Source organism: Patella vulgata, chromosome 6, assembly GCF_932274485.2.
Source record: "Patella vulgata chromosome 6, xgPatVulg1.2, whole genome shotgun sequence".
NCBI classification, from domain to species: domain Eukaryota; kingdom Metazoa; phylum Mollusca; class Gastropoda; family Patellidae; genus Patella; species Patella vulgata.
This window is the reverse complement of record NC_065884.2, coordinates 44,816,212-45,090,933: the sequence shown is the minus strand read 5'-3', so window position 1 is coordinate 45,090,933 and position 274,722 is coordinate 44,816,212. Positions and strand designations below refer to the sequence as shown.

Here is a 274,722-nt window from a genome sequence, read left to right as displayed (position 1 = left end):
TTTCGATTGTATCTTAGTTTAAGTTTTCGTGAATAAGGGCCCTGCATACGCTCCATGAGTGTTTTTCGGGGAATCCAGTATTTTTCTAGTAAGATTGGATATCTCTACTTTCCATATATACCAAAATTGCCATACTTTTATTGAAAATAACCACCCGATAAATACTTTTCTGGGAACCCATCTATAACGGGAAGGCTAGGAACATTTTAATTTTATTTTTCACTGAAATCTCAGGGAAGTTTCAAAATAGAGAAGAGCGGGAATTTAAAGATGAAACGTTGATCATATTTTATGTCTCGAATTTGCATTAACTGTCGACTACCATTACTTTCCGAAGAGGCATACGAAAGTCCCAACACTCTTCTAGGATCAAAAATGACATTTTGGAGCCAAGAAAATTCAAATAAAGACATAGGGTAAAAATCAATAAGATCGGTATTATCATACTGATTCAGGTTGATTTTACGCATTGATTGGATAGGTTCAGAGTGGATCAATTTGACTAAAATTTTCAGCACATTCACTTTACATTATCTGGTTTTATATTATAATGAGAACTGTCGGCTCTTTATCTATCTCCCATAATGTATCTTACTGACCTAATCATTACCTCATTATAATTATCTACATGTAAGCTACAAATCACTGTGCAACTCAAAGCATTTTTAAGAGCTGACCTTTCTCGTCTTGATTTTGACTACGATATCACTCTTGGTGGTAGTGGACGTAAAACTCCAGGAACGAACGAATCTTCTTGAATGTTATAGATTACATACTTGTGACTGGGATATTTTAAAGTGAATTTTAAAATGAAACATCGTCTCTGTGTTGTTGAGAGTTGTGGAAATTCCAGCAAAGAAAAGGTACATAATGTGCCGTCGATTATCTTCCGTCAAAAGTAAAGACATTCTCGACCATGAACCAGGGCCGGCGGAAGCAATTCTTGATTGGGGGGGGGGGGGGCTTCCATCCTAGGTCCTTATAGGCAAGGGGCCAGGGGCCGCAATAACGTGGAGAAAAGAGTACTTGCGGCCAAATTATACCCCATACAACCGCGGCACCCAACATGAATCACCCAGCTATCAATTTAGAATGGAATGAATTCCAAGCCCATTATAATATTGCCGGTGTCAGATTAAATGAGAAAGAGGAGAGTCAGACGGAAGAATAGATACAACTGATTACAACACTAAGTTTGTCCCGGTATACAGACAACTCATCCTAAAGACAACTCATCCCAATATAAGACAACTCCCAATATAAAAGACAACTCATCCCAATATAAAAGACAACTCATCCCAACTTTAAAACAAATATATGTGATAGTTATATTCGTTTTAATACAACTGCTTTCTTTGAAGACTACTCAGCCCAAAACCAATCTGATTTTGATATCTTAATAAAATTGATATTGTTGTTTTAATCAAATTGATATCGTTGTTTTAATCAAATTGCTATTGTAATAAATTGATGATTACTGTTTGTATTAATGTTTTAGTACTTTGTTGTTTTAACAGATTGGTAGTTGTGTTTGTTTTATTATTTCATCATGAAGCACTTCAAAGAAAATCAATTAACAAAACATCGATTAACTAAACTGAGTAGTAGTATTTACCCGTATTACAAGCTAGTTAAATTGTTGAAGCATTTCAAAGACACGACATATTAAAATGCTAATTAAAGTGATTTGAGTAAGTGTTAAAGCTCGGGTTTGGTATAAAAATACTGAAATCAAATAAATTGGAAAAGTCAAGACTCCCTGTACGAAGTTTGAAGATACATTAGTCAAGAGTTTAAGAAAATATTGAAAATTTCATTCAAATTACTTAATTCTCAGCCAATTTATCATTGTTTGTAGTTTTGACAAGATGTGTGCGTGCACAGTGCAGGCGAACCGTTTTAATGTAGTTAAAATCTCGAGTACCCGCTGTCATCGAGAGTCGATTATGGTCTTGTTTTGTTAATAAATGTCTAATAGTTTATATAACATTTCAGGCCTAAAGAAAGACCTACAATAGGCAGATTTAGCTCTTGCATAATGTAGGTTTAATGGAAAACGCCAAACTTCAATATACCCTCCAAAATGTACCCCCCCCCCCCCTCGGAATAATTAAATCAACCTGTCCATAATATCATATTCATTGTATTGTGTGTGAGCCCTTTAAAAGCACGTTTTCAACTTAATGTGTAGTATATGAACTGTGAAACGTCAATCTGTCGTAATTTGTTGTTGGGCGTGTGAAGGAAACGAGCTAGAGATGCCGAGACTTACTGAAAATCAACGGAATGAAGCCATGGGAATGTCCCGGGCTGGCATGTCTACACGTGCTATTGCCAGACACTTCAATAGTCACCAGTCCACTATTGTAAGGTTGGTGGAACGTGTTCGAGTTACTGGATCAACACGTGACCGTCAACGTCCTGGTCCACAACGCGTTACAACCCAGGCTCAAGACCACTACATCCGGGTCACTCATCTGCGTGACAGATTCCGCCCAGCGACTCGAACAGGTGCACCAGTCGTCGGAAGACAAGGACCAGTAAGTGCCAACACCGTAAGACGTCGTCTAAGGGAAGTAGGACTCCGTGCACGACGACCTTATGTTGGAGCTATCCTCAGGGATCCTCAACGTCAGCGGCGATTGATATGGGCTCAAGGACACCAGACATGGAGAAGAGTAGACTGGCAAAGTGTGCTCTTCAGTGATGAGAGTCGCTTTCATCTTTATCACGATGATGGCCGTCAACGTGTGTGGAGACGTCTTGGGGAACGTCTTGCAAACTGCTGCGTCTTCGAAACGAATCGATGGGGTGGGGGAAGTGTAATGGTGTGGGGAGGCTTCACATTTCATCACCGGACCGCCCTACACACTTGCAGGGGTCGCGTTTATGCTGTAGGTTACCGTGATGATGGCCCGTGAAGGACACACGCGCTACTGACATCTGTGTCGTACTTTTGGTTTTGACCCCTCTGACTTTGTACCCTTGATTACAGATTAAACATCCATAAGTGTACAAATGTGTTGTTATTGATGTGTTCCCATTTGAATATTGTTCACAATAAGAAGCAAAATAAATAAGATATGTTTACAGGATCATTTTGTTATACGAAAAACTAAGTGATGCGTTTTCCATGGCGCTCAGTATATAAGGAAGCAGCACAGCACAGCTACCAACCCAGATTAAAATGTTATCTGAGGGGAAATTACGAAGGCATCAGCAAAAGCAGACAAGATCTACACAGTTTAAGTTATTTCAACTGTGGAATTCCTACACAAACCCGACAATTAGCACTAACTTAAAGAGACGTGGCGGAATCTATGGACCGACAAACTGAAGGACTGGATGAGTTGTCTTTGGGAAGAGTTGTTAGGTATTCGTTTGTTCCCTATACCATTCTGGATATGGAGAAATCTTTTGTATTTGATATACAGTTAGCCTTAATTCGTATTTATCACATTGCAAAAATCAAATGAAGGATATCACAAGACTTTGTGTAAACATGTATTTTACATCTGTTCGGCGTACAAAAGATGATATCAGCGTTCTTAATTCGGCAAGCACTGAGTCCTAACATCGCGATGTTAAATTAATTTATGACCCGATATGTGTAAATTTTAGTCGGATTGATTAATGTGAGATATTAACGACACGTGTACCTTTGCAAATACAGAAATATAGTCAAATTCCGATTCTCAACCAATCTGTTATTTAATTCAGTTGGTTACAAACAAAATTAGTTAGCCCCAAGATAGCTTTACTGTTGATTCTAATGTAGTGGGATATTTTTTCCTGTTTCATTTTTTGCGGTCTGTTTCAGGATAATGAAGTCTCATGATGACTGCAGGAAAATGATATACAGTTGGCTAATCTAATCACGGATCGTCATTTACAAATCGGTTAATTGATTCGTGAAAACCCGGGGAATATGGCGCATAGCTAAAGGTAAATTTATTTTATTTGTAGATTGGTAGAGTTTGGATCATCATAAAACATATCACTGACATATATTTCAAAGTAGACAATTAATATTTTTATTGGCTTCATAGATGTTCGTAGCGCCGTCGATAACAATTTCACACCAATCTTGTTGTTTTAATCGGAAGCCAATTATTATTGGTTTGCTGTCGGCTTACTCCAATGTATTCAAATCAAAAGGACACGGGGAATATGACTACAACGACTGTCTTTGTTATGGCATTATAAAACAAATTCTAAATTGGATCATAAATTATAATAAGTTACAAAACAAATTATTCCTTAGTCAGTTGTTTTATTTAAGGTAATTATACACTTCCGCGAAATAAACATTCTTAATATGCATTCGGTCACTGTGACGTCACTGGCGACTGAGGGGATTAAGAGTGTTTTCGATAATTGGCAGAGTCGTTTTTACGGAATGTCTATGCGACTTTGAGTGAAGATAGCTGACGGATGGTGGAAGCCGACGTTAAATAAAGCTATTTAACACACACAAAATAGCTGAATTAATTTTAATTAGATTGGTGTGAACCTGTCGTAAAGTACATATATACTATTCAAAAAAAGTAGGGGATATTTGATTTTGGGGGCATAATACTAAAATATGCAAATGACTACGAAAAAAGTCACAATAGAACCTAACAGAAGAAACATTTCCAGTTACATGTGACGCCCAAACGCACCAATAGCTACCGCATGGAATGCAGGTGATGCTTGGGATCATCATGGGGGTCCAACCCAAGATTTGCACGACTCTGACTTTGAATGTTACAGTCATTGTGGCATTGAATTCCAGGGTGGAAACATCAGTTTAATTGTTTTAGTGACCAGAAAACAAATTTTGATATGCGTCGGCTTACCCAAAATGAAAGGTTACGTGCCCTTGGCATGCTACAGATCGGCACAACACAGGCGGTTGTGGCGCGGACGATGAATGTTTCTCAGTCTGTCATAAGCAGGCTATGGTCCAGATACCGCGATACACAATCTGTACAGGACAGACCACGCTCAGGTCGACCAAGGGCGACAACTCAAGCCCAGGATCGATTTATCCGTACCTTGGCCTTGAGAAATCGTGTCATCACAGCAAATCAGATCAGCGCTCGTCTTCAAACAGACACTGGTGTGAGAGTGAGTGGCCAGATGATTCGGAATCGACTGCATAGGGGTCACCTTCGCGCCCGACGTCCTCGCGTGATCCCTTGTTTGAGAGATCATCACATTCAGGCAAGACGTCGTTGGTGTAGGGATCGTCAACACTGGGATAATCGACGCTGGAGCAATGTGATGTTTTCAGATGAGTCAAGGTTCACTGTTGATTTTTTGACAGACGTAGGAGGGTGTGGCGTCGTCGAAACGAGCGCTTCCAAGACGTTAACGTCATCAGACATGATCGATTTGGGGGTGGTTCTGTTATGGTGTGGGGAGGCATCACTGTTGCTGGAAGAACGGCTTTACATGTTGTTGCAGGCCAGTACTACCGGGACAACATCTTGGCAGTCCATGTTGTGCCGTTCGCACGACGTCATGGCCGCCGTTTCATCTTCCAGGATGACAACGCAAGATGTCACAGGGCCAGGATCGTTACAGGTTACCTCCAACAACAGAACATCACCACATTACCTTGGCCAGCACTGAGTCCCGACCTCTCCCCCATCGAGCATGTCTGGGACATGCTTGGACAGAGGTTACGTCAACGTCAACAACGTCCTGCCAATGTCCAAGAACTTGCTGCTGCGTTGCAACAGGAATGGGACAATCTGGACCAAAATGACCTTAGACGTCTCATTAGGAGTATGCCACGTCGGATCAATGCTTGTTTGGCAAACAGAGGAGGATTTACCCGTTACTGACTTGGTTGTGATGCTGTGGTAACTTTGCTGTTTGACCCCGGGTATCATTTTACCCTTATAATGGTCAGTCTGTGCCTTACTTAGTCTAACGATCATTTGGAATAAATCGATGAATGTGAACTTCATTTCATTTTGTCATTTGTTTCTTCGTCAGTTTCATTAGGTGACTTTAATAACACTTAAAAATCAAATATCCCCTACTTTTTTTGAATAGTATATACGATAAGGTTACCTTACCTCGGGAGTTACTAACTGAAACTCCCCCGATGAATGACACACGCCCAGTTTTATAGTCGAAGCATGCACGTGCGCGATAGTTGATTGGCTCGCCAACGCCAAGCAAGTAGACAAATTGATGAGTTTGGGCGACTGGTTTGAAATTCTTTATGCACTTCGGGCGACACTACCACAAATAAAAGAGTGGGACAGTGCCGCTTTTGGTACTATTTGAGACAGGGAAACTGAGGCCATCTTAGCCGATCGGGTTCAAGCGCAATTATAGGGGCCTATATACCCATGGCGTCTGTTGTGTCTGTGTTCTTATGGGCAATTCAGTTTACTTTGCAGTTTTACTCTGAGTACGATACTCCCAGGTGAGACTCCTGTATACCAGATCCACTCTAAGGTACGACGAAATTTAAAAATTTGCTCGAGCCCAGTTCTGCACCATCCGCGGCATCCGGGCTAATGAAGACGTGTACACACGCTGTGCAATGTGCCTTGGATAAAATTTTGCGTTTCATCGAATTCCACCAGTAATTTTTAGCGTGCAGGCCGCCAACGTGTATACGGGACTTCTTTTCTAACCCATACGAACAGCTAGACGCTGTTCTATGCAACGCTGAAAAATCTCGAAGAACTTTCTCGCCCAAAACCTTTATCGAAGTCGGGACCTCCTTGTAAGTGAGTCTGCACTTTACTCGTCGAGCAACCAGGGGTCCTAGTCCTAGATAGTTATTTTTATGTTACAGTAAAGTAACTGGTTTGAGTATGGCACCGGACTATTTTATAGGGGGTCAAGTTTTGAAGCTGACAACACATGGCACGTGTTGGATATTAATCTCACGGTTATCGAAATTATAAACCGTCGAGTATGGGAATGACACAGTTCAAAGTTTGCGTACTTGGGTACATTTGACGATCTTTCACCTTATATATGACATATCTGTAATGCATCTGACACACTTGTTTGTGTTAGCCATTTGGTCACCAGACAACGACATGGGCTGTCAAGTTGTTGCGGTGTGGTGACCATGATGGACCTAATAATAGGCTAGTAATATAAATAATATTAATACGTCCATGCTATGCCTATGAATATGAACAATTTGTTACATTTTAAGCACCAATACGAGACAGAATATTTACCAAGTAAATTTTATGATTAGATGAAGCGAGATGGAAAATGAAAATAGAGATGGAGAAACGAATGAAATAATTTCACATTCATCAAATCTATGCGGCACTGACACTGTAAGAAGGGTAGATAAAAGTTATATTTCCGAACATGAGGATGATAACGTCAACCACACATTATTATTTGAGGTTTCACCAGGGATGTGTCCAAATGGTGCAGTCAATATCTCAAGTAAAGAAATTTCTTCAGATTTCTTAGAAACAGATCTTAACTGTACCAGCAAAGATTTGAATGAAGTTTTAACCCAGTTAAAACTTGGAAAGTTTCATGTCATCATGCTTCTTTTGACTGGAGGAGGATACTTCGCAGCCTGTTCAGAAATCTTAGTTTTTGTATTTTTAAGTAAACCAGCCAAAAAGGAATGGAATTTACATGAATATGAATACCCATGGTTACCTTTCTTTAGTGGAATTGCTGGGATAGTTGGTGGTTATGTTTTTGGAACCTTGAGTGACCGGTATGGCCGACAAATTCCGTTTATTGTATCAATAGGTATATGTTGTGTGTGTGGACTAGGATCTGCATTTGCACCTTCCTTTGCCTTATTGATAGCCATTAGATCAATGGTGTCATTTGGTGTTGGAGGTCTGGAAGCTGTAGATTTTGTATTACTACTAGGTTAGTTTCACAAATACTAATATTATATTTTTAACATTACGTTAAGGGATGCGTTACATGAGTAATATTGCCTTTTTAACTTTTCTGCCTTCCACACTATTGCACAGAAATATGCCATTCAGATAAGCAGAGGGGTGTTCAGAAAATGAGCAAAGGAGGGTCCAGGATGGAGACAACTTCAAGTTTGATTTGAGGTCTGGGGATTACCCAAGAATTTGATAAAATCAGAAGCTTTGGTACAACATTTCTACTCATATATATTCATGTATAGGATTAGAGTGGGGTGAAGCCAAAACAGCGAGAATGCTTTGCATGTGTGATTGTTCAACATTATTTTGATGGCCCCTCGGACACTTCTCTGGACGCACACTTGATTATTAGATGGGACAATGACTACATCTAAGGTATCACCATACTCCCATTTATTTTGTTTTTTTTCAGAATTTCTTCCACCCCTGCATCGAGGATCAATGATGGTAGCTGTAACGTTTTTTGGTGCGCTTGGTGCTATATTAACAGGTGGACTTGCTTGGTTAATTATACCAACATGGGGTTGGAGATGGTTTGTAGGAGCATCAGCAATACCATCTATTATCATATTCTTTCTACGGCTTTTCATTCGATATGAATCTCCTAGATATCTTTTCTCTAGTGGTAAAAAACAAGAAGGAATGAAAGTTCTAAAGATTATAGCAGCCAAAAATAAAACAAATTTAACCAATGGTAGGTATCATAATACTAGTACAACCATGGACCTTATAATACATGTATTATGTTGAACTAATATGTTGAACATAATTACATGTATAAAATTAAATTAATTAGACCAGAACTGCTTCTCAAGCACAACTCATCTTGTTCTTCATCTCGAGGGCAACACTCTTAGTCTCATCAAACTTGGCATGCTTGTTCCTTAGACAATTGTGTATCGGTTTTGTGGGAATTTTGATATGTCACAATTCCAAGATGGTGGTGATGATGTCAGTTTCTAGTCCATATATTATCAGTAACAGATCATGCCCTGGGCAACAGAGGCAAATGCCTTGGGCCCAGGCCACATAGGGGCCTGGTGATAAAAAAGATAATCAAGACCCATTTCTCAAAGATCGTAAAACATAGTTGCCTTTTTTCACCGAGTTTTGAAATTATTAGGTAGGGGGACCTCAAGGGGCATCGGTTAGAAAAAAATTTGATATCAACGATTCCACATTGAGTGGGTTGGCAGTGGGAAGTTGATAACCCGAAACCCAAAATATTATTTGTACTATAGTCATGGAGTGAAGGCCCCACATTATTAAAATCTTAAAATGCATTCCACATAAAATAGGTCCTCTTTGTTTCGATTATAAGGTGGATTTTAATTTGATTTGCCACTAAAAACGTAGTATTAATTGTCATCGGTGTTGATTCACACATTGTAATTTTAATATATATATATATTATGATATATTTTTCAGTTGAGATTATATGTGAAACTAGTCAAGACAAGGGTCATATTTGTGATCTAATGTCAACAGGATTACGAGGGAGAACTATTACCATGACTTTAGTTTGGTGTCTACAGAGTATGGGATATTGGGGAACAACCATTTATTTACCAGAATATCTTGATTCTTTAGGTGTAGACTCATATTTCAACATGTTCACCATTTTACTTGGTGAATTACCGGGTTTAGTACTAGCTATGGTTCTTATTGAGAAACATATGCTTGGCAGAATTAAATGTCTACGATTTTTCTCTCTAGGAACATCCATAGCACTTCTCTTATTTGCATTCTTACCATTAGACTTTTTAAAAGCTGTTGTTGTTGTTGTATGTTATTTTTTCATGGTGCCAATATACTCAATATTAAATGCATTTACACCGGAAATTTATCCAACAAGAATCAGAAGTACTGCCATGGGTTGGGCAAATATTGCCATTGAAATTCCGGGTCTAATCACCCCTTTTGTAGGTGCAGTATTATTGTCTAGTAAAATTAAGTGGCTATATCCAGTAGTTTGGTCAGTTAATTTCTTCCTCCAATTTCTATGCAGTTTTGGATTTAGAGTAGAGACAGCCGGAAAGAATCTTATCAGTCAATCGGATGCCAGTCAACCCGAAAATCATTCCAAGAAAATTCAAACCAATATCGGGGAGGAACTCCCAGCTAATATGTGATTTATATTTGTTCTAGCCTTTGTTTTTGTATCTTACTAGAATGTTATAATCAAAATCTGTGTGTGGTATTCAGAGTTGTTCAGGTATTTTGTACAAGTCTCATAACTTTTTATGTGAATATAATTCCATAAAGTATTTATAGTATTTTATTTTTTAAATTTTGTATTATTAGAGTCAAATTGTGTTGAATATCAAGTGTTTGTTTGTAATTATATATAATGTATTTTTTTAATTATTTTTATGAATTCTATCTTGTTCAATAGAACAACCTGTAATTAACTTTGACATCAAGGGAGGTAACTCCATTTTTATCTGGCTCAGACTAGCAATTATTTGCCCATTGACTTCAATATTAAATGGCTGTAACATCACAGGCTGTAGCTTTTTGCTCAAAATTCCGTTGGTTCCAATCTTTATAGGCACAATGGGGACCACATTTGGCAATCTCCTCATCATAATTTTGTAGGGGGTTGACCGTTTAGATTTTTTGCTACGGGGATTTGAAGTTGACTGGGGTGAAAATCTCACTTCCGACACAATGATTGCTCTGCTTAAAGACACTTTACACCCCCTATCCCTCCACTCTAATATCATCAGCATTACCCAAAACTGCTATGAAATTGCAAATTTGACCCCTTTTCTCCAATTCTAGACCAAAAAGTCAACCCTAAAATGCAGGAAGAAGGGAGAAAAAAATTAAGGAAAAAGTTGTCTATTTATAACTCGCACTACATTCGTCCATCATGAAATAAGGGGAAATAATTACTAGTCTGAGTCCATCTGGACTGACTAGTAATCCTCTCCTCTTGACATTTTTTTTAACGCTCCAATGATTTTATTTTTGAGCCGAACATGTCACCATCATTGATGAAAATATTGAATTGGGGGGGGGGGGGGGGCATCTTGACTATACACCAAAACATGGCACAGAATGTAAACAGGGGAAAGAGATAAGGGAAGTAATCACTAGTCTGAGACTGTCTGAATAAATAAGGTCTGTGCTGTGGAGAACATGAATAATTGCTATAAATTTGTCCATGAATTCTGTGATAGCTGTGGGTAAGTCACAGAAATATTATCATCACTAAATTTATCCTTTTGTTGTTGCTTTTTCACTAAGAATGATGCTGTGTCATGGTCAAAATAAATATAGCATGCCAATAGTGTCTTTTTTGTTTTTGTTTTTAGATAACTATATTTCGACTGCATGTTTAAATTTGAAAGGATATTATCTAGCAGTGGATGCTGGATGTATTGATCAAATGTCACTTATTACAGCCTCTTGTTAGAGCCTTATATTAATAATATACCAAAACATTGTACGAGTTGTTCGGATGGGATAAAACCCTGTGTAAAAGTTGGCACTTGGCAGACATGTAGAACAACACTCCAGTGACTCCACCCTACCCATAATTGGAATTTGACAAAAGAGTAGACAGTAGTGCGGGGTTGGTGCCCAAAAATAGAATGTTAGACTCCATTTCATTTTATATCATTTCACAAGATTGCATTAAAGGGGAAATAACTCAACGTAAATCCGTGTTGACTCTGAATTTCATTAGGGTTCCTCGTTATCAATTTTATAGGACAAATTCGAAAAAATCTGTTGTGGGTTCACAAGAATTATGAAGAGACATGAAATGTCAGCATGGCTCCCAAAAGACAAATTATGCATAATTTCTTTTATCAACTTTCAAACCTGACAAATACAAACAACGAAAAGAAATGATTTTTGTACATTTATTTTTTTGAAAGATGATATACTGGGTTGATATTTTGTTAATGAATTAATTTTGTTATGAATACAAGGGTAATAAGTACCACATATAAGACATTGTTAGTAATAAAAAATAAAGGCTATAAATTAAAAATGCTGTGAGATCAGTATAATTTGTACACAGGTGAGTTTCGTCAGTGGTCATGCTAAATATTACATCTATTAATATCTGTAAAGACTTGACAGATAGTCATATAATATTAATATATAATAACCTCTAGGTTTATAATATAACTTTTTATCTATACAATATATTTGCAATAAATTTTATTTTGTTCTATTATATTATCAATGAGACAGTGGGTATAATAAACCATGATTTAAAATTAAATACATAAAATAATAATAATATTATATAGACTTCGTCACTCACCTAAAAACAAAATATTATTTGACATGATTGTCATAATAATATGTCCTGTTTGTAATGTGGTTGAGTACAATTCTCCAGTATATTCAATTCAAACACAATACATGACAAAGCTTAATTAAAACCATCACAAATCCTTGATGTTTTCCATAAATTTTTGTAGCTTTGAAAGAGAATTGCCGTCCTTTAGAACAAAATAAATTAAGATTAATATAACAAAATGAAATGAATCGATGTACTTATTACCCCACCCCACTCTCTCTATATATTTATACTACATCTAGAAGTGACACTACTGCAGTTGAATCACACATGGCACATGTTTAACAATGACAACAAAGTCGTATTAATAACAATTATTATTGCTTAATTAACTTAATTACAATCATCAAAGAAAAAAACTTTATAAACCTGCACACTAAGTTTGGAAGACAAGAAAAGTGCATGTTTAATATTCTCTCATGACACACTATAATAAAAGTAACTAACAATTTTAACTTGGAAAATATGGTTGACACACAACTACACAGTATCAACTGAAATAAATGCTTATAAAAAGTAAAACAGAAATATATCAACAATATGTTTATTATCCCACAAAATAGCTCATTAACCACCATCAACGTTTTATATTAATCTATTGACAAGGACAGCAACTTAGGTCACAGACCTATTTTTTTTTTTTTTATTTATTTATTTTTTTTTTTAGTTGAATCCTATCACATATTGTGACCGAGATTGAGAGTTTTAAAAAAATTTGACTTATGTCCATGAAGGTTAATAAGTCATTTATTAAAGATGCAATATATAAGAGCTAAATCTGCCTACATTGCAGCTCTTTTTCTGGCTTCGGATGTTATATAAATTATAGCTTATACATTTATTAACATGACAAACACATAATCAATCTCTAGGTCATATTGAATGGATTATAACACTGGCACCATTTAATAATTTAACGTTCAACTGGATACTTTGTTTATTATAGCAGCAATCATACATGACAGTTGAGACTATCTTGCCAAAACATCTAATACCCATAACTTTGTTCAATTTGACTGAAATTTTCAATATATTCATTTCTCATTATTTTTAAACTACTATGCCAAAAAAACGGTCAGCTCTTTATTTAAATCTTACATAATGCATCTTTAAATTCAGTTTCTAACATTATTTTAGCCTGAAATTGCACCGATGTTGATAGTTGTTTCGTATACATTTATTGAACACATAACTGCAGTATTCCACCCACTTCCATTACTATATACAATGACTGTTATACAAAAAATGAAATATATTTTTTTATGCAACTCTAGTAACAAATTTATATCTTCAATGTCAACAAATACATAAATGAAACAAAACAGTGCATATATAAACAATAATAATAATAATAACATGTACAACTATACATTGCTTCTAACCAGGACAAATATAAGGACAATAAACACCACAATAATTAAAATAGGCTAATCTAAATGATTCACAATCATACATACAAAACATGTTTATAATCTGCTCTAAATTAAATGCACATAGAGCTAATAGATATACAGAAATATATATAATATAATACGAGATAAGTAACAAATTTACATGTGTCCACATGTAACATACATTGGAAAAGGTTGTCCCTGCTATATATATTTCTATGTATTCTCTCGCATACAACAGGAACCCACACACAAATATTTTTGTTGGACCCAAGAATAAATCGTTGTAAACAGTCTAAATACGCCTCAGTGTAAGACAGTAGTCAATAAATAGACTCTACATGCCGTAAATACATACAAAAACATAAACAATGATGGACGCCACACAATGTTCATATATTTACAATGAAAATGAAACATTTTGTTGACATATATGTAAATCACTGAGAGAAACAGGTTCTATTAATTATTCTATACAGTATGTAAACTATAAATAATAAGTATCTAAAGCACCTAAAAAATACACATTTATTTTATTATTGCTGCACTATTTATTATTACTTTTTGTCCATATTTATCTAAGTGATCTGTTCTTGGAATAATCATCCCTTGGTAGTATAAAAATCAGATCCATCAAAATTCTAGCACCATCATATGATACAAGTAGTTACACTAAAGGCATGGGTTTTTAATACCATCCATGCTTTTGGCAAAACGTTCACAGTGAAAATGTCTAAAAATATATTACAAGTCTATGAGGTTATGTTTGAACTTCCTCCGCGGTGGATGGGTTTCCAAAACTAATATTCGATACATCACATGCTTCTTCATCCATACTATCATTACTTAAACCCTCTTCACCTGAATCATTTACACAATTACCATTCTGTAATAACGATTCTTTACTTGGATCATCTCCATTGAGAGAAAAGGGGGAGGATTTCATCACATCTGTACGATTATTGTCTGAGGATGTTGAAGAGAGAAAAGGAGAGAAACTATTTGATTCAGTATGTCCACTTCCTACAACGATAAAATTAAACAATAAATAATCAAGTTCAATATATTAGAAAAACATCTTGTAAAGGTCACAATACACCAGTTAGCCAATAATCATTTTCCTTATTTAGAAAAGGGAGTACTGATAGACCTAGTGATGAAAAAAAACCTAGGTTCGATACTATTTGGGGCATCATAATCAGAATACAAATGAGTTACCCAACAGTCTTTTACTGTTGTTTCTAGTATAATAAAACTAAAAAAAAAAAAACACAATTTATATGGAAAACAATCACTGGTTTATATGCATATAGCACCACGTTTCGACAAGTATTCTTTTATCGTTTTCAACTATAATTGTTTTCCATATAAATTGTGTTGTGTTTTTTAATGTGCTCAATCGCTCAATGCTACTCAAGGATTATAATAAATCCATTGATGTGAGATCAACAGAAAATAAATTAAACTTTACATGGTGTGAAAGTCTGGAATATTTCAGCTTCAATAAAACTATGAGCAATGGTAACATACCTTCAACAAAACTAGATGAACCATCTCCATACCACACCCTACGTATATCTTGTCTACGTGATTTCATCATACATTTATATTCTGATATGCGTAACTTTTTGCCATCAACTATACATGTTCTCTTGGGTCTTGGCCTGAAAAATAATATTCAAAATATTAGTTTCTTAAACAAATCATATTTGTGGCGGCACCCCACTAAATTTACTTTCAAGATGAATTTTACTGTTGTTTGTGGAATGCAAATTGAGGTGTATAACTTCAACCACTAATCAAGATGTTACTGGTGTCTATTAACTGGAGTATATTCAATATGCCTAAATACCGGAATATACTTACTGACCCATATTAACTATTGTATATTGAATAATAATTTGTGTATATTGCAATTACCTACTAACCTATATTTACTGGTGTTTATCAACTGGTGTATATTCATATTGGCCTATATTTACTGGTGATTATTGAAAAATGAATGTGTATTCAATAACTACCGGTTGTATAATTGATTACCTACTAACCTAAATGTTATAGTGTGTATTGACCAGGATATAATATCCTCATAATGCTCAGAATATCTATTGGAAGTTTTAAACTGTATAATAATTACCTGTATCTATAATCAGGGTGTTTCTCCATGTGTAGTTTACTTAATCGAGATTGTTCTTCATAAAATGGTTGTTTTTCTGTATTAGACATACCCTTCCATTTGGCACCTGAAACACAAATAACAAATTTAATACTAAAACACAAGGATTGGAAAGTAGGACTATTTGTCATTTATGTTCCTAATCCAACAGCCTAGAGATTGAAGAGATAATTTGAAAAAGCATCTGATAGAAGGCCAAAATCTATTTAAATTATTAAAATTTTAATGCTTTAATTGTTTTAATAATGTGGACAGAAAAGTTCTCTCTCTCTGCTTGTAGAGTTTCAATGAAATTCCAAGAACGAAAAAAAAAAAAAATGTATTGTAACATACCTAGGATTTTACTGATATTTGAGTTGTGCATATCTGGACATGCTTTAAGAATTTTACGTCTTTCTTCACGAGCCCACACCATAAATGCATTCATTGGTCTTTTGATATGAGGTCTATTCGCTTCATTTTTTTCTCGTTGAGTGCGAATTATTTTAGCTCCATACATCTTACCTATAATAATAAAACATTATTATTAGTTTTTCAGTTAGGATTTATGATTCAAAAATTCTGCTTAACAGTAGTTGAATAGAGTGGTGGTTTATTTATAAAGTTTTGGGTTATACAACCATTTTTAAAATGATTTTTTAAGGATTTATAATTCAAAATCTGTTCCACTCAACAGTAGTACAAAACATATTTGAAGCTGAATAGAGTGGTGATTTAGACCATAAGGTTTAGGGTTATACAACCCTTTTTAAAAATTAAAATGAGTTAGGATTTGTTTGGTTAAACAAGTTGGTTGGGTTTTAATGAAAGTAACAACAGGATAAAGTTGTAATCTTATATAAAATAGGAAAGATAACATGCAATGGCTTCAAAGAACTTACTTTGTAAATGTTGTACATAACTATTGGAACTATCTTCTGGGGATAAGGGCATGGATACACGATCTTTAGGTGTTGGATATTGAGACATAGGTGGCATGGTAGGAGACGCGGTGTTGGCATACATCGGAAAATGAAGACCTGGAAAAACTGGACCACCAACTGATGCGGCCAATTGTCGAGCAAACATTTCATGAACCAAATTCTCCTGAAATAAATAAATGTTATCAATTTGTTAATAATAATATACATTTGATTGGTTTAACAATAAGATATTCCTTCCAAATAGCATAATCTTACACTTAAAAAAAAGGTAAATATGTTTTTCTAATGAATAAATTGAATGACTTACTTGTACTGTTTTAACAGTTTCTTCATGTTTTCCATTAAACTGTGGTGTGTGGTTTGATAAACCAGCCATTCTTGCTGCCATGGGCATGGAACCAGCTAAGCTGAGGAAAGGATTGGCAATATACTGAGCTGGCATTCCAAAAGGGGATCCCATACTCAGTAATGGTGGAACTTCAGATGTAGGTGTATGAGACTGTTGTTGATGATGACGTTTGTGATTACTGTGAGCAGGAGGAGGTGTGACAACTGGTTCCCTTTTAATTGATGCCTCCCCATCATCATTACAATCACCAATATTCTCTTGTTTAATCATGTATCGTGGTTTACTTAAGTTGAGTGGTGCATCTTGTTCTGTGACTCCTCTTGGGCTAGTAAACACAGAGTTAGTGTCCCAGCTGGGAGTATGAGCTCTGAACAGTGAAGAGGTGTTGTGTGTGGGGGAGGGCAGAGATTGTGGTGACTTGCTGTAGGGTGAGGTGGCCAGCTGAGGTGAAGCTGAATGTTTTCCGCCATCTGGTCGTTGAAGATAAGATTTGGGAGAAATTTGTGATTCTCCACTCACTGAGGAAACTGAAAAGATAAAAAAAGAACAAATAAATATCCAGAAACAGATCTGATATAATGTGCAAAGTTGACTATTTTTCCAGCTAGTGCCAACAATTTATAAAATAGAGTTATTTCCCCTCAGTCACCAACCATACTGTGTTGCCAGCTGTGTTTCTGGCATCCATCATCTCACAACTACAAGATATCTGTCTAACAAAAATAATCTCAACTTTGACTTCCAGCAAATCTGTTAGGACATCCATACACATAGAATGTCCCTATCATTAACTTAGATTCCGTATGGAAATCTTCAAAATAAAATTCCCAGGAGAGAAAGACTCACAACTAAGGCGAGACTTTCATGTTGCGTTATGCTGGCTGACAAAATTTGCAGCTGTATTCTGTTTGGAGTTTAATTTGAGAACATTAGTAAGTAGATCATATATCAACAAAAGGTTCCCACATTTATTATAGATCAAGAACAACAGGGGTTTCTACACCATATGTCAAAAATTATAGCTCTTATTCTCCTAATTAACGTTTGTTTATATATACTTAGTTAAAAAGACAGAAGAGTCTGCTTAAGCTCAACTTATTTCCTGGAAATATTAATCAAAACATGGCAAGACAGTTAGCTTGCATGTTTGATACATTTTACAGGCCTTTTATACAGAATGATGGCAATGTATGTAGACTATCATCTAAACAAACTATGCAGGGCTGCTAATTTTAATATCATAATCAGATATATTACTACAGCTGATCAACGAGCTCCTCGAAGTAAATTTGAAAAACAATGTTTTACTGTGAACTGAATCAATGTGGAGTACTAATAGTTTTGAATTTTCTAATCTGTGGTAGTATCTGAATAAATAATGTCCTAGGTAAATTTAAACATTTTTTGATTACGTGATATATACAGTGCAATAAACAAGGTTATGGTCATGCTATTGGTGCCAACACACAAGACATTTTTTTACACATCACTGCTTGACCCAAGATGCTCGCTAGTTTGTTTTGAGAAACATCAAGTCTAGCAAAGAAAAATACAGCTGCTAGCTAATTATAACAACTACCTTCATCGGCTTTGATTCCTAGTTTAGTAAAAGCTTTAAGAAATGACCCTGACAATCACAAGACTGGATTCCTACTGACGAAACACATTATCTGTAAGCGAGTTTGTTTAGATAGAGTCCTATCTCCTAAATACAGCTAACAGACCCAGTTTAGACTAACACAAGAAACCATTCTTACTGCCAGTCATAGATTACCTAATGTTCTTTGTTGTTCCCAATAATAAACCATACTGAAAATCTAACCAATTGTAAAAACTTGTGTGTCTATTAGTTTATGGAATTCATTTTTTATACCCTTTCCTTATTTTGTATTCAGCTAAAAGAAAATATGTTGGCTATATTTCGAGAGATTTTCTGAAGAGATTTGAAAAGATATCTTTTACTTCAAAGGATTACGTGTCACTTATTTTTTCTGATTTTTGAAATATTTCAAGAAATTCTTCCATTCAAGTTTTTTGGGTAATTAGTTTTGTAGAGAGTACATGCTAATTCAAAAGGGGCTTTAATCGGATCCTAAATAGTTTTTATCAGTTTTAAAACTGATAACAGGCATTGGGTAGAATTTCAATTCCAACCATAAATAAAGGTATTATCTCTCACACCAGAGTAGCTTTGTCATGTCTACATTATTTTTCAATAAACAATCCTTGATTGTCTTCTTATCAAATACCCCATACCAACTTGTAGCTTCCAGTTCCACAATTTATTGTTTTTCTCCCAAGAAATTGTGTGTCCTTTGATAAGCCTATCTTGTAGTAGAGTTTAATTCAAGAGCTACTGGTTAAATCAGGCACTCTACAATTCTCCCTTATACAATCAGGATATAACAGTGCCAACATTATTAGTAAAATATTGTTCATGTAAAACCAAGAAAAAGAAAACAAAAAATGTTTTTTTATTATTATTTGAAGATCACTTACAAGGAATATGAAATAAACCAGTTCAGGAATTGTGTTAATTATAACAATATGTATGTAATTATCCAGTGCACGGCTTAACATCCAACCTATCTACTTTAGTCATTTACCCCTTCATAAACTCTTACTACTTTATACTTCCGCTCTATTAAACCTGTCTTTAACCTAGCTTTCTATAAAAACACAATAAAACTAGCCAAGAAAAAGAAAAGACAATTACTTTATCAGAGTTAATCAGAGTGTCAGTTGCGACAAGCAGACACTGTCAATCATTAGATTTAGCCAATCACCAGTCACTATACAGTTATATCACTGGAGATAATGCTGACAAATGACAGTATCAATGAAATTCAACACTTGCAATCAGATATTGAAAACCTGAGACCTGGGGAATGATTTTTAATTCTGTAAATAGATCATGTGGATGAAGACAATTGTAATTTGTGTCCATTAGCTTCCCCACAATATTTTGACATCTACGTTTTGGAAAATACTATTCTAGGCTTACTTAAAAAAAAAAAAAAATTCTGTAATTAAATGATTATTTCTTAAAATCATTGAGTAGGAAAATAAATTTATTCCAAATTGTTTCTAAATTCCATGTTTAAAAAAGGAGAAAATTGAGTTTAAAAGTAGATGAGCACATAAAACATTGTCTACATTATGGGCATGTCCTTAATACCAAGCTCTTGTCAAGATTTGATAAGTGATATAAGAAAGCATAATAGAAGTTCTACATTTAGTTTCCAACATGGCTCAAGATAATTGGATGCTCCCCACTCCATTGTGCTTCTATAGTAATCTACTGTCTTCTAATGAGGTCTACTCTTCAGACTGGTCTGTCCAGATTGAATTTCAATTCAGTTTGTTACCATTATGTGCGGAGTAGATGAGAACAGTTGGCTACTCCTTTTATTAACGAATTCACCACTGCTTTATTTCAAATGGAACTAAAGATTGTTTGAGCTATTGAAACTAAGCTTCCATCTTGAGAGCAGGAAATGTAGCGCCAATATAAGGAACTACATTAGTTGCAGACAATAGGCGCAGGACACTTCCATCAAGAAGCTCTTATCGGACAATCCGTCTGTCACACATGGTCAGATATCACCACTATGATAAACCAATCGAAAGATCTTCTCTATTCTTGAGGAATTTGCACATACCAAACACTTTCGGTGGATTTTTTCTTTCGTTTCTTTGCTTTTTGATTTGGTGTAATGACATCGGTAACTTTTCTTCTGAGAATATTAAATAGGAACAAAATCAGTACCACGTCTCTAATAGCACTATTTACCATATAATCTAGTTAACCCTATTCATAATTAACACAAATTCATCATCATTTCATTTAGTCTTGAAAAACAGTCCCTTATATATATATAAAAAAAAACTATGGAGAAAATGTTTTAATCCGTGACATTATAACTTTAAGGAAGTTCTCATTACATTGTTTGGGTAAAAGTATTCAAATAAAAGTTTTTGCCTTCGGGCCAAATTTCTATTAAGAGTTCTGTACTTGAATAAGTTTTTTGATGAAAGCCTAATCAAATTCTTGTTTTCAACATAATGGATGGCAAATGGAGATATCATGATGACCAACTCTTTCATGATGAATCTGTTCAGTCCCATAAAAAATCTAAATTCTACTCTGAAGAACAAAATTTCTTGTACAAAGTTATCTGATCTTACATATTTTATTGAATGCAGAAGAGATTTAATATAGTACAGCTTTGTAAACTTTGTTTAAATCTACAGGGGACAGGACCAACAATGCACAGGTTGTAGACCCATTGCTGAGAAGAGGTCTTTTTCACAGCATACAAGGTGGACCTATAGACCATTCGGTTTGCAATAGATTAAGCCCTTAGCATGGTGGAATAATTTTCTCAGTTGCTTCAACAGACTCAATATGGGACAAAAAACTTTACAGATGGTTAACTAAAGGAGGAAATATCAGTTTTGGTAACAAAATTCACCACATTATAACAACAGAATGAACTGCAGATGGGCCTCATGCAAAAATGAATAAACCTTGTTTTCTCTCTCTATACTTTCAAGATTGTTTTGAGGCAAACAACATAAGGAAGCCATATGCCATTTATTTAACTCTCTTATTTTCCATGTGTCAAAAAGATGATAAAAACATTTGTTCACACTCCCATTATTTCTTCTATTTTTTCCCCAAAATTTTCTGGAAAAACTTTTCTGAACCAGGAAAACGCATTTAGCAAAGATTAAATGATATCTTATTGATGTCTTACTAAAACTTTGTGTCAAATATGCAATTTTTATATTCTTATCCATAAAGATTTCTTGAAGTCATTCAATAAGACTAGATGGGATTAACTACTTGTATTGTTAAACTAAAGAACAATCATAATCCCACTATTGAATTGGGTGGTGGGTGGTGGCAATGTCCAGTCAAAACAGACTGTTTTTGGACTAACATATGGTATGTCTTTATTTCAATAATAACTTGCGTGCAGAGAACTTTAGCAATGGGAGCATATGAGAAAACCCAGAGGAAACCTGGGGGTTTACGTAGGCGATCCTACTCCTTGCGTTATACTAGCCTGTGACAAAAACTAAGACCATGTGAATGTTTGAAAGACCTTTACAATCCAAGGTACAAAAAGGTAATCAAATATGCATTGTTTCATATATAAAACAATCAGAAAGGATAAGAATTTCATGTAATCACAAAGCAGGATGTCAATAATAAACAATATGTAATACATGAATCACCTTTTACTTATAGCTTTTGTCAATCCCACAAGACCGATACCACAATTTCATGTGAACTATATCCATCCTGGAAGTTTATTGATAATCACTTACCCATCCCTTCAAGAAATGCATAGTTTTACCATCCCCTATTCTATTAAAAAAGCCTTAAACTCAAGGTTAGTAAATAATTTAAGATCCATAGTTTCAACAAAATCTTAATTAAAACTTCCTATAACTGCCTACACAAAATATTAATCACCTATTATTAAGCTAATGAGACAGTGGCACCCATGCAAGTATCTACACATACATAATCATTGTAAGTATTATTAAGACATATGGAGTCTATTCTGCTTTCCTCATTTCCTCATTTTTTATCCTCTGTGTTTTGTTTTGCATCTGTTTACAATGTTTCATCATGTTTTCTTTTCTGTCATTAGGAGAATGAGACAGATTGTATTTTTTCAAACAACTACTTTGCAACTACATTTGATGGATTTCCAACTTATATGTCAGTGTCAAGCCTATTATAGGATACACTCACATATTTTTTATTCAAAAATAATCATTTGTTATGTGTTGGAGGAATATTATTTGTAATTAAAATATATCCTGACATGTGCTTCCCTTGCTATAATTAAATAAACATGATGAATAATTAGAAAATAGTAATCTGAATATTCTAATGTTCGAAATTTAATTTAAAAACATATGTAGCATTTATATGATAGGATGAAATGTGTATATGTCTCTAAAAAATGTTAGAGATTATCAAATTAAATACATGGAACATTTTTGGGGGACTAATGATAATAGTAACTGTACGCTTTTTTATTTTAAATTACAATTTCATTAATTAATTATTCCATCGTATCATTATAGAACCTTGTCAATAAATATTGCAACGGACAAGCAGTAACTCCTGTTTCAGAACATTTTTAGTAATGAGTAAATACAATTGAAGAAGGGTATATCTTATTTAGACCCCATTTGACAGACAAAAGAACAGATAAGTTCAGCATGGTTCTACCAAAAGTTTCAAATAATCCAAGTTGATTTTAACGAGTATCTAATAACAATACTTGGACAATGACAATCTTAAACCATAATACATACATGTACTTATGGATTACTAATTTATTTTAGCAACGTTCTGAAGAGTATTCTCTCAACATTATCAAGCTAAAATAAATTAGTAACTGTTTTCGATACATATATGTTATAATTTATTATTTTCCAGAGTTATTAAATGCTTCTTAATGATTATGACAATCTTGTCCTATTTCTAAAGTAGAGCTTCAGACAGACTAATCCATTCATTTTTTTAACTTGCTAGTTGACAGAGCAATATAGATCTACACAACAATCATTTAAATATCTACACACAAAGCATGTTTGCTAATTTAAAAAGTTGTATCAAAAACTGTAAACTGATGACAGTCAATTCGTATAATAATTAATATAGAATCTAATTTATTTAATAAAGTTAAAATTTTAAATGAACCACAAATAAAACATGACCGGGATTTATCATTGTCTATATCAACCAAGAATGTAAAACAACGGTCAAATTAAAGACTGTAAACATTCAAATACAAAAAAATATAAACATACCCATCATATAAATAAACTCTGTTGTAATATCCTATATTTTAACATAAAAGTTCACTGTGAAACAAAAGGTACATACAGGTTGTATTCGATGCAGTTTACTCAACAAGTGACCAGTGTTTTGTGAGTATGTTTGGTGTGGTGTGGAGCAGGGCTTTAATAGGACGGTCTTATCTCTCCAGGCTAAGTGTTAGTTAATGACTGTATGGGTGATGAACAGAGGCACAAGAGTATAAAGACAATAGCCACCAGGCTTCACAAAACAATGGTTAATTGTATGAAATGTTAGCAGGAAGGAAACTATTGGTGTTAGATTGAAACCATACGGCTACAACCTCTATTGTTTACATATTCACTTCTTTTATACATATTGTATTTTAAATTACTTTCTTATTTATCTTTTTCAATTTTCTTCCTTCTTGATCATCTACTCTATAAAAATTCTAAAATATCTTTCTGTGACTACTCGACTCACACATCCAGCAGGAGATATGTAATAACTTACAAGACAAATAGATATTTAATTGTTTTCTAATTCTTTAATTTTATTTAATTATTTTTACAGACACTTTGTTAATTACATGAATTGATTTATCTTGTCTGTATATTATAATAACCAAAGTTTTGCACCATTTACATTAAAAGAAACAGTTTGTTAATATAATATTTTTCTTACAACAATTTTTTTTTAAACTTAAAAACTCCAGATGAATTTTTACTTCTTGAATTATTTAAAAGTGTTGAGCATATTCTACCCCATGCATCAGATGCATCACTACCAAATGCTTAATATTCAAATAACCGTTTGGTTATTTTTCTTGACTTTATACAAATTCATAAGTTTTAACCCCATTTCACGACAAATATTTATATAAATAAATAACTAAAATATTATCAAACAATAGTACTTTTACAGATCTTAGTCAACATCATTAAAAACAATGACCACTTATGTTTTGAAAAATCACCTGTTAATGGTGATCATCAAAAAAACATTGACATAATTATACAAATGTTAAAAACTGAAAACATTTCGCAAATCTGTTATTTCTTCCTTTTATTGTTTTTCAATTCCTTTATTCTTTTAACAGTTCTTTCTACATTTTATCAAGCGGTCTAACATTCTGTAACTACATTATTATTCTATTTTCACACCAAAGATGTTTCAGCAGTTGATATTTCTTACCTTTTGCCATGATAATCCGGTATCACACTTGATATTTAATTCTATTTTCTGCGATATAATTCTGAGTGAGAACACAATTCACATAGAAATCTTGACTACAGGCAAATTGAAATCAATTACGTAATATATAACATGCAAGTTAGAACATTTTGCAGAAAAACAAACTCTTCCTTTAATGTATCTCTTAAAACTTTTTTCTTTTTCCAGACACTGTGATGCAATGCCAAGAAAATTTTAAAAATATTAGTTGCTATTATTGAAAAGTGATTAAAATGTAATAATCTGTTGGAGTATGGTATCCAGGATAATTCATGCTAAAACAAAGGATATATGAAATGTCTTTGTCAGTTTCTCTTTGAAGTTACTGTTAATGATTTATCTATAAGTGTGGAACTGGGGGAGTTGTCCCTTGTTTGCCTATAAATTCAACGACTCTCGGCACATTTAATTCTCTATGTACATAGATTACCTCTTCACCATTGTGGGACATTTAAACTAATGAGACTTCAAGAGTACCTCCAGACCCTATTCTTTGTGTTTCGATCTTCTACTTTGGTTTAGCGGCTTTCTTTCAGACGGGCGTCTAAAGTCCCAGGTTTAACTCATTAAAGAATTATTTACTGTCAAAAAAGGTGTCAAGCTCAAATGGTTGTTTGTTGTTTAAAAACAAAACAACTTTCTTCTGAAGATTATTTTCCAACATATGAAAACTTTGTCGTGAACGGTTCTGGTGATGCGTTTTGATATTTTGGTTTTAGCTTTAAATCTGCGCAGAGTATAAGATGTTAATAAGTAAACTTGAAGGATTTTTGGAGGAAGTAAAGTTTAAACAAATAAAACATAAAATACAAGCCTGAGTGAATTTATGTATTTTAAAAAAAGAGTTATACAAAATAAGACTTGTTAATGGGAAGTAATTCGAAAACAGTATCAAGAGTAGCCATTATGAGAATTTCAAACATAATGTTTATCTGAATGAGAGCGCGGCAAAACAATTCTATCATTTGAAAAACAGGATATCTCATTATCTAGCTTCCATATATAAACACTGATATATTATCATCATTTGTTGGACATTAAATAGAGAAATGGTAGAAAACAGACCTCTATCATGACCAGGCACCACTGATTTCAAAAACAGAAACATTCAAATAAAGGCTATATTTCAGACTTTGGAAGTTATAAAATGAAATTTAAGATTGAAGAAATCAGAAATCTATTTATTTAGTATGCCTATCTTTCTGATGAGATGTAATAACATAATATTATATATATACAATCAGATTTTAGTCTAGTTTAAAACATGCTTTTATATTTGAATCATTATAATTGCATATTTGATTTATTAAAATTGCATATTTCAATTATTAAAATGACATATTTCAATTATTAAAATTGCATATTTCAATTATTAAAATTGAATATCATTTAAGTCCAATTTCTGGATAAATAAATAAATTTATCTAAATTCTTTAACCCATACTTGTAATTTCAGTGCATTAAATAAATTGGACACCTTTAACTATTAAAATTATTTTGATCTATTAGTCTTATTTAAACTAATTAATGAGAACAATATATATATTCATCAAACAATTACGCATTACAGTCTAAAAGGATGAATTTTTTAACACCACCATTATCACCTGACAATAATAAATATTCAATATGTCACATCAAAGTGTAAAGAAAAGTTAAAAGTGTTTGATTTTTGTTTTCCTATAGGACTAACAGATCAATTAATTAGAGTTAATCATTTATGTTTTAACTTATTGTTCAGGGTGTGAAATGGGAAGAAGATTCATACTCTCAGGTGTGAGTTATTACCTAGTGGAGGTAACATTAGATCACACCTTCCTTAACCATTGATCTTCTAACCCACCTTTATAATTAACACCTATTGGTCAATCTGCCCTTAAGTTATATAGATGATTATCTAATTTCCCCATCACTTATTATACTGTAGAACAATTTATATATGACTATTATTTCTATTATACCCTTATCACATCAAAGATAATCAATGACAAATTGTATTCACCCTGCAAAGATACCTGCATTTACTCCTATCTTTGATATTAAAGCATGTCTCCAGGCCAAGAAGAACAAGTTTTTAGCCCGAAGGATAAGTTAAATCTGTGAAATGAAACAAATCGTAGAGCAATAATAGAGTTGGGTATTGTATGTTTTATTGGGCTACAATGTAGTTTGCTGGAGAATGACATTAATATGGTAGCAAAGCCATTACTGCCATCTACTTATCATTTACCGCCATCAACTTTTATCAGTTCAAATTTAACACTTCATATATTAATAGCACGATGTCTTCATAAAACATGAATTACCTATATCATAAGTCGTCTGCTTTGTAGAATGTATAAACATTTTATATTTGATGTATATGTAAAGACGATATTGTATATTTAAAATATTCATCCTTTACTAGATTCTGTTTTCCTATTTCACCAGAGAAATTGAGTAGTTTTTCCACTTTACGAACAAGAAAAGATAATTATGCCACTTTTATTTGTTTTCACTGCTGAAACCGAATATTGTTATTTTGAAAAGAAAGTTGGATAAATAGCTTACACAGTTAATTTAGCATGGTAATATAAGAGATAACTAGTCTCTACCATCCCTAACAAATCTTTTCATATTTACAACTGCTTAATTTTCAAACACACAATATTTTTCCCACAAACGTTTGCTAGTAATCTAGTCATTGTCTGTAAAATACCATTATTGGGTTTTACCATTTCAAAATACATTCAAGATCATCCAAATAAATCCCAAAAGTCCAAAATATGTACTATTTTCATGCAAAGGCTGTTTTTATTATGTAACCACAATTAAAAAGAAAACTTTTAGAAGAAAAGGTTTTTATTACTACATTTGTCTAAGACATAAAGGTGGCAGTGTAAAATAAATAGAAACCAATCTCAACTTTAAATGACCATGACCTGAGTCGAAATTAATTTTTGGACCATAATGGTTTTTATCTAATAATTTAAGTAATTTTGATTGTGTATGGTTGTGTATGGTAGCAAACTTTACATTTAACATTTATTCTGGCATGTTGGGACCTTAGGATTATAGTTTTATAGATCAAGAAGAGATTGGATTTATCTAGAATTTGATAATCTATGTGATTATCTTCATGTCATCATTTAAATGATAAAGATATATCTACTTCATCCTGCTGATCAGTAACAGTAGGATGTATCAAATGATGTTGGCTGGTCTTTCATTATTATAAATCTAATCAGAGATATTGACAGTTTATTCTTTTTTAAATATTTTTTGGGGTGCAAACAACTTTACTTCTGATATATCTATTTGCCATCAAAAGATTTTATACATCAATGAACTTTCACGATATAAATATAAGAATAGTTTTTTTTCCCCTACAATCTAGATGATCTCTTTTATTATATGATTATATAGATCTTAACGATAAATATGACTTGTAAAAAGTTTTGCGTCTGCCTCTTGTGACACGTTAATAAGACATTAAGCACACCTGCTTACTCAAGTTGAACAATATAGGATAGTTTGAACACATTAATGTAGAAAGCAAAAAATTGTGGCTGTACATAGCTTTCAAGGATGGCAAAACAACTTTTGGATTATTTATAAAATGACAAGAAAAACAACTGCAGAAGTAGCAGTTATGATATTTGACTCCTACCAAAATCAAAATGAGGCATTTGTAATGATTAGGTAACTATGAAGCGGAACTCCACCATGAAAGAGACAAAAATAACCATCTTTTCAGATAGAAATTAAGCATATGGTTGTTTGGTGAGGATAATATGGGTGAAAATAGTGGAAGTATAATAACATGTTAAAGTTAAATAATCACTATGAGTTTCTGTTATATATGAGAAAGCAGAAAAAAATTGGATAAAAGTAAATAAACTTTGCCAGTAATAAGTGAGATCTGGTAAACTACTTATCGAAACAGTGCACAAAAAGTGTTAATACATGTTTTTCCTCATTGATACCATAGGATGGTATGGTGGGTGGAAGGAAGGAAGGAATCAACCCTGTTTTTATGCTGATTGAAAGACAGGATAACACCAAGAACAAGCAACAGTTGTCAGGAATCTGATCAAGAATAGTATTACAGGGAAACAATTGATGAACCAAGGACTAGTTTGGGTAGCAAATCTCTCAACACCACTACCATACTACAAGGTCTTGGGTGTAGAGTTACACTTAGTTCTACTAAATCTGAATCTCATCAAATGTAGTAAGGAAATCTGAGACAATGAATTATAGAGTCTGAAACAAAGGCTTCAGATTTCATGGCCAATTAACCCTGACTTACAGCTGTTAAATGTCCATAATCTATTGACCAATACTCCCGTGAGGCAATCACAGGCTTAAAATGAACTGCTGACCATTGTAATTGTAGTTCATCAGATGACCATTATAATAAGTTAAATTCCACATGTTCAATTGCTCCTTTAATCAAACTGGAAGCTGGTCTTGTTAAAGGCAACTAGCAGACATTTGGAATTTTGGCATGGTAATGAATTATTGAAGAAATAGGGGGAGATCATAAGCCAATAATAATGGATTAGTTACTTTGATTATTCTAACAAAATGTTGTCATTGTTTGCAAGAGATCAGATAAATAATAATGTACAATTGAATATTTCAATAAATAAAATATTTCAATAAATGAAACATTGTGAAAAGACTGTCTGCAATATGACTTAATTGTAGAAGCCAATGTTCGAAAAATCTATTTCACAATGCATTTTATATCAAACATTTTGTATTGATAAAAAATACTAGAAAAAATATCTTCATCCAAGTTTTATAATAAAGCATGTGAATTCCTTTCCTTTTCACAACTGTGATGTTAATGTGGACTGAATAATTGCAATGATTTTTATGTGAATGATCTCACCATGCTTGATTTTGAAATCTGAGGAAAAGTTGTCCTCATCTGTTACACGTAATTTAAAAACTTAATGAGGTTTAGTATTGGTGAAAGAGTTAATAGAGAAACAATGGTAATGAGATAGAGAGGATATCATGATACTGTCATTATTTCAACTTGAAGAATGTAGTATTAAACAGTGGGAAGGACTAAGACAAGGGAACTGACAGACCAAATGCAGCCATTGCTTATCTGGCCTATCTTTAAACCTCCAGCGCCTCCTTGACAGGCAATTTAATGTTATCAGATTAACAGTCCACACAATACTTCATTCCTATACAATTTCCTCGACTTGTAGATTAACTCTAGCCAGAACTTTTGGCACTTCTGTCCTTTAAACAGTTGCATCTTGTAACTTCAAGATCATAATTTCCATTTTCACTTACTTCAAATTTACAGCATTTAAATAAAAGCTGAAGACCCAATAATCACAGGTTTCATTTATTAAATACCATGTTTTCCCCCTTTTTCACACTTGTGCTTTCTTTTTACATTGGAATTGTTATAGGTAATAATATTAATATCTACTCGTACAAGAGGCTCTTTTTACAATTACTGTTATTATGAGCAATACATGTTTCATCAGAGACTTTTACAAATGATCATGCAACAGTGAATCATTGTCAACTATAACTATTATAACAGTTCAACACCATATTTAATGCTGAAGGTAAAATAACTACAATTTCCCAACAGATAATTATACATGTCTGTAGAGAAACAATAGCAGACTCTTTCTAACAACTTATTGTATGCTCCTGTGTAATTTTCCTTATAATTCAAACTTTTACAACTTTCTTCCTTAATTTGGGCAATAGCTTTTGAGATGGAAATTACTGTAGGAATGCCCATAATTCTAACAGGAGTCATTGTTTTAAGGCAAACATGGAATGTCTCAGCCAATTCATAGCCGAATAAAAAAATATGGTAAAGACATACATGACAAGAAAATGGGTGCTTCCATTTGTGAAGTTTATCTGAAACTATTTAATTATCTTTGTAGGTAGCCATTAAAGTCAGTTCTTAATGGCTAGAAATTTATCAACCTTGTTTTTTTCAAATGTAAGTTGTCTCTGGCTATCTTTATATCCATATCTTCATTTCACCCCCTTATAAAATCTTTATATATGTATATAGTGTATGTAAGGAAGTGGTTTCCATTCATTCTATATTAAGTGTAATGAATGAGTAATTTCAAGCACTTTGTGAGATAGAAATTAATAAGAGAATCTTTTAATCAGAACCAATTACAGGAAAAAAATACATATTGTTGGGTTAAAACATTTGGAATACATGACTTTAATTAATTTTGGTTGTTAAAACCTTGATTCATGTTAATCTGGAATAACATTCCCATTTTTAAAGATGCAATATGTAACAGCTAAATGTGCCTATTGCAGGTCTTTATTTTGGCTTCAAATGTTATATAAACTATTATTTAGAAATTCATTCACATGCCAAGAATATAATAAACTCTCTAGATCATCGAATGTGTAGATTTAAATGGATTTCATGATTGCCACCATTTAATGATTTAATTTAAAAATGGCGAATCAAGACTAAGTCTCCAATAACAAGTACCGTTCTTACGATAATAAACGATCTATGCTGCATCTATCAAAACTTCAAACAATGATAACTTTGCTCAGATTCAAGTAATTTAAATGAAATTTTCAATATATTCATTTAGCATTATCTATTTTTGAACTGTTATAACAAGAATGGCCAGGCTCTTTATCTAAATCTTACATAATGTATCTTTAATATTTCATTTAAATATTTCCCCTGTACATTTTTGTTTATTATTTCTGTAAAGCAAATTCCTTTTCTGAGAGCAACATTGCCAAATTTAAACAAAGAAATTTACCTGCTTCTTGTGAATTGTTGTTTGTGTAATTTTTCTGTAAGGGCTCTTCTTTCTGAAAATATATAAACAAGTAGATTTAGAAAATAGTCGATATAAATATGGCCGCAAAGATAATTTGGATAAATATCTAGAAGGCTAGCTATATGTAGGTATTAAAATCGCTTCAATACTTTTGGTTGTTGAATGTGAAGAAGTCATTCTGTAGATCATGAATTTGAACCCGTCAAGATTGATCAAACTTCCCACCAGTCACTTGTCACTTATATACCCACCAAAAGTTGACACTAAATATTACAATCAATTAAGGTGAAATGCTAGAAACTTGTTTTATTGCATCAACAAGAAATGGTTGTTATCGGTGCTCCTGCTCACAATTACAGGATCATGATCTGTACGCCATTATTGAGATTAGCGATAGTGGCTGTGTAATACATACAAATTGATTTATTCTATTGAAAGCACAATATTCTCTTCTCACAATCACCCCGTCATTCTAGTCGCATTACTTTACACGCATGTAACAAGAAAATGGACTTCATAAGAAAGAAATAAAGCCAAATTGAGACCAGGAAATGGGTCCGTGGGTTGGCTTTCAGTGTCTGTCTGCAACAATGGACAATTCCTCAACCTTTCTCCTAAATTCCATTAGTCTGCCCAGCGACCATTCTCTCATCACTTCCACCAAGTTGCAACAGTTGAAACAGTGAATAGAGGAATAATTGCAGAAGGACAGACCAAACAGCACACAAGTAGATAATGACTTTTTAACTTAACACACAATCCTTCTTCAGACGTCAAACTCTGTTATAGATGTACTAGTAACAATTGTCAACCAGTTCACAATCTATAAAAAGCATTAAAAATAACCAGCAAAACTTCTAAAAACCATAAAGACATGAACTGCAAGTTAACAAGTATTCACACCCCAAAAGAAATCCTGTTTTCTTTATTTATGTAACAAAAATTTTTGAATTTTTTTATATGTGGAGGAAAATTATATCAATAAAACAAAACCTCTTTCTTTAAGAGAAAATTATTTCAGCATGTTATATTTATTACTGCTAAATCAGAGATATACAAGAACTCCAATTGTCAACCAATCTGAACAAATCTTGCAAAGCATTTATTTATTTTCATCATTTCAACAACAATGAGTCAAAACAGAAAGATTATTGTATTTAAGCATGTTATCATCAAAGATGATAATTTTCCACACAAATTTATAGTTATGGTTCATATCTAACACTCTAACTGTAAATCATCTATAATCAGATAAGCTTCATATATATTTATTCCCTTCCACAAGAATGCTTTAAGAAAACAGTCATGATATTGTCCTTATCTTATATTCTTTAAGAGAACACAGACGCCTTGCTTGTTTTAAAACTAAATAATATAATTTTCTTTATCTTTCAACATCTGCAAACTTCAAAAACTACAACAAACTCAAAAATGAAGACAATTAATGAAGTTGTCCTTTTTTATAAACAAACCAATTAAAAGGCTGTATGGTACCCATACTTTACTGATGTATCAGAATTAGGATATTCATATTATGTTTATCATTACAGACTTTAGATTTAATGAATTTACACATAGGCCTACATCATAACGAGGCAAAACAAAGCATTAAAAAACTTTCTTGTAGTTACTCCAAGTACTTTGTTTATTACACAACAGTTCAAAGTAAATTAGGGATGTAAATTGTTTAAGTTAGACAACAAACAGAAGACCCAGCATTAGCCCATTCCTCCACTGGCCCAATGGAATCATAAAAAAAAATATAATTTCATCTGACGGATACCTACATATCTGATGTCTAAGAAAACAAAAATTCAAACAATACGGAATATCCTTCGAAAAAAAAATAGTTGTGGGTTATGAAATATTGAAAGAGATAGGCTTTATCTGTCAGAAATAATCCTTTCTTATAATAATAATCACAAGATTGTGGCCAACCCATGTATTGTTGATGAGTAAAAAACGTCTTTGTGTATACGTCAATGTCTCCTGCTGGTTAAACAAATGATAAAGTTAACAGAAGACATCCCCCCTTAAGATAGCCCCCCTTGACACACGCTACCCGATATTCCTCCCTTTCCAGTATTGTTTTCAAGTCTAACTGATAACTTGTGAAAAAGTAAGTGGAAATGATCGGATAAAACCACCATGTTTATACACAGGATGAATTCTTTGTTGTAGCTACCATTACATGATGCCATGATCAAGACGAAGATAGACATAAAAATGGCATATAATATGCACAGTTCTTTCTCAATTTTCAAAATGGCAAAATATAAAAGCGTTTATCTATAATATACATGAAAATTATCTTTAAGTCTAGAAATGAATTATCTCCCAACTTTTTCATCTGATTTTCTCGGCACTGGAGGTGTATGCTCTTTTCATAATCTATTTAGGACAGTTAGGGCAAGAAATGCTCTATACAATGATATATAAATAAATGTGTATATTATATATACATCATGTGGATATAAAAAAATATTAGGACCTCTAATGGGTGAATCATTCATCATATAAATAGTGAGTTTATGCTGTATAGCATGTACGCCTTGCCTTATTAACAATAAGAAAGTGTTATCGAAACAGACAGCCGATTAATATATTGTTCAGTATTTAGATGTAAGTCTGCTTGTGATCATGTGTTCCTTTGGTTATGAATGGAACTTGTTGAAAGACAGTAGTGCTACTTGAATCTGTGGCTATCTTGTATGTGATGCCCTCTCCCAGCACATGGCTCCACACACTTCTGTTTTACTCTCCTCCTGATAACACACAAGAGGGGTCGGTCATTACCAGAATTTACTGAGATAACTGGGAAATAATGGTAGTGTTTAAGTCAAAGTTCTTCTGCCTTGCCTATGTCTAATCTCAGGGTTATTAAAACATTTGGTTTGAATTAGTTGAGTGCTTTAAAAAGTGGACAACCACAAAAATACAGATTTAGGAGAAATATTTCATTGATAAACATCAAGTTGTCATGAATTTAATGTTTCATTTATTATACTTAAATGATTATATTTTCTATTTCTATCAGACCCACATGTGCTAAAACAAATAAAGACAATTTATTGTCAAGTCCTGTTTCGGCAATAACATAATTGAATACATTTTTTTTTAAAATTCCAATCACTGAAAAATAATGTTAAAACTTTTCATCATCACTTGTATTTGGACCAATAAAAAAAATAGCACTTTCCAAAAATATTCCTTATATTCTGAAGATGGCTTTTCCCCCAAATGAACAAAATAGAATTCAAACTTTTTCATAACAGAAAAAAATGAACACCCATGAACAGGAACTTAACAGACAAAAAATAAAGCAGAGCTTAAAAATATAAATTCTACAATCCTGAAAAGATCAACCAATACAACTTAATTCACTACAATAGCTTAGTTGGATTAATTGAGATTTTTCTTCTTCTTTAAAAAAAAAATACATGTTATAAGTCAACCATGAAATTGTTTTCCAGACAGGTGTTTTTGATTAGGCAAAATAACCATCCGACATCCTGTCTTGGTGTCTATCTCCTTCTCCTTATGGGTAATTCCAACATCACATAACTTCTTCTACTACCATAAATTGAAAAACAGAAAGAACAAAGACATGATTAACTGGTCTAGCAGACAAACTCTTTACCATCATGTTTCCAAAAACATCAAAGAGAAATTTATTGTTATTGACAGAATAAATCAAAAGAAGAAAACTCTGACAAAATAAGCAACTAAAGACGGAAAAAAATCCTTCTTTCTATCTTTACTGTCTCTTCTATTAACAATCAAGACTTTTATTATCTACTATAATTTTATACCAAATCATTTGGCCATGCTTCAGATATTTTTTTAAAAATGTCCGAACATTTCAAGCAACACAATCATTTATTGCTCCTAATATAACAATCATATTTCACAGATTGCAAAATAAAAAAAGATGGGTATTCTTAATACAGTTTGCAGGTGTTTACTCAAAGATAAATAACTTTGCTGTAGTTTTATTTTATTAAATATGAGAATAATGAATATTGTTGGTCAGATTTGGCAATGTTTCATAAACATGTCAATGTAATGTAGCTAATTTATTTTTAAATTTACATGTGAACAGATAACAGTTAATTGATGCTTTATATTGTACTATGGAGTAGAAAATAAAAAGTCCAGGTGTTCCAACCTTGATAGAAAAGAAAATGATCTAATTGTACATGCAACTTTTCTATAATAACGGCTAACATAGTTGTTAATGAAAATTTGGTAACTAATAAATTAAAATGTGGTCATGATTAGGCTACTATTATAGCAATGTTTTGTGCAACAATATCAATGTAAAAGATATCATTTGAACAAATCAAATTGAGATCCATAGAAATAAAGTAGCTTTGAATTAAGATCAATTTCCTGTTGTATATTAATACAGGAAGTCAAAGAATTGCTTCTCATTAAGATGAAATGATAAGCGCGACCCTCTTTAAAAGTATCATTGAAATGTATCTCAACAACAAAATTACTTGTATAATAAACATTATATTATTCATGAATTGCCTATATATCAAATTCATATACTCCAAATTTGTAAAAAAATCTTAGTAAATTGTTTCCGCCCAGTCTCTTTGAATAAAAATATACACTGGTACAAATATTCAGGAGAGACAAATATCAGTATTTCAAGATAGTGGTGTAAAGTCTAAGATGAAGCAGGGCAATAGAGAACCCTGTCCATTTGCCATTATTAATAAAGGAAACATGGGAAAGACTCTGTGTACTAGAGATTATGGAAAATGATATTTTTGGGGAATAAACTACCATAATTGTAAATGTTTCAAGATAAACAAGCACCAATCACATGCAATTAATATATATAGAACAAGCCAACAGTGAGGCTGATGTCCCCCGCTGAAATCTCTAAATAAATGTACTAAGCAGCAAAAGAAACGTCAGGTTGGTATGTTACTCTGAATAGACGCATTGCATAAAACTTGTCAAATGTTTTTATTGTATATTTGTGACCACATCTCCAACTTTACCTGAGCAATAAGGCTCCTTCCCAAACACAGAGTTGAACCCAGGAAATGTTCTCAAAAACGCAACCTGAGATGGTAATGTGTTCTCCATGATTTTCATGTAACTCATGCTGCACGTGCTGTTCACCGGGACCAGCCCTATAAAATGCACCCCCATACCTGGTTGAATCATTCACACTACAACGTCAGCAGCTTGCCACGACTCAGGACAGCTCAGAGGAACCAGGCACGTGGAAGACTCAACACTGGCCACACTGCCCAAGCTGTTGCCAATCACTTCCAGGTCAATGTTCGGACCATCTACAGTCTTCAGCGACGCTTTCGGGCCACCAACACCACAGATGATCGCCCCCGAGCTGGTAGACCAAGGGGTACCACAAGGCGACAACACTGCCATGTTGTGTGACAGCACGTGCAGAATCCCTTCACACAGGCATCTGAGACAGCATGTCAGACAGTGGGAACACACGCAAGACCCATCAGTACCGATACAGTGCGCCAATGTCTCACCAGAGGAAACATCCATTGCCATAGACCGTGAACCGATCCTCACCCCTCACCATCAAGGTGAACATCTACAGTTTGGCTAACAACACCAGAACTGGCGACACAGGCAATGGAGAAGTGTTCTGTTCACAGATGAGAAAAATTAAATGAAATGGAGTTTAATGTCCTACTGTTCTGCTCCAAACTGGGCTAATGAAGACGGGCATATGCCATACAGTGATATGAGGGAAATTTTGCCCGGATAGCGACACTACGGCTTACTCTTATATCGAATTCCAACTGTCAAGGGATCTTTTACGTGTACGCCAATGTATACAGGGGACCTCGGTTTTCTGTCCCATCCGAACGACTAGATCAACTGCAGATGGCAAGACCAGAATATGGCGTTATTCTGACCAATGTGTCCTGGAACGAGACTCATGGGGATGTCCAAGCATAATGGTTTGGGGTGGAATCGCAATGAAACTGATTATCAACTATACACTAAGTTTCATCACTCTCTATCAGATAGAATCAAAGTCAAAGAAATTGCTTAGCTCTGCTTAGCTTTGCTTAGCTTTAGCGGGAAATGTTAATCATTGAACATTCTACCTCAATTAAAAGCAGAGTTGTTATGTTCCAAAGTCTTGACCAATCAAATTGCTTATCGCTCCTTAGCCTAAGCAGAAAATTCTCATCAAACTTAGACAAGGTAATGATATCATAGCTATCACTTAATTATAATCAAAGTTATCGTGCCCAAAAGCATCAACCAACCAAATTGCTTATCTATGCTCAATGTAAGCAGACAATGTTCATCATCGAACTCCATCAAGGCATTCACCTAACGAACACCTACACCAAGTTTGAACATTCTACCTCAATTAGAAGGGGAGATATTGTGTTTCAAAGTCTCGACCAATCAAATTGCTTATCCCTCTGCTTACCCTCAGCAGAAAATGTTCAATATCGAACTAAATTAGAACTAAAGTTATCGTGTCCCAAAGCATCAACCAATCAAATTGCTTATTTCTGCTTACCCTTAGCAGAAAATTCTCATCTTCGAACTCATCAAGGCATTCACCTAGTAAACACCTACACGAAGTTTGGACATTCTAGCTCAATTAGAAGGATGGTTATTGTGTCCCAAAAAAGTGTGACAGACCGACAGACAGACCAATTTTAATAGTCCCCTACTTTCCTTGAAAATCGGATGGGGGGGGCAAAAATGGGTTGCCAGGCAATGACTAGAAGCTCAGTTGTTTGAGATGTTTAGAAAGGATGTCACTATTGTAATCTTTTTGCAGTCTCGAAAAGAATTTACCCAGAATGCAAGCAAGTTTGAATAAAAACCATCTTAAATGCCTTAACCTTCAAGGTTATATTATGACAAGAGCAATAACTACAAAAATAATTGAAGGATGACTCAAATAGAGTTCATCCTTATAACTATTCAAAAAGTTCCCAATGAAAATTTTTAAGAATGATAAAAAGTTTTGAAGCAATTGACACAAATCTAAGCACTCTTTTTTCATTACAAGGTTTAGATGACAAGGGCAATGACCTATACAGTTCAGCCTTAGTTAAACAGTCCCAGAAAAATCTGGGTTCATGTCAATGAGTACTGGTAGTTGAATAAGCCCAACAAGTTTTTAAAAAATATCTAAACAAGTTCAACTGGGTCTGGAATACTCTGGAACAAACCTGTGGTTTCCAGCGAGTTTCATCAAGTTGCAGTCACGAATGGCTGATTCCAGTCACAAATGAACTGTCCACAAGATGAGAAGAGAATGAGAACAGCAATTACATGTAGATCCAGTATGGTACTAGCACGACAGGTAATAATCTGAATTGTAGAGCCAAGATAGAGATTACCTGGTCCTAGGTAAAATATGCAATATCCATTAAATAAGTACAATGGGGAATACAAATGACATATGCAATTTTCGGGTTAAAAACCTGGCATAAAATTATTTGTTAAAATTAATGAATAACTCAACTCTGTGATATAAGGATCAGAAAACAGATGGAATTCTTAATTTTGTATTCATTATGTAGCAATAAGAGGGCTTGGGAACATTTTTGGTTTGTAAAACAATACTCTAACATTCTGAAACCGGACGTCATCATAATTCAATTTACAATCCTTAATAGCTCTTACAAGACATCAGCAAAAAATTAAAGCAATTTTTTCCTCCGCAAAAACTTGACGTCATCATAATCAGTTTATTCTTTGTTCGTGAACAGATGTCTTTCATTTACCTCTGCATCAATATCAATTTATGAAAATTAAGGGCAGACACTTTGAAGTATAAAAGTCAAGTAAAGTAGGACTAACTACTAACACAAAAACACTAGTACCGTAACTCTTAAATCATATACATATGGTATAAAGATTGAATACAGAATTAGCCAAACCAATGAACACTTTCAATTAATTGTAACTTGTTACCCACAGCTACAACTTTTCAAGACATTTATTTAATCTCATCAATGCAAGGAAAGAAATGTTATTTGTACCCAGATTCATATCTGAACTATTTAATTGTTTCAGAGAGCAGGGGCATCGCCTCTATCTCATCTAGTTCACACCTGCACCTAAATGCGTAGAGAATCACAAATACCATATGCATGCAATCAAAATGTGAGAGCTAACAGCTGATAATATTGAAAACAAATTAAATTTTAATGTATAATTTGACTGCAGAGGGATCTTTCTATTGCACCATCATCTAAAGTTCAATTTAAATTTAATAAAACTACTGCAAGTGCAGTTCAATCAAGTATTAAGTGAGTTGTCATCAATAAAATTCAAACAAGTTGATGTTATAAAATATATACTAGCACTTTCCACTTGTGTATTATATAGAAGATTTGTTCATGTCGAGGTTGAATTACAATACCTACGATCAGGACCCCCAGTTCTAGAAAAAGTTAAGCCACTAAAATTACATGAGTAATGTTCTAAATTTGCAAGCTAATTTGGTTATTAGTATTTAGGGTGAGTATTTGCCAGTGGTATGAAGAGGTTTGGTGATGCCCAGGTACCCCAAGACTTATGAGATAAGTTAAAAATTATCTTGGGCAGCTTGTATAACAAAGTTAACAGCAATAATTTCAAACTTAAAAATACTTTTAGTTTCACTCTTTGATTGGATGCCTCCATTAAATGGATGCCTGGGTCAGTCGCCTGCTCCACCCCTTTCAACAGGCCACTGGTAATAAAATTTGAATTATACCTTTTGTTTGTGGAGATTTTCTTTAATATTTTGCAGTTGGGAGATCATTTCACTAAGTCGTTGTTCCTTGTCTTTAATACCAGCTCCTTCTTGTAGTAGATGTTGTACTTGATCTATCACAGTATTGTCTGATTTACCCGACGGAAGTTCATTTGATTCTTCCATTTCTAGAGATCTAGGATGAAGTTTACGTAACACACTTTCCATAGATTTCTTATGCAGTCCAAATGAGGACTTTGTTAGAATATAGTTATTGTTTAAAGATTTGGAGTTTGATTTGAGTTCGTTGTCCGAATCGGAACTGGTATCTTCCCTGACACTTTGTAAGAGACGCTGTTTCTTGTTGGCTGGTTTTTCCGAGCCGCTGTCCGAATCGTAGAGGTCTTGTCGAGTTAAATGGGAAGGGTAAGACTGGTTCACGTCAACACTTGTTTCACTATCTACAGTTTCACAATCATAGTTTAACCCGTCACCTTCAACATTATCTTTTGACAATTTTGTAGGGGTATTTTTTCTCTTAGAAGACATAGTCCTGAAAGTATAAAAAAATAAAAACTTGAATGCCTATTTCTGAGGATATTAAGAAGACTTGATTTAGAAAAGAAATGAAAGAGTTACATTTATTGTGAAGAATTCTGAAAAAAAAAATCCATTTGTTTATGACTTTTCATTCAGTAAAAAAAATATATGATTGATTTAATACATAATATTTTCTTTTTTTTCTGGAAATGCTTACATGAGGTTTGCCGAATAAAAACCAATGGTTATTTGATATGGCTGTATATCGTCTCTTCATCTGAGCGATAGAGTTCCATATCACCAACATCCAACTGACTAAAGGAACGATCAAAGATTCATAAAGCGGAGGTTTGTTGTTCCAGTATAAACACATTGAAATAATTTCATCCATTTAATACTTAACTCAAATGATACAAGCTAAGATTTTGCCTTAGACAAGAAAGAAAAACGTCGATATTGACCCAAGTTGTTGATTGTTGTTAAAGATTCTTGGAGGAATGCAATTAACTCGGCATTGTTGCTGGCGAGTGTTTGTAAAAATCAAGCAAAGATATCTTTTTGTTTTGAATGCAATCAAAGAATATAAATTGAACCAGTGAACTTCTGACAATTTCTGCATTTAGTTAGAAAAGCTATAGAACGTTGGCAAGGAGTGGACAATGTGATGAAGAGTAACTTTAATTACCACCAGCCTACAATGGCCCCAAATCAACAACTCTTAGCTATTGAATAGCAATATCGATAGCGCCGACAACAAAAGCTCATTTTGGCAATATCCTTAGCAAAATATTCAAACATTATTAGAAGCCATTCCATGCAAAATCATGAATTTGTGACAATTGTGCCAAAGAAAGGATGAAATCAAAATCACAAAGAAAATGGAAATCTCATGTATGTGAGAACCATTAAGGGGTAATATGCATTAGTGGCAAGTCCAAATTGGTTTGGTTAGAACCTCTTCCAAAAAGAATCCAATTCAATTTTTTCTTAACATTCCTGCATTCAATCAAACTTTTGGACATGTTTCAATAAGCGATTTTGTTTATCCGCTTTTACTGTTGTTGATCGTGCAAAAAGAGACAATATGTGCATTTATTATAGCAGTAAAAGATCAACTTCTATAACCTATAGTTTCTTAAATAGTTCAAACTGACAAAAAACACAAACTTCTTATTGATCAATCCTGGAAGAAAACCAATAACAATTTAGATATTGAAACAATAAGTGAACAAATTCTGATTAAATCTGAATAATATTGTCTGTGATTTGTTATGAATGGATGACTGAATGAATTCCATCAATTTCATCATTGAGTGTTTTCAGATTAATGACATAGACAATGATGTTGAGGAGAAATAACTGACTATGATAGTTATATGTTACCAGATTACAATGGAGCAAACTGAGAAGAAATTAATCAAAAATTAAATTAGCCTACATTCACTTTCATTTTTTCTTCTAAAATTCAAATGCTTGATCTATTTTAATCTTATATTTAACCAGATAAATCAAATATTAAAGATGCATGTATGATGTAGATAAATAGCTGGCGGTTCTTTCAATAATAGTATAAAAATGGATAATAAAAAATAAATATATTGAAAATTTCAGTCAAATTACTTTATTCTAAGCAAATTTTTAAGTGTTTGAAATTTTGACAAGAAATAGTCGGGTGTCAAGTATCATTACCATGATAATAAACAAAGTCTTGATTGTCGGTCCTTTCATTGAGCGACGTCCATTTTAACCTTAACCGATTATATGGCTCTAATCATCTAATCCATTCGATAGCTAAGCCACCTACAGGTCTGGAGAGTTGATTATGGGCTTGTCATGTGAATAGATTTATATAACATTTGAAGCCAGAAAAACGACCGGCAATAGGCAAATTTTGCTCTTGCGTAATGCATCTTTAAGCAGTGATTTTTAGTTCACACAGTAACAAGCATGCAATGTAAATCAGTTTTTACGTTGAAAACAAAAGAAGTTTAGGAAACTTTAAATGCGTTGAATACTTCCCTGTCTTGCTTCATAAAGGCAAACACAAAAGATGTGCTTTCTTTGATTTGGAGGAGATCATATGAAGTAGGTATTGTTTATATCTAACAGGATGAATAAATATCATGGCAATACCCAAAAAGAACGGTCTTTTTGATGTGGTAAAACAGCAAGTTATGTATTTGGCAATTCTAGCATGACATCAAAGCTGCACATATATACATACTATCAATTACAACTATTCACAACTGTTGGGGTACAGAAGTAATAACATAACCATACATATTTAGATTCTGAAATTATTACCATTATTCTTCGTCTCTTTGCACTGCACATTTTTTCCACCCACATTATAGAGTCATGATTGCTTTCTTTTTAATTCTGATAATGAGAATTGTGTTTAATGAACTGTTCAAAGTCGTTTTTTAGCAAAGGTGTTTTATCTATGTATGTTTTTTTTTTACAACAAAGCAATTATAGACAACACAATTTTATCACTAAAGGATTTTAACAGGAACAGATTTAAAGGTTGTATTTTGGTGCATCTTTATTCTAAATAGCTCTATGTTGTAACAAATAATATTAACGTACATTACACTGAAATTTAAAAATCTTGAGTCATTTCCGTTAAAGGTGCAATAAGTTAGATCATTCACAAATACTTAAAAAGTCAAAACTATGTACTATTTTAATGTAAAGACTGATTACATAAAAAGGAACTTCATGAAGAATGTGCTGGCTTGTATGAAAAGATAGTGGAATTAATAATTTGCCATAACTTAATTCAGAATTGATCGAACTGAAAAACTTTTAGATCAAAATGTTTGGGTTTTTTTTTATCAGAATTTTCATTCAAGTACTTTTCATTGTGTATGGACCTTCTTTATTCTGACATGTTAGGGCTTACAGATTTTATAACATAATATATTCTACATAATATCCTAAAAAAATAATATTAAACCAACAGACCAAAAATATTAAAATTGCTATGCTGGGAAGATTATATAACTTATACAAAATACAAAGACAGTTTCTATATTATTAATAATGTCATTTTTTTCCCTACTTTTGGAATAAAGCCTTTTTTACTGATTATACATTTCAAGCTAATTTTCACAAATAAAAAAGGATGCAATGTGACATGCACCTTGTCTTTTAAATAACAATTTGCCAAAAAAATATGATAAATTATGAACAGTTGTTACAAGCGCGAGCGAGTGTGAAAAAAAAAAAGAAGTTTACTTCCCTAACAAACTTCAGTCAGCTTTTCAAAAAGATATTCTTCAAAGGATGAAACATTTGTTACTTTAATCAGTACTCCATTTGATTTTCAATTTTTGTTATCTTGTAAATAATTTGTAATTTTAACATGCAAAGAAAAAAGGATGAGAAGTGATGAGAAGCCTCTTTGCAAGATAACTAAAGATTAATTACTTAAATGTAAATTAAAGTTTGCTAGTCTCCAAAATAAAGAGATAAAACAATAAAATCAAAACTGGATGAATCATGGCTACTTGAAAGATGTAATAAGTTATTTTTGTACAAACAAGACTAAATAATCACAGCAGTTTGTAGCAAGAAGATGGTTTGATCACGTTAGAAGATATGTTACAGCATCAATCGCCTTGCCTCATTCTATCATTACACTTCAAACATAAGATACGTTTTCTGATATACATCTACTGATATCTTATATAGATAGAAAATATATAGTTGTTGACTAGCTAACCATACTAATCATATCAATACCATATATTTAAACTAGAATTACTCACTTCAATATAATAACCAATTTAAAGCAAATAACTCATATTAACTAACAGGAACTAACTGAATTATAACTTGAGAAAGTATTGTTTTCACAACAAATAATTATTACTAATAGTGTTTAAGATAAAGGATATTAAATCATAGAGAACAATATTTTCTCACGGATGTATTGTACACTGACTATTTTGAGCTCTGATTATTAATGATTATAATAACAAAGAACTGACAAAAACGAATTATAGATTCAATGACACATCAAAATCAATCATTAATAATGAAATTTTAAAAAAAATATAGATACAAGTAAATTTTCGTGAGGTGACTAATTAAAAAAATTGAGAGCAATAGACTTATGCGTATTTTTAACATGTGCATCAAGGCTGGTATTTACAACAGCTATATGACACGCGAGTTAACAGTTTGGTAAGAAGCTCTCTTGAACTTTGACATGACGAAAGAAATCTGTTCAACATATGACATGCACAATTTCTAGTATTGATGAAACCAATGTATTGAGATGACTAAGAAATAAACAAAACTATAAGAAACAGTGGGAAAGTGCAGTTTTTTCTTTATAATTTGGTTTAATTTTATCAAATAACTAACATTTCTCATAAAGATACAGCACTTTGAAGATTTAATGAAATTATAATCTAAAATTCAACGATAATAAAATGCAACCTCACAATGAATAAAATATTCCTCTTCTTAAGTGGACAAAAAAGCCCAAAACTGAAATGATGTTTCCTCTGTATGACAGAATCTCACAAAATATAAAGACAATATTCCACCTACCAAAACATAGTTCAGCTTCCGACAACAGTTAAAAGCCAGGACAAAAGTCAAAACTAGAATGAAAGAATACCTATTGACTCAAGGTTTTTATGTATGGAAGGTCTAAGGGCATATCTATAATAGAAAGTATTTAATTAATTATTAGTGATATTAATACATTGAATAATAATAAGTCTTAAACACCTGAACAACATGGTGTTGATAGTGTGAAACAGTGATTAGGGGACAGCTTCAATGATAAATGATGTATATTTATGATGGATGTGTATATAAAGTATACTTCTATATACAGGTATATCAACACTGATTTCTTATCTTAACTTATACCTTAATTCATTTTCTTTATGTTCATGTCACACATGATTAATCTGATAATCTATGTCGCACATCAATGATTCAGATTAGAATTGATGGGTTAGGCATTGTACGGTACCGAATACTTCCTCATCAGTGCTCATTAATTAAATATATCCATGTAATTAACTTATTATCTATAACATTACATATTTCACACAAGAATCACTAACATATGTGTTAATAGTTCCTAGTATTATCTAATTATCCTCCTAAAAAACCTTTTTCCACAAATCATGATTAATATAAAACAAAGTTGTAATCAGTGAGTCATTTTCACAATCTACGTCAGATTAATAATGATAGGTGTAGATACATCATTATGATAAATAACTTACCGGTAAAAAAACCACACCACTCATTACTTCTATTATATACACTAATATTTGACCACATTACACAAAAAAAAATAAAAGCTATTATTCCATTATATCTCCATCATATTTCTAAATAAGATTTATTTTTTTTGCAACAAGAATTGTCTAATAAACCATACATCCATTGGGTACTCCTTGTCGAATATCTTAAATTAGTAGTAATGAATACTAGATGAACATGATCTTACATCAAAAACATTTTATAACCATGAATTGGAAAATATCTTTAAGAAATATTGAAACTTGCAGCTGGTGTTTAAATTGAAAGTAGTACATGTATGGTTTAATACTGATTAACCAATCAACCATCTGCAGTTCTAATATTATGCATGTTGATCACATACTTATAAAAGTATGTTTAAACATCTTTATAAAATATCTAAATCCTTGATTAACTTAACAATCAGACTTATTTAAGGAATGATAGCTTGTGTTAATAATTTTAATTACACAATAATACATATATATTAATAAGAATAAAGCCAACCGATCTATACATTCTCTGAAATGAGGTTTAACGTCCTACTTTTCTGCATCAACTGGGTTAATGAAGACAGGTTATTTTCAGAATAAATTGACTCCAGCTCAATAAATTTCAAAACAATCTCACGATAAGAACATATAAGAATATGTATTTAATGGGTCAAGAAGTGACATTTTTCCCGAAGTTGCAGCTTCAGTTACAAACGAAATGAATGTAACCTGGACACTTTATATAGCAACAGAATTTGGAAGTTTATTAATTAAAATTCCACTGAAGAGATGCTAAACTTTAACTTTTGTTTTACCTTCTTCTTTCTTCAAAGCTAACTTTTTATATTCTTGATAATGTTCAAAGCTGAACCAATGGCAAGTATTGAATTTTTAAAAAATATTGAAATATAAGTAAAATCAAATCAAAGGGATGACTAAGAACTTTTCAATGATTTTATGAGAAAATGTATCACAATTTGTCTAAATAGAGAAAGTGGAAACGAAAAACTTTATTATAAATGCGTCTGCCAGAAATTAGAAGCTGACATGAAAACTGATATTTTCACCATTGATTATAGTTTGGAAACGAAATAACAAAGTGAATTTTGCACATGTGCGAGGAAATGTTTTGTAATCTACAAGTTTTCAAAATAAGAATGAATATAAATAACGAACACCTGATAAAACAAAATGACACTTTCTACCTCCATTACACAACTTATTCTCATTTTCTTATTTTTCTTCTATTTTCTCAAATGTAAACCCACATATATCCAATTACTTTATAATACTTCTAATAAAACTAATTATATGTAAAGTACTGCTTCTATATTCCACGACCTGGACATATTATTACATCGACAACACCCCAATTTAAACTCCAACAAATTCTACTTTGATGAGTAATAATATTTCACTATTATTAACTTTAAAACAATATAAATATTATTATATTGAAAGATAAATATTTAATTACATATAAGTTATTTTTCTTATCCGGAGAGTTTCAGATTTCTTACATGTATATGAAAACCTGTCATTTTATATATCAAGCAACGTTCATCTTATTTTATCAACTTTTAACACACATCTGAAGAGTTTATTTTCTACATACAATATATCAAAACTCAGTAAAAATATAAACTAACAAATCCTGATCCATTAGATTTCTGTGTTCAATAGTTTTAAACATCATTAATGTTTGGAAGACCTAATATACAGCTGAAGGCACAGCAAAAACCAGATTGTTCACTTTATCTCAAATTTAAAAAAGTCTGTACTATTTTAATGTAAAGATTCTTGTTAAAATGTAATTAAGCATATCCAAGCATATAAAAAAACATGCATGCAAAGAATGGGTTAGATGGTAAGAAAAAGATAGTATACAGTAATTATAATTACTGTATTTGTCTAAGACACATAATATGGCATTGTGATTGGTTTAATTTCTATATTTAAATCATTAATCTGACAGGGTAGGGACTTTAAATTCAAGATTTTATCCATTCTATTATGATTTAATGTTGTCTAACATCATACAGGAGAAAACTAATATATAAAATGACAGACTGTTGACTATGATATATACCTATGATTATATGTTGAACATGTTTTAAGTGAATTAGTCTAGTAGTTTATAATGACAGGACAAATAGACAAACACATAAATGTCTTTTTAACACCATATATCTTTACCACTAGTCTATTTAAAAAATACTTATAGATATACCAATAAAATATACCCAAATACCTGAGAAAAAAATTAGAATGTAATTAGCAATTGTTTGTTGAAGTCAAATATAATGGTAATATTCTATACATTAGGGATACAAAAAACATGTAGCTATCAGGTTTTCTTGAATGTGTTTTTTTTGACAAAATATACCCAAATATCAGACAGAAAATTAGAATTTAATTAGCAATATTTGCTAATGGTAATATTTTATACATCTTAATAAAAGGGATACCAAAAAGTTGTCAAAATTCTTAAATATGAAACAGATAGCTATCATTTTTTCGGAATGTGTTTTATTATTTTTTTCAAAAAATCTGACACTGAGTTTGAAAGAGATGTTATGACATCATGTGAATTTTAAAGGGAAATACTGAGTGAGACATGAAATATATTAAGAGGACAAGAAATATTTCCCATGCTTGTAACAGACATCGGCTAACAGTAAGTAGCAAGATATGTTCTCAATTTAAAGAATTACATAAAACACTTGGAGAGTTGAGAGAATTAAGGTAACTGCATGTTTGTGAGAAGTAATAAAGCTTTAATAATAGAGCTTTTAAATATTTCGCCATGTGTTGTTCATTTTCCTAATTGATATTATTCCACGCAAACATGACACCATTCTCTCAACAAACCATCAAATTGGCAAGCAAATAAAATGCCAAAATTTTGTCAGTCTAAATGATTTTTATGGGCGTCTATGGTGAAGTGTTTATGATGTTCTACTAAGACAATGTTAGATATAGAGATATTGTTGAAATCTTTATCAATGGTGTCAAAGGCATCAAACTTTCTATACATGCAATTTCATGTCCAGTCTTTGGCAGACGATTCACAATTTATCTTCTGTTCATTGGGAGAACATTAAGCATGGACAAGTATTTGTAAAAGTTAAGTGTTATTATGGGCGATATAGTTTATGATGATAATGCATTATCCAGATTACTTCTTATTGACTTGATAATTAGTCAATGTTGATATTGAAATATCACTAGTTGTACCTCAGTACAACTACTTAACAGACCACAACACAGGGAGAGATGCTATTCTACATCTTTAATATCCACCAATATCTATTGTACATATTGTGATATATTAGACATCCTAGATAATACAACTTTAGCCACAATAACAAAATATAATTAACTGTTTAATCATAAATATTCTACCAGTCATGCTATTTCTTTGTTATTCTATTAATACAAGGAACATATCTTCTCTGTGTTGTATCCTATGCTTTCAAGAAACTAAACTCTTCTCATAAAGCATTGACCAAGAATACAATGCACACTCACATACTCTATGCTTTCAAGAACAAAACTCTTCCTATAAATACAAAATTTTATACAAGTTTTGGACACAAAGTTACAGACTCAAAGAAGCTGATCAGATAATTTTTTGAAGAAAGGAATAGTCATTGGAGGTGTTAGAAAAAATAAACTGAAGTTTTGTTCAATTCAGTTATAAGCTCCACAAGAATTTATAAGAGGAATAACTGTTGATAAGCAATGAAAAGCCTAAAGACTCAAAAGAGTGCGTAGTGTATGACACAAGAGCTCATTTTGGCATGTTTTATCAAATTCTGTTTAAGAGTTCTCTTTCCTATCTTACCCATGAAAAGTTATGGATGGACAGTAAGAGGCAACTACAGTATACTTTTACCTCAGAGGTCTACAAATTAACATAATCAAATCCTAATCAAGTTCTAAAAACATCAGAATATATTGAAATGTTAAGAATTGAAGAAATCATTTAAAACATGAGAAGACATAAATAAATATCAAAATATAAAACCGACTGATCAGGACAAAGTTTCAAAGATATTAAAGCAATGAAACGAAACATAAATAAAGAGAAATTTTGACTTCAAGAGTGTAACCCTCTTTAAACATCTTCTCTTAGATGGGAAAGAAGAATTTACAATAGCCCCTATGAACTGACTATCTAAATTGAGTGATTTGACATGAAAAAAAATGAATCATTTTTCCACACCGGTGAAGAAATTACATGAAATGTTGGTAAAAACACTGATATAATCAGTTCCATTAATCAAAGAATCTACACAAGAATGGCATTCCCCACGCTTTGCTGCATTTATTTATTGCTCAAACAGAGATGCATCGTACAATTTATTGATAGCAAATTCTTATACACAATTTTACTATTGGAATTTGGCAGTTATGATGAGTACGATAAAGTGGAACCTTCATTGATTTTTATTCACCATCCAAATTATGTGGATATTGTTCCTCTATATTAAATAATAGAGACAAAGGCAAAGAGATTAAGTATATCGGTAAAGAATTGATGTCCATCATATTGCAGGCAGACAGTTATTACGGTTGAACAAGGGCTTCATCAATACTACAAAAGTTTGAAATTTATTAAGTTAACTTGACTACATATACAAGTTGTTGTAGAGAAATACTTTCTACAAGATTCACATCATGATTGTCTTCATTAACATTTCCTTCAAATTATTGCTCTTTTTCTTGTTATTTTCTAATTTCCTTCAAATCATGGGCTAAAAGAGGGGGATTGATTGTTCTGTTGTTCACTCAACAAGAAAATGAAGAAATGTTCAACAAAGAAAAGATGACAATTTTGATTTATAGATCGCGTCTATCTCATCCTCCAAATATTCAAATCAATATCTTACATCAATAATTCTCTGCGTTAAGTAGGAATATCCAAATGTGCCAATCATATTCGCCAGAGTACAAAAGGGGTCTGTGTCGGTCCCGTCAAGTCGAAGGAAGAAATGAACACACTTTATTGGTAAATTGGATGAGAAGAGATCAACAAGATGACCGCTAGCATCAACAATATGATAGATTTTCTATTATTATACTCATCTAGTTACCATCATCATCATCTTAGTCTTACTTTATTATCTATTTTTAAATTATATCTTAAAAATACTCCTTTTATATCATAGTATTACCCATTGGAGATTATTTTATTTATATTCACTTGATTTGATATTAAATTTGTTGTTTATTTCTTGCAATGTCTAGTAGTATGTCTTGTCCGCAGGTTCAACTTGTCAGTTTTCTTTTGTGTGTAGTATGGTCCTCTTGCACTTACCATTAAAAATATTCTATTAATATTACAGTATTAACCGATTTGAGATTATTTTATTTATATATACCAATTGTTCAAATAAAATGATAATTAAATATTGTGTAAAATTATATCTTAAAAGTTTTCCATTAATATTATAGTATTACCTATTTAAGATTTTTTTATTTACATAGACCAACTGTTGAAATAAAACAATAATTAAATATTGTGTACAATAAATAAAATCCAATCTATCATAAATAAAGATACAATTTGAAGTTTTGTTCAGTGAGATATTCAATATCTCTCCATTTTCTTATCAGCTTCAACCAGAAGAATAAATAAATAGTAATCTGTGAAACAAAACAAATGATAAATGTAAAATTTCACAGTGAAATGTATGTAAAAATATAATAAACAAACAATGTAAATACACCATTAATATATGATAGTAAAAAGTTTTATCAATGAAAGACACTGATGTAAACCAGATTATGACAAATTTACTTTAAGAATGACATGACATTGTTTATTACATGTTTTTTTTTGTTTATCAGTGTTAGAACTGCATTTTAACAATTTTAAGAGACAGTGCTCGAATACCCTCACGTAGTCCTTGTCTTTTTATTTCCCTGCAATGCCTGTTTGGTTAAAGAGATTTGATTAAACATGGAAGAATAAATATTTAGAATAAAGAGATATAAATATCATATGTAAGATAAATATCATAAATGATTCACACATCTCCCCTTTCCTCTATAACATCAACAACAATATAACATGTACAAAATACTGATGACAAAAAATTGTCTATGAATTGAACTTTTCCTATAGAATCTGACCTTACACTACTATCATGTCTCTTTAATGGCTTGAAGAATGATACTTATACATATAACACAGCCAAATTATTTCAGCTGCAACTGATAAAAAGTTGAATTATTGCAGCCATAGACTTCTGTTGACCTGTGTGGTTAAATTTATGGAGGAATTTTGGGGATTTTTCCTTGTAAATGGCCATGTGGGTTGATAGGGAGTATGGTTATCAGGAAGATTCCAGTAGCTGACACCAAACAACTTTACTCTGATAATGAATACATACGTTGAACTTAGATTAAAGTGACGACACATAATAGGACACAACCACAGACAACAATAAATTTATCTACTTGTTAAATTCATTAAATATTATAATGAATATTTATAACTTAAATCCCAAATTAAAAACACCATCAAGATCATAAAAAATTGTATAATGACAATTATATTTAAATCTTGTAATAAGCAAGTATATAAATTCCAATACAGTAAAAATTCCAGGAAAAAAAAAGATGATAAAAAGCAATAAATACCAATATGCATAAACATATGTTATAGCCTAAAAGTCTAATTATAAATTCTTAAACAAGGAAATGAAATCAACACTATAATATTCAAATTTTATGGAATACCAATATACTTATCAACCATAATATTAATAACCTTATCGTTTGAATATCACAGGTGATAAGAATTATTATATTTAAATTTTGAAAATATCCCCCAAAAATTTAATAAATTGAATACATTTTTTTAAGGAGTGTTGAAAGTAATTAAAATTTTAATCTAAAACAATAATACTTCCATCAGATAAGTACAAACACAAATATAAAGAAAACTAATGAAGTATGTATAAATACGACAGTCTAAAATACAAATACTGGTACTAAGAAAGAGTTGAAATATTGTAAGACGTAAATAAATATAGTTGAAGTCAAAATAAACTACTGGTTTTCCTAACCAAAAGAACTGTCAGTTAATTATTTTCATTAGATTAAATAATACTAGAATGATTTCATTAAAAGAAATTAAAACAGAGTTACGTAACTTTAGCAAATATAAATCAAAGATAAAAAGTTATGACACATTACCTAACTGTTAAGAGACAGGCTTCATGCATTCTTGTCGTCTGCAACTTGGAATCCTCAGGCTGAAGATGCGACCAATGTGTGATATTGGGCAGGACAGGAGACACAAAATCCATTTTGATATTCTAAGTAAATTAATTATGTACAATTTGACTGGGAGCCAATCACAGTGTAGCAGGCAAGTTCTCAAGAGTTCTGTGAGAGAATGTACTTGGTGAATGAAGAGATATACACGGCAGACGGGTAGTAGCTGTATAGACTAGCTAGTACTGGCACTACTAATCCTATCTATAGAAAGTGGGGGTGGAATTTAAACTCAGCACCCTATCATATAGCTAGCTAGTAACAGTTATTATTCACAGATTTCCCGGCACTACTAGATATACATGTAGACACAACTTACAACTTTTCTTCTTAAATACACAAAAGTTTGTGAAGCTTTGTTAAGAGTTTGTCTCTACAGGATACAGTTTCACAAGAAATTCCTACTAACAGTTGACGCCTGAACTACTTTACAAAAATACAACCCATTAAATTACAATTTTCTACATTCCTGATATTCAAACAACAATTCTCTCTAATTTTCTTTAGAAAGTAAAATCTTTGTTGTTTTTTTTTTTTTTTAAATAACGGCAATGAACAATTTACTGTGAATACATAGTGTATAAAAATCCCTTGAACTTTAAACTAAGATTATTTCACATTTTCCACATTTAAAAAAAATAGAGTTCCAATTTTCATGACTTGTTAACACAAAGAAAATATAGTTATGAATGCATCAAATGTACACAAAATACAAGGAGTTTTTAAGTGGCATATTAAACACTAATAAATAACGTCATTCTTCTTTAATTAACTTCTTCTACTACTACCCAGTGCTTGAACTGCAGTCATACATTTGATGTAGGACCATAATAACTAACTTGTACAACAAGAAACACTTTTCATAAACAACTTCTAAAAACTAGAGTCAATGATCAAGCTACATTCTACAGTAGTTACAAATTTATATCTAGGTTTCCTTTACTTTCGCTTGTTGCATTATTTTTAGAGGCAAAGTGTGCGTAAAATGAAGGGGCGTTCTTATAGTGGGACCCCAGTTACTAAAGTAAACACTTGTTGAATGTAAAGAAGAAGAGTTAAATAGCAGGGTAAATGGTAGGTCCATCCTACTATTACTACTAAAACATGGAAAAGACGTAAAACCACTATATATATACTTTTAACTCTTTTTATTTCTTCACTAAATATATTTGCAAGCGAAAATGAATAAAATAACTTTCTCTTTGTTTATTTTTTCTCTATTTATTATCAACATATATTTATATTTTCGGACATTCTGAAAACCTTTATGAGAAAAGTAAAATTTTTTTGTTTTTGTCACTTCTGTTTACAGGGGAGCAGGCAAGAAAGGGTTAGTTTCTGTAGGATAATAGATATAAATATGAACTATTGAAAATTTACTATAAATAACCATTTATAAAATATTATCCTCAAATTATAATTTATCTAAGACAGAATTATGCCACAGCTTTGGTATTAATAGGACTAGGTTTTAAATATTTGTTTTAATTATTAATATACTACTTAACTTCACATTTCAATGAATCAAGGTTGATTAACCATAATGATAAAGTACAATAATCCTTTATTATAGAGACCAAAGGAAAGAATATCAGCAAGATATATTTCCATAAATTACCAATCCTTTTTTAACCAACATTCTTTAATATATATAATTTTGGGTCTGTTTTTAATGACAAATTTGTTTATACATATAATAACTAGTACAGCCAATAAGATTTGAGTCTGAATGAGGTATAGGATCCTATTATCACAATAATTTGATGATTAAAGTTAATTCTTTATACACTGGAAAATTTCACTACATTTGTTAATAAAGATATTAGAATTTCATTATACGAACTGATTACAATAAATAAATTTACAAATAAATAATATAGTTTTCAACTAACTGTAAAATAAAATGGAAATTTACATAAACATGGTTCCCTTTTGTTAATCGGCAGGAAATGAAAATAAAACAAACGATATTACTTTTAAATTATACTTTCTGTATGTGAGTTTTGAAACTTTTCAACCAAGGTTTTAACTTTTTGTTAGTACTCTGCCATTGTCCCTTGTTCATTTAATTATGATATAAAGACTATTGAGTTTTACAAGATATTATTCAAGACACAGTAGTCTATATTGTAAGCTACACATAATTCAATGAGCTTAAATTTTTGGTATATTAATACGCTAGTTGTATTTGAAAATAAACTGTTTCACCATAAGAAAGAAAAATCCAGTCTAATTACACATAAAGACAAATTTTGATTACCTAAAATGGGACCGGAAGTAAAATGTGTCCATGAAAAAAAGAAAAATGCTTTGCTGAGCAAATTGGAATAATTTTATTTTGATGTAATGTAATGAAGTCTATCAGTATAATATGTTAACTGTTATCCTTGTAGGTCCCTCGAGGACTTTTGAGTTCAACTTTGCACGGAATCACTCCCCTTTTCTCCTCTAATCACAAGCGAGTTGCTAATAGATGCTCAGCAGCCATTATTGCATTTCTGACAAAATGTTGCGGCCGCAGTGTGACCAACAGCAGATTTGAGGTCTCAAAGGAGCCCTAATTGGTTGATAATCATTTCCACAGACAAACTGTAACGTTTTTGCCAGATACCCAAAGAGAGAAATAAAACCCACTCCTTTTGACATATGAACTTTATCCACCTTTTGTGATTCTATGATGAGATTTAAACAAGTGAAGAACTTGCCATTTGTTCGGATGTGTCCTAATTACCCCTAAACTGTAGCAAACAGTTTTACACATGAAAACGGATCAGGCTTCTCGTTCCCTTCTAAATAGTGCTGCATGGTTAATTATTTGGCACCTGATAAACTGGGCAATCCTCTGGGGGTAGTTCTGAACTCTGATATTGTTCGACATTGGAGGATATTATCAGCATCAAGCAGAGTGGAACTAACAATATAACCATAAGTTTTCTTACTTAAGTATAATGTAACCACATGACCCTCTTTTGTACTTAAATCACAATTCACATTTCCTGTTGAAACACCAAAAACAATGATTACATTTCCCACCATAAACTTTTCTCCCAAATATTTTCATGCATAAACATGGTAACAAGAACAGTTTAGGAGAAACACGCCTCTTCTGTTGTAATTCAAGAAGACCTTTGTCAATAACTTTTGTTCTTGTTATTTCTGTGGTAATGGGCTAGCCGGCTAGTTCAGTAGGTTTAGAACGTACAGCATAAGGTTTGGGTCATGGATTCAACTTCCAAGATCCTATGCGGAACCTTGCAATTTTTTACTTTAGTATCCTTTCCTCCCTATCCTTGTGGATCCCTACAACACCAGATATATGGTTTATTTTCAATCTTTAATAAGTATCGTTTAGATACTTCTTAAAATTCTAGTAAATTAGATATAGATTATTCCAGATTTATATTTATACAGGAATCTTATCATTTCCATGGTATCAGTCTTTAATTTAAAATTCAAAAAGGGGGTGGCAGCTGGCTACTTTTGAAAATATCAATATTTTTGATATACATTCAGAGGTAAATGGTGATCACATCCTTTTTTAAATATAATAAAATGAAAACATAAGAAACTTATCATGGGTACTTGTTAGCCTCTAATACACAGAAACCAATCAAGTTTTAAAGCAGGTGTCAATCTAAGTTTTAGATTAAAGCATCCCGCGCAAGTGTACAAGCACATCTATATTTACATACATGCTGAACATGTAATAATTCTAAGCTAATCACATGTGCACTGAAGTACATGTACCCAGTTTTAACACAAACCAATCAAAGACATTTATTCATATTTGTGAGCACATATTAAATAAGATGACTGTACTGTAATTGTATAGCAGGTGTTTAATTTTTACTTAAAATATGTATTGAAATCAGCTTGAAAGAATTGATAATCTATTAAGAGTATGTTTTATACAAATTGAATTTCTCTTTATTTCTTCAATGTTTTGCACACATATAAATTACAGCTTCACAAGGCACCAGATTCAATAATAAGAAAACAATTAATAGTAGAATACTTCAGCTTGTATATGTATTAGAAAATCAAATATCTCATACTTCATAACTGCAAAAGATAATTAATCTCAATAAAACCAACATAAATGCAAGCCATGCATTAATTGTTCTGTGAGCACTGCTCAAATCTCTAGACTAACATGCAACCCATAGGCCTTCAAAAAGTTAACATTAATGAAAGTCTACCTTTCATGAACAGTGAACACAATGTTATATGTTTTCAGTGGTGAACCACAAGGTATCTGTTCTGAATAGTGAACCCAATGGTATCTGTTTTCAATGGTGAACCCAATGGTATCTGTTTTCAATGGTGAACCCAATGGTATCTGTTTCGGTGAACCCCCAGGTATCTGTTCTGAATGGTGAACATCAAGGTATCTGTTCTGAATTGTGAACATTAAGGTATTCAGTCTGAATGATGATCGCGATTCTAAATGGTCTAGGCCAAGTTGAGTATTTATTGTAAATGATGAACACCTAGATTATAATTACTGCTTATCAGCTTGTAAGATGTAAAGCAGACAGTATCATTCAAAAACAAAATCAATGAAGATAGGAATATCTTGAAATTAAAACTGCTTTATTTTGTGTGTGATCAACTTCATCTGCAGATGTTAAAGTTTGTCCTAACACAGTCTATATGAAGATTAATATTTAATTTACTGGAGTTACAGTAATTCAAATGATTAGTGTAAAAATTGGGTGTGTGTATGTATTAAAAAAATCTCAAACACAATGCAATAGGAAAAGCATGCATTTATAAACTACAAACATTAAATGTTTTTACTTACATACTGTACAGGTAAATCTTTACAGATGTGTTATTGATGATGGTCAAGATTTAGCAGCATTTTCTAGTTAATCAGATATATACTGTACATTGTGGCTGGAAGTTTTATAATCTCAAGTCAAAATACTATACTATAAAACACTCCTGCTTGATGTACCATCACAAAATGGAATATTTCATCTCTAGTTTGGCATGTTCCTAAAACAATGGTTTGCCTACACTGGATATTTTTCTATGGTGAATTATCTGTTTAACAAGCTTTACATATGTTTAGCAGTTCGAGGGTTTGTAAAATGATTAGTATTACATTCCTCCAACTTGTTGGGGTATCAATGTCCGCACAATGAGATTTTCAGAAGCCCTCCATCGGTATTCCCTTAGGAACAGCAGACACCCTGATGCAGCTGGTAGAGTATGGACAAACAATCAACTGATTTTTCATTCTCACCGTGAGGCATCAAATTTTTAAAAACAAACATACACTCAATAATTTGCACCCTACTTACTTTAATAACCACAATCAAAGAATCCATTAAACCAACAGATTGACCCTGTCATCATTTTCTTAGTACCCACTTTGCACCGCCTTCTCTTGACCACACAAATAAAAGTTTAACCTTTCCTTGCAACCAAATTTTATAATGATGCAGTTTTTAAGTAAAAGAAAACAGAAATTTAAGACTGTATTAATCATCACAACTGCACCTATCTAGATGCAAGTTTTAAAAGGAAGAATAGAAAGAATAATCTATATAAAAAATGTTATTGATATATATATATGCAAATTTTGTGATACTCAATAAGACTTAATAGCATGATTGAAAATGGGGCTATTTTGTTTGGCAAGTTGTGACATCACTCCCTAAAGATGTTAAAAAAGGGAATAGGTTTAATGACTCATCAACACAATAGTTAAATCATTTTGAGACTAGTTTGATTTCTTTGATATTCTTTTATTACATATGTATTGTGAGAGGGAAGAATTTAGTCTGGACAGCAGCGCAGCAAGATTGTCTATGCTCCTTTGATTTCCAAATGTCATAGGTTTATTTACGTGCATGCAAATATGTACATTGTTGGACCTGGAATTTCTGTCACATCCAAATTAATGGACACTTTTCTTGTCAACCCAACAATCCAGAAGGTTCTTCTAGGCATGCACTGGGATTAATCCCAGGACATTTTAGTTAGGAATCCAGTGAGGACAGTCACCCGAGCTGTTAAAGAACAGCCATATTGTGTACAATTATTTCTATTTATGCCATTTTTGTATACATTTTTCTCAAGAATTTCTTTTAAAACAGCATTTTAACAGCCATGATTTGTGGTAAAATAAATAATTTATGTTTCAATAATTATGAGTGAAATGAAGACAAAGGTTAAAGTTTGTCAGTAAAATAAGAGTGTCATGTTGTTATTCTACAAGTACTAAAGTTTCTATACATACTATTTTATTATTTTTCCAGACAAATTGTTTACAGTATGATCAGATAGCATTACGCAAAGTGTTTGACTAGCAAAGCAATAATATCACAGACACAATAACCAAACCTTTTAAAAAAGACAGATGGTGCCTTAGAAATAAATAAACAATATGGCCTGTAACAATTTTCATGACATTACTGCCTTATTGACTATTTGCTTGTTTTTTCATAAATTCAATTGAGCAAACGCAACAAGAGAGCCGCCAGAAAGACCAAAAGTGATGCTTCATTTCATAAATACAGCAGATGCACGACATCCGATACCCAGCTACTATCAAAATATTTCACAAGCAAGAATAATACTGCCCAACATTACTTCTAAAGATAAGTATTCATAAATTCAATGGAGTAATGCATAAAATTTTCATAGCTTCGTAGCATTTTGAGAAATCTGATAGCGTACTTCCATCCTGTAACAAATCGAAAAGCAAAAAGCCAGATTGTTTTTTTATAAAGAGACTGAGGGAGGAAAATAAAAGAGATTTTATTTGCACCAGGTGCTTTGATGAGAAGACAAGATGGACATTAAATAAAACTATATAATATAGATAAATAAACTACAATTAAAAAACAGACATCAATAAGATAATCATTAGTCATAAATATATATAAATAAAACATATGGAGAATGGCAAGACTTATATTTATCTTTGACAAACTTAATATATTTTGTGGGTTTTTTTCTTTAATATTAAATACACTGGGATTAGGTCAATTTCACAGTCACTTTAATCAGAGTTGAATTGCAAAGGTGGATCTAGAGGTGAAAATGGTTAGTTACTCACTGTATTAGCCTAGGGGTTGATTGGGTGTTGCAGAAATGTGTCCAGAAATGACAAGAAAAAATATCAGGCAATAATCAACTAGAACTCCTAAGGAGTACGGACATGTTTAGGTATGTCATGTCATGTCACATCACGTCAGGCCTTGTTACATCAACATTCAAGTTACACCATAAATTTTTGAGTATAGTAACATCCAATACCTATCATTTTGAACTCTTAATAAAACCGGAAGTTATACTTCATGACCAAACTTTTTTATATTAATGGTTAGTAGACATCAGGGTCATAATACATACAAAGATCAAGGGTCATGGAAAGATTAGGTCACCATCTAGATGGTGAAAAGTCAAACAAACTTCAAAGTGAAATCGGAAGTAAACAAAAGCCAAATTCAAAAATCGGCTCCCTAAGGATTGTTGCCATTTGGAGTAGGTTCAATACAAAAAAAAGGTTTCGAAAATCGGAATTAAAATGACGGCTGAATATCAATTTGAATGTTTTTTGTAAAATCCAATATGGTGACCAAGCGGTTGAAAATGCTATCGAACAAGGTCTTTGAAAATGAAAAATAATATCTGGGGCTAACACCACCATGTGTCATTTTTGTCTAATCTTAAAATGGAGAGAATTCGTGTTCTGGAAAAATCAGAAGGCCTCGGTAATTTTGTGAAATTTCCAGAAGCTGTCACAAAATTTTTTAATACGCCGTTTTAAAGGCATCGGTGTGTTCCTTATTCCTACCAAGTTTCAACTTGATACCTCAAATAGTGATGGAGATATGCCATCTTAAATGTCGAAAAAATGATAAAGGAAAACTTTTGCAAATCCTTGATGCTAATATTAATCGAGTGAACTTCTGAATTTCTAAAAACTGTCAGTCAGAGCCCATATGGGATTTGTCCAAAGAATCCAAAAATGAAAACCCTAAGAAGATCCGTTGAGAAATAACCGAGATATGGGCAATATGAGATTATTTTTTGTCCCATCCGTTAAAAAACTTCCTGTTCTTCAAAAATGACCCGATTTATATTTAATAAATAGACGCACGGTGGCAAACAACATCTACGTTGGTGGAATGTTTGCACCATGTACAGTTTTGGCTGCATTAACTGACTAAATTTAACAAAAAAAAAATAAAAATAAAAATAATAAAAATACTTACGAAAACAATACATGTTTCGACCGAAGGTCCGAAATTAAAAAATTTATTAAAATAACATATTTACAAAATAAATGTGTGCCCATGAGAAAAAGGCACCTTTTTCTTACTTTAAAGATTCCTTTTTGGATCAGTCAACCCCTGTACAATATTGTGCTCAGTATTAGGACTGTCATTAAAAGTATTTTCTATTGCTTAAATTTTGGACAAATTTAATTTGACACAATTGTTATAATTTACAGTGTAGAAAGAAAAGAGAACAATTATTAGATATCTTTAGTTCAGGTCTACATAGTTTAATACAGCCTCCCACAAAACAGTGAACAATTGAATGTGAATCCTGAGTCATGCCAATGAATAATTTCTGTTTTGATTCTCAACAACACCACAGACAATAAAATGAAATCTATTTTATAAAAAAAAAACAATAAAGATGTTGATGTGGAAATCATCTGCTAGCTAACCTTGTCTGGCATAATATACATGTCAACACAATTACACTATAAATACTACACACTTTTATTACTTCTCATTTAAAACTAATTGTAGAATACATTGTTATATAACACAACATTGAACAATTCTTGAACAATTCCAAACATGAAGAAGAGGAGATTTCAAGATTTAAATACCACAACTGGAAATGCCATTACAGGAAGAGCAATACATTGTACTGTAAATTTAAATAGACTTTTTATTATTATATTATTGCCAATTAAGAAAATATGTAATGAGGGGAGAATTTGTCAAATTATTTGCTAGGGGTGAGGAAAATTTCTCAATTTGGTTTATAATAACTTTAATTCAAAATTAGGATTTAGTTCAAGTCCATTCATAATTATTAATAAGGACTTTAAATAGAAAAAAGTGACACTTTACAACATAAATTCATGGACCACATATATGATTAAGAAGTTTCAATTCCCTACTAAGCATTTTTTCAAATAGTAGATAAAAGTAGCTTCAAGGTATAGTAAGTGTTTGTAAGTTTTTCTCCCACAATAAGTTTTAGTATCAGTAACTAGTACACCTGTGCCATTGCTTGCATTCAGCTGTGATGTTACATCAACATTTTTCATATGGATAGTATGACCAAGTCTCTTCACACAATTCCTTTTAAACATCAGCTGTTTTTTCAATGGCGGAAACAGAATGGCTTCTCCACTGTATTACGCATATTCTTTAACAACAAAATTCTTGTTTTTGTACCTAATAACATGATATGCGAAACTGGAATATGTAACAAGTTAAGTACATAACCCTGTGGGCTATTTCATCTAGCCCATCTGGTCCACAAAAAGAGCTGTAATACTGAAAACATTTTGCCGCTTCAGTTTTTCTCTTGCATTCTGTCATGGCCCTTGTTTTCCTGGGTCACAATTCCACCAAGAAATTATTACAAGCCCAAGAACTCAGCTGGTAGGCTATAGCTCGACAGTTTTCTTTGATCATTGGAATGAGTTCATTATATGAGATCATTATCTATATACAACAGAAGCTTTAATGTGCTTTATTATCTCCCGCATTAACTCCTACTGTGAATACTTAAGAACTAAAGAAAAAAAAACTCTATAGTGTACAAAGACAAAGAATGCCATAATTCATATCTTATGTCGGCCCACTCACAAAATTATACACACACAGTTGTAGAAATGACTTCAGTATAAGTAAGTTAGTCACCCTGAGAAACGGGACAATTACAGATACCATCTTAAAGGGAAATTACAACCCTCACAAGATAGGTGTGAATAATATCATATTCAAAATAACCTCTCCTAATTACAAAAATTTCAAACACTAACCTCCCTAGAATAAAGTATTTTGTCAGCTTATCTAAAGTCCTGGAAATTGTATTATAATTTGATCCTGTTTATTTTATATCCATTGTACATCTTTCTCTTTTTATTTTTTGTGCTATGATCTTGTGTGTTATACTTGCATCCTTTACCCTTTCAAATAAAGTTATTATCATCCTCATCATCATTATTATTAAAAGCACTATAAAATTTGTACAACTTGCAAACTGACAGTTAAAACGTCTGTATTTCATCAATGGCATAGAAGGTTTCTTGTACACAGTCTAATCTTAATCTGAACATGCACATTATAATGTAAAATCAAATCTCATTCAACCAAAACTTATTTTTTACCTACTGGCCATAAGTACTAATGTTTTTTAAAGGCGCTAAATCTCTTTGATGTTTGGCTTAAACAATCAAACACAAAAATCACTTTTTTCTCAACACTGATTGTATCTAAGGACTTGAAATTTGAAAAGGGGATAGAAACCCACTTCACAAAACATACCACCATATTGCATTTAATTAAATCCTTTTTTTACCCATTTCTTCAGAATTTTATTTGTATCACAAAATTTGTCAATGACAGCAAATAAAAATGGATTTAAATTTTAGTTCAAAGTTTTATAAAGTCTGTCATGCAAATTTTGAAAATAACATCAAATGTGTACTTCAAGATAAATCTGACAGTGCAACAGCCCGTCAAATTATTTTTGTACATTTGCAGAATAAGTTCCTTGTTAATTATTTTTTTACTGGTTATAAACCAAATCCAGATAAAGTTTTATCTTGAAATGATATATTCAGTTTATGACGTATGTTTTGAAGGATATGCTTATATGGACAAATTTATGTAACAGAGAATTTTATTTATGTGAACAGGCGTTAGTGTAATAATCTAGTTTCCTCTTAGATTATTCATTGTGTGACAAGTAATGACTTAACACTTCATTTAATAATAGCATATGAGATGAACAAAGCACATTCATAGTATTGTTACAAACAAGAAAACAATGAACTTTATTGAAATTTTAGGAACTGCTTACAACTATTTAAGATTTAAACCTTTGTGAAACCATTGATAGTACCCATCAAAACAAGAAGAAACATAATAAATTATGATAGAAAACCAAATTATCTCCCTTTGAAGTGCAATCTGTGATAAGTCAACCAATTACCAGCCACTACACAATAATGATACATCAGACAAAATATCCTCTTCCAAATTTTGTTTAATTTCTTTTGACAACTTTGAACACTGCGGAAGGCCTGATCAGAAGATGTTTTGGGTAAAGAATTCAAAAGTTTAAATATTGCTTTACCTTGGCAGGGGTTTGCTCAACTATCTAAGTTATCTCTATTCTCCCATCAGATAACAAAACTTGGGTTGGATTCATCATCATTTTATAACATCTTGATTGTATTTTAACATAAAGATGACATGAAAGTTAAACCACATCAAAAAAACATTAAAAATTTCAAAGGATGGTTGGAACTCAACTGTATATCATTATGATTTCTTGAGAATGTTGTCATATTTTACAAATAAATTTCAAACAATAAACATGAACTTCCAAAACTACCCAACTGATGCACAAGTAACATATGAAATAATGTGTATTTTTCAGTAATTTAAGTAACTTATAAAATAATGCATATCATTTCTTTCCCTCAATCACCTAGGGGTCATGGTAGTCAAGCGTCTGGGCACTAACCTGTCACCTATAACGTCCAAGGGTTGAATCTCCGACTGGGCCCTGAAGAACTTCTGTGATTTTTCAAACCAGGTCATAACTTGACTGAGACTGACAAGGTAAGTATGCCTAGTCTTTTGTATGGGACAAAAATAGCATAGAAATAATGTAACTTATGAAATATTATTATTTCATTATATTTATTATATTATTTTTATTCTTCAGTCATCTAAGTAACTTGCACCATCATGCCAAAATAAATATGGAGTTTAAGACTTTACACAAGTAAAAATAATTTCATTAAAAATCATTCCATTTCAAATTGTTTTTTATTGATTGACAAATAAGATAATAATAATTCTGTTAACTTCTTCAGACAAGTTACCCATTCTTCAGGAAGTTTTATCTATACTTATTACATTACAGATGCATTATGTAAGAGCCTATTGCCGGTCTTTTTTCTGGAGTTAAACAATAACTGTGACAGCTGATTGAAGGACTGGAAATTGAGACTTTGGCAAAGGTACTTGACAATCAATAATGTGAACTGTCAATCAGCAATCGTCCGAGACAATTAATGATCTATTTTTTAACTTATATGGCAAAAATGGCCAGTTCTTTATCTAAATCTTTAAATTTGTACATTTCATATATGAAGGATTTAGAAATATTTCCAGATCTCTCCTCTCCAGTTTAATTCTTAAGATTAAAAAACTATTAGTACAATAGAAGAGAGACATGGGGTTTAACATTCACTCAACACAAACTAGGTCATTTCGGGAGTAACATTTGGTTCAATTTTAAATTCCATGATTTTCTTGTGCATAGTGGTCTTTAGCAGTGGGAGGAAACCAGATAACCCATAGAAACCCAATGAGGTTGGACAGGGGACCATTCACCTTGTCACAGACAGGCTCAGAATCGAAGCAATGCCAAACCACTCAATTATATACCTTATGAACTAATGTGCACGTTTTAGACCATCATCCCTTCCCCCTCAACATGTACAATAGAAGAGATACATCATTTATTCATCTTACCCATTACAATCATTCTCAAATAAATATATCTTGACACATCAAGCTGAACTTCACTTAGTTTACTGAATCATACCCCTTCAAATCTTGCCAGAGAACAATTATCTAGATGGCTACAAATGGTAAAAGTTTTATTGGATAAAGTATTAATAATGAATATTGCCTTCTCTCGTCAATTGAATCAATAATTAAACAGTAGTTAGGATAGTGATATGAATATGACTGATAATTACTGCTATTTGATTAATATGAGGTATGACAATATTAAATGGGGGGGGGGGGAGAATAGACCTTTGAAATCATTTTGTACAAAGATGATATATTAGGGAATGAATAGGAAGAGACAGGCTTACATTTGACAATTTAGTTGTTATTAACATCAGATAAAACTATTCTTAATTCACAATAAATTCTACTTTAACAAAATTTCTAAATTAAGATAGAACTTGAACTGAAAATGAATATTGTGTTTCCGCAAATATGGGAAATTATATCTGCATCAGTAGTGATTTGAAAATATTCACAAGATTAGCACTGTTCTCAGGAATTGCAACCCACAAGTTGCCAGTACAATTAAAAAAAAAAACCCAGGGAAAGCCCAAAAGAAGACAGGTTAAATATAGAATTTAAGATCATACATAATCAAAATTAGTCTACTTGTATTACAAAACCCAATTGTGGTAAAAATCGATCAATTCTAACTGAAATTCTGGCCATTTAATGTTTACATGGGTCTCTATCGATTTCACACCAACATCTTTTTGTTGTCTTGGAGAGATAAAGTAATAATAATTCTGCTATCTTTGTTGTACAAGACATACCATTTCTATACTCAGATGTGCTGAAGCACAAAAGTTTTACCTTAAGGATGTTAAGTAGTCTAAGATACGCACTAACTTTTCAACACCACTCCTATTAAAAGTTTGCACACTTGTTCCACATGTAAAATAACCCAGAGGACACATAACAATCTGATCATTTGTTGTGTAATAATGGAGATACAAGCAGAAAGAAAAAGAATATTTATAGCAAACAAGAATGTTTCCTGGACCTAGATCAGTTCTTGAATAAATTATGACGTTGTGTACATCGTTCACTTCATCCACTATAAAAAATCATGGCCATGTCCAGCAGCAGTTTCACACTGGATCATTGACGTCTACCTAGATATGACATTAGAAGGAATTCCCGGTAAGACGTGATTATCCAGGTCTACCATCTATCGCGACTGGAACGTGGCTGAATTTCATTTTTTAATGGTCGAGGACTGCCATTTTGTAATGTATAATATGATTTTTAGAGTGGCGGAGTAGTGCACTGAAGTAGATATTTCCTTTCTATGTCCGAATTGTTGTATTTTAAAACTTTTTATGGACGTATTCAAAGAATTAACCCAAAATCACAAAATCTCTTTTGAAGGTAAATAAGGAACAACGATTTTAAAATACTTTGAATTTATATTTTACAACGTGTTTGGTATCGAAATGTAGCTTATAACCTCTACTTTCCATCTACTGGAGTGATTATCGTTTTTTGGCATTTCCATGGATACCAGACAAAAACCACAGCCTATAGCCAAAAATTTTCCAGTGACTATTTTGGGCATGGAATTAGCATTGTTCATGCCAAATTTAAAGAAAATCCATGCAGGCATAACTGAGAAAATTTGACTTGGGTTGGGTTGTCATCAGCACCCTTTATTAGCATGCTTTTAAAATTGGTATTTTTTTGGTGATTAATATGTAGTTTACCACCCAAAATAACAAAAAATGTCATATCTTATCAACAAAAATTACAGTGCTAGCTTTAAAATGAGCATTTTAGACTGCTCAACGCAATTAAAAAAGTATAGATTTTTTCATTTTCAGATATATGTGAATTATCTCGCTTGTTGTACCGTTTAATACTATAAAACACTGTCAGAGAAATAAGATTCAGACTAATAGGCGCATTGACCATCAGGTAGCGGAACAAAAAGGTTCCCAAATGATGTATTTCAAACAAGGTTGTTCACAAAATTTTAACCTACTGCAACTGACAAACAATACAATTATCTTCAAGGAAAAAAACCTCAATTATTAAACAAGAAAGAAAAAATAAATGAAATAAAAGACATTTTGCAATAAGTTGATCTCTTCAAGCTGACAGAGTTAAAAAAATCATGAACTTGATTGACATTTGACAGACATAGATTTGAAATGTATGTCTGTTGACAACCAGTGCAGATGGTCTTATATATATAAACATAGGCTTTATTAATTACATCCACTGTTTTCTTTCTTGTGTCAAGCCATTTAACAAACAGTCATTTGTCAATCATAAGTAATGTAAGAGTTTTTTGTGTATAGCAATTGTGAAAAAAGATGAAAAATAATAAACATAATTGACATTGTGATGTATTATGAAGAATGTTCACAAAATCTGATCATATTTCTACAATTATAGGTAATCAACAAAGTATCATTCAATTTCACAGATGTCTTTAGATCCCAGAGCTAGAATAAAGGGAATATAAACTCTTTTATAACTTTTCAAATTTTTTGAAAGCCATTTTACCCAAATTTTAGACTTTTATACCACTTCATGAAAGTGTTTATCATCAAAAAAGGACATTTTAGGAATGAAAGTAAAATGCAGACGCAATTCCTAGAGCGGCACAGTACGCAACTGAGGTTAGATCTCACTCAAATATTGTATTTTTGTTGCTTTAAGAGAGTGTAAATATAACGACAATATATAGAAAATTTAGTCAAACTATAATAACCACACAAAATATAATGATTGTAAAATTTTAACTGGACAACTCAACAGAGAAATATTATATAAGCATGAAGAAGGTGAGATTCCAAGTAAAATAAAAGCTTGTGTGTTAAGTATACAAGGAAGTGTGCCTTATTATGTAATAGTGCCTTGTAAGTTTTGGAGTCACTTATTAAGAACATGTGTCTGACAGTTGTGGCCTTCAGCCTTAATAAACAAGTAAACATAACAATCAGATTCCATGCCATTCCATCCTTCTCATACAATTAACTGAACCAATAATACGTCTATCAAGACAACTTATTTGTTTCCTCAATTAGAAAAAGAACTCATAAAATATATCTTTAAAGATGTATTTTATAATAAGAGCTGAATCTGCCTATTGCAGATCTTTTTTTGGTTTTAAATGTTATATAAATTATTAATTCAATATTTATTTACACGACAAGCTCATAATCAATTCTCTAGGAAATCAGATAGCTGTGACATTGAATGGATTAAAACACCCACATCATTTAATAATTTAACATTAAAATGGATAATCAAGACAATCAAGACTATTTTGTCAAAACTTCAGAATAAAGTCATTTGACTAATTTTCAATATATTCATTTATCATTATTTATATCTAGACAATTACAGGAAGAATGGCCAGATCTTTATCTAAATCTTACATAATGCCTCTTTAAGTTTAAAAAAAATAATAAACCCCATTCATCTATCTAAATCCTGATATACTGGAAATGTCCTTGTCTATTGTTAGAATAACAAATATTCAAATTTAAGATATCTTAAATATTTCCATTGTTGCCTTGAATATTTTAGGAGACCTGTGTATAAGCTGTTATTTGTTACCAATTGTTCTCAATCTCAGCTTTTCTTTGCTCTTGTATTGAAGTTGCTATTTGTCCAAGAGCAGAATTACAAGTGAAACAGACATTCTTTACATCTGATATCAAATTTTGTTATCAAAACAAGATGTTTGCTTTAATGTCTTACAGAGGGAAAGTAGATACATGTAACAATTGGCGAAGGAAGAATGCTCAAGTCTGAAGATCTTTTAGAGTCAACAAACACCTTTGTATCTTTTCGTACTTTCAACATATGTGTATACATCATTCGTAATGACTGATGTGACGTCATGTCCACTGTGACATGCTTTAAAAATCAAACAATAAACCTACCCTTAATCTTTGACAACTTTTGGCATCAAGTTCCCGTTTGTCGGCACTTCCTGGCAGGTTTGTAAGATTCTCAATGAAAAGCATATCACATTACATCAATGGGAGAAGCTCAGCTTAGTAATTCTACAACAGTGGAGAGCTGTATGTATTTGTTACATGAAGCCATAAGTATAATCACGATCTAAATCATCTTATTATTATTCAGCCTTGTATGAATGGAACTGGTCTTGATTCAGATTGAAGGTGCAGAAGCAGGGAATATACAGGAAGCTTTTTAATCTGTTCCAAGAAAATGTAACCTAAGTTGTTTTAAAATATCCAATCTTGAGAGTCTGGTTGTCTTTTACAATTCTATCAGTCGTAATATTTTCTATACTGTTCTAGTATGGCACCACAGGTGTTCCTTAAAGAGGCTAATTCTTCAACTGGCACTTAGAAACAAAGACTCTGACAGGCCAAATTTAAACAGTAGACAAGAAAATTAGCATCAAGTATCCTGTGGGAACTGAAAAGATTGTTCATCTTTTTTTTCCTGAAAATTGTGAACTGTTGTTATATATTTTGAAATGTGTTGGGATTTGTTTTCTTTTCACTAATTAAGATAGGTGTTACAGGAGTACATTAATGGCATGGATGTAAATATGAGGCAATCTATACTATATCTGAGGACACTAAGAATGTTCTGTTCTGGCCTGTTTTCACAGTCAGGGGACTTCTCTCTCAATAATCTTTGAAATTCCCTAACAATAAATAGAGCAATTGTTATAAAACGCCCGCAACATGTATTCACTTCTGTCTAATGAAAAAAATACCAGGATAACTGTACAAATGAATAAAACCAAGGACAGAACAAACAATACAGCAGCTATAAATTTAGCCGTAACTAAGCAGAATTAATTTCAACACAACATCTGAGCTTAAGGAGAGAGGAGAGGAGGGGGTTAGAAACATGATATCATCTTCAAATAAATCTCCTTCATGTTTATATTTCGGTTCAATTAATTTATTAGAAATATATAATGCTCTTTCTGTACCTGAAAAGAAGTAATCTTTATTGTTAGTGAGTCTATTTCTAGATATAATTTACTGGAACTTTCTCTACTGAATCAAATTTAAAGTATATAAATCTCTTTAAGCCCAGCCATTATGGAATTTCGATTGTCTCCTTTTTTTTTGTTCGAGGAGAAATGTGTCTGCTACATTTGAAAGAAAGAAGAGAATATGTAAACTGTGGCGAAAGACTCCGAGCTTGACAGAAAAAAACCACCCCCTTCTTCTAAAACAATTAATTTGCCAACTTTTAACTTACTACTGTTTCACTTTGACATATGATGGACAGATAGCAAAGTATGTTAAGACAATGGCTTTCACTTGCGGAATTCATTATATTGTTGAACTAAAGTCATGATTAGCTATTCCCAAGGTTTTTGGGGAAGCTTTGTAAAACTATCAGCAGACTTTTGTTGTAGATAAACAGACCAGCTGGGAAAAGTATGAAATTACCTCTGTTGATTAGCCTTTGTGTTCTTGGAAGCATACTTCCTGCAAGTCAATCCCCCAAAACTAATCGACACCATGCCATTTGTAAAATTAATGTTGACTTGAAATAATTCAACAATAATGAGGTCTTTTCTGTTAAAGTCTTTGTAAACATGTTTGTTGTTTTGCTTAAAAAAGTAGGTGTTTTAATACATTCTTCATTTATGTTGCAAGAATGTTCATTTGTAATAAACCATGTCTACTATTAGAAAGTACTTGCAGGTTAAATACCCAATTTATACTTCCAGATTATTATATCAGATTATTTACTTTCATTTTGTTTAAGGGGGAACAACAGATCAGTGAAACTGGAGGTGACAATAAGGTACTTTCTGATAAGATAAGATTTTATTGTACCCATGCATCTATTTAAAATATGATTACATTCCAATATTGACCAAAATGATCCACAGCCAAAATATTTTGTATTGTAGACTATTTGAAATAAAAAACAACACAACCTTTAAGCATCATTTTGTAAATCATGCACTTACCGGTACAGGCCTAGAAAGACTCAATCGACTGTTGGAAATGATTGTTTAATAATGTACCTATAGAAGTCAATATCTTTAACTTGATTGTTACAATGCATAATAAAAGTTATAAATATACATCACCATGTTTAATGAGGAAAACTGTTGAGATTGTAAGTTGATGAAGGAGACAATGAGTTTAGTGATTACAAGACAAATAATTGGTATTTCCTGGGAATATTACAATACTGTAAAAAAATACAAACTATAGACAAAACATCTGTTGATTCTACCCCATAAGAGAAATGTTAAATTCCTGATATAAAATCTTCAATCATCAATTGGATTATTTTTCCTGTTTAAACAATTAAATATCTTTTTAAGTGATTCTGTAATCATGACAACAGTAACAGAACTTTAAAAAATATTCAACCTTCCTTTTTATACTGATAAACTAGAAGGCTTTTTAATGCTGTATTATATTCCTTCTGCTCTGGAATTTAGCAGCCATTCTTTCAGTAGTGCAAAAGAGATTGCTTATTGGATAACATTATACAACAAATGAGGGTAAAATTGTTATTAAACTTCTTTTCCTTTATATAAGATGGCAAGCCCATTTTCTAGTGCTTCTGCTTTCAAAATAAACATCCTTTAGAAACTTGTCAACAATCAAGTGCAGCAGTTAATTTGTGATTTTGATATTTATGTTTGGTCAAAGAATTACTGTAACACACCCCAAAAGTTCTGTCAGAATATTTAGACAATAGTGGCAATAAAACAGGCGTCAACAAATTGTGTCTGTGAAAAATACCTTCATGGAAGAATAATTGCTTCATGTTTATACAACATTGTGCCAAACAAGAAATGTGAACAACAATAGGGTATATAAATAACCAGCTATATCCAACAGAAAATTTATTCAATTATTGGTATAAGAGATTTTAATGGGATAAGAGATTTTAATGGTATAATCGTTTGATGTGTTTTTCATGCATTTATTAATATTTATTCAGATTGTTGATCTATGCAACCATAGTCTTCCATTTACTTAATTTTACTTTTTGTTTTTAACTTTGAATACAACTAGCAAGTTTTCAGAGCACACAGGTGAGAGCCACTGTATTTTTGGTCAATGTGTAATTTTTCACTGGTTAATCCCAGGCAATACATTCTCAAATTAATTATTTAACATTTAATTAAGAAAAACCAAATCAAGAGTAGATAATCTCCCTGCTTGGATTTAGTCAGATTAAAAGAAGCCTGTCAAAATTTGTTAGTGAAGATTATAGGTGTGGCACTGGCTTGTTTTGACCATACCTCATTCAATTCATCCGCAGAGGATGCTGTATGCTGACAATTTTTCAGTTCATCATATCTTTGTAAATATGGAACCATTTTAGGACTTACATTTCTTTCAGTGATTCAGGTTTCACAATAATAGCTTGAAAGGCATTCAAAACCGATCAGTTTCTTTAATATAGAATAGACTTAAATAAACTGCTGTATAGTATACCAGTTTAAAAGGTCTATGTATTGGGTTTTTTCTGTAGACATAGAATTATTACAAAATGTATAGAAAACATAGGTGTGGTTGAGGTTCGTCTGAACAATTGATTGTGGGACGACAAGTTCTTTTCTATTTGGTGTTGAACAAGGTTTTACCAGTTCTATTAGCCCTAGGATAGATAAGTACAAAAGTAAGTGAGGTCTAACGTACATCTTTTGACAAAACGTATGATGGGAGCTATATATCAACACACTCGTCTCTCTTTGTACTTTTCTTTTAATTTGACCTGACAAAAGCCATTTGTAAATATTCGTACCAAAATATATATACATATATCAAATGTTAGCAAATTTTACAAATCTCAAGCCAAACTAAATAATACAATAGACATAAATACATAAGTTTATACAAAACTTCTATATTTCATGTTCCTTTTAATACTTGTTCCATATTTCATGTTCCTTTTAATACTTGTTCCATATTTCAAATTTCTTTAATACTAGTTGTATATTTCATGTTTCTTTTACCAGTATATGCACTGTTTGATTTCTCATACAAGAGGAATACAAATTCATTAAAAAAATAGAATCAACACTTGTTCTCAGATTCTTTAAAGACACAAATGTCAAAACTTCTAAACTTCAACTTGAAACTTTTTTCTCTGGTATAATTCCTGCAAGTCAAGGTCAAAATACTTCAGATTTTGCTCTTAAATCATGGAATTTGAGGTCAAAAACTGAACAATGTCCATTTTGTGGTTAGAAGCTATTGTAACCATTTCTTTGATATAACAATAGGCTTAAGGTTTTAAGGTGTGATAGAACACTGCTGTTGGCAGCTCGAAATCTAGTGTGAAGCTTTCTCTAGTCAAATAGTGAACACTGATCAACCAATTGCCTATGTTTACCCTTATTTTAGCTGTTTGACTAAGACGGGTGCCGGCATTACGCCACCTGCTCGACCGATCGTCTATTATGTACATGAGGACTTGGAAAAATTTTTAGGTTTACTCACGACAATTGTTAGGGATTAGGTGAAGAATTTAAGCGCTCCATTTGCAAGTCTGGCCTCAGCATTGCAAGAGACTCATCCCCACATGCTGGCTTAGCATTAAAGCGCGACACTACTGACACGAGGGTTGACGAAAAGGTAAAATAATGCAAGTTTTACTTATATGGAAGAATTGTTTTCAATGAGAAGGAAAGATCAACGTTGCCGGTATATGGCAAAACAGGTACAGAAACAGTGATTGTTTACATCAGGTGGCCCGAGAACTATGGCTAGTTTTAGACACCATTATGTATGTTGAGTGTGAATCAGTTGTAGAAACAGTGTGACAGGGGTGGAGGGGGCCACCATTAACTAGACTACATCTTCTTTCTTTCCTTTTGACAGTTGCACCAAATACTGACACATTGACATAATTACGGTAAAGGTGTTTATTAAAGGGTGTGCGGGAGTAGAAAACACTTGTGTACCGGAGATTGTAACCGTATCAAATGTGACACTTCACATTACAAATGTTATCATGTTTCTGAATAAATAACTGTAGTAATGCAAGGCTATGATGTAATACAAATGGTGAAGGAACTGCGGAAACATCCTCCAGCTGTAGATAGATATATATGTACAATATACATCTATGTGTCTCAAGACTCCTCCCCCTTTTAAACTCAGAAATGAATGAATACAAAAACAATTTATCATAAACTTTATCCCAACATATGTATCATACCAACACAAATATTTATCCTTTTTACAATTCATAGAAAATGGGTAAAGAGAAATGATAAGTACACTTGATGAGAATGTGACATAGTAATTGTTTTGGGTCTCTATATTAATAGTCTGAAGTGACTAGATATTACCAAGATATATTGAGAGTATTATTTTATATGACACTTGAGGATAAATTTTTCTAGCGCTATGTCATTAAGTTCTCACAAAGATTTAACAATGGAGCACATGAAACAAAGGAAATACTAGAAGTCAGTCATTTCTCCTCTAAATAAATTCCCACTGTCCCGACAGGAAAAATACAATAAAAGATGTGAAGTATTAATACAGTGAGAAAGTCATTAATATCATAATATGTTAAAAAGCAGCGATATCCGTTTATATTTGACCTGTTATTGTGTTGACTGGGTCCACTCTAGTGTTTGAAGTAGAAAACTGATTGATGTTTAATAGTACAGGACATTGTTGTTGATAAACAAGAGCTGATTAGTTCCGATGTCATTTTAATTACTTTAACCTTTCAAAAGCTAATTTATAATATAGTCATTGTGTAACTTGAATTCTATGGTGGCAGGAGTAAAACCTCACATCTTTGGTAAACTTAATTAAATGCTGTTATTTTATGCTTAGTATGACATTATGTTGGTCAACTTAATTGAATATTGTTCTTTTATACCAAGTTATGACTTTTTATATTTAAATCATTTAACCCAATTTGTATCAACTGTAAATTAAAATTAAAACTAAAGAAACATGTTAAATTTTTTATGTTTTTTTTTACAAAATTATCCAAAATTTCACACATTTTGTTGCTGTTTTTTTTGCAGTTTAACTTTAAAGACTGTTATATTTTAGGGGAATGGACAATTGATCCTGAATGACTGTTTCCTTTCTTTTGTCAATCAAATTTTCTCACTTGCTAACAATAAACAGAAGTGATGTATAGAAATTATCTTATCAGAACTTTACTTCATTATACTTGGTATCAAAGAAATATTTATAGCAAGTGTTTCTTTTCACAATCTACAAATCTTCTTTCACAGTTCCAGAACAAAATACTGTCCTGTAATCATGTTAACATGTCTATAAAAATACTAGAGTAAGAAACATCAAAAAGTCCACAATTAAAGCCTCGTCTGTGAAAATCATATGTGACTAATTTCTATAGCTCTGGTTAAACATTAAGTAGCAGTTTCCTGTCTCCCACTTCCTAAATAGTCTTAAATGGAAGTAATAACCTGTCTTAATGATTTCAACATTAGTCCACAATCAGCCTTTCTTTTCAAAGACCAAAGACAGACGTAAATTAGATACAATGGAATTGACCGGAGGTACAGGCAACTTGTCATTTTAAAAAATTATGCCCAGATTTTGTTCAGCTAATCACAAATCATCAAGAAACCCAGTGATTCTGATTCAGGTCTTCCCTTTAACAAATGATCCTTTTCTTAGAATTATTTAACTATGCCTCAATACAAACGGCATTGGTTTCTTTGAGTATTATTTCAAATAGCTGAACAAATGAAGGCTCTTTAGCGAAAATTATCCGGCAATGGCCTCTTTGATTTTCACGTCCTCAAATTGTGATAACAGAGGAGAATAAATTTATTAAAATACCGTATGTCTGCAGTGAAGTATAAAATTACTGGTTACAAATGACTCTTAGCACCTTAGCTGTGCTACTAATTAATGATTACCAAAATTACATTTTACACTTTTCTTCGTTAATTCTAAAAGGCTGCTTAAAGAAAGAAAATAAGCTGTTTTATGCCATGACCATTAATTCTTTTCTTTTATTATATTCACTGAAACCTAACCATGCAAAAAACATCTAAAATCACAGACATCATTCTCCTCTTTCTCTTTCATCTAACTTCCATTCCTTTGCGTCAGTGTAATCCTTACAATTTATACCAATAGAAACTCTCTAATATGTCCCAAAACAATTTTGGTCCAAATTCATCATAAATAATGGATAGTCTAAGCTTTAGATATAAAAGAAATGGCTACACTTTTTGTAAAATTCAAACTGGAAACAGATTCAGGAGACATTTTCAGTTTCATGACAAAAACGGAAATCACATCATTGTGCAAGATAGATGTAAATTTCAGATCATTTTTTTCCCTTCAGATTTTTTCAACCAGATTTCTGTCAACAAAAAATACATGTTAAATAACACTTCTTTTATAAAAAGCTTACAGATGTTTCAATAACAAATATTTAACTTAACCATGGTGAGGTGAATTAAAGTTATGTCTTTAGAAGATATAGTCTTATTGGGAAACATATTTTCTCACAATTCGAACAAGCAGTCAATACAGATTTGTCTGACAAGAAATATCAGCTGAACAATGTGTTTATATGTTTAAAATAATAAGTCTTTGTCTATCAAATGGTCCAGTCTGTCTGTCAATGCAAACCCATTTACAACAGTGAGATTAATCTATTATAAATACCGAAAATCTAAACAATGCCAGCCTTTTGTGCTCAAATCATAAACAATTCCTTATCCTATGTAATCAGGAGGAATAAACCAATTCCACTTGCTGATAAAAGCCTGCCTTTGTCTTAACAATTCCTACAGAGATAGTTTATAGTAGCCTGTTCCTGGGAGTAATGTTTGTCTCCCACTTGGCCTTTTTTTTCTGAGTGGCATTCAGTTGTTCATTTATGAGATTCTTGAACAATAAAAAAACTGACCATGCCATTTTATTTAGCTGCAGACTCGCTCAACAATAATGGCTGGAGATATTGTCTGGTTACCTTCTATTCAGTACCTTAGTTTTCTGAAATCAAAATCTAACCTATAGCTCTATTTAACTGTAAGTAGTGATATGGGTTGTGTGTCAGACAAGGTATACTTACTATTTCCTGAACCCCTGCTACAATGTCTCATTTATTTGAGAAGTTCACATAACTAACAGTTCTGTTTTAATTTTAAATTTCAATACTTGAACTTCCAAACTACATATTCCCTTTCATTTTGGAATATCTCCATAAAAACTTGAAAATATTAAGTGACAATAAAAATATGTGTATGCTAACAATCACTGAGAACAACAGTTGGAAAAATAACAACCAAAAATAAGTAGATCGAAATGATTGTAAGTATATGAACTGCTGGTCATAAGTTCATCATGAAAACATTAGGTCATGTATCCTTTAAATGTGATAGCACTTAGTCTGGCATTAGCATTATCAGCCTACCACTGGGGAGTCCTTTTATCCCCCAAAGCTTCACTAATATAAAACCAAAAGGGGTAAGATAAGTTGGCTCAATAATACACAGTTAGATTACAACAATATGGCACTTTTCTATCTGAAACATCATACATACTTTGAGTGAAAATTTGATTTACAACCTACTCAAATAAAAAAAGAAAGAAAAGAAACAGAGATGATAATAAAATAGAATGGCACTATATAGAAATGTTACTGATAATATGAGTATATATATATTTTAACCTTTTAAATTAATATCTCAGTGTATCATATTTTTTTCATTATTTGTCAAAGACATGGCAAATCTATCCTCTTATTAAATGTACTTATACAATATTTGAGTCTTAAAGATTCAGTATTTGTGAAATCTGGTTAATTTGAGTCATCCTATCCAAACAACTAGTCACTTTTCCAAGACACTCTAGCATAGTAATCATATCATTTATCATATCCAAACAACTAATCACTTTGCCTAGGCACTCTAGCACAAAGGTAACCAGAAACGACAGACAGCTATTATACCAGAGTTTAATAGTTTGAACAAGTAGCAAACCAATATAAAACATAATTCATTAAAGAAATATAAAAGAAAGCATAACAAGACAACGATTGTAAGTATAAGCCATTCATCTTACTACCAGAAAACAGATACAAAATTTTGATAGCGCTAACACTTGAAACAGAATGCCGGATATTGTCTTTAAACCTCATTATGATAATTTGGTGAACTTAAATAAACAAGAACCATTATATTAAAGGACCCCTAACTGTTCTGCAGGCTTTATCCATTATAATTCTACTACAATAACACAACTCTTATTGGAACCATATGGAATTTATTTAGACTCATTTACTTCCACTCCATATTACTGAAACTATCGCCTCTTGTTTCCTGCCCTTTTACAGTTTCTATATTCACAATGAAACAATGAGAACCACTACAATATCATAGCAACTTCAAAATGAATAAACCATACATTTGGCATTTCAAACATTCTGTTTCAAGTTGGGTGGTTCAATTTCTGGTTATGACACAATCTTAAAGCCAAATGGTAGCTGCCTTTTGTTATTTTTTTCTCAAGAATGATTGTGTATTGCTGAACATAACGAATTCCACAAGTATCTTATTAAAGCAACACATGATGAAGGGACAAACATGATAGTTCATAGTGTAGAGGTGTTCCTGGTAAATTGGTAATCAGATGATGACTTCAGTGCAAAGGTTAACTAAAAATTGATTTTTTTTTAAAGGAAATGTGTCAATTCTACAGATTTTTATCCTATACAAAACCATAAGGATGTTATAATGGTTTCTATTAGTTATAATATTTTCTTTATTAGTATTTCCATGTAATAAATTACAGAAAAAAACGAATGATCATAAATCATCTCGTTCTGCCTCCTACAAGGGTTATGCATTTGACAGTATCTTTAAAGTTCAAAGAAATGAGAATTTTGTGACATTTGACATTCTACTTGGTATGGTTTTAAAGAAACCTAGTGCATTGCAAATTAAACACTAGACCATTAGATCATCACTCAGCAACTAAATGACAAGAGAGGATAATAAAATAACTTGTTTTCATCTGAAAACAATGCATTAACATCTTCAAAGCTGTGTGGAACATCAAGAGGTTGCCCCTTGATGTTATTTTTAACTTGATAGTTTGCGTTACTAGAGCTGAACTACTCATTTTGAGACATGTAAATGACAATATAAATGACTAAGCAAAGACGATAAGGCCAAAAAAAGTCAGCTTCACCTCCTTAATGTGTGGCTCACAGTGAAATATGAGGTCAAACAACAAGGGACATACCCATTATGTAAACAACCAAGTCCTCCAACTCATTAGAACACCTAAACAAAAGGTAAAGTTGATGAGCGTTTGCCCCCAGTGACTATAGGCCAATAACTTCCTAGTAACTTCAGTTATCTTATAGCTGAATTTCTCGGCACTGAGGAACGCCAAAGAAAACATATTTGTACTGCAACAATTATCACAATACATTAGCACACAGTACCTGTCAACAAAGCCACCAGACAAATTTAACTTTTTTAACGCTTATATGTCACATCTAAGCTATCGTTTGTAAGTGTAGAAATTAGTTCAGCTGGTACTCAACTTTAGTATGCCATCGGTTATATTCATTTAAAGGTGAAATGATGCAGGTGATAAAAATGCTGAATTAGAACATTAAATTCTTCTCAAAATCAGAATGTGATTTCCCTTAAACATCTTTTAGTTTGAAGTAGTAAGGTATTTTAACAATAAGATATTTTTTCATTCCACTATCTGATGTGTTTTGGGTTGAGTTTTTTTTTTGCCAGCTACCAAACCTAAACCATTTATGGCAGATTAAAATTTTTGAATAAAATTAATAAATTCTGGGCACTAATATAATCAGGGGCAGATTGGGCCATCGGGCAAAAATGAAAAAAATAATTTTGCCCAATTCGTCTAAAAAACCTTTTTTTGCTGAACATTATATGGGGGGGGGGGGGGTATGGGACGGGCCATGGCGCGATGATGATCATGTTATATGTGCCTGGTGGCTTTAACGGGCCACCACGCCATCACTGAAGTCTGGAATGGGCTGGTATAATAGACTTTCTGGGTCGGGTGTACTGAGTGTGGGCCGGAATTCGGAATCCCGCAATGGGGATTTCGAATTTCATCCGAAAATTTCATCGGATTCACCCGACCCCGGCAACAAAAATGGGACATTTTTCAATGAAATTATTCCTACTTATTCAATATTCATAACTGGTCAAAAATTTCTCAACTAGTCCCATATTTTAACCAGGTAAATTACTTGCAGGTCGGGGTTTTGACCTAAATTAATCGATTTAGGAGATATATTATTTGACAGAGATTATAATCAGATATGCCACCAAATCGCATATTTGGGGTTCATTTCTCAAAATTTTCACGGGGGGACAGTAAAAGGGGCCCGGCCCCAATCCGCCCCTGATTATAATCATTGTGAAAATCAAATTGTACATACCAGAAAGTAAATCTTCATTCTTTTCTTGTTTTCTTTTAAACATCAAATATAACAATAAACAGTATATTGAGTCTTGTTACACCTGAAAATAAGTTACAATATTGTTTTTTTTATTATATATCTATTCATATTCATAATGTTAAAGGACAATATTGATGTCAGTCATTATCACATGTGATAGAACTGGTTAAACATGTTCCAAATATAATTTTAACACAGAGATCATTGCTACGATAGATGCGTAATAAAGGTTTCAACAATCGGAAGTGACGGATGCAAAAGGAAAACATGAGTTATTCCTTTGTATAACTGACTGAAGTGACGAGTGATAACAGATATATGGGCGAATTTCTGCTCACTAATAATTCCTTTAAAGACCAAAAGTTGTTGTGTGAGACTGTGAAAAGATATCTGACAATTCATAAAAAGAATTGACTGCCAATAGATAAGAGAACACGAAAGAAAAATAGAAAAAGTCTGTGCATTACCATGTTTTTATAAGGTATAGAATGAATAAAAACAAGGGAATGTACAGACTATTTCTATTATTTCTATTGTTCTCGTGTTCTCTTATCTAATGACATTCAATTACTTTATTAAATTGTCCAATATCCTCTTACAGTCTCATATAACAACTTTTGGTCTTCGAAGGAATTATTAGTGAGCAAAAATTCGCCCATGTATCTGTTATCACTGGTCACTTCAGTCAGTTATATAGAGGGATAACTGGTGTTTTCCTTTTGCATTCGTCACTTCCGATTGTTGAAACCTTTATTACTCATCTATCGTACCAATGATCTCTGTGTTAAAATTATATTTGGAATGTGTTTAACCATTTCTATCACATGTGATAATGACGGACACCAATATTGTCCTTTCAGGAAGCCATGACGGCTCAGTGAGTAAGCTATTGGCTCACTAACCTGGAGAAGTGGTGCAGGACTGAGAGCCTGGCATGGTACAAATTAGTCGTTCAGAAGGGACAAAACACCAAGGTCCTGTGTACAAATTGGCATGCACCTAACAGAACCCTTGACAGTTAAAATTCGATAGAAGAGTAGACCACAGTACTACTGTCTGGGAAAAATCTCAATCACTGTATGGCGTGTGTCTGTCATCATTAGTCAGTAAACAAGCCAACAGTGAGGCTGATGTCCCCCACCGAAATCCCAAAATAAATAGATGACACATTAATTAATCGCACATTTATTTTTTTCAAAAGTATCAAGCAATCAAACTATACACTAAGTTTCATCACTCTCTATCAGATAGAATCAAGATTATCTTGTCCCAAAGCATCGACCAATGAAATTGATCAGCTCTGCTTAGCTTCACCTCGAATAGTTAATCATTGAACTCAGTCAAGACATTCACCTAATGAACATCTACATCAATTAGTTTACACATTCTACCTCAATTAAAAGCAGAGTTGTTATGTTCCAAAGTCTTGACCAATCAAATTGCTTATTGCTCCTTAGCCTAAGCAGAAAATTCTCACCATCAAATTTAGTCAATGTAATGATATAATGAATCTATATGCGGAGTTTCATCGCTTTCACTTTATTATAACCAAAGTTATTGTGCCCCAAAGCATCAGCCAATCAGATTGCTTATCTCTGCTTACCGTAAGCAGACAATGTTCATCATCGAACTCCATCAAGGCATTCACCTAATGAACGTCTACACCAAGTTTGAACATTCTACCTCAATTAGAAGGAGAGTTATTGTGTTCCAAAGTCTTTACCAATCAAACTGCTTATCCCTCTGCTCACCCAGAGTAGAAAATGTTCATTATCAAACTTAGTCAAAGTATTGATGTAATAAAGCTATACACCAAGTGTCCTCACTGTCACTTAATTAGAACTAAAGTTATTATGTCCCAAAGCATCAACCAATCAAATTGCTTATCTCTGCTCACCCTAAGCAGAAAATTCTCATCTTCGAACTCCATCAACGCATTCACCTAATAGATACCTACGCCAAGTGTGAACATTCTAACTCAATTAGAATGAGAGTTATTCTGTTCCAAAGTCTCGACCAATCAAATTGCTTATCGTTCTGCTTACCCTGAGCAGAAAATGCTCATTATCAAAATTAGTCAAGGTATTGATGTAATGAAACTATACACCAAGTTTCATCACTCTCACTTAATTAGAACTCCATCAAGGGATTGACCTAATAAACCACTACACCAAGTTTGAACATTCTAGCTCAATTAGAAGGAGAGTCATTGTTGCCCAATAAGTGTGACGGACAGACAGACAGACAGACAGACATTTTAATAGTCCCCTGCTTTCTTCGAAAGGCTGGGGACAAATTAATATCTTTTAAATAATGAAAATGTTTTCAAAGTAGCAATAAGAAATACTTCAGAAAAGATGCCATTTTGTTTTACACAACATGATGGCCACATATTTTACCAGTATACCTTTATTTTAGGGAAATGTCATTTTATTGAGGTGAATAAAGTACAGTTGTAGCATGGATTAAAAATCATAGGCCAGTTTCATAAAAAACTAATTAATTGACACAGTTGATTAGGTTCGTTGTCACAAAGAAATAGAAATTACACAAAAACTGTGAATCCACCTTAATAAACTACCTATAAATAGCTATATTCATCATACTTGTCAAACATCAAAAGTTGTAATATTGTTAGCTGAAGAAACGATGGAATATATCAAACAATACTAGGGTTAGTTGTCAGCCTTGTCTTACCCCACTTTACCAGAATGAAAATATAGAAACAAGTTCAACTAGACCCAATGTGTAATTTCAAACAAAACTATCTCTTTTTACCAGAGATACCACATCAAAAAGTTACCTCTGATCTCGGTAAACTTTAAAGTTTGTATCAAATTTAACTTTACCATTCCTTGATGTTTAATATGTCCAATTTGGCCTAATAGATCTCGTACTTGTTTCTATCTTTCTGTCTAAATTACAAAACACTTCTTTAATTCATTTGATTTTATCATAACACCTAACACTTTATCCCCTTCACAAGAAATTATATATCTCTTTAGTGTAATAAAATTGTTAAATCTATTGAACATCAATAGTGTTAACAGAACTTCTGTCTCCTACAGATATATGCCATTCTGTGACAAATGGTTTTATTCAAATCATTTGAAACAGAAGCAAAACAGACTCTATATAATCATCAATAAACCATCTTAAGCTCTGTTACTGGTCTTAGTACATAAGTTGAAATTAAATATTTTAAGCGCATTTGCTTTACAAGTACTGTGGAGAGAGAGTGGGGGGGGGCTCTAAGTGTCTGGATGGTTTAATGCCTACGCTTTAGATCATAAGGTCTGTCACTGAGTAAGCTGGCATGGTTTAGATTTCCAGCTTGTATGTGCAAGCAGATTATTGAAATAAAATTGAACCATTTGTTAGTTCTGAAATGACCTGGTTTGTGTCGGGTGGACGTTAAACCATATTTATTTCTCTATGTCTCTCTTACAAGTACTATACTTAAGTTTTAATTTTGAAGGTTTATAATTTTCCCTTGGATATCTGTAATCTTAATTAGTTGTTAAATAGAAGTTTCTTTATTATCAAAAATGCATAACTTCTCAAAACGAAATTACAGGACAAAGTTTTATAAACCTTTTCAAACAAATTAAATCACAATGCATAGTACAAATAACAAAGTAATGAAGCCAGTAGATTCAGTATCTGAAAGTTGTTTTAGAATACATACTGTACAATAATACTTTCTGTACAATTTTCTAAAAATACTGCCATAACGCTTACTCAATGATTTAAATTGCCTTACAAGAGAAAAAAAGTATTTTCTTTCCAATAAAAGGCATTATCAGAGACAAAAATCAAATAATTTTTCTTCGAAGCAGAAGAGGCAAAAAACACTTGTAACTGGCAATTTGAGAAGCTAACTATAAAGAAAAGAAGAATAATTCACTGTTGATGGTGTTGATATAAAAATCCTATAATATACATTAACATCATTCAATAATAGACTGTCCCAGTAGACAGTTAAAGAATCTTTGCGTCTAGAGTGTAACAATTGTTAGAGCAGAGGGAAGACTGTCTATAGCCTGATGTATTGATGGTAAAGGAATCACTGCATCAGAAACACAATAGCATTTAATTGACTCATCAGTTGCCCTATTATCTGAAATTACAATCAATACTCTTCTGCCATTCCAATACCCACCCAATAGATAGGCCATTGTTTGCCAGCCAATTAGTGACAGTGATTTATTGCAAAAGGTGACGACTGAGAAAAATGCAATTATGAAAGTTGGTGAAAGATGGTCAAGACAAACCCCAAGTCGTAATGAATCAAACATAGCTGACAGAAACTGTCTCCCTCTTCAATAGACTTGCCAAACATTTTCAGCCCATTTCTGGTGGATTTTTCTAAAGGGACTTTTACTTCCAACTAACAAACAGTAAAAAACACAGATATAAATCTATTTTTATTCCTTGTAAAAGCATATAATGACCTGGCACAATTCTCTAGTGCCTACCATTACAGAAACAGTCCAATGACCGAACCTCAGATTTCTTTTCAAACATTGATTTAAGAATAATCAGACCAAACAAATTAAGATTTAATTATGCTTTTCAATTTCAAACCAATCCCTGCAAAACACAATTCATTAAAATTAGTTCAGACATTTCATCTTCCCACTTGTAAATTTTTACACAATAAATAAAACAGGTTGGGCTGCTGGGCAACAAGTGGTATTTTTGGTCACAGAAAAAGTCCATGACAAATGTTCTCCCTTCCCACCTATAACATACTGCAAAAGATTTATCATAAAAAACATTTTGCTCAAGCATAATATCTAAGATACACACAAAGATCTGTTTGATATAAAACGAAAAATAAAAACATATGAAAGAAAAACCTGTTAAGCCACTTGTAACAATATTCTCCTGCCAATATTTGGAAGATTTCCAGAAATCTTTAATCCCCAAAAATATTGTGAAACCTTGTATTTATCTAAACATTTCTCATACAAATTAGCCTTTTAATTATCACAGAGGTGTGTCAGCCTCCATAAACAATATAAATTTCTGACAATACAAAAAGAGAGTGGTGGCAGCAAGGCCTATAAACATGGAGCAAATAGACGGCAACAAGGATATCAAATAACTGTCGAGACAAGATGCCTTGGTTTCCAGTCAGTTCCCACCATCTTTTGTACAACTCTCTGCTTTATCACTGACCAGTAGCATGCACCATGAGGTGTCATTAAGATAAAGCTTATCAAAATTTGTAAACAAAGGCTGACTAATTATATTAGTGTTGATGCCAGCAGTAGCAGGAATAACATAAGTGCTTACATTTCATGTCTCATTACTATTAGCCTATAACTTCTAAATAAAATAAAAAATCATCAGATGTCTGATATACAAGATGGGTGTTTTTTAATATAACAAAAAAATTGAATTTAGCTCATATGTGCAATCTTTTATTGGAAACAATTTCAATAATGTTCCTGTAAATATGAAACCAAGCTCTACCAAAGAGGCCCAGAAACTGGTCAATGTTAAATGCAGGCTATTTTATAAATAAATAATTTAAAGATATCTTTGCAAAAGAAGCGAGCTAGGTACATCATATTAGACAAACTTGTGCGGCTAAAAATATTTTAACTGGTGGGATGTGGTACATGATCTATCTAAAATGAGATAATATACCTTTCATCATAAATCCACAGTTTAAAAAAATCGAGTTGCCATAAAACCCATCTACATTGAAATAGAAGAGTACAGCTAAATTATAAGTGCCCTATGTGTCCTTCTTACTTTAACTAGTTGCACTTTGAATTTCTTGATTTTGATGCTTCATGATTGCTTGTTAATATTAACATTGAGTATTAAAGTAATTGATATACAGTAATTATCTATCAGGAATATATATGTTCAATCTGCTTCTAAACTTGATACTTAAAATTTCACTTTATTTCAATAAGGAAATGTTTGCTAGAGCAAGCAGTGTAAAATGATCGAACTCGGCCTTTCAAAAATCAAGTTCCATGATTAGTCTGCTGTGGGGACTGAGGAGGTGTGTCTTCCTAGCCCTCTCCCACCCGCACCCGTCAACACCCTCTCTGGCTTCACTATTCCTTACAAGTGAATTTAATACTGGATGACAGATCAGAGAAATCTAGCCATATATTATGTATTAAAGTCTAACTTAATAAGACTGGAAACACACTTGTTCACTAGCCATATAAGTTTAAAAAGATAAATGGACATATGATATCAATATCATACACCATCTATCTTATCCTAAACATAAAAGTCAAACAGTACAAATCTATTTTCATCTGCATTAAATATGATCATAATTTGTTTTACCAAATACGATTAGGTACATTTGTTAAGATACACCTCTGAATAAACCAATTTAATCACTAATTCCAGAATCAGAGTACTGACTGACATGGGGTACAACTGGTCAAAAGATAGAATCAACAAATATAATCAATATTAACTAAAAGAACATTTCTTCTCTAAATATTAACTTAAGAATAAAGATTTCCTTTTCACAAATTATTACCATTTTAATTGCATTTCTATTTGTTTACCACTTTATACTGTTCTTATTAATATGAGCATTTATAGCAACAGTAGTGTGCTTTATATAACAGAAAATCGATCACATGACTTCCTCTTAGTGTCTAAGTGTAAAATACAATGCAATCGATTTTGAAAAAAGGTAAACAAATCACTAAAAACTAAAAGTTTATTTAAATCATTCTTCGTCATCTTTTCGAAGACTTCTTTTTTAAAATATAAGAATGTTCTGAAAGAATTTGAATTTGTAACTTTCACCTATCCTCATTGGTTTGGTTGGTGCCAAAAAGTAATATGTTGAACCCCATTTCAATTTCATTTGTTACTTTTCGAGTGTTCAATGAAACATTTGACATTGATATCAGACGATACATGTTTTGTTTTGTTTAAATGATCATACTAGGAGATGAACCCTATCCGTTTTGATCTATGGTTATCATTTTGTTCTAAAAGGGATAACAGTATATACTTTTAACTTAAAATAACTTGCTGTCAAAATATAAATGATTTAAATTTAGACTGGTGTTTATGTTTTATTCCACATATCATATATTATGTCATTGTTTTTATACTATAAATGTAGCGCTTGTAAATGACAATATTGATGTGCTGAGATTTCAAGATACTGAAGGTTAGATACATCAACTGCCAATATCGAAAGTTTTGTTTGGAACTGCAGATTGATGAGTTAGGCTATAAGATATTGGATACTCAAATCTTTATGTGATTTAATAGAGATATAAAGCTTACAAATAAAGTAATATAATGGACACATCTCCTGAGAGGCTGTTCCTGCTATTGTTATTCTAACAATAGAACCATCAGTAGCCATTTGTATAGTATTGATCAGTTGCAGAGGATTTGCTACAAAAACCAAATTACTTAGCACATCATGCGGCTCTATTGTCACAAGCTTTGTCAGAATGATACTTTCAAATCTGCAGGTCTAGCACGGAGCAAGTCGAGGGAATTTCCTCCGATCAATCACTCGGGTAACATTATTATCGGACATGACAGTAGTGTTTACCGACACTTAATTAATGTTCAGATACATCTCGCCTGTCGTGATTATGGGAGCTGCCATTGTTGTCAAATTATGCATCAGTGTGTGAGATTAAAGAGAAAGCGTAGTAGAAGAGATTAATACTGGCTTGTCAATTGACACTTGTGACAGAGATTCCATCACATCAACTTTCATCTCGCTCATCTTAAATCACCAATAATACAAGTACCTAGAAAACAAATAACCAGCCTAGTCTATTGTTCTCCCATTTCTCTACTCATCAAATGATCATCAGACTTTCACTAAGGATATTCATCTCAATATTACTACTGTAATAAATGATAAAAAAATGACTTGGGCATCTACTAACTATTTACTAAAGACAGCTACTAACTATTCTGGTGTTATTTTATAAATTTTAGACACTGTATTTACACATACACATTTCAAAATATGCTTTCAAATAAGCATTATTCTATACAATAAAGAGAAACAAGCCAACAGTGAGGCTGATGTCCCCCGCCGAAATCCAAAAATAAATAGAATTGATTGATTGTACATTTTTCATTTTGATCAATCAAATTGCTTATCGCTACTTAGTCTAAGCATAAAATTCACATCATCGAACTTAGTCAAGGTACTGATATAATGAATCTATACTCAGGAGTTTAATCGCTCTCACCCATTTAGAACCTTGGTCTCAAGCAATCAAATTGCTTATATCTGCTTAGCCTAAGTGGAAAATGCGCATGATCAAACTCTGTCAAGGCATTCACATAATAGACACCTATACCAAGTTTGAACATTCTACCTCAATTAGAAGGAGAGTTATTGTGTTCCAAACATTAGACTGCTGAACTTAATTCCCCCTCCCTCCTATAAAAAACAACAACATAAAAACAATCAATCATCTAATATTTTGCAAAAAGAATTCAGAACTTAAATCTTTTTATATGAACACTTCTTACTTCTTGGATGTTTTCATGAATCAGTTTAAAGGAGCTAAATAGCTAATATTTGGGACCGAGAAATTTACACAACTGGGCTGCAACACATATAATAATGTAATATGAATGTATATAAACTAATTTACATTTAATCGTTTCCGTTTTTACTCTAATTTCAAATCAGTTATGTTCGGCGAAATATGCCAGAAGTCTCAATCGAATGGCAATCTCTAGCATCTTGTTATTCCAGTCTACACTGATAGTATTTATTGTGCATGCTCTCCAGATAAGAATATGGCATCACCTTTTGACAAGACTTGTGCAATATGTTTAGCCTCGTTCTTTGAGTCCCTTGTTACAAGTGGCGCTGAAAGGCATTATGATACATGAATGGTACACGATTCGTGTACCAATGGTAAAATGTTTATTTTGTCCTAAATATTAGATATCGGAAGTCCATCTTTTCACAATAAGATCACAACATCAATGTTGATTTAAATTGACAAATAATTTGCGTTTTTAATGTCAAAGACTTTGGATGATACTGAGTTAGAGACTAATTAGCTACTTAATTCCTTGTTTTATAATATGTTATTTACATATTTACTAATTTCTCTGTTTCCTGAACCCTCCTGTTACAAATCTTATAGATCCAACATAACAGCAATACACATTACATGTGTTTAATAAACATAACACCAATACAGTCTTGTGTGATTTATAGATCCAACCATGGACCTTATGTTTAATAAACATAATACCAATACACATCTTGCCTGATTTATAGATCCAACATATTACCCATACACATCACGTGTTTAATTTCATACCAGTACACATCTTGTGTAATTTATAGATCCAACATATATATATCACGAATACACATCACATGAGTTTAATAAACCTAATACCAATACACATTGTGTGTGATTTAAAGATCCAATAAACATACTACCAATATACATCTTGTGTGATTTACAGATCCAGCATATTACCAATACACATGAGTTTAATAATCATAATACCAATACACATTTTGTTAGGGTTTTTTTCTTTAAAACTGGCATGTTAATTACCATTTCCCTTTCATATATCTGTCTGCGATATCACCTCGGTGGAAGCGGACGTAAAATACAACTAACTAACAACAACATATATCTGGAATCCTTTTTTTTTTTTGATAATATCATATTTTGTATAGAATAGACTTCATAAGCAATATACTATCAGATATATTTTATAAATTTACAATTGTGATAATTATAAAAATCTCTGTGTCATATTCCACTCAGGTTATCTAACATTTAATTAAGAATTCAAAATCTAAATATCAATGGTAGATAATTGCCCAGATTAACAAGAGACCCATAAAAAGAATGTAGCAACGATTACAGGTGGCGCAGGTTTTAGTCATTATCTCTCAGCAGAGCACGTCAAATGTTGTCAAATTTTTAATTTGTCATATCTTTGTAAATACTGAACTGAATTGAACTATTGTTGAAATGAAATTCCTTTTAGGGATATAACTTTCAGAATATTGTAGTTTGTACAGAATTCCATCATCCCTCAACAGCCTTCAGAGACTTTAAATACTTTACTTATCTGTGTTTGATCACATGGAGAATTTCTGTAAATATATTCAACACATCAATATTGAGATACCTTCCGAAAATGAATATCACAATGAAATCTTATATTATGAGAAAACACCGTGCACTTTTAATCAAAACTGTTATTCTTTCATTCAAAAGTCAAATATTTTCCTGTGATATTAGATGTCAGAGAGAGTGTTTGATAAGACAACGTAGGAAGCAAGTAATATTAATGTAATAAGGCGAGTAGAACAATGGTGGTCAAATTGTGAAGAAGAAGTATTATTAAGATGTTAGTGTCTGAGATTAGAAGAAGTTGATATAGTTAGAATGATTGACAGGAATCAATGGGAAGTGTATTGATATTAACTAATGACCACCATTGTTCAACTTCACTGATTTCCCCTTTCTATAATAAGCAATAAGGTTCATTGTGTTGGCCTTTCTACAACAAGGCAACACTATAATTAATATGTCTGTATTTGCTAGGTTTACATGACAGCATGAAAAGTTAACCACCTTCAAGTAAAATCTACTGGAATTGTAAGGTTTCAGAGGTTATTCACAATCATTTTGTATTGTAACAATTGGAAATAAACTGATGAGGGTACCTGTCGGTGTAATTTTGAACTGTGTGCTTCTTCTCTCTATATTATTGAGCTATCAATACCGATCTCTATATTTATGTTTACAGAATTTTTATATTTTATTTAAGTAGCTTTAATCTTATAACACTTGTCTTCTTTCCTTTTTGTTTTGTTTTTTTTAAATAAAAAGACGTTGTAATATCAAGATGATGTGAATAACAACTTCATCTATACCCATTGAACAATTCCTCTGATAAAACTTCCACAGGTGGGTAAGAAACTTATAATAATAAATGAAATGTCACTAGCTAATGTGATTCTGAAAATATCTGTAAAAAGAGGCAGAATTCTGCATGCGATCATGTTATGATAATCCAAAGGTTTCTTACTTTCAAATAATACAAACTATAAAATGATGAAATCATAGTTGTGACTTCAACAATGATAAAAAAAGGGCAAGTGACCAATCAGAATTGTTGAAATCAATACAATTTGTTCTTTCAAAAGGCTATACAAAGGTGGGCATATCAAATTTCCACTGAAACTTGACAAACTTCTATTGCACTAACAAGAATAAAATACTGGTCGGCATAACTGTGGAAACGATCATCCAAAATCTTTGGAAAACAATAGGTTTCTTCATCTAGACAACTCACACTTCTCAATATGGTACTATACATTTAATTTCAGAGCAACTATTAACAAATTTTGTAACAAGGGGAAACAATCCAGGAGTTAGCTGATGATCAGAAATCTATTTGTTGTCTTCCTCTTAATAATAGACATTTATTAAAAATTAACTGGGTTTTTATTCTCTGAAATGTAAACAAATCTGAAGATGCTTTAGAAAAACTCATTGATGATTGTTACCTCTATTGAGCTATCAAGATTTTGTAACAAAGAGATAATTGTGGATGTGATCATCAGAAATCGTTGAAAATCAACCGGGGCCCGTCTATTCAACAATTCAAACAACCCCCTAATTATCTTTTCATTATCATTTTTTTTTCTGAAAAATGCATTATAATTGCTATCATTATTATGGAACATTATAAAGGTTTTGTAACAATGAGCATTAACCCTCAATGCCATCTGAATTCATTGAATCAAAATTCAAGATGGCCCAAAGACTAATTGTCGCCTAAAGTTCCAGAATAGGCCTACTTATGTATATAGAGAGACATGGGTAGATATCTACAATGTGTAATGACCATAAAGTGTAGGCATGGTAATTCAGAATAAATGATTGTGGTTTTAATTTTATTTTATTTTAATTTCAAATCTCAACAAACTCCTTTGTGTATGAGATACCATAGAAGGGAAACTTTCTGGAGAAAGAGGGGTACATATTATGGAAAACAATCATGACATTAATACCCTATAAACACACAAATTTCTTCAAATAATGTAGCAAAGTTAATAAAGTGATTTCTCCAATAAATAACTTAACATATGATACTAATTAGAAAAAAAAGTTCCCATAGCTTCAGTTATTGTATAATTAGCAAAATAAAATGTTGTACTTAAAAACAAAGTTGATTCTATCACTACAAGATAAGATAGAACACTATTGACACTTGAACACGAAAACCAATTAGTAATTATTATTCATCAAAAAATTTACACCAGGGGCAAATAAGTGCAAATACAATACATTTACATTTTATAAACTCTTATTACTAGTTTATCAAATATAATATCATCTTTATTCTTATCCAAATTATCTGTAAAATTTTCTACTGAAATATTTGGAATAAGAAGTAAGTAATATTAGGTTTTATCAGCATTAAAGATTTGACAAGGATAGTGTACTTAGAACAAGCTAGCCAAGGTGTCAAACTGTTTACCAGAGAAAATAATTAGCATACAAGTTTATCTTAGACTTGTATACTAGTAGATTAACACACTCATTATATATTTCCCAAATATATTGTGTGAAAATCACATATCAAACCATCAATTTAAATATTCGACTTAAATTAAAAAAATAGCATTATAATATATATATTTTTTAAACTTTAAGATACATAATTGGAGATTAGATAAAGAGATGGTAGTTCTCACTATAATAGTTAAAAACTAGATAATGTAAAAGGATTTTGCTGTAAATTTTAGTCAAATTGGTTCACCCTGAACTGAGTAATTAGCGATTGAATTTTGGGCCTAGCCTCGATCATCATTACTAAAGTTGGTACGATAAAAAACATAGTCTCGATTATCCATTTTTTGATTTAATCAGAAGCAGCAGATCGGGTTCTAATCTAGTTGATTATGGTCTGGATAATTTAATAAAGTCTAATTAATAATTTAGATAACATTTCAGGCCTAAAGAAAGAGCTGCAATTGGCAGATTTAGCTCTTGCATAATGTATGTTTAATAAATCATTAAAAAACAAAAGTGTTTAAGAGTTTAAAATTTCTATGAAATTTCTAAGTATCTAATGCTTCTTGCCCGTATCTTAATTTATGTACCATTCATTGTTTTATTATTTAATATTTATGACCAACCTACTTGAAAGTAATTCAAAACAGGTAAATTAACGTTTCTATTAAATAAATCAATTAATGAATACTTATTAAGATAAATTCTGAATAATTAGTGATTCTGTTTAAACAATCAAATTAGTTCAACAATCATCAAACTACACTCATTCTACTAATTCATTTCACCAGCTAATTACTCTTAAAAATATATAAATCAACTAAATTTTGAGAAAAGAATAAATTAGTATGAAAGTTCTCAAGGTCTGTAACTCTAGTTTTTTTTTTAGAATGTATATAAATTGTATCTCCAATACTGTATAATTTTCAAGAAGTTAATATTTAGTATAAAACATTTATTATCTTATGTAAACTGTAAATATTAATAAATTATTCTGTAATCAAAATGGCTGCAGTCATTTACATAGTAACATATATTGATTTCTAATCACATTTATTAAAAGAAAGCATAGTTTAAAAGAAAGCCAGTAAATATTTTCAATAACTGAAAATTATTATGATTAATGTAAGTGTTTGCTGATAAACACTTGAGGGCTAATTGTTTGATTAATATGAAGTATTTCTTAGGGTGTAGTGATATTTACTGGCAATAGAAAATAATATAGTGTTCAGGGCAAAATTAACTTCTAATTAAAAGTATATTGTGATTAAGGAATTAAGATCAAAGGAGGTCATAATGATAGAATGAACTTCCTGTTATAGAGTTTTCTAATTTATGTCTAACTCAAGCCTGTGTGAAAACACATATTATTTGACGGCCAATTATTACCCGGGCAAATACATGATTATACTCATGAATAGTTCATTAATTATAAAGGCATTTTAATTATTAATAATGACTGGCATATTAACACAGTAAGTCTATGTTGATCTATTTCTCTAACAGATTAATAATTATATATCTACGATAATATCTATCTTTTTAAAATTATCTAATATCATCAACTTTTTATTACTTTTTTTGGATGAAAAATCTCTAATTATCGCTTTCAATAAAACAATAATATCTCATGCCGATGAATTTTTAATGAAAGAAATTTACATTATTGTGTAATTTGTCAATAAATTGAAATGTAATATGGACTCACCTTCTAATCTCTATGTAATATTCATACTGCAAGGATATCAAGAAAAGCATGTGACGTGTGGACAGATTTAAATGACGAGGATCATTTTCAAACCAGTTGATCAGGTTAAAGCTAGAAATATCGGCTTAAAACAATACTCGGCCTCTTGGACGCTGTCATGTGTGACTAATTACACACGCATGTGCATGTGTGTACTCTGCCACTAGTTGATTGACTGGGCCGAATCTAGACACTGGTCTCTTAGCACATCATTTCATTAAGCCACGAGTATTGACCCAAAAGGGACATTCTCCTATTCCCAATCTCTGATTGGGGTATGTCAACTTAACATGCAATGTGCTTCATTCATAATCGGTGGAACTCTAACAAATAAATCCTTCTACACATCCAAGAGCTAACAATGTTTGTTTTCCGTCATTAAGCGATAACAGGTCTTAACATACAGTATGTAGAGTATGGTAATACAGACTGTCAACAATAAAACAAAGGGAGTACTAAGTTAGAGTTTAGGAGGAGATAAGTGTTAGAATACAACAGAAAGTAGAAGAGAAAAGTGGCCAACCCTAGTTACAGTACACCAGCCTGGTATTGTCAATAAACCTATTGTCATGTGTCATTGACTTGACAATCTCATCTCATCAACTGCTAGAAGAGAACCTGATTAACAAAGATTTTTTACTCAAGCTTCTATTGTATTAGACTGGTGTGGTGGAACCATGGATATTTTTATAATTTAGTTATGCGGCCAGCGTTCTACAATTCTTTGCTTCGATTGAATCAGCCTGGATGTGTGCAAGAATACAATACTCACTTGTTAAATAAACTTAGCACACTTCTTCTGCGATACTACAGCCACTCATATTTCATACAAGAAGAAAAAGGCAATTGTCAAATATAACAGTTAATAACTTTTTTTCTCTCTGACAGCACTTGTCAGTGAAGAGCAATTTGAGGAATACTGAAAAAGGTTCTCACTACAAAAGGTTGCGGGGGGGCTATAGACCTATTTCTATTTGTTTGATGCTTCCATAGCTCTGTGACAGATAAGTCCTGTAGAAAATACCAGGAATAAGAAAACAAGGGTCTGTTCTATTGACAAGAATAAATGTGTTAAGATTTGATGGATATGTCATTCTTCTCCTCATTGTCTGGAGTACAGATCTGATAATCTAGCTATCTCCACCATGGAACATCAGCTTTAAATGTAGGGAAGAAAAACTGGACCACTTAGATAAAGAAACAAGAAAATAAATCAGGGTTTGAAAGATCTCTGGCTTGTAAAAAAAGATAAGAGATATCTCTGCTAAATCCATCAAAAATCTTTATTAATACTTATTTGTTTTTCTTATCTTGCTCACCAATAGTCACTAAAACATGTGAACACAATTGTTCAATTCATTTTTTGTGCTCCTGCATACTGTACAGGAAAAATAAACAAAGCCAACAAACAAATACTTGTGCAGGTCTGACTATATCAATCTTAAATGTATTTTTTCAAAGAGTTCAATTTCACATTTCTGCTACCATATTGCAATTTAAAGTTTCCTCTTTCCTCTTCACAAAATGATGATTTATTCCACATAATAAGATCTGTGATAGAGATGGGATGTACATGATTTATAATACTTTAACACATTATCATCTTTTGGAATTATATTAGGGGGGCTTTCCAGAGGTTAATGGAGGAATTTTTACAGCATAAATGGATTGGTCATAACATTTGGTCCCAAACAGACAAATAACTACTGTTTTTCTTTATATTGTCTACGTGCATACTTTATTCATCAGTACACGTGCAATGCCACTGTGATGCTTATATCCACAGATAAAAAACTTATCTTAATAGCTGTTTATAAAGTTTGATATGAGAATAACGTGATTTGTGTGCATTTTGACAAGAAATATATGTTGTAAGTGCAATAGACCAAAAGTTGTAAATACAATGTAGAAAAATCTTCTGATGAAAGAATGTTATGAAGAAGTTTCTTTCTAAATGTGTTCAACCCCATACACAATAAAACATAGTCTTGGTCCACAATTTACCAAAATTGATCAATCTAAATGTAAAGTTCACAATAGTGTTCTATTTTCTATTCATTAAATTTCACCATCATTTTTTTTTAGGCCAGTTAATGACAGAAGGACTACTAGTTCTATCCATTATGGCATCTAACCTGTTTTGGTTTGATCTAATCGACAAATAAGAGTTTACATATTGTTAAATTTAAATAAGCAAAATCATAATTTGCCTTCTGGCTATCATGACTTTAAACCTATCTCAAATAAATAAAAAAGTTTATTTGTTAAAATACAAATAACAGAAATGTTTCAAAATCATTTATATATAATTCAAAAATTTTGTCTTTGGTATTATAACAACAACTGACAGTTTATTCCTAAAAAATCTGTCATGGCGTTTATCATGTTTTGAAGAACATCTTAGTACAGTACTGAAAGAAATGATTGTAAGCGAACATAATATATTATAATAATTACCATAACCAATAACACATGCTATTATAGACAATGCTAGACAATAATCTCTTCAATTAAGTACTTCATAAAAAACAGGAGGATAGGTGAAACGCTTATGTATCAATTAATATGGTAGACATGAAGACTCCACTTTAAGGGGTGCCTTTGTGAAGCCTGGTGAAACAAAGTCAGCTTTTATTACTGGGTTAATTACATAGTTCAAATGATAATCTCTTGAAATCTTTTCATGATTCCTGACACTACTTCATAGCACCAGACTTGACCGCCAATAAATGTGGAGATTTTTAATTTCTGTTTATCTTTTACAATGAGATATTTAAGTAGCTAAACTTCTAAAAAATTAGTTATGATTTTAAATATTAACACATTATCAGTCAATTATTGCATCTTTTATCACTGCAGAATAAATTTTGTAAAAAAATTATGTGTTAGCAGAAATGTGTACTCTTTTAAGATTAAGATTGGACACCTTTGATATGGATAAAAAATAACAGTGTCAATCTAATTAAGTTTAAGCCAAAAATTCATAAACAATCTGACTTCTGCTTAATATTTTGAAACACAAAATTGGCCTTTCACATTTTAATACTTGACCTAAATGAAAGAAGTTTAGTTCTTTTAATTGAATAGATGATACAACAAATTATTGAACTGCATGTATGCTTTAAACATGAATAAATCTATCATAATTGGAGCCTCTCCTATCCCATAGTTATATCTGCTTCTTGAAAAAATAATTGGGATTTATAATCTATTATACCTTTAATATTCAAAACTCATTATCCTAAGCATGTCCAAATTTTTAGTTTTTGAATGACTGATTACAGTCGTAACAGCAGAGCTCATGGTAATTGTTTCTCCAGATTTGAAAATCAATTAGACAAGCTTCTTTATAATTAAATTTAATCTTAACAAGCCATTTCATAATTGTGCCGTGATATATTATTTTCTGCTTTAACGATTACAGGCATGGAATTGTACTCAACTTTAAAATAACCGGAAATGCACACAAAAAGCTTCAGTAAAAATAATTAATGATTTTTTTAACAATATTGTTCAACGCATCCTACATGATGAGGTAAATTATAAAGTTATTTGTTTTTACCAGAAAATATACAAAGAGCATACTGTCAAATATTCCATGCCATTTCTATAAAATTATGAATGGTAGAAAGTTCTAATAAAACTAATATTCTCCTATTATAATTTTTGTTGCAAATTTAGATTTTTGGTGTGGTTTTCCAGGGCTGTAAATTTTTCTTTTCATCAAACTACTTTTAACTTGTAATAGCTTGTAATAAACTGTATATCAAATTCTGAGAATCAAGAAATTTCAGGAATTTTGAAGACAGATTTAAGAAGCTACCATTTAATTGTTGATTGTTTCGCAACATTTATTATATAAACAGACTCTAAATGATACTGAAATAGCTAAAAGTCCTTCTTGTCAAACATTCTGCTTCTTCTCATACATTATCACTGTCTTTCCTTATGAGCTTTCAGAGAGACAGACTCTTAGTAGGCATAAAAATTACCAGACAACTTGTAGATATGTTAACTTAATGTATCCCTTACAATATTAAAAACATATAAATCATGTCCTGTGAAAATAGAATGAGAAAATAATGAACTAGGGCATATATGTTGTTATCCTGAAAATGTCTTGACTTCATTTCTCTATCATAAATCTATGAATATTGTCATACTTCATGTTTATCATTCCAAACAGTTTAGATTTTAATTAGTGATGATGAATAAATAAAAATGGCAAAGATTCATATAAATTGCTGTTGTGTTTATGAATTATTTTTCAGTTCAATTTGTTCCTTCAAAAAGATACTCTTCCCAAACAGATAGAAACACCAAGAAATCTTCCTGAAAAATGCATAATGGATTTGTTCCTTACAATTCCACAGTCATCAAATATTATGTAATTCAGTATTTATTTCTTTTACTTGATTTATGGGATATTGTTTTCCTAAAGAAATTGAATCAAACTACAATTTGATCAAAATTGTTCACACTTTTACTTCTATAAATATCTTTTAAAAAAACAACGGCCAGGAATGACTCCAGAATACCCCCTGACAAATACTGTCATTTCAGGACTAACATATGGTTCAATTTTATTTCAATAATTTGCTTGCAAGTATGGGTCTTTAGCTGTGGGAGGAAACTGGGCGATCCGGTGAAAACACACAAGGTTGGACAGGCGACCCTACTTCTTGTCACATACAAGCGAGGAATTGAAACCATGCCATTAGCCTCAATGACAGACATTCTGATTTCACGTGTTAAACCACTAGACCACCCATGCCCAACCCCCTACTTTTCTGCACCAGCAGACCTACTGCTGTTGTCTTTTAAAGTCTACAAATCAAATTCTGTATTATATTGCTGTCCAATACACAAACAATTTCAGAAAGAGTTACCGTAAATGCCTCCTTCGATCACCTCCATGGTGGACATCGCATCATATTTTTCACATGCTGGTAGATACATAATACAAATCTCAGAACTTAAAAGAATGCCACAACCATTGACTTTCTTCAATCAATCTAATATAGAGACTAATAAAAACCAAGACAATGCAGAAATTTATTCAGTTCGCACAGAATCAGCTAATGCTCCCATTTCAATGCACTATTTTTGAAATTTTGCAAAGACCCAAGTGTTTTAGGTGCAAGGCAATAAAGCATGATTCAATCAAACAATTCTTTACTAAGTACAATAGTAATCTATCTCTCTTGTCTCCCAATAAATTAGTGTATTTCTCTTAATCAATGTTCGACCATTTAAATAACTTTGAGTCAACAATTCATCAAAGAAACCATTGATCATATTTCCAAGCAGCATCAATAACTTCTGTTGTTAGGTAACACTATTGTCTGAGAAATTGCCTGATGTAATAGACAAAAATCTAATTTTTCTAATTACAATAACAACAATTCAACTCAAGTTCGATAATCAAATTCTCATGCTATTGATAGTTTACGATAGTAATTGAGGGGTAAATCAAATCATATTAATGAGCGCCTGTTTAAAATAACAGTTATACCAGCACTCTATAGCCTTGTTTTCCACTCAGCGTGTGCAATTCTCACCCAAAACCACTGTTCAAAGGAATGTTATATTTACTATATTCGTGAGAACGATCAAAAATCATAGAATTCATAATTGATTTTCAAGATTTTCATAATATCTAATTTCTATTCCTTTCTTCCCCTGGACTTGTTCCCATCTGTGAAGAAGGCTCTATTGTTTTTCCAGACAGCCACTTCAAAGACCAATCCCAAATGAGTTTTCAAATTGGAACATGGAAGAAAAATACTTTTGTAGAAGAATGGTAAATTAGGCAATAAAATACTAACAAACTTGCTATCAATAAAACACCCTTAGGTCTTGGCCATAGCCTGCATAAAAAGCCACAAACAGAAAAAGTGAATTTTCATGTAAGACTAAATTAGAATTAAACCAATGAGGCTTGTTGAAATTTTGTTAGTGAACAGAGCCTATGTGGAAGATTAAATTCTTTTTTTCTGCACGACTGCATCTTCCTTCATTGGATGATAAAAACACAAAAAGCTTTCCTTCTCTTGTTGCTATTACATGGCACCCAAATTTGACAGGTTGCCACAGTAACGGCACAAGAATGACAAAGGTCTGTTAAATGTAGGGACATGTGAAGTTTTGACATCCATTGATTGCAATGAAGAGGAAATGAAGCTCACAATAAAAGGACTACTCACCGATGAGATTTTCTTGGAACAGTCCAATTCCACTATGGCAATATTCATTGGATACCTCTCTTTTTGTTTCCTTTCAATTGTACTCTGTCTAAAATAGAATTGAAGCACTAATGAAAGAATAGCAAGCTCTTTGCATCATGAAGTCTTATTTCACTCTTCAAAACTCAATGATTCAGTTGGGTTTCAAGACAGACCCATCTTAAAGAGAAAAGAAGCAATTTTTATATCATTGCATTTGTTTGAAAAGTAGTTCATATATCATATTAATATCATTAGATTAGTTCCTATATTAATTTGTTAGTATCATTAGATTAGTTCCTACATTAATTCATTGGAGTAGCAGTATCAGATGTTCTACAATAGAAAGCATACAGTGCTTCGCTTAAAGTCGCAATGCACAAAAATCTAAATTAACATTAAAATTAAAATTAACGTTCGCTTCTAAAATAATGGAGTAGCAGTATCAGATGTTCTACAACAGAAAGCATACAGTGCTTCGCTTAAAGTCGCAATGCACAAAAATCTAAATTAACATATTTCTGTATTTAAATTTAACCAAAATCAGACATACAAAGTGTTATTTAGACAATAATTCAGTCAATTAAATAAAAAATCCTAGGTTGGATACCATCTTGTACTTGATATTCATAGATAGAAATGTAATGTGCTTCAGTTGTGAACTGAAGGTTCTGAGACAATTATGTGAAATCAATAGAAAGTAATGTGACCTGTGGATGGCAATAATTTATATTATGATTGATTGAATTTCATTTTTGATAAGACTACTTTCAATTGTGTATGGCTTAGAAGTCTGTATTTGCCTTTTAGTCTGGACTAGTGCAGTTTCAAGATACATTTAAATGTGATAGTTTTGAACTTGGAATTTGGCAAAGGAATTATTGAAACAATATAAAAATTACAGAATATTAGTGTTTATTCAAAAAATGACTAAATCATAGCTTGCCAGGCAACAAAAAATAAGCCCATAATGCAGCTTTGTCACATCTGTGCCTCTCAAAACATTGGTTTGTTGACTGGATACAAGAAAGTTTGACAACAATATCTAAAAGTTGTGGCATGATGGGGCTCAAGGTCTTAATTTCAACACATTTAAATTGATCTTTCCCACACATGATTTTCCATTTATAGCAACTTCACAAAAAACAGAAATAGACAACATTTAGCAATCACAAGAAATAGAAATAAATTTAAAAGCAAAGAGACCTGGTTAAGACATTGCAAATTGTCTTTATAGAATAAAACATTCTATTGACACTTGTATCCAGTTGAAGAATCTGTCTTAATACTTTAGAATCTTTAGAAAATGATTGCTCTGTGCAAATATTGTTAAAAATAACATTATGTTTAAATATTGCAGTCCTTCTAGGATAGAACACAATTTGTTTCAAGTTGTTCTGTTCTACAGAAGAGAAAGAGAGTGAAAAAAGCCTAAAGGAATGCGGTTATTTATCATACTCAGCCTGCTTTTGGAGGAGAATAGTTAATTAAAACTGGTGAGAACACTTGAAAATAATAAGAGCTTTTTGTTATTTGACATTGACAATTAGCTGAATATAGAAATATTGGCCAGTGAAAGAATTGACGCTTGACTGAGCAAAGAGCAGAATTGATTTTCACCAAGACTATAATAGACAAATCTGTGGCAACCATAGTCACACGCCGCAAAGTTCTAATCCAGTTGGAATAATACAGGATTAGAAACCTTTTGTCTAGTGGGGAACAAGTATTGGTGCCGTCTAGCAGGGAGTGTGTTGGAATCTATATTGGCCCTCCGGGTTATGTGAGGTGAAATGCATTCCAACAAAGAAAGAAAAGCCTCTATTGATTTATGTTTTCCTTGAAAAGCTCTGATGCAAATGTGCATTATTAGTGTGAAAATCAATCACACACAATGCTAAATTCAGACTAAATGCATCCCTTGTCATAGCCTTCATCAACTTCTGATCAATTCTGGCCTAAATTTCCCAAATTCCAAATTATTACACATAATAGCCGCCATCGAATGGTGATTTCTCTCTTTTTTGTTCAATTTATTCAGCGAGAGTAGAAACAGGCCATGGGAAGTTAGTTATGTAACTTTAATAAAAGATTTATAGAAATCATGTCATCTTACAACATGTATCAATCTAAACACCACTGCTTGCAACTTATTTGTTTTTTATAGATTTTCTACTGGTCATCAATGAAAAATATTTTGGGTCATAACAAGAATTGAAATGGTTGTCATACTCCGTTTCCTTCATTTACCCATTATCCAGTCAGCCAAAAAGCACTGATAACATTTCTAACAATGTTCAATAAAATGTGAGCAAAAAAGAAAATAAATTACATTGTTGCCAACATTTGTGGAATTGGAAACACATTAGAGAGTTAAGATGAACAGAAATTTTTTGTAAAGTTGTAATAAAACTGAAAGAACATAAAACGCTGGAATGATGTTGAATATAAAAGTAAATGATGTGCTGGCTGAACCAATGGGCAATGGCCTGTTTGTCATTTTCAAATCAATTTGTATTACTTCCAAAATATAAAATATTTAAGATGTAAGAGACAATAAGACCAATGGTTAGACAGTTTGTCAGGAGTGGAGGGTCATCCCACATTAATCTTAAATCAGAAATCATTAATCTTAGATGCTTTGTTGCAGAAGAAAATATATTAATGTGTTTCAAATTAAACATCATTTCAAACACCTTAAACAAAATTGCATATTAATTTCAGTGGAAAGAAAAGATTGCAATGTAGTAGGTTTTTTTTAATAAATAAAAACAATATCACTTCATGGTTAGAATGTTGACCATTCTATAAGAACTTATAAACAATGTAGGAAGGAGAACTGCATATCAGATCAGAGATAGAACATTATTTCTAACCTGCTGCCTTCAGGACATTTAAGCAAAGTCAGTTCAGCATGGACACTATAATACACAATTATAAAGTCCATGCCCCATGTTTCTAGTCAATGAACAAGTCAAAAATATTTTATCCAACTAGTCAAGAGGCATGTTAAGGATGTTAAACCCCATTTCATTTCATTTAATCATTGGTAATACACATTCTGAAACAAAGCACTAAGAATGAGAGAAAATATGAAATAATTTAAAAAAATAAATAAATGCCATCACAATTAAAGTAGCTAAGTCTCTAACTCAATATCATCAAAAATTTTCGACATTGAAAACACGAATTATATGTCAATTCAAATCAACATTGGTCTTGTGATCTTACAGGGAAAAGATCGGCTTCTGATATCGAATATTCAAGACAAAATAAACATTTTACCATTGGTACACGAATTGTGTACCATAATGCGTTTCAGCGCCATTTGGAACAAGGGACTCAAAGAAAGCGGCTAGACATATTCCACAAGTCATGTCAAATGGTGACGCTATATTCTTATCTGGAGAGCATGCACAATACATATCATCGGTGTAGACTGGAATAACCAGACGCTAAATATTGCCATTCAATTGAGACTTCTGGCATATTTTGCCGAACATAACTGATTAGAAATTACAGTAAAAACAGAATCGGTTGAATGTAAATCAGTTTAAATACATTCACATTACATTATTATATGCGTTCCGACCCATTTGTGTCAATTTCTAGGTCCCAAATATTAGCGATTTAGCTCCTTTAAATCTGATTTAATCCACTTGACATATGCATACACACAGTTAGATACTGGATGATTGAATCCAAAGCCCTAACTCTGGAACATCATTGGTCCACAGTCTGGAAGGTAGTAGAAAGCAATTTACCATTCAGTCTACAAACAATAAAGAATGGCAGCATACCATAAAATCTGGCCAGTGTTGGTCTCATAGCTACAAGTTTTGATAGGTGTTGTCCACAAGACTGGGCATGCTTACTCGTTGTTGAGCAAATTAGTTTATCTGTAAGAGGACCAATCTCTTGTAATTTTTGGTAAGCTAACAGCTTTATTCATTTTTGACATCTGTTGTTCGCACTTGGTATTGTTTGTTCTGTATTTATGCATGTTTTTTACTCAGTTGTGGATTTTGTTCAATTAATGGTCTTATAAAATGTAACACTTTGATGAAGAGCCAAAAAAATCTAAAATAAAGATTCACATCTTAGCAGTGTTGACATGCCTTTTTCTTTCTAAAATAGTTCTCAATATTTCTCCTAAATTGCATCATTTAGTTTTGTAGTGGATTGTATTTTCATTAGAGTATTTCAATTGACATAAGATTTTGACCTGTAGCTTTCACCAAAATATTTACTCTTTTCTTGATGAAGAGACAAACCTCCTAGTCAATAGAGAAAATTTAGTGTGTTTTTTTCATTTTTCATTCTGTCATTTTAGCAGTTAACTTCAAATTTGACATGAGTTCTTTCATCTAAGTTAATCAGTGGGATAACATTGAGTGAGCCTTAAACAACGAAGCTATTAGAAAACAAACAGACGACCCAATTGGTGGGAATACCCATGATTACAATACCTTTTTCTGGCCGTATGTGAGGGATTGTGTCCGACAGCATCTTAAAATGAGAGCGCTATTCTTCAAAGTGAAAACTAGTAGTGGTATCAGAGGAATGCTGTTCCGTAATTCCTTTTAAGTCGGGAAGAAGAAACCAGTGACAAAAGTGAGGACAGATGAGTGTAGGTGCATATACTGACAAACAGGGAACAAGCACTCAAGTCGTATTGTATTAGTCGGAGGCTTTCCGACTTTGACTTGTTTTAAATCTTTCCATTTTGTCTTGAGAGTTAAGAATTAGAGGGTAATTGACAAACGAGGAAGAAAGTGGTTTGTGGTGATTGCTTCACATCCCCGTGTCAACAATTGGTAACAAAAGGGAAAGCAATGACAAAGGCCGAAAAATACTTGTGTTAATTGACGGATAATGGCAATTACCACTATGTTTGTTTGTTGACTTTTCACAACTCTTACTTTTTCTTTAGTTTTGTATAGTACCATGTAGTACACTAGGCATTCTTCTAAATCAAATAATTACAACCATTTTAATGTACTTTTGTATAAATCTCTTATTCTTTTAAAAACAAAAGTATATATTTTCAGTGCCATGATATGTAAAAAATTTATGAACTAATATTTGTCTATAAAATTTTAATTCCAATACTAACACTATCTTAAAATCTGCAACAAAATGATACCTTCATTTGAAGAAGGTCTTGTTTTTTTTCTTCATTTCTTTCATTTATATTTCACTTCACACAACCTATTCTTCTACATCATTAATTTCTCCATTTCTTTCTTTTAATATTCATTCTGGTTAGTTTCAAATGGTGAGGAATCTCTCAAACTGCATGATTCACTAAAGGAATGTGTTTCAACAGTGGAACACCCTAGGGCAACCAATTATCGTCCATTGTCTAATATTGATCCTAAGAAACAATCTAGTGACCCGCAAACAGCTGGCTGCCATCAGAGATGGGTGCGAAATTTAGCGGAGATAAGAAAATAACACAAAACATCAAGAAGGAGACCTTTTTCTGCTGTGATTAGTGACAGTTATTGATTCACTGCCTCTTTGATGACATTATCTCAAAATGGCTGATCAAGTTTAATTACTTTCTCTCCTAAATGCTCGCCTCCTTTTAATAATACCAATACTTGGAACGCAAGACTGACAATAGATTATAGAGATGTGATTGTCATATCAATACTTTAATAAAATATCACAGAAACTAGTCAGGATTCAATCACCATCCATCTATATGAAGGTTAAAAAACACTATTAGAAAATTTTCTCTACAGTTTTCACGTTTTACCTTACAATTTTCAAAAATTCATTTAGAAATGATATCAAAGTTGATATAATTCTGAATTAAATCCCACTAAATTTATTTCTAAGAAGAGTTTGACTTTTGTACTACTGTAGCTTTAAGTGTCTTAAGGGAAGCAACTCTAGTTTTGTGCAACATGTGCAATATTGAAAATATACTGGACTTTAAACCACATTGTATTAATATATACCTAAATGTTTTTAATGGGGCAAGTGCAACTAATTTTGAACAAATAATATCAAAATAATATATCTGAATTTACATATACCTGATAAAAAGTTATTTAAACCAATGATGATTATTCCCTCCTCGAATTCTAGATTCTATCCACTAACAAAGCGTATCTGGTGAGCTTCGATATATTCCTAAAGAAAAATCACATGATATCTTTTCAGTAATTCATATGTAACTACATGTATTCAACATCTATCTATTGTATTTAATATGTTGTCCTTTAATAAAGGTTATAAAGTGGTATTTCAAAAAAGGGTGTGCCTAAAAAACCCTTTATCGTGACACACATGAATCAGCTCTGCTTGCCTCTATCTAAGTTTGAATATGATAAGAGTTTTGAGAGGCTTTTCCTTTTTCTTATTTTATGATTGTTGTCTTCATTGTTCAATATTTCTGGGTATAATTGTATGAGTAAGAGGCTTCAATACCGACCCTAGATAATGAAACACAAACAACGATGACTACAGCATTTCTTCTTTATTTTCTATTTTATTTTTCAGTACTTGTGTATGGAATATCTTTAGAAGCCATGCGTGAAGTTATCATATTGTGTAGAAGTAAAAAAAAGAATATGAATAGAGTGAGAAAGAAAAATAATTATCTACCTCCCTATTGTTAACTGTCATTTAGCAACTAAACCGTAAACTAATCAAAGCATGCACAAATACAAATAAATTTTCTGAGAAAAAAAAAGGATATCTTCTCTTGTAAAAAAAGAAAAAGAATTCGAATAAAGGCTTGTGAGGCAAGGGTTAAGCATTTTTTCCTTATGGGTATCAATTTAGATTGTAACTTGATTCAACCACACCAGGTTGGATTGGATAGAGTTAACTGTAAATATTTCTTGTTATAAGAAAATGAAGTGGTATGAGATATTCTCTAATCAAGTTGTCACCTTTTTTACATCCATATGTTTGGTGAACTGTAAGGGTCAAAATGGTGACCTACACAGCATTAAATTTATTGACACACTTTAGTAATTGTTTAAGTTACATTAGTAATTTTGTTAAAGTTAAAGGGGGCAAGTCGCTAACTCAATATCATCCACATTCTTTGACATTGCAAACGGGCCCGTATCTAGACACCATTAAGCGGGGGGGCATTACCTTTCGGTAGGGGGGCGAACATTTTGAGGAAATTTTCGGAAAGGTCATTCTAACAGACTGTTGTAATCATCATGCTATGTAGTTACCTAGGCGTCTAATAAGCATTTTAAAATAAGTATTCAAACAAAAAAAAATCGTGATTTTTAAAATTTAATTAAAACTATTTTAGATTAGTACAAAAAAATGGTTTATAAAGTAATGAGATACCGTGGGATTAATATGCGCATACTGATAGCATAGCGTTTTAAATAAATACCGCTAAATTTTTGTTTTGAGTCGCACTTTACTTTGTCAGTACTCAGTACTGGTAAATGTTAATAATTTTTTTGCTCCTGGCATATGGCTTCAAACAGTTAGTTTATGATAGTTGCAGTCGCGTGTGTTTTGGTTGAAATTTGGTAATAAATTGGTCCATGTCAATCATTTTAGTTCGTCTTCGTTCAAATGCCAACAGAACCAAGTTACGATGGCGCATGTACGTCAGGGGCAAAATGTCGACACGCGTAGCAGAAGGCAGCATCACGTTCTACAGAATACTCAAGCCATGGAAAACGTGCATACCACATGGTTGAAAATTTCCGGCCAGAAGAATTTTTCGGGAATTGTATACCTGTCTGCGGTTGTGCCGGACAAGTGGTCAACATTCCAAGATCATTTGGGCATTTGCTGACCTTGTTACTTCTGTCCATAGATGTAGATGCCGTTTCAGACCTTACCCTTGGCGACTTTGACGTAATATATTTATCCATCAGTTCGGACCAATCTATATTTCCAAACTCCTTGGACAAAACAATTTTTTTACCTGTTTTTTTTAGTGTCAATTATAACGTATGTGGTGTTTGTGACAACGTGGCCTAAAACGGTATCGACAGAGTTATCTCCCTTGATTGTGTTATTAGCTACCTAGTCTTTCGTTTGTAGTTTAGCTCGCAATTCATTTGTCGCCTGAATTATAGGCTACCTCTTCCTGCTTAGGGAAGCGTAGTTTTTTTTTAGGTTAATATAAGGCATGCCCCCCGCGCCCCCCTGTAGATACGGGCCCGATTGCAAACACAACTTATTTAAATCAACACTGATGTTGTTATATTGCGCCATTTGTAATGAAGCGATTCGATGAACGAGGCTAAAAATACAGGAGAATACTACCGGTGTAGACTGGAATAACCATAAACGAAGACTGTCATTGAATTTGTACTCTTCATGTATTTTGCCGAACAACTGATTAGAAATTACAGCAAAAACAGAACAATTGAATGTAAATCAGTTTATATACACTCATATTTCGTTATTATATACGTTGCTGTGTCCATCTCTAGGTGTCAAAGAAAAGTGATTTAGCGCCTCTAATTTATTACTATATGGATGTTTGATTTTTTAAATATGAATGCTATATCGCTATTATTTCAATTGCACTGTAAGAAATCAAAATGGCAAATATGGGTCAAAATGGCAAACTACACAGTGTTAAAATTTATTGAGACACTTAGTAATCGTTTTAGTTAATTTATTACTAAACAGATGTTTGATTTTTTGAATATGTATGCTATATAGCTATTATTTTAATTGCACAATTGCACAGGATTATATTAAAGTGTTGACCAATTGTCAAAATGGTCACAAACAGTTCTCATGGTACACATCGGTGGTACAGTGATTATTACAGTGATACGAACTATTCGGCGAACTTGATCTGCCTCTGCAACAAACTAACACCTTCATATAGGGGGATCACACTTAACACAGTCCTGTTGGGCTGGGCTAAATTGTATGCTTAAATTTTAATCTACTAATAAGCAGCATTAGAATACCTAGAAATTGTGGCATTGATATCTGACATTTTAAAAGATGTTCTACTCCTTGGGAAATGATATCCTAATAAGCAAGATTAAAATAATCCATTTTAAATTCAGAAACAAGATTGCTACTTGATAGAGAGAAGTTAAAAAGTTAGTATGTTAGATCTGAAATCAAATCTGTTGAATCAACAGTTAAAGTATATCTACTTTTCACCCTACATTATTTGGAAACTGGGCTAAACGAAATCACTATGGTCCATTAAAAGGGACAATGGTACAATAGTTATATTTGCACACTAACAGTTATCATTGTTATGAAAGATTGACACAAAGACAAGATTGCCTTATCCTGGCCTCCCATTATGTCAACAAATTTCAACCATGATCCACCTGTTATTCGCTTATCACTGGCCATATTCTATATTCTATTCTTATGTTAATACGCACCTCTCTATATAGTCTTAATTCTATTCTTATAAAACATCTATTCATGCAAAATAATAATGTAGCTACATTCAGTATTATGTTGGCATATAATTTTGCAGGCAGGATTTGTCCCCCCGTTCAAATGTAATATTCATAGAACTCTTCAAAAAAGACACCATTAAGCGGGGGGGCATTACCTTTCGGTAGGGGGGCGAACATTTTGAGGAAATTTTCGGAAAGGTCATTCTAACAGACTGTTGTAATCATCATGCTATGTAGTTACCTAGGCGTCTAATAAGCATTTTAAAATAAGTATTCAAACAAAAAAAAATCGTGATTTTTAAAATTTAATTAAAACTATTTTAGATTAGTACAAAAAAATGGTTTATAAAGTAATGAGATACCGTGGGATTAATATGCGCATACTGATAGCATAGCGTTTTAAATAAATACCGCTAAATTTTTGTTTTGAGTCGCACTTTACTTTGTCAGTACTCAGTACTGGTAAATGTTAATAATTTTTTTGCTCCTGGCATATGGCTTCAAACAGTTAGTTTATGATAGTTGCAGTCGCGTGTGTTTTGGTTGAAATTTGGTAATAAATTGGTCCATGTCAATCATTTTAGTTCGTCTTCGTTCAAATGCCAACAGAACCAAGTTACGATGGCGCATGTACGTCAGGGGCAAAATGTCGACACGCGTAGCAGAAGGCAGCATCACGTTCTACAGAATACTCAAGCCATGGAAAACGTGCATACCACATGGTTGAAAATTTCCGGCCAGAAGAATTTTTCGGGAATTGTATACCTGTCTGCGGTTGTGCCGGACAAGTGGTCAACATTCCAAGATCATTTGGGCATTTGCTGACCTTGTTACTTCTGTCCATAGATGTAGATGCCGTTTCAGACCTTACCCTTGGCGACTTTGACGTAATATATTTATCCATCAGTTCGGACCAATCTATATTTCCAAACTCCTTGGACAAAACAATTTTTTTACCTGTTTTTTTTAGTGTCAATAATAACGTATGTGGTGTTTGTGACAACGTGGCCTAAAACGGTATCGACAGAGTTATCTCCCTTGATTGTGTTATTAGCTACCTAGTCTTTCGTTTGTAGTTTAGCTCGCAATTCATTTGTCGCCTGAATTATAGGCTACCTCTTCCTGCTTAGGGAAGCGTAGTTTTTTTTTAGGTTAATATAAGGCATGCCCCCCGCGCCCCCCTGTAGATACGGGCCCGATTGCAAACACAACTTATTTAAATCAACACTGATGTTGTTATATTGCGCCATTTGTAATGAAGCGATTCGATGAACGAGGCTAAAAATACAGGAGAATACTACCGGTGTAGACTGGAATAACCATAAACGAAGACTGTCATTGAATTTGTACTCTTCATGTATTTTGCCGAACAACTGATTAGAAATTACAGCAAAAACAGAACAATTGAATGTAAATCAGTTTATATACACTCATATTTCGTTATTATATACGTTGCTGTGTCCATCTCTAGGTGTCAAAGAAAAGTGATTTAGCGCCTCTAATTTATTACTATATGGATGTTTGATTTTTTAAATATGAATGCTATATCGCTATTATTTCAATTGCACTGTAAGAAATCAAAATGGCAAATATGGGTCAAAATGGCAAACTACACAGTGTTAAAATTTATTGAGACACTTAGTAATCGTTTTAGTTAATTTATTACTAAACAGATGTTTGATTTTTTGAATATGTATGCTATATAGCTATTATTTTAATTGCACAATTGCACAGGATTATATTAAAGTGTTGACCAATTGTCAAAATGGTCACAAACAGTTCTCATGGTACACATCGGTGGTACAGTGATTATTACAGTGATACGAACTATTCGGCGAACTTGATCTGCCTCTGCAACAAACTAACACCTTCATATAGGGGGATCACACTTAACACAGTCCTGTTGGGCTGGGCTAAATTGTATGCTTAAATTTTAATCTACTAATAAGCAGCATTAGAATACCTAGAAATTGTGGCATTGATATCTGACATTTTAAAAGATGTTCTACTCCTTGGGAAATGATATCCTAATAAGCAAGATTAAAATAATCCATTTTAAATTCAGAAACAAGATTGCTACTTGATAGAGAGAAGTTAAAAAGTTAGTATGTTAGATCTGAAATCAAATCTGTTGAATCAACAGTTAAAGTATATCTACTTTTCACCCTACATTATTTGGAAACTGGGCTAAACGAAATCACTATGGTCCATTAAAAGGGACAATGGTACAATAGTTATATTTGCACACTAACAGTTATCATTGTTATGAAAGATTGACACAAAGACAAGATTGCCTTATCCTGGCCTCCCATTATGTCAACAAATTTCAACCATGATCCACCTGTTATTCGCTTATCACTGGCCATATTCTATATTCTATTCTTATGTTAATACGCACCTCTCTATATAGTCTTAATTCTATTCTTATAAAACATCTATTCATGCAAAATAATAATGTAGCTACATTCAGTATTATGTTGGCATATAATTTTGCAGGCAGGATTTGTCCCCCCGTTCAAATGTAATATTCATAGAACTCTTCAAAAAAACCCAAAAAAACTTTATAAGTGATTTGTGTAGAATTATGTGTAACAGATATTTGATTTGACCACCATCCTATTGGGAAGACTTCATCAGCTGTTTCCAGATTCATAGCAATTGTACAGGAACAAAAGAAACCAAGGCAAAATATTTCACATTTTTAAATTTATATAATAGAGACAGGGGAGGGAGGTGGGGGGGGAGGCATGCAGGGCATCAATTTCTGGGGGCATCCCATCAAAGAGTGATTTTAAATTATCACAGTGAAGCTGATACCTGATGTCCCCCACTGAAATCCCGAAATAAATAGATGACACATATTAATTAATTGCATGTTTATCTTTTTCAAAAGTATCGAGCGATCAAACTATTTATCAACTGTACACTAAGTTTTATCACTCTCTATGAGATAGAATCAAAGTCAAAGAAATTGCTTAGCTCTGCTAAGCTTTAGCCAGAAATGTTAATCATTGAACTCAGTCAAGACATACTTAATGAACATCAACATCAGGTTTAAACATTCTACCTCAATTAAAAGCTGAGTTGTTATGTTCCAAAGTCTAGAGCACTCAAATTGCTTATCACTTCTTAGCCTAAGCAGAACATTCTCAAACTTAGTCAAGGTAATGATATAATGAATCTATTCTCGGAGTTCATAGCTCTCGCTTAATTATAACCAAATAGTAAGTGCAGCGGAACTCTGCACCACACATAATTTATATTCGGACAAGACATATTACGCAAAAATCACAAACAAACGTACAATTCAAATAAAGTGAATGTTTCCGTACCTCAATTAGAAGGAGAGTTATTGTGTTTTAATCAAATTGCTTATCCCTCTACTTACCCTGAGCAGAAAATGTTCATTATCACACTTAGTCAAGGTATTGATGTATTGAAACTATACACCAAGTTTGATCACTCTCACTTAATCAGAACTAAAGTTATTGAGTCCCAAAGCATCAACCAATCAAATTGCTTATCTCTGCTTACCCTAGATAAAATGCTCACCTTTGAATTCCATCAAGGCATCGACCTAATAAACACCTACACTAAGTTTGAACATTCTAGCTCAATTAGAAGGACAGACAGACGGGCAAACAGACAGACTAACCCATTTTAATCCATAAAAAGGTTATTTCATCTGTTTTAAAATGTCTTTCTCCATTTCTGAGTACTGAGTTGTATACAAAATTGACAGCATACAATCAAGGAGTTGACCCTGGGCATCACTGTGTGCCACTGATGGATGATCTTTTTGAGGTGCTTGGCAATATATATATATATGTTTTGTTCACTATTAGTACCAAGTCCTAGAAGTGGAATAATTAATAGATATATCTATTGTAAGAAAATGTAAGAAGTATTGTAATCCTCTTAATCACAATCAAACAAACATCCCAGGCCACACCATAATAGTAAACTCTCATCCATTTCAAGTTGTTCCAATACTTCACCAATTTATTGTTCTACAGATGCTTCACTTTCTGGAAATTTTATACAAATATATTATACTACTTTTTCCACTCTGGGACAAATATAATGCATTGTGACACAGTAACTCTTAATTGACAATGATGTTCTACATACAAATCAAACAAGCCAAACCTTGAAAATAAATGCCTAAAAGCCTCTCGTCTTTTGCTGGTGTTAGCATGAGACAAGTTACTTTTTTTTAAGTGATACAAAAGAAGAATCATATAAAAGCTACAGTACACAAATAAGCTATTTAAAGGTAATAAACAGATAAAAAATTAGTGAGATCATCAAGCAATGGAAAACATTTAATAGTTACTTTTTGGTGGTATTTTCTCAGTTAATATTTTTGTTGTTCAGCTGGTAGCATGCATGCTACTGCAGTTTAATGGTTAGTGTATTGAGCAGATGAGTTGGCCAATAAGAACCTTTGCCCAGTTCTTACTCTTCCATAGTAATACAATGAGGAGCTGACAAAGTCTTTTTAGTCATTCCAAATAGTACTATACGTAAACGATCCCTGTGCAATTATAATTCACTTATTACACTATACAATATGCAAGAGCTAAATCTGCCTATTGCAGGTCTTCCTTTTGGCATGAAATGTTACATAAACTATTAATTAGACATTTATTAACAAAACAAGACCATAATCAACTCTCAATGGCATCGGATACTCAAGATTTTAACTAGATTAAAATGGTTCGCCATTTAAAGATTTAATTTAAAAATAGGAAAGTGAGGCTAAGTCCCGATTATACCAGTGACCAGTGCCCTGCTTACCACTGTGTACGCATCTTGTCAAAACTACAAACAATGATAACTTGGCTGAGAATGAAGTAATTTGAATGAAATTTTCAATATATTTTTTTTTTATCATCCATTTTTGAATTATTATAGCAAGAATGACCAACTCTTTATTAAACTCTTAACTAATGTATCTTAAGTCTAACACTATTTCAATTCTGTTCAGTATTTACAAAGTTATGATAAATTGAAATTTCATCAATCTATGCTCTTTGCTATGTAAGCAAAACACCACATCCTTTTTTGGTAGCAGAAAAAGCTGATGGGGCTAGTTTAAATCCGACTGAATCCAAGTCAGGAAATTATCTAGCGCCAGTATTTTTTTTTTTTTCTTAATTAAATGTTAAAAAATCAATCTGAGTATATATTTAGCGTGGATACGGTGACAAATTTGATATTTCAACAAAAATGCAATTATGCATCAAGCCTTTAAACTAGCCCAATTTCATGTTAGATTCATTTCTTTTTGTATGAGAGGTGTCGTTAGTGGTCTAATGCACGCTGCAGATCATAAGGCCTTATATATTTGCAAATCATTGGTTTAATACGAAGCTTGTACACAACAACGCACAGGTGAATTATTGAAATAATAAAAAGCATTTGCTAGTCTCAAAATTACCCAATTACTCTCATTCGTCTTGCTCATATTAAACCAAAAATCCATACACCATAACAGGTAAATATCAAATTTTCATTTAAAAAGTTTGAATTCTAATTAATCAAATAATTCACTCTTTGATCATTTTATCCACTTTATTATATAAACAGCAACAATGAAATTGTTTAGGTCCACTTTAATATAACAAAATGTATCTTTGGAGGCTATTTTTATTAACTGCTATGGAAATCTATATATTATTTTACAGTTATTGTTCAGCAGTAAAGGGTAAATATTTTCTCTTATTTCTGACTTTACTTCACAAAGCATCATATCACAATGCTTTCTATTTCTGTTCAGAAACAAGGAAAAAAAATCAATGGTTTGTATCCTAATGAAATTACTGCAGATTGTTTTGCCTGATGAAAACTAAGTGGCGACAGTTTAATAAATCTTAAGTAGACTATTGATAACAAGGATAACAAAGAATATTGATTAGTTGATCATTATATAAACAATTAACCCAACTTTACAATAGACACCCCTTTATTATATTAATCAATTGAAATTCTTTACCTTTCATAGCCAGAGAGATCCACACTAAATTTGATCACAAAGATTGCAGTATTTACAAAGAAACACAATAGATTAAGATAAATAGTAATTGTCTCTGAAATTCTGACGTGTGCAAATATTAACCACATCAGAAAGTTGATTTACGAGAGCCAGGGTGTGTATTTATGTGAATAACTACATTTAACTAATATAGTTTGCTTTTTGAACGCATGTGTTTGAAATATGGTACATAGTAAAACAAAACTGGATTTAGGAATCCATATTTATAAAATAATATATCAATATTTTAAACTGAAATATTTTCAGTATAAACCATTTGATCTGTGAAAATAGATCTATATTTCAGTTAACCAGCAATATATGATCAAGCCATCGTAATTTAAAATTTAATTTTCATTATTTAATAAGTGATAAGTTATTATTTAACCAATTAATTCTTTTAATACAATTTTCACACTGTTACATGTGTTGCCTGTTACCTTCTCTGATTTCTTATTATGTAAGCACTAAATCTGCATATTGCACATCTTTTTTTGTCTTCAAATCTTATATAAACTATTATTTAGACATTTATTAAAATGACAAGTCTATAATCAACTCTCAGAACATAGGATGGCCAAGATTTAAATGGATTAGAACACCCACAAGATTTTAAAAAAAAAATTAACGATAAAATGGATAATCAAGACAGTCTCGATCGTCAAGTACTACGCTACATCAGAACAAAGTAATTTTAATTAAATTTTCACTTTTAATTATTTTTCACAATCTAGTTTTGAATTAGTATAGCAAGAACAGCCAGCTCTATATCTAAATCTTACATAATGCATCTTTAAATACATTAAGTCTATATTGCATTCATTGACAACTAAGGGACATAATGATGAGCTCATTATTTTACCTCTACTTATTATATTCATATATAAATGTTCAAACCTAATTATTTTTAAATGTATAATTAAGACCGAAAACTGATGTTTGTTTGTAAAATAAGTAACTTGTAAGAAATATGTACTACAGTTAAAAAAGATGGTCATGTATGCATAAGTGATAAGCCACTTTCCTTGCAAGGTTATTCCTTAATACCAAGAAGGTCATTAAATGTCAAATGGAATTCAAAATTCATTACAAACTTAATACAATCAGATAAAAGGAATATAAAATTGTTGATATCTTTGTTTATTAGATTTTTAAAGATTTGTAATTTGAGAGAAAGACGAAATTTTATTCAAAGGTACCTCTTCTTCTTTTAATTTCTTCATCAATATTATTTATCAGACAATCAATCATTTTTCTGGAGGGAGAAATATGATCAACTTTATATTTCTTTAGTAGAAAATAACCCACCATGGATGTGTATAAGCAGGATGTCCCTTTACATGGAAATAAAGCTAGAAATTGACAGTATTATGTCCCTTCAAGTAGATTTTCAAAACCGACATGTCATGCTCTTTAAAATGTACATGATTTCTCAAATATCTGATCTAATCAATGTATTGTACTATTTAAATTTAAAAACTTTTAAAGAGAAAAGCTTAACACAGATATTCAAATATACTATTTCTTTCAAAAATCATATACCACTCTCCTTACCCCTCCCAAATCTCTTCAACCCCTATTTTGACTCCTAAGGCCTTATGTTAGAACTGTAGGCGCCATGTCTGTTTTTGTTACTATAAAATTGACATGTGAGTGCAAAGACAAACAATACATGCTGCATTGACATTTCATATTCTTCAAGTTAATCTTTTGAATTGTACGTTTAATCTGATTTATAACTGACACCTTTAAATACTTGTACTTGGTTGATTTTTTCTAATAACCTAATCTACATGATAAGGGAAATATTCTGATATTTATATCTGATATTAAACAATACATTTTCTTACAAGTTTGGCTATTGAGTTTATCATACAATGGTTACTATACAAGTGCTATCAACACTACCTTTTAACTTTGAAATAGAAAAAAAAGAGAGCAAAAACACACTTTCTTTTAAGGGTTACAGTCAAAGTTTTGCGTCTACTAGATTTTCTCCTTTCATAAAAGGCTAGCGATTGTATGTAAAAAAAAGTCATATTTATAAACGTTTAGATCGAGTAGAAGAACATAACAATTCAATCTGGCTCACTACAATGGCATATTGATTGTTCTATGAACAGCTTTTAAATTCAATACTACAATTGATCTCTACTTTTATCTTCAGCTTCATTTTAGTTAGCTTTTCTATTAACTTAGCTCCATACAAACAAATAAAACCCTCTTAATTAGGAAAAATATCTTCAAAAAGCCCTCAGATATAACAATTGTACATGGACTTAAATCATTGAACAACATTAGATACTTAACAACATGCATTTAATGTGATTATTGTTCAAACACATCCAATAATACTGGATTTATATAGAAGTGGAGACACTGGTACCTTTTAATGGCTTCATTGTGTTGTTTTTTCTTTTAAAAGGATAAATGAATAGTGTATTATTAATAGCCAATACCATACTGTACTGTATGAACTAAAAGTAAACATTACTAAATAATAGTGAGCACGGGGATGATTCTCATAGTGATGGGCGAGGCTGATAAACGCATACAAATATGTTCAAGTTTTGCATACATAAAAATATTAATTATCTAACCTGTGTTAAAGAATTTAATACGTGTGTTTGTTCTGAACCCAAAAAACTATTACATTCATTTTTTTGAAAAATGTTATCCTTATTCATTGTGTATTAAAAGATGAAATAAAGGCTAACACAATAACTTGTTTTGAAAAGTTGATGCACCAGTAGTTCTATTTTCTTTCTAAAAAATTTATTCAAAGGTTGCAGTAAGGTTCTCTTTGGAGACAACTTACTGGACTGGTGTCTCAAAATCCATTTTTCCTCCAGTCAACCTCTTTCCTTTCACACTTTTCATTAAAGTTACATGGAAAATATCTGTTTTTTTACTGGTAATATAAACTGATTTAAAATTCAACCCAGCCAGATCATTTTTTAAGAGCATAAAGCTATAAAACATCCCCTTCAACTCAAAAAAGACATCTTGAGATATTTGTGATTTACGCCAGCTATCCAGAGCCAGAGAACTTTACTCCTCTGACAATTTGTCAGCTGAGACCTGGGGAGTACCTAAAGTTTCAAAAGGTTTCTCTTTATGACTTGTCAAACAATCCCACATTTTTGGATGTTTTTCTCTCGAAAATTCAGTGAAAGGAGCCAAAACTTGATACACAGCTCGGAATTTCAGTAGGTTTGCTCCTAGCAAGTTTTTAAAAAATCCCCAAATTTCTGAACTTTTTTTTCTAACAATACTTTTTTCAATATTTACATATTTTAGAGATACAATCTGAAAACAAGCCGGAGCTTATATTAATCCAGATAAGCTATAACTCTGCCAAATATTGATTTTCCAGAGTGTTCCTTCTTATGAAATTGTTTTCCCATAAACTCTGACTGGTCATGTTTAAAGAATTATGGATGAGAAGTTTTGACAATATACTACCACATGTGGGCATGTGAACATCTATCACGGAATTGAAATGGGGTTTAATGTTCTACTGCTTCCAGGCTAATGAAGACGGGCATATGCCATGCAGTGTGCTATGATGGAAATTTTGATCTGACAGCACCGCTACGACCTACTCTTATATTGAATTCCAACTGCCAAGGGTACTTTTATTATGTGCACGAAAATGCGTACATGGGACCTTGGTCGGTGTCTGTGATTCTCCTAAAGTAGCGAATGGCGAACACAAAAAAAATTGGGATAATGCGACTTGATGATCAGGGTACCTTTATTCCCTGCATATTTTTAATTCTGTTGTAACAATTAGAAGTACTGGAAAATTCCCAACGAAACGAAGAAATGTCATGTGCTGTAAATATGAGAAGGTGTATATTTTAAATGCCATTTAAAGACATGTATTCTATTCACTCAATTCATTAAATATTCGCTTATATGTGTTAAAAATTCTACGCTGATAAAATTTTATTCATTATCTACAGTTTTTCCACTAAAATTAGATTTCAAGATAATTTAATCTCTGAGTTCTCTCCTAACTTAAATATGAATGGGCAGATTCATATTCATCTGAATTGTTGTATACTTTGTAATGTAAACATGTGGGACTAAACCTATTATCTTGAAATCTAATTTTGGTAAAAAAAACTGAAAATAATAATTATTATTTCATCAGAGTAGAATTATTAACACAAATAAGCAAATATTTAAGGAAATAAAGGAATCAAATTGCATTATCCCTATTTTCTTGGTGTTCGACATTCACTGTTTTAGGAGAATCACCGACACCGGACCTTGGTTTCTCATTCCATCTGAAAGATTATACGTTGTCCCTTGCTAGGCCCTCCTTCCTGCACCACTGACAAGGGGACGACACCATGCCAGAAAATCCCGATGCAATTTCTTGGCCAATACCAGGATCAAACTAGCATTTATGTTAATAATATAAACACCAAAGGTAAGGGCATAGCTAGGACACATTTCTGCATCTCTTTCAACTTCTTTCTTTTCTTTTCTTGAGAAAGGGCATACACCTGTTGCCGAAAAAGAGGTAAAAACAAATATAAGACAATATCCCCATGACCATAAAAGGTCATTTATAGTAAATGAGAGCATCGCTATCGCTGCAATATACGTCCACATCCCTGCTTTGATTCATATGGTACTTTTTAAAATAAAGAAGGCTAGGCGTTGGGTTTGTTTTGCCAAATTTACTGACTAAATTTAACAAAAAGTGGGTGTGACATCACCCCTAGGGGTTGGGACATGCACCAAAATAAATGGTTGCTATTCTTATAGTATAAGAAATAAATAAGTTCCAAGATGTTCCATTCAGATTCGGAATTCCAGCCTGTGGACAAAAAACGCAAAAATTGGTTGTAGCTCTGCCCCTGGGAGTTGGACATGGGCCAATATAAATGTGTACAATCCTATGATGGATCATACTGAATTGGATCCAAATATATTTTAAAAAATGGAACCTGTAGATTATATACAGACAAAATATTAACAAAAAGTTCCAAAATAATCCATTCAGAATTGTGGCCTTCAGACGCTAAACACAAAAAAACGGGCATGGCTTTGTCATTGGGATTGGTACATGCACCAAAATCAATAGTTGCCGGCTATAAGGAATACATATGCCAAGTTTGAAGATGATTTGTTCAGAATTGCGACCAGTATACGATAAACACAAAAACTGGCCTTGGCTCTGCTCCTAGGAATCGGGACATGCACTAAAATAAGTAGTTGCTGTAGTTAGCCTACAAAAAATAATTATATCAGGTTCTAAGACGATCCATTAAACATTGTGGACTGTAGGGAACACACACACACACAAAGTAAAAATGGGTGTGGCTCAGCCCCTTGGGGTCGGACATTCACCAAAAACAATAGGATCATCCTTAGGGTATAAGGAATAGGTATGCAAAGTTTTGAAAGGATCAGTAAAGAATTGCAGCCCGTAAGCAACACATGCACCAAAAATAATAGAGGTCATCCTTAGGGCATAAGGAATAAGTATACAAAGTTTCAAGACAATCCATTAGGAATTGCGCTCTGTAGGCGACCCACAGACACGCACCTAAATACACACATACACAGACGGCGACGGCATAATAGGTCCACATTATGAATGTGGATGTATAAAAATGTTGCTAAGTTCCCTTTAGATTCTTATTATTTAAATACAGGTGGATAAAATATGGACACTTAAACTTTGTTAGATGTGGGGGGGGGGGGCACCACCCCTTGGACTTGTCCATTTTACCAGATTGTTTTTCCACCACAAATATCTAAAGTATTTCACTTTTAGTCATTTATGTTTGTAAAAGATAATACTGTAAATATATATTAATATAATATATTCGGCCATTTAAATATCATGCTTCTCCATTTATCAATTTAATTGTTTTGGTTACTTAAATCTTATGAATTGGAATTATACTTGAAATTTTCATAAGTAAATTTAAGCTATTTAATATGTATTAATTTTTAAAAATAGTTGGGGGATATATGAACTCACCTTACACTGAATTTTAGTTAACTAGTGGAATATAAACAGCTGCAAATGTACTGCATTCCAACATACATGAATTATTAAAGTCAATAAATCAGAGAAATCTCTGCCTCAATTTCTATCAATCCACCTGTTCATCATGGAGAAAAAATACTTTCCCAAGGTTTAGCTCAGTTCACACAACATTACACTACACAATACAACTATTACCCTTTCAAATATATTGTAGGAGAAAACCGCAACATAATAACAAAATGACAATAAGCTACAACTCAAGGAGTACTCGGCCGTGCACAACACTGACTGTTTTCAGTTCGACTATTGTCACAGGCCCTTAACAATTGTTTCTTTAGATATCTCGACCAGTATTCAAAAAAAAAAAAAAAAAAAAAAAAAAAATCACCAATAACATGCTTGCTCAACTTTAGATAGGTTGAAAAGATATAACATCAAAGATATGGTAGAAAATTCTATGGGTAAAAAATTATTTGTCCATCTAAACCTTTCAAAGAATCCAATAATTCTATTGACGAAACTCCATTCTCTATAGAGAGTAGATAATTGTTAGATTATAATACTCATTTCATATCCATAAATACCCCCAATACAATCAGATTCATATTAATAATACTATGATCATATTAATAGTCTTGTTCTCCATAGCTGACATACTAGTTTCATTAACTTTAATAATACATATTATTCAATACACATTGTTATCGACCACTTTTTAAGCTATCTTCATTTAATTTGAGGTATGTCACGCCTTGAAAAAAACCTATATAATGCACTCATCTAACTTTGATAGCATATTGTTCTCCTATGATTTCTTTGTTGAGATAAAGGGATTTAGAATAAATACTTCAATTAAGTGTAAAAAAGTATTATCTGAAGACATTTCCACTCATTATTTGCCTGAATTGCCCCATGGCATGGTAGCTAAATACGTCAAGCAAAGGTATTAACACGCAAGAGCCATAAGGTTAAAGTCAGATTTAATACAAATTTCAAAAACTTATTGTCAAATTTGAAAAAAAGGATTATTATCAGAATTGTGTCTCTAAGCTTTGTATGATCTTTTAGGGAAAAGATTGATAAAATGAATGTCTCTGATGCTTCATATGTTAAAATTCATAATTATGTATATTTGAATTATTTTTTTTATTATTTCATTGTGTATTTAATCATAATTTTAGCTTGGCATTTAATAATGTTGATTTTATAAAGCATTTGAAATGCAATTATCACTCAAAACTTCCCATTTTTCAAACCAATTTTTTTATTGCTTACATTGGTCTCACATAAGTTATATAGAGCACTTATTTGTAAAAGCCATTAATATATAACTTAATCAGTTTGTAATTTTTACAAAAACTATGTGTTTTTTCTCCCAAAATCTAGAACAACATAATTGTCATTATTGGAAATGTATTCAGAACCGGTTTCTGTAACAGAATCACATAGCATACTGTCAAGGGCTGTCAGTCATCTGCAGGGTGCAGCAAAAGCTTACAGAACTATTTGATTTTGGTTTATGCACAGGTTTGTGTCCAGACAAGGATTTCGATGAATCTACCAAATATTTATTTACGCCCTTTCAATAATTGAAATCATAATTGTTTAAATAAGCAGATGGACAAAATGATAATCATTTGAATATCAGTTATTAAATTTTAAAGAACTTTTACAACTGTGAACTTACTGAAATGATTGAAAAGGATTCAGAAAATATAAATGGATTTATTATGAGCTATGTACATAAATTAAAAAATTGTAAGATAATCATGCATAGGAAAATTATGTTAAGATTTATTAGCAACCTTTGATGCAAATAGATTATAATTTTCTTATCGACAGGTTTCACTACTGTCCATTCAGAATCAGACGATCTTCTCTTGTGTGGTTTTCCTCTTATTGATTAAAGGGCACAGACCTATAACACTGTGGTGTTTCTCAGGGCTCAGTGCTTGGACCAGTGCTGTTCATCCAATTACCAGTAATATCAAACTCCACCAACTTTTAGTTACTTTTTATTACTATTACATAATAAATTTTCCTCAATGTACTTTTGATAAAAACACAAAACATATCTTATAAATTCAAATAAATAAGATTACATTTTTAAAGAACAAAGGTTCCTTGATAATAATGTATTATGTATGTGTGTAGCAATGGAGTATTTTTTATGCACTCAAATTTACAATAATTTAGTTACTAATTTAAATACACCTGTTAAATTTTAAAATTCTTTATTTAATAGGATTACCTGAAAAGGATTGATATGGTTAATGAAAATTATTGCCTGAGGATAAAGAAAAAATATTACAAAGATATCTATTTATATAAAAGGTGGTTAAGTCACCAGATTAAAAGCATTGAATGGTATTGTGCTTTTTATTAATTTGTTACCTGTTTTTAATTTATATACGCCCTATATTGGCAAACAGTTTAAATAAAAACCATTTTAAAATGTTCAATGAAATGAATAAGGCAATAGGTCTATATCATTTGATGAAGCAAACATCCTTTTTATCTCACTTGAACACAATAAAAGAATAAAATATGAATCTGTTCAATGAATTGCAACAAGTCCTTTTCAACTGTGGTTTATATCTATCTATAGAAATACCAAAGATTATTTATTATTGTGGAGATAATGAGACTTTTCATGTGAAAAAAATATAGAAGCTCCTACATACCATATACACATCTCTTTTACCTCAACCAACATTTATGATGCGATCTTTAGTCTCAACTTTCCATTAAATCTTAATATTCAGTCAATAAAATACAGCACAAAACATGTACCGGGTATATTAATTTTTAGATTCAAAATAATAAATTTTATTTATGGTAAAAATCTATCCCTCCCCACCTATGTTGTATAATGAACTAGGGTAATATTCTGGATACAGTCACAAATATATCACATAATTAGTTAAATTAAATAAAATAATTATTTTTTATTAATTAAGGCAGTGTATACTGGGTTCTCTCCCATACCATGGGAGATGCTACAGTACCTCACATATTTATGTTTGGGGAATGATTGATCATGACAAGAGGAAAATTCTAAGTAGATTTGGAACAGGTTTTATTTGTAGCTATATAAACCATGTTGACAAATCTTATTATTCATTCAGTTATGAAAAGGTAGCTTATGACCACTGCAGGCTTTTTAAATTTACAAACACCAAGATTGAAATGTATTATCCAGTAACTGAAAGTCCGGTGGGTGGGTGGAAGAATCCCACGTACAGTACAGGCAAAATTGGGTGGATACAGCTGAGGGACAAAGGAAAGGTTCATAAAGTACTGCTGCCCAAAATGCATCCTGGATTAAAGAAATTTTGTTAAAATAAAATCTTGTTACTTTTCTTGGTTGGGGATTACTAACTTTGGGTTGCTTAATTTATTGTGGGGTTATTAGAGGGTGGAACAGATGATTCAATTTTGATTTAGGAAAAGGGAACACATCTTCAATAACTTAAGAGGAAAATATGTAATTTCATTTATCTGTATTACATTATGTAGATTATACATAGCCATTTGGTTAAAAAAATGATTTCAGTTTGGTGGACATGTATAATAACAACTTCAAAACGAATGTTCAAATCTATCTAAACGAATGAAATAATCATTGCAATTTTACAAAGCTAAAATACTAATTTACTCTCTTATCAATGAAGCATCATTTTTCCCATGAATATGTCTATATATCTTTACAAAACTATGCATTGTGGCTAAAATCACGATCAAGATCAACAGTTGAAATTAATAATAACAATGTTTAAAGGTAAGTTTACAATGACAACGACGTACATTAGGCGTACCCAAACAAATAATACACTATAAATGACTATATAGATCAATATCTTTTTATAATGGATGTTGTGCATGATTGTTATAATGCCATACGACTACCATTGTACAAAATTTTCTGAAATTGTTAAAGGGTACCAGTGGACCCTTGTCACAATTATGGGATATGTACACAGAAGGAATCATTTGATATGTATTTGTTCAAAATGGAAATAATACAGATAAAACCTTAGTGTCTGCCTTCAGTTTGTCTTCTTGTTGCCCAGTTTTCTTATTCTATTATCCATTTATCATGTCACAAAAATGGTTCTCCCCTCCTATTCTACACGATCCGCTAATGTTTTTACAATATCGGTTTTTTACCCTGTAACGTATCTGTGTAGATGAACATTAACTAACCAAGGTGTAATGTATTACAAAACAAAATGATTATAAAGCTATTTCTATTTGTCGCTTTCATTGTCAATAGGATAAGTCAATAATTTTAGCTGTCTTCATGTAAATACGGTCCGTCTGTCGCCAAGAGACAATTACTGGTGTAGGCATGTGTACTTTTTACCCTTGTCTATCATAAAGAGAGTTAACAATGCAAATAAGTATATCTTGACTTGTCAAATTGTAAGCACAAAACAGATCAACTGTGCATCTAACACTTCTTCGTTTAATATCAATGCAGGAATAAAAAGATTTAAAGAACATCTATCAAACGTCCATAGAAATGATTGGACTGTACAATGAAAAAAAAAAAAAACATAACAAAATTCAAATAAGATTAAAAATAGTTATAAATAGCTGAGCAGAAAAAAAGATTTTTTGGAGAAGTGTCTTAAAAAAATCTGAAAACACTTTTAGTGTTCAGAAATTGAAATATGTTTATGTCATTCGTTGGTAAAATTTATTTGAATATTTATTAAATTACTATGATCAAAATTAAATATTTTCTTCAAGTTATGGGTTAAATCTGGTTCACTTTTACATAAGTATTTACAAATAACCCTATTAACTGGTGCCAATGACAGTCATGGTGGTGTTTCAGAAATGATACGGTACTAATTTTTGATATGCATAATAATACAAAATATAAATATGTTCAAAATGTATAGCAGTCATTTATAAGCTAACACTGTAATAAACATCTAACTTGGAAATAACTTCAAAGACTTTACTCCCAACACATCTGACAATAACTAATGAATGATTACGTCACATCTTGACGACTGTTACCTGCAACTTTCAGGAGGCAGTATCATTTCGGCTTCAGTGTACCAACATGAAGTATTTACATCTAGAGTTAAAAGAGACATGCTTACCAAAACGTCGTGGGCCCATTAATAGGAGATGACAATATAGTATTCATTCACAATTTAATGTAGAAAGCCGCAAGTGACAAAATCCACTGCTAATAATTCTGAGCGGCCATTTTCCAGGTAGTTGACGAAGCAATGATTAAACTAAGCAATCGTCTGCTAGAAATGTCACGTGATGAGAAATAAATGTTGACACTATTAATCAATTTCTTTGATTGATTTTGTAAAGATATAAACTAATAAAACTACATTATTTATAACCTAATAAAAAAAAACACGTACGCGTATTGGTGGCTGCTGACTCTACAGTGTCAAATAAACTAGACATCACTTCAGAGCTCAGTGCATTGCCACATTTCGAAAACCAATATCTTTTTCAATAATATTTCTTTCTACAGTTGTTGCCATTTATATTCAAACAACAAGGTGGATGGTCGTTCCGGTTTTACTGGGCCGTTTTCATACATTGTCTTTCAGACTTACAATTTAAATCTGTCATTGGTCGACTTTGGTAACGTTACAGATGTAAAGTAGTTATGAAATTCTCCAAGAAATAGACGGCATAACGTACGAGTTAAAAAAAATATTTTTAAAAAAAAAAACAAAACAAAAAACCAACAAAAAAAACCCCAAGAGCCCAGGTGGGCTTAATCCACATCGTTCTTTTTTATGTTCAATAATACCAATTTGAAACATTAGGAAGTTCCGGGTTTTGATGTACATGTAGTATCATAATCTGCTGTTTGCTGGCAACTGCGCAGTAGTGTCTGGTCACTCATTTTAATACAAAATTCTTTATCTTAGTTAACAATTCCCCGTCGCTTAGCGTTGATAGCTTCACACAACTGTCTCAGTTGGTCAGCATAATATCTTCCATTAATAGCCTGGCCCTATTCAAGATAGTCAATCAGCAGAATACCCCTGGAATCCCAAAGACTGAAGCTACCACCGTTCCAGAAGAAGGGGGGGGGCTGGCGACTCTGGGTGCTTGCGTGGTGGACAGGCAACCCTATTCCTTGTCAAGTACAACCGGGGAATCGAAACCACTTCAGTTGACTCAATGACCCGCGGTCAAGAGCTTTGACACCCATCTTGCAGAAACTTTTGTTATTCATAACTCGTTGGCGATAATGTGCTCAACTCTCTCATGAGAGATGCCCACCCCACAACACTGGCAATATGTCGAATGGTCAATCGTAGATCAGCTATCACTATGTCATGCAACCGGGTAATGTTTTCTTGAATGTTTGCTGTTGATGGCCCTCCAGGACGCGAGTCATCGTCAAGGTTCTCTCTGCCACGCTTAAATTCAGCAACCCACTTCTTTACTGTGGAAAGGAATGGGTATCATCCCCTTTACTGTGGAAAGGAATGGGTATCATCCCCTAAAGAGGAGACCAGACGTCGGTATGTATCTGTGGTGGGGTTAGTCCTTTCAATTGCAGTTACTTGATGACTGCCCTGTAGCCAGTTTTGTCCATTTCTGGTCATTTCAATGGGCAGGTACGAAGACAATAATAACACTACAGTTGCAGTTCTTATGTATATAAATCATTCAATGATTGTATAGTTGGTGGCAACAGTTTGTTTCAACCCGATTGGTCTATCCTTTTCAGACTTAGAACTTTTCAGTCAGCCCCAATCTGATTAAAATACAGATCTATATTTCGTTTCGTTTTTTTATACATTCGATGGTCTACACTACATGAAGTGTAGTAAAGACAAGTAAGACAAAATTTTGAACTATTAAAAACGAAACGAAATAGGATCTGTATGTAGATAATGGGTTGGTTCGAATAGAGCTCGAATTTATATGAGATACTTAGATTTCTTTTGAATAGAATGACATTAAAATTAGTTTTACCGTGGTAATGTGTCCTTCCTATACGAAAATGTGTGCAAAAGACCTAAGACAATCCCGTATGTGTATGCAAATTCTGTCAGAGCAATGTGTGTAGATTTAGCATCTTTGTAATTACTAATTAGTCATGTCTTTTTTTCCAGATAATATCAGAAATCAAACAGGAAGATCAGCTCTACCAACCCGTTACACCTTCAACAAACAGCATCAAATAAAAAATGTAGTACGAGATAAATCAAACGAGGTTTCTCATATGAATAGCTGGTAACATGGATCATTTCACAAAGTTTTTTGTCGTGGGCCTATATATATCTGTCAAATTCATCAAGAAAACTCGACTAAAAATTAAAGTTGTTAATATCTATACCCAAACCCTCATTCTCTAACTTCCGGGTGTTACCATGGATCCTGAAATACGGTCCATGGTGTAAATAACGCATTGGCAATCAGCAATTTTATATTTTTCAGACAAATCTCCACCCGTATCAGCCTTTTCAGCCATCCTTGAACAATCCCGGTCGTGCTCTATCGCATGGTACGGCTGGTCACGGCCAGAGGTTGAACTAAATGTCATTCGCATGAAGATACGTGTTCTTCGACTAGAGTTCGGAAATCCGTGTAACCAAAGGTCGCCCAGATCTGGACCATCTAGAGGTCACAATTTATTTCCGATTTACGCTTATCGGGCCGTAACTTTCTGGATTATGGACCGTGATTGTCCGAAAAAATTACGTTTTTAACTTGTGGATCCTCTAGAGGTAGCAATTTTTATCTTATTTTCAAAATCGTTCAAATATATCACCGGTACAACATAATTATGGTCGAGTCCAAATTTTCTGAAAATCAGTCCGAAAATTCCCGTCAAATGGCCGCTCCCCTTTACGCAAATAGTGTAAAAGTATGTAATACCAAGGTTGTAAGTGTAACATTAGAAAATGTTAGAAAATCTCTATCCCGTCGTGTTTTAATTAGTCAATCTGTCATCGAAACAACGGAAATGAGATGGAATAAAATATTCGACTGCTCAGTAAAGTTAACTAATCGCGACCCTTCTACTTCTAGAAGTCTTACTTCTATGTTAAAATCAAGTCTCTTCCAGTTACGTCACTGTGTCTATTTGAATGGTTACTTGCGTGAAATAACCTGGAGAAAAGGGTACTTGCGGCCAATTATTGGGGGTGCTTTAGCCCCACCCCCACACGCCGCCGGGCCTGATTTCCGCTGTTGAAATTACGTAATGAAGGCTCGGTTATGTTCTGTACTACTTTATGATTTATATTCTTGCTGATCCTTTCAACGCCACCACCATGTATAACTCCCAAAATGGGTGATTTTATGATAGACCAAAACTTGATCTGACAAACACATGATATAAAAACTGCTATCTGCTCGTTTCAAATGATTAAGAGCAACCACCACCACCACTACAGAACTGATCCTATTCGACGGGTCCACACCTCCAGGTTAAAGCATCTGCATTTACATGTACCCTAATGATCACTATCGACAGTTAGTGTCCACACCCCCAGTTTAAAGCATCTGCATTTACATGTACCCTAATGATCACTATCGATCACCCAAACCCCGCCCGATAAAAAATAACATATAATTACTTTGTATTCAAAATAATTTTAGTTTAATTGTCTAAAATAAAGTTAATAACAGGTTAGACCATACTTTGTCATCATAACATAGTCTAACATGAAATGGCAACGTCTAGTTTCACTTGGAAAAAATAAACAAAACATATGTATGGATTATGTAGGACCATTGCACTTTTTATTTAAATGTGGGCGTAAAGGAAAAAATCCACTTCAATAAAATTTTCTGCGGTATTTCTCTAATGGTAGAATGTGTTTTCAATGAGGTTCTTGTGAAAAGTAAAACACTACCATATAGAATTTGCATACTTTTAGTCCTATTATAGTTTTTTAAGAGTTGGGTAACAGTCAGTATATTGTTAGTATAACTACAATTTACAATGTTTGTATAATAAATCTAAGTCAACATTAAAAATTCCTATCCAAATGTAATAAATGGACGAACACAGATTTTCCAACGGTTCTGGGAACACAAAACGGAAGTTAAATAAAAGGTACAGAACTTATAAACAATAGTAGACAATATGGAATAACCATTTTAGTCTATGGTCTTGAAGCAACATGTTCATAACATATGCTTCAAACGGTAATGTGCATTGTTAGAAATTTGAAAAATTCTCCATTAAACGGAGATTGGGATATTCCGATCTTAGGGCGGTTATCGTGTTGTAACAATGAGTAATTTAACCTCTCACCTCCTCGGTTCTTAATTTCCACCACATTTGTCCTGCATGGGGGTAATTTTAGTGTATTATATTCTTATATATGTACAATATACATGCGTGCTATCAGCCATGACATAACGTTATATAGTCCTGTTCGGTCTGGGAGAATAAATGTGGAGAGTACAATTTTGTGCACAATCGAACCATTTTCTGAGATTCGAAGGCGATCATTAAAGTAGTGTATTATATGCACTCTAGTGTATTATATACGTATGTAAAATATTCATGCGTGTTATCAGCTATTACATAGCATTATGGTCTTGTTTGGTCTGGGAGAAGGCGATCATTAAAGTAGGAGTCACTAAGAAAAGTGCCCGAACTTACCTTAAATCTGCACTGAAGCTGAAAATAAGTATAGAAATATGTTCATGATAATCTGTTTTGGTGTTTTGTCTAAATGAAAGTATAGCAATTAATATGTCAGTTTTTATACGCCAACATTTTAATCATCTGATAATAATATATGTTTAAGAATTAAATAGGTTGCCTGATTATAAAAAAATGTCAACGTTAACTTTTGGAATTACTTTTGGAAATTTATATAAATACTTGCTTAAATGAACCAGAAGTTTTAATGATTTAGGCTACGGAGACTACATTAACATCCAACTAATTTGAAGTGTATATACACATTGGTCTAATTACATAAACGGAAGAGGCCTATTGATTTTTATTGATTACTTACACTATCCAGCGTTATGTCCCTTTGTAATATGTCCTTATTGACTCTATAGCTGCTATAATTATCATAGTCTCGCTCTGAAGGTGCATCCGTCCACCGTCCGTTCAGACTTTTTTGTTTATCACTCTAGACATCTTTTTGAAATTTGAGTAGATTGTGCGACTGGTTAAAAGGGGAAAATGTCCGTTGGAGGGAAAATTCATAAATGATTTTGAACTATGTCTTAAATTGTTGAAGTTGTATCCCTTGATCTTCGAATTTTCGTTATCATGGTAAAAGTCACGATTGTCACCGAGACGGTAGCTATTTATTTTGAAGGATTTTCGACAATTACTTCCGTGGTAACACAGCTTCAATCTTGAAACCTCGCCAACACTGTCGTATGGTTCAAATGGTGCAGTTTATTAATATTAATATTATCACAGTCCTGGAGAGGTTAAAGATATATATTAAACGTCCCGGTCTTGAGAGTTGTATGAGTTGTGTCAAGTGCAAGAATCGAACTTGAAAAATCACAATGGTTCCCCCTGACTCTCAGAAACCACCTGCTGGCACGCGGAAATCGAACCACAAACATTTTAGTCGAGGGGATCAGTGTTCTAGTTTACAATAACTCAACTTTTAGTATACATACTTATTTCAGTATTCCCTAACCACTGGGGCAAAACATGGGTATTTCTAAAGGCAAATGGGTGGCCTTTAACAAAGAATCTATAATTTATAACATAATATTTTAATGAGTGTAACGTATGATAATCCGTGAATATTGACCTGACTGGTTTTAATTCTAAATGCAAAGAATCTGTATACTGTTATACATTCCTAGAGGCTTCTTTCATGCTCTATTATTCAACGGAGCAAAAATCCAACTAGTTTCCGAGAGCTTGCAACAAAATTGCATTTTTATAATATTCTGAGTTACGGGTCACGCGCAGTGGTTATAAAATATTATCATTTACGGTTTTATTTTCCAGTTTGACTTTGGTTTCTGATTTTCTATAACCAGTGGATCTAATAATATTTTCGAGAATCATTGGTTTGAAATGACCAGAAGTGAATCTTCTTTATTATGTTGGAAAGGTTATAGTCAAACAATTGGTGATAATAACACGGTGTGTGAAAAAAACCTGGCAATTTTTCCTGTTTGATCAAAATGTATATCAAAGGACATGAAAACAATATTATCAACAGATTGACCCGTTATTATTGCTGGAGTAGCAATATTGGTCAAATCATAACAACCGACCATGGCTCAGGAGGCCACTTTACTTGCAGATAAGCCCTTTCATTTTCTCTCTTATTTCACAATCGACAAAATCCTTTCTTTTGAGCCACAAATGTACATTTTGTATCTGTCTGAGAGAATGTTATAACAGTTTGTCTGGAAACACAGCCCAGGGGCAGTCAACTCAACGAGCTAGATTGCTGGGCTCTCCGATGGATATTTGAATAGAAGGAAGGAAGACGGACGGCAACAATTGATTCGGTTAAAATGTGCCATTTTATTGATAATTTTAGCACAACTATTCCAATATAGCCTAAGAACTATAGAATCTAGATAATAGCACCACAATTTAATTCCATTATCACTTTATTATACTATAGCGTATTTTAAAATAGGGCTACACAATCAGGATTATTTTCTTTTCCGCTGTATGTCTTTTTGGTTTGTTTATTTCTTATAGCAGAAACGGGCGTAGTGTGTTGTTTCGAAGCAATATCCAACCAAGACAACCCAAAGCACAAGAATAGCCCATAAGTAAATCCTATTTGACATACGTATACAATGGGGGGGGGGGGGGTTAACGCGTGCGCGTTGGATCAGAATGTATTTCATTGGCGTGGTTTCGATTCCCCGCTTGTACGTGGTAAGGTCGTTTGTCCAAACTCGTGGGTTTTCTCCGGATCCTCCGGTTTCCACCCACTGCTAAGGACCCCTACGCACAAACATTACGGAAATAAAATTGAACCATATGTTAGTCCCGAAATGACATAGTTTGTGTTGAGTGGACGTTAACCCCCTCCCCTCTCTCTCTCTCTCTCTCGTATCCAGTATTTTTCACTGCCAAGTTCTTTTTTTTATTTTTCATCGGGGGTCACGGTGGGTAAGTGGTCTAATGAAGATGGGCATAGGCCACACGCCACATAGTGTGCTATGAGGGAAATTTAGCCCGGGCAGCGGCACTATGGCCTACTCTGATATCGAATTCCAACTGCCATATGATCCCATCCGAACGACTAGACAGCTATCCTTATTAGGCCCTCCGTCCTTTGCCACTGACAAGGGGACACAACGCCGGACAATCCCGATGAACTTTCTCGGTCAACGCAGTGATCGAACACGCGACCTCAAGGCTAGCGAGCCAGCGTCTTAACCACTTAGCCACCGTGGCTCCCTAAACGCTGCGGAAAAGTCGCTCATCGAGCATTTTTTTTTTATCAAGCGAAACGCTTACATGGAAACGGTCCCATTACATTAGCATTAGACTGACTTTTTCGCCGATGGAAACGCGTGTAGCTAAATGGAAAGCGGTCGACCTTAAAATTTTATTGTCGGTGGAAACGCGTGTAGCTACACGAAAAGTTTTATTGCTTCTTTCAACGTAGTAATCATAGGCATAATCCTCAATCGGTGTCGAATATATACGGTGGGTCAGGACATTCTATCACCCGCCAAAGGTGTAAATTTTTAGTTCTTGTGGCCTTGTGCTGTTCCTCACGACCTTGGCCAAAATCAGCGGTCACCACCTGGCCAGTCTCTGGAGTGTTCTGTCCATTTTCAGCTAAGAATCACTGTAATCCTAAGGAACATTTTTTTACATCTAATGTATATGGGCGCATGCAAAAGACGTTTGTTGGGGCTTGGGTCTATTTAATGCTGTGCTTCTGCCGCCATAAGTGTGTAAAGAATTGTGGTGTGATCCCTTTACTTTAAGAGTACAGAATTAGAATTATCTCCCCATTGGTAGAAAATAGAAACAAATATGGCGGCCATCGGACGAAAGGTATAAGATAACGTTAATGTTTTGTGAAATAACACGAAAGCTATATCATGCACACCATACAAACTTGCAGAATATGAAGTTCATATCATGATGTATTGCTTAATACTATTAGTAGCATCCATAATTGTATTATTAATCTTATAGTTCTGCTTTAACCCAGTTATTTGTTGATTGTAAATATTAAATGTCGTAATTAGGCCTAGTATATAGCCCGGAGTATCACTCAGGATGTATGATGCCATCGCATATTGTTCTTAACTTACTTTTTATTTATAGATCAAACAATAGATTTGTTAAATGGGCATACAATTGGTCTAGAGAGTTTATCGATAGGTAGATGTTCAGTTTGCTTGACTGTACATCATACATATTGGCAAATGGAATGTCAATTTGACATTCACAATGTCAATCCGACTCAATGTCACCCGACATCGTTCATTGATTGCCAACCCAGTTAGTTACGGCTTCAGATATGTAGAATCATATTTTTGTCCATTTCCCACATTACATCACAATGATACTGTATTATAAATCATTATCTACCTGTATTTTCCATAAGCATCTTGTATGTTGTAAAAAAATATGTAGGCCTTCTGTAAATTTTGTTATGGTTACAGGACATACTACACGTAACTATAATATTATTTTAACATATTTTCTAGGTTTTTGATAAAATATCATATCATTTGAAAAATGGACATAATGTGAAGTTTGTTAGAAATGTTTCCAACCCAGGAACATTTAAGGTAAGTTCTGATGGAAACATTGCACAATACATGTACATTTGAAAGAATGTGAATGGACTTATTCAAATGAAATTTCTTATTAAAAGACACAAAAGTGATCAGTGAGCATTTATAATTGCATTAAAGAAGCTGGGTAGTTTTGTGCAAAATGTATTAATTAATCTTTTATTTTCAGTATTCTGACTTAGAAATTACAACGACAACCAATCCACAAGAGAAACCTACACCAGAAAAATTATTATTTGGACATCACTTTACTGACCATATGCTACATGTAGAGTGGTCTATAAACAAAGGTTGGGGTAAACCTCACATAGGTCCTTTACAAAATATCTCTTTACACCCTGCCGCTAAAGTTCTTCATTATGGAGCAGAGGTAATTATTACTAATATGTAAAACAGCTCACCAAAAAACAACACAAAAACTCAACAATGCTCATGATTGCTAAACTAACTGACTAAGTCCATTATTTCATTAGCTGTTTAGTTTGTGAATTCACCACAGGACAGTATTGGGTGTAAACTGTAAACCTCAGATGAGAACAGTGACCATTTGGTATCCAGTCTTCCAGAAAGTATGTCTACACTGCTATGTGCATGACACTCATCATAACTGATACCAGTAGCGACATCAAAACTATATAATATATAGAATATATGATCAAATTTGCTAATGTTCTTTAGGGCAGATTTTCTGAATGACCAAAACTGTTTTCAAATGTTAGGTTGAAATAAGGATTATTTTGGGATTGATTAAACTAGATATAGAATTGATCTCATATTTTTGGGACCCTCCAATAATCCACTTTTCGCCCATTACAACTAACTGTATATTGTCTACTGTGAGGATCTTAATAGAATGAGTTTTATCAAAAAATGATATACTCAACAAAATGCATGTATCATATAATAATATTACATATTTTGTTATATCAGAAAATTTGTACACTATATAAGCTGAAAACAGACACTTTCTAATCAACTCTTATCTAGAGAGGTTTACTTTAGGACTTCATATATCTTTGATTTTGAGGGATTAGTTATCTCCTGCATGTATGCTTTTATGAAGTTCCTGAATTTCATTGTTCGTCAATCATAAAATGCATACAGCTAATGCCACATAGAGGCATACATGTACATAGTATGCAAATTTAACTTGTGGCCTACAGACAAAGAAACACAAAATAATGGTCTGTAACCATGACAAGACAAAGAAAAAAAAATATTAGTAATTGTCATGGTAGATTTTGTATTGATTGGGAAGTCATATTGTTTGAATTTTAAATTTTTTATCTGTCTAAATACTTAGCGGATAAAGAAAACATCAATTTATATGTGGTATATCCATGTCCCCTTAGTTTGAAGTACCATGTAATTTGATTTTAACCATCCAATGTTTAGTTCATTGATTTTTGTGAATAACAAGGAAGAGGGATGATGTTTCAGGTACTGTACATTAAAAAACTACAATTAAAATGTCACATATATCGTGATGCTTAGCTTCATTCTTGATATTTTTCCCTGCTAAATGTGAATAATAAGAAATTTTTTCATTTAGTTTATTTTTAAGTGTTGTTATTGTTTGGATATTGGGACATTGTAACAATTATATTCTAAGCTGCTACGCTTACATTTTAATTATGAAAAGAGTGCTTTACAAATTCTGTGGTTGAAATTTATTTGTATTAACAAAGGCTAGATTTAACATTGCTCTTTATGGTTCATGTGGTAATGTATTGAAACTCATTGGAAACCTTAAAATGCGACTTGAAAAGAACGAAAAGAGTCATCTTAAAAATATCTTATTTAAATTAACTTTTTATATAGTACAAACAAATTAACCTATTATTGACACATCCATATTTTCAAGGTGTGTCATGTTTTTTGTTTTCTCCCTGCGATGACAAGTGAAAGGGTGTTAAAAGATATTATACTATATATCTATTTAATTTATTCAGGGAAATTACAATAGCGTATGAATTGGATGGAGTTCAGCACAAACTTTACCAAAATATGGCTTATTAATGATTTTTAACATTATAAAAGATTTTATTAACTGATGCCTCATATTATGTCAAAGGACGCTTGTATTTCTTGAAGATTAAATTTAGTTGTATAATGTTATTTGAAACCAAAACACCAGCAATATTTGTAATGTACAGGTCTTCCGCAAATGTAAAAAGTGGTGCATTGAATAAATTTGAATAGTTGACATAGTGTATTGTTATCAGAATTAAAATAATGACATAATAAAGATAACCAGTACTTTTGATAAATATCATTTTTTGTCCCCCACCTTTCAAAGAAAGCAGGAGAGTATTAAAATGGGTTCGTCCGTCCTGTCTGCCCGTCAGACTTTTTGGAACACAATAACTTTCCTTCTAATTGAGCCTAGAATGCTCAAATTTGGTGTAGGTGTTTATTAGGCCAATGCCTTGATGGAGTTTGAAGATGAGCATTTTCTGCTTAGGGTAAACAGAGATATTCAATTTGATTGGTTGATGCTTTGGGACAAGATAACTTTAGTTCTAATTAAGTGGGAGTGATGAAATTTGGTGTATAGTTTCATTACATCAATACCTTGACTAAGTTTGATAATGAGCATTTTCTGCTCAGGGTAAGCAGAGCGATAAGCAATTTGATTGGTTGAGACTTTGGAACACAATAATTCTCCTTCGAATTGCGGTAGAATGTTCAAACTTGGTGTAGGCTTTGATTGGGTGAATGCCTTGATGGAGTTCAAAGATGAGCATTTTCTGCTTAGGGTAAGCAGAGATAAGCAATTTGATTGGTTGATGCTTTGGGACACGATAACTTTGGTTCTAATTAAGTGAGAGTGATGAAACTTGGTGTATAGTTTCATCACATCAATACCTTGACTAAGTTTGATTATGAGAGCTTTTTCAGCTCGGGGTAAGCAAAGCGATAAGGAATTTGATTGGTCGAGACTTTGGAGCTCGACAACTTTAATTGTAATTGAGTGATAGTGGTGAAACTTCATGTATAGTTTTATTACATCAATACCTAAGGTTCGATGCTGTGTAATTTCTTCTTAGGCAAAGTAGAGACTTCAATCTGATTGATCGAGACTTTGGAACACAATAACTCTCCTTCTAATTGAGGTAGAATGTTCAAAATTGGTGTAGGTGTCTATTACGCGAATGCCTTGACATTGTATGTTCATGTGCATTTTCCACTAAGGCTAAGCAGAGATGAGCAATTGGATTGGTTGAGACTTTGGAACACAATAACTTTGGTTCTAATTGGGTGAGATCGATGAAATTCTGAGTATAGATTCATTATATCAATACATTGACTAAGTTGGATATTGAGAATTTTCTGCTTTTAACTGAGGTATAGATGTTCATTAGGTGAATGTCTTGACTGAGTTCAATGATTGATATTTCCCATTAAAGCTAAGCAGAGCTAAGCAATTTCTTTGGTTGATGCTTTGGGACAGGATAACTTTGATTCTGATAGTGTATAGTTTCACTCACTACCAGGTACTTCAAAACCTGAGTTTAATAGTGAACATTTTATGTTTAGACTAAGCATAGATAATCAATTTGATTACTCGATACCTTTGAAAAAGATAAATGTACAATTGATTAATATGTGTCATCTGTTTTTTGGGGGGATTTCGGCAGGGTACATCAGCCTCACTGTTGGCTTGTTTTGTCCGCTTTGTTTTGAGGTATTTTTAAAGCAAAGTTAATTAGTTATTAAAAGACCAATATTTCAGAATAAGTGGCAAATATAAACTTTTAGACAATATACAGTGAAATTGTACTGTTATTATAAAAAATATATTGGTCAAAAACGATATTATGGCCTCTTAAGTTGACACTACTTTCTATTGATTTCTCAACACCATCTTTAACTTCTTGTAATATCCATGAACATTGAGGCTAAGAATATGGAAGCAAATCTGCTTTTTTTGTTGTAATCGTCTGAAAGACATTTTTAGCCCTTATTTTGGTTACATCGAGATATGAAAAATGTTTATTGGGACACTGCTGCATTGTGTCTTTAACTTAAGAAAATGTTTGTCATGGCATATTCCTCATGTTATATTAGTTTAAATAATCTTCTATTATATATTTTTATTAATATTATCCACCTTTCAATATAAAGTGGTCATGGAAATCTTTCTTTGAAGAACATTATGATGTTCTAACAATACATACTCTATACAATTCACAGGTGTGAAAGAACATGGGTGTTGGCTACAAATACAATACAAAGGTGTATAATTTTTTCAAATTAATTGCGATCAGTGAAGAATAGGTGACACAAATGGTCTTTTCTTATGAAGCAATACATATTTTCAAGACTGGTAGCTATTGGAAATAAAGAAGAAAGGTTATGGGTAGGAAAAGCTATTTTGTTACGCGTAGTGTCATAATATAATATATGCTGTGGTGTACAATAGGTACCAGGTTCCTACAAACGAACAATACAACTCAACAGCCCAGGAAGATAGCCTGGGAAATACGACTCCTTCGATACACAATTCACTCAAATATACAGAATATTTTATATAATAGAAGAAATATGAACCATCTTTTGTTATGACACTGAATTTTTCAAGTAGTCTCAGTACAAATCATGGCGACATTTACGAAGAAAAGGATTTTAAACTACTTATTGTATAAACCATAGAATTATTGTATAAACCATAGAACAGAAGATTTGTTAGTATTGTCATATGCTGAAGCTTAAACTGATCACAGGTTAACTCTGAATGCTTCTATGTATTAGGATTGTTTAAAGAGATTAAACCTCCTTGATTTAGGTTATAATAAAGTTGATCTGATGTTTTATTTCGATTAATATGATTAAATTTTACTTTTGAAAGATTGTTATTAGTTTCAATTTTGGCACACTGTATCAACTGTGGAATGCAGATTGTCATCCCACTAATAATAGAGATCAACTTATTCAATCCAATGAAATCGACATTTGATCTTTTTGCGACCCAAATCAAAGAAATTGTGGCATTTTAAGTTCTCCATTAAACCTTTAGACAATCAACTGTTCGAAAAAGAGTTCAATCAGTTAGGCGTCGGATCTTTGTGTGTTTTAGTGAAAAATGGCTTTGGTTTATAACACTTAAGAGATCATTTCTAGCTTTTCTGTCTGGAAACTTAATACTTGTTAACATGATTTTCAGTCAGATATATTCTCTAACTTAAATATACATGTACATGAGAAATATCCGAGACTAATCTGAAGAAGTGACTATACAACTCTGTCGCTGTATGTCATAGAGTATAAAAACTATATAATTATTATTGTTGAAGAGATGATACTTAAAACTGCAGGTGTTCCAAACATAACATCACACAATAAAAATCACATCTGTACACTTATTGAAAAGCAACATTTAGGTATTGTGAAAATGAAAATATTTTAATGATTGTTATTAATAATAATAAATGAATTGTCAATTCTTATTACCATTGAGAAAAGCAATCTGCTGAGGAAACCATTCGAACTTGGAACTTTCATTGATAATTGAAATATTTCAATAATAGAGTAGAATAGGTTGATAGTTGATAAAGTATAATAATATTGTAAGAAAGATATATTTATAATTTAATTGTGTGCATAATAAATGTACACCTGTTATATTGATCGTATATATCAAATAAAAATAAAACACAAAGAACTAATAACAAAGACCTTGTAAAATATTGAGAAAGGACGAAAAGTTTGTGATATTTAATTTCTTATGGTCACATTTTATAATTAATTTCAGCATCAAGCAAGTCTGGAAATGTAGGCACAAATGTAGGTTTTGTTAGACACTATCATTTTGTTTACCACTCATTTGTCTGCATATTTTTAATACATGTCGAGTACAAAAAATCGTTATTTCCAGGTCTAGCATCAAGGTTATGTTATGTCTGGTGTATTGGAATTTTAAAGAGCCTACATATATTTCTATTAAGATATTTTGATCAGAAAGAGTTAAAATTAAAGCAATTTAAAAACATCCACATTTTTGAAACATTGAACAGTTCTTGAAAAAGTAATTAGGGTTTCACACTGCTTAGCTTGTGTTAAACTATTATTTTTGTTCAGATTATTATTCTTATTAGGGTTTTACATTGCGTAGCTTGTGTGAAACACTACTGGTTTTGTTTGGATTATTATTAGGCTTTCAGACTTTTGTTTTTACTGAAATTATATTTACGTGTTTCGAACCTTAGGTGGAAATACTATTGTTTCTGTAAGTGTTTTTATTATTTTTTTTTGTGGAATTTAGTCAATTTAGGCAGCCAAAACTGTAAATTGTGCAAACATTCTGCCAATGTAGATGTGGTTGGCCTCCGTGCGTCTATTTATTAGATATAAATTGGGTTATTTTTGACGAAGTGTTTTACGGATGGAACAAAAAATAATCTCAGATTGCCCATATCTCGGTGTTTTTTAAACGGATCTTCTTCAGGTTTTCATTTTTGGATTCTTTGGACGAATCCCATTTGGGCTCTGAGTGACGTTTTTTTCCGAAATTTGTAAGTTCGCTTTATTAAAGATACATTATGGGAGATATTTATAGAGAGTTGGTCATTCTTGCTATAACAGTTCAAAAGTAGATGATGAAAGAAGAATATATTGAAAAATTCAGTCAAATTTCTTTATTCTGAACATAGTTATCATCGTTGTAAAATTTGCCTAGAAATGGTAGCGAAATGTGTCTTCACCATCGCCGAACGTTTGATTGACAGGCTTTAACTCCACCTACATATCTCGATTATCAAGTAAAGTTTTCAATGGCATACGGAAATGCTTTACAGCGGCCTCGCTAAGTACACTCTATCATTTAGCCTCGATCTAACTGACGTATTTTCTTCAGGTTACCCTTATCTGATTTAATCAATTAGTGAAATCATATTTAAATCTGAGCTGTAGCCGAGCCATCCGTGGGTCTACAGAGTTGATTTTGGTCTTGTTGTTTAAATAAAGATCTAATTTATAATTTCTATAACATCTGAAGCCTAAATTAAGACTTGCAATAATCAGATTTAGCTCTTGCCTAATGCATGTTTAATTACAGCATCAATGATTTGCGAAAGTTATCTTCATCATTTTTTTCACATTCAAGATGGCATTTCTCCCTCACTATTTCAGGTATCAAGTTCAAACTTGGTAGGAATAAGGAACACATCGGATTCGATGCCTTCAAAATGGCATATTAAAAAATATTGTGACAACTTCCGGAAATTACTGAGGCCGTCCGATTTTTCCCGAACATGAATAGTTCTCTCCATTTTAAAAATAGACAAAAAATGACATATTGTGGTGTTAGCCCCAGATATTATCTTTCATTTTCAAAGACCTTGTTCCACAACATTTTCAACCGCTTGGTCGCCATATTGGATTTTACAAAAACATTCAAATCGATATTTAGCCGCCATTTTAATTCTGATTTTCGAAAACTATTTTTTGTATTGAACCTAATCCAAATGGCAACAATCCTTGGGAGCCGATTTTTGAATTTCGATATTTTTTACTTCCGTTTCACTTTGAAGTTTGTTCGACTTTTCACCACCTAAATGGTGACCTAACCTTTCCATGACCCTTGACCTTTGTATGTATGATGACCCTGGTGTCTACTAACAATTAATATAAAAAAGTTTGGTCATGAAATATAATTTTCGTTTTTATTAAGAGTTCGAAATGGCAGGTTTTTCCACTTTCATAGGTATTGGATGTTATTATACTCAATACTTCATGGTGTAACTTGAATGTTGACATGACAAGGCGTGACGTGACGTGACGTGACGTGACATACCAAAACCCGTCAGTACTCCTTAGGAGTTCTAGTTATTATTATTATTATTTACTGTGGGAGCCTATTTCTCCGTGATCGAAAACAGATATCGATCTGGAACCAAATTTTCTATAGGGAAATCAGTGGTGGCTACTTGATAACTATTTTTGAAACTTCTGCACATACCGAGAGTGGTCGAACTTTGTTGTCTCGGAATTAAAAATCGGCTGTAGTTTCGTCAATTTATTACCTATTTTCAAACAAATGACATTTTCTGAAACCCTGAATCTATTTAGAGACAATGGTTATCTCACATTTTTCAATTTCGAATATTCGTCTATGACTTCTGTCGTTGGAAAACTGAAAACACATTGTTTATGAGATAAATTTTGTTATTTTAAAAATTGTAAAATTTGACCAACATTTGTGGATACCTGAAGTTCATCTGGTTCCAGTAATATAAGTTTCACTACGAGTAATCGTCCATTATTTTTTTAATTTTTTCTAAATTTCGGCAAATTTTCTAACCCTTATATTTTTTCGAAAGGATTAATTGATGCTTCTGAAACTCCTGGAACATAAAGCCATGTAGTCAAACCGATGGGTAAAGCAATTCCAATAACGATCCATAAACTGGAAGTAGTTGAAATAATGCCTGATATTTCGAAAAAAAGGCAAAAAATGGATGCTTTTTGGAAAAACATGATTTCTCCGTCTGATATACAGATACCGTGATCAGGAAGCAAAATATACTAAGCTGAAAATCAAGTATTTTCCGATTTGGGGTCTTTTTGGACGCCAATATCACGAAAACTGCTACAGCGATTTTTCTGAAACTTTAGAGTCCCTTTGATTGAAGACGTTCAATAGGACTTTGAAATAACTAGAATAGGAGAAAAAAGGGACTATAAATCGAAAAAAGTTGAAAAATCATTAAATTTTTGAAAATGCTATATTATTTTTTTATTTTTACAGATTTTCAAAAAAGGTTTAAGATAGCTGATCCATTGACGATTCTAATAATGTATAATATTCAATTATTGAAATTTAATTTTCTGAAACTTTCTTCGATCGCGTTGTGCATAAAGACATGCAATAGATTTTCAGAAAAGTTTTATATTCCACTTTGCTTATATCTTAGCATCTGCTTGTCGCATCATTACGATGTCTTGGTTTTAATGGAAAAGTGGGTGTGACTTAGAGAATAAAGCTATTTCAAATGTTCTGTGACAATGTGAAATGTCTGAAATAACCAAAGTTGTCGTTTTTAAAAATTTTGCTGTAATGTTAACAATAATTGTCAGATTTTAACTTTCGATACATTTTGGCATAGCTAGAGACAAGGCACATAGCCATGCTAATTTTGATTTCCGGCAAATCTTCGTAGATATAGGCGCCAAATTTAAAAAATTTAATTTTTTACAAAAAACTTTTTTATTTATGAATATTGTTTGATGGTATTTTACACAGGAATAAAGGATCACCTGACTTGATATTGTTTGATGGTATTTTACACAGGAATAAAGGATCACCTGACTTGAGTAAACTGCGAACAATTTCTGTCCTAGTAATTTGTAGGGGGGGGGGGGGTTGCGGGTGTGTTGTCCATCAAATGAGCACAAAACCACACCCAACTTTTCTATAGTCAAATTTTGCATAGAATACGATGCCGAGTGTTAATCAGTTCGTTGTTGGTTCATTTTCGAGATATTCACTGAAAGTGAATGCGCAGCCATTCTTGTATCATGAAAATATGCTGAAAATGATTGAAAGTAATCGACCTTTCAATAAAAATGTAAACCTGCTAAATTCACCTTTGTTCTTTGTGACCCCGGAGGTCAAAACATCAAATTTTCCGTTTTAGCACTAGGAAGATTTAAAGCAATAAATGTCAGCGTAAAAGATAGAAACTAAAGCGAAACCGTAGGAACATTTAAAGTGGTTATTTCTGTAATCCGATACGGGATATGACGCCAGTTCAAAGGTAACGGAGCATCAGTGAAACCCATCATCACTGCATCGCAGTTCTAGTTATTATTACTATTATTATTATTATTCCACTTGAGCATAACTCAGAAACTACTTGTCGGATCGATTCGATGTCTTCGGTTTTACTGGGAAAGTGGGTTTCCAGGGTTTCACTTAAATTTTAAATATATTTCTAATGTCTGCGAAATTGCGAAATATCCGAAATCGCCTAAGTTGTCATTTTTTCAGATATTGCCGTAATATGAACAATAATCGTCGAATATTAATATTTGATACATTTTGACATAGCCAGAGACAAGGCACATAGCTACGGTTCTTTAGATTTTTGAATATTTAAGTTTGACAAAAATCTTTTTTTATTGATGAATATTGTTTTTTTGGCATTTTACCCAGGGTTAAAGGGTCATCTGATTTGAGCAAATCATTTTTTGTCTTGATAATTTTCCTTGGCGCTATTGGCTATATCAGTTTATGGGTTCTAGAATAATTTTGATGAAACTTGAAAAGCATTTTTATATAACCCAAATATCTTGTTTCCTTTCAATATTTGGGCATATCGGATCGTAACTTACTGAATTATGGCCTCTGATTTACGAAAAATCATATTTTTAGCTTGTGGTCCCTCTAGAGGTCACAAATTTTATCTGATTTAAAAAAATGTTTTAGTATATCACCGTTACATCCTAATGATGGTTGAGTTCGAATTTCGTGAAAATCGGACCAAACCTTCCGTACAAAATGACTGCCCCTTTTACACAAATATTGTAAAATATGGTATATCAAGGTTGTGGATCCTCTAAGAGGTCACAATTTTCATCTGATTTTGATAAAACTTGGAATGCATGTTTATATCCCAAAGATCTTGGTTCCATTCGATATTCACACATATCAGATCGTAACTTCCTGAATTATGGCCCTTGATAGTACGAAAAATCGCATTTTGAGCTTGTGGTCCCAATAGAGGTCACAATTTTTATCCAATTTAAAAAAAAAACTTGTCAATAGATCACAGTTATAAACTAATGATGGTTGAGTTCGAATTTTGTGAAAATCGGACAAAAACTGATGGAAATAATGGCTGTCCCTTGTACGCAAATAGTGTAAAAATATGGTATATCAAGGTTGTGGACCCTCTAGGGCCACAGTTTTTATCTGATTTAGATGAAACTTTAAATATATGTTTTTATCATAAAGATCTTGGTTCCTTTTGAGAATCACACATATCCGAACGTAACTTCCCTAATTATGGCTCCTGATTGGTCGAAAAATCGAATTTTTAGCTTTTCGATTCTCTAAGAGGTCACATTTTTTTTTCCGATTTTAAAAACATTTACATATATCACCTTTCCACCATAATGAAGGACGAATTGGAATTTCGGGAAAATCGAAATGAAAGTGCCTGACAAAATTGCTGCTCTTTGTACGCAAATTGTGTATTACAAAGGTTATGGACCATGGGTTCCACGTCGGCCGTATATGCCGGTCGAGACCTACGGCTATGGAAAATGACTGTTCCTAGATCTGACCTAACAGTCATTTTGCACGCCGGAAAGAGGGTCTTTTTTTTCAAAAAAAAAAAAATTTCAAACATGACTACGATCGACCTTCACTGTGTAACTATACAAGAATGCACGTCGTCTAGAAGCCAATCACGTGATTGGTGTTATAGAGTTGTATATATAGTCGTCAACAGATTATACTGAGTGTTGTGTTGATAATTAATGATGAGTGTCTGGTAGTAGAGCAATAAATGTTAATTGATAAGTGGGAATCTAATCAACGGCGTGAAGCGGCCCATTGTTAATCCGTTAGTCATTTAGTTATACATTATTAGGGTTTACGTCACAATTCTGCGGCCCGTAATTCCGTAAGAGATGGTCTAAAAAACACCCAAAATATGAGATATATGCCATGGATAATTATATATTTATCTTCATTTCAAAGTTATTGTATTACAACTCAAAATTATCCAGGTCAGTGTGTTTTCTATAGAGCACGTGTTAATTACGTGTGAGCTACTGAAATGGTTTTTCTCCGGCCAATTCAACTATTTCGTTATTTAAGTAGCCAAAACGGAATATTTAATTATTAAATAATTATCATGAGCCTTAATAATATTTCATTTTTAAGTCAAATATATTTTTTTTGTGCACCCCATGGTGACAAAGTAGTATAGACACGTGAATTCACAATACCCTACCATGAATAAAAAACATGAAATATAAATTTACTTTGAAAAGTTTTCGTGCGTTATCAAAAATGACCGGCAGTGAAAATTTTGAAGTGGAAGCCCTGTTATGGACCCTCTAGAGGTCACATCTTTATATTCCAAAAATCACAGTCCCTTTTGATATTTGCGCATTTCAGACCTTAACTTTCTGGATTATGGCCCCTGATTGTACAGAAAATCGTTTTTGTTTTTAACTTGTTCTCTATCCATCTCTTGCAAAATGTGGGCGTATCCTGTCTGGCAGCCGTTGGGTATCTCAGAAAGTGTTGTGCATCTAGCTCTTCATAAAGTTTATCAACATGTACATCAAGCGCTCAATCTCTGCGTGCAACCTTTGATGTCACGTCTGCAGACACTCCTAATCATCGGGCTGTCGATTAGGGGACCCTGTATGCACTCCATATATACCAAAATTGCCATACTTTTATTGGAAATAACAACCCAATAAATACTTTTCTGGGAACGTATCTTTAAATAAGAGAAATTAAAATATTATCCACAATGTATGATTGGTCTAAATAATTTTTTAGTGTTGTTAAATGATGAGAAAAGGAATATAACTTTTTCACATTTGATGAATGAGAGATGTCCTTTAACAAAGAAGTTGACATGATTGTAGAATGGACAATGGAGTCAAATCTCTCTAAATGGATATAGTTGGAAAGACCTATATTAATTTTAAAAGAGTCATAGGGTACACATCCAACATTTAATATACAAATAAAGAAATAATGAAATGATCCTGTTGTGTGATTATTATCTTTTATAGAAAACTTAAACCACTGATTTACCATACAGCCATACATCCAGGTTCTAGCCAAAACTATTGTGATTAGGGATGTTGTTGGGGTTGGACTATATTGGAGAAAATAATGTTGTGATATTTGCTATAATGATGCAGTAAGGGTATTTATCACAATATGATTTAGGGTTGTTGAACTAATCCAAGAACTGTAGTTTGCAAAGGATTCAAAATCCCTCAAATGATAAACTATGTTCTATGTTAAAGATTGGTTCATTTACGTTCACTATTAAAAAGATATGATGAATTGAAATGTTATCAACATTCGGCATCCTCTGTAGGTAATATTTTTATGGCCATTATGACCGTTTTGACCAATTTTTGGGCCGTATCATCCCTATAAACAGCCAGCACCACCTATCATTTTAGCTAAAATCTTTTGATGGGCATCTTTTAATTCAATTGAATCCAAGCTGGGAGATTATCTACCTTTGATATTATTTTTTTTTTTCTAATCAGTTATCAAATAATGAATTTGAGAGTTAAGTCGTGATAAATTAGATATTGTTTGGAAAATGCAAATGACTATCAGTGGCTTTAGTGAACAATATCAACAACCAAACTGTTAAGTTACCAAACAAAATTAAGTCACGGCAAGAGTATTAAACAAGTCACAATATCACTAGTTTAAACAGTGGTATATCATTGAATGTATGTCTTTAATGTATGTTGTTTCAGTGATTTTAGCATACAAAAAATATGTAACCATTAGCCGAACACATCACCAAATCCAACCTCTTAATTCTATTAACCTTCCCCATAGTCTAAACCATGAATATTTAAAGGGCTAATCCCGATAATATTTTGGAGAATAAAACTGGTTAATTTTGTGTTAAAATCACTTAAAAACCTCTACCTTAGGGCCGAACAACTAACTCAATATATTTAATACGTTTTCAAACAACTTAAACCCGTCAGTCTTCATCTGTAAGTGGGGACTGGTGCCCAAAGCTGTATTATGCGGTGTCTGGATAAAACCAACCTTTTTTTTTATAAAAATAATGTGTAGGTGAAATTTACCTTTCGTTATCAAGTACAGCACATGGGTCATTCACTGTATAAACCTCTAAAGAAACGGAAATCGATTATCAGGTCACCCAAGGAAAAAATTGACCCGAAATCTTAAAAGGGTTACGTGTCCGGATAAGCAGTTTTGACGTTCACGTCCAAATGACTCAATATTTTGAGCTGAAGTTTTGAGACAGAGTAAATACACCATTTCTTTATATTTTGGCGCTTAACTTTCATACGTACTCAGACTTTTAATTTTGAGACTCTGTTCAATTCGGGATAGTCCCTTTAACAAAACCTGGCAGAAAATGTTAATTCAAACCCTCTGCATCGATTCTCAACAAAAATGGCCATGCAAAAGGGGAAAATAGTGCGAGAGAGAATAGACAAAATACAAATGGTGGGTACCTAGGTGGTGAAATGTAATTGTGGTCTGCGTCCATATTTGACAGGATTGGAGAGTTATCCCTAGTCAAAAATAAGTTTGTTACTATATAGTCTATGAATATAAATGTAATAGCTGAAATGTAGGTCTGTAAATTTACAGAATTTTATCTTACGACACAATAAATACAATTATATTTCTAGTTGGAAGTTTGAGAAAAAAGAGTAGTTGTTTTAGTTAGAAGAATTCTTGGCTAATCTAAGATACACAAACTGTGAATAGTTTGGCCCAACTGAAAAAATTTTGAAGGTTGATAAGCACTAAACAGAGTTTAACTCTGAAGTTGTAAAGAACATATAAAACATTGATTAGCCATAATCAGCATTCTATAGTGTGGGTTATCCAAGTTTTAAATTCACTTCCACCTAGGGTGATATTGCAGACAAGATCAGCTTTCGAGAATACACACTCCCAATTTATACTAAAACTTGGGTTGCTGTAAAAGTCTGGACCGAAGATTTTCAAGGAATGATTTCTGGAGGTCATATTACACTATATGCTTTAAATTGGTAATCAGGACAACCATCTAATTCTTCATTTCTCTGTTTCATCATAATTTTTAATCTATGATTCCTGATTAACGATCTAACCATAGTAATCTACCCCAGCTTATTTTTGAAAATAATTCCCCACAACACTTAGAAGAAAATATCAAAATTTAAAAAAAAAATACAAATAAATATGGGGAATGAAACTTACCTGAAGCACTTAATATGTTGATATATGAAATATATAAAGATGTATATGATATGGTCTAACAATGTATAAGCTGTATATTGTGTCATAAATTCTATAGTTTCACACCTGTGTCTGTTTCTTTTGTTTTCAGCTTTTTGAAGGAATGAAAGCCTATAAGGGTATTGATGAAAAAATTCGACTCTTCCGACCAATGGAGAACATGAAGCGTATGAACAAAACAGCCGAACGATGTGCTCTACCGGTAAGTATACTTAAATATCATCTCTTATGTCTATTGTTATCCTCATCATCTTTTGTTAAAAGCAGATTGAATAAAGATTTAGATTACACTGGTAGGACATACTCTATATATTTCTTTTTTCAAGACGTGGGACATATTTATTTCTATAAAGTGATTAATAATACCAGTACTTGTAAAACTATAATGCTAACGAAAGATGAATATAAAACAGAACATAATACCAAAAATGATAATAAAAACATTCTAAGAATAACTTTACGATGAGAAATAAAAGATACAGAGAAATAATTCTCAAACCACAAACCGTGAAAGGTACCAATAGCTTTTATTTCTTTGCTAACAATTAGAAAGCATCCCAGATTAATTCGGTTGAATCTATGATAGAAAGAGTGGATAATACTCATACAAATTGAGTATAATGAACACAGGTAACTGAAAGAATACAACTTGCCTTCTTTACAGAATTATAACTATTCATTTACTAAGCTTTAGTGTGAAGCTAAATAAACCCTTTCACATTTCATACTTATATTATTGTGTATTAAAAGAAATGAACTTTGCAGTGATGATGCTGAGGTTTACAATTCAACAGAGATATTTATTAAGGGGTGTATAGATATAGATATTTTACAATAGATAGGTAATAAATCAATCTACACAGTATACAGTATCTTGTCATCCAGTATAGAAGATAGTATATAAATTATTGTTAATGTATTTTACAGTTGACTATTTGAATATTAACTTTTAAATTTTCTACAGGTGTCCCCCCCCCCCCCAATCTTATTTCTGTCAATGCAGTTTAGGTAGTCAATGTCAGCCACTATAGAACAATTATTATATATTTGAACCTGTAATGAATAAATGTACTGAGGACTTCAATCATTTCTTTGGAATGGAAATAGATAAATATAAAGAGCATGCTTATATATGAATCATCATAGGTGTCATTAATCCTATTTATACAACAATACACGTACAATGTTATTTAAGTAAAGGAAATTTGTTGAAGTGTATTTAATCTGTGTCAAAACTTTAAAATGTAAACAAAATTACCAACTTTAAAATTATCTTTTTGTGAAGAATTCCACAATAAGTGTGACGAATGTGGACTGTGTCTTCAAATATTCTTCTCACCAGTATCTACAAACAATTTATTTGAAATGAAATGTGGTTTAACGTCCTATTGTTTTGCTCCAATTGAGCTAATGAATAATTGTTGAATTTACATACATATTCTTGTAAATATTCTCTTGTCTTTCTTTTCCCAATGTGTCTTCAAATATCTGATCTTATAATACATATTTAATATATATATGACAGACATTTGATGGAACAGAATTGGTCAAATGCATAAAAAAGTTGTTATCAGTTGATGCTGATTGGGTACCTACCACACAAAACAGTTCTCTGTATATACGACCTACACTTATTGGTAATGATGTAAGTATATTAGATAAATGTATATTGTACTAACAATTTTATAAAACATATATTGATAGTTACAGTAATTACTGACAAATCACACATCTATGATAGTTTATGAATGATATTGATACGGCAGCTGCTGTTTGTCTTCAATCAGTAGAAAATTTGAATATAATTATAATTGATGAAACTGGGTTGGGTTAAATAACTTGGTTATTAAAAATTATAAATAGAAGATTTCTAATTTGAGAAATACAAAAAGTAGGTTTACAGTTAAGTTGTTAAAATGTTACAATTCATATTTTATGCAAAAATACTTTTTTTATGTCCACTTTTTATTATGATTTATCATAAAGCCCCTTATAAATTGTATTGAGCTTTGCTTGAATTGTTCACTCGTTTTTTTATTCGTATCCGAGTATAAATCCTACAGGTGCATGAGTAGATTTTCATAATCTGCAAAAATGTTTCACGCTTGAGTTGACATTGTTGACAACCATGCAGTAAGTGGCAAGGAGTTAAGCAACGCCTTGCTATGATTTAAATATCCTTTTAATTGTTAAATCTTGTGTATGTGGTATGTGTTTAAATAAAATTTGAATATAATATGAGGTTAATAAATTGTATTGTTAAACTAGGTGTATTATTAGTAGGGGAATTTGCTTAGTCAGTTTTAAACAAGTGTTTATTGTTATAGGGTACCAGCCCTTGCCTGGTAGCAGTCTATTGTTATAGAACAAATGCTCTTTTGCGCTCTATACACCCTTTTCCTTTAACAAGAGATTCTGTCGACACAATTGAGTTAGCTAGGGCTCTTTATGGCCACCTTTTTTTTTTTATTCAATTGTTCACTTCTATATGCAGTTTCCTATTGTGTGTCTTTTGATAGAGGTATATTATTATAAAACATACATGGTTATACTCCAGTTTTTTTTATTTAAAGTATGGGATCATCGAAGCATGCTATAGGCTATTTAGTATTATAACTTGGATACTTTATCTACATTAAAAAAGCATTTTAAAAAATTTGAGAAGTAAATGATATGTGATTATGATTTAGAGGTCATATTCACATAGACCAAAAAACTTTCAACATTTAATGCGATGTCATTATTTGGTGTAAACTAGAAAGTTAATTCAGTTTTAAAAATAATTTAAAAAGGTCTTTTAAAGATTGATTATTTTTTTTTTTTATGCGATTTGTAAAGGTGATATATTTTAGATACCTGGTTGATAAATAGAATGGAAATTCTTGGCCTAGTATTATTGCCAGTACATGTAGTGCCATGAAAAGAACTTTAAAAATCGCTTCACATTGTTGGAATTTAAATGTATTTTATAATTATTAGTGATTATGTAGTTAATAAAAAAAAACTTGGGGTTTAAGAACATGCCAAATCTTGTGTTATAATCTATTTTTTATCTATATGTCAATATTTAATATATTATATTGTGATTTTGCAGAAATTTCTAACTTGTGAGATCTAAAATATTCATATAAAATTGCAGAAATTTCTAAATTGTGAAATCTAAAATATTCAAATAAAATGGTACCAAATGTATGTCCCAAAATGACAGTTTGTTTTGAGTGTATGTTGAACCCCATTCCCCTCTCTCTCTCTCTTAGTTCGGATGGCATGTCAAAATCTGAGGACAAGGGTTCTTTTATGTGCAAGCAAGTCAGAAATTTAAGGAAATACTGCTGTCCAGACAAGATTCATCTCTCTATCATTGCACATACATAGAAATAAAGAATGTTTGTCTCAAATGGACCATTGTATTGTGTTGACGAGATGTTAAACCCCATTTCATTCTTATTATCCACGTTATACAAATAGCCATAACTTATATTGATCCAAATAAATATCGCAATATAAATGTTTTTATTTCTGCAATGTTGAAGGACTAAACAATCTTGCAATTCTATGATCTGAATCAAGAATAGTTTAGTTGGAATGTTGTAAAGTTGTATGGTAGACATGATTTTATATATTAATTATCAACTTATATTGCAGCCAACACTAGGAGTAAGTTTATCTCACAATGCCATGTTATTTGTTATCTTGGGGCCTGTTGGATCTTATTTTACCACAGGTTTGGACCCAATAACCCTGTTTGCTGACCCGAAGTATGTTCGTGCATGGCCTGGAGGTTGTGGAAGTTATAAAATGGGATCGTAAGTTACAAAACACACTATGTTAGGGTGCCCCATGCAGCAAAAATTTTCCCTACTGAAAGTTGAACGCGACACGATGAATGTGCACGCTTCAGTCCATGAGTCTATAAATAGCCATCGCATGTGAAATTCTCTGCACATCTATCAACTATTACAGTCGTTAAAAATCTATTGTTGACGATTCTGAATAGCAGTAATATTTAGCTTTCAAAGAAAGCGGGGGACTAAACAAAATGGGTTTGTCCCTCTGTCTGTCCTTTATTGGGGACACAATAACTCTGTTTCTAATTGAGCTAGAATGTTCAAACTTGGTGTAGGTGTTTATTAGGTCAATGCCTTGATGGAGTTCGAAGATGAGCATTTTCTGCTTAGGGTAATCAGAGATAAGCAATTTGATTGGTTGATGCTTTGGGACACGATAACTTTAGTTCTAATTAAGTGAGAGTGATGAAACTTGGTGTATAGTTTCATTACACCATTACCTTGACTAAGTTCGATAATGAGCATTTTCTCCTCAGGGTAAGCAGAGTGATAAACAATTTGATTGGCCGAGACTTTGGAACACAAATACTCTCCTTTTAATTGAGCTAGAATGTTCAAACTTGGTGTAGGTGTTTATTAGGTCAATGCCTTGATGGAGTTCGAAGATGAGCATTTTCTTCTTATGGTAAGCAGAGATAAGAAATCTGATTGATTGATGCTTTAGGGCCAATAACTCTCTTTCTAATTGAGCTAGAATGTTCAAACTTGGTGTAGGTGTTTATTAGGTCAATGCCTTGATGGAGTTCGAAGATGAGCATTTTCTGCTTAGGTAAGCAGAGATAAGCAATTTGATTGGTTGATGCTTTGGGACACGATAACTTTAGTTTTAATTAAGTGAGAGTGACGAAACTCTTGAGTATAGATTCATCATTACCTTGACTAAGTTTGATGATGAGAATTTTTTGCTTAGGCTAAGGATCGATAAGCAATTTGATTGGTCAAGACTTTGGAACATAACAACAGTGCTTTTAATTGAGGTAGAATGTTTAAACTAGATGTTGATGTTCATTAGGTGAATGTCTTGACTGAGTTCAATGATTAACATTTCGAGCTAATGCTAAACAGAGCTAAGCAATTTTATTGGTGGATGCTATAACTTTGATTCTGTCTGATAGAGAGTGATGAAACTTGGTATATAGTTGATAATCGGTTTGATTGCTTGATACTTTTGAAAAAAAATAAATGTGCGATTAATTAATATGTGTCATCTATTTATTTTGTTATTTCAGCGGGGGACAGCAGCCTCACTGTTGGCTTTAGAAATTATGTTTGTTCTATCTTTTAAATTGCTTTATCATTAACTATACCATTTAGTACAAATAATATCTCTGAAACACTCGCTTTAGGCAAGAACATGATACTAGCAGTAGTTTACTTTTACTTTTACAAGATTCGTAAAAAAGTAATCTTGATTATCCTGGCCTGTCAATCAGATGGAGAATGGTCATTAGACTGGTTAAGCGAGACTAATTTCAACACGAGGGCACGTAACCTATTTTTTACTTCAAAGTGCCCGGATGTTATGGCAAACACTCGTAAACATTTTTCAATCTACTATTTATCGATGGATAAATGGTCATCGCTTATTAAGTACAACATGATCATTTATTTAGTGACTATAAATGTGCGAAACTGATTTAAGGCTTGGTATATATATATAAATATTGTGGTGTAATAGTCAAGATATTTGGAGATATTTATTTATGGTGGGGAACCCTAACTATGTACACTTAAAATATAAACAAAATCATTTTCCAGTATTTCAAAACCTGATGCTCAGTTTGCATGCTAGTAAAGTCCAATATCTAACTGTAGTAATTACATCAGATTTTAGATTCTTTGAGTGACAGAATTTGAAGTGATGATATATTTAGAAATTAAATGATGCTTTTAAAGATGCATTATGTAAGAGCTAAATCTGCTTATTGCATGTTTTTTTTTTGGGGGGGGGGGGCTTTAAACATTATATAAATTATTATTAAGACATTTAGTCACATGACCAGACCATTATCCATTCTCTACACTATCAGACATCTGAAATATAATGTGGATTTGACAATGTTGGCCATATCTTCATTGAATGGTACTTAAAAATGGAGACTATTTACACTATTTCTAGTCAAAATTTTGAACATTCATAACTTCGATCAGAATAGAGTAATTTAAAATTCAGAAACGTTGATCTAGAACTTTAAATGATATATCTAAAACCAAATGGAATATGACTATGAACATCATTGATAATCAGCAATTGCTCAATCCTTAATGTATGTTATTTTTACAATTAGAAATTATGCACCAACTGTTCAAGTACAAGCTAAAGCTGTAGAAGCAAATTGTCATCAAGTTTTATGGTTATTTGGTGATGATCATCAATTAACAGAGGTGGGAACAATGAATATATTTATGTATTGGACCAATGAACAAGGTGAAGATGAACTGATTACTCATCCATTGGATGGTTTGGTATTACCAGGAATAACAAGGTCATCACTCATCAAAGTTGCAGAGAAATGGGTAACTAACATATTTGCATTCTTTTATAATAGATTTTTAAAAAGTTATAGAATCTGTTCAATTGAGAAGGAAAGAAAGGGACTGTGGTCATTTTCGTCTACTTCTGCTCTTGATTAAATTCTATGTGTCAAGGGTTGTTTTACATGCATGCCAAATGTATTTTCATACCATTGGAATGAATAAGCAACATAACACCAAAATTTGAAACTAGCGAAATTCACAAAGTATAGCCACTTAACTAAAACAATGCAGCATAATACCCAACAAAACATAAAACAAGCAGTACATAGACCCCCCCCCCCCCCCACCAACTTGGATTTGATCTCTTGTGATATCAGGTTAAATACATAAGTACGTGTATTGGCTGTGTGAACCTACCGCAGAATGGGTTTCTCACAGTGACAAGCAGACCTGTCAACTCTACTGCGAAAAGGCCCCATGTACCACTCTACTGTGCGGTAATAGATTTCTAACGCATTTTCAAACAAAGAGGTTTTTTCCATTTTCTCGCCAAAACTATGAAACTAAGGTATGCAACTCTTTGCTTGTAAACAAAAATGGTTGCGACTTTTGGTTATGGGCAAGGTAAAATGACACCATCTTGTTGCAAACTAGTCTCGACACCAACAAGGCTGAACATATTATTTTCCAACACAAAGTAGTGGCCCTTGGATACAAAAGACCAAAATGAACTATATTACTCACAATACACTATTTTACTGTCAATGACCCTTTAAATCGTACACCCGTGTGTTATCATGTAAATGAAAATTTCAATTTCATCAATTTCTTGCGGTTACACCTACAGTAGTTGAGTCTTAGATTTTAGATTTTCGGTAAGGGACTGTCATTTTCTTTTTGTCCCCCGTCTTTCGAAGAAAGCAGGGTCTATTAAAATGGGTTTGTCCGTCTGTCTGTCCGTCACACTTTTTGGGACACATAACTCTCCTTCTAATTGAGCTAGAATGTTCAAACTTGATGTTGATGTTCATTCGGTGAATGTCTTGACTAAGTTCAATGATTAACATTTCGAGCTAAAGCTAAGCAGAGCTAAGCAATTTCATTGGTCGATACTTTAGGACAAGATATCTTTGATTCTGTCTGATAGAGAGTGATGAAACTTAGTGTATAATTGATAATCTGTTTGATTGCTTGATACTTTTGAAAAAAAAAAAGAATTTGCGATAATTAATATGTGTCATCTATTTCTTTTGGGATTTTGGCAGGGGACATCAGCCTCACTGTTGGCTTGTTCTGTCTTGAAAATGACCCTTCATATCTTTAGACAAGTGATGCGAATAATCGTTAAACTCACAAGGTTTAGCGGAACATTATATAGCTATGTAAAAGGTTTCATTTACATCACCATACATACAATTATGCCATATTCCGTTTAGTAATAAAACACTTCACCGTTGTATAAATGTAAATATTGTTTCGTAGGTAGCTTTCGTCTCTGAATATCTAGATGTCCTTGAACATATGCTAATATCAATGAGCAAAAGTGTAGATTTTAAATATAAATTTTTTTATGGTAAACAACTGCGGAATAAGATTAATTCATATCAAAATACAAATGAGGTGTCATTTACGGGATTTGATAATATTAAAAAATAAGTCATGCATGAAAACAGACACAGAAAGGTAAATAAAGATGAAGTAAGTACTTTTTGACTTATACTATAGACAATTATCTATACATCAGGTGGTAAATCGTAATATTATAGACTATTGCGCTTCATTTGCAAGAACTGTCACATCTTTTAATATCAACATTATTCATATGGAACGTTCTATAAACTGTCAAAATCTAAACTATCATATCATAGCTGCCATTGTCAAGTGTTGGTAAATGTTAGCAAAAAGGCTTGTTTTTAAATTTTGGATAGATTATTATTCATTTATGTTAGAATAATAATCATTTTGAAGGTCTGATATATATAGTATTTGTTACCTAGATATAATTTTTGTGGGGTAAATTCTTTTCTGTGGAGTACCATTTGCAACACATCATATTTTCCAATTGATCATTCAGCTAAACATTACCACATTCAATAGTGGACTATTGGTGTATAATCTAAGATTAAACGATGTGTTGGGTGTGAGTAGATGTTGAATAAAATTTATAACAAAATATTTTACTGTAAAACTAAGTAAATATGTCCAATGTTTAGTTGTCAGTGTATCTTTATGTTTCCAGGCACAAAGTTTCGAGGGGTGAATTAAGAAGTCTAACAAAATTTTAACAATATGTATTCATTATAAAAAATGCTGAAAACAAAAAATGTATTTGCTATTTTCCATACAAACCCAAAACATTTAATCCAAATGATGTTTATCATGGTATTCTATACAAAAAGTCTGAAAGTAGTCCCTTGAAAAAATGGAGGATATTTGAAAAAAAAAAGTTTGATTATATGGACTTGTTGTGCTAAAACAAAGATAGTTTTCAAAATTTGAAGTCTTGATGGTTGTAGTGTATATATTCAGGTATCTCTGTGAGACTTTGTGATTTCCCATGTTGAGTTGTTTACTCTGTAGCTGTGCAGTGCTGAATGGTATATTTGCTTCATAAAGTTACAAATTCCAAAGTCATTATTTTTGATTTTCATCCATTTTTTATTGTTCAGTATCATCTCAAGCATGTTTAGACACCAAAATAAAGGCACTAAAGGTGTTGTAAATGTTTTTTGCGGACCCTCCATTTTAGGTGTTGTGACAATTTTTTGTCACTTTACGGTGTAATTTAGCTATTAGATTTGCAATCAAAATAGTTTTCAATGTATTTTAGAGTTAATAAAGCTTTTATGATTATTTACTCTTACAATGCGTATTAAATAAAATAAACAAATAACAACCTGTTTACGGCAGCAATGGCTGACGTTTTCGTTTGCACGCATATAGCATCAAATACAATATACCTAAAACTATTTTTTTCAAGATGGGGATAAGTCTCACCAATTCTGAATAACATGGAAATGCTCTTTCGAATAACGTTTAACCCCATTTCATTTCATTTCTTTCGAATAAATGTAAAAACAGATTTTCGGAACATTTTACAGAGAAAATAAGACCTTGCTTACCTCGCTGGAGTCCCTAAAACGTTCCTTTACATTGTTCAGGCATTCACAGAGACTGACTCACGACCATTTAGCTTTGATAAAATCTTAACAATATTTAATCAATGCCTAGAATGTAATGTTTAAATTGATTATGTTTCAGGGTGAGTTTAAGGTAACAGAGAAACCATATACAATGAAACAAGTGATAAAAGCATTAAAAGAAAATAGGGTAAGTTTGCTATATATTATTTTTTATATGTTGAACAGGTCTTTATGATTTTAAGAATTGAATACAAGAGCTGCCACTTGGAGAACAGATTACTAGACATAATTAGTTATTAATGACGAACACCTTATCTGTCATTATTTCAATGCAATACTGTAAAGCAAGAAATGAATGCATGCAATTTATGAATACTAGAAGTTACCTTTCAATCACTGATATAATAATGGACTACCTAACTACTGCAACTAAATTCAATTTATTTATTTTATTTGACTAGATAAAAGAGATATTTGGTGCTGGCACAGCCTGTGTTGTATGTCCTGTTAAAGAGATTTTATATAAAGGTGAACTATTAAATATACCCGCTGTAGGTGAACCTAAGTTATCAATGAGATTTTATGACGAACTGACTGATATACAGGTTGGTCATGATTATATTACAACTTTATAATTACATAATTTTTATTTAGTCATCACTGAATTGTTCTATATTTTTATTTAGCCACTATAAATTAAAAAATTGTCTCCCATGCCATAGTAGTTTTTTGTTCTATCATTGGCACTGGTTGCTACTTTGCAGTGGCAGGGGTATAACTCAGTGGAGAATCATCTTAACCACTGCCATGCTTCCCCCGCACATTTTTGTCTGTTTTTTTCCCCTATGATTTTGCAATATTTTGTAGGGAATAAGGAAAATAATTCTTACAAAGTTATCTCCCTTCTTGACACACTAATAGGAGACCACTGTATTTTGAAAAATTTATACTGAATTTTATTTACAGCTTGGTAAAAAAGAGAGTGAATGGACTGAATTAATTTAAGTAGAAGAAAAAAGATAATGAAGATTAGTGCATTTTGAAATAAACACCTCAAATGAGCGTTTTTAAATGTTTTTCTGGTTCTTGCATTATTTGTTCACTCTTATTGGAATAATGGTTTGGGTTTTAACTGACAATTTTAATACCAGAAAATTTCTAGATTTTGATGATTGTTTTGCGAGGTGGGAAAATAAGCTATATTGATTAAATAGAACTAATTATTTTGTATGAGGTTTTAAACTGTGATAAATGTATTATTACAAAAAATATTTACTATGTGATTTTAATAACATTATCTCATTTATTGCTGTTTGATTGAATCATGATTTTTGCAAGTTTGTTTCAAGAGAAATCATAAGCATATGGGATGCTTTATGTTTGGAAAGTCTCTAAAATCTATAGATATTCCCCAAATTTATCACATTTTATGGAAATATGTCCAATTATTGCCTGAATATAACTTATTCTATCTTGAAAATGACATGTTTTGTTTACAAAATATGGCTTGACACATTTGGGAATGCTGTAACACCCCACAATCCCCTGCTATGTTATAATGATATAATAAGTTTGTATAATATAAGATTATAATTGCAATTATCATTCTGATTTTATACAAACTCATTATTAACATAAAGTTCAGGTTTTTCTGGCAGGATGGATTTATTGTGACTGTCCAAAAAAGTTATTTTTAGAAAATAGTCAAAGCTATAGAGTTGGTCTAATACTGTAGTTTTAAATCTTATTTTTGATAGAACTGGTAAATGGCGAATGGAACGTATTGAAGTGATTTTTGGATAAATGAGTGACATATACATTTTTATCCGAATATACAGAAATTCCGAAAACATTTTTCACAATTGTTTTTTTTACATAATTTTGTAATGTATTATACAATGGATTTAGTAAATGGTATAAATCTCTATTAACCCAAAATATATTTGATGTTACAGTTTGAGTTCCACTATCAGTTTCATTTTTATGTACTTTTTTTTTGTTGTGATACTGTCTCAGGATCTTATTTAGGTGTTAATTGAGCCAACTTGTTTAATTTTATAAAGTTCTAAAATGACAAATGCCACAAATGACATGTATATTTCTATCTATCTCTTTGTGTAGAAAGATAAATTATTAGCATTTATGGAATAAATGATAGATTGTACTTTTTTGTAAAATATAGGAAAAAGATAAAAGTATTGGTATGTTCTTTTATATTACATAGAATCAAAATGTTTTCTAATATTTATTTTATACTCTAAAATCTCTAATTTTAATTTTAACAAACTGTGGGTATAATGAGAATCTCTTCTAATAATCCTTTGTGATAAAACAAATCCTAATGATCAAAATGTAGACCGGTTATATGAATTATGTTTATTTTTAATATGTTAATAGAACTTGCATATCTATTTTGTTGACAATAGTTTTGTATTTTCATTTACCCTATATGTATTGCAAAGCTGAATTTTATACTTAAAATTGTGAAATCTGATATTCATTCCACTACAACCTGTAATCTATTTAAATATTGTTCCTTACGATCTGATTAATTTATTGCTGGACTTTTTAAATCTTAAATATTCATATTCTATTTTACTTTCATAGAAACAATTTCCTTTTAGTTTTTTAGTAATACTTATAGAAAAGGTGGTTTTAATTTACAAATACTGTCATGTAGGAAATCTTTGTGTGTATGAAAAGACAGAAAGACATTTAAGTACCATACTGGAGGGTTGTAATATTTATATGATTACAGGCTAAATATCTGTTAATGACAAAACTATTTTGTAGCAAGTAAAAAGTGAACTTTGGAACATTTAATGATTTATACCATAAAGGTTTCTTGCTTTACAGTAGTTGATTGTTAATCTTTGCATGATACATTAATATATAAAACTAGAAAGAGACAATACATTAATATACTGTAAACTAGATATAGATATATATTTTATAAAATAATACCAGATGAGATTATTATTATTATATATGAATAGTAAGAGATCATTTTACTATGTAAGAACTGTCCAACCTCGTGGGTTTTCTCTGAGTCCTCCGGTTTCCTCCCACTGCTAAAGACCCCTATGCGCAAGCGTATTATGGAAATAAAATTGAACCATATGTTAGTCCCGAAATGACCTAGGTTGTGTCGAGTGGACGTTAAACCCCATTTCTTTCTCTCTCTCCACTATGTAAGAAGAATCAAAACTTTGATTTTGAACAAAATGAAATAAAATGCGGTTTAATGTCCTACTATTCTGCTTCAACTGGGCTAATGAAGACAGGCGTACACCATACAGTGTGCTATGAGGGAAATTTTGCTAGGACAGCGGTGCTACAGTCTACACTTATATCAAATTCCAACTGATAAGGGATCTTAACATGCATGCCAATGTGTATAAAGGACCTCGGTTTTTCATCCCAACCGAACGCATAAACGTTGTCCCTTGCCAGGCCCTCTGTCCTGCACTACTCACCAGGGAGAAACCCTAACAAACTTTCTTGCCAATGCTGAGATCGAATACAGGACCGCCACGTTAGTGAGCCAATATCTTATGTGGTTGACACACTAGCCGAATCAAATATGTTTGACATATTTGGCCGAATTATATTTGCCTAGTGCATCCACTTTGTTGAAGCATTTGCCCGAATGTTGGATTCATTAGCTAATCACCCACTCATATCGAGAAGTCACATGATTGTTTGAAGACATGGTTGCCGCCATGTTTAATTATGTGATGTGAAAGGTGATGCAATCGACTGGTGAATCGGCGAAGCATTCGCTTGGTTTGTCCACCCATTCGGCTGAATAAATTTTGGTGCTGATTGATTTGGCTAATGTGTCCATTGCTTTACTCACTGAACCACTGTGGCACTTGATTTTGAAGGTAAAAATAAATTAACAATGGAATTTGGATAAAACGTCTTTTTATACGCCCACATTTTCATGTGGATGTATATTGTCGTCGACCCGGTTCGTCCGTCTACAGGTCACAATTTTTATCCAATTTCAATGAAACTTCAAATATAAGTTTATCACCCTAAGATCTCGGTTCCCTTCGATATTGGCATGTATTGGACTGTAACTTCATGGATTATGGCCCCTGATTGTACGACAAATCACGTTTTTAGCTTGTGAACACTGTAGAGGTCACAATTTTTATCCGATTTGGTTTAAACTTGAAATGGATGATTATAATCCACATATCTCGGTTCCTTTTGATATTCGCGCATATTGGACCATAACTTCCTGAATTATGGCCCCTGATTGTACGAAAAGTCGCGTTTTTAGCTTGTGGACCCTACAGAGGTCACAATTTTTATCCGATTTAAAAAAACGTTTGAATATATCACCGTAACACACTAAGGAAGGTTGAGTTCGAACTTCGTAAAAATCGGACCGAAACTGATGGACAAAAATGGCCGCCCCTCGTTCGCAAATAGTGTAAACATATGGTATATCAAGGTTGTGGACCCTCTAGAGGTCACAATTTTGATCCGATTTCGTTGAAACTTGAAATACATTTTGATAACCCAAAGATATTGCTTCCTTTCCAAATCGTAACTTTCTGAATTATGGCCCCTGATTGTATGAAAAATCATGTTTTTAGCTTGTGGTCCCTGTAGAGGTCACAATTTTTATTCGATTTAAAGAAAACGTGTGAATATATCACCATTACACACTAAGATCTTGGTTCCTTTTGATAATCGCGGATACCCGAACTTAACTTCCTGAATTATGGCCCCTGATTGTTCGAAAAATCGCATTTTTAGCTTGCGGATTCTCTAGAGGTCACAATTTTTTTCTGATTTTAAAAACCGTTTAAATACATCACCATTCCACCATAATGAAGGTTGAATTCAAATTTCAGGAAAATCGAAATGAAACTGCCTGCTCTTTGTACGCAGAAGTGTGTAATGTGAAGGTTGTGTACCCTCTAGAGGTCACAATTTTTATCCAATTTTGATGAAACTTTAACCATATCTTTATATCCCAAAGATCTCAGTCCCTTTTGATATTTCAGGCCATAACTTTCTTGATTATTGCCCCTGATTGCACAAAAATTTGTGTTTGGTTTTAGCTTGTTCTCTATCCATCTCTTGCAAAATGTGGGCGTATCCTGCCTGGCAGCCGCTGGTTTTTTTTTATGTGTATATTTTGTTATTTTGTACTAGGCAGCATTAAGCTTTTTTTTACATGTACTACAGATGATGATAGTATTAAACTTTTTGCAAAGTATTTATAACTTCTGATACTTTTCTCAAAATATTAAAAATAATAATTTCCTTTGGACTGTTGATTTATTTTAACATCTCCAAATCTAAAGGTATTGAAATTTAAAATGAAAGGTTTCTTTTTCATTATTTTAGTTATGTAGATGATAATCATACAAAAAGCCGCTAATAATACAACAATAAAAATTTAAAACAAGAGAATAAAGGTAAAATTTCATATAGTGACATTAACCTAATTATTGAAAATCCAACTTAAATAGTTGCCCACGAGCATTACTTTCCAAATTCCTAGTTTTTTTCATGTGCCAAATTGTTACAAAAAAGAGCATTTTTTTTTTAGAACATTAATTGAAAAACATAAAATTTGTGATTTTTTCAGATGGCATGAATACTTTGGATATCTAAACCTAAACAAAAGGTATGCAATTCATTGTGGTAGTGACTATATAAATTAAATTCTACATAAGCCAGAGATAAATTAAGATTTATTAGAATTTTATGGTATAGGATTATTTTGAATGTCATATGAAATTTATTTTCTTGTTGAAAGTGATAATACCTCTTTAAAAACTATCTTTGTAGTTCTTCAGCAAATCTTACTAATTATTAGGTATGTTAGAGACTATATAATATTGCTATATAATTTTTTTTTTATGGAGAAGACAGACATGTACCTTATAAGTTTATTTTATTTTTGGAGTTTTGTTTTGAATGTTATTTTGAATGTTATTTGTTGTTTACCAATCCTATTACCCCTAGTTTAGTAACAATATAAAGTTTTGTTTATAATATCGCTAATAAAATAATTATCACACAATATTGAGATTTATTTTCTTGAGGCCAGAATACTGCAAGGCAGACCGATTTACCTACCCCATTCTGAAGACAATAGTTAAACATCCATTATTACCTTATGACTCAATTGGCATGGACAATTGGAAAATTTTGCTTTGCCTTCTTTACATGGTTAAGTTTGATAGTCATAGGATCTTTTACTATTGATGACGTCTGCAGATAGTCTTTATATCAAATATACATGTATATATATATTCTTAAAAAAAGTAGTAGGGTAAATTGAATTGCAAATAGGCCTACCTATGCAGGTTGTGATATGATAAATAGTCATGAATACTTGGCATGCTTTGAGAGTATGCTCCCAGATAAAGAACTTATCGAACCAACAGAACCACTGAGCTGCATGTGCGACATGCAATAGTGCCATACACGAGGGAGGGGTTCATTGTCAAATTTGACACTTCAAGGAAGGGTTGATGAAAACTGCCGCTTACTGGTTTATCCTATCCATGTTTGCTTTCCTATCAGTTCTTGCAGAAGAGTGCAGAACAATGTCAGTTATACATATGTTTACAAACTATTACTGACATTTACTTCATACTCCAGGGTAGAATTGTGATAACCTGATAAATTTTGTCTCAATAGTAACTCTTATGAACATATCCCATCTTTATAATTACAGCACTAAGCCAACGTTTCTGATCAATTAACATAACTTTAATGGCTTATAACATGATATTTATTATTGGCTTAGATGTGTTCAACACATGACAATCATTGAAGAATTATATTGAAGAACTCATCAAAAAAAAAAAGAGATAGCAAATGTTTTTTTTTTTTTTACAAATATGACCAAAATGAACCTGGTTGAGACCAAAAACCATAAATGTCCAAAGAAAATGATAAAATACAGACTATATGAAATAATATGTATGAAAATAGTTTTATTACAGTTAATTATGTTCACAGCACCATTAACAATTATAATAATAGATTTATACATATATACAATTGTTTTTAGCATTTCATTTGTTTCATAGTAGAGGTATAATTATAAATGCAATCAACAATCTTTGTAGGATAATATACATAACTTAGTGCATTTTAAACAAACAAATCTATTTCATTATAAATAATATCAATACAATTTAACGTCATCTTTTAATTAATGTTTATTAGCAGATAAGGCACTTAATTATATACTGATTATGTATTAACATTTTATGAAGGTTTTTTTTTTTTGGACATAACATCTTCAGTTTTTGTAATGTTCAACTAAACAAAGCTTATATACCGAGACAATGAAAACCCTACCACTTCTATAAATGGATGATTGTTGTAAGTCTGGACAAATCACCACAATAACACTTAAGAATCAGGTTTTTATGATCATGTAAACGCACCACATATCAATTCTCTTAAACACAAAATATTGAATTTGACAGAATGATAATGTTGAAAATAAAGATTTTTATGGAAATAGACAAGGTTCACTAAACATCAGCCAATGCCTGCACGGCAACGCCACAGGATCAAAAACTGCCAGCTTCCTGTAATGCTATTGTGAGGGGTCCACATGGGTTCATCAGGGATGATTGAACACCATCAATGACTTTTATCGTATGCACTTTGTTGTAGATTTTCTTATGTTAGTAAATGTCCAGCGTACAATCATGCCAAAAAAATCTCATTTCGCCAGCATTTCCAATCAAATCGGTGGTGTTTTTTTGTATATTACACCATTATGATTTACAGATGTATATTATCACCAAATTCAAATCAGAAGTTTGGTTTCATTTTTTAAATATTTTTTATGTCCTCGACCACATGATATGGTTTTCAAGGAAGTTCACGTGGGGGATCACATTAGTAAACTTTGAACGAGTAGGCCATAAATTTACCCTTTTTTTTTTTTTTTGTTCTCTACAAAAATATAGATGTTTCCCATTATTCTGTGCACACAACCTCACATATTACTTAACTGATTTACTAATCCCCCACATCAAACAAAACAATACATTTGAACTATAAAAACATGAAACCAAACATGATCTGTGTTATTTATAATCAGAAATAGCATATTCAATATGATAATAGTAGAATGGCCCTTTAATTATTATAATAAAATGCCCTTTAATTATTATAATAAAATGCCCTATAATTATTACTATAACAAGCCAACAGTGAGGCTGATGTCCCCCGCCGAAATAGGAAAATAATTAGAGGACACATATAAATTTATCACAAATAAGCGGAACGGACAGACAGACAAACAGACAGACGGACGAACCCATTTTAATAGTTCCCTGCTTTCTTCGAAAGGCGGGGGACAATCAAAGTAGGAGAGTTATTGTTTTCCAAAGTCTCGACCAATCAAATTGCGTATCGCTCTGCTTACCCTGAGCAGAAAATGCTCATTATCAAACTTAGTCAAGGTATTACTGTAATGAAACTATACACCAAGTTTCATCAATCTCACTTAATTAGAACTAAAGTTATCGTGTCCCAAAGCATCAACCAATCAAATTGCTTATCTCTGCTTACCCTAAGCGGAAAATGCTCATCTTCGAACTCCATCAAGGCATTGACCTAATCAACACATACACCAAGTTTGAACATTCTAGCTCAATTAGGAAGAGAGTTATCGTGCCCCAAAGTATCAACCAATCAAATTGCTTATCTCTGCTTACCCTAAGCGGAAAATGCTCATCTTCGAACTCCATCAAGGCATTGACCTAATAAACACATACACCAAGTTTGAACATTCTAGCTCAATTAAAAGTTATCGTGTCCCAAAGCATCAACCAATCAAATTGCTTATCTCTGCTTACCCTAAGCTGAAAATGCTCATCTTCGAACTCCATCAAGGCATTGACCTAATCAACACATACACCAAGTTTGAACATTCTAGCCCAATTAGGAAGAGAGTTATCGTGTCCCAAAGCATCAACCAATCAAATTGCTTATCTCTGCTTACCCTAAGCGGAAAATGCTCATCTTCGAACTCCATCAAGGCATTGACCTAATAAACACATACACCAAGTTTGAACATTCTAGCTCAATTAGGAAGAGAGTTATTGTGTCCCAAAAAGTGTGACGGACAGACAGACGGACAGACAGACAGACGGACAGACAGACGGACAGACAGACGGACGAACCCATTTTAATAGTCCCCTGCTTTCTTCGAAAGGCGGGGGACAATAAAATAAGACAGTGGGGAGTATTACAAATGATGGCTATATGCATAAAGGTAGATATATGCTATTATGTAAACTGGTTATTGTCCTATAAAGAGACAGTTATCAAGGACTTTGGATGATGACGATGGTTATCTCGGCTCAATTATTAAACTTGTCCTTCAGAGGTCAAAGAGATCATACTTGAAGATAAAGTGACAGGTCTCTTATAATTTTGTGCTACTGGCTTAATTATATTTTGTTTATTACTAGTACTAAATTTTGTTAAAATATATCACATAACTATAAGGTGCCACTACATTTTAACAGGGTCCTCAGCAGTTGCCTTGGTTTTTTTTTCTCTGTTGTAAATGGAATATACATGTGGAATGCAATATATTGTTTGAGAAATGGAGTATTTTTTCACCTGGAATGTCTTTTGATAGTATTAAAACAAAATTAACAGTTTAGAAATGCAAATAAATTTATCAAGATCATATTGAAGTGTAATTTGGGGTTATATATAAGATACCAAAATCAGGGTTAAACAATAAAGTTATATACATGTACCAAACAAGTCAAAGTCATAAAAATATGGAATATAAGAGAAATATGGAAAGAGTGGATTGAGACAGATGAAAAAAAACCTACAATAAGACATTTTAAACAGGATAATAACATTATTTACTATATATAGAGTTTATAAATGCATTTGATATTGTTAATGTCATTTTTCTTTACCATACATTGTTATAATCATACATATCAATTATAAATATTATAATATAGCACTATTTAATCAATAATAGGAACTCTTATCATTGAGAACTGACACTGGTACGTTCTTCACCAATATCAGAACTATCAGAAGGATCAGTACTTGTTCTTTGCTGCCATATTGCAACTGTTTGATCGCTATAGAAAGAAAGAAAGAAACAAAAATATTATTATATACAATTTGAGACTAGATGTATGTATGGTACTTTATTCTATCACATTTTCTATACATAGAACTACAGGAAGAGTGAGAATGAAATGGGGTTTAATGTCCACTCAACACAATCTATGTCATTTAGGACTAACACTATTTCAATAATTTGTTTGGGCGTAGCAATCTTTAACAGGGGAGGGGAAACTGGAGGACCTGGAGAAAACCCAAGATGTTAGACGATTAGGCCATCCAGCACCCTTGGACCTACAGGATGATGTTGGAAATAAAGATATAAATTAACATGATGATTAAATACAGATTATTTGTATGTTATATAAACAGTAATTAATGAATATAATAACCTACTGTGCATGCTATATATAGATCAGTTAGTATAAACATATATAATTAATACATCACAGATTAAGGCCATTATTATAGTAAAATATTCTCTCTTATAATACTGTCTATTTTCCCTTACTTCTTTCATAACAATGAATAAATTAACATTTGTGTAAAATAAGAATATATAGTCAGCACTCCTTGTTTTTACAATTCATATATACACCTAAAACACTTTCACTCTGTGTCATGTTTAGAAACACACTGATTAGATCCCATGAAACCTTGGATTCATTTGTATTTTCAGTACTTTACATTCAAAATAATAAGGCTGCAAAAGCAAGTCAAAATTTACTCAAAATGCTTTTATGCATAAAATATAAATATAAGCAACAAATAAAAAAGCAATCTATATTACCGGTATACTGAAAAACAAGGAATTAATGTGAACCGTTCAAAACTTCCTTTTGATACATTTTAATGGCGGTGCATAAAAGCTAATTTACAGAAGAGCTAGCTTAAATATACCCCTCTATTAATGTCTTCGATGAGGCCACGACATTGTCTTATATCAGTAATAAACACAAAAACATAATATGAGAAACAATTACTATTTTAATCTAAGTGACATTATCAAGCAAATGATTAATTAAAATAAGAATTGTGTTCCGTATTATGTTATTTACGTAATTCAATTATTATATGTCGCTCAAAGAAGATATTAATCACTGTTAATTATTTTCATACTTTATTAGTGGACTAGAGATTTCCACTATTTCAGTCTGTTCATTAGAAACAGTTTTAAAAACGTTTTTTCATTTTACTTCAAGGTATTACCATCAGGATTGTTCTTCTCTAGAAGAAATATGACCCATGGAGATTGTAATGGAAACTGTTTTTCGACTGTTCTCTGTTTCAATACATGTAATTTAACTTTGAAATGTATGGTATACCTTATTTCGTTCAATCATTATAGAGATTTTATGGTATACCTTATTCCGTTTAATCATACAATCATTATAGAGATTTTATGGTATACCTTATTCCGTTTAATCATACAATCGTTATAGAGATTTTATGGTATACCTTATTCTGTTCAATCATACAATCGTTATAGAGATTTTATGGTATACCTTATTCCGTTCAATCATACAATCGTTATAGAGATTTTATGGTATACCTTGTTCCATTCAATCATACAATCGTTATAGAGATTTTATGGTATACCTTATTCCGTTCAATCATACAATCGTTATAGAGATTTTATGGTATACCATATATTCCGTTCAATCCTACAATCGTTCCAGAGATTTTATGGTATACCTTATTCCATTCAATCCTACAATCGTTATAGAGATTTTATAGTATACCTTATTCTGTTCAATCATACTATCATTATAGAGATTTTATGGTTTACCTTACATTTCGTTCAATCATACTATCATTATAAAGATATTTGGGGACTGGTAAGGGAGAGAAATGGGGTTTAACGTCCACTCGACACAAACTAGGTCATTTTGGGACTAACATATGGTTCAATTTTATTTCAATAATTGGAGATTGGTAGTAAAGGATGCTGTAGATTGGAGGTAGGTTGTATTTTATGCATTAAATCTTTGCTTGCATTAATTTCTTGTTTTACAGTATTTACACAATCACAGTTAATGCAATTAGATACAAAAATGTCAGGGATTATTACAACTTTATATCAAATACTTTTTGTATACAATTTTTAAGTAATTCATTTTAAAGCTCAATTTAAAAGGACACTTGTATATTACACTGGTATCTATTGGTAGCCTTTGAATAAAAGTAAAACATATGTATAAATCTATATAATTACTGCCTAAATCATCATCAATTATTTGGTTGTTTATTTTTTCATCAAACAAACCACTCTCTGTGAGATCTGCTATTTGTACGATGATATTGCCAGAATTTAACTGATAGTTCACTGAAAACATAATGAGTTAATATTAATAAATTAGTTTAAATACACAACTAGATATATAACCCGTGATTTCGTCATTTTTATTTTTTGAAATTTATAAACCAATCAGATATCATATTCCTGAAGTAATGATTACAAAATGAAAGGGGCTAATATAAGCAGGCATAGACCATACTTTGCCATGAAGGAATATTGTGACAATGTCATTTATGCCTAGACCTTGTTAAATTCAAACTACCGAGGGTTCATTTTACATGTAACCTAACCTTGGTTTTTCGTCCCATTCTAACAACCAGATACTGTTCTGAGAAAATACAATGGGAAACCATGCTGGAAAATCGAGAGGAATTCTATTGGCCAACACTGGGATCAAACCCCAGAACCACTGGTCAGTGAGCGCCTTACCAACTGTGTTACCATATGTTACTATATGAACTTCTACACTAAACACAGACTTTCTCTAGGATTAGCAACAGGGCTTCCACTTAAAAATTTTCACTGTTGGTCATTTTTGATAATGCACAAAAACTTTGCAAATTAAATTCATATTTCATGTTCTTTTTTATTTATTAATGAAATATTCCCTTTTGACTATTTAAATTGCTTTTATTATCGAAATATCTTACTTGGCCGTAGAAAAATCATTCCAGTAGCTCACACATATAACCACATGCTCTATAGAAAACACACTGATCTTGATAATTTCGAGTTGGAATACAATAACTTAGAAATGAAGATAAATATATAATTATCCATGCCATATTTCTTTCATTTCTCGGTTTTAAGGCGATCTCTTACAGAATGAGGATTGCGATGTAAATCCTATTGAATAACTAATTCTAATGACAGACTAACTTCACAACAAGCAAAAATAGCACTCCCTAGTGCTATTCTATTTATAACAATAAACATATATACGACATGTGGATGAACAATAATGCTATAAAATAGCACTGGAATATGTAATTTTCTTAATTTTTCGGTAAGCATGTTTACTCATCGCTAGCTTTTATTTCTGCAATTCCCCCCAAGACCATAATGCCGCTGTATACATTTTTCTCCCAATATGTTGAGGATTTACCTAATTTCAATGCTGTTTTTATTTAATATGACAGTACTTCATATCTGATTGCCGTTTTTTTCGAGGATCATAATAATCTCATTTACACCGTGTGTTACCGTAATAGAGGTATAGCAACTTTGTTCTAGAACATTCTTTATATGACACGTGGGTGCTCGAATAGAGAATAACTAACAATGAACCGCTTCACGTCATTTATAAGTTTCCAATATAACAATTAACTTTTATTATTCTACTACTAGACATTCATCTTTAATCATCAACACAACACTCCAAATTTAATCTGATGACAACTATGTATACAACTTTATAACATCAATCATGAGACGCCCAAATTCAAATTGAAAACATTTGGTGCCAGATCTTTTTCATATATCTCTGCAACGCTTTGGAATTCATTGCCCCAAAAACTAAAGTCTGTTGAAACATTAACATCATTTAAATCAAACCTATCTTTTCAAACGTTATATTTAAATATGACATTAACATGTGCATTATGTGTTGTAGTGTGTTTGGTGTGTGGTCAGTGCTTAGAACATTTCCCTATCGTGATGTGGATTTTAGCGCATTATAAGACTCATTATTATTGTTATTATTATTATGTGGCTTCTATATGTTTGCATTATTTGTACAGGCCGTAGAATTCTATAGTTACATGGCGGAGGTCTATAGCAGCCATGTTTGAAGATTGGGTTTTGAAAAATACACTATTTTTCTGGCTTGCAAAATGATTGATGGGTTAGATCTAGTTTCAGTCATTTTCCATAGCTCTCGGCCGTGACCGGCATATATGGCCGACATGGAACTCATGATTAGGAACCAGGTAAATGGCCCCTGTGTTAGTTATCATTGATACAGCTGCCTTGAGATTTGATCTATTGAGTGATGCATGTAGTGACTGAGAGATAACAATCACCAATAATTACTATTTAATCTTTAAGATGTTTAAAGAGCTGGTATCTGTAACCATTGCTTCAGAAATATCATCTGATATATTCCTCATAAAACAGAACTACAAATATTAGCCAACATTCATAAACAACTGAAATAACTTGCAAGACAAGATGTAGTTTTACATGCTATTATTGTTTTCCTTTATATTGTCAGTAACTCAAAAATGCAAAACACAATTCTGAATTCTAAAAATGGTCAAAATCAGAAGATTCATATTTTTCCAATGCAACAAAATCACAGGTTTCTATAGAGTAGAAATAAAAGATGTGTTATTTTAATAGAATAAAGAACATATTGTCAGTAGAAATAGTATTGTTTAGTAAAACTAATTGATAATGTTATTATATTGCCATCTTCATGAAATTAAATTAAATAACTAAGAAGGTAGATTGTCTACGAATTAAACTCTAGTATCTTATAGTTCTCTATACATCTATTTCAATTTTATATAATTTATCAAAATCCAAATAATTAATTTCATTATTAAAGATAAAACTAATTCCAATTAAATTGATTATCCATGTATTCTGTTTGTTTTTCTTGCACCTAACGAGCAGAAGGAATTTCACACTGCTCCAAGAAGATAAGATTGCAATTTAGAGTAAGAATGGTTATTAACTTTATATCATAAAGAAGAAAGAGAACATGCTACTATATAATTCAAACTGCTAAAACTAACTAGTAAATTATATCATTATTTAACTATGTATTTTAAGCTAATGCCAGTTATATATATATATAATATAGTTAAGGAGAAGAAAGCTATTTCAAATGAATGCTTACCTCCATACAAGGCTCTATGTAATAAACAGGTACTTACTTTGAAGCTGTAAAGATGGAGGTACTATTGGTTGCTATGGCGTTGATGGGACTACTATGAGCTTTCATTTCACCAACTAAAGCACATGTATCTGATTGCCATAGTTTAACATAACCTCCCCTACAACCACTAATTAACAAACTTGTACTAGGTACAAAACCTAAAGCACATATCCAGTCTTTATGTGCTGTATTCATCGACTACAAAATACAAATTTAAAATTAAATGTTAATAAGTAAAGAGGCATTATACAAGATCTAATCTTGCCTAGTGCTTGGCGTGTGTATGGCTTCAAATGTTATATAAACAAGCCAACAGTGAGGCTGATGCTCCCCGCCGAAATCCCAAAATAAATAGATGACACATATTAATTAATAGCACATTTTTTTTTTTCAAAAGTATCAAACAATCAAACTGATTATCAACTATACACTAAGTTTGATCATTCTTTATCAGATAGAATCAATGATATCTTGTCCCAAAGCATCGGCCAATGAAATTGCTTAGCTCTGCTTAACTTTAGCTCGAAATGTTACTCATTGAACTCAGTCAAGACATTCACCTAATGAACATCTACATCAAGTTTAAACATTCTACCTCAAATAAATAGCAGAGTTGTTATGTTCCAAAGTCTTGACCAATCAAATTGCTTATTGCTCCTTAGCCTAAGCAGAAAATTCTCATCATCAACTTAGTCAAGGTAATGATATATTGAATCTAAACTCGGAGTTTCATCACGCTCACCTAAATAAAACCAACGTTATCGTGCTCCAAAGCATCAACCAATCAGATTACTTACCTCTGCTTACCTTAGGCAAACAATGTTTGTCATTGAACTCCATCAAGGCATTCACCTAATGAACACCTACACCAAGTTTGAACATTCTACCTCAATTTGGAGAGTTATTGTGTTCGAAAGTCTGGACCAACTGCTTATCGCTCTGCTTAACCTGAGCGAAAATGCTCATTATCGAACTTAGTCATGGTATTGATGTAATAAAACTATAAACCAAGTTTCATCACTCTTACTTAATTAGAACTAACGTTATCGTGTCCCAAAGCATCAACCAATCAAATTGCTTATCTCTGTTTACCCTAAGCAGAAAATGCTCACCTTCGAACTCCATCAAGGCATTGACCTAATAAACACCTACACCAAATTTAAACATTCTAGTTCAATTAGAGAGAGTGTTATTGTGTACCAAAAATTGTGATGGACAGACATATGGCGGTATATTAGATTCAAAATTCTAACATGCTATCGTCTAATTTCTAACCTCCGTTCATGTAACTTCTAACCTTAATTCATGTAACTTCTAACCTTAATTCATGTAATTATGGCGGTATATTAGATTCAAAATTCTAACATGCTATCGTCTAATTTCTAACCTCCGTTCATGTAACTTCTAACCTTAATTCATGTAACTTCTAACCTTAATTCATGTAATTTCTAACTTCAATTCGTGTAATTTCTAAATTAAGACAATGTATAATCCAACTTCTTTATTTGTTCAGTGTTAATTTTAATTCTATTTCATCTTATTTCTATTATTTAGACGAAAAACGTCTTCTTCATTGATTCTTTACACGTTTAGAATTTTTACACTTCTGCCTAGCAACCATCATTATGAAGTCGTTTGGTGTCGTCACTGCGTGCTCATTTGGTGATTGCGCACCTGGTAGGGAACATTATGTTTATATAAACGACTCGCTCTTCGCCTGGTTGGTGATTGGGTGGAGTGATGAGAGAGAGAGAGAGAGAGAGAGAGGGGGGGGTAACGACCACTCGGCACAAACTAGGTCATTTCTGGACTAACATATGGTTCAATTTATTTCAACAATTCGCTTGCGCGTAGGGGTCTTTAGCAGTGGGAGGACCCGGAGAAAACCCACGAGGTTGGACAGACGACCCTACTCCTTGACAAGTACAACCAGGGATTCGATGGTGAAATTGAAAACAACATTGAACATGAAATGGTTGGTAAATACTACTTCAAATAAAAGCCAAACAGAATTTTTTTTTTCAATTTTCTTGAAGACAGTTAAGCCATCAATAATATTTATTTACTGTTAATCTGTATTCTATTACCTCTAACAAAAATGATAAACCTTTTCTTGATATGGTTCAATGATATAAATTTAGAAACCTCATACTGTAGGGATGAAACGGCCTTTTCGGGAGTCTGGGATAATCTGTTCATGTGGATAGCAATGGAGTTTTTATTTCTGATTCCTTCATTACACCGACCAGATTAACTTTATGGTAGTTTTTTTTCCAAAAATATTTTATTCAAGTTGCATAAAGCAATACTGAAATTCATAGATAGCGGTTTATCGTCCTACTTTTCTACACCATCCAGGCTAATGAAGACGAACTTACGGTGTGCCATGAGTGAAATTTATGGTCTACTTTTATTACGAATAACAGCTGCAACGGTTTTCGTCCGACCCGAACTACTAGACACTGTATATGCCTACAATAACGGCAACCTCCGCAAATCACAAGGACGGAACTAATAATGTCAGAAATATTATAAAGCGTAGTTTTGCCAGTGTGTATACTAGCTGACGATGTTATATAACCCATTGACATATATTTTTTTTTATGATATAACCGCCATATTCCGGCGTGGTTATCCGGCCCTTGTTATTGATACAAGACGAGGGTCTGACACGTACAGTGGCTAGTCGTTCGGGTAGTATAAAGAGACATATTTTAGAGCATTAACAGAATAAATTATAGATCAACAGTATATAAATAGTAATTGGCTTAACTGTAAAATAAAAATAAAATAAAATTCTCCAAATCCTGCACTTGTCTTTAAAAAAAATAACAAATGCTGTTTAGCTTATATTTAAAACAGTATTTGCAAACCATATCACGTTCGATGTTGTTTTCAATTTTTACATTCCGCCAAACCATTCAACCTGACGAAGAGCGAGTCGTTTGTGGCAACATAATGATCCCGCTCAGTGCTCAATCACCAAATTGAGCACACGGTGGCGACACCAAACGACGTCATAATGATGGTTGCTAGGTAGAGGTATCAAAATTCTAAATTTGCTCGACGTTCATGATTAACATGTAAAGTGACAATGAAGTAGACATTTTTCGTCTTAACAATAAAAATAAGACGAAACAGAATTAAAATTTACACTGAACAAATAAAGAAGTTGGATTATACATTGTCTTAATTTCGAAATTACACGAATTGAAGTTAGAAATTACATGAATTAAGGTTAGAAGTTACATGAACGGAGGTTAGAAATTAGACGATAGCATGTTAGAATTTTGAATCTAATATACCGCCATACAGACAGATGGACGGATGAACCCATTTTAATAGTCTCCTGCTTTCTTCGAAAGGCGGGGGACAATTATTATTTAGACATTTATTCACAAGACCAGCCCATATTTAACTCTCAAGACCAACAGATGGCTTAGATATTGAGTGAATTAGACAATGCTTGTCATATCCTTGATAAATGACGATATTGCCGGAGACTGTCGAAGAAAAGACTGAAAATGGAGACTTTCTTTTTATCATAATAGCAATGGTATTGTCAAAACTGAAAAAGATTAACAACTTCCCTCAGAATAAAGTAATTTGAATGAAATTTTCAATATATTCATTTTTCATTATATATTTTGGAACTATTATATCAAGAATGACCAGCTTTCTCTAAATCTTGCATAGTGTATCTCTAACTAACCATGGAAGAAAACCAATTTGTAACTGAGGACTAACAACTCACAACTACAATTTCAAAAGGCTGGGGACAACAAAGATAATTATAACTTGAGAATTACTGATTTCCTGCATTGTTTAGATTTGAATATATTTACCTGTTCTAGCTGTTGATTGGTTAAATCCCATTTTTTGATACAGGAATCTCGAGATCCACTAAATAACGTGTTACCAGTTATAGCTAAAGATTGGACACCATCATAATGTGGAGGCTCGAGATTATATTTAGGTGATAAAACTCCAGCAGCTTCATCTATCACTTCAAATATCTACAATATATACAGCATATTACACGTTTCTTCACAATTTATCACAATATAAACCCATAATATCTATAAAAGCTGGTTACCTGACATTCAGCCTCAGGGGCAGTGGTACTGTAGTTGCCAATCCCAAACCAACAAACAGACACAAATATAAATACAGGAATCAAGGGGTGTGGGGGGTGGCAACAGGAGGCTGGACAGGCTGGTAGATCTGTGTAGCTGCTGGATCAAACGATGATGCCCGTGAAGAGCAGACAGTAATGGATATTTAAAAATCCCAGCACAACAGCAGTACAAAAACATGAATAAACCCCCTCTCATTTCAACCTAAAGTCTGTTTTTATACTGATGTTGTGCAGATATTTTTACATATCTGTAAAGAAAGATCTGCAACAGAGTTGTATACAAGATGACATTGAGTTCATTGTCTGTATTATTTTGGTCTTTCTATTATTTTATTAAAGAGAAGATGAATCTTTACAATGTGTGAATAATAAAGCAGTAATATACCTTGATATAATGATCTTTCGAACCAGTAACAACTAAACTACTTGTTTCATCATGTTTTACAGCTAACACCATTACAGCTGCTTGATGACCACCACTTAATTTACCTACAGCACTAAACCTAGTAATATACAATTGTTTATTTATTTCATTCATGTAATCAGCCCTGGGTATATTGCAACAATTTGTTTAATAAATTATCTACTATTTAATCTAATTTGCTTTGATGAATGGTGATACCACTCATATCTGAATTGACTCTCTTCAGTCACATTTCCCACATTAGGGTCGTTAGGACATGTTACAGCTTTTCACATAAATCTTTGATGAAGCCTAACATGGGCCATCTTAATAGCCATTCTGATCAAAAACCTGGTGCATCAAGCAAAGACATTCTTATTAATGTGACTCTGATATCAGCTATTGAAATTCATTGTTTGTATACCAACAATTTTATACTCAATTTTACTTGATTTTCAAGAACCCCCTTTTCCCCAATGGCCTGCCTTGACTTTGCAGACCCTCAAACTTTGTTTCGACCACAAGTTGGGGAAACAGTATTATACTTAATTAGTTTGGCAAAATAATTCAATATTTTGTTCATTTTAAGTTTGATAATACCATTTGTTGTCAACAATCTCGTAAAATAATCGTTTGAGAATATGCTGATTGTATTACAATGTTAATCATGAAGAGATATGTAAATAGTTATAGAGTTGTCCTTACCTTCTGAGATCCCAGACACGAACAATATTACCAGTAGCACAATATAATGTTATACCATCATCACTTAAAGCTACATCATTTATATGATGTTCACCTGGTGCTAAATCTATCTGTCTATTAGCTGTATAATTAACAGTACCATTAGCACTTAAACCTGATGAACTGTAATAATACAATATATCATAATCACATTCAAGTCATATTCTGTCATGATTACTGACAGATAATACAATACTAAAAAAATTATTTTACTGTAATCAATCCAAAGCTGAAGGTATTACAAGAATGATTTAAGGCTTAAATAATCAAATCTTTTCAGTATTCTATTTCTAACAAAAAATTATTCCCAAATGTAATAGTCTATGTCCACAGAAAATACTTTGCTCAGAGCTCCATGCCGTTTGTCCATACATCCCCAGCTTTAAAAATTTGACTTACCTGAGTGTTTTGATACATTTATTAGAATTTTCTCTAATATCCCACACTTTAATATATGATTGAGACACGGTAAAAGTCATTTTATTTTTCTCTGAATATTTGACTTTTAAGACATTATTAGGATGACCTGTATATGAGAACAGTTCTTTTCCTGTTTGTAAATCCCATGTTTTAGCTGTACGATCTGGAAAATACAAGAAGAGAATTAAGCAACATGTCAACTTGTAAATTAATAACAATAGGGATGCATGCTTTAAAATCTACACACCTATTAGTCAAGTTTGTCCATTGCATGAGAATAAATAAGGGGACAGACTAGAAAATTTATACCCATTAGATAGGTCGTGGAAATAATGCTTCACTAAAAAAATAAATTGTTAACCCACTGAACATTGTAGCCTTGGTTTGAGAAATGAAGTAACTAAATGTAAGAACTAACCTTTACTACCAGTAAATAAGAGATCATCAGTAGCATCAACAGATAGAACAGCTTTAGTATGACCACCAGCTGTATGTGTACAGGTCAAAGGTGAACTCCGACCACCAACAGGTCGATTATTGTATGAAGCTTGTATACTTCCTCTACAAAAATATAAATAAAGCCATAAAATAAAGTTATCAGTCTCAGACAATCCTTCAAAAAATTCTGACGTGGGATGGAGGTTTCTATTTTTGTGTTTTTTTATCTTGTCAAAGGATCACATTTCAAGGTTTTATAGTTATCTCATCTTCATGCTATTTATAGGAATTCACTTAGTTACATGTACCAATTCTGTTGTCACATATTTGACATATTAAAACCTTTTTGGCCTGACACAAAAATAATCCCCATCCAATAAATTATGAATGCATCTAAAAGAGGTGCTGGTGCAATGAATGAATTATTTAAAATAAAAAACACCACTACAACACAATTTATTTATTTGGAAAAGCAATCAATGTCAATGGTTTGCACACATATGGCAAGTTTCAACGAGTGTTCTTTTATCGTTAACAAGCACAGAATATAAACAACAGCCACCATTGTTTATACGATGACTGCAATTTAAGTGCCGTTTTTTTAAAACAATATATAGTTCATGTCATACTTTAAAACTATACATTCAAAGTCATGCTGTCAATGTATCATTAACAACCAAGTAAATTATGTGGTATTTTACACTACAATCATCAATGAAAAGATAGGTTGCCAGGCAACAAAGCATACGCCCACAGCAGCTATGTCGTCCGGGGAGTCAACAAAGGTTGTCTCATACTTTTTCTTATGTCAGTAATGAAAACATTTACAACACACTAGAATCTGATTATGAGTAACAATCCATTTGGCTTCTAGTTCTGCCCAATTCTAACATTTAGCATACAAAACATTTAATATCAATTGCTATAATCATGAATAAATATAAAGTCAATCGAATATTAACTTTAGCCTCTAAAGCATCCACAAGTTTTTTCAAAGTGATCAAGGGCCATAACTCTGACAGTAATTATAAGAAATCGTTGAAAATCAATAGCATTCTTCGCCTCATGACCGTAAAAGCTATGTATAAATATAAAGTCAATCAGATATTGACTTTAGCCTCTAAAAGGTCCAGAAGATATTTTAAAGTGATCAAGGCCCATAACTCTAGCAGTAATTATCTGAACTCTTTGAAAATCAATGACCTTAAACACTGTGTGTAAAGTCGGGGCGACGACAATATACAAGGATATGGCATTAAAAATTGGTAATAGACGTACAATGAGTTAAATAGTCATTACAGTTTGCATAATATTGATCAGTATAAATAATGAAAGTACCTGTTAGGATTTGGTGAAGGTAGTACTGTATTACTGGTTAAACGTGAGAAAACATTATCATCTGAACTACGGAATGATCGTCTAGTTGCTGTTGGTGATGTTGGTGGTGTAGTATCTGACGATAAATCTCTGAGAGATAACAAATAAACCAATTCATCAACAGAAATAGTACATACTGACCCACTTATTTCAAAAACATTACCTGCCAGCAATTTCCAACATGACAATCTTATATAACTATTTCTTTAATTTAAATCTTGTGAAAGAAAACTTGATTGTATATTAACGTTAAATATTTTAATTTCAAGGAATCAAGTCTAGAAATTAGCCACCTGTTACTGGCAATGTCCAGTACAACTTCAAGCATTGTCAGGTACAACTCATCTGGTGGTCAGGACACAGATTTCTCTATTTTCTGTGTTGTTTTTGTAGATATTTTTAATAAATATCTTGTACAAAGTTAAAAATGTCAGGCACGAATAATAGACAATTTGTCAAACATGACTAAGATCGTTTTTCAGAACATGCCATTAATTACTAGATATTTTTAGGTTAAATAATTATGAAGACTATACTAACACTGAACTAGATCGTGACAGAGAATCAGGTTTATAGGTTTTTCGTCTCATGGCTGGTGATGGTTCTGGACTTTTAGGGTATTCTTTACGTCTCATACTGGGTGATGGTCCTGAATTTAATCTACCACTTGCACTTCTACAAAAAAAAATAACACACACATTTAAATTCTTTATAAAGACACGTGTCTTTTAAAGACATTTTCCTGGCAACTAGATTTAAAACATCTTGACTGTTGAATGTGTTCTGGCCAACACTAGGATTTGAACCCAGTGCATCCTATTTGAGAGTCCAGTGCCCTAACTATTCGATCACCACAGCCTCCATATGAGTATGAATTAAATCTAAGAGAATTATAACCTTGTCATGGTTGGAGCTTTAGATGGTATAATTTTGGGTGGTGGCATTGCATTAACATCACCACTATCTTCTTGTTTCTTTAACTCTTCTTCTAGATTTTCTTTCTGTTCATCTGGTGTTTCCAGTACTGGTAACAAGGGGGTATCTTGAGTACCACAGGCATACAGTAAATCAGCTGGGGTAGCCGTTTTTCTTCTAGCCTGTAGAAAAGCCATTATATATATAATAAGATATTTCTCAATTAGTACAATAAATTGTGACTCAACAAATATCACTTAACAAAACAGTTTACAAGGACAAACAATAAACATGTTATGTATATTTGACCTTAACATAAGGTTACACTTTTAGGTTAGACTGCCATAATAATTTAGATAATCGTTAAAAATCTATGAGATTGCTCATTTCTAAGAAATATTATTTAGAAAAGAAAAAGATTTGGATACAAGATGTATATTATTCAGAACGTAGACATTTAGACGGAAGGGTTAGAATTTAAAAGTCATAGATTTTATAGTGTTTTTGAAAATATTTTCTTAATGTATATTCATTTAAAAATTTCAGAATTAATAAACATTGATTGTGAGGAATGAAGCTGTATCTATGAAAGGATAAAACAGTCATATAATAAGATTGAGAAATAAAATATAGAACATGCATAGTTTTATGTGTTTGTTCAATGAGTCAATTATATGATATAAATTTACACATGTATGAAAATGTAATATAAAATATATTTTAGTAGTAATCACTGAATGCCATAACCAATATCTTAAAACTAATAGTGAATTCCTGTATATTAAATAAATACTGTCCTATAGTGTCCTGTGTTATCCTGACTATAATAATTGATGTAGTTTATTGATGTTTAGATACTGTGAATATAATATATATATAGTGTTGTTATGGTGCCTATATAAACCTACCGGTACAAGACTTAATCTACCATGAAACTGGAAATAATAACATTTAACATGCTCATTGTAATATTGTAGTAGGAAAACAAATTAAACATGCATTCTCTGTCATTAATATCTATCAAAACCGTTCATCATGCTGCACATAAACACACACACTTTGTATACATGGGAGATCAATGTTCTTTTACCTATTTAGAAACATCTTTCCCGGTTTCTTTTATCAATATAAAATTAGCCCCTTAAAATACCCCATCAAATGACTATTAATGCTTTTTGTCATTTTGATTCAAGACTAACCTATGATAATTTATTATGATAATATGGGGAACAATTTTCCTATCTGTCAGAAGACTTGATACATTACCTCAGCAGCCTTTATATATCTATGCACTAGGGCTTAATAAGAACCTGCATTCTAAATTTGAACAATTCTTTCTTTAAAGAAAATGTTTGATATTTGACTTGAAGTAATTTATATACATGTATATATAAACTATAATTGTATGATATTTCCTTAGAAGTGGAATTTAACAATCATAAATTTGATTCAATTACGATTCATATGAATGTACAGTTTTTAAGATAAAATCATTAAATCTAAATATAAGTATTTAGTGTACGTTTCTACGGCTAGCCATATATTACATAAAAGGCTTTTTTTTCCTTTTTTTCCCGAAAGATATATATTATGCCGTTATTTATTTTGTTCACTTCTAAGGATAACCAATCATACAATGTGATTAAATGATTTTGTAGACTACCTTTATAGGTAAAGCTCTAGACAAGATAGATGGATGCCTTCGTCTGTAGTATTTCTCTCTCCTATACCTAGTTCCGCCATAATATTATTGTAATAGGATAGCATTCATATAGGTTTTATAATATTATTTCAATATAGCTGAATAATACACAAGATACATTCCTGTTGGATCAAAAAATTCATTCTTAAAGGAGGTTGAATCGAGAATAAAAATCATGTCTACAATACACAGCCAGAACTACTCATTTCCCCTATAATTAACTAATCAAAATGACTGTCAGGAATTGTCAGTCACTGCTGATAAACAAAATCACATGCTTGAGTCACAATACTTGTACTCTGTCATTGTAGCATGTACACTGATTTGTTTGTTTTGTTTACAATGGATGAGTTACCCTTTTAATTTGCTAATTAAAGACTGAACAATTTCTACATTGGGTTGAACATAGTTTAAACTATTTCAATACCAAATAATGAATAAAATAGAAAACATTTAGAATAATAGAACTTCTCCTTTAAGAATATCTTAATGTTTCTGCACATTATTCAGCTATGTTTATTATAATCTATACAATATGATAAATAAAAGGATATATAACCTGGGAACCCAACGAATAATGACAAACAGATGGGAATCCAGGTCCACAATAATATGCTACTAACCTTCTCTCGTTTAGAAGCTAGATCACTTGCCGTAGCAATGATTCCGACTTGAGACAGGGGTGCCAAACTCTCGAACATGCTGAAGGCAGGAGGGGAAGGGAAGGTCAAAAATAAAGTGTGCAACAAAAAAAAAAATTAAACTTAAAATTGGATATAACTCAATCAACAAAAGAGGTAAAATCACCAAATACAAAATGCATAATCTACTATCGTTGTCTTGAGGTAATCTTGTGTAATTATTAATTTTGCAGTAAACACTTCAGTAGTGTGTATATAGTTTTATCACAGAGTATGCTTTTCAACAAATAATATAAAAACAGTTATTACAGTTTAACATAAATTATCTTTTTAGCTTGTAAAAAATGAAATTGCATAACAATTAAAATATACCTATAAATCATTTGACAACAAATAATTGTAATATACAAAATAATATCACAATAAACACTGCAAACAACCAAAACTCATGATCATGCTGCCTGTGCAGTTCAAATAAAAAACATTAAGCATTGCAAAGGGATTTAAGGGTCCATGAGTGGTTGGATGTAATTGAAGAAAAGAAATGATTGATGGATTAATTCATTATTTTAATGAGATTATATTAATATTATAGAATGAAAATATTGTCAACATCATTGACTATTACCAACTACTGACTTATCTATTTACTTACCATGTTTATACAGAGTTCTCAACAAAACAAATTATTAATCATATCTGTTGTTTGTAGGGTTTAAGGCCCACTTCCATCGTAGGTAATATTGCATGCAATTTGTCTTATTTTTGTATATTCAGCGCATGCACAAGTGTCTTTCCTATGGATTGGGAGGAAACAGGAGTAAATCCACAAGGTTCAGAAAGCACACCTATCTCCCAGAAACATATGCTTACCAAAGGATCAAAACCAATTCTAGACCACAAGGCCATTCCAAACCCCATTAATCATGTTCAAATTATCCTATTATTCCTATATTTCAATCATAAACCCACTAGAAAACAAGTTATCCATATGTTAACCCGTACTGGCATGATAAGGAAGAAATTTTGAAAATTGAGTTATTGTTATTATCACATTCTCCAACTCTATATCTTCAATTTTATGTATAGTTTGTTTGATGGGCAAAAATTGACTGAGCTGTGTCTGTTTGAAGCAAGTCAAAGATCTGGTATGTTCCAAAACAAAATCCCATAGCAACCAGGCCATTTATTTGCTGTTCTGTCATTGAATATTTCTTTCTCCTGGTTTTGAGGGGTGCTGAGGACGAAAATCATAGTAAAAGTTTGACCCAACAATTTCTGCCATCTTTTTTTTTTCAAAATGGCCGCCAAACTTTTGAGTTTTGACAAGTTATGTGTTTATTAATGTCATTTATGGGTTTTTAGGGGTGCTGCATACAAAACTTGCTATGTGTGTGTGGACACATGTTTGTGAAAATCTCAATTTCGATCAAAATGAATATTTTCACTTATTTTGTCTGTCATAATTAGATTTTGAGCATTCCAACTCATTTTGCCAGCATGGGTCACATATGTTGATTATTAATCTTTTTAATAACTACACACATGTAATCTATTCACGATCTTAGTATATGCCAGGAATGTAAAATTGTGTATGTTAATGTTTGACATTCCCAATATTGTTTATCAATTGAATATGGGCATCATAGGGTAACATCTTCGGTAACTGATTTTAATTAGCTGTTCTCTGGGATTATATGGGATTTGGTGGGTGTTTTTCCTATATGAAATAGAACTCACAGTGGGCCTTTCATAGATGCCATTTTAACATTTACAATTAAGAATAAATAAATATATAAAAACTCCCACAAAAATAAAACAGCAGAATTAAAAACTAGAGCTACAGAAAAATACCACTTGAACAAAAGTAATGACGTAAATATACAGCAAACTACAGTAATCAATAGAAACATTATCCAGCCATCAGCTTGTTCTTGTAGCACATTAAGAGAGTAGTGGTTTATAGTCAATGATTTTAACAACATATTATATACACCATAGTTAGTAAATAAAACCAATTATATCATAGCTTTTGGTTCAACATATAACAGTTTATTATAAAATATATATTTAATCATGGTGTGTTTTTGAAGTGTCAGAGATCTCGGCGTATTAAATTATGTATTTCAAAAATCCCTGCTCTGAAGTTGAAATGAGAGGTCGTCGTTTATAGCCTATATACAAAATCTCATAGTAACTATTGAGGCTTTAAAATGGCTATTCCCTGTATCAACAGTAGGTAATATTAACCTCCAACAACCACATGCTTTGAATTATCAGGTTCAGAAAGTAAGCCGCAGTTGATATTTGTTGATAATCTTTATAGTAGTATGTCTAAGTAAGATAGCAATCTATTTCCACGATTGTTATTTGAAATATAAAACTGTGTGTTCTGTCCTTAGCCATTGCTATCTACTACATAATGGTAATCATTTAATAAAGGGTTGTAAATTCAAAACATTATGATGAACAAACCCCCTCTCATTTCAGCTTAAAATCTCTTTTGTACTAGTGTTGAGCGGGGATTTTGGAAATATCTAATCATGTCTACTCTCTCTAATAGACACTGATACTTCTATTACAGGATCCAATATAGATGAAGCACCAAGTTAAATTTTGAAGAACAGATTACTGGTACGGATATTATAGTAATAACATCATTTACATGGATAATTTCATGGTTATTGAGTAAGAATGCAAAGCAGATAACTATAACAATCTTTTTATTTGTTTTGTGATCAAAAGTTGAATGCTCATACAAATTTTCAAAATTTAGTACATGATGTCTTTGTAGCAGATTTAACATCAATGATTTAGTAGTAATACAAGTAGATACTAAAGGTATACAATAAGATATACAGCATAAAATGTCTATGAATATAGACCATATAACGGCTCATTATATATATATTCATAGCATCAAGTTAAATCATACATTCATGTTAGGATTTCTTAAGATCATTATATAATACTTTAACATTAATATTCATGTGTCAAGATAACCAATGAAAGTGCCTGGCGAAGCAATAAATTTGGACTGGAAGCATTACTATAATATAACGAATGCTTTGCTGGCAGAAAGATGACACTGATTCAAATCTATAGAAACAATATGGATGTCACACATATTTATGACGTTTATGTTTGTGGAATTCAATCAGGTTAGTTTTTAAAAAAAAACAACAAAAAAAACATTACTTCATTTTAGTCAAGAACCATGAAACCACCTATTAATAATCACTTGAATTTAATAAAGTGAAATTTTAGAACCAGATTTCAAAATGGGTTTCTATATTTTTTTATTGGAAAGTTAACAATTGTGTTACAGGTCAAAAGTTTTGATAAATGTTTGCATATAATTTAAGTGAATTAACAATAATGATTGTAAAGTAATAAATATATTTATAGTGTTTACCTTTCAGCAGGTGACGTGGAGGCTGAACTAGCTGAACTCTCTAGATCTACAAATATATAAATTCTCATATTTCTTAAAATATATCAATTCCAGATTTTTGACTCATATTTCTTAATGCCATTTGGAGTTGTTCAATGATTGTGGAAGTGGAATCTCTACAAGAAATATCTGTCCGAAAGTGGTTCTATTCTGTTCAATATACAGAAGAAAGGTGTATTGGAAATTTTATAACCTTCAGCATCCTGAGTTGACCATATATGTGATATATGGTCAAAACAAGCTAGAAACATCTATGATCTCTGCTTAAACCTTTTGAAGGGTCTCTTTATAATGGGACTGAATCCAAGCTATGACGGTAACTGAATATACTAAAATAAGACCACTTGTCTTCAGTAGAAGCAACAAGAACAGACTGATTATAAATGAAATAAATAAAACATTACCATCTTGATCTAGATCATTATCTATACGTAAATTATCAACTTCTATATCCACATGATCAGCTATCATATGTTTTAATAAATCTTGTTGTAAAGTATTGTTTAATTCTGTTTGATGTAATTTGGCATGTAGTTCTTTAGCTTCCGAATCTTTCTGCGCTGACATCATTCCCTAAAAAAATATTTACATTTATATTATATTCTACTTGACATTTCAAATTACCTATAACACCATCTAAATCTTTCTTTTTACTACACTAACATATACAAGCGGTTGCCATGCAAGATACACCAATATTTTGCAACAGATGAACAGAGAACAAGCTACAAAAAAAGAGTGTTTTTTCATACAACCAGGGGCCAGAATCCAGAACGTTAGGGTCGAATATGTGCAAGTATTGAAAGGAACATTTGGGATATAAACATATATTTTAAGCTTCATTAAAATCAGATAAAAATTGTGACCTCTAGACTTTAACACTAATTAAGTAAGAGGAGTGGCCATTCTGTCAGGCAGTTTCGGTTCTATTTTCACGAAATTTGAACTTCACTGTAATTATGGTGTAACGGTGATACAGGCCATGAAATTTGACGCGAACGATACCAATTGGTTACGTGCGGTCGCGCTAGCTCAAAAACATGCGACCGATTTCCTGGTTACGCAAATTGAAATATCGGTTACGTTAACAAATTTCATTAACAGATTTATTCACATTTGATCAATTTTTATACAGGATGACTTTGTGACACGGGTCTAAATTATTTGTATTATAGCATGAACTCCATTCATTCATTCTTGGCATTTCATTTTCTCCATTTTACCGATACTTTGACAGATCACGTATTTTGACACCACGTAAGCTATTGACCAGTTGCAAGCACGTTGATTTAAAAATGCCCCTCACTCCTAATTCTTTAAATGATTAGTTATGCCATAAATTTTGAAAGCGTACCTTTGGATTTTCAAACACAAAATGAGAAATGAGTTTGACTATTTAACATGTCGGCTATATTTCCAAAGAATTTACTACACGTGTTCCTTTCAGTTTTCACTATAGCCATGCTGTAGTACTAATGACCCGTATGTATGTCGTCAACTTTGACCCCCTCCCCGGCATCGCTCGAGTGATAATGTAAACGATTTTACTCTCCTGTCTATTTTAATATTATTTCATTATTTCAAACTATTCTGTTTCCTTTTGAGACTTTGTGTATAGAGTGCCGAGGTTTATAATAAATACTGTTTGTCAATCAGTCGCTATACCTATGAGTGAGGCTATCGCATGCTACGTGCTTGGATGAATGATTGCAAGTGACAAGTGTAATATGAAGTACACATGTAGTCTTCAGTGACCGAAAACAATGTGGTAGCTACCATTCCTGGTTTTTGAAGGTCAGATATAATATAAAAACGAAAATCCATTAGTAATTTTTGGAACCGATTCCCCTCATTATTAAAATGTAGGGATTTAGTAAAGTGGAACATTTTATTTTTAATGTTATATTGTTTGATGGGGACACCGTGGGATTAAAGTCATTAACACTTAACCTAATATAATATTAAATATAAAAGAATAAAGTTAGTCAAGTTACTTCTTTAAAAAATACATTCACTGCAAGTGGAAATGAATAATAGCACCATTTAAATCTGGATAAAACATGAAAACAGCGCAACCATTTTATGTAACCAATTGGTTGCGCAATGATCATCTGGCGTAACCAAAGAAAATGGTTACGCAGAGCATAAACCTGCAACCATTTTTCTGGTTACGCCAAAATTTGAAATTTCATGGCCTGGTGATATATTTGAACTTTGTTTAAAATCGAATAAAAATTGTGACCTCTAGTGGGTCCACAAGCTACAAAAGGTGATTTTCTGTACAATCAAGGGCCATAATCCTGGAAGTTACGGTCCGATATGCGTGAATATCGAAAGGAACCAAGATCTTTGGGAGCTTAACTTATATTTCAAGTTTCGTCAAAACTTGATAAAGATTTTAACCAGTAGAGTGTCCACAAACAAAATGTGAACAAACTGACGGACAGGGGTGACGACCATATACGTCCACAAGAAAATGTGGGCGTACAAAAATAAAATACATCAGTATGTCTATCAACAAAATATGGTTATAAAATGCTGCAAGGTATCACTCAAAATGAAGTTTTGCTAATTCCTATAGGATGCCTTACACGCTAGATTTGTTTCAGCTAACTGTCCTTACCCCCCCCCTCGCTTTTGAAAAATCCTGTATCCCCCCTGAATATGAGTATATTACCTTTGATATAGAGAATTGGAAGAGATGTTCTAGTAAATATTTAGCTTCTTGTAATGAACAGGCACCAATAAGAGATGTAATATCAGTACTTTCAGTTTCTTCCTGAAAAAATAATAATAAAAATATTACAGCTATTTATATTTTCTGTACAATAACCCAATTTTCAAAATTTCCTCATTGAGACTCATTTTCCCAGCATGGGTCACATACATTGATTTAAGCCTTGAGATAATCATATATAGAGAATCTGATATCAAATATATGGACACAAGTCCGTAAACAATACCAGACTCAGTTGTAGATTTTTACTATCCGATGTGTAATGTATTATTATTTGGTGATATGACAAATAACTATGTTATTAAGTAAATAATTAAATAAGTAAATTAAGGCTAGAGATAGTGATGAGTGTATATTAATATAAACAAGTATTTTATATAGAGTCCAAACCTACCTTAGATTCTTCAACTTGCATTATATTAGCTTGACAATCATTTATATTATCTTGTATATATTCTACTTGACATTTTAAATTATCTATAACATCATCTAAATCTTTCTTTTCACGGAACTAAAAAATAATATATATATCACTTCCTTAATCAAAATACTGTTTGCTTGCTCTTATAAAATGCTACAAGTATGGCACAAAATGGCATTAATTTTGTTTGGTTATATTTGTTCAAGCATAATTTGATTTGTGACCACCAAAGGATTCTTGGCACCATAGCCACTATTTCTGTCAACCTCATAGGAATAGTTCAAAAGAGTGGCATAGAATCTTAAATTATTTTTTGTTTGTTAATTTAAAATTTTTGTTCATGTAAAAAATAACGCTTATCATACCTCTACATCATCACCCATGCTTTCTCTCTTCTGTATATATTTTTCTAACTTTTTACCAATCTTTTCTCTTTGCTAAATTAATAAAATAATTCTTTACATTACAAATTATGTATCGAAAATTTATTATTTTCACTATCAAAATTTATAAATACATATAAAATGGTGGATAAAAATACTGTTAATAAAGGTGTTTAAGTGTGTTGGTGTTAGTACAAACTAACAACATAAATATAATAAACTTACCTTAAGCCAGTTCTCCATATCTTTAGCCATATGTGTAACTGTTTGTTTCTTATTTATCACAGCATTAACCTAGGGTTAAAATAAAATATAACAATTAAACAAAATTATTAATTTTTATTAATGAGAAAATCTGAGTAAACAATATTTTAAAATCACAGTTTCTTTAAAATAAAAATAATCGAGTTGATTTGATATTTGTGCTTTATTTCTTGAAATAGCTATGTGGTTTGTCTAGATAGAACATCACCTAGATAGTAACTAAAGTCTCAAATTGGAGATAAACTATTGCTATTTGATATTAATATTAAAATATCTTATACTCACATTCTTTTCAATAGCATCCCATTTCTGCTTAGCCACTTTAGGTGAGAAATCTTTTCGTCTTCTTCGTGTTGAAGAATTTATAGCTAAAACAAAATTGTAAGTAAACACACATTCACTTAAATCACGCTAACCAAATGTCTGGTGCCTATTTCTAATTACTAGACTAGAACCTCACTGTATGGTGGGTTTCAATATTGTGAAGCCCTTTAGTCTTAATATATTCGGGACTTTTATACTGAAGCCCAAGGGAAAAACAGTGGTTCAGTGAGTAAGACGTTGGCTTGCTAACATGGACGTCTTGTGTTCGATCCCTGCATTGGCTGACAAAATTCATCGGAAATTTTCCAGCGTGGTTTCATCATGTCAGTGATGCAGGACTGAGTGCCAGGCTAGGGACAATGTTGGAATTCGATATAAGAGTAGGCTTTAGTGCTGATGTCCGGGCAAAATCACCCTCATCGCACACTGTATGGCAAAATATGCCTGTCTTCATTAGCCCAATAGGTGCAGAACAGTAGGATGTTAAATTACATTTCATTTCATTTGAAGCCCAACTATATCAACATCGTTAATGTTTGAATGCCTTTGATCAAAATATAACTACATATTTAAGCTTTGTTTATAATATGATGGTATTTACTTTTACATATTTACTTAAATATAATATAACCAATTAGTTACTGTTGGTGATAAAATTAAATAAATTGTCCACAGTCACATTCATGCTAATTTCAATTAAAAAAATATAGAGAGTTTTTTTTTAAAATTGTATGTTAAGATGGTATTTACCTATAGGAATGGTAGCTGGTCTATCATATTTACCAATACGACCTGCAGCTTTGGCTGACATTGGTTTAACTGCTTTCTTACGTCTGCGTAATGATTCAAGCTATAAATATATAAATAACAGTGTAAAAGGAATCACATTACACACACACAAAAAAAAAAATCCAACTAGTTAAAAACACAGACAATAGTAGGACAGTTTATAGTTTTAGCAGCTGGAGTAAACCGGAAGACCCATAGAAAAAACACAAGGTTAGGCAGGCACTTGACTGAATGTCTCGATTACAGACATTATGATCTAAAGCGCATGCTAGACCATTGTGTCAAAAGACACAATAAGCAGGAAGGATTCTAAAACAGATCTCTTTAATATCAAACTTTGTAAATGTAAACTAATGTCTGAAGTGATCCCCCTTTAAGATGAGAAAACTATACCATTCAAAAAAAGTAGGGGATATTTGATTTTGGGGGCATAATACTAAAATATGCAAATGACTACGAAAAAAGTCACTATAGAACCTAACAGAAGAAACATTTCCAGTTACATGTGACGCCCAAACACACCAATAGCTACCGTATGGAATGCAGGTGATGCTTGGGATCATCATGGGGGTCCAACCCAAGATTTGCATGACTCTGACTTTGAATGTTACAGTCATTGTGGCATTGAATTCCAGGGTGGAAACATCAGTTTAATTGTTTTAGTGACCAGAAAACAAATTTTGATATGCGTCGGCTTACCCAAAATGAAAGGTTACGTGCCCTTGGCATGCTACAGATCGGCACAACATAGGCGGTTGTGGCGCGGACGATGGATGTTTCTCAGTCTGTCATAAGCAGGCTATGGTCCAGATACCGTGATACACAATCTGTACAGGACAGACCACGCTCAGGTCGACCAAGGGCGACAACTCAAGCCCAGGATCGATTTATCCGTACCTTGGCCTTGAGAAATCGTGTCATCACAGCAAATCAGATCAGCGCTCGTCTTCAAACAGACACTGGTGTGAGAGTGAGTGGCCAGACGATTCGGAATCGACTGCATAGGGGTCACCTTCGCGCCCGACGTCCTCGCGTGATCCCTTGTTTGAGAGATCATCACATTCAGGCAAGATGTCGTTGGTGTAGGGATCGTCAACACTGGGATAATCGACGCTCGAGCAATGTGATGTTTTCAGATGAGTCAAGGTTCACTGTTGATTTTTTGGACAGACGTAGGAGGGTGTGGCGGCGTCGAAGCGAGCGCTTCCAAGACGTTAACGTCATCAGACATGATCGATTTGGAGGTGGTTCTGTTATGGTGTGGGGAGGCATCACTGTTGCTGGAAGAACTGCTTTACATGTTGTTGCAGGGCGTGTTACAGGCCAGTACTACCAGGACAACATCTTGGCAGTCCATGTTGTGCCGTTCGCACGACGTCATGGCTGCCGTTTCATCTTCCAGGATGACAACGCAAGATGTCACAGGGCCAGGATCGTTACAGGTTACCTCCAACAACAGAACATCACCACATTACCTTGGCCAGCACTGAGTCCCGACCTCTCCCCCATCGAGCATGTCTGGGACATGCTTGGACAGTGGTTACGTCAACGTCAACAACGTCCTGCCAATGTCCAAGAACTTGCTGCTGCGTTGCAACAGGAATGGGACAATCTGGACCAAAATGACCTTAGACGTCTCATTAGGAGTATGCCACGTCGGATCAATGCTTGTTTGGCAAACAGAGGAGGATTTACCCATTACTGACTTGGTTGTGATGCTGTGGTAACTTTGCTGTTTGACCCCGGGTATCATTTTACCCTTATAATGGTCAGTCTGTGCCTTACTTAGTCTAACGATCATTTGGAATAAATCGATGAATGTGAACTTCATTTCATTTTGTCATTTGTTTCTTCGTCAGTTTCATTAGGTGACTTTAATAACACTTAAAAATCAAATATCCCCTACTTTTTTTGAATAGTATATCAATCCTATTTTAATCATATTTTTTTTTACCTCCTCTTGTTTACGTTTTAAAACAATATCTTTCTGTTTCTGGTCTTGTTCTAGATTACGGATACGATTTTGATATTTAATTTGATCTTTACGTATCTGGAAAATTTCTTTATTTTTTCTAGCTTCCAATGATTTACTCTTTTCACCATCATCTTTGATTTGTTTCATCAGTCGAACCTGTTAAATACACAATATGTTATATCAGGCATTATTTTTTGGGGGGTGACCAAATAAATGCAAACAACTTGAACTGGAACAAAACTTATGTTTCAATTCATTGGGCAGGATGATATTGATGTTAAATCACAACAATTGGAAATTGCAATTATTGCTCTACTGCTGTATTCAATGTCAAACACAACACAGTTGTGATAAAAACATCCCTTTAAAAACTCCAGAATAGTAATTAGGTAAAATTTACAATATGACTATACAACAATACATGCAAGTGTATAGAGACGATTTAAGATCTGTGTCAATACAAAATATACATGAGAAACACTTGATTACTGCGGTTGTTGTTACTTGACTACAATAACTGGACTGCTGAAAATTAGCCAATAACACAAAAGCTTGCTCTCGTAGAGCTAAATAACTGGACTATCGACACTATAATAATAATGTGCATTTATGATTGTGCTCACTCCTCCATATTGCATGCCCTAACCCAATTCTGATAATAAGTCACAAACCACCGTAACGACGAAGTATTGGTAAAGTATAAATTTGAAACTTGTAAATAAGAATAATATTTTACCTTAGTTTTCTTCATTTCCAACATCTCATGCTGCAATGTTTTTAACTGCTTCTCATAGTGTGATTGATTTCTGACAAGTTTAGCATGTTCTTTTTTAGCCGCCTGCATCTTTCTCAAATCAGAATTAAGATCATTTATCTTCTTCTCATAATCTTGTTTAATCTTTTTAACCTTATCATTAGAACCTGTCTCTTTACTACCTATAAACATATATCATACGCTTATATTAACATTTAAATACAACAACCACAGCAAATAGATAATGGTAATGACCATATTGTGCATACATTATGAAGTAAAGGCAACATTTGATACTGAAGGTAAATTAAATAAATAAAATATATTGTACAGTTCTCATTAATTAAGTGGTTTCACTAATATTATGATTATATAAGAGTATATATTTCGTTCTGACTGTATCAGTATAATGCTTGAAAATGATAAGAGAATCATTGTAGAAACGTAGCTCACATTAAAATACCACAATTGATTCCATAGAATTGTTTTGTTTATTCCAAAATAATTTATCTGCATATTAACATTTTTCAATTCAAATATGTCTTTTGTGCATGTTATTGCTGTGTGTGTCTCGGAAGGATAGACACCAAATAATAATGTTTCTATTCAAAAACCGAATTCACTCATTCAAACTTTCAATGCTAATCTGCAATGCATGATTTTGTTTTTTTATAATCATCCTTATATTTCAGCAACTTACCAATATTGGCTAAAATTTGATCTCTTTCCAGCTCTGTTTCTTTAATTCTAGTTTCTAATTGTACAACCTTTTCTTCATATTGATGACGTACAGCTTGCATTTTCTTCTGACTTTGTTCTAGCTCTTCAATAAGCCTTTGTTTAATGGAGATTTCACATGTTAATTCAGCCAGGTCTTCATGTATATGATCAGAATCTATCAAAACAAAATAATTCATCATTTTATTTTTTAATTTTCTAAATCTTAAAGAGTGTACTGATTGATTTAAACCACATATATAATGTTCAACAAATCTTATCTATTTCTTATTTCACAAAAAATATAATGGCCTTCAAGTTATTCTTTTCTCCTACAACGCAAAAACTCAACAAGTTCACTGCATTATTCTGTGGTGGATGTTCGATTTTGACTGTGGGAGCTTCTGAATATTGCAATTAATTGATACAAATAGAATTCTGTCACATTCCTATTAGTAGTCCTCATAACAGATGTTATGTGAATAGTATTGTTATGTAAAGAATCATATTTCAGCTGTGATGATTGGTAGACACATTTCTCATTCACTTTGGGGGTGCTTGGTGAACATTCAACACATAATTACAGTCCCGATGCACCATGTGTATTTTTCGTTAAAATATAAAATTTCTCATGGCCTAATCCATGCTAATACTAATATGTACTCAGATTATTATTTAACATTTCATTAAGAAAATTAAGAAAACAAAATTAAAATACCAAAGCTAGATATTGTCTCGGCTTGGATTCAATTGGATTACAAAAGACCTATCAATAAATTTTTGCGGACAACAAAATAGTGTCGGATGACTTATAACATAGTGAGCAGCATAGATCAATCAAATTCTAAATCCACATATCTTTATAAATACTGAACGGAATAGAACCATTTTTAGACTGATATTCATATTAGAGATTCATCTTTCACACTATTGTAGTTTGCTGGTGATTCTATAGCACTAAAATGGCATATCAGGACTTTAAAATATTTTCAACCAATTTGATTGGAAGCAAATTTTCTTATATAAGTGAGGAGAAAAAACACAGAGTTCAAAACAATGGACGTCAGAGATATATTTAGAAATCATATTGTGATGAAAAATACACAAGATCTAAAGATAACAGAAAAACAAACACACACAATTATTGTAAACACCATAAAAATCTGTAGGATATAATGTTATATTTAATACAAATAAAATCTACACATCACCAATAATCAAATAAAGTTTGTAAGGCTGCTCTAAAAAAAGAAATGATCACAAAACAACATCTATATCAGACAACAACATCTTATATACCTGCCCACATTTCCCAATAATCGACAAACATTTCATCTGGTTCTAATTCATAGTTACTCCAGTCCAAAATAATGTCTGTATAGAAATTTCAAATGTTATGTAATTGAATGGTAAACATGTGTGTTCATATATCCAATTTAGGTTATTAAATTTTTCATTTTTTCTGAAAGGCCAATATATTATTACCAAATATTTGTATAAATTATTCATGAAAAAGTTATTCAGATGTATACAGAGCAATAATTATAAAATAATATGTACCTTTATCCTCATCATCATCATCATCATCGTCGTCATCATCATCATCGTCATCAGAATCATCATTAGTTTCATCTTCATCATCGGTATCATCTTCACCTACATCACCATTCTTAAGAAACAAGTCAAGACAATATTTACCCACAATATAATTTTAATAACATAAAGTTACAAATTTTATAGATAAGGACTAAAGGAGTAAAATCTTTTATTTCTAAATTGATTATTAATCCACTGAAAAAAGTAGCAACATTCAGATTTTGGAATTCTATAACCAGTAACACAGTACACCATTGAAATCAACAGGGTGATGAGACAAACACAGTTTATTGTATAATATTATAAACAAACAAATACTATATGCAATAAACCAGTGATAATGATGGACTGTTTTGTTTATATGTGCCGGATATGTCTAAAGCCTGGCACACACTATGCGACAACTTAAGTGACGAGTCTGGCGACAAATATCACCTCAATATAAGTGGATTGAGCACACTACACGGCGACTTTGGCGATCATGGAAAAAACACCCTGTCACATGCAAAATCATGTGACACCTGTAAATTCATTTTAGTCGTCATCGCGTTGAATACTTTAATCAATATTGTTTTGTACATGAAGATCAGTCGGCGGCGTAGCCGTCTTAGTACAACGCCCGTCGAGTGCAATGCGTTTATAGTATTATAAGTAACTAGCTCAAATTGGGCGACTCTTGCATGTATAGAAAAACAAGCTACATGAGGCTTAGTCCAGAAATATTCCAGAGAATCCTAAATATAATCAATCCTCTCATTGCCAAACAAACAACCAAGATGAGACAAGATGAGACCACCAATAAGCCCAGGTGGGCGATTGACGGTCACTCTCCGTTTTCTCGCTACAGGTACTGGAAAAATATTGCCCATTCTAATTACCATCCATGAATCCTAGGACTATATTATTATTGAGTACATTGCTATATAGACGGAACAATCCACATTGCCTACCATATGTATTCGACAGCTTTGCCAGAATTCCAAACTTATTTTCAATTAGTTAGTTAAGGCTAAATTAGATTACCCGAGTCACTTAATATTATACATGCAACAGAAAAAAATTCTGATAAATCTCGTGTGTAGTTATGTCACATGAGAAGAATAACCAAAAATGATTGGTTTAATAGGTGAATTTATTTTCTTCGTTGTCGCTTAACTTGTCGCTGAGGTGAGCACATTACACGATTTGTTGCCGATGAAGCGACGACTTGGGCGATCATATCAAACAAGTCTGTTCATTAATTCACCCATTTTGAGTCTCGTAGCGAAAGAGTTAAATCAAAATCTATTATTAACTATTTTTACCACATTTGTCTCATCTTCATCCGATTTTTCTTGACTTTCTACATGTTCTGTATCATCATCTTTACATTCCTCTTCACCACCACTTACATTCTCTTTATCACTTCTATAACAATAATATACATTTTCTTTATCACTTCTATAACAATAATATACATTCTCTTTATCACTTCTATAATAATATACATTCTCTTTATCACTTCTATAACAATAATATACATTTCTCTTTATCACTTCTATAAACAATAATATACATTCTCTTTATCACTTTTATAAAATGGGGTTTATTGTCCTACTGTTCTGCTCCGACTGCGCTAATGAAAACGGGCATACGCCATACAGTGTGCTATGGAGGGAAATTTTCCCTGGACAGCGGGGCCACGGCCTACTCTTATATCAAATTTCGACTGCCAAGGAATCTTTAATGTGCACACCAATGTGTACACAGGACTCTGGACTTTCGTCCCATCTAAACGAATATATGTTGTTCATTGCCAGGCCCTTGGTCCTGCATCACTGACAAAGAGGAACCATACTGGAAAATACTGTTTAACTTTCTCGGCCACGGCCAATGCAGGGATGGAACACAGCCCTCCAGCTTAGCGAACCAACGCCTTACCCACTAAGCCACCGTGGCTCCCTTTATCACTTTTATAATAATTATATACATTCCCTTATATACAGTACAATAATATTAGCAAGTTTACCATCTAAAAAACTTTTTGTTATACTCACATGTAAGTGTATAATATATTAAGTAAAGAATGTGTTCTTGTTTATTACTTTTAGTCTTAACTTACCCCTGATCGGCTATTCTTGATTTAGCACGCTTTGATTTCTTTAATTTCCGAACATCTTTTTTAGCTTCTTCCAATATAGCTGACAATGAGTTTTCCTCTATAGACATGGGCATATCAAAACATCCACTAGACACTGTAGACATCGGACTAGCTAATAACCGGGATGGACTTCGGGGACTACGTAATGCTGATTTTCTGACTGTTTCACACATTGCTTCAGACTCACAAAGTTTAGTTCTAAAACGAAAATAAGCATTTTATCTTTTTGGTTTGATTCCTATATTTATAATATAACTGTATCAAAAATAAAGAATACACCAATCTATACTTCTATCACAATTAGCACTCCAGAAAAATTACCGTATTTCAACTAGTAAAATTTGGGTGTTATGATCTTCAAGATAATTTGAAAGATTTCATTTAACTTACTTTAAATCTTCTATTTCTGTAACATAACCACTAATAAGATTACTAGCAGCTTCATTAGAAACTTCACCTGTAATATACATGTAGATATAAAATACCAGTCTCAGATAAAATCAAGACATATATTTACAACGAATTGAATATCTTTAGAAATGGGTCAAATGTTCAAAACCATTCATTTTTCAGAAGGACTTAAAACTTGATAATAAATTACAAAAATGTAAGTTTTCATCTTCACACTATTGGTACTTTTGATAAATTAAAGCCAATATGTGTGGGATATATATATAAAACCTGTCTTACCATTTTCTGTAACAATTCCTAAAGATGCGATTTCTACAATTAATTGTGAGTTTCTAGCCTTCAGACCTTCTATGGTTTCATTCATTGCTTTAATTCTTTGTCGTAATTTCTCTAATTCTGTTTGCAACATTTGATTTTCATGGAACATGTCATTGACCCCTTCTGCACCTTCAGAGTTGACTATACGTTTACCCTGTTCAATGTACACCAAAATAGTGTGGATAACTGACAGACAATTTAAATAACTGTCCTCGTATCAAAATATAATTCATTAAAGTATCTGTAACGGTTTTCCTTATTAATTAGTGCAAACAATAAAATAGTAATTCATTTATGATACTGAACAGATGGCTGAAATTCTACACAGCAATGTTTTTAACACCAATTATAATACAATCTATGTTTTAAATAATGCCATATGGTGATACTGTATTAATTAATGAATTTATTCATGATAGATTATACAGATTTTTATTCAGTTTATATTATCATGGCTAATAATCTGTTAACTTACCGTTTTAAATTCTCTTAATTCTTGTTGTAAAGTTATTATTTCAGATCGTAACATTGCCATTTGTTTACTGGCTTTATCTTGATTAGCCATGATCTTGTTTTTGATATTACGAGCTCTGTTGGCGTATTTTAATGTGTTTAAGGTCTCCATAAAGTCTCGATCAGATGGAGATATACACGCTATCATTAATGTTCGACTGAAATTAAACACAGTAAGATACAGAACAAATATCTGGAAACTTTAAAGGTAACATAAAGATGTGCAACAAGAATTGAGAAGTGCTATTTAGGTGCTCTGGAAGGAATAATTGTATCCTAATTATGCCTATATCTATGTAGCTGAAAGAATGATACTTTTGACTTGAATAAAAGGTGGCCTCAGGCTAATGGTTACAAGTGGAATCACTGATCTTTATCATATACATTTCAGTTTTTAAATGAATGAATCTTTTATGAAACATGAGCTCTGATAGCAGTAATAACTCTACATTTTTCTCATTATGTTCAGATTATGGTGAATAGCAAGATGCTGCTGAAGTCAAATGGGGCTTTAACATCCTACTTTTTGGCACCAACCAGGTAATGAAGATGGTCATGTAGTGTACTATAAGGTAATTTTTTCCATGCCAGTAGCATTTTCAGCTATTCTTCGAAGAATACCAACTGTCAAGGTTCTTTTATGTGCACACCAAAGTGTACACAGTACCTATCTTTTTTGTCGAATCCAAATGACTAGGCACTGTTTTTTGCCGACTCTGATCCTGAACATCTAAAATGGGGAAACCATGCCCATAATTCCCGGGAACCTTAGCTCCTTACTCATCGAGCAACTGTGGCTCCTGCTGAAGTCAAGGGTTATAAATGATTATGAAACTAATGTATAGTATTACCTGTTACCACCCAGTGAATCTTGTAATAGTCGAGTTAATTTAGAATCTCTATAAGGTACATGGGAACCTTTCTTAGCTTTATCACCTAATGCAGATATCACATTACCTAATGCTAACTGTAAAAAATATAAAAATATCAAGTTTTATATTTCACTATAAGTAACAACCTACCAATATTTTTCCTCTTTTTATTTAGCTTCATCCTATTTTTTTTTTATTGTACAGACATTTGTAACATTAGTTTACCAGTACATAAAATAATATACTATGTGAACTATAGTATTCTTCAAATGAATTGGTAGTTTGTTTTACTCGTTTCAATTGAAATTCAACCTACCAGACCACAATTTATAGAAATTCCTTCTTTAGCTCGATCACCTGTGGCCCCTGTTCGTTTTAATCTTTCCGAACCCGCTAAATCAACAAAGTGAAACTTGGCTGTAAGGGTTTCAAATTCGTTAACAGATTGTGTTGAGTCTGTATCTTTACCATCATCTAATACAAGCTGGTAGAAAAACAAATTTAATCAATTACATTGTTATGTATCACCTGAACATACACCTATGAATCTGGAAATTAAAATCTTAAAACCGTTCAATGTTCCAGAATAAACGACAAAAAAAAAAGGCTATCAATATCCGATTCTACACTGTAAAAAAAACAATGGTCTAACCAAATATCTATTTGTACAAAATCTATTAACATCGATCAATCCTAACATAAGTTCACATTGCTTTTTATTAATATCACATAGCCATCTTTTTTGTAATCATCTGTTGATATCCAATTCCTTCCATAAACATAAAAGCCAAGATGGTAATTAACAACGTTTTCTGGTTTATAAGTACCGTATCTATAGCACACTTTTCAGCCATTATTTTTGTTAAATTCAAATACAGAAATTGATTAATGGCCTTCTTTCAAGTTACAATGCATTATTATTCAGAAAAGAGTAAACATCTTATTAGTACTAACCTCATCTTTAACAATTCTATGTTGTTTAATATGTAGTGTAAAGATGGCATGAGATCGGGATGATTGGGAATTCATGTTGGTACTAGCAGTAGCTCGCGATAAGGCACCAATTTTAAGGCACTGGATGGTCTGTTAAAACAAAACATCATTTATATCAGAATAAAGGATGCATTATGTAAGATTCAGATAAAGAGTGGGATGTTCTTGATTTAACACTTCAAAAATAGACCCTATGACATGAGCCCTGTTTCTCAATATCTTAACTAAAGATAAAATCCAAATTTTAATAGATACTTCAATTTTGATTGGCTGAGCACTAAAATCAATCTAATAATTATCCAATCAAATTACTAAAATTTGAATTTTATCTTAGTAAAATTTCGCGAAACAGGCCCCAGACATTGATTAATCAATCAGCGTTGACATTTGTAGTGGTTTACCCAGTTCCGTCCATGGCACGGCAAGAAGTCGCCGTAACAGACCGTTTCTTTGGCTTATCCCTCACTTCAACCAAAACACCAGTAATATAACAACCCTTCAAGATCCTAGTGTAGTGAAAACAAGTTAAAAGAAATTTTGAACATTAAATGACGCTGATGTTCTAATCCATTTAGGTAATATATCGGCTATCTGATAGCCTAGAGAGTTGATTATGGGCAAATTTAGCTCTTAGTCTTACATAATACATAATTCAAATAAAAATAATACAAGTTTATCATGGATCACCTTACATGTACATCTAGTTTTAACAATATACCTACATTTGACATTTAAAATCAACTTACATCTTGTAATGAAGTAACCAGTCGAGTCGTAACACCCACCACATATATACTACCATTAGCATCTTCATGTATTTTAATGTTAGATTTTCTACCCTTTAACAATACAATACAAAATGAAACAAAAAAGAAAGGGGGAAAGCAAAAAAAAAAGAAGAAAAAAAGTCAATTATTTCTAATTGTATCAACATTTTGGTATAAACAGGTCTTTTTTTTTGTATACTTTATCAAAATGCTCTATGAAAGGAAGAATTCAAATTGAATAGTACCTAGATTGTAACAGAATTAGAAATTAGACTGTTCAATTGTACAATAAACAAGTGTTTTGTCCCAAAAGTCCATCAATCAATAAGTCAATTCTATTATTTCTATAATAAATATTAATGAAGTATTTTATTATGAGCTAGTATCTACACTGGTTACATACCCTTGATTCTGGATCTCTAGTTGTGTCTAGTAAATCTAATACTTCCTCATTATATAACTGAAATTAAACAAGCATTCATATTCTATAAATATTACGAGAATGCAATATTATTTCAATGTCTTTCAAATCTAGTCAGCAATGATTACTCAGAGAAGATTATTTCAATTATTATAGCCACAATATGATCCATATGTGTTGCGTTATAATTCAGTGCTGAGTATCTAAATTATACTATAGTCACAATATAATACATATCATAATACTTGTGTTGCGGTATGATTCAGTGCTGAGTATTTAAATTATAGTCACAATAGAATACACATCACAATACATGTGTTGTGGTATGATTTATATCAATTAATGGTATAGTCACAAATTGATACACGATCAAGTGTTCAAATGAGCTTAAAGAAAAATACTGGTTGTATAAAATTATACAAAATGAGAGCTTTTTTAAAGAGTAAAGCAGGACCCAGAAATCTGTCAAATTTATATACAATAATTCACAACAGTACATGCATATTGCAATTTGTTTCTCATGATCTGATATTAATGAAAGATAAATCCTGATACACTGTTTTAACATATTGTGAATGTAAAGGCTCATATAAATAATAGAATGAATGGATGAAATGGGGTTTAATGTCCTACATTTCTGTATAAATAATGTACTAAAACATTTAATGTAACTTGTTTGATCATTTAGTAATTGTACAATTTTATGAATACACAATTACTGAGTTTATTCTTATGAGATGTTTTGATGAGGATACTAAGTCTTTATGAAGAAAATGATACAAAAATGTGAATTTGATTTAATGTACTTTGACAGTTCAAGCAATCTTTTCAAGTAGCATAATGTCACTGGTGTACATTTTTAAAAAAAAAAGCTGAGCTTACACATGTATTTATCAGTTACACATAAAAGCTTTCGGTTTGGAACATTATCAAATAAAATGAAAAAATATATTTATTAATTGTGTTTTCATATTTTAAAAAATTTTCATGTGGAAATTTATTGAAATAATTAAACTAGTGTATGTTTATGTAACAGGTGTAGATGTTTATATTGTATGACCACTCAGTGTAGATAAACAAGTGAAAATTGATATTAAACCACATGGTGAAGTGTATATTGTATATGTAGGTATAATGATATACTATCTTATTATACATGTATAGAAGATTTGTAGTAAGTATTAGTTGACTAAGATGTGACAAATTGACCTGTATAGTACTAGCTAGCCAACTCACCACTAGTATTATTCTTATTTTAAAGAGACATTTTGGAAAAATATTATCAAAGATGAAAACCATGAATGTGTGGAATATTCAAAATTGCAGAATGTCCTCTTTTACTAGTAATAAATGTATTTTTACACACATGTGTATATTAAATCATAAAGTTCAATCAAAGGTAAGAGTAAGATGATGGATTATCTGTAAGTCGTCTACACGCAATTACTTAGTAACTAGATTAAGAGAAAGGAAAAACGATTTAGTATAAGATATCGATTAATAACAGAACCATGTCTGAACCATTAGTGATACTGTATAAAATGTAATGCAACATAATAAAAAGAAAAACTAAGTGGAATATCTCTTTATAAAGACAAATTGTTTATTTTCTATGTAGTTTAATACTAATAGGTGGGTGTATTTGTATAGAAAAGGTTTACAGCTTTCTTTGATACTATTACAGTCTTTTATATTCTTTGATAAATAGTTACAATACTGGTTTAACCATTCCCACATAATATATCTTCTGCCATTATGAATTAATGATTCAATTTCAATCAAAAGTTTAGTAATTTATAGTAATAAATGCAGCAATCATAAAGTTAAAAGAATGCAAAGCATGTCTTTGATAGGTTGCGTACAAATACATTGAACCTTTCAATTTAAAGAGGAAAATAAGATCTTCTGTCTGGCTATATATTCACATGTACGCAGGCATACGTCCATCATGTCAGTACGTTTACATTTCCCTGTCAATAACTGTCACTTTCAAGGTTGATATTGGTCAATATAAGAGATGTAACCATATAACAAACTAACACTAACTATCCCTACACGTGTGCTAGGTTTAACAAAGTAGAAAATCATTTACCTATAGCTTCAATGAACATTTATAGAAGTATATTTTATCTTTTCTATACATTGGTATGTGGTCTTGTATGGCAACATTTTGAAGTGTTTAACTGGCACAGAATTTCAATAAACAACATGAATAGGTTATTTGTGAAAGACTTTACTCAAGTATAATAATAAATTTACTACTGCCAATACCTAGTGATGAATATAGGTCTTGAGAACATACGTTTACTAACAACATGACCCGTTATTATTAGATTTAATGATTGTCATACTTCAATAATCACTTCTTGATTTAATTGAAGTTAGTCTAGCATAAAACAATTTCATCCTCTAATGATGTGGTCATCAAACACATCTGCTGAAATATTTGTTCAAAGTAAAATAATTATTTGCACCATGAAATACACCATGCACTTGTAAAGTTGTGTTAAAATCACAGATGTATGATGTCAAGTAATCCATTATTACAGATCAATCAAATGTTTTAATTCTGATTGATTTTCTCATATTTCTCATATGGGAGCTATTTTTAAATATTGAACTAAAATTAAACAATGAGTTAGCCAATGAGAAAAGTGTTTTTAAGCTGTGTTCTACTTAGAACATCAGGTACATTGTAAACCATGACAAGCCAAAACAAATACATTGAATGTCAAGAGGTCAATACAGTTCACATCATGTACATCCACAATGACCAGTCATAAACCTACGCAGTCTGATTTGTCTCAGAAAAAAACAAACTAAAATGGGTTTGGTCCAGAAAGTATTCAGACTGAGTATTCATTTAATAACCTTAAAATTAAACTCTGTTTACCCACAGAGTCATTGAGTAGATTTCATTTGAAGATCTTCATTTGCAGGAACCTCTACCATAATATTAATATTTAATTGCCATGCCGGTTGGCTGTGTGTAATTGCAGTGGATTAGTTTCTATTATATTACAAGCTGTATTCTATACAAATGAAACAGTATGTAAGAAGATAAGTACTAGAGTCTAGAACTTACTTTTTCTTGATTTTGGAGGATTCCAGAAGCTGTCCCACCTCTCTTTCTGTAAATAGCTAAACCCTAACTAAATGCTAATCCTTGTTCAATGTGTAATCATCTAATTCTAAGAAGTTCACATAAACTTACAAAACATAAGCTACAATTACTTACCTCCATAAATTGAGCATTGACTTTAAAATCAGGTGGTGGTTCATTTCTTTCAACTGCTTCCTTTCTACACTTTTCTATTCCTTTAAATAAATGGTCTACTGCTCGAGGTATGATGCCTATAATATCAGGATCAGCTGTTACATCAAACCCAGTTCCCATTGTATAAGTCTTCCCTGATCCAGTCTAAATAAAAAAAAAACCAACATCCAGAAACTTATTAAACTGAATAGAATTTTATATAAATAAATATTTTAAATTAAAAGAGAAACAGGGTCTAACATACACACAACACAAACTAGGTCATTTTGGACATACGGTCCAATTTCAATTCAATAATTCGATTGTGCACAGGATTGTGAGGTTGGACAGGTGACCATTGTCACATACATGTGGGGAATCGAAACAATGCCACTTGATTGAAGGAAAGACCGTATATCTAAAGCGCAAGCCACCCTATTTGACCATCCAATCCTCCAAATATTTAAAGATGCATTATGTAAGATTTAGATAAAGAGTCGGGTGTTCTTGCTATAATAGTTCAAAAATAGACAATGAGAAATGAATACATTGAAAATTGTTTGTTCCAAAGAAATCAATGATCATGAAGTAATGATCAGCCTTTAAAACCGAAGGATAACATTAACATTAATTCTCATTGGTATGGTAGTCATTAATTCTCATCTGTATTCATATCATAAGAGTACAGTATTATTTCTTTCAAGCAAAATTTAAAAATAAACAATTCAAGATGGAATGATCGTTGTTTTTGATCGCCTGATGTTTATTTTATTTTTGTAGACTTTCTATTGGCTGCATATTAAACTAACATTTTTCAAGTTATTTTAAGGAACATTATTTTTTCATGTCATGAACATGGATGGTCAAAATGAGAAATTTTAAATATTCTGTAAAAACTGTAAATAATGTTAGCTAATAAAAAAACAATAGCCACATGTTATCATGTACGTGTATTATAATAGTAAATTCAACTTTATAGCTACATAGAAGAATAAATAAAAAGTGATGTTGAATAATATTACTTCAAAAATAGCAACAGGATAATGATACCGCAAAACATGAGAATATTCATGTGGTTTCCTAAAGTGTAAGATAACGGCATTTAATGGTACATTGTAAGAGAGAAAAGTGAAAGGTAAATTAGATGTGCGGAGAAATTTCAGCCCATGTTGGAGATGAAGTCTTGATCCTTATGTCAATATACATTACAGTTACTGTTAGTTATGTAGACTATATATTAAACACACACACCCTAAAATAGACCTACAGGTGATCACATAGTACTGTATCAAAAACCTAAACCAAACCAGAAATATCCTTTTTTAAAAGAACCCCAAAAAAACCATGTAACACAACCATCAATAACATAGGTGATAAATCAAATGTATCCCTTTAATTACATGTATCCTAGCAACCTATTTCTAAATATGACATCGACCAGATACTAATTACACCGTGACTATAGTCAAGGACAATTAGTCATATCCACAATTACATCAGTAACTTAGCCTATTCAATTCTGCCTGTCATTAAAACATAACTGTATCTCTTTGCATATTTTACAATTTTATTATAAGAAGCATTATAATTTGAATTTGACGTTTTGTTGGAAGGTAAAAAAAAATAGTTATAGATTGTTTTCTAGAATTTTCAGTTACATTTGTATAGTTAGTATTGTATTTTTTTGTATTGTTCAGAGTGTTTAGAAAGTAAATATGGTACCCAAAATTTGGAATAAAACTGCCATGCCATAATGAGCAGTGGTTTTCAACTTTAATAAGCCCTTGGAAAAAATACCATACTATTGGAATTTGATAATTATATGCAGTTTTCAAATTCATAATTATAATAAACTTAAGCAACAGTGCCACTATCATTGAATAACTATTGTTCTAGACAAAATGATAATTTTATGCACTATGGTGCTTTTAACTGCACATGGTAGATCATTAACACTTCTTTCATAGTACCAATATGCAAAGATCTTATACGTAGGTACGATACATAGAACAAGAGCCTGAATCGTTTGATCTAATTACATGTAGCTATACTATCATGCAAAGGGCAGGGTAGTCTTGCATGTTTTGACAGCTAACAATTCTATTAATTTTATATAGTTTAATATGTTATAAAACGTGATGATTGATCGCAATGTGATATAAGAACTTAAAAACAGTAAACACTGAATCAGATTCAAGCTAATTAAAGTCTAATAGTGAAAAAACTGAGACAATTTTAGCAAGAATTCTATCACATGAAGTACAATAAAAATTAAATCTTGACTTGATTGATTGCTTTAGTTACTGTTTAGTTTAAATTCTTCCTGTATTGGTGTAAGGAGTGTGTAAGTATAGTAAATATACGATAGTAGGTCTAATGCGTGCTAAGTCTTTTAAAATACTAGTTAACAATAGTAACCATGACACAGTTTTACAACTATGTACTAACAAGACAACTGAAGATGTTAAAGAGATGAAAAAAAACCCAACCAATTATTTTTCCATCCTGCTGTTTCAATAGACAAGATGTCTAGTACTTTACTACTATACCTAATTATTAGTCACTGTACATGTATGTCACATCGTTAATCTTTTAACTTTGAGGCACATGTGGATTTTCTTTTTTCAAAAAAGAAAGATAGGTCACCAGGCAACAAAACATACGCCCAGAACAGCTAAAGCATTTGGGCAGTCAACAAGGGTTGTCACATATTTTTTCTTCTGTCAGTAATGGAAACATTTACAACACACTAAAATCTGATTACGAGTAACAAACTATGAAGTAATTATCAGAAATCATTGGAATTTGTTTGGTTTCTAGTTCTGCCCTATAGATACTACATGTAATGTTTAGTATACAAACATTTAATATCAAGGGCCATAACTCTGGAAGTAATTTTCAGAATTCATTGAAAATCAATACGATTCTGTCTCGTGGCAATAGACAGTGTATATAAACAGAGGCTTCACAAGATTTTTCAAAGTGATGAAGACCATAACTCTGGCAGTAATAGTCGGAAATTGCTGAAAATTAATATTTATTCAGAAGCCCAAATCTACTGTGGTGTTCTGAATTGGCAATTTACGTGACCATGTGCAAAATCATATCTGATTGAGAAAAGCATAAGGGATGTAAATAGTGTGATATGACATCATATAAACCATCAGTAGATAGAAGATGATTTTTGTTTGAGTGTGCTATTGGGTCATCAGCCACTTATTAGAATAATCAATAATTTACACTTAATAATACTCACTTATAGCAAGCATCTGGTGATACCAACCTAATTCTACTACAGTAGTCAAATTACAAATGTATATGAATGTGAATCAGCCGGGCAATTCCGCAAAAAGTGGACATGGCATTCAAAATTTTTCTTTTCATTTACTGTAAAGCTGAATATATTTTATTAAATACATGTATAATAAGTTGAAGTTGATTAAATCACTTTTTATTTCTTCTCAAATTAATTTTTTGGCATCAAAACTACAGATTTTTAGCTGCACTGTTCCACATGTAATAAATACCAAAAATCGGTATCATCCACTCTTTTGTCATTTTTCCTGTATTACATGTACATGCCATGGTCAATCAATGTTAAGTTAAGTACCGTGATTACTGTAATGTGAGTTACCAGTTTTACTGGGTACAGGACAATTTGTCCCCTGGAACTAGTCGGATGCCACCAAATTATCCCCCGATAATTTGTAGTCCAGGTCTATTCGGCGCCGAGGACAATTCGTCCCCTAGGTCTATTCGTCCCCGGGTTGTTAAAAAAATATGAAGGCCAAAATAGAGGAAGAAATTAGTAGTTCCCCCCTCTTCTATTGAACACCAGTCCTTTCAATTTTCAATCATAGATCAATTAAATCCATAGTGGGAAACCATTTTAACATGTGATCATTTTTTTTACAGAACTATAATAGTAAGTGCAGAGGGACTACACCAAGTATAATTACACAAAACAAATCTACAGACAAGATACAATACATAGAAATCACAAACAAACGTATCAAATTAAGTGAATAGATCTGGGGGCTAGCCGTAAGTGTCCATTGCGTTGTACAGTCCTGGGCCCGTAGTGATACAGACTTCAGTTAAATTGAAAACAATCAGGAATACAACCCAGAGAAAAACATTGTGTGATACCAGCACGAGTCATAATCTGCATGCCACATGAAATATAAATGTAAGCATATTGAAGTAAAAAAATTACCTATACAAGTAACCATATCGGTAAAATGAATAAAAAACCAGGTAGTCTAAAACTACATGGTCTATGTTAAGTGAGAAACATTTTAAGTATTCAACAAAATTGAGGTATATTAACTATAAAGTTAGGGCATGTGTTCCATTTACCACAAAGCAGAGGAAAATCAAAACAATACTGAATACAAAGAAGCAAACTGAGAAAATGTAAACCGTCTCGAACGATAGCCACAAAGAGAGGTTGCCAGGCAACAAAACATACGCCCACAGCAGCTAAATCGTCCCAACGGTCGACAAGGGTTGTCACACATTTATTCTTTTGTAGATAATTGGGGAAATTTATTTACAAGTCAATTTCATTCAGATCCGATTATAATTTTCGTCGTTTGAGAGTTCACGAGTTCACAATTTCTACATACTGAAACAAGGGCCTCAACTCTGGAAGTAATTCACAGAAAATTTTGAAATTTGACAGGCTTTTACTAATTTAAATAATGCATATACCAGTAAATTTCATACAGATCGGATGATAACTTTTGTCATTGGCAACGCTCAAACGGTTCACAAAGTAAAACAAGGGTCATAACACTAGAAAAATTGACAGAAATTGCTGAAATTCAATAGAACTCTGTTTCACAAATGCAAATGGTGCATATAAATTTCATACATATCTGATGATAACTTTCATCAATTGAGCATTAACAAGGTTGAACAAAGTGAATCAAGGGCCATAATTATTGAAAATTGCTGAAATTAAATAGGCTTTATGGTTTCAATAATCTTAATGATGCATTTAAATTTCATACAGATCAGATCATAAATTGAAACAAGGGCCATAACTCCAGACATAATAAACGGAAATTATTGAAATTTAATAGGCTTCTTCATCTCACTAACGTAAGCAACACATATCAATTTTAAAACAATAGGATCATAACTTTTGGCGTTAGAGCATTCACAAGAAATTGTGGGCGTATAAAAAAAACGAAACGGAACATAGATCTGTATTTTAATCCGATTAAATCAGTAATCTATCAGTTGATGGAGGTCCTGTGTCCTCTTCAATTGACTCTTGCTTGAGTACCGTAACAAAAACTTGGTCTGGCACTCCTGTGTCGTCAGTGTCGATACAGTTTATTTTCAATATGATATGACGATGCGGCAAACTGATAAGCAATATGTATCGCAATATGGTGACATCACGAATTATGCCCAAAACAGTCTCAAATTACATTCTGTTTCAAGGCGTTTGAGATGGGTAAGCATGTTTGTTGCCACCTCTAATTACACAGGCAGCAGGTGGCTTTATTATTTTCTTTTGATAAAAAATAAAGCCAAATCGTTGACTAATGTTTGCCGGACGATAACAGTATAGTATGCGTGACTGAACCGAGATCGAGGTCGTGTATCTATAGTTAACGAGTCATCAAGAAGCTGACTTCAAATCGCACGGTGAAGCAAATAAACTGCGAAACCGATATTATTTTTGTTTCGTTATTAAAGAAATAATTAATTTGCGTTGTGGTAATTCAATAGTAATAGTTTCTTGGATTAATTAAGTAAAACTATGAAGTACAGTAAGTGATTTTATGAACAGGTACGTAGAAGCACTTCCAACTTACATGTAGGTTTAAGACCAGTTTGTTAACATCATGTCACAATGCCCGTGCAATTCATGTAAGGGACGCAATTTTAGTGTCTATACCGTGGCTTCAGGGGTCAAGCAATCCATTAAAATAGAACCAACCACCAGATGGAAAACACATAACGTCATTGTCAAATCTAAGGTGGCTTGCAAAGATAGCCAGCAACTGCCATAAATTTTCACACTTCTTTTTCTTGAGTTTCTAAATATTTCAAGGAAAAGTCACCTAAATTGTATACATGAAGCAATTATATCAATTGAGTTTCTAAATATTTCAAGGAAAAGTCACCTAAATTGTATACATGAAGCAATTGTATCATATGCTGGAGGTACTTTTAATACACTCTACGAGCTGACTGAATAAATATCAATCAAATTAGGAATTACGATGACTGCCAAAGATAGATACATGTATATAACAAGCCAACAGTGAGGCTGATGTCCCCCGCCGAAATCCCCAAATAAATAGATGACACATATTAATTAATCGCACATCTATTTTTTTCAAAAGTATCGAGCAATCAAACTGATTATCAACTATACACTAAGTTTCATCACTCTCTATCAGATAGAATCAAAGTTATCTTGTCCCTAAGCATCGACCAAGGAAATGGCTTATCTCTGCTTAGCTTTAGCTCGATATGTTAATCATTGAACTCAGTCAAGACAAACATCTATGTACATCAGGTTTAAACATTCTACCTCAATTAGAAGCAGAGTTGTTATGTTCCAAAGTCTTGACCAATCAAAATGCTTATTGCTCCTTAGCCTAAGCAGACAATTCTCATCATCGAACTTAGTCAAGGTATTGATGTAATGAAACTATACACCAAGTTTCATCACTCTGGCTTAATTAGAACTAAAGTTATCGTGTCCCAAAGCATCAACCAATCAAATTGCTTATCTCTGCTTACCCTAAGCAGAAAATGCTCATCTTCGAACTCCATCAAGGCATTGACTTAATAAACATCTACACCAAGTTTGAACTTTCTAGGTCAATTAGAAGGAGAGTTATTGTGTCCCAAAAAGTGTGACGGACAGACAGACGGACGGACGGACGGACAGACGAACCCTTTTTAATAGTCCCCTGCTTTCTTCGAAAGGCGGGGGACAATAATATTAATATAAGTGATAAGGTGGCTATGAAGACCTGGTTATCCCGAATGTCAGAGCCGATCTTGTTGATAAGAAGCCGCTTATAATTTGACATTGACACACAACCGAAGGTGAATAGGCCTACCTGTCCAGTTAATACAATGGACATCCCACATCGGTCCACAAAAGAGAGACATATACTAGTCGCCTCCTACTTCCGATTTCCAAGGCATTATAGTCCAAGCCTTGACTCTCATATAAATAAACCATTTGGTACTATTTCGTACCTATATCATGTTAGTTGATGACACTGGACTGCCAGAGCATGATGAATAGTAAGTTTTAAGTACATCAAAGATGAGCTAATCAAGGTAGCCATACAGTGTGTTATCTGGCAAATTTTGCCCAAGCAGCAGTGCTTCAGCTCTATCTATTTTTGTATTCCCGCTGTCAAAGGGCTTGGTTTTTCATCCTAATAGTAATAGTACACCAGACATTGTCCTTGCCAAGCCCTCCATCCTGCGCCACTTACATGTACTAAACTGAAACCACCAGAAAATCCTAAAGAAATTTCTCGACCAACACTGTGAGCGAACCCAGGACCTGCTAGCGAGCCAGTGTCTTCCTTACTGAGCCATAAATAAAAAGCTAATAGTATAGTAATAATAGTAATACATGAAAAATATTGTATGTTTATTCCACATACATATTGTAGCCTACTTAATCTGAAACAGTTATATTTGATTTAAGGACTATCAATTTAGAAGTACATGCACATACCTGGCCATAGGCAAAAACAGTTGCATTATATCCATCAAAACACCTGAAAAATAGAAATTGGTTAGTTTTGAATAAACCTTTATATTTAAAATTCCCTTGAGAGAGAGAGAGAGAGAGAAACATCTACTTGATAGGATCTAGGTACAATTTTATTTCAACAAGCCAATGAGGCTGATGTCCCCCACCGAAATCCCGAAATAAATAGATGACACTTATTAATTAATTGCACATTTATTTTTTTCAAAAGTATCGAGCAATCAAACTGATTATCAACTATACACTAAGTTTCATCACTCTCTATCAGATAGAATCAAAGTTATTTAGTCCCAAAGCATCGACCAATGAAATTGTTTAGCTCGAAATGTTTTTATCATTGAACTAAGACATTTTTGATCAATGCATAGGTCATGTTATTTTATTATTTTTTAATTGTTTTTAATTTTGGATCTATACATGTATATTCAGTTATTAATGCTTGGTTAGTCATTAGAGAGGCAGACAGCAATTAATCTGTCAGTCAATTTATTAAATTATTATAGGCCGGCAACTAAAGTCTCTTCTAACTATTTGTTTTAAATGCCTTAAGACTCAAGACTTTATCCTTCAATAGTTATATGTTTATGTCAACACCTTTTATACTATTTATAGTAACTAATTTATATAAAAAGATTAGTTGGAGAGACCGACTTAGGGAACCTATACTAGTTGGAGGTCCGATTTATTGGAAATTATAAGTTGTTTAATTAATAATTGTTGCTGTTATTTGCTCCTGAAATAAAGTCTTGAAGATCCATTCCAAGAATCTGTATTCATTTCCGATACTTAGAGATCACAGGACGGCGAACTACATTCCCCGAAAGTCGCACTTTGTTACATTCAACTAATGAACATCAACATCAAGTTTAAACAGAGTTGTTACATGTATGTTCCAAAGTCTTGACCAATCAAATTGCTTATCACTCGTTAGTCTAAGCAGAAAATACTCATCATCGAACTTAGTCATGGTAATGATATAAAGAATCTATACTTCTATACACCGAGTTTCATCTCTCCCACTTAATTATTACCAAAGTTATTGTGCCCCAAAGCATCAACCAATCAGATTGGTTATCTCTGCTTACCGTAAGCAGACAATGTTCATCATCGAACTCCATCAAGGTATTCACCTAATGAACGCCTACATCAAATTTGAACATTCTACCTCAATTAGAAGGAGAGTTATTGTGTTCCAAACTCTTGACCAATCAAATCGCTTATCGCTCTGCTTAGCTTACCCTCAGAATAAAATGTTCATTATCGAACTTAGTCATTGTATTGATGTGCTAGAACTATACACCAAGTGTCATCACTCTCACTTAATTAGAACTAAAATTACCATCATGTCCCAAAGAATCAACCAATCAAATTGCTTATCTCTGCTTATACCTGAGCAGACAGTCATCGAACTCCATCAATGCATTCACCTAATGAATGCCTACACCAAATTTGAACATTCTACCTCAATTAGAAGGAGAGTTATTGTGTTCCAAAGTCTCGGACAATCAAATTGTTTATCTCTCTCCTTACCCGGAGCAGAAAATGCTCAATATCGAACTTAGGCAAAGTATTGATGTAATGAAACTACACACCAAGTTTCATCACTCATTTACATGTAACTAGAACTAAAGTTATCGTGTCCCATAGCATCAATTGCTTATCTCTGCTTACCCTAAGCAGGAAATGCTCATCTTCGAACTCCATCAAGGCATTGACCTAATAAACACCTATGTACACCAAGCTTGAACATTCTAGCTCAATTCCATGCTTTCATCGAAAGGTGGGGGACAATAATATGCTTCTGCACAGGAACCTTGAGCTGTGGTAGAAATTTTGATGTCACATACATTACAAGAATACAAGTTTAGGATTGAAACCACACCACTCTATTCATTGAGAGACCTTATGAAATAAAGTGCATGCATTAAACCACATTCAAATATGATACATGTACATGTAGGCTATGTACCTACAATGGGATACTCAAGTGACTAACCAGACTGGCTAGTCTTGTACAAATGTTGTTTTTGTTACTGGTACAGTATGACACTGGTATATAATTAAATCAATAAAATCATGTCTGCATCAAGTTTTTCAACTGGTTAAAACCTACACAGCTATATGTAATACAACTGGTAACTGTCAAACTTTTTCATTTTCGGTCAATGAAATAAAGTACAATGAAAAACCAATTCATCTTTACACCTAATTTTTTTAAGGGCACCAAAATCAAAAATATGTACATGTACTATGTCAGCTATGTAAACAGCAGATTAGCTAAAAAAAATAGTTACAGTACAAGGGCAAAGGAAAGGGAGACAGAGAAACTTGGTCATTTCAGGACTAACATTTCAATAATACATTTGCACTACCCACTGGCACTAGGGGTCTTTAGCAGTGGGAGGAAGCCAGAAGACCCATAGAAATGCCATGAGGTTAGACAGCTGCCCCTACTCTTTGTCACATACTATTTGAACGAACTTCCACTTGACTCAATGACAGACCTCATGATCTAAAGTGCACATGTTAGACCATTTGGCAAAGGACAGAAGACAAATGTGTCTTGGATTAGCAGATTTAAAGTCTCAAACTTTGCAAACATTCATATTTGACCATGCCCCATCTTACTGAACATTTGACAAAAATATTACTTTATACTATAGATCTCTAACATATTCTCATTTGTCAACTAGAAGAGACAAAGTGAAAAGCTTAAAATAACAACACTTTTAAGTTAGTAACAATACTCACCCATCAATTAAATGTCTGACACATGTATCATAAATTGTTTCTTGACCAGTTGGCAAGTCGTACACATGATCGTAAGTAAAACATTTATCCTTTCCAATTTTAACCTGTGGCTGTTCATCTTCTATCACTGATGTACATATCTGACACATATCAATTTTTTCTCTGGCATTTTGTGGCCGAATTCTAATAGAAATAATAAAGAAAGAAACTCAATAACTTCATTAAGTGGTGTGAAATGCATTGAATTGTCAGAATGAGCCACATAGTAATCACCCAGGTGATGTCAAAAATCTCCTGACATTAACATTATATATAGCTAACTAGATGTTTAGGCCTATGTGGTGATAAAACTAACTCAATTGCTAATTGTACAACATTTTGTCATTGAACTTACATCACACAGATACAAATTATTGCACTTTACTGTATTTTCAACAATAAATTTTGGGTTCAAGCTATTAACTCATGACTTCAATGACAAATAATTTCATCGGCAGGTAAGCAAGTTTTCTGTCTGCATGATCCTATAGCTACAAAACAACTCTTAATTTTGGCTTTCTTTTTAAGGAGTTGAGGAAACTTTATTGTTTATGTGGTGGGAATATTCAACTGTGGTGTAGATTTTAGGTGCCATTATAGAGTGGAATGTTAAGTTTAGTGAAACTACCTGTGGAGGCTAATAAAAAAAAGGGATACATGTACATCATAGTGTGCTATGACTATGAGGGAAATTTTGCCCGTACAGCAGTGCTACAGCCTACTCTTATACGGTATTGAATTCCAACTGCCATGGGATTTTTCACGTGCACACCATCTGAAGGGCAAGACAGCTGTCTTTGTCAGCACGCCCCCCCCCCCACACCGGGATCGAACCTGCTACCTCTACCATCCAGGCTGCGATGAGCCAGTGTCTTATTTACTGGTACTTAATTAACTCGACTGCATAGTTTGAAATACTTATTAACAACAGTTTAATCTAGTTATTTACTGGTACTTAAAGGAGCTAAATCGCTAATATTTTGGGCCTAGAAATTGGCACAAATGGGTCGCAACACATATAATAATGTAATATGAATTTATATAAAATGTTTTACATTTAATCGTTTCCGTTTTACTGGGAATTGTCATCAGTTATGTTCGGCGAAATATGCCAGAAGTCTCAACTGAAAGACAGTTTCTAGCGTCTGGTTATTCCAGTCAACACCGATAGTATATTACACATGCTCTCCAAATAAGAATATGGCATCACCGTTTGACAGGACTTCTGTGGAATATGTCTAGCCTCATTCTTTGAGCACCTTGTTACAAATGGCGCTGAAACGCATTATGGTACACGATTCGTGTACCAATGGTAAAATGTTCATCTTTTCCAGGTAAGACCACAACACCAATGCTGATTTAAATTGCAAAAAAATTTGTGTTTTCAATGTCGAAGATTTTGGATGATATTGAGTTATGGACTTAGCTACTTTAATTAACTCGACTGCATAGTTTGAAATACTTATTAACAGTTTAATCTAGGCCAAACTGTAAGATACATGATTACATGGAAATAATTAGGCCAAAAGGCTACAGGATTTGGCTATTCTACAAATTTTCACATACTGCACTGGCCCTCCACCTCAAAGCCTCAATTGTTTTTTTTTTTAAAATACAAATTACCATGTTGGCATCAATAATATTAATAACAATATTACCTAATAGCAACCCGGACACTGCTTTCATCATCTGCCATGATCAAATCTCTCTTTTAGCCGAATGTTTGATTAAATTCTTTGACTGTCAACAATTATTTTTGTCATTCATTCAAATGAGCATTTAATATTATTTTTTTTTTTTTACTTTTCAAATATCAAACCACTAAGTGACACTGTCGCATAAATCGGCGACCTCTTTTTTTCGAATCAAGATATTTATCTTCCATAAAGTGCAAAACGGAGTCCTAATTTTTGTTATCGCAATAATAAGGCACAAATACATCCACTTCCATCACACCTGGTGAATTTCTTGGATGCAAATTTGCTTGAATGACATCCCAATCGTCATAACATTACACACTGTCCATTGATTACAACTCAAAGGCGCTATTTCTAAAAATAATTTAGTCTGGGCCAATCCTATCTTTCGTTACATACAAATTATAAATATCCACTTGCCCTGACATCTATTGAGTAAATTTAAAGTTAAGGAAAGCTAACTCCTCACTCTTATGTCTTTTTACTGTACATAAAAATCACTAGAAAGATCTGACTTGTTAAAAATCTGCAGGCCTATCCATTAATTCACATCAGCATTCTTATTTTCAATTTGTGTTAACAGTTTCTCAAAAAGAAATTAATCTTTAACTTTAATAAATCAGGCCAATGTTTGTTGAACCAATGAAAAGGGACCCAAAAAAGAGATCCTATAAAAAGGTCCTAGGGCTGCAAGAGCACAGTATGAAAACTTGAGGGGCATATGAGATTTAGATAAAGAGCTGACCGTTCTCAATGTAACATTTCAAAAATAGATAATGCAAAATGAATATATTTAAAATTTCATTCAAGTTACTTTATTTTGGGCAAAGCTATCAATCCAGTAGCCTACAATTGTAGTTTTGACAATCTCGCTTCTCCATTTCTAAATTACCATAAATCATTAAATGGACAAACCGTTCTGATCTACTTAAAATCGTAGCCATCCAATGGCTTTGAGTGTTGATAGTGGTCTTGTCGTGATATAAATAGGCAGATTTAGCAGTTAAAATATACTGTATTACAAGTTTTCTATATCAACAGAATGACCAAACATCTAGAATGACAACGAAAATCGGTTGGGGGTGCACAGAATACAGAATATTATTTAGGATGCGGTACCTTTTTATGTGATATTTTCATGGAAAAATGTGACAAATTATTTATTACATTAAATCAGTCTGTGATATTTTTATCTGCATTTTTTATGTTTGTGCAATATTTCAAACAAAGGGATGTTTTTGGAACTTGCATATTTCTTATGTTCCAAAAGAATGAAAAAGCTTGTGTAAAAAAGACAATGAAACCCATTAGGCCTACATTCATAATACCCTTACACTAGGGCCTACTTCCCAGTTTATTTGGCTATATTCCATAAAGTTGTGTTAAAATAACCATTAGGCTATACCTCTACCGGTAAATAACATTTAAGGATATCTAATTAATAATTACATTTTAATCTTTCAAATGAACCGCCCAAGTTTTTAATTTTATTTCAGTCCTAATGAAAATTCCCAAAACCAGAGAAAAATCCAAATCCCACTGTTCCCACAGTCAAGAATTGATTCGGAAAAGTTATGAGAACCATAACGGCAGATACATACAAGTAAAATAGAGATATTACAAGACAGAATTGACAAATTAATAAACTGATGAGGACAATAACTATATTGCTATTTATGTTAATTAACAGTGTTCCCAATCCCAAGAGGCATTACTATTGTAGAGAAGACCTTTCCAAAAAACCCAAAATTATATCTGTACATAAAGGAGAATTTAAAGAAAGCTACATCATTACCCAGTCTCTAACATCATAGCTGCAGTAATCGCAGCCAGCATAATACTAACCGAGAGAGAAATGTAGTTTAACATCTTTCGACACAACTAAGTCATTTTGGGTGTAATTCTCATTCACTTTGATTCATGCACTCTGTTTGTTTGACACTCTTGGGGTATAAGTTCAATGTGGCGAAAATACTCATTCACTTTGATTCACTCACTCCGTTCATTTCACATTTTCCTCTCTGTCGGATAAGCTAGTGATTTGGCATCAGACAGTATCTGGTCAGCTCTATTTATCTCCACGATCAGAAGCTGAAATACTACCAGACTGCATTTCTGGTGGTCTATTTTTCAAAATTTTGGCGCTTTTGACTGGTGCTGACACTGCTTGCACATAGGGGTTTTCAGCAGTGTGAGGAAACAGGAGAACCCAATATAAAACCCCTTAGGTTGGACAAATAATAACAGATTGAAAGATTAGCTAAATAAATTTTATTGGATATGGAACAAATAATACACATTTTCCACTAATAAAAACTCCAAGGAAACAAAGAAAATAGATATGGATATATTTGACAATTTAGTAACAAGATGATAATAAAAAAAAAAAGTTAATAAGAAAACATATACTTATGGAAATCAGCTACAAGTATAGGTAAGGTTGAGCAAGTGCTCTTTGAAATGTCGCCTAACTATAGGCTTACTAGTGGCTATTTTCCATAAGAAAGTGTTTTCTTATTACTCTATCCAGTTACTGAATGCCACCTAAAGATTTATAAAAGTTATTTAACAGAAAAAGAATAATGTAATATACATAATGCACAAGAAAATAAAAATAAAATTAAAAATAAGATCAACATTATATCAGAAACAAAAATCTGTTAAAAAATATTGATATTTAAAAATTATTTTGATTCTTGGACCAGGTACCTCTTACTACGAGCTTCTTAAGGGCACCATTCTTTGAAACCAGCGGTTGCCAGGCAAGATAAATCCACATTTTGCAAGAGATGGATAGAGAAAAAGCTAAAAAAAAAACGTGTTTTTTCTTACAATCAAGGGCCATTATCCAGGACGTTATGGTCTGAAATGAGCAAATATTGAAAGGGACTGTGATCTTCATGATATTAAGATATATTATAAGTTTCATCAAAATTGAACAAAAAACGGTGACCTCTAGAAAGTCCACAATCTTTGTATTACATACTTTTACACAATCTGTGTACAGTGAACGGCCATTTTATTGGGCAGTTTCGTTTCTCGAGTTTCCTGAAATTCAAACTCAATCCGCCTTATGGTGCAATGGTGATATGTTTAAACAGTTTTTAAAATCGTATAAAAATTGTGACCTCTAGAGGAGCCACAAGCGAAAAATGTGATTTTACGTACAATCAGGAGCCATAATCCAGGAAGTTATTGTCTGATATGTGTGAATATCCAAAGGAACTGAGATCTTTGGGATATAAACATATATTTTAAGTTCAATCAAAATACTTTTACACCATTTGCGTTCAAGGAGCGGCCATTTTGTCGGACAGTTTCGGTCCAATTTTTGCGGAATTCGAACTGAATCATCATCAGGGTGTAACAATGATATATATAAATGATTTTTAAAATCGGATAAAAACTGTGACCTCTAGAGGGCCCACAAGCTAAAATCCTGATTTTCACGTACAATCGGGTGTCATAATCCAGAAACTTGCGGTCTGATATGTGTGAATATCGAAAGGAACCAAGATCTTTGGGATATAAACACGTTTTAAGTTTCATCAAAATTGTGAGCTCTAGGTCTAGAGGGTCCACAACCTTGATATTACATACTTTAACACTGTTTGCGTACAGGGAGTGCCCCAAAGCATCAACCAATCAGATTGCTTATTTCTGCTTACTTTAAGTGGACAATGTTCATCATTGAACTCCATCAAGGCACTGACCTAATAAACACCTGCACCAAGTTTGAACATTCTAGCTCAATTAGAAGGAGAATTATTGTGTTCCAAAGTCTCGACCAATCGAACTGCTTATTGCTCTGCTTACCCTCAGCAGAAAATGTTCATTATCGAACTTAGTCAAGGTATTGATGTAATAAAGCTATACACCAAGTGGCCTCACTCTCACTTAATTAGGACTAAAGTTATCGTGTCCCAAAGCATCAACTAATCAAATAGCTTATCTCTGCTTACCCTAAGCAGATAAAGCTCATCTCCGAACTCCACCAAGGCATTGACCTAATAAACACCTACACCAAGTCTGAACATTCTAGTTCAATTAGAAAGAGAGTTATTGTGTCCCAAAAAGTGTGACGGACAGATGGACAGACAGACCCATTTTAATAGTCCCCTGCTTTCTTCGAAAGGTGGGGAACAAAAACATAATGTAATAATAATATCAACATATCAAAAACAAAAAATCTCTTAAAAATATTAATATAAATATTTACCTATGAGAAAGTAATGACTGCATCTTAAGAAAACAATACTAATATCTAATATTTGCTTGAATAGTAATTATAAAGTTAAAACAAGCTGTAACAATTTTTTTGTACAAATTTTAAATAATATAACAATTTGAATTATTCGATGTATTTTCAATAAGATATATCTTTTTCATTTATGGTAATTGTCTGAAAATTTTAGACAATAAGTGATTTTAAGGATGTTATATTGACACTCTAATTCAGTTTTACAAAACTTTGAATAAGAATTTGAAATTATGTTATGTAATAACAACAAAAATTGTACAAAATAGTGATTTTTTTTGATTTTTTTTTAGAAAGATACTTTAGATAGTGATATTTACAATGTTGCTAAAATAATATTAATATCATACATATGAAAGACTTTTTTTATGCTCAAGGAATTTAGTTACTCTAATTCAGTTATACAAAAACTTGAACAAATATTTTAAATCTTGAAATCTGAGGATTTGCTGGTTGTATTATAGTTATTAGTAGTCCTGATCACAAGTTTCTATCTATGCACATCATTCCTAAGATACATGTAGGAGCTTGCTAATCGGCCTTCTATTGAAAAATGTATTTTGAGTATAAAGAATATAGCGGGGTCAAATCAATGAAGACAACTAGCATAATTTAGAAATAAATGATTCTAAAATGGTAAAGATTGTATAAATGGTAAACATTGGTGCTGGGTGATATTTATGTTTATATAAACAATAGCATTATATCACTTGTTATTATTCATACTGAAAACCTGTGACATTAGATATGTTTTCACAGACCATCTCCCTGACATTCAAACATATTCATTTTATCTATTTAATACTAAAACTGGCAATAAAATACTATCAATGTGCTTGTAATGTTCACAATTCAATATATTAAATACTGGCATTCATTTCTTGAGTCCATGGAACGTAAGATTAATTTACAACAGTATTTAAAAGGAAATTGTATTTACTGCTGTAAATTAACATTTTATCAAACAAATCTCAACTTGTTTTGTTTATTTGATCAAATATAGCAACCATTTTATGAATATATTCAATTTACTGATTATTGGCCATTTGTATGTTAACATATTTAGTGAAATATTTTGATATATAGTCACATAATTTTTCTAGTATCAGAATATTTCCCATATTGCCCTAAGTAATATGGGTATAAATAAAATAAGATCCAAATAATCATATTACTGCATTGACTGCTTTTGAGAAGAGAACCTAGGTTAGCTACAAAATGTAGCTTATAACATAAACAAATATAAAAAATAAATGATATTATGAGAATAAATTTCAAAAACTAATTTAGTGCTGAGTATTTCAATTATAGCCACAATATATTATATATCACATATTCATAATTATTTTAAATTTCATGTATCATTAATTTGCATACATTTGTATCATTTGTTATAATCTCAGTATAGGGATTATTAATCTATATGGGGAAGGGCGGGGTCGATAGCTGAATGGTTAGCGTGTGCGCATTGTATCATAAGGCCTGTCATTGAGTCAACTGCTGTGGTTTCGATTCCCCAGTTGTACGTGACAAGGAGTAGGCTCGCCTATCCAACCTCATGGGTTTCCTCTAGGTCCTCCAGTTTCCCCCCCCTGCAAAAGACCCCTACGCGCAAGCGAATTATTGAAATAAAATTGAACCATATTTTAGTCCCGAAATGACCTAGTTTGTGTTGAGTGGAATTAAACCCCATCTCTCTCTGTGTCTTTATAGGTGCAGTAAAGTAGGACACATAACCCCATTTCATATCATGCAATAGCTTCCCTGAGCAAGATATTATGGTTTGATTGAAGGTGTTATTCATTCATCATTCTTACATTCTATCCATGATACCGGTTTCTTTAATATGGTAATGAACATCTAGCCTCACAATTTGAGAACTGCTTGTTTGAATAGCAGTTGCCCATGCGTAACCAGGAGTTTATTTCTTATGTGGCTGATTATCACGTAAATTTCGCTAATTGTTTACAACCTACCCAGACCCTCCGTCTATTGAACCTTGGGTGGTTCTGGGTGACCGAGACTACTAATAAAGATGTTGCAATGAATTGCATTGATATTTATATCTTACATAGCCAACTTTACTTGATTTATCTACATTAAAATTGTACATAAACTGTTAGTTATTAGCGTAATTTGCAATTTTAAATATTGTTACAAAAACAAAAGTAGTGAATTATTAGAAAAATTTATCTTGTCTGGTTAATTGGTTATAACTGGACGACCTTGCTGCAGTTGATAACAAATGATCATTTAATACAGTAATTAGTCTTAATTTGTGCTTGATAAAGATAAGAGAACACTTGTCAAAACATCGTGAGTCTATATGTAAAACCAGTGTTTGTTTTCCACATAAACTGTGTTGTGAATCTTCTTTAAAGAAGAGCTAAAATTAAAACTATTGACATGTTTAACTGTTTACCTTTGTAATATTAGACAAAGTAATGAATAAAACATATAACAAATACTAAGAAAAATGCAACAATACTATATACAAGAAAACACCGAAAAACACAGGAAAACAACCGGAAAACACCATGTTATAATGAATACTGGAAAACACCGGAAAACACACTAAATACCGGAAAATATCCTAAACAGGTAACACGGAGCCTGGTCCTCTGTGTGCCTGGGTTAGGGTTAGGGTTAGTTTCTGGTTTATAGTATAGCCCTTCTTCGGGTTACCTATTTAGGGTGTTTTCCGGTATTTAGTGTTTTTCCGGTGTTTTCCGGTATTCAGTATGTTTTCCAGTATATAGTACAGCCCGAAAAATGTATCAAAAATAGTATCTCTCATTTCTTTATCAACAATCCTATAAGCATACTTTTGGTCATGGTGAAGGCAATTAGTAAAAATTCCATCTCAATCAAAGCACAGTGGTACAATTTGCATGTACCTGTACTGCAGTCTCTGCACCTTCAGATATCTTGTCAACCTTCTCTTCTAAACAGGCTTCTTTTTTATGCAATAGATTGTAGACCTTGTATATCTGAAATAATCCACAACAACCCTAAATATTTGTTAATCAACTAATTAGTATAAAACCTGGTACACCATGACAGAAATCAAACAAACTACAGTAGAGAAGCCAATCTGATTAAAACACAGATCCTATTTCGTTTCGTTTTTTATAGTTCAAAAATTTGTTTTACTTGTCTTTACTACATTAGGTTCTGAAATTTCCAGATCCTAGTGTAGTAAAGACAAGTAAAACGAAATTTTGAACTGTAAAAAACTAAATTACTAAACGAAATAGGTGTATTAATATTTTTAGAATTTTTGCTCTTATAATTAATGTTGGCATTATATTTCATTAATTAATGTCTTTGGCCAATTGTACTAAAGGTGCACTAAAAATATAAGTGACAGCAGGTTGACACATAAAAAGAGTTATAGAGCCAAAACATAGCTGGTTCTATGTGTCAACAAAATACATGTGATTGGAAATTTACTTATTGCATCATTTGGTTTAAGGGACCAATCATATCAGTAATTGCACAGGTTCTGGGTCATGAATACACTAGTTTTGTGCATGTTGTTTATAGGTACTATAAAAGAAATCATGGCAAACTTTTAAGCCAGATTTCATTAGATTCCGGAGAGATTACCATCTGAGTGTCGAGACAGCAGACAGGTTCTGGAAGGGAAAAGATGTAGCAGGACTCATCCAGCGAGCCTGGCTGGCTAGTGTTTGTATCCCTTTATCCGGCTATGATATATAAAATGTAAAAACAAACTGTTGCATTGTTATTCCTGGTAAGACAAACGTCTTAAGAAAACAGTAAGAAGTAAATACACAACGTGAAACAGAAGCAAAGACAGCTAGAGACAAATTCTAGACGATCACAAGGCTACTAAGATATGTAGTAAGAAAAGATGTATGGGTCGTACGTAGGATGTGGCGACCGGTTTTCCAACGCCCGCTCTCCACGTCTGACGAAAGACCCATGGTGCTACATATTATATGTGTTTTAATCAGATTGGATTTTTAAGTTTGATCCTCAATGTTTAAGGGCAAATAAACATTGTTTTGAAATTATTTTAAAGAGTGTTCAAATATATTTCTTATACGTGTAGCCTAGTACAATGTACCCAAGAGGGAAGTAATAGTCAAGATAAAGGGTTTCACAATTGGCAGAAAATAGTGGTCTTCTTGCAGGAAGAGGATGGAACTACTAATTTCTTCCTCTATTTTGGTGTTCATATTTTTTTAATTGCACGTGGCCGAATAGACGAGTGTCGAGACAGCAGACAGGTTCTGGAAGGGAAAAGATGTAGCAGGACTCATCCAGCGAGCCTGGCTGGCTAGTGTTTGTATCCCTTTATCCGGCTATGATATATAAAATGTAAAAACAAACTGTTGCATTGTTATTCCTGGTAAGACAAACGTCTTAAGAAAACAGTAAGAAGTAAATACACAACGTGAAACAGAAGCAAAGACAGCTAGAGACAAATTCTAGACGATCACAAGGCTACTAAGATATGTAGTAAGAAAAGATGTATGGGTCGTACGTAGGATGTGGCGACCGGTTTTCCAACGCCCGCTCTCCACGTCTGACGAAAGACCCATGGTGCTACATATTATATGTGTTTTAATCAGATTGGATTTTTAAGTTTGATCCTCAATGTTTAAGGGCAAATAAACATTGTTTTGAAATTATTTTAAAGAGTGTTCAAATATATTTCTTATACGTGTAGCCTAGTACAATGTACCCAAGAGGGAAGTAATAGTCAAGATAAAGGGTTTCACAATTGGCAGAAAATAGTGGTCTTCTTGCAGGAAGAGGATGGAACTACTAATTTCTTCCTCTATTTTGGTGTTCATATTTTTTTAATTGCACGTGGCCGAATAGACCTAGGGGATGAATTGTCCTTGGGGTCGAATAGTCCTGGGGGACAAACTGTCTGGGGGACAGATTGTCCCATACCCGGTAAAACTGTTAACTCACATTACTGTAATCACGGTACTTAACTTTGATCGACCATTTAATACAGGTAATATGACATAAAGAGTGGATGATCCTGATTTTTGTATTTATTACATGTGAAACAGTGCAGTAAACTTTACATTACACAGTTGTGTAATAATATTTCAAATTTTTGCCAGAGTGATTTTTTTTAATAAAAGACTGGTAAAAAATTAACCCTATCTCAAAATGTCAAAATTCTAAAACAAAGTGAAATAAAAGGGGTGATGTATAAGCTTATATAAAGTGACATATATTCTTTATTAGTTACCACTAGTTAACAAATCATACATCATTTTGTAGCTTATCAATTGCAATGCAAAGGTGCTTCTGATCATTACTTAAAATGTCCAAAACCTTGAGATAACCTGATAGAGAATACAAATGACATAATTATCACCTAAATAAATACTAGTACCTAAGTTAAACTGATAATGACAGCCCTTAACAACCAGCAAACCAAATAAAGATAGGTTGCCAGGCAACGAAACATACGCCCACAGCAACTAAATCGTCCGGGCAGTCAACAAGGGTTGTCGCATATTTTAACTTTTTTCGGTAATGAAACATATATAATACACTAAAATCTTATTAAGAGCAACAACTCACGAAGTAATTATCAGAAAACTATTAGAATTTGTTTGGTTTTTATAAAGTTCTGCCCCATGCTAACGTTTTGTATGCAAAGCTTTTAATATCACGGATTTAACTGTTTAAGTCATAAAAATTCATTGAAAATCAATATACTTGTTCGTCTCAAGATCTTAAACTCTGTGTATCAATCTGAAGTCAATCGGATTATAACTTTAGCCTCTAGAGCGTCCACAAGATTTTTCAAAGTGATCAAGGGCCATAACTCTGGCAGCAAATATTGGAAATCGCTGAAAATCAATAGGCTTCTTCGTCTCATGACCTCAAACACTGTGTATAAATTTAAACTCAATCGGATATTAACTTTAGCCTCTAGAGCATCCACAAGATTTTTTGAAGTGATCAAGGACCATAACTCTGGCAGTAATTATCAGAAATCGCTGAAAACCAATAGGCTTCTTCGTCTCAAGACCTTAAACACTGTGTATAAATTTAAAGTCAATCAGATATTAACTTTAGCCTCTAGAGTGTCCCCGGACGGACGGGGGCGACGACAATATACGACCACATTTCAATGTGGGCGTATAAAAACATAAGATTTAAATTACAGACACACCCCAATTTTCATGCACAAGTAATATTCAAGCACAGCTTCAGAGCTTTTCAGAGGGGTGTATTAACTCACCAATCCTTGATCATTAAAAAGTAGATATTAAAGGAACATTACTAGGACAAAGTAAAACCAGGTGCATCTTTATAGCAGAATAACTGTTAGCATACCTACCATTAATAAAGCTATGATGAAACCCAAGATAGCTCCACCAAACACATCACTCCAATGATGTTTATAATCTGAGATCCGAGTCATACATGTATAATATGCCATATAAAATAACCATGTCTGGATGAAGGGTTTTAACAATAAAACTCCATCCCATGTAAATCTCTTCTCTAAATATAACTGTTCAAATATATATATATATACATATACTAAGCATTAAATACAATTTTTATTCCTTTATTTATAATCAATAATTCCAGAATCAGAGAAAGCCAGAATGCATTAAAGAGAGAGAAAAAGAGACATAATCAGATCATTTCTGGATTAATTAATATATGGTATATTTTTTATTTCACTAATTTGCTTTTGCATACATGTAGGGTTCTTTAGAAGTGTGTGGAAATCCTAGTGCTAGCAACTTAATAAAACCCTGTAAGTTAGGCAAGCAACTCACTCCTTGACATGCATAAACCCAGTACTGAATCCATGACTTGTGTGGATAACAGAAACATGAAAACAGATCTGTGACACAAATAGATGAGCAGAATGGTCAGAGTAACACCCTTGATTGAAACATATTTTCTCTATAGGACATTCCTTATCAAATATGTGGTATAATACCTACCACCGTAAACATCATGGTGTATACTGCCATTGAAGCATGACCTGATGGGAATGATATCCTGCAACATAGAACAGTTTGAAATACATGGTGTTTCTTACTTCTAAATGTATCTATTGAAAAAGTGACGTTTAATAATTAAACAAATCAACCAATCACTTTCCCTTTTGTCAGTGGTGCAGGACGGAGGCCCCACGGTAAGGAACAACATGGTCGTTCGAATGGATTGAAAAACCTAGGTCCTGTGTAAACACTGATGTGCACATAAAAGAACTCTTGACAGTTGTATTTTGAAATAAGATTTGGCCGTAGTGCCACTGTCCGGTCAGAACTTCCCTCAAAGCACACAGCATGTCATATGCCTGCCTTCATCAGCCCGGTTGGTGCAGAAAGGTATGATGTTAAACCCCATTTCATTTCATCCTTTTCATCATAAAATGGTAATATAAAGACTAGTCACATTTATAATAATAGAATCAAAGAAAATGAAACAAAGATATATACCTTGCTTCTAATAATTGTTTTGCATTGTCACCAGTGCAATGTGGGTCTTCTATAAAGCCTGCACTGCAGTTGAATTTACTATAATCTGGTTTGCAAACAGTAATAAAATGAGGGCGGAGTCGACCAAGTGAATATTTAGAAATATTGGTTGTAAAATGGACAATAGCAACTCCATAGAAGAAGAGAATCAGAAGCCGCAGGCATCTTTTCAGCCATTCCAACCATAATGTTTTTATATCTTGCGTAACATTTCTATTTTCCCCTTGCTGTTTCCTTCTGAACAATAATATCACATATTCCACTAAAGCGATCTAAAATAGAGAGTTTTAAAATAGATATCTGTATTTATAAATTAGTTCAAATTTTTCTCAAATAAATAGTTACAACACTTTAATGAATCATTAAAAGATAGCCACACACAGCAGGGAAATCCACTCACATTGCAGCTATGTCTTACTTACCATATTCGAAAGGAAAAGATACCTACAAGAAATCTGATCTCTGTTGTATTTAGAAGCTTCTATACGTAGCCTCTAACGCTTTCACAGGGTTTTCGGGAAAATGGGGCAACTCCAGAATAGGGTTTGTTTGTACTCTTGTGACCCAAATTCTTCACTAGATATGAAACAAATCCATTAATAAAGACTGTAGCCTTCATCATGATGTTCACAATGTTTTGGCAAAAGGGGCATATCTCTGCAATGAAAAGTAGCAGAATGCTGAATATTAACAGGATTTTTTCTACAGTCAGAGGCCATAATCCAGGAAGTTACGGTCCGACATGCAAGAATATCAAAAGGAACTGAGGTCTTTGGGATATAAACACGTTTAACGTTTCATTAAAATCAGATCAAAATTGTGACCTCAAGAGGGTCCACAACCTGAGTATTACATACTTTTACACAATTTGCGTTCAAGTAGCGTCCATTTTGTCCAGAAGTTTTGGTCAGATTTTCACGAAATTCGGACTCAACCATCATTATGGTGTAATGGAAAGATTTTGGTTCCTTTCGATATGGTTGAGTTCGAATTTCGCACTATATTTTTGGCTAGTGGTCCCTCCAGCTCCAGAGGTCACAATTTTTAACCAATTTAAAAAACCTATGTTCCAAAGTCTTGACCAATCAAATTGCTTATCGCTCCTTAGCCTAAGCAGAAAATTCTCATCATCAAACTTAGTCAAGGTAATGATATAATGAATCTATACTCTTCTTAGTTTCATCGCTCTCACTTAATTATAACCAAAGTTATCGTGCCCCAAAGCATCAACCAATCAGAGTTATTGTGTACCAAAGTCTCGGCCAATCAAATTACTTATCGCTCTGCTTACCCTGAGCAGAAAATGCTCATTATCGAACTTAGTCAAGGTATTGATGTAATGAAATTATACACTTGTAGTATATTTAGTTATAAAACTGTATAAATCTCTCAGTGACATTAACATTTCTTTTCATTAAAAGTACACTGCATTCCATAATATACAACCTGACATAACTCTTTTGTAATAGAGATGAATAAATATCACTTCCTGTTCTGACTTCCATCCATGATTCCATGTTGTTTCCTGCCTAATTTATGAAAAGCCTTACCATTCAAAATCTACAAACATCACAACACTAAGTTTCATCACTCTCACTTAATTAGAATTAAAGCTATTGTGTCCCAAATCATCAACCATCTCTGCTTACCCTAAGCAGAAAATGCTCATCTTCGAACTCCATCAGGGCATTGACTTAATAATAAACACCCACACCAAGTCTTGCTGTCATAGGCGTACGGGGAAATTTTTGACTGGGGGGGGGGGGGGCGGTGGTGGTTGGTGCCCAAAAAATGTAGTTAGGTTCTTAGTATGTTACATAATAATAATAAATTCGCTGTTAAATTGGACACATTCAAGAACGCAATATTATTTTATACAACTTATACAACCCATTTTAATAGTCCCCTGCTTTCTTCAAAATGCGGGGGACAATAAAATATTAATTCAGATACTTACTGTGACGAAAGGTATTATGAAGGATACACTGTAGAGTAAGGCTGCATTTATAGTACTAGATTTATATGGATGCATTAAACTTTGATCATCACAAAAAAATCCTCTATAAACAGGCTGAATGGTTTGCCTCAAAACTATTGATGTTACTCCAACTAAATTGAAACATAGAAAATTAAAAAATTAAGGAAACTTGAATGAATGAAAAGGTGATTTCAACTTAAGAGACTATTTTTTCTGCATTTGATTTCCAACTGTCAACGGTTCTTTTACATGCATGCCAACATGTACACTGGACTTCGTTTTTTTGTCCCATCTGAGTGACTGAACACTTTTCTTTGACAGGCCCTCTGTCATACATCAAGGGGAAACCACGCTGGAAAACTTTACCGGCCAACACAAAGATTGAAACCCGGACCTCCTGGTTTGTGAGCTAGCAAATTAGCTCCTGAAGGATGCTTGAACTTGTAATCTTTCGGCTAACACTGTTATGAATTCAAAACATAAAACATTTCTTTTCCAATGCATCAAAGATATCATTATACTCTGAAATTGCCCACAAAGTCATTGATCAAATAAGTAAACTACTTTTATTGTCCTGGCTCGGTTGGGATGCAGGGTTTGTTGTATATATTTCTCTTTTACAGCGAATCCTTGTATTTTCCTGTTCTATATGTTAAGATGCTTGGAAAAAATCCAAAGTTTCGCTGTAAAGGAGAGATGTACACAGACTACATATTCCTGAAGCAATGGCCCGAAAAATCCCTCTCTGGCCATTGCTGGATTGACTTCTGATACTTGAGCTTTTAAGGGAGTGTGTCTATTCTTCCCGTTCAATCAAATCTTTCCGAAGTATAGTAACATGACAGCCCTTAATTTAAGCTTGGATCTTCCCTAAAACTTTGGACAGTGATTTAAGGTATTAAACAGGGTGAAAGTATTGTTCGTCTCCAAACAGTATTGTTTACATGGTAGCCGTTTTGACATCCTCGGTTACCCAGTGTACTCATTCCATTCTACTCCGCTATACCCTGGGTTAATCCATAGGGTTTCCACCAATTCAATTTATCTGCCCTGGCCTAGGATGTACATGTAGCTACAGTCTACGAACCAATCAGAAAACAGTTTACAAACCAATCGTTTTTATAAGGGTAGATAACCATACTCACGTCCATTTACTGAATGATTTATGTAAATAATGTATATATTTATAATTTATTTATATTTAATTGTATTATCAAAATCTGTAGTATGTGTTGTTGATTTCAAATATGTATAACATCTACATGTATGTGTTTGACTTTTGTTATTATTATTACTATTCATTCTTTGTCTGAAATATGTCATTCTGTTATGTTTATTATTATTGAACTTATACTTGGCAATTTGATTCACAATGAATTGTCTGCGATATCACCTCGGTGGAAGCGGACGTAAAATACAACTAACTAACAACAATTCACAATAACTTGTCTACCATATCACGTGGACATAAAATTCCGGGAACTAACGAACGATTCTAAATAAAACTAATGACCCTACATTATTATATGAACGTCTGGTCTTCATTAACATAATATATAATTGGTTGTTAATAATTACGCATTTAGAATAGGCCAACTCCTAACATTGTCCGCTGAGAGTTACTTCCCTTTGCTAACTTCCTTTTCAAGTAACAATTTATGGGATTGGTTGATAAAAATAGCACAATCATCAAGGGCGGATAACTTGAAAACGTGTCTCCCTCCCCCATAGATTAACCCAGGGTATAGTGGAGTACACTGGGTAACCGAGGATGCTGTTTTGATAGCCTCGTTTTTCACCCACTGGTTAATTGGGCGTAATAAATTTCATGAGTCATGACGTAACGTTATATAAACAAATTTGGAGCTTTGTTTAAAGGACAATATTGGTGTCAGTCATTATTACATATGTGATAGAACTGGTTAAATACATTCCAAATATAATTTTAACACAAAGATCATTGCTACGGGAGATGAGTAACAAGCACGGGAAGAAACGTGAATTATATGAACGTCTGGTCTTCATTAACATAATATATAATTGGTTGTTAATAATTACGCATTTAGAATAGGCCAACTCCTAACATTGTCCGCTGAGAGTTACTTCCCTTTGCCAACTTCCTTTTCAAGTAACAATTTATGGGATTGGTTGATAAAAATAGCACAATCATCAAGGGAGGATAACTTGAAAACGTGTCTCCCTCCCCCATAGATTAACCCAGGGTATAGTGGAGTACACTGGGTAACCGAGGATGCTGTTTTGATAGCCTCGTTTTTCACCCACTGGTTAATTGGGCGTAATAAATTTCATGAGTCATGACGTAACGTTATATAAACAAATTTGGAGCTTTGTTTAAAGGACAATATTGGTGTCAGTCATTATTACATATGTGATAGAACTGGTTAAATACATTCCAAATATAATTTTAACACAAAGATCATTGCTACGGGAGATGAGTAACAAGCACGGGAAGAAACGGGAAGTGATGCCAAACATGACAAACACGAGTTATCCTTCTATATAACTGATTGAAGTAACGAGGGATAACAGACAAACAATCTAATTTCATTTCACTGATAATTCCGCTGAAGTTGAAAAGTTATTATATGGGACGGTGAGAGGGTATCTCACAATTCAAAATAGAATTGGCTGTCACTATATATGGGAAAACGAGAAAAATAGAAAAATCCCGTGCATTCTCCCGTTTTTATTTATTCTGCTCTTAATAAAAACATGGTAATGCACGGACTTTTTCTAATTTGTTCGTTATCTTTTATCTACTGACAGTCAATTCTAGTTTTGAATTGTCAGATATCCTCTAACCGTCTCATATAATAACTTTTCATCTTCAACGGAATTATCAGTGAAATGAAATTCGATCGTTTGTCTGTTATTGCTCGTTACTTCAATCAGTTATATAGAAGGGTAACTCGTGTTTGTCATCACTTCCCGTTTCTTCCCGTGCTTGTTACTCATCTCCCGTAGAAATGATCTCTGTGTTAAAATTATATTTGCGATGTATTTAACCAGTTCTATCACATATTTTATAATGACTGACACCAATATTGTCCTTTGAACTCAAATGATATTGTTACGCAGTTAGGTATTGGTTGTCAATCGGACTATTGTCTATTGACCAGTCATATTTTGGAACAGAAATTTGTTTTCTTTAAGCCAGTGTTGAGTGGAATTAGGTCTAATCAAACGAAACACTGCGAGGAGCATGCACAGACCCCTACCTACATGTAATAGAAAGCAAAATGTGGTTCACGTGGTAATATAAGGAAATGTCTATTTTACTCTGTCCAATTTTTTTTAACCAATTTGAGTATGCACCGCCCAACAATACCTCCATTAAGCACTTGTGTGGAGTTGTCTAAATTTGCTTCTTTGAGGTAGCTCCACCCAACCCACATGGAGCCAAAACTCAACTTTATTTTGAATAAATCTGAATAAGCAGCACCACCCAAGGAACATTGCATGTACCTACATGTACATGTAACAAATTTTGTTGAAATCTCTGTAAATATTCTGAAGAAGATGAAAATGTAATCATATAATAACGGTTAAAAGGGTGGACCTATTATTTACATGTATACTTTAGGCGTTGGCCTATTTTCTTTCTAGAACATTATCCTGGTTGGTGCAAATCAGTACAACATTCATTTCATTTCTACTCTGTGTGTATGATGTTACACCACATTTCAATTATTGGCTGCTTTAATCTAGCTGATAGGCTACATTTATCTGCACAGCTGTACTATCCAAAAAATGTAGGCCAATAAAATAGCAATAAATTATATGGGCCCATCAAACAAATATCCTTAACTTTTAACTCCTATTATAATCAATAGCCACACCCATGGCAATGCATGTACTGATTGAAATTTGCATTTTCAAATTTAACTGTTATTAAAGATTTAATATATTTAGACTGTAAATACAAGATTTTCAATAATTCTGATTTTGATATGACTAAGACTTACTATGACTACTTTGAGTACAAAAAAAATAAAATAATAAACAGAAATATAACAAAAAAGTAGGCATATTCCCCAAAGAAATAAATTGTAGATTGTAACAGTTGGCCTATTTTTCTTTGAAAATAAATTATACAGAGTTATATCTATGTAACCCAATGGGACAAAATCATTAACAAACAGCCACAGAAGTAGAAAGTTTTGACAACAGATAGGCCTGTGCAATAACAAGATTGAGATCGAGAGACACTGCCACTAATACTTACTAAATAATATCAAGAATATATCAAATGCCGGTTGGAATAATGTAAACACCATATTTTCCATCGTGTTCGAAGAGAAATCATCTATGTAGTGTCAAAAATTTTAAGAGAGAAGACACTATTTCCGTACACACTCAAATCACTTCAACTTTGATCTTCATACTATAGACCTACTTTCCCTTCCTTGTTTACATAGCAAAATGCGCATGCGCCAAAAAGAGGAAACGGTTCTCTTTTGGGGCTTGTCTACCACGTTGTTCAAATTTTATAAAAGTCAATTTAAATCTAAGATTTGAGCATTTATTCGAAGGTGTCATTTAAAACAATGAATAATTTTATAAGCAGGAGGGTGAGCGCATGTAGAACATACGAAAGTTTAATTTGTACTTAAAACTGTTATAAATTAGATCTAACTTATAAAATAATGCAATATGTTGAATAACTTCAACTTCAACTTTTTTATTTGCATATTACGTCCATTAAGAACATTATACAAAACATACGCATACATCAATATCAGGTATACAAAAATATATATTTTACATGGAATAATATATTGGCATAACATGATATAATGAAATGAAAATTCATATACTTTTGGGATGATATAATGAAAAAAAAATATAACAATGAAAGTATAACAATGAAATGAAAATATGTTCAAAGTTTACATGTATAATGATCAAATAGACTAGGCAGATGTCCCCCTTTCCTTAAAAGCATGGTATGTATACATTGCTACTGCTTTAGCAAGAAAATCTGGCGGATTAAAAAGAAGCGCAAAGGTTAATTGACAAGGTTGTATTAAAGTAGGGTAGATATATTTTAAGCGCAAGTTTTCATATCTTGGACACCTGAACAGAAAATGGAATTCATCTTCTACGGTAGAAAGAGAACATTGGGTGCATAACCTTTGGTCAGGTGGAATATTTTTGTATCGCCCTCTCTCTATTTCCAGTTTGTGTGAGTGAAGGAGTCGAAGCGATGAAAAGGCGGATTTAGAATTTTTATTTTTAACCTGCAGAAGGTAACCAGCGGGGTGGTTTATTAAGTTTTTATACAGACCATACGTTCTCAGTTTGGTTCCTGATTTAGTTAGTTCTGCAAAATGATGGTTGAATTTAGTTTGAAGTTTTAGTTTCATTGCTGAGGGAGAGGGGTTATGAGGGAGATCATAATATTCATATAATTTTGCTATGGATGCTGTCCAAGAATATTTAATGTTATTGTTTGCAATGAGGTTGCTATCGGTAATGAAGGCAGAACGTAAAAGAACACTTTTAGGAAAACTGTCTATACTAGAATTAGTAAGGCGTTTATAATAGGAGATCATTCTTTGAAATATGTCAAGGTTAGCTGGGAAAATACCCAATTCTGCTAGACAACCAATTTTGGATGTTCTTGATGGCTGTGCTAGTATTGATTTGCAGATTTTAATAGTTAGTTTATTATGATTAATTTGGTCCCATTTATTAATTTCAAAAATTTTGCTGTGTACCAAACTAGATCCCCAGATATCGGATGCATATATAGCTATCTGCTTGACAACGGATTGGTATAATTTGATCAGAACATCAGTAGGAAGAAAATCGGTAGTACCAATTTTATTGCACAAACAAAACCATGCACGTCTAGCCTTACTATTAAGTTTGGTGATTGCAGACTTTGAACGTAGAGTTATTGGAATGGCACACCCCTAGATAAACGTATGATTTAACTATTTCAAGATTAATATTGCCAAAATGAAATATGTTCTTTATTTTCCTTTGATTATTTTGGATTATCATGATTTTTGATTTTGTTGGGTTAAGGTCAATCTGCCAATCACCGCAAAATTTATTAAGTTGGTCAAGACTACTTTGTAAGCCAGTTTCAGTAGTGGAGAGCATGATAAGGTCATCCGCAAACAGCAGGTGGGAGACATTATTAGATTCTAGTGAGGGAGGATTTGTGTTCGCATTATTAATATAAAACTGTAAATCGTTAATATAGATATTAAATAGTACAGGGCTTAACACACATCCCTGTTTCACACCCATGAAAGAGTTTATTGTATTGGAGATTCCCTTGGGAGTTTTCACAGTATAAGAAGTATTTGAGTACATGGATGTAATTAAATCAAAAATCGGTCCGTTGATGTTAGTTTTTAGTAATTTATAAAAGAGGCCTGTTCTGCATACAGAGTCAAAGGCTTTTTTAAAGTCCACAAAAGCCATGAACAAATTCTGTTTCTTACACTTAAATATGTTGATAATCGTTTTGAGTATGAAAATATTATCAACTGTCCGATGATTTTTACGGAACCTGCCCTGTGCCGGGTCAAGTAAATTGTTGTCTTCAAGGTAATTTGTTATTCGATTATTGATAATAGACAGAAAACACTTGCTGAAGCAACTGGACAGCGAAATGCCACGATAGTTATTTAAATCATCCTTACTGCCCTTTTCGTGTAGTGGAACAATATATGATTCCATCCAGGACGCTGGATAGCAACCCGTCATTAAAATTATATTGAACAATTTTAGGAACTGATCAATCATAATTTCGGAGGAAGATATTAACATTTCATTGAGAATCATATCAGGCCCATTCGATTTTTTTTTTGTTTTTAGTTTTTTTACAGCTTTTCGAAGTTCATTTGCAGAGATAGGCTCATTCAGGTTGGTATTAATAGGCTCTTGCTTAAGTTGTTCAATTTTTTCAAATATTTCAGAGAGTTTGGACTGATCATGTTTTTTTTTCGAAAAGTGTGGTAAAATGATTTTCCCACGCGTTAATGGTTATGTTATCACCCCCATCTGGTTTGTCTTTAAGAAGGGAATTGACAAGTTTCCAGTATTCACGCGGGTTATTGCTATCAAGATCATCAAGTTTTTCTAATATTGCATTTTTAGCCTGTCGCATTTTGTATTTAGTTGTTTTCTTATAATCTTTCTTTCTCTTATAATATATTGACCGCAGTTTGGAGTTGTTTGGATTATTATTTAATTGTTCTAGAGCCATAAGCATATCTCTTCTCAACCTATTGCAGTCTCTGTCAAACCATTTATTCTTTTTATTACATTTTTTTAATTTAACAAGTTTAACACATTGTTTTGAGGCATTGATAAGTATATTTGTAAGTTCATTTGTAGCCTCCTGGGTTCCGATGGGTTTTGGATCAAAGTCTTTCATCAAGAAATTATTGATAGCCAGTTTAGCGCATGGCTTATGTAGTTCTACCTGGAATGCTTGGTCAGAATCTACTTGCCATATAAATTTCAATGGTGATTTTCGTCGGGAGGTGACTAAATTTATATTATTATTATTACTAGTGCTAAAGTTTATATTATTATCAATAGTGCTACAGTTTATATTATTATCATTATTATTAGAGCTATCATTTATATTATTATGATTAGAACTATTATTATTAGTGCTATCAATTTTTGCATCCAGGGCCCTAACAGGCATTGTAGCATGTACGAAGACTGGGAGATTGATACGAATTTTACACACTAAGAGCTTGTGATCAGAAAGATAACTTAATGGGGCAACTCGAAAAGAGGCAATGTGGGGAAACAAAGAGAGACTAGTCAAGACATAGTTCACAGTACTACACCCATTGTAATTTACGCAAGTAAGCTCACCAAGCATGTCAACTAGTGACCTACCATTTAAGATACAGATGTCTGATACCTGACACAACTGTACAAGTTCTCTGCCCCAGCTGTTTATTGTTTTGTCTTTATTATTGCGAATTTTGATGATATCTGCAGTGGTCTCGGAAGCGCCTATTTGCGGACACGGTACATCAACCGACTTCTCTATATCCGGAATGAAAATATCCTCCAGGTTGTTGGTGCGCGCATTAAAGTCACCCCCAATCATAACCTGTCTCAGATTTTTATATTTCATTATATCTTCCTCCAGAGTACTATAGGGGTTGTAGTCTTTTTTTTGCCAAACTGGTGAATTTTTCGGAGGAATATAAATAACTGCCAAATAGAGATCAAACGGTAGTTGTGTAACAGATTTTTTAAATTTTAAGCCAAACAATATCACCATCCTTTGTGTCGAGAATTTGAATACCGCTTATAAGTTTGTTTCTAATGAAAATGGCACACCCACCCTTTGGGAGTGTTCTGTCGGAGCTATCCCCATCTCTATGATAAACAAAACCTGTATATTCATCAAATATATTATTAAATATTTGCAACTGAAATTGTTCTTGACTAGTCCAAGTTTCTACAAAACAAATAATATCTAAACTCTTTGTCACATTTTTTAGATCCTTAAAATTACTCCTATTGTTAACTTTCGCAGGAAGGCCATTAATTATTCCAAAAACCAAATTGTAAATCCATGAAATTACCATAAGTTACATGATTACCTATAAATAACAATGGGAATAAATATATAAAAAAAAAAACAAAAAAAACCCCCAAAACAACAAACAAACATTGACAGATATCAGAGAGATGAAATTACACGTGCAAGTATACACCAGCAATTAGCGTGCACAGAATTAGTTTACATCAATAAGATAATTTAATTTACATATCCTTATTACACTGTTTTTGCTGTACACATTTACACAAGAGGTAAATCTGCCTATTGCAGGTCTTTCTTAAGGCTCAAAATATTACCTAGATTATTAATCAGACATTAATTAACACAACAAGACCATAATCAACTTTCAATGCCATTGCTAGCCTATGATATTTAGCAGATTGGAATACATTTTTGAAAAATAATTAAATGTACATATATATGGATAATTAAGACTTTGTTTTCTGTCGTAACGACTCCAGCAACGCTGACCACGGCCAGTCCAAAATCCAAAAGCTAACACCTCAGCTTAGCAATCTGACATATAAATATTCCTAATAAACCTGTGAATAAGCACTTTTGATCAAATTGATTGTAAGGCACTTAGATTGTAAGGCACTTCATGGATTGGCAAATTCCTATGATAGTCTAAAGCATTTGGTTTATACTATTTATAGACACAAAACGGGTAGCACTACAATTAAATTAGACACAAATAGCACTATAATTAATTAATTTAGACATATTTGGCACATTAATAAGTAGTTTATAAATACAAGTCATAGATTTACAATGTAACATGTAATTATCTAACAATCACAAGTTGGTATTGTGTATTTAAGCATACAATATTTAATTAAATACATGTACCATTCATTATCTGTATATTTTATCATCACTTCTTGTGGGCTGAAATCTTAACTTAGGTAAAAAAACGTTGTGTTGTGAAGTGGAAAGGCAGTGGGAGCATGGGGAGTGACAGTAGGGGCGGGGGGCACCTTACATCAGGAAGCTGGAAGTTTTGATACGGTGCTGGCAGCCTAGAAACTTCCGACCCGTTTGTAGTATTATTCCATATGGGTAGATTAAGACTAAGAGCATGTTTAATCACTCTTGCAAGAGTAGCCGTACCTTTGTTATTGAGGTGGGTTGAGCCATCATACAAGTACCGTTTAACTGAGCTGTCGTTATACACAAATAGGTTGAGTGTCTTAATTAGACTGCAGTTCAGTCTTTGACATATATTTACCATCATGCTCCTGAGACCTTTCACATTCACATTGAAGGATTTATAGTTTCGAGGTAGTATTTCGATAAATTGTATTTTTGACTTTGGAAATTTATGTTTGGTTATGTTAATTAGGTTGATGAGGTCACACTCACATTGTACCAGGTCCATGTGTGAGGACACGTTATTAGAACCAATTAGGTATAGAATGTTTTCCACTCTACTGGATGATGGGCATCTCTCAACATAATGACACATATCTTTAATGTTTGCACCAGATAGAGTTCTCACAGAAGTGTTATTTTCATTGTCTAATCGCCTTGAATTTAGACCTTTAACCAAGGAGGAACCGAAAATCAGATTTTTGTTTGGTTGGGTAACTCTAATGCCATCTAGTCGCTCTTGTCGTGTTTGCATTTTGTCAGTGGATTGCTGTACTGTGGGAGCAGTAGATGGTGAAGGACTTTTTGTCTGGCTTAGTGTTACAGGGTCAGTACTTGTACCAGAGCTTGTGTATGTGATGTTGGACACGCCAGGTTCATGAAGTGGCAGTCTCATTTCAAGGAGATGTAATTGTTCTTGGAGACTGGTTAGCATTTTATCCTGTTCTGTTACTTTAGCATTTTGACAATCCATCTCTTTGCGAAGCAGGGAAATAGTAGACGAGAGTTGTTTATTCTCCTCATTACTTTTGTTACATTTTACAGTCAGGGAAATAATTTTGGTTGAGAGCTCCTTATTTTCTATATCCCTTTTTGCACCATGTAGGGTGAGCGACTGATTTTCAGTTTGCAAAAGTTTGTATTTTTCACACTGCATAGCTAGTTGGTCATTCAGTTTGAGTGCAGATGCTTCAAGGTTTTTAATAGTAAGATTAAGATTAGTTATTTCAGCATCAGAGGAATTACACTTACATGTACTTGTAGATTTTGTCTTACCAGTACTTGATTTATTGACAAGTTTAGAGGAGATTATTTTTGGTTTTGAAGTTGATAAATTCAGTTTTCTAGGAATAGAATCTTGAGGGATAATGAATGTTGGTGTCTTTTCTAATGTGGACGACGGGGGTAGATATGAAGTATCTAACTCAGTTTCTGGATCAATGTCTTGTTCAGGACCTGCATCTACTGAACTTGTTGGTGTATTTTCAACAGTCCGGTTGTAATTTTGAGGCACTGTAATTGGTGTGTTATCATGTGTGTCTGATACTTTAAATGTGGTGACTTGGGGGTTAGACATGAGACAATCCTGTACATTTTTGTTGAGATTTTCCACTCGCTGTGAGTCCATTAGTGCAAGGATTTCTGGTAAATGCTCATTGTAGAATATCTCCTCGTGATCCGCTGACCAGTGCACTCAGGGTTGTGTGGTAGAGATTAACTGTATATCGCCAGCTTGCTAAGCGTTTATTGATAGATGCACGAATTACTGTTGTATAAGAAACATTATTAGCATCAGCTAGATCCTGAAATTCCAAATTTATGTCGTTTGTAGTACATGTTCGTGACTCTTCTAAATTCATGGTAATGTCCAGTGCTCATGAATAAGCGTAGTCCGCCGCCAGTTTCAACAATTCTTAAATTGTCCCTGAACGTAGCTTGGAGCTGTTTTTTGAGGCATAAATTGAATTTTATTTTACAATTCATATTTCTTAAGTTATAGGGTCTATCAATCTCATCATTTTTTGGCTCGTTTGTCGAAGAAATTTTGGTGTCAGACGACAGGGTTTTTGTTTCCTTACACCCAGTGGCTAGTGATTGCGCGGCCGAGTCCACCATCTTTGTGTACAGAGAAAAGAAAAACTGTCGCACTTAGGATCAATTTGGCTTATTTCCCATAAAATACAAACGTGTTCAACACAAAACACAATTTCCTGGTACCATGGGAACTTCAGAAAACATTTACAGTTACTTATTGACACATTCCACGTTATTTATAGGCAAAATTGTAATTTTTTTCACTCTAGCATATTTGGCGCGTCTTCGCCTTACCGGAACCGGAAGTCATGAATATAAAAAAATCATTTATTTATGAAGTTGAAAGAAGTCAGGACAGAAATATATTAATGAACTATCTTAGGAACTATCTCTGATCCGACGATGTCCACTGTGACAGCATCCAATCAGAGACAGTTAGTAAAAAGAACTAGGACAGCACTGAACTCTTCACTGTCACCTAGGTCAGGTGACCCTTATGACCTAGTTCAGCTCTGAACGTAGGTCTCATTTTACACTCGACCTCTACGTTCAGGGACTGTCCTATTGAATCCTTGTCGAAAATCTAATCGCTTCCCAGTCAATTTTACTGGGCAACTTTTTACTGCTAACCGGTCGCGTGTCAGTCCCTGTGAACGCCTGAACAATATATAAATGAACATCTTAGGGAGAAAATAAGACCTTGCTTACCTGGCTAGAGTCAGTATGAGCGACACAACACGCTGTTAAAAAATACGTCTCCGTCTTCTAACTGACTTGGCGGACATCATTGAAAGGGTAACGCACAAATTTAAGAACTCGGCCATATAAGATGAAACGAAATTTAGGTAAGCCTGGTGCGAAAAAAATGGGATTTTTGAAAGAATTTGATTGTAAATTATTGTAATTTAGCTAGGCAAAGCAATAAATCACTGAAGATTCTCAACTTTTCAAAGATTTCATTTTTTTTTCTCCCAGGCTTACCTAAATTTTGTTTCATCTTATATGGCCGAGTTCTTAAATTTGTGCTTTACCCTTTCAATGATGTCCGCCATGTCAGTTAGAAGATGGAGACGTATTTTTTAACAGCGTGTTGTGTCGCTCATACTGACTCTAGCCAGGTAAGCAAGGTCTTATTTTCTCCCTAAGATGTTCATTTATATTGTTCAGGCGTTCACAGGGACTGACACGCGACCGGTTAGCAGTAAAAAGTTGCCCAGTAAAATTGACTGGGAAGCGATTAGATTTTCGACAAGGATTCAATAGGACAGTCCCTGAACGTAGAGGTTGAGTTTAATAAGACCTACGTTCAGAGCTGAACTACTTATGACCCAGTATGATAATACTCAGCGCTAGAGTCTATGAGACTATAAATAGCCATCGCACGTGCAATTCTCTACACATCTATCAACTATTACAGCCGTAAAAAATCTATTGTTGACGATTCTGAAGCTCAGTAATATTTAGCTTTTTGGTTATTACAATTTACAGCAGCTTTTGAAATTACATTTGTTTTATTTTTTATACGCCCACATTTTCATGTGGACGTATTATGCCGTCGCGACTGTCCGTCGGGACGTCCGTCCGTCCACAATTTGTTTGTGGACACTCTACAGGTCACAATTCTTATCCGATTTTGACGAAACTTGAAATATAGGTTTATCTCTAACAGATCTCGGCTGCTTTCGATATTGGCATGTATGGGATCGAAACTTCATGGATTATGGCCCCTGTTTGTACGAAAAATCACGTTTTTAGCTTGTGGACCCTATAGAGGTCACAATTTTTTATCCGATTTTGTTGAAACTTGAAATGTAGGTTTATAACCTAAAGATCTCGGTTCCTTTCGATATTCACGCATATCGGACAGTAACTTCCTGAATTATGGCCCCTAATTGTATGAAAAATCGCGTTTTTAGCTTGTGGACCCTATAGAGGTCATAATTTTTATCCGATTTAAAAAATCGTATTATTATGTCACCGTTACACCCTAAGGACAGCTGAGTTCGAATTTCGTGAAAACGGGCCCAAAACTGACCGACAAAATGGTCGCCGTTCGTTCTCAAATAGCGTAAAAATATGGTATATCAAGGTTGTGGACCCTATAGAGGTCACAATTTTAATCCGATTTGGTTGAAACATGAAATGTAAGTTTATAACCTAAAGATCTTGCGTCCTATCGATATTCGCACATATCGGACCGTAACTTCCTGAATTATGGCCCCTGATTGTACGAAAAATCACGTTTTTAGCTTGTGGACCCTATAGAGGTCATAATTTTTATCCGATTTAAGAAAATTGTTTTAGTATATCACCCTAAGGACAGCTGTGTTCGAATTTCGTGAAACTTGAAATGTAAGTTTATAAGCCAAAGATCTCGGTTCCTTTCGATATTTGCGCATATTGAATTGTAATTTCCTGAATTATGGCCCTTGATTGTAGGAAAAATCGCAATTTTAACTTGTGGACCCTATAGAGGTCATAATTTTTATCCGATTTAGAACAAACGTTTTAGTATATTGCTGTTACACCCTAAGGACAGCTGCGTTCGAATTTCGTGAAAATCGTCCCAAAACTGACAGACAAAATGGCCGCCCCTCGTTCTCAAATAGCAAAAAAATATGGTATACATGTATCAAGGATAGAGATCACAGTTTTTATCCGATTTTCTTGAAACTTGAAATGTAAGTTTATAACCCAAAGATCTCGGTTCCTTTCGATGTTTGCGCATATCGAATTGTAATTTCCTCAATTGTGGCCCTTGATTGTAGGAAAAATCATTTTCTTTTTAGCTTGTTCTCTATCCATCTCTCGAAAATGTAGGCGTATCCTGCCTGGCAGCCGCTGGTTAAATTGCTTTATCATTAACTGTACCGTTGGGAGCGGCATCTTTTGGTTTAGTACAAATAATATCTCTGAAACACTTGCATTAGGCAAGAACATGATACTAACAGTAGTTTCATTTTACTTGTACAAGGTTCTTAAAACGTGCGTGTTTCTATATTCAATTTCTTGTTCCAGCTTTCTGTTATGTTTCATAAAAAAGTAGTCTTGATTATCCCGGCCTGTCAATCAAACGTAGAATGGTCAGAAGACTGGTTAAGCGAGACTAATTTCAAAACAAGGGCACGTAACCTATTTTTTACTCACAAGTGCCTGAATGTTATGGCCGATACTTGTAACCATCTTTCAGTGTATTATTTATGGATGGTTAAATGGTTATAGCTTATTAAGTACAACATGATCGTTTATTTAGTGACTATAAATGTGCGAAACTGATTTAAGGCTTGGTGTATATATAAATATTGTGGTGTAATTGTCGAGATATTTGGAGATAGTTACTTATGGTGGGTCACCCTAATAATGGCTATAAAATACAGGTAGGGGCCTACCAATCAGTCAACTGTCTGGGAGGCAATATCATATATGCACTTTTTTTCGGAGGGGGAGGCTATAAGTGGTCTAGAGTGTCACTTTTCGAGTTCCAACTGGTCACCTCTAGTTTGTAGTCGTCATTTTGATACCTGATGTGAGCGTGTGCGGCTTTACTCTGGGTAGGCCCTAGGCCTACTCTGGTTTCCTCCCACAGGAAAAAAACCTGCGCGCGTGCAAAGATAATATAAATAAGACATCTTGTCTGCGATATCAACCTCAATGGAAGGGGACGTTAAAAAGAAGAAATCTGCAAAAACACGTATATAGCCTAGGCCTACATTTAAAGTAATGGCGGTCATTTTAATACCCGAGGACTTGGGGTGCATGGTCTACAGCTTGTCATGTTTCAAGCTATTGCTGGCTGGTCACATCGGGATTGCCGTTGTGGTTTGATCCCTGTTGTGAGTGTATCCTAGGTTTGCCTTCTCTTACCGGTATCAATTTTTTTCAGTATTATGATTCTTGATCTTTATATCTTACATAATGAATCTTTAATATTGTCTTGTTAAAAATGATATTTATGAAATAGATAATGTTTTCTTATTATAAAAACATGTATGATACATTATTGACAATGACATTATGTAAAATTGTTAATATTTTCTTGTAGAGTATTATTATATGAAATTTATATTATGTAAAATTAATTGAATGTCTTTTCTTGTTGAAAGTGATAATTCCTATGCTCTTTTTATGTTGAATTTTTGTAGTCTCTTTTTATTTTTTTAATGTAAATATAGCTCTCTTGTTTTATCTTACTTTTTTAAAGCAATACAAAGCTGTAAAGGTGGTGTGGTATACAACAATTGTGTGTTTATTTTTGTAGGTGATAAGCACAGGCAGATCTATTGTGCAATGGAGAAGATCATTTTCAACTACTGGTATGGAAGAGGAAACCGGAAACAAATATGAAAAAAGTAAGAATTGGTTTGTTCTTTACCATTATTTTAGATCAATGGAAACCATGGTTGTATTATGTCATCTTCTTATGTGATTTACTTAATTATTTGCTGTATTCTTTAGGTTTAAACCGAGTTCAGATAATAGGTAGACTAGGTCGAGATGCTGAACTAAGAGGTTCTGATCAAAGATCTGTTGTTGTACTTTCTGTAGCAACCAATGATGTTTATACTAAACAGTCAGGTAAGTTAATCAAAACAGAGTTTATAGCATTTCTAACTATGGGGGAATTAGGCTGTTGTCAATACACATGTATAACTTACATGTAAATACCTGATACCTTGACTGCATATAGTAGCCTACATTTGGCTTAATATTCCTCATAATGATAATAATATGTACATTTATATAGCACCAGCTGTACTCAAATCGCAGAGTTAGATCCTGATAACATTACTCAAAAAGATGGGGGTAATATTTCAGTTGAAACCTGAAATTGTTTGAAATGATTTAATGCCTTCTGGAAGAATGTTCCACTGTTTTAGGTGCATTCACTGAGAACGGGCTGTATCCAAATGAATTAATAGAAGATAAAAAGAAAAGTTAGATCATATAAACTCGAATTTTTTACACAGATTTGTAAAGAACATTGTGATTTATGTGATCTTAACAAACTACAATCTAATAGCATCCATTTTACAAAAATACAGGCCAAGGTTTTAGATCTATTTCTCCCCATTCTGATATACCGGTAATACATTGGGGTTTTGATATTATTGGGAGTTTTGTCTTTACAGGTTATTTATGAAATGTCTTAGTTAAAGGTTCAATTTACAAGGTTCAGATTTAAAAAATTCAAATATTTTGCTTAATTTTTTACAGGTGAAAGAGTGAGCCATGTAGATTGGCACAGAATTAGTGTTTTTCAACCTAATTTACGTGATAAAATTGCTGTTAATTTAAAGAAAGGGTAAGATTTGAATGTACACGGTAGATGTCTAGCTAATAATGTTATAATAATAATGGGTGAGGACCACTGTCGGTTCAGATAATGATTTTGATATGCCCACATTGAAATGTTTATAATGTGTAAACATCTGGTATATCAAGGTTGTGGACCCTCTAGAGCTCACAATTTTGATCCGATTTTGATGAAATATAGGTCTATCTCCCAAAGATCTTGGTTCCTTTCGATATTGGCATGTATCGGACCATAACTTCATGGATTATGGCCCCTGATTGTACGAAAAATCATGTGTTTTGCTTGTGGACACTTAGAGGTCACAATTTTCATCTGATTTTGATAAAACTTAAAGTGCATGTTTATAACCAAGAGATATTGGTTCCTTTCGATATTCGCACATATCAGATCATAACTTCCTGAATTATGGGCCCTAATTGTACGGAAAATAACGTTTTTAGCTTGTGGTCCCTCTAGAGGTCACAATTTTTATCCGATATAAAACCAGCGGCTGCCAGGCAGTATATGCCCACATTTTCGAGAGATGGATAGAAAACCAGCTAAACGAAAGTGATTTTTCCTACAATCAAGGGCCATAATTCAGGAAATTACAATTCGATATGCGCAAATATCGACAGGAACCAAGATCTTTGGGTTATAAACTTACATTTCAAGTTTCAACAAAATCGGATAAAAATTGTGACCTCTATAGGGTCCACAACCTTGATATACCATATTTTTACGCTATTTGAGAACGAACGGCGGCCATTTTGTCTGTCAGTTTTGGGCCGATTTTCACGAAATTCGAACTCAACCGTCATTAGGGTTAAATGGTGATATAATAAAACTTTTTTTTAAATCGGATAAAAATTATGACCTCTATATGGTCCACAAGCTAAAAACGCGATTTGTCAAACCATAAAGGGGCCATAATTCATGAAGTTACAGTCTGATGTGCGCGAATATCGAAAGGAACCGAGATCTTTGTGTTATAAACTAAAATTTCAAGTATCAACAAAATCGGATAAAAATTGTGACCTCTATAGAGCCACAACCTTGATATACCATATTTTTACGCTATTTGAGAACGAAGGGCGGCCATTTTGTCTGTCAGTTTTGGGCCAAAATTCGAACTCAGCCGTCCTTAGGGTGTAACGGTGATATATTAACACGTTTTTTTAAATCGAATAAAAATTTAGACCTCTATCAGGTCCACAAGCCAAAAAATGCATTTTTGCATACAATCATGGGCCATAATTCATGAAGTTACGGACCGATATGTGTGAATATCGAAAGGAACCGAGAACTTTGTGTTATAAACTTACATTTCAAGTTTCAACAAAATCGGATAAAAATTGTGACCTCTATAGGGTCCACAACCTTGATATACCATATTTTTACGCTATTTGAGAACGAATGGCGGCCATTTTGTCTGTCAGTTTTGGGCCGATTTTCATGAAATTCGAACTCGACCGTCCTTAGGGTTTATCGGTGATATAATAATACGGTTTTTTAAATCGGATAAAAATTATGACATCTATAGGGTCCACAAGCCCAAAAACGCGTTTTTATGTACAATCAGGGGCCATAATTCAGGAAGTTACTGTCCGATATGCGCGAATATCGAAAGGAACCGAGATCTTTGGGTTATAAACTTACATTTCAAGTTTCAACAAAATCGGATAAAAATTGTGACCTCTACAGTGTTCACAAGCCAAAAACGTGATTTTTCGCTTGTGACCTCTACAGTGTTCACAAGCCAAAAATGTGATTTTTCGTGCAATCAGGGGCCATAATCCATGAAGTTACGGTCCGATAGATGCCAATATCGAAAGGAACCGAGATCTTAGGGTGATAAACCTATATTTCAAGTTTCATTGAAATCGGATAAAAATTGTGAATATATCACCGTTGAACCCTGATGATGGTTGAGTTCGGACAAAATGGTTGCCCCTCGTTGGCAAATGTAAAAATATGGTATATTGATTTTGATACAAATTTATGTTTATATCACAAAGATCTTTTTAGCTTGTGGACCCGCTATAGAAGTCACAATATGTATTCAATTATAAAAAACGTTTAAATATATCACCATTACACATGAACGAAGGTTGAATTCAAATTTTGTAAAAATCTGACCGAAACTGCTTGACAAAATGGCTGCTCCTTGAATGCAAATAGTGTAAAAGTATGTAGTGTGGACACTATATAGAAATCACAATTTTTATCCGATTTTGATGAAACTTGAAATGTATGTTTATTATCCAAAGAGCGTGGTTCCTTTTGATATTTGCGCATATGGAACTGTAACTTCCTGGATTATGGCTCCTGATTGTATGATAAATCATGTTTTTAGCTTGTGGACCCTCTAAAGGTCACAAATGACTCACAAGTTTAAAAAACATTTAAATTTATCACCGTTACACCCTAATGATGGTTGAGTTCCAATTACCTGACAAAATGGCGACTCCTTGTATGCAAATAGTGTAAAAATATGTCATACCCTTTAGTTATTTGCGCATATCAGACCGTAACTTCCTGGATTACTGCCCCTGATTGTACGAAAAATCATGCTTTTTAGTTTATGGATTCTCTAGAGGTCACAATTTTTTATCCGATTTTAAAAAACGTTTAAATATATCACTATTCCACCATAATGAAGGTGGAAATCGAAACCCTCTTAGTGTGCAAAGTGTGTAAAAGTATGTGATACAAAGGTTGTGGACCCTCTAGAGGTCACAATTCTTATCCGATTTTGATGAAACTTAAAATATATCCTTATATCCCAAAGATTTCAGTCCCTTTCGATATTTGCACATTTCAGACCATAACTTTCTGGATTATGGCCCGGATTATATGGAAGATCTATTTTGTTTTTAGCTTGTTCTATCCATTTCTTGCAAAATGTGGGCATATTTTGACTTGCAACTGCTGGTTGGAAATAGTTGATAATTTGGAAGGCTGCTTTGTTCAAATTGGTCAACCAAAGAACTCTGAATGCATGAGCCGCTTATATCAATGATCTAGCGTTCTCCGTAATTGCGCGGATCGATGCATGCAGCAGCGACACCAAACGATGTTTTAATGATGGTTGCTAGGTCAAATTATCAAAATTCTAAACTTGTTCGATGTTTATTCCACTATTCTTAATCAGTTGTTTTTTGTCAGCTTCAGCTGATTGGTAAAACATGTAAAGCGTCATTGCAAAGAAATGTTTTCTTTACATTAATAGAAATAACAATATGAAATAGAATAAAAATTTCTAGATTAGAAGCCCTATCTATGAGAAAGAAATAAAAAAGATAAAATTATACATTGTCTTAGATTAGAAATTACATGAATAGAAGTTAGGAGTTAGACATAGCATGATAGAATTTTGAATTTAATATACCGCCATAATTTACAGACTCCTTTGATATTAGATTTAAAACAAAGGACTCAGTTTTTGAACGTAATTTTGCAGCAAATCTCCAAAAACAATCTACTTCGAGATTGTCGCAGAAGATTGCTGTAAAATATAAACAACAATCGTTTATGTATTTTGATTTTATAATATTGATCATAGATCAAATATAAAGATGCAATAAGTAATTATTCTGTTGTATATAATTCCAGTGATCGTGTATTTTTAGCTGGTAAGATAAGATATGATGAGTACAGAGATAATGATAATGTATTACGAAGATCTGCAAGTATTCTAGCAGGTGACTTTCTTATATCAAATTTATAATGGATAGGAATTATCAACTAGTAACCACATCAACATGTGTACTTTAGGTCATAAGGTTTGCCAATGAGCCAAGTTGTGTGGTTTCGATTCTACACTTGTATGGGATATGAAGTAAGAACTGACCTAGTTTGAGTTTAATCCCATTTCTCCCCGGGGCCCCAACCCCAACTCCAACCGACTGCATCATTCATACATTTCTACGCATTGTTTTCTTGGCCTATTCTCCATTACTGTAATTATATTTTAAGTTGTGAAGTGAATGCAACAAATTTATGGATTAGTTTGAAAAATAGGTTGCGTGGACAATTTACTTAAATTGAAAATTGTAATGTATTTTGTTATTTCAGATGATATAATAAACATCACAAAGAGATATGAAGAGGGAATGAGTGAAGAAGTAGACTGAATAAGAATCATCTTCATTTTTATCATTTATTGGGTATCATCTGCATCTGTTCTTATTGTAATGCTTAGCTTATGATTAGGAGCACCAGAATGTTTTAGATTTATACCTCCATCCTATCAATATTTAAAGTTAAACATACATTATGCAAGATCTGCCTAGTACAGGTCTTTCTTTAGGCCTCAAATGTTATCTAAATTATTAATTAGACATTAGTTAACTTACCCAAACCATAATCAACTCTCAATACCATCGTTAGCCTGCGATATTTAGTGGATCTGAATACATTCTGTGACGGATGATTTATCGTAAAAATGGATAATCAAGACTCTGTTTATCATTGTACCAGCGGTAGTAATGATGATCGAGGCTAGCCTAATCTTGAATCACTAATATCTTGGTTAAGAGTGAAGCAATTTGACAGAAGTTATCAGAATATTCTGTTTTCATTATCTATTTTTTTAATTATTATAGCAAGAACTGTCAGCTCTTTATCTAATCTTACGTAATGCCCAGTGACATCTATATGACTAATATTACCATGTAGAAGCAGGAGTGTGTGATATAGATAATGCCATGAGAGTGTTTGTGTGGGTAGTTCTCCATAGATGTGTTAACCAGTAAAGATATGCCATCAAGGTCGATGCCTTGATGGAGTTTGAAGATGGGCATTTTCTGCTTAGGGTAAGCAGAGATAAGCAATTTGTTTGGTTGATGCTTTGGGACACAAGTTCTGATAAGTCAGAGTGATGAAACTTGGTGTAAAGTTGACTAAGTTCGATAATGAACATTTTCTGCTAAGGGTAAGCAGAGCGATAAGCAATTTGATTGGTTGAGACTTTGAAACACAATAGCTCTCCTTGTGATTGCGGTAGAATGTTCATACTTGGTGTAGGCGTTCATAAGATGAATGCCTTTGATTAGTCAAGACTTTGGAACATAACAACTCTGCTTTTTTAAAAAGTATTAAAATAAAGCCTTAAAATAGATGGTATCTATAAACAGTCCTACCTTGTTAAAGAATAATCCTATAATTCACTATTGCCAGTTGACTAATTGGCAAAAATATCATTTTCAACTTAAATTCAAACGTTTAAAGATAGCTATTCCGTGGTGGGGAATAGGAAAACAAGGGAGGTAATTGTGTTATTATTTCCGGTGTGAAGATTTTTAAGTGTGAGGTTGAGAAGGATAACCTATGATCGTATAATAGTGAGTTGACAACCTATTGAGCAAAAGACATAGAAATAATTATGTTTTTACTTTCTTAGAAAATATGAAATTGTAACTTTAAATGAGGTAGAATGTTTAAACTTGATGTTGATGTTCATTAGGTGAATGTCTTGACTGAGTGCAATGATTAACATTTCCCGCTGAATCTAAGCAGAGCTAAGCAATTTCTTTGATTCTTTGATTCTGTCTGATAGAGAGTGTGTGATGAAAGTTTGATTGCTGGATACTTTTGAAAAAGATAAACATGCAATTAATTAATATGTGTCATCTATTATTTCGGGATTTCGGTGGGGGACATCAGCCTTACTGTTGGCTTGTTGCAAATGATTTATATTTAGTTGTAATTATCAAAAGATAACAGAAGTCATTGTAAATTTATCTTTTCTATTATTAATTATCTATTATTAAAATATTTTCAACAATAGATAGTCAAAAATGCAAATAGATTTGTCTTTAATGGACAAATTAATATGCCAGATATGACGTTCAGGGGGAATCTGAATCAAATCAATTGTTTCAATCGAAGGATTTTGTTACCATTAGCACTTGCTGATGCCCAGTGATGGTTTCTTTGTTTACAATGATTGATACTTTCTCTCATAACCCCAAAGCAAGATTATTAATTAAAGAGACCCATGAATTGCAGTTTTTGTTCAACATTGTCTTAACTATTTTATTACCAGATAATAAAGGAATATAAAAATTCTGAAACAGTTGGAGTTCTCTTTTAACTTTCAAAATATATACACTTAAAGGGCCAAGAAGAACTGATTTTTTATATATACAACATGGATTGATTATATTATTTTATTTTATATAAATTACTGTATACTACAATAAATATTTTCATAAGTTATTTGTTATAGAATTTTGTGTTGAATATGACCAACATATTTTGCTTAAATTAAAAAAAAACAACAAACAATTGGAGGCAGACATCACCATTAATTTCCCCTTTAATGCTATTGTTATGTTAATTCTGGTCACTTTTGGCCAGCTCTAATTTTTCCTAAATTTTTGTTGGGCTGAAAGCTTTTCAATACAGACTAGCAACAACTACCAATAGAATTTTGAGATGCGGTACACAAATGTGAAGTTTATAATCTAACTATCCACCCTAAGTTCTACATACGCCATAATCAAATTTTTTACTCTGCTATCCTTTCACCTCTGTTAGCACGTGTGTGTTGCATAGTAAGGCCTGTCATTGAGTCAACTGGTGTGGTTACTGGTTTCGATTCCCCAGTTATATGTGATGAGGAGTAGGATCGCCTATCCAACCTTGTGGGTTTTCTCCAGGTCCTCCGATTAAAGTCCTACGCGCAAGCGAATTAATGAAATAAAAAAAGAACCATATGTTAGTCCCGAAATGACCTAGTTTGTTTCGAATGGATGTTAAACCCAATTTTGCTCTCTCCCTTCTGCCTCTAAACCATGAATATTTACCAAAACCTACCAAAAAGTGTCAATTCGAATCCTCATTTTCGATTCTAGACAAAAAAATTAACAAGGAAGAAATGGGATTGTGAGAAGACTAATAATTGAAAGAATTGCATACGTGCACATTGTAATCATAGGCGTACGAGCTAGGCTGGGGGGGCGGCCGCCCCCCCCCCCCCCATTTTGGGCACCAAATGCTGGGAAAATTTGGGCACACAATTGTACTTTGTAAAAGTTGTATAAAAAAATATTGTGTTCTTGAATGTGTCCAATTTAACAGCGAATTTATTATTATTATGTAACATACTAAGAACCTAACTACATTTTTTGGGCACCAACCACCAGCGCCCTCCAGTCAAAAATTTCCCCGTACGCCTATGATTGTAATTGTGTTTAATTGGGGGTCTAGATCCAGTTTGCCCCAAATAGATTTATCTCCCTTTTATCACTACACACACAAATGGAAAAATAAAATGGGGGGGGGGGGGGGGTAACGTCCTACGTAATGTTCTGCTCCGTTTGGGCTAAAGAAGACAGGCATATGCCACGCAGTGTGCTATGAGGGTAATTTTGCCTGGACAGCGACATACGACATACTCATCATAATTCCATCTGCAAAGGGATCTTTTACGTGCACGCCAATGTTTACACGGGACCTCGGTCTTCCGTCCATCCGAACGACTAGACAGCTGTCCTTGCCAGGCCCTCCGTCCTGCATCACTGACAAGAGAAACCACGTCGCTTGTCAGGCCCACCGTCCGGCATCACTGACAAGGGGAAACCACGCCGGAAAATCCCCAGGAATGGAATCCGACAAGTAGCCTATTTTTAAGTTTCATTTTTATACCTCCATCGTGGACGTATATTGCCGTCACCCCTGTGTGGGTGTGGGTGTGGGTGGGGGGATTGTGTGTATGTGTGTGTGTCGCCTACAGGCCGCATTTCTTAAGATATCATCTTGAAACTTTACTTACGTATTCCTTATACCCTATAGATAAACCTCTAATGATTTTGGTGCATGCCCGATCCCCAGGTGCAGAGCCAGGCCCATTTCTTGTATTTGTTTATTTGTCGTCTACAGGCCTCATTTCTTAACGTATCATCTTGAAACTTTGCATATTCCTTATACTCTAAGAAACAGCCCTATTGTTTATAATAATAATAATATATCTAAATTTTTCAATACTGGTCGAGTCGATGTATGCTCCAATGTTCTTAACTACAGGGGGGTTAGCGTGCGCGCGCTGTATCATAAAGCCTGTCATTGAGTCGACTGGCGTGGTTTCGAATCCCCGGTTGTACGTGACAAGGAGTAGGGTCGCCTGTCCAACCTCGTGGGTTTTCTGCGGGTCCCCCGGTTTCCTCCCACTGCTAAAGACCCCTACGCGCAAGCGAATTATGTAAATAAAATTAAACCATATGTTAGTCCCGAAATGACCTAGTTTGTGTCGAGTGGACGTTAAACCCCATTTCTCTCTCTCTCTCTCTTAACTACAGCCAGGGGCTGAGCCACGCCCATTTTCTTTTTGTGTGTCTTTCTTAATTGATTGTCTTGAAAACTTTATTTCTGCATGCCCGACCCCCTGTAACAGAGCCACGCGCAATTTTTAAGTGTGTCTGTGTTTCGCCTATAGGCCTCAATTCTTGACAGATCCTTTTGAAACTTTGCATACCTATTCCTTATACCCCAAGGATGATCCCGATTGTTTTTTGGAGGGGGCAACGGTTTAGTAGTGAATATAGGTGTATAACCCAGGGAAATAACCCAGACAGAGGCCTCCGAAGTAGGGTAGGCACTTTAGAGTTAGAGTGAACAGCGTGTTGCGTCGCTCATACTGGTTCTAGCAAGGTAAGCAAGGTCTTATTTTCTCACTAAGATGTTCGGTTACATTGTTCAGGCGTTCACAGGGTACCTGTCAAATTTCATTCGATTCTGTTCGCTAATGAGGGAGGACCATAAGAACGAGAAAATGATCAAGATTTAGACACCGGTCTCGGCACCTGTGTAAAAAGTTTACTTTAAGTCTGGCCAAGGAAGTTACTGGTAAATGTCAATAGGGTTCAGGTAACGGTTAGCGTAGTGGCATTCATAGGCATGCGGGCCCCATGAATGTTGGAGGGGCAGGGGCAGAAACTGAAATGCCCGAACAAATTTCGGGTTGTTGATGGAAAATTTGATGGCCGCAAACGCGTTTTCCTGCTATTCCAGCCAGTGAATACAGCAAGTTCAAAGTTGTCTAATATAGGCTAACTTAGGTGGGTGACTCGAATTCCCATCAACCAATGAATCGTTTACAGTCCACGTCGGGAGAAAATTTTGAAAATTTAACTGCCGCAAACGCGTTTTCCTCTATTCCAGCCCGTGAATACAGCAACTTCAGTGTGGTCAAATATAGCCTACCTTAGGTGGCTAACCTGAATCCCAATCAATCAATCAATCGTCGTGGGGTATGGAGGCTGGAATAGCAGTAACTTCAAAGTTTCCAATCGTTTTGCAACCGAAATCCCACTGTATGCCGATTTCAATTCCAACCGTCCAATCAGACTGTTGGAGCTGCATTCACAAATAATAATAATCGATGCCCGAAAAATGTCGCACAAAGTAGAGTGGCTCCAGACAAAATGTTTTAATCCATAGTCAATTCAGTAAAAATTTGTGGTATTCAATTAAAAATAAAAGTAAAATTAGTGTTTTATTAGATTTCGGGCACTTTATTTTGCCAACTAGATGAAATAATAACTTTTTTTCTTCAATTTACCCGTCTGCCCGAAAAGTCACATTGCCCGAAAGTTTCAGCTAAATTGGAGAAAAATCGTCGCCCCTAGAGGTTCCACAATTTTTGTTCAGTACATATTGACGCAGGGGCTATAATCCAGGAAGGTACTGACCAATAGATGCGCACCGAACTCCTCTAAGATAATTTTGACCCTTAATATTTTAAGTCACACAGTGTATACACCACATACATCCCTGAGATACCAATAACTCGAAAGCAACGTAATTTCTAGTTTATCCCTTGACTTTCATATAGCTCCATCTTAAAGCTAGGGTCGGCACAGGATCCTTCGGGCCCTGAGACAATCAAATCTCTCCCTCCGGATTCGAATTTTTTTTTGAAAGACACATGGCGTCTATCCCATGGGGTACATTGCTAAAACACTAAAACAATGTAACAGCATATACATGTATATGACATACCAAATACGTGTGCTACATTTTAGTTTTACTAAAGTAATAATAATCAGGTGTAAATGATTTTGACGGAAATGCAATTCGGTAATAAATTGTGACATCCTAGCCGTACCATGCGATAGAGCACGGTCGGGGTAGTTCAAGGATGGCTGAAAAGGCTGATGCTGGTACGTGTGTAGATTTGTCTGAAAAATATAAAATTACCGATTGCCAATGCGTTATTTACACCATGGACAGTATTTCAGGGTCCATGGTAACACCAGGAAGTTAGAGAATGAGGGTTAGGTTATGGTTTATTAACAATTTTAATTTTTATACGAGTTTTCTTGATGAATTTGACAGATTAAGATCTTCTTATTCGAATATATATAGGCCCACGACAAAGACTTTGTGAAATGATCCATGTTACCAGTTAACCCGGATGGAGTAGGGGAGCGGCCATTTGAATTTTAAATTTGTACTTAGTCGTAATGGTGTAACTGTGATATATTTGAACGGATTTTACAATCAATAAAAATTGGACCTCTAGGGTGCCCACAAGCTAAAAATGTGAGATTTCGTACACCAAGGAGCCATAATCCAAGAAGTTACGGTTATAAATATACATTGTAAGTTTCATCAAAATCGAATAAAAACTGTGACATCTAGGTCTCCACAACCTTGGTAATATTATGTATATATTTGTGGGGGTAGCGAGGAAATGGTCGGATGCAACGTAGATCGTTCTGTTATTCGGGATTCGGCAATAAAACATGTGATTGCTGGAGATGACTGCCCCGTGCACTCTAACAAACCAGTCAGCACCCTATTCGCTTGACAAACAGTCGTCTCCGTGCTAGTCGGTCACCAAATGAGGAAATGGTCGGATGCAAGATAGATCGTTCTGTTTTAGTAGCGAATCCCGAATCCCGAATAACGTGCTGGCTCCTTATTCGTTATTGACAAGCCAGAAATCGCTTAGAAAGCGTCTCCGGCGATCTAGAACCCCGGGAGCTTCCGGGGCCTAGGTGGCCCCTGGACCCACCAGAATCAAGAATTGCTTCCACCGGCCGTGGACAAGTATCCCAGTTGTCGCCCCCCCCCACTCTCATGGGCCCTGGTTGAAACACTGGTTTGCTTCAAAAACTTACTTGGGTTCCAGTATAGCTTAGAAAGGGTATGTATGTATCGTTCACACGCACAGCAAACAACACTGATCTTATAATAACAACGTTGACGCATGCGTTTTCAATGGAACAATATTACATTCCTACAATCTTGGATCCGCTATAATGAAATGGTATGTTATTAAAGAACAAAAAAAAACCCATTAAACACCGAAAGATTTGAACTACCAATATGCGTTTAATATTGTAATCCAAAAATTAATTTGATAGCCTAATTCTCCACCGCACTCCGCCAAGCCCTACCTTGCCTCCGTAATATGGAACTATGGTGGCCGATTGGTCATATCTTCATAAGGCGACAACCCGATAACCCGATATCTTAATCCGACATCCTAACATTTTCACCACTGTCAAACAGGAATCACGCCGGAAATGGGGTTTAACGTCTTACTTTTCTGGGAGCCAAGACGACCTAGTCAGTAAGACGTTGGCTCGCTAACGGTGAGGTCCCGTGCTCGATCCCTGTGTTGGCCGTGAAAGTTCATTGGGGATTTTCCAAAGTGATTCCTCTTTGACGGTGGTACAAGACGGAGGGCATGGCATGAGATAAACGAGGTTCCATGGCGTGCACGCAAAAAACCCACTGACGGTCGACACCCTCCACCACACACACACGCGCGCGCGCAACCCGGACTCAACCCGGTCTAGTATAAGTAGCTAATCGTTGTAATGCTTTCATACTAAATTTCTTGGCAAGATCAGTAACTACATATTATGTACATTTTCCACAAGGCTCATCCTTATGAAGATATGATTAAAACAATCAAGTTTCAAAACGAAAAGGAGTCTGCGAGTATGTTAGGGTCGTGGGTCCCAAAAGAAGTCACGTAATATGGGGTGTGTGGGCGGCTTTGTTTTTTTATTAGTTTGCGAACCCTTGTTTTGATAAATTAGTAAGATTGTCACAGTCTTGTCACGTTAAATTTGTACATATGCTAAAACATCAAAATATACTCTAGAAAGTACCATAAACCGAAAGTTTATTAACATTTCTGAAACCGGAGCAAGAGCCCCCTCCCCCTTTCCCGCCCTCTTGATAGGGGCATGGGACTGGCAATCGTCTGCACAATTAGACCTGACTAGTGTGATTCCTATGACACAATTAAACCATTAAAATTTTAAAGACATATGTTTTATACAAGTAAATGTGAATGGTCAACGTCCTCCAGTTACGCATGTGTCGCCCCCCCCCCCCCACACACACACAACCGTCCTATTCCCATTGCCCAAGTAAAAAGGACGCTAATTTTCCTGTGAACATTGGTCTATAATACCCGTTGATTGTATCCTCAATTTTTTTACGATTTCGATTGCTGCTCAAATATATATATAAATAAGTGAAGTGACAACATTAAAATTATTAAATATATTTCATTATATTACCGTTTTCTTCCTTTACTGTTATTTTGGAAGAAAAAAATAAGCTGAAATTATGACTACATGTATGGACGCGTCAAAAGCGTCTTTGCCCTTTAGGCGATGAGACACTGACAGCCATTTAGTACAACGGCGTGGATGTAGTCCTTGATAACAAGTACAGAATAGTAGGAAGAGTACCAGCAATTAAATCCAGTACAGTGTCAGGAAGGCCTTGTGCCAAAAATTATATACGACAAAAGTAACCGTGTTGAACTATTGTCATGACAACGCCCAAAGTATTATCTTTACATGTAAATGGGTTGTTAACTATAAACAGGATTGGTCTCCAGGAATGCACTAGAATTAGTAAATGCTTCAGAGATAGTAAGCATATCCTGTTTCATGCACGGTACTATAACTGGCTATGTAAAACGGATAGTAACGGGCTAACATTGTATACGATTCGTGTAGATACTTAGCATTGATTAATAGCAAAAAATGTTTTTTTTCATATTACATACAACACAGTTAACAATACTTAGCAATTCAGTGTTAAAAAAAAGAAAACATTGGTACAGTTCACACCGGTAAATATTACATGTTTAAAAACCCCAAAAATCGATCTTATATAAATAAATCGTTTAAAACACAAATAAGATACACGCAATAGATAAATACATGTAAAGAATATAATGTTTTTAAAACAATAAACAATCTACCAGAATGTTGTTATCTTTTAGAGATCCTATGAAACCGTAAATGTAGATGTAGCTTCGGACTGTATGCACGATGGACATGCACATATTGTCCATATGGCAGATGATAAAGAGGGACACATCTTGGCTTTGTTTATGTTTTATTGACAATAAATCTAGCCTGTCACCATCTTAGAGATCTCCCCTAGAGCATACGACAAACTTAAAGAGATTGCTACTGGCTAGAACTAGAAGACTTATCGCGTCCACCCAGTTCCAGTTCCCAGTGTCGCAAAACTAAAATCGTATAAATGACATCTTATTTAACTAAGTTGTCTAGAAGACAACCAAGTAATTTCGAATTTCTAGTGATTCTTGGAGTTTTGTATTGACATAAAGTTGCATCAGAGTTGGTGTCTATTATCAGTTGTCGAAGTTTATCGAATGTCCCAACATGAACTTGATAAATTCGGGCACTCTGTATGCTTTTACTCAATCTATTGGATCGATAGATATCAACAAGTTCCATTAAGATTTCATCAATCTGAAAAACAATTATATAAATCTGAAAACAAAGTTGTCCGTTTTTGCTTTTCCTCATTCTTACAAATTCAGGTTCATCTGTAAATTGTTTGGTCCATGGACAGAACCCTGTGGCACATCAATGTATTCTTTGTTCTGGGAATCACGGTGTCGGATGGGACGATTTTCCCAATACTACCCAATTCCACCTCAACATCACATACTACCCAATACTACTACATAATGATGCAAAATAGACATACCATTTGATTGTTTTCAAAAATAGAGAGTTATATGTACTTCAAATGCGGTACCGATGTCTGGCTGTTTTATTTGCCTCCCTATATCACCCAAAACATGTATATTATAATAACCCAATACTACCAAATACTCATCAAATACTACCAAATACATTGTACTACTCAATATGATCAAATAACAACCTAATATTGTCAAATAACAGCACATTAGTATAATTACTGAATCTATTTATCGGTTGTAAAGGGAGATAACTGCGCAAACATTTCAATTTTTGGCAAATTATCGAATATTCGTTGCAATTATTATACCGAGGTGCTGCTAATTGACGATATTAGGTTTGTATCTTATAATATGGGACAGTATTTGATAAGTATTTGGTAGTATTGGGTTATTATTTGCTTGATTTGGGTGGTATAGGGAGGCAAATGGAACAGCCAGGCACCGGTAATGACATTTGAAGTACGATATATCAAGTGATATGCTCATTGTGCACCATTATGTTGTAGTATTGGGTAGTATGTGGTGATCTTTGGTCGGTATTGGGGTGGTATTAGGTGGTATTGGTAGTATTGGGTAAATCGTCTCGCCACACGGTGTCCCACGTTACACCAGGCTCGATTGCGGTGTTCCTGGGTATTTTCCAGTCCGGTTTGCCACTTGTCAGTGGTGCAGGGCGGAAAATCCAGCGAGGAAAGAGTCTTGCCGGGTGCCACTCGTGTACTCGTTGTTATCTCCTAATAGAACCACTGACAACTGAAAATCGAATCAAGAGTAGGCCAGGATAAAATTCCCCTCATAGTACACTAGCGCAATTCGTCATTAGCCCAATTGGTGCAGAATAACAGGTCATACCTATCAACTGAAGTCTATTAACTATAAATCGGGTGATTGAGATATCTAATCCGCAAACGAAATAAGGAGGATTCGATGCGATGCATACCTTGTATTTAAACTCCTCTGGAAGTATGGCGTCGTTCCATAATTCCACAAATATAACATAATATAATTGACCGCTTACATTGTCTACAAAATAAAACCAACACACAAATATCACAAAACCATTCAGCATTGAGCAGGTTTGATAACTTTTGAAAAATGTGTGAGAAGAAAGTGAAGAGGAACAGTCATAGAACAGAGTTTAATGTCTCGTTGACACGTTACTTTGGTCATTTAGGTATAAGTAACGGTAATCTATTTCTATGGTTATGGGACTTCTGATTTCTGTCCCACTCAAACAGATTGCCATTTAAAACTTGAAAATTAAAAAAAGATAGTCTAAGCCCATATCTGGTTTTTAACATCTGGTTTGGCTGGGTACACGCCAGTTGACTCAACTACAGACTTTATGGCACGCCCAAAAAGCGGATGGACGTACAACTTACAAAGAGAACACTAACCGAGAGCACCAATAGATGGAAGTAGAATAACAAAAGCTGAAATATTTACCTTGAACCTGCTCTATATTAATATTTTCCGTGGATGTGTAATCAATGATTCTACCTATGTTAAATGTTGTTACTGTGTGGTGTAAGGCCCTTGAGATCATCTCTTCGTGTACTTTCTCTGATCTCATGTTTAATACATCACCAGTTCTAGAGGAGAAAATGATACAGATACATTGAACTTTAAAGGTTTTGTTCATTTCGCTCATAATATATAAACCCGTACACACGTTTTATATCAAGTACAACGAAAATGGTAAATGGTATAAGCTTTGTTCCAGAAGTAGTACACATATCCTGCCAGATCGCAACTCCTACATCAAGTAAGTAAACAGAGCGGCAATGACCAAACATACATAAGTTACAAAAAGCATGGTGTCACATAACCAGTGAGTTTAATACAAAATCTGTTGTGTATGAGAAGTGGTATTTGACGTATTCCAAAGAGTATGCATACCCTTCGTCATGCAGGACACTATTTAGTTCATACAGGACTCGCGTCGTCACTATAAATTATACTCAAAGCCATTAAAAACGCAATGCCTGATTCGTGAAATATTTCTTGGGCTTTCCTATTTTATGGCACATAGGTGAAACTTGTGATGGGTCTCTTTTTGTGGGGTTCTGGGTTTGAACCCAATATCAGTTCTCGATATTATTTGTTCCTGCAAACGCAACACTTGTCTTTTTTCACGATTTTAAGCAGTCCCATGTCACACGTTTTGCACGTGCATTCCCATCAAATACAGATCAAAATTTCAACATTCATCACTTCGGAAAAAAGAAACGCCCTACACAAGAAAACAGGAACAGAGCTAGTGGTCGCCAGACACTTTAATGTCCACCCATCGACCATTGCTCACCTCAGACAACGCTTCCACGTCACTGGAAGAGTTGCCGATCGACCCCGACCTGGAGCGCCACCTGTAACAACCGCTGCTCAAGATCGCCACATCCAACTACAGCATCTGCGGAACAGGTTCCAGTCAGCCACAGCCACTGCCAGGGGAACTGCTGGAACACGGCAACGTCAGATCAGCCCCAAACAGTCCGAAGGTGCCTGGCTGCTCTTAGGTTACGCTGCCGTCGACCTTACCAACCCGATCGAACACATTTGGGATGAACTTGGACGACGGGTTCGAACTCAAGCCGTGCTACCACGAACTGTTGCAGAGTTGGCACAGGCACTCCAAAATCATTGGCAAACAAGCCCACAGTGTGTAGTGAGACATCTGTGCCAGTCCATGCCAAGGCGACTTTAGGCATGTGTAAGAGCTCAGGGTGGACATACCCGATATTGACCCCTGCTTTGTTTCATGGTTCTCTGACGTTTCGGTTTTGTGCATTTGTAGTGAATTCGTTCATGAAATTATCCACAGATGCTTGTTATCTCGATTTTGTCAATTGTTATGTACATTTGTTAAAAGTTGTTGTAGTAAATAAACTTTGAATTTGGCATTGCGTTTTTAGTGGCTTTGAGTGATTTCGGACCTCGATGAAATAAAAGATTAATGTTTTTACCTGTGAAGAAGACGGTATCTTGCTGTGGTACCGTGATAACCAGTTACTTTAATAATATCCTGTGTTCTATAACGATATAATCCTTCACAAGTCGTTACAACTATCTCATATCGTTCACCAACCACAAGCTACACATAATATATTAATATTAACAGTGGTTAACAGGACCCAAAATGTCGGCATAACCCCCCCCCCAACCCCACCAAAACAACAGATTTATTAGATTGTGATTTTAAGAAGTTCTAATAACACTGGCATGGCTATTGCTTCTGTCTAAAAACAACAAGCATTTCTCCCGGTGTCTGTGGGGTAGCATATTCCTTACCGTCTATCGTTTGATCGGCTGACGTTTCGTAGAAAGAACAAATTTGGTCATGCTCTTAAACATGTTTCCGTCCACTGGCTTATTATTAACATCAATATAAATGCACATGCCTCGGGGTCGTTAAATTTCAAATATACCCTCTTGGGTTACTTCCCTTATAATTAGTTTTTCATTTTGAGCGAAGCCTGGCCTGGGACTTGTGTCTGTGTGTAATTGTTTGTATATGGTGCCCCCCCCCCCCCGCACTTACTATTATACACAATAAGTTATCATGAGTAAATAATCAGATGTTTGATTTTATAGTATTCACAATAATCTTGAACAACCAGTTTGTTGGGAGAGAGGGAGAGAGAAATAGGGTTTAACGTCCACTCGACACAAACTAGGTCATTTCGGGACTAACATATGGTTTAATTTTATTTCAATAATTCGCTTGCGCGTAGGGGTCTTTAGCAGTGGGGGGAAACCGGAGGGCCCGGAGAAAACCCACGAGGTTGGACAGGCGACCCTACTCCTTGCCACATACAACCGGGGATTCGAAACCACGCCAGTTGACTCAATGACAGGCCGTATGATACAGCACGCACGTGCTAACCCCCCCCCCCCCCCCAGTTTGTTGGATATTCGGCGCTTTATAAATAGACTATTATTATTATTATTATTATTATTAATATCATTAATGTACAATAACAACAGTTTAAAGCCTGCTGGGACTCGAAACGGTCCCATTATATTATTACACATCTCGGGCGCTAGCAACATTCAGCTATTGTGATGTTTATGATCTATGGCTTGATATTATTATTACCATCTTATATCTTTATTTTAATAATTTGATTGTGGGCATGGATCTTTAGCAGTGTAAAGAAACCGACGAAAGATCCGGAGTAAACCATCTTAAGTGGGCAATCGATCGTACTTCTGTGATCAAAACCACGCCCTTAACTCAATGACAGACTTTATGATCTAAAGGGCCCGCATTAGACCACTCAGTCACCAAAAACCTCCATTTCGCAGAAAAGGGAATCCAAAAATGTGAAAAGATAGACGAGTTCAAGCTATTACACCATTAATTACAAAGAATCAGCGTGTGACGTATACAAGGTAATATTATGTTCCTTTTCTTTTTTGAATACCGGATATCACATGTAGATCAGACTAACGAATATTGTCGTTTTTATTCTAATGAAAACTTACCTCATGTGCAAGATGTGTGGGAGGTTGGTCTTCATTTATTTTATCAAAGTGGATAAATTCAAAGAAGTTGCTGTTAACAACAAAAACATATTCAAAGTCGTCTGATGTGCGAAATTCCGTGGCTTGAATACCATATACTGCTTCAGTTGCCATATGTATATTAGACACAATGGGTATATTACCAGCATATTCGTTTTTGATGATATTCGACTAGAATGTAAAATACACCTAATTGTAATTAAAATTTAATTAAAATCAGATCTTTATTTCGTCCCAGTTTTGTTTGGTCAATATGAAGATCTAACTACGTCCTTATAATTATCCGTTATAGGCCAATTGAAATCTAATTTTAAAGAATATGCATAGTTACACATTCTTTTCTGGGTGAAAGCGCCTGTTCAGTGACTTGATAGGTGAGGTTGCGCCTATTGAACACAGACTTCTTATGGTCAGAATTTTTCCCGTCCCGGGGCCACGGTGGCTAGGTGGGTTAGACGCTGGCTCGCTAGCCTGGAGGTCGGGTGTTCGATCCCAGCATTGGCCGAGAAAGTTCATCGGGATTTTCCGATGCGGTTTCCCCTTGTCAGTGATGCAGAACGGAGGGCCTGGTAAGGACAGCTGTCTAGTCCTTCGGATGAGACGAAAAACCGAGGCCCCGTGTATACATTGGAATGCACGTAAAAGATCCCTTGGCAGTTGGAATTCGATATAAGAGTAGGCGATAGTGCCGCTGCCCGGCCAAAATTTCCCTCATAGCACACTGTATGGCGTATGCCCGTCTTCATTAGCCCAGTACAGGAGCAGAACAGTAGGACGTTAAACCCCATTTCATTTCCCGTCCCCCCCCCAACACCTTTATCCCAGAGCTCCAGATTCCTTAAACAAGCGGTTGTCATGCAAGCTACGCCCATATTTTTCTATATGTTGACGGAGAACTGAAAAAAGTTTGGTTAAAATCTGTGGTTACTATCACATTCACAAAGTGTAAGGGGATATAACCCTGGAACAAAAGGCGTGTTGCTTCAAACCAATTTGAAAAAATAATCTGTTAGAAAAAATAGCCCTATCGCGTTCACAAGGTTTTTGGAAAAGGGGGCACAACTCAGGATCGGAAGGTCCGATGCGCACACAAAATCAAACTCACCCGAAATCTTTTGATTCGTAATGTAACTTCATCTGAAGCGGACATTTTGCGTAAAACGAGGGGGCATAACTCCAGCACGGAAGGTCTGATGCGCACCAAAATCAACGACATAATATGTCCACATGAAAATGTGAGCTAATGACCTAATAATATTCATAAGTATGTGTTTTTGTGTAATGACCTAATAATATGATTGACCAAAAATAAGGGTTATCATTTTCATTAAATTATTCATTAAATTCTATCTTGTTATTCAGGGCGTGAATGTATAATATACAACTCACTTGTGTAGCATAAGATGCACTGGATAGAGTGGTGATCTTGGTACAGTTTGGCCAAACACGAGGAATCATATCTCTAACGCTATCAATAAAAATAGACCGTAATTCATCAGCCCTGACGACATCGGGCGTTAAAAGTTCTTCCAGTTCAATACGAACCTCTTCCGGCATTTCAATATCTTTGTCGATAGTACCACTTTCAATGTCGTGACACAATTTCTTCCAGTTGTTTTCAACCATCTTGAAGAAGGCTAGGGCTATTGGGGCTATTTGTAGAAATATTGCCCTTGGGCTTGGGTCTTTTAATGCGAAAATGGCATGGACGTATAACATCGACTGCTCACTAGGAATATTATAGGCTGCCTCGGGAGATGTGGAATGGGGCATTCTTCTAAATAGGGAGGAGAGAGGCCCCCTAAGTGTCCCAAAAGTATTTCGTTTAATGCGCGGCTTTATAAATATTTGCGGCCAAGTCTGAAGCTGCTTTAATTCCTGAGAGAATGGGATATACAAGCATGTAAGAAAAGACACCAAGTAGCAACGCAATAGATATTTCCTGTTCCTCGGGAATTCTTTAGATGCTCCTGATGTTGTACCCGAAGTAGTACAGATAAAATCAGTTTTCCCAGGAATTATCACATCTGCCTGTCCCGCAATACAAGCTTGGAAATATTTCTCATAATGTTTATAGGTTGTCAATGGATGGCCTTTTCGAAATTTCGCGACGGAATCTAACTGGGTGAATGTAAAATCTCTACCATACTGCGTTTTA

General features: G+C 33.1%; 7 protein-coding genes across 14 annotated transcripts; 3 read left to right on the top strand and 4 right to left on the bottom strand.

Moving 5' to 3' along the window:
- Positions 1-6,867: 6,867 nt before the first annotated feature.
- On the top strand, positions 6,868-11,196 carry LOC126824156 (uncharacterized). 2 transcript variants are annotated; one of them, XM_050553332.2, is made up of 4 exons: positions 6,879-6,962; positions 7,178-7,869; positions 8,311-8,592; positions 9,327-11,196. In XM_050553332.2, exons 2-4 carry the CDS (start codon positions 7,233-7,235, stop codon positions 10,028-10,030), a joined length of 1,623 nt encoding a protein of 540 aa, XP_050409289.2. In that variant the 5' UTR covers positions 6,879-6,962; positions 7,178-7,232; the 3' UTR covers positions 10,031-11,196. The 2 variants fall into 2 exon arrangements, with proteins under 2 accessions (XP_050409288.2, XP_050409289.2); XM_050553331.2 differs by having other exon boundaries at positions 6,868-7,869.
- A 561-nt stretch (positions 11,197-11,757) lies between these two features.
- On the bottom strand, positions 11,758-124,043 carry LOC126823633 (transcription factor egl-13). 5 transcript variants are annotated; one of them, XM_050552582.2, is made up of 12 exons: positions 123,897-124,043; positions 108,517-108,613; positions 102,452-102,539; positions 81,927-82,008; positions 40,661-41,192; positions 31,900-31,951; positions 17,017-17,585; positions 16,668-16,872; positions 16,120-16,290; positions 15,748-15,853; positions 15,141-15,274; positions 11,758-14,633 (listed from the first exon to the last, which is right to left on the bottom strand). In XM_050552582.2, the coding sequence occupies exons 5-12, from the start codon at positions 41,186-41,188 to the stop codon at positions 14,371-14,373; spliced, it is 2,028 nt and encodes a 675-aa protein (XP_050408539.1). In that variant the 5' UTR covers positions 41,189-41,192; positions 81,927-82,008; positions 102,452-102,539; positions 108,517-108,613; positions 123,897-124,043; the 3' UTR covers positions 11,758-14,370. The 5 variants fall into 5 exon arrangements, with proteins under 5 accessions (XP_050408539.1, XP_050408540.1, XP_050408543.1 ...); XM_050552583.2 differs by lacking the exon at positions 108,517-108,613; XM_050552586.2 differs by lacking the exons at positions 81,927-82,008; positions 102,452-102,539; positions 108,517-108,613; positions 123,897-124,043 and adding an exon at positions 70,442-70,498.
- Positions 124,044-136,863: 12,820 nt separating this feature from the next.
- On the top strand, positions 136,864-165,074 carry LOC126823355 (branched-chain-amino-acid aminotransferase, cytosolic). Its single transcript, XM_050552148.2, has 10 exons — positions 136,864-136,893; positions 137,556-137,639; positions 137,815-138,015; positions 152,726-152,836; positions 154,160-154,279; positions 156,280-156,440; positions 158,771-158,999; positions 162,222-162,290; positions 162,565-162,708; positions 163,070-165,074. Exons 1-10 carry the CDS (start codon positions 136,873-136,875, stop codon positions 163,106-163,108), a joined length of 1,179 nt encoding a protein of 392 aa, XP_050408105.1. The 5' UTR covers positions 136,864-136,872; the 3' UTR covers positions 163,109-165,074.
- A 3,988-nt stretch (positions 165,075-169,062) lies between these two features.
- On the bottom strand, positions 169,063-223,856 carry LOC126823397 (kinesin-like protein KIF21A). 3 transcript variants are annotated; one of them, XM_050552213.2, is made up of 37 exons: positions 223,487-223,856; positions 221,790-221,972; positions 219,003-219,045; positions 211,256-211,438; positions 208,000-208,056; positions 207,576-207,668; positions 206,791-206,919; positions 206,153-206,320; positions 205,816-205,931; positions 204,927-205,122; positions 204,413-204,605; positions 204,113-204,179; positions 203,684-203,920; positions 202,887-202,989; positions 201,547-201,655; positions 199,970-200,164; positions 199,252-199,451; positions 198,495-198,671; positions 196,502-196,601; positions 195,713-195,795; positions 195,389-195,457; positions 195,146-195,217; positions 194,754-194,870; positions 194,300-194,401; positions 192,027-192,195; positions 191,584-191,629; positions 188,151-188,229; positions 185,808-186,007; positions 185,451-185,585; positions 184,872-185,000; positions 183,514-183,656; positions 183,075-183,258; positions 182,637-182,798; positions 181,914-182,031; positions 181,236-181,406; positions 177,389-177,588; positions 169,063-174,536 (listed from the first exon to the last, which is right to left on the bottom strand). In XM_050552213.2, the coding sequence occupies exons 1-37, from the start codon at positions 223,522-223,524 to the stop codon at positions 174,467-174,469; spliced, it is 4,836 nt and encodes a 1,611-aa protein (XP_050408170.1). In that variant the 5' UTR covers positions 223,525-223,856; the 3' UTR covers positions 169,063-174,466. The 3 variants fall into 3 exon arrangements, with proteins under 3 accessions (XP_050408170.1, XP_050408168.1, XP_055957966.1); XM_050552211.2 differs by having other exon boundaries at positions 169,063-172,224; XM_056101991.1 differs by lacking the exon at positions 188,151-188,229 and adding an exon at positions 187,489-187,555 and having other exon boundaries at positions 169,063-172,224.
- Positions 223,857-225,781: 1,925 nt separating this feature from the next.
- On the bottom strand, positions 225,782-241,684 carry LOC126823723 (phospholipid phosphatase 3). Its single transcript, XM_050552685.2, has 6 exons — positions 241,513-241,684; positions 237,246-237,397; positions 235,250-235,560; positions 234,749-234,806; positions 234,127-234,303; positions 225,782-230,773 (listed from the first exon to the last, which is right to left on the bottom strand). Exons 1-6 carry the CDS (start codon positions 241,571-241,573, stop codon positions 230,651-230,653), a joined length of 882 nt encoding a protein of 293 aa, XP_050408642.2. The 5' UTR covers positions 241,574-241,684; the 3' UTR covers positions 225,782-230,650.
- A 43-nt stretch (positions 241,685-241,727) lies between these two features.
- Positions 241,728-260,109, top strand: LOC126823735 (single-stranded DNA-binding protein, mitochondrial). The gene is made up of 7 exons (XM_050552705.2): positions 241,728-241,858; positions 241,994-242,029; positions 253,004-253,094; positions 253,201-253,320; positions 253,960-254,047; positions 257,654-257,742; positions 258,116-260,109. Exons 1-7 carry the CDS (start codon positions 241,835-241,837, stop codon positions 258,172-258,174), a joined length of 507 nt encoding a protein of 168 aa, XP_050408662.1. The 5' UTR covers positions 241,728-241,834; the 3' UTR covers positions 258,175-260,109.
- A 7,049-nt stretch (positions 260,110-267,158) lies between these two features.
- Positions 267,159-274,282, bottom strand: LOC126824372 (uncharacterized). The gene is made up of 6 exons (XM_050553585.2): positions 273,954-274,282; positions 272,526-272,735; positions 271,004-271,131; positions 269,487-269,632; positions 268,981-269,063; positions 267,159-267,801 (listed from the first exon to the last, which is right to left on the bottom strand). Exons 1-6 carry the CDS (start codon positions 274,188-274,190, stop codon positions 267,577-267,579), a joined length of 1,029 nt encoding a protein of 342 aa, XP_050409542.2. The 5' UTR covers positions 274,191-274,282; the 3' UTR covers positions 267,159-267,576.
- Positions 274,283-274,722: the final 440 nt, after the last annotated feature.

What these genes read in the sequence shown, in the direction of transcription:
- LOC126824156 (XM_050553331.2), top strand. Translation starts at nt 7,233, where the DNA reads ATGGAAAATGAAAATAGAGATGGAGAAACGAATGAAATAATTTCACAT. An exon ending in AGATTTTGTATTACTACTAG is followed by an intron (nt 7,870 to 8,310) that starts GTTAGTTTCACA and finishes GTTTTTTTTCAG; the next exon opens with AATTTCTTCCACCCCTGCAT. An exon ending in TAAAACAAATTTAACCAATG is followed by an intron (nt 8,593 to 9,326) that starts GTAGGTATCATA and finishes TATATTTTTCAG; the next exon opens with TTGAGATTATATGTGAAACT.
- LOC126823633 (XM_050552581.2), bottom strand. Translation starts at nt 53,768, where the DNA reads ATGGATTTTGTGTCTCCTGTCCTGCCCAATATCACACATTGGTCGCAT. An exon ending in CAACAATTCACAAGAAGCAG is followed by an intron (nt 17,586 to 31,899) that starts GTAAATTTCTTT and finishes TTATCTTTTCAG; the next exon opens with TTTCCTCAGTGAGTGGAGAA. An exon ending in AAACTGTTAAAACAGTACAA is followed by an intron (nt 16,873 to 17,016) that starts GTAAGTCATTCA and finishes TATTTATTTCAG; the next exon opens with GAGAATTTGGTTCATGAAAT.
- LOC126823355 (XM_050552148.2), top strand. Translation starts at nt 136,873, where the DNA reads ATGGCGGCCATCGGACGAAAG. An exon ending in TGGCGGCCATCGGACGAAAG is followed by an intron (nt 136,894 to 137,555) that starts GTATAAGATAAC and finishes CATATTTTCTAG; the next exon opens with GTTTTTGATAAAATATCATA. An exon ending in CCGAACGATGTGCTCTACCG is followed by an intron (nt 152,837 to 154,159) that starts GTAAGTATACTT and finishes TATATATGACAG; the next exon opens with ACATTTGATGGAACAGAATT.
- LOC126823397 (XM_050552211.2), bottom strand. Translation starts at nt 223,524, where the DNA reads ATGGCAGATGATGAAAGCAGTGTCCGGGTTGCTATTAG. An exon ending in TAATGATCTAGATCAAGATG is followed by an intron (nt 191,630 to 192,026) that starts GTAATGTTTTAT and finishes ATATATTTGTAG; the next exon opens with ATCTAGAGAGTTCAGCTAGT. An exon ending in CCAATCAACAGCTAGAACAG is followed by an intron (nt 177,589 to 181,235) that starts GTAAATATATTC and finishes TGTATTTTGTAG; the next exon opens with TCGATGAATACAGCACATAA.
- LOC126823723 (XM_050552685.2), bottom strand. Translation starts at nt 241,573, where the DNA reads ATGGAAAATATGGTGTTTACATTATTCCAACCGGCATTTGATATATTC. An exon ending in TATATTCTTGATATTATTTA is followed by an intron (nt 237,398 to 241,512) that starts GTAAGTATTAGT and finishes GTTTCAATTTAG; the next exon opens with TTGGAGTAACATCAATAGTT. An exon ending in TCATAATACCTTTCGTCACA is followed by an intron (nt 235,561 to 237,245) that starts GTAAGTATCTGA and finishes TCTCTATTTTAG; the next exon opens with ATCGCTTTAGTGGAATATGT.
- LOC126823735 (XM_050552705.2), top strand. Translation starts at nt 241,835, where the DNA reads ATGAATAATTTTATAAGCAGGAGG. An exon ending in ATAATTTTATAAGCAGGAGG is followed by an intron (nt 241,859 to 241,993) that starts GTGAGCGCATGT and finishes ACGTCCATTAAG; the next exon opens with AACATTATACAAAACATACG. An exon ending in TGTTTATACTAAACAGTCAG is followed by an intron (nt 253,321 to 253,959) that starts GTAAGTTAATCA and finishes AATTTTTTACAG; the next exon opens with GTGAAAGAGTGAGCCATGTA.
- LOC126824372 (XM_050553585.2), bottom strand. Translation starts at nt 274,190, where the DNA reads ATGGTTGAAAACAACTGGAAGAAATTGTGTCACGACATTGAAAGTGGT. An exon ending in CCACACATCTTGCACATGAG is followed by an intron (nt 271,132 to 272,525) that starts GTAAGTTTTCAT and finishes TATTATGTGTAG; the next exon opens with CTTGTGGTTGGTGAACGATA. An exon ending in CAGAGGAGTTTAAATACAAG is followed by an intron (nt 267,802 to 268,980) that starts GTATGCATCGCA and finishes ATTGTTTTTCAG; the next exon opens with ATTGATGAAATCTTAATGGA.